Here is a 288358-nt window from a genome sequence, read left to right as displayed (position 1 = left end):
CACCCTGCTGATTTCATCTCATTAAGCAAAAATATTCATCTTAGGATTTCTTTTAAAAAAGGTTATGATGATGAACATTGCTGTTGAGGTGCAATAGACCAACCCAGGACAGTATTCTCTTGTTATTGTGCCGAGAGTTGTTGCACAGATGGATTGCATGTGAGAAAGCTTCCAAGCCCACCTTGTCGTCAGTCCTTTAATTCTGCCCCAACCTGTTCAGCATCCGTACTGCTGAGAAACATCTTGGATCTCTTATCTCTCAATCACTACTGTTCATGGAAGCAAATACGCAAAGAGGAATCAAATGTCCTTATTTTTACTGCCAACAGCAATGGAAGGCAGATATATCTTTTGATTCATATACATTTCAATCATCACACTGAGGGATATCCATCCTCATGCACTCCTACCTCTCCCCATTTAGAGTCATCCACCCAGTTCTCTTAAACCTGCACACATTTCACACAAACAGAGCAGAAAATTATTTAATCTGACAAGCTACAAACTTCACAAAACAGTTGTTTGCATAAACTGTTTGGTTATTTTTAATCTTGACAGTGAATAATGTATCTGTCAATGTTGGAAAACTGAATAGAACAATTTATGAAAAATGCTTACGTCTTGACGCAAATGAATGCATTTTCTTTTGGGAGGGTTAATAGAAAACATGTCTGTGTTCTGCTGAGCATTGAGAAGCACTGTAGCTGCAGCTTCTGGAAATGTTGCTAAGACAGTCATATTTATTCACCATAGATTGCAGTACCACCTCCTGATCACAGACACAACGCACATCTTCCACCTTCTGCCTGTCCTATGTGCAGTTAAATTTTCACCTGACAGCTGTGTCAGACTATGATTGCATCCTCTCTCACAATGGATTCAAAACTGCCCAAGGCAGCAGTATTTCTTTTGATTTGTGTCTGACGTTGCAAGCCTAATTCAAAAAGGTAAGGTTTATGTTATGTGCAAATGTGCTCGTAAATGCCTCAAATAATTATTCTTTCTCCAACATGTCTGCCATCCTGTTCTGCCGAGCCTCTCTCTTTTAGTGTTATAGTGGTGTGCACCTGAATTTTTATTAGTCAGTTGCTGCAAATGTGTAGATTTTTTTATTTTGTGTTGTAAGGGCTGTTCTTGTTATCAGTCAGAAACCGGGGCACTCCTCCTTGATTTTGCCGGTCACAGCTTGGACTTTCTGAGTCTGCCTGGTGCTCAAAATCCTCCAACTGTGCATTTAATAAGTTTGTGTGCCGAGGTGCTGATTGAGATGTACAGTGGAAGACATGGAACTGCATTGCAAGAATGCCAACACATCAGTCATTTAAGAGGTCAGTTGTTTTTTTTAAAAAAAGATTGTTTCTTAGGTTACGAATGTTGCTGGCAAAGCAAGCATTTATTGCCCATCCTTAAGTGGTGGAAAGCCACTTGCTTGAATTGTTGCTGTTCGTGTAATACAGGTCCTTTCACAAGGTTCTCAGATCGGGAGTCCTAGCAATTTGACACAGTGACGGTGAAGGAACAGTGACTTCTGCCAAAATCATGTGTGACTTAGAGGGAAATTTAAAATTTAAAAGTGTTCCTCGCACTTGGTCCTCTTGTTCCTTTGAGTTGGTGGAAGTAATGGGTTAGAAGGTGCCATGGAAGCAGCCTCAGCAAATTGCTGCAGTGCATTGTGTAGATAATAAATACCACAAAGCCTGCATTAACAGAAGATGGAAAGATGGAGGTTTAGGCTAGTGAATGAGATTCTGATGAAATGAACTATTTTGGCCTCAACAGTTTCGATAATATTGGGAGGTGGATAACACATTTCCCTATTTGTCCTGTGTTAGCAATACAATAATGTGTAATGCAGCCTAGATATTCTCAGACAAATGATTTTGTACTGATTTTATACATGTTAATCTTAGGGCAGATCATAGATAACCTCATTCCAAAAAAAACATTCCTATGGAAGTATATGGATCACTTGTCCTTTGGACATCATGATCTCAGCCACATGAATGATATTTGACAAGACTGCAGTGACCAGAAACTCCACATTTTTAAGTGATCAGAAAATAAGGAAATGATAAATAATGTGAAAGAAATTTAAATTAAAATTTTCAACTTAGAGATTTCTCACCCAATTTGTACCAATTTATTCAGTAGAACCCAACTCAGACAGGTGGAGAGCATTTCGTCTCACTTCTGACTTGGATACAGTCAATGGAGAGGCTAATGCAGAGGAACCACTGGCTCCAGAACATCCAGCCCTAAACTACTTTAGTCTCAACTGTATTAATGTGACTTGTCCAATTGAGTTTCAGACCAAGATGATAGTGATGGAGGACTGAACAGTGGTCATAGTATTGTATGTCAAGCAGAGATGGTCAGGTGTTTTCGTGCTGAAGATGACCAATGCCTGGTAGTGATCATTATTATCAGAGGAATTCTAAATGGATCATTTTTAACCTCATGATGGAATGAAGGTCTTTGATCAAAATGGCAAAGTAGTTGTGTGTAGGATCCACTGACTGTGGATCTTCTGCAGCATTGCCCTGGAGCTAAACCAAGAACTTTGTGCTAATTATGATTTGAACTCCAGATATTTGGCCCCTAATCACCATGCACTTCAGGTTCACTTAATGTAAGGCTCAGTTGAATGCTGCCTTAAATGAAGTGAGCACAACAATTCAACACATCTGTCCATGGCTATAATGAGATCTGGAGCTGTTAATTAAGTGACTTTGCATTGGTCTGTTGCCATTAATAAATTCAGTCTGTTCCTATAGTACAAAATCACAGAAGTTACAGGAGCAGAAAGAGGGAAGTTGGTCTGTCATGCCTTTGCTTCTCTAGCACTGTACTACTTCCCTTAAAGCATTCATCTGATTTCCTTGTAAAATTATAAAATTCCGTCTGAAAGGGCACCTACTACTATAATTGACTGAGGGAACTGGGAATTAAATGTATAACCTTTGGCTGTTTGTAAAATGATGGCGATCATGTCTACAGATTCCCACAGTGCACAAAGGGAGTCCTGGGCTACTAGCATGGCAGCTCATTGCACCAGAGGGATCTGACAACATTTTCAAAAACTCTGCTAAACATTTGGATACAGGGATGCCAAGAGCTGCCAGAACAAAATTGAAAGGATTGCGGGCCATATAAATTGGCAATTAGATAAACTGGAGCAGTGAAACCATTTAACAACAGGAAGTTCTTGATTATTGACTGTGGTGTTTCAGAAATCAGTGAAATTATGGTAGGAGGGCAGTTGAATTGATTAGCAACTCAAGGTAACTTTTGAAAGGGATCTCCCCACCCCATTCCACTAATCCCTTCACCTGCTTCCAATTTTCACCCTCCACTTGGAGCCCTGCCCCTGGCCTATTACCTGGCCTTGATCACCACGCTGAAAACTACTGACGTAACATTGGACATCTTAATTTCTCTGCTCCTTCCACCCACTCTAACCTGTCCCCTTCTGAAATTGCTGCACTTTGCTCTCTCTGGTCAAACCCACGAACAAAGATGGTGCTGTTTACGTCCAGTGCACAGGCCTTCACCTTGCAGAGGATCAATGCCAGCTCTCAGACACTTATTCCTATCGCCATTCTTCCCTCCCCCCCCCCCCAACCCCCAGACCATGAACCCACATCCAAACATAAATCCATTGTTGCCGGACTGTCACTGGCCTCATTATCTTCAGAGATCATCCCCCACTGCCTCCAACCTTAAAGTCTCCCAACCCTGGACAGCACACTTCTACCTCCCTCCCAAACTCCACAAATCTAACTGCCCCAGTCAGCCCATCATATCAGCCTGTTCCTGCCCACCTAGCTCATTTCCTCCCAGCTTGACTTCATCTTCTCTCCACTTGTCCACACGCTGCCCACCTACACCTGCAATTCCTCTGATGCCCTCCACCATATTGACAATTTCCAGTTCTCTGGCTCTAACATCCTTGTGTTCACCATGGATATCCAATCCCTCTGTACCTCCATTCCCCACCAGGATGCTCTGAGAGCTCTTGGCTTCTTCTTCAACCAGAAGCCTGAATAATCACCATCCACCATCACTGCCCTCCGCTTGGTTAAACTTGTTCTGTCACTAAACAATTTCTCCTTTAATTCGTTTCCTTTCTGCCAAGTCAAAGGAATGGCTATGGGCACTGGCGTGAGTCCCAGTTATGCCTGCCTCTTTATGGGGTATGTCCTTGTTCCAGTCGTGCTCTGGCCCCCTCCCATAACTCTCTTTGTCAATACATTGACGACTGTTTCAATGCCACTTCATGCTCCTGCCTGGACTTTGAAAATATTTGTTCATTTTGCCTCCAACTTCCTTCCTTTCCTTGACCTCCCAGTCTCCATTTCTAGAATAACCTGTCCACTACCATCCACTCCAAAGCCACTGACTCCCATAGCTAACTTCACTACAGTTCTTGCCACCCCACATCCTACAAGGACTCTATCTCCTTCTCCCACTTTCTTCATCGATGTAGCATCTGTTTGGATGATGCCACCTTCCAAAACAGCACTGCTGACATAGTTTCCTTCTTCCATAACCGTGGTTTCCCACTCACTGTGGTTGGCAGGACCCTCAACCATATCCGACCCATTACCATGCTTCTGCCCTTACCCCTTCTCATCACTCACAACAGCGTGATCGAGTCCCCCTTTTCTTACTTTCCATCCCTCCAGCCTCCACATTCAAAGGATCATTTACTGCCATTTCAGACAACTCCAGCAGAATGGCACTACCAAACACATCTTCCCCTCATTCGCCCTGACTGCATTTTGCAGGGATCATTCCTTTCGTGATACCTAGTCCATTCCTCAACCGACAACAACATTGCCCCTTCCCACGGCACCTTCCCCTGTAACTGAAGAATGTGTAACACCTGCCCCTTCACCCCCTCCCTGTTCACCATCCAAGGGCCTAAACAGTCTTTCCAGGTGAAGCAGCATTTCACCTGTACCTCCTCCAATCTTGTGTATTGTATTCGCAGCATCCAACGTTGCCTAGTCTACATTGGAGAAACCAAACACAGACTGGGTGACAACTTTGCAGAACACCTCCGGTCTGTGTGTATGCATGACCCTGACCTTCCCATAGCTATTCATTTTAACACAGCGCCCTGCTCACATGCCCATTTGTCTGTCCTCACCTGCTGCAGTGTTCCAGCGAATCACAATGTATATTGGAGGAACAATATCTCACCTTCAAACTAGACAGGGCACAACTTTCTGGGCTCAATATTGAGTTCAAGACCTTCAAACTGGGAATCCCTTCCTTCTTTTTCTTGTAGGTTTGCTTAACACATTCTCTGTCACCCCCTCTTCCCTTCCCCACCCCAGCAGGATGGCCTGTTCTTCCCTGTCTGTCAGTTAGACACGCCGTTGTTCTGCCATTCTCACATTCCGATCAATTAATCTGAATTATCAACACCCTTTCTCATCCCAGCACTCCAAACATCCCCACCCCCGCCCAACTATTGCATAAATGCTGCCCCCTTCACACTTCACTTCAGCTCTGATGGAGAGTCATCTAGACTTGAAACATTGGTTTGCTCTCTCCCCCTGGATGCTGCCTGACCTGCTGTGATCTCCAGCATTTTTTATTTTCAGTTCTGAAAGGGACTGTTGTGTTTTTTTTATACATTTACCAAGCACCGAGGGGAATTCCTCAGTAGGCAGTGGCAAATGCCCATTAAAGAGAATTGTAGCATCTTAAACACGTTATTAACACTGCAGCACCCCTTATTAACACTCAGCTTTCTGTCTTACCACATGTCCCATCAACATAGATTTCAGCATTTCAAAATTTTCAACGTGGAAGTCAGAGTTTAGGTAACTTAAGCAGTACTTTATGAATTGTAGTTGTAAAAAGTTGTAAAATTGTAGTTGTGGCTATCCATGACAAAATCAAATACCAGGTACTATCCAACACTGCAGACGGCCTAAGGGTTCCAGAAGATCTATGAGTGCAGCCTGGACTTGAAGATGCTGCACAGGTCAGATTGTAGTCATGGGTCATGATTATGAAATGCCTATCAACATTGGTTTAAAGAAGACCTTGTACTACCATACTGCTCATGTATGAAACTGGTCACACTACCCCCATCAATTGGGTGCCAAATGTTTCCTGTTTGTACTTGTTTGCAGGCCCATGAGGAGGATCTTGAAGTTAGTATCAGGAACACTCATCGATATGGTTTACTAGATTTTGTATTTACATTCTGGATGAGCTGATCACTGTACACAATTCTAACCAGCAAATGCTTCTGTGTAGTTTTTTTTATAAAAGTTATTTAAATTCAGGCTATTCGCAGGTGGTGGACCTCAGATACCGAGTTAAAACGCTGCAAATTTTATTTTTAGAAGTTGCTTTGTGAAACATTGCCCGATTTGCACTGGCAATTTTGGCAGTTTTTTTGTTTGGCAAAATGCAAATATGCTTGAATGGAAACAGCTGAAAAAAAACACTTTCCAAAAACAGGTTGTCTAAATTCTGTGTACTTCTAACTAAGGTGTGAGAGTGATAGTTTAGCCTTCTCACATAATGAAAACCTTCTCAAATAAAACCAGTAACGCAAGAGAGATGGGCTGCACATAAATAGCTCAGCTCAAACCGAACTGCAAGAGATGTTAAAAATACAATAGAAAATCATTTAAAGTAAATACAGTTGGAAGGTTGGGAAGGATCCAATCGCAAAGGAACAAAGTCAAACGGCAGAAGGTGAATGAGAAAGAAAGTAAGGTCTGGGTGTAGAAAAACCAAAAAAAATCCACAAAGCTCCCCAGAGCCAACAGACGTGGGATGGGGGGATGGAAGTTGAGGGGAATGTAAGATGTTTGCATTTGAAACAGATTCCTCGAACTAGGAGCTGCTGTGGAATCGGTAATCATAATGTAGTACAAAAATAAAACATGGCTGAACTTCCACAACCGCACAGCAGTGGAATTGGAGACAGATAGGGTGAAAGAAAATCACGCCGGACATTCCTGCCACACTGGAACGTGTCCAGGTCAAACTGACTCCTTGCTCCACGGAGTTAAATTGCATTTTCCCAGTGACCCACCCCATCACGGGGGGGGGGGGGCGGGCGGGGGCTGTGGAGGCCATGATCTCAAGGGTGACTGCCTCCATGCAACAGGATGGGAGGCTATTAGAGTAGGAGGCTCCAGCAAGCTAAAAAGGTGTGTGAGTTCATAGGACACCATACTTCCATTTTCTCCTCGGAGTCATGATTGTGTATTGACTGCTGGTCAGATGCCTCCCAGGTTGAGTTTTCATGATCTCCCTCCCAGCGAACCTCCCATGCTGCACAGGCTCCAGTCTTCTGATTGGTTCCTCTGATTGGGAAACTGTTGTGGATGGTGAGATCAGAGACCCCCAGTGAGGAGGCTGCCTCCAGAAATATTGTTGTCAGCTCAGGGCTTCTATTTGGTCCGACAATCAAGATCCCAGTACCAGTATTAAAATCTGGCCTGTGTTTAATTCAGAGTTGGAAGTGGAGTCTAAAAATTCAGACTTTGAAACAGGCACCCACTGACTTTATCAAGATGATTCCCGATTCATTGAAAATCAAGTTCTGATTTACCTGTCATCACTGAAAAGTGGATACCACAAGGGTACCCCATAGCAGATGGCTGCTGTATGCTGATAGTTGGCAGCCTGAGAATGCTCCTGTACTGGATCACTACAAAATTAAAATTAACCTGTGCCTCGGCTTTTCTCATATTGACCTCGAGCAGACTGCTTGTTATGCCATTCCAAATGTGCTTCAAATAGGTTGAGTGTATTTACAAATGGAACCCAGAAGTCATGGAGTCATTCACTGAGCCGTTGTGTTTTTCTGCAAATGTTTTGTCGCCTCGCTAGGTGACATCACCGATGTGTCTTTGTATTGGTGCTCTGTCCCCACTGGTATTTATATGTCTCTGTTTGTTAGTACTTCCGGTTCTGTATCTGAGTGGTTTGTATACGGGGCCCAGTTCAATGTGTTTATTGAATGAATTCCGGTTGGAGCACCAGGCTTCAAGGAATTCTCTGGTGTGTCTCTGTTTTACCTGTTACATTGTCCCAGTTGAATTGGTGTACTTTGTTGTCTATGTGGTAGGAAATGAGAGCACGTTGGTCGTGTCTGGCAGTAGTGAGCTGATGTTCGTGCACTCATATGTTCTACCTGTTTGTCCTATGCAGTGTTTCTCACAGTCGTTGTTGGATATCTTGTAGATAATGTTTGTCCTGTTGGATGTGGGTGTCAGGTCTTTAACCTTTGTGAGGAGCTGGTGGAAGGTGTTTAATGGTTTGTGGGCAACTAAGATTCCCAGGGGTGTGAGTATTTGGGTAGTTATCTCTGATATGTCTTTGTAGTTTAGGATAGAATAGAACTGTAAGTAGTGCACAAAATGGTCTGTAAAGGGAAGATTTATTTTATCTCAAAGGAATTCAAATATTAAAGTGTGCTTTGTGATGTTTAAGCTGTGCAGAACCTTGGACATCAACTCAGGTAACTACAGAAAGACATATTGGCCTTTATAGGTGTAGGATGCAGACTCACCACATTGATACCAGGGTTTAAAGGATTACATTATAAGCAGAAGTTGGATAAACCTGATTTGTATTCTCTTGTAATTTGAAATGGGATGATCTAATTAGGGTTTCAAAAATGGTAAAACTAGATACAGAAAAGCTATTTCCTGTCACGGTGTGTAAAAAGAATAAGGTGGCATAATCCTCAGCATTGAGCTCGGCCCTTTAAGAGTGAAATCAGGAAGCTCTTCTTCAAACAAAGAGCAGATGAACTGTCAAACTTTGTCTCCCCCAAAAGGTCAGGACATTGGAATGATTGAAAGTTTCTAGTCTGGGTTTGATATTCTTTTGTCCACCTGAGGATGCCAAGATACATGATGCACAGATGAGTAACTGGAGTTAACATTCATATTAATTGTAATCATGGCTTGACAAACCAAATGGTCTGCTTCTGTTCCTATTGTTGGTGGCCTCTGAGCTAAAGCTTCACCCACCCAAGTCAGGATCCTACCCATGATAACACCAACTGGGACACCAGGCTAATTTGGAGCATGAGTTACTCCATGCTTTCTTTGGAACAATTTTTGCCCCATTTATTAGAGAAGAACAAGTTACAATGGGTTCCAGAGCAGTAAGGAAAGATAAAGAAAAAGCTCGTGTGATCTAGTCTTGGATATCAGGAGCTCAAGGATGGTAAAGAAATTGTCCCCAATAGTGGCTTCAGATATGAGGATATGGTTGAGGGATGGAGAGCTATGAAATAACGTAGACATCACCAATGCTAAAAAAAATTCCACCTAACACTAAGAAACATGCTATAGACCATCAATCAGTTTAGGAAGAGAATAATTGGTTCTATGGAGCAATAGGAAACATATTTGAGAACTGTAAAGATATTTTGATGGAATTCTTAAATCAACCTGATCTGAATTGGGAACAGCCAAGTTGTTGAAAATCTGAATCGATAGACAACTGCTTCCTCACTCAGTGCAACAATGAATCCAACAGGATTCATCTCATTTAGTATTCATAAATTACCAGAAATTATGTATTAAGTAGAAGTCTTAACTGTTCTGGATGAGAATAACCAGGCACTTATACACTTAATGGGAACGTCCTGGGGGATGTTGCTGAACAAAGAGACCTTGGAGTGCAGGTTCATACTTCTAGAATAGTGAAGAAGGTGTTTGGTATGCTTTGTTTCATTGGTCAGGGCATTGAGTATAGGAGTTGAGGGGTCATGTTGTGGCTGTAAAGGAAATTGGTTAGGCCACTTTTGGAATATTATATGCAGTTCTGGTCAATTTCCTATAGGAAGGATGTTGTGAAACTTGAAAGGGTTCAAAAAACATTTACATTTGAGCTGTAGGGAGAGGCTGAACAGGCTGGGGCTGTTTTCCCTGGAGTGTTAAAGGCTGACGGGTGACCTTATAGAGGTTTATAAAACATTGAAGAGCATGAATAGGGTAAATGGACTCCCTGGAGTGTGGGAGTCCAGACCTAGAGGGCACAGGTTTAGGGTGAGAGGGGAAAGATTTAAAAAGGACCTAAGGTACAACTTTTTCATACAAAGGATGGTGCGTGTGTGGAATGAGCTGTCAGAGGGTGTGGTGGAGGCTGGTACAATTACAACATTTAAAAGGCATCTGGACAGGTATATGAATAGGAAGTGTCTAAGGTACATGTGCCAAGTGCTGGCAAATGGGAGTAGATTAATTTAGGATATCTGATCAGCATGGACGAGTTGGACCAAAGGATCTGTTTCTGTGCTGCACATGTCCGTGACTCCATGACTGTCAAAGTTTAACAAGATCTGGGAGCCAGAAATATATATTATCAGAAGTTAGAAACAAAACTTTAAAATATGGCACAAAGGAACAACTGAAGCAAATTGAGCTGGGACGGGAATGCAGCAATTTTTAATGAGAAAGCAGTAGAACACTTTGCACCAAAATTGCACATTCCTGAAACCAGCAAGCTCAGTGTGATCCTCAATAGATCAGAAATCAAATTAAAAGAACCAAATTGCCAACAACGAATGCTTCAGGAATAAAAGTGGAATAGTTGGCTGGAATGTATAGTAAACAATTTCAGAAGCAGGTTGGGAAGTTAATCAGATAGGCAAGAACAAGAGTAGAGGTGAGAACCATTAAAAGCTACCAATGAACTTGAACTAAGGGTGAGAACAAAATATTCTGAGCACACAACAGTAAATGTTTGAGCATAAGATAGTAAAATATTCTGAAGGACACGTGTTCAAATATTCACAGAGGAATACATGAGCAGCAGATGCTCCACAAACAAAGATAAATACTTCATAATGAACCAGTTCAGTGATGTTGTTATACACCGCTGAAGCAGGTGGGATTTGAGCATGGCTTCTCGACGCAGAGACAGGAGCACTACCACTGTGTCAGAAGAGCCCACCTCCAAAGATATCCTCAGTAAAAGCACAGACTTTTCAATAAGTTAGCTAGAATTCCCAGACAGACCAATCAGACACAAATAAATTCCCACAGAGAGATGGTAATTACCTCCAAGGAAAGAGATTTGTGACATGTTAACAATTATAATGGATGATAAATTGAACATTAGAAAGATACCAGAAGATTGAAAACAAGCTATTGTCCTGAAATTCAGTAGTATTCAGAAAGCTTGGCAAAGGAGACGTAGACAACACCAAAGCTATTAGTTCACTGCCATTCAGTGAAAATAATGGAATCAATTACTAGGAATCAACTTGAGATCAAAGGCAGACAAACAATCTCTCACATACCAGTCAACATGGATTCAGGACAGACTGATCCCACCAAATTAAAGCTCTTTATCTGTTTGAGCAATTATAGCAAAAATAGATTGTGGTCAACTGTTCTCCAACCCCAACCCCACCACCACCATTTAAAAGGCTTTACAAAGTTCCTTATGAAAGTCTATTAAACCCCAAACTCTGGACATTCTGAATAAACTCTAAGAATGGGATAGTTTTTAAAGTATGGGACCTAAGAAATACTCAGTCAAAGAACTAGGAAAGTTCAGTGTGGAATAAAAGCTGATAATCCAAAGGTGTGCAGGTTAGGTGAACAATTCTTCCACCGCCTTCACCTCCGCGCCTACTTCTTCAACCAGGATTCTCACCCACCCTCTGACGACCCCTTCTCCCGCCTCCAACACACCCCATCCACCTGGACACCCCGTGCTGGCCTCTTACCCGCCTTAATCTCTTCATAACCAACTGCTGCCGTGACATTAACCGCCTCAACCTGTCCACCCCTCACCCACTCCAACCTCTCACCCTCGCAACGTGCAGCCCTCCACTCCCTCTGCTCCAACCCCAACCTCACTATCAAACCAGCAGACAAGGAAGGCGCGGTGGTAGTTTGGCACACCAATATTTATATTGCTGAGGCTAAACACCAGCTCGCGGACACCTCCTCCTACTGCCCCCTTGACCATGACCCCACCTCCCACCACCAAACCATCATCTCCCAGACCATCCATATCCTCATCACCTCAGGGGATCTTCCATCACTGCCTCCAACCTCATAGTCCCACAACCCCGCACTGTCCGTTTCTACCTCCTGCCCAAAATCCACAAACCTGACTGCCCCGGCTGACCCATTGTCTCAGCCTGCTCCTGCCCCACCGAACTCATCTCCGCATACCTCGACACTGTCCTGTCCCTATTAGTCCAAGAACTCCCCACCTACGTTCGGGATACCACCCATGCCCTCCACCTCCTCCATGATTTTCGCTTCCCCGGTCCCCAACGCCTTATCTTCACCATGGACATCCAGTCCCTATACACCTCCATCCCCCATCACGAAAGCCTCACAGCCCTCCGCTTCTTCCTTTCCCACCGACCCAACCAGTACCCTTCCACTGACACCCTCCTTCGACTGACTGAACTGGTCCTCACTCTGAACAACTTCTCTTTCCAATCCTTCCACTTCCTCCAAACCAAAGGAGTAGCCATGGGCACCCTCATGGGCCCCAGCTATGCCTACCTCTTCGTCGGATATGTGGAACAGTCCATCTTTCGCAGCTACACTGGCACCACACCCCACCTTTTCCTCCGCTACACCGATGACTGTATCGGTGCTATCTCGTGCTCCCACGAGGAGGTTGAACAGTTCATCCACTTTACCAACACCTTTTTCACCCCAACCTCAAATTTACCTGGACTGTCTCAGACTCCTCCCTCCCCTTCCTAGACCTTTCCATTTCTATCTCGGGCGACCAACTCAACACGGACATTTACTATAAACCGACCGACTTCCACAGCTACCTAGACTACATCTCCTCCCACCCTGCTCCCGTAAAAACGTCATCCCATATTCCCATTTCCTTCGCCTCCACCACATCTGCTCCCAGGAGGACCAGTTCCAATACCAAACAACCCAGATGGCCTCCTTCTTCAAAGATCGCAGTTTCCCCTCAGTTGTGGTTGACAATGCTCCCCACCGCATCTCCTCCACTTCCCGCTCCTTCGCCTTTGAGCCCCGCCTCTCCAATCACCACCAGGACCGAACCCCACTGGTCCTCACCTACCACCCCACCAACCTCCAGATATATCGTATCATCCTTCGTCATTTCTGCCACCTCCAAACAGATCCCACCACCAAGGATATATTTCCTTCCCTCCCCTAACAGCGTTCCGGAAAGACCACTCCCTCCGTGATTCCCTTGTCAGATCCACACACCCCACCAACCCAACCTCCACTCCGGGCACCTTCCCCTGCAACCACAAGAAATGCAAAACTTGCGCCCACACCTTCCCCCCTTACTTCCCTCCAAGGCCCCAAGGGATCCTTCCATATCCGTCAGAAATTCACCTGCGCCTCCACACACATCATTTACTGCATCTGCTGCACCTGATGTGGCCTCCTCTACATTGGGGAGACAGGCTGCCTACTTGCAGAATGCTTCAGAGAACACCTCTGGTACAACCACACTAACCAAACCATTCGCCCCGTGGCTGAACGCTTTAACTCCCCCTCCCACTCTGCCAAGGACATGCAGGTTCTTGGCCTCCTCCATCGCCAGACCATGGCAACACGACGCCTGGAGGAAGAGCGCCTCATCTTCCGCATCCAACCACAAGGGATGAATGCAGATTTCTCTAGTTTCCTCATTTCCCCTCCCCCCACCTTATCTCAGTCCCAACCCTCGGACTCAGCACCGCCTTCTTGGCCTGCAATCTTCTTCCTGACCTCTCCGGCCCCACCCCCTCTCTGGCCTATCACCTTCACCTTAACCTTCTACCACCTATCTCATTCCCAACACCCCTCCCCCAAGTCCCTCCTCCCTACCTTTTATCTTAGCCTGCTTGGCACACCTTCCTCATTCCTGAAGAAGTGCTTATGCCCGAAACATTGATTCTCCTGTTCCTTGGATGCTGCCTGACCTGCTGCGCTTTTCCAGCAACACATTTTTCAGGTTAGGTGAAGTGGCCATGCTAAGTTGCCGATAGTGTTTAGTGATGTGTTATTTAGAGGTAAATGTAGAGTAATAGGGTAGAGGAATGAGTTTGGGTGGGATACTGTTTGGAGGGTCGGTGTGGATTTGTTGGGCCGAAGGGCCTGTTTCCACACTGCAGAGATTCTATGATTCTATGAATACTGGAGAAACTCAGCAGGTCTGCCAGTATTTGTGGAGAGAACAACAGAGTAAATGCTTCGTATTCCCTGTGACTGTTCCTTAGAACTGATTAACTCTTGTTATCTCCCCAAAGACGTTGACACGCCCACCGGGTTCCTCCAGCATTTTGTTTTTATTTCACATTTCCAGCATCTGCGATGTTTTGCTTTTACTAAAGTTCCCTGTCGGTTGCCTCAGAGCTCAGCACTGGGATTCCCACTGTTTCTAATTTACAAACGGATGGATTCAATACTGTTGTCACCCAGTTACCATCGAGCTAACTCTCCTTTCTGGTCTCCTGATGTAACTGATGCTTCTCTCTCTTCAAGTATAGTCTCTTCCAGATCTCTCTTTAAATTTGCTGTCATCAGCCCATTACTTGAAAAATAAGCTTCACCCCTCTGTCCTGGCTAGTCACTGCCCAGCTCTAATGTGATGTCCTTTCCAAAGTCCCTGAAAATGTTGTCACTTCCCATCAATTCACCTTTAGTGCACTATTCTGTTTGAATCCCTACACTCAGCTCTTTCACCCCTGGATTTGTGTCTGTAATCATTGTAAGCATATTTTCTCATCTGTGTAGTGTTTGACATGGCTGAGAATACAATACGCCATCAATGATTCACATTGATGTTCGTGTTGAAGGAACTACAGATGATTCACTCTATAAATTTATAATAAGTAAAGCATTTGTAATTGCTTCTTCCTCCAACACCATTACCATTGTTGTTCCCCAAGGATCTATTACCAGCCCCCTCCTATTTCCCATCTATATGCTACACCTCAGTGAATCAGGTTTCCTATGCAAGATGGTGACGCCATCCTTTATCACCATCTCTCTCAACATCTCCTTTTCCCGTGATAGTTCATCAGGCAGCAGGTAATGGTTTAATAGAAACATCCTCCAATTAAACTTTGGATTGACAAAAGATCTTTGGTCCTTGCTCCCAACTCCATTCTTTAGCCAACAGCTAATTCCCTCTCCCTCACCACTGCCTGAGCCTGAATGAGGTAATTCGATCTTCTTGTCTTATTCAGTTGTTTTTATGCTCTCCTGGCTGACCTTTTCCTTGCACCCTCTATCAATGTTAGCTCATCCAAAACTGTGCTAGCCATATCCTAACACACTAAGTTCTGTTCACCAATTATCCCTATCTTTGTAGACCTAGATTGGTTCCTAGTCTGTTTAATGCTTTGTTTTAAAAATTCTGAACCTAATATTGCATTCTTCATTGGCCTACTCCTCACTACCTCTGTAACCTCCTCCAACCCACAACCTTCCAAGATCTCTGTGGTCCTCGTTCTTGCACACCCTAATTTCAATCACTGCACATCATAGTGCACATCCCTGTCTTTAGCTAGCAAGGCACTGAGATCAACATCACCTGCATACTTCTTCATTAAAGTAATCCGTGATATCTATCTCTTCAACCAAAGTTCTGATCTCTGTTAACTACCACTTATGGGTCACAACATTAAATGTTCTCTGATTGTGATGCACCTTCGAATGATTTAAAGATTTATCGGGTGTTATATAAATGCAAGTTATTGGATAAAGCACCTCTATGAATAGTGCTGAAATTGGAAGGTAAAAGCAAAACTAGACAAGTCAATGGAATTGGAAGAAGCAATCCTGAGATTACAGATGTCCAGGTGGGCCGAACAGTGAGAAGTTTAATACAGTTTAATATGACACACTTCCCCATCTGTAATTTTCCTGTATTGGCAATGCAATACTTCAATGTTTATCGTATCCTAGACATCCTCAAACAAATCATTTGGGACTGACTTTATACTTACAAATCTGGTGACAGAGCATAGGATAACCTCGTCCCAAAAATATTCCTGTAAGAGAATGTGGATCACTTGCCCTTTGGACATCATGGTGTCAGCCACGTGAATGATATTTCACATCCCTACACATTATGTACATGTATTAATTACTTTGACAAGAGTGCAATGTTCAGAAATTTCACATTTTTCAGTGTTATCAAATTAAGAAGATGATGAATAATGTGTTAAACAAATTTGGATTGAAATTTTCAACTTGTAAGTTTCTTGTCCTTCTGTACCTCTGTTTGTAACAGGATGTGGAACAAGAAACAAGTTAGTAGGAGTATTTGCTAAATGGAATTTTTAGGATGCAAATTGAGATCTACAACAATGAATACAAATGAATAATGTTCTAGTTTGCATTGACACAGGACAGGATACGAAACAAGTTCAGGTTTGTGGGCCATTGGCACCAACATGAGGAAAAGTAGAATCTGTACCATTAGAATAATCTTTAACCTGAACCATGCTCTAGTTGGTCTTCTTGTGAGCTGAATAACTGGGCAATTAGAAAACTTTTCCAAATAAATAAGAGGTGTAGGGTATCAGAGTTGGGCTGATGTGCTAAACCAAGAATAGAGACAAGGTAAAGGAGAAAGGTATTCATATGGGAATTAATAGAGAGACCATGACTAGAACGAACCAACAGTACAAAGCTAAAAGTAACTCAACAGGAGAAGCTTCAGACTACAAACTAAAAGGTTAAACTAAAGACTCTGCAGCATTCAAAACAAAACAAAGTAAATGAGTCTACTCTAGTTGCTATTATACAGACACGGCTGCAGGATTTCATGGATCAGTGCCTGAATATTGAACAAGGTGGCTCTGTTAGTTAATGATGGTATTAGCAGAGTAGAGAGGAATAGCCTTAGTTTAGACACCAGGATGTGAAAATGATTTGGTTAAAGATGAAAAATGGTAGTGGCAGGAATTCACTTGTGAGACTAAACTGTGGGCCCCTGAATAGAACTACAGGTAGGATGGTAAGAAATAATAATGGGAGCTTGTCAGAAAGGCATGGCAAGTATTGCAGATTTTAATCTGAATATTGACTGATCAATATGTTAAAAATCAGTCTAGAAAAGGTAGCCTACATAAGGAGCTCATTGAATGTACTCAGGGTCTTTTTTTTAAATTTATTCACTCATCGGACATGGATGTCACTGGCTGGCCAGTATTTATTGTCCATCCCTAGTTGCCCTTGAGAAGGTGATGGTGGTGATATACTGCATTCCACATGCTGTCAGTTGAACCACAATTCCTGAAAGGAGGGAATACCAGGATTTTGACAAGGTGATAGTGAAGAAACAGTGATACATTTCCAAGTCAGGATGGTGAGTGGCTTGAAGGGGAACTTGCAGATGGTAGTGTTCCCACATCTAGATGGAAGTGACCGTGGGTTTGGAAAGTGCCACTTGAGGACCTTTGGTGAATTTCTGCAGTGCCTCTTGTAGATAGTACACACTGCTGCTACTGAGCATGGAAGGAGGGAATGTTTGTGGATGTGGTGCCAATCAAATGGGCTGCTTTGTTCTTAAATGGTGTTGGAGTTGTGCTCATCCAGGCACGTGGTGATAATTCCATCACACTCCTGACTTCTGCCTTGGGGAGTCAGGTGAGTTGCTCCCCACAGTATTATTAGCCTCTGACCTGCTCTCATAGTTACTGTGTTTATGTGGCGAATCCAGGTGAGTTTCCGGTCAGTGAAAGCCCCCAAGATGTTGACAATGGAAGATTCAGTGAAGGTCACACCATTGAATATCAAGTGGTGGTGATTGGATTGTCTGTTATTGGATATGGTCATAGCCTGACATTTGTGTGTTGTGAATGTTACTTGCCACTTGTCAGCCCAAGCCTGGATATTGCCTGGATCTTGTTGCATTTGCACATGAACTGCTTCAGCATCTGAGGAGTTGTGAATGGTGCTGAACATTGTGCAATCGTCAGCGAACATTCTCACTTCTGATCTATGTTGGAGGGAAAGTCATTGATGAAGTGACTGAAGGTGGTTGGGCCATGGACACTACTCTGAGGAACTCCTGCAGAGATGTTCTTGGTCTGGGATGATGGGCCTCCAAAAATCACAACCATCTTCCTCTGTACCAGGTATGACTCCAACCAGCGGAAAGTTTGATACACATTAATTCCAGTTTTGCTGGGGATTCTGGATGCTACACTCTGTCAAATGTGGCTTTGATGACAAAGGCTGTCACTCTCACCTCCCCTCTGGAATTCACCTTTTTTGTCCATGTCTGAACTAAGGTTGTAATGAGGTCAGGAGTTGAGTGGCCTTGGCAGAACCCAAACTGGGCGTCACTGAGCAGGCTATTGCTGAGCAAGTGCTGCTCGATAGCACTCTTGATGACACTTTCCATCACTTACTGATGTTTGAGGGTAAACTGATAGGGTGGGTTGAATTTGTCCTGCTTTTTGTGTATGGGACATATCTGGCTAATTTTTCACATTGGCAAGATGCGAGTGTTATATCTGTACTGGAAGAACTCAGCAAAGGCAGCTAAGACAGTGTTCTGGAGCACAGGTCTTCAGTACTATTGCCAGAATGTTGTCAGGGCCTTGGCCTTTACAGTATCCAGTGCCTCCAACGATTTCTTGAAATCACATGTAGTGAATAAATTAAGCTGAATATGCTGGGGACCACTGAGGGAGGCCCATCTGAATCTTGGTATATGGCACTTCTGGTTGAAGATTGCTGTGAATGCTTCAACCTTATCTTTTGCACTGACGTGTTGGGCTCTTCCATCATTGAGGATGGGAATATTTGTGAAGCCTTCTCCTCCAGTGAATTGCTTAATTGTCCACCACCATTCACAAGTGGATATGATAGGACAGCAGAGCTTAAATCTGATCTGCTAGCTGTAGGATCCCTTAGCTCTGTCACTTGCTGCTTATGCTGTTTAGTATGCAGGTAATCTTGTTTGGTAGCTTCACCAAGTTGACACCTCATTTTTAAGTGTGCCTGGTGCTGTTCCTGGCATGTCCTCTTGTTCTCTCCATTGAACCAGGGTTGATCCTCTGCTTAATGGTAATGGTTGAGTGGAAAATTTGCTGAAACATGAGGTTGGAGACGGTGCTGGAGTACAATTCTGCTGCTGTTGATGATCCACTGTGCCTCATGAATGTCCAGTCTTTGATCTTTGTATTTTCTTTGGATATTCTGGAGCCACCTAGAGAGCAGACTACACTTGCCCTGGTATTGTACAATGACATCGGATTAATAAATGGCCTCATAGTGCAGGTTCCCCTAGAAAGCAGCAACCATAATATTGTTGTATTTCATATTCAGTTTGAGTGACAGAGGAATCTCTGATTAGGGACAGGGATATCTGGTGGTGTTTTAACTTGAGGGTCACCACACCTCAGGTGAGGAGAGATCTTCATAGTAACCTCAGCTGGTAGAGGAATTGAACCCACACTGTTGGCATCACTTTGTATTGCAGAGCAGCCATCCAACCAACTGAACTAACTTGACCCCAGTAGGTCAATAGAAATGTCATGGCAGACATTTAAAAAGCTATCTTAGAATGTATAAAATTGATGAATTCCTATGTGTAAGAAAAATTCCAATGGATCAGCTCACCATTTGTGTTAACTGGAAACGTTAAAGATAGGATCAAACTTAAAAAGCAAGCAATTGTGCAAAAACTTTTGACAGGTCAGACAATTGTTCAGGATATAAAACACAGCAAAGAATGGCCAAAAATTAATGATTCACACCAGATTATAGTCCAACAGGATCATTTGGGTCAGGTGATTGTGAAGGAGCAGCACTCTGAAAGCTAGTGCTTCCAATTAAACCTGTTGGACTATAACCTGGTGTTGTGTGATTTTTAACTTTGTACACCCCAGTCCAACACCGGCATCTCCAGACCAAAAATTAATAGAGAGGGAAAACTGAGAGTACAAGAAAGCTAGGCAAAAATATTAAAACAGGTAGCAATTTTTTTTTAAAAAGTACACAAAAAAGAAACGAGTCAGCAACTGAGCATTGGTTTCTTGAAAAGTGAGGGTCTGGAGAATTATCAAAGGAAAATAAAGAGACAGCAGATGAATTGAACAGATATTTTGCATCATTCTTAACTGTAGAGATGAAAGTCAATTCCAGATTGATAAACCAGGAAGTGATTGGGAAGAAGGGACTGTGGAAAATAACAAACATCAGATAAGTGAGACTGAGCACATTTTTAGAGCTGTAAGCTGACAAGTGGGTAGACCCTGATGGCTTTTAACCTCAGCTCCTGAAAGATATGGCAAATGAGATGGTTGATACATTGATTTTAATTTTTCAAAACTCACAGAATTTGGAGTAAGTCCCTTAAGATTGAAAGATTTTAAGTGTAACTCCATTGTTCACTAAGGAGAGTGACAGAAAGCAGGCAACTACAGGAAAGTTAATGTTGTCATGGAGAAAATGTAAGAAGTTAGTATTAAAGAAGTCAAAGCAGGACACCTAGATAAGCTCAAGATAATCAAGCTTAGTTAACATGGTTTTAAGAAAGGGAAATCATGCTTCACCAATTGTGATTATGTAATGAGTTGTGGATAAAGGAGAGCTAGTGTTTGTATTGTGCTAAGATTTAGCGCTATATCAAATGCCTTCTAGAAATCTAAGCACATGGACTTCCCCAAAAAATACCCATGTAAAACAGACATGCAGCAAAATGATCTCTTGCAGGGATTTGAGAGTCTTTGGAATTCTCTTCCTGAAAAGTAGTGGAAGAATGCCCTTGAATATTTTTAAGACATAAGTGGAGAGTTTCTGGAGCAAGGGGGTGAGGGGTTATCAGGAGTGGGGCAGGGATGTGAAATTTTAATTTATAATCAGATTAGTGTTGATCTTATTAAATATTGGGGTAGCCCCCAGAAGCTGAATGGCCTCCTTCTGCTCCTTGACTGTAGGCATGTTCATAAAGCAAATGGCATTGGTTCGACACCACTTGAAGTTCTGGCTGCAATTCAACTAATCATAAAAACAGCATGATGCACAGAAACATAGAAACAACAACAAACTAGAGAGGTTTAGAAGGTGAATAATAAATAAAATTATGTCTATTATCTTGGACACAAGAAAGAAGGCTCCAGAACCAAATTTGCAAATTACACAAAAATCAGCAGAATGGTTAATTGCAAAGAGGAAGTAAGAACCTTACAAATGGATATAGATAGGGTGGGAGAGTGGGTCAAAATGTGGCAGATGGAGTTTAACGTGGATAAGTGTGAGGTCATGCATTTTGTTCAGAAAAATGGGAAGGCGACCTATATCTCAATGGGGAGAGACTTCGGGGTGCTCCGGTGCACATTATTTGGGTGTTCTTGTTCATGAGTCACAGAAATTAACATGCAGGTACAGCAGATAATAAAGAAAGCGAAAGGAATGTTGGTTTTTATAGCTAAAGGAATAGAATCTAAAAGTAAGGAAGTATTGTTGCAACTATACAAGTTGTGGAGGTGCTGGTATTGGACTGGAATGGACAAGGTTGCATATCCCGAAGTCTTCCTTGGAGGATGGTCACTCAAAGATCTGAGTCAGCATCTGGCAATTATTGCGCAGTGTCCATTCATCCGCAACAAGGCAGAGTGGCCGAGCAGAAGCTGAGAGCCAAGTTCGGACTCATGAGGATGGCCTCAACTGGGACCTTGGGTTCATGTCACACTGCAGGTGACCCCACTGTACTATATGCTCTCACTCTCTCTCTCTCTCTATCACACACACACTCTTACATACTCACACACTCACGCAAATCCTCTCTCATGCACACGCTCTCTCTCATTCACATACACATATAGACCCCACACTCACACCCACGCACACACCCTCTCACAGGCGTATACTCCAACACACTCACACACACTTTATCAAGCGTACACACACTCTCTCCTGCACACACATTCACATGCATTCTCTTTCTCACACTCCCTCTCTCTCTTTCTCTGTCTCGCTCTCTCTCATGGACACACACACACACACACACACACACACACACATACAAGTGTATGGGGTGAATTTGCACTTGCAGAATTATATTTGCAGATACACTCTATTTTGATCAAAAAAGTACACAACCTTCAGGCAGTCAATCTATGTAACATTTTATAAATTCCATTTTGGAAATAGAACCAGTCTGACTCAAGATTGGGATGCAGACAGACCTTACACCTTTAATGTATTGTCTGAGCTGAGAATTCACTTTTTTTTAATAATCACCTTTTTTTTAATAGAACCTTAAATTATCACGAGAATGTAACTTAAAAGAAGTTCTGGGATTTACATATTATTAACTGAAACCTGCAGCCCATTCTAAAAGATGAAAGACTTAACAGCAATCTAGGTTTGTTCAAAATATCATTTCAGCTGCATGACACTGTAATCATTTGCTATAAATTCTGTGTCTTATGATCCTCTTCCAAAGCTACCTGATGAAGGAGCAGCACTCTAAAAGCTAGTGTTTCCAAATAAACCTGTTGGACTATAACCTGGTGTTGGGGGATTTATAACTTTGGTAACTATACAAGATAGTGGTGAGACCACACTTGCAGTATTGTGCACAGTTTTGGTCCCCTTATTTGAGGAAAGATGTATTGGCATTTGAGGCAGTTCAGAGGAGGTTCACTCGATTGATCCCAGAAATGATGAGGGGTTTGTCATATGAAGAGAGACTGAACAGTTTAGGCCTATACTCTCTGGAATTTAGAAAAATGAGGGGAGATCAAGTTGAGTTATTCAAGATGATAAAATGTGTGGATAAAATAGATGTGAAGTGGATGCTTACACTTGCGGGGCATTCGAGGTAGCAAATTTAAAACAGAGTTGAGGAGAAACTACTTCTCCCTCAGTAGTGAATCTGTGAAATTTGCTACCCCAAAGTGCAGTGGATGCTGGGATTGAGTAAATTTAAGGAGGAGTTTGACAGATTTTTAACTAGCAACAGTTTGAAGGGTTATGGAGAGAAGGCAGGAAAATTAGAATAAGGAGGATATCAGCCATGATCAAATGGCGTAGCAGACTCAATGGGCCAAGTGGCTTATACCCTATCTGCTCCTATACCTTATGAACCTATTAACAATTTTATGGTAGGAGAAAACATTAAGGAAACTGGAACTTTTGGAAAAGAGGGGAACGTATGAAGTGACAAAATTGGTCCTTCTGAAGTTATAAATTGAAATGGTAACATTGATCCATATATAAGGACTCAGTTTAGTGAAGGATTCAGTTCCTTGTGAACACATATTTGAATAAGAAACTTCTGCCAGATTTTCCTTAATCCTTCTACAGTTGGCAAGAGTTCTGGAATGAATTAGTCAGAAAGGTAATTAAAGGAGACAGGAACAGATCAGTTCAAAAATAACCAGAATGGAAAAAAAAATTGTCAGATTTAGATTTTGGTAATATTTTTATATCAAGCAGGTGAGTCAGAGGAGCTCTGTCACACAACTGAAACAAGAACAGAAGTGGTTACCATTGCCTTAATATCAGTGTGTGGCCTGGAGATCTAACAGGTCCTGCAAATAAATTATTGAAACAGATTGTCAGGAAAGGTGTCAGTACTGAGTTCACAAACCTCTAGAGTCAGCTTCAAGTGAGGAAAAGGTAACGGTACAATTTATATGTTCTGCAAAGAGCTGGATACTGTGTGTACTTAATTTTCTCAGGTTTTCTGATGCACTCAAGGGGAGTTTGAATTGAATTAACTTTATTGTCACGTGTACTCAATGAGTATGGTGGAAAGTGTACAAGTCACCACCCACGCGCCAACTTAAGTAGAAGATACTTATGTACAGATTTTTCAGAACAAGTTCTTAGCGAAATGAAAATAGAAAAATAAAGAAATAGTAAGTCCAGTATTACAGATCATAGCAGTAAATTAGAAATATTGCTAAATAAAAAGTACAGGATGACGGTCTTTCCAACCCAGTCCATGCCGGCACCTGGTTTCCAGTTCCCGCTGGGTCTTGAATCACCTCGAGGCCAGAAGCCCATGCTGGGCCAAAGGACCACCACGGGCCGCTGAGAGGCCGCCACAGGCCGCTGAGAGACTGCCACAGACCGCTGAGAGACCGCCACAGGCCACTGAGAGACCACTACGGGCCACTGAGAGGACATCATGGGCCACTGGGAGACCACCACGGGCCGCTGGGAGACCGCCACAGGCCACTGAAAGACCGCCACAGGCCACTGAGAGACCACTACGGGCCGCTGAGAGACTGCTGAGAGCCACTGAAAGACCACCATGGGCAACCAAGAGGCTGCGCAGTCTGCCAAGAGACTACCACACTGAGCCATGGACCACTGAGAGACCACCACAAGCTGCCACGAGACCACCATGTTGAGCCACTGAGATGGTCACATTATGATAATATCACTGGACTAGTAATCCATAGCTCCATGCGAATCATCTGAGGAAGTGGATTCAAATACCATCATGGTAGTTCAGGAAAATACCTGGAACGGAAAAGCTACTCTCCTTAACGGTCACCATTAAAACCTATTGTTGGAAAAACCTATTGGATTCTCTAATGACTGGCAACCTGCAATCCTTACCTGGTCTGACTTGCATTTGATTGCAGAATTGGTTGACGCGAAGTGACCGAACAAGCCAGTAACCCTGTTTAATGGGAATTTGGGATGGGCAACAAGTGATGCCCATAGCAAAATAAAAACAAACACTTCCTGAGAACGGGTGGGAAAGTTTTGGGAAATAAATAGAACAAAGACACAGTAGATCCCAGATTCCACAATCAGCTTCATTTGGAACAGGCCACTTGTGATCATTTATAGTACAAGCACAGAAAGATAAGATAATCTGGCACTCCAGTGGGTGATAAATGATGCCCTGCTCTGCATGCCAATAAAAGTGGGATGGGTCTTTATGCTGACCATTGTAGCAATTTGATTCTTCCTTTCCCCACCCCGGCGACCCATTGTAGTAATTTGAGTCTTCCTCCCCTCCGAGGAGAAAGTGAGTTCTGCAGATGCTGGAGATCAGTGCTGAAAATGTGTTGCTGGAAAAGTGCAGCAGTTCAGGCAGCATCCAAGGAGCAGGAGATTCGACGTTTTGGGCATCAGCCCTTCTTCAGGAATGAGGAAAGTGTGTCAAGCAGGCTAAGATAAAAGGTAGGGAGGAGGGACTTGGGGGAGAGGCAATGGAGATGCGATTGGTGGCAGGAGGTCAAGGTGAGGGTGATAGGCCGGAGTGGGGTGGGGACGGAGAGGTCAGGAAGAAAATTGCAGGTTAGGAGGGCGGTGCTGAGTTTGAGGGATTTGACTGAGACAAAGTGGGGGGAGGGGAAATGAGGAAACTGGAGAAATCTGAGTTCATCCCTTGTGGTTGGAGGGTTCCTAGACGGAAGATGAGGCGCTCGTAACAACCGTCGTGTTGTTATGGTCTAGCGGTGGAGGAGTCCAAGGACCTGCATGTCCTTGGTGGAGTGGGAGAGGGAGTTAAAGTGTTGAGCCACGGGGTGGTTGGGTTGGTTGGTCCGGGTGTCCCAGAGGTGTTCTCTGAAACATTCCGAAAGAAGGCAGCCTGTCTCCCCAATATAGAGGAGGCCACATCGGGTGCAGCGGATGCAATAGATGGTGTGTGTGGAGGTGCAGGTGAATTTGTGGCGGATATGGAAGGATCCCTTGGGACCTTGGAATTGGTCCTCCTGGGAGCAGATGCGGTGGAGACGAAGGAATTGGGAATATGGGATAGCGTTTTTACAGGGCGTAGGGTGGGAGGAGGTGTAGTCTAGGTAGCTGTGGGAGTCAGTCGGTTTATAGTAGATGTCCGTGTTGATTCGGTCGCCCACGATAGAAATGGAAAGGTCTAGGAAGGGGAGGGAGGAGTCTGAGACGGTCCAGGTGAATTTGAGGTCAGGGTGGAAGGTATTGATAAAGTGGATGAACTGTTCAACCTCCTCGTGGGAGCACGAGGCAGCGCCGATACAGTCATCGATGTAGCGGAGGAAAAGGTGGGGGGTGGTGCCAGTGTAGTTGCGGAAGATGGACTGTTTCACATATCCTACGAAGAGGCAGGCATAGCTGGGGCCCATGCGGGTGCCCATGGCAACTCCTTTGGTTTGGGGGAAGTGGGAGGATTGGAAAGAGAAGTTGTTAAGGCCAGGTGAATTTGAGGTCGGGGTGGAAGGTGTTGGAAAAGTGGATGAACTGTTCAACCTCCTCGTGGGAGCACGAGGCAGCGCCGATACAGTCATCAATGTAGCGGCCAGGTGAATTTGAGGTCGGGGTAACCGACTGACTCCCACAGCTACCTAGACTAAACCTCCTCCCACCCTGCCCAATGTAAAAACGCCATCCCATATTTCCAATTGCATCTGCTCCCAGGAGGACCAGTTCCAATACCGTACAGCCCAGATGGCCTCCTTCTTCAAGGACCGCAGATTCCCCCCAGACGTGATCGACGATGCCCTCCACTGCATCTCCTCCACTTCCCGCTCCTCCGCCCTTGAGCCCTGCCCCTCCAACCGCCACCAGGACAGAACCCCGCTGGTTCTCACCTACCACCCCACCAACCTCCATATACAGCGTATCATCCGCCGTCATTTCCGCCACCTCCAAACGGACCCCACCACCAGGGATATATTTCCCTCCCCTCCCCTATCAGCGTTCTGAAAAGACCACTCCTTCCGTGACTCCCTCTCAGGTCCACACCCCCCACCAACCCAACCTCCACTCCCGGCACCTTCCCCTGCAACCGCAAGAAATGCAAAACTTGCGCCTACACCTCCTCCCTTACTTCTCTCCAAGGCCCCAAGGGATCCTTCCATACCCGCCACAAATTCACCTGCACCTCCACACACATCGCCTAGAAACCCTCCAACCACAAGGGATGAACTCAGATTTCTCCGGTTTCCTCATTTCTCCTCCCCCCACCTTGTCTCAGTCAAATCCCTCAAACTCAGCACTGCCTTCCTAACCTGCAATTTTCTTCCTGATCTCTCCGGCCCCACCCCACTCCGGCCTATCACCCTCACCTTGACCTCCTTCCACCAATCACATCTCCATCGCCTCTCCCCCCAGTCCCTCCTCCCTACTTTTATCTTAGCCTGCTGGATACACTTTCCTCATTCCTGAAGAAGGGCTGATGTCCGAAACATCGAATCTCCTGTTCCTTGGATGCTGCCTGACCTGCTGCGCTTTTCCAGCAACACATTTTCAGCTCTTCCTCCCCTCCCCCCAGCTCCGTTCTTATATTACTGGACTTCCAGTACATCTGTGATGCCAGCACATGTGCAAGCATTTGCGAGTTTTGTACTTCCTAAACTCTTCTTCTGATGTGAAGACAGAAAGCGCCAGAGAATCTCGGCAGTATCTGTGGAGCGAGAAACCGAATTAATGTCTCAAGACTGGTGTGATTCTTCTTCAGAACTTCTGATGATTGCCTGAAATGTATCGATGGCCATAAGGGGGCCTCATACACAATATTTAAATTGAAGAACCAGACCTTCATCAGAGTATAATCTAAAGTCTTCCATTTGTATCATCAATAGTAATAGGTGAGGTGGAAGTTGGCTAACGTTGTGCCACTATTTAAGAAAGATGGTAAGGACAAGCCAGGGAACTATAGACCAATGAGCCTGACTTCGGTGGTGGGCAAGTTGTTGGAGGGAATCTTGAGGGACAGGATGTACATGTATTTGGAAAGGCAAGGACTGGTTCGGGATAGTCAACATGGCTTTGTGCATGGGAAATCATGTCTCACAAACTTAATTGAGGTTTTTGAAGAAGTAACAAAGAGGATTGATGAGGGCAGAGTGGTAAATGTGATCTATATGGACTTCAGTAAGGCGTTCGACAAGGTTCCCCATGGGAGACTGATTAGCAAGGTTATATCTCATGGAGTACAGGGAGAACTAGCCATTTGGATACAGAACTGGCTCAAAGGTAGTAGACAGATGGGGTTGGTGGAGGGTTGTTTTTCAGATTGGAGGCCTGTGACCAGTGGAGTGCCACAAGGATCGGTGCTGGGTCCACTACTTTTCATCATTTATACAAATGATTTGGATGTGAGCATAAGAGGTACAGTTAGTAGTATTTTGCAGATGACACCAAAATTGGAGGTGTAGTGGACAGTGAAGAAGGTTACCTCAGATTACAATAGGATCTTGATCAGATGAGCTGAAAAGTGGCAGATGGTGTTTAATTCAGATAAATACGAGGTGCTGCATTTTGGGAAAGCAAATGTTAGTAGGACTTATACACTTAATGGTCAGGTCCTGAGGAGTGTTGCTGAACAAAGAGACCTTGGAGTGCAGGTTTATAGCTCCTTGAAAGTGGAGTCTCAGGTAGATGGGATAGTCAAGAGGGTGTTTGGTATGCTTTCATTTCTTGGTCAGAGTATTGAGTAGATTAGATTACTACAGTGTGGAAACAGGCCCTTCGGCCCAACAAGTCCACACCGACCCGCCGAAGCGCAACCCACCCATACCCTACATTTACCCCTTTACCTAACACTATGGGCAATTTAGCATGGCCAATTCACCTGACCCCGCACATCTTTGGACAGTGGGAGGAAACCGGAGCACCCGGAGGAAACCCACGCAGACACGGGGAGAACGTGCAAACTCCACACAGTCAGTCGCCTGAGTCGGGAACTGAACCCGGGTCTCAGGCGCTGTGAGGCAGCAGTGCTAACCACTGTGCCACCGTGCTGCCCACAAAGTTGGGAGGTCATGTTGCGGCTGTACAGGACATTGGTTCAGCCACTTTTGGAATATTGCGTGCAATTCTGGTCTCCTTCCTACCGTAAGGACGTTGTGAAACTTGAAAGGGTTTCGAAAAGATGTACAAGGATGTTGCCAGGGTTGGAGGATTTGAGCTATAGGGAGAGGCTGAACAGGCTGGGCTGTTTTCTCTCGAGCATCAGAGGCTGAGGGGTGACCTTATAGAGGTTTAATAAAATCATGAGGGGTATGAATAGGGTAATTGACAAGGTCTTTCCTCTGGGATGGGGAGTCCAGAACTAGAGGACTCATTTAGGGTGAGAAGGGAAAGATATAAATGAGATCTAAGAGGCAACTTTTTCATGCAGAGGGTGGGGTGTGTATGGAATGGGCTGCCAGAGGAAGTGGTGGAGGCTGGTACAATTGCAACATGGGTAAATGAATAGGAAGGGTTTGAAGGGATATGGGCTGGGAGCTGGCAGGTGGGACTAGATTGGGTTGGGATAACTGGTCAGTATGGATGATCTGTTTCCATGCTGGACATCTCTATGACTCTACAACTTTATGACATGCCAAGATGTCAGTGCAACAGTTTCTCAGTCTTCAAGTCTTTATTAATATTCTGGTTGAGGCCTTCAGCAAATAACCCAGAATCTGTCTCCTTCTGTTTTTGGGTCAACTGCTGGTTGTATTCCCATTTGCATTTAGCGAGGGCTAGGAAGCATCTACTGTGATATGAATTGGGCACCCACACTAGCTTAAAGAGTAGAGAGTCACCCCACCTATGCCAATATTACTAGGCCCATTTGATGTTCAAAAGTATTCCTACTCTGTTGAATCATTAGCAAGCATTGATTGGCTGGGCATCAGACTGACATGAAAAATATATCCAGTGTACAAATGAGATCACTCGTCACTGACCCATTTTCCACACGTACTCATCCCAGTGTTTTGGGCAAAGCAGTGAAAAGTCAGAGCAAAGTCTTTCCATTTCAGAGTTTCTGTTCTATAAGCAGGAGCTTCCTTCTCCAAGCCATTCCTGAGAATGTCCTAGATATTTTCTTTTCCACATGAGCAAGATTGGCTGTCCATTTTGACTTTGTCCTTCGAAGACAGTGCTGTCGCTTCAAACCGAATTCAAAATGAGGCCATTTGATTAATTCAGAGTTAACCTTGCTCCAAAATCCCTGAGACACAGGCTATAAAAGGGACTGAAGAAAAACACAGAGAAACAGTCCTAACATTTGCAGATAAAACCTGATTTCACAATGCATTTAATGAAATAGTTACATGGGGTGGGAGTCCAGTGGGAGCTGGGGAGTGAGGGGGCCAGTGGAAGTGGGGGATGTGGGTGTTGAGAGGTGGGAGTGGGGGTTTGGAGAGGGACTGGGGCTGAAGGGGGGATGGGAGGTGGAAGTGGGGGTATTTGGTGGGAGGTGGTTGGAAAGGGAAACATAAGGCAAATGATTTTGAAATAAGTATTGGGTGCATTTTGTGTCTGTGGCATGTACAATGCGACAGTGCTGATTTTGAAACAGAATGCTTTACCTTATTCATTGTGGAGGGAGGCTGTCATGAAATGGATTCACACCAATTATAAACTATGAAAGGAGAGATGTCATTCAGATTGTCAAATGTCACAAGATTAAACGTTTGTCATTATATTGCTTGTGCATGAATCGAATAGCTTACAGAAACAGAACTCTTGCAGGTTCTTTCCTTTAGGGAACCTCTTTATATTGAAAAGTAATGTATATTTTTCTTTGCAGTGATGTAAAATAGTGCAGGGGATATTTAAAGAAAGAAAAAAAGTAGATCACCACCTTTTTGTTTCTAACCACCTACTTGACCTAAACCTCATTTTATCCCAATTTTATCATTGGACTTGTTTTAGCCTTGCTTCTGAGCTATGTATTAGATTAGATTCTCTACAATGTGGAAACAGGCCCTTTGGCCCAACTAGTCCACACCGACCCTCCGAAGGGTAACCCACCAAGACCCATTTCTCACTGACTAATGCACCTAACACTATGGGAAACTTAGCATGGCCAATTCACCTGACTTGCACATCTTTGTGACTGTGGGAGGAAACCAGGGCACCTGGAGGAAACCCACGCAGACAGGGGGAGAATGTGCAAACTCCACACAGACAGTCACCCGAGGTTGGAATTGAATCTGGGACCCTGGTGCTGTGAGGCAGCAGTGCTAACCACTGAGCCACCATGCCGCTAGAAAATATATCTGGGTACTCCGGGTGATCCATTCATTTTGCAAATGTGGGCGTGGTTGGACTCTGTCCCCTCTCATCAAGGGAACAAAAACTTGTCACTTGAGTAATAATGGGCCTGTCCTATGGCCTGCAACTTTGATGTCTGCCACCGTCGTCTGATCATTCCCCTTTAGAAATCAAATCTTTCCCGGAAAAATCAAAAGTAACCAGAATTTGTTTTTAATATGCTTATCTTGTTGAGGTACTGAACTGGCAAAAGTGTCCTTCTTTCACTCAGAGTTAAACATCTCTGCTGTACCTGTTCGCAAGTGTGTGAGGATTGATCCAAGTAATTTCAAAGAGAGCAAATATGGTGTATTACTGGTGATCACATTAGCCCTGTTCTAATTGCTATGTTTCAATGCATATGTGCGTAAGCATGTGTGCCATCTGTTCATTCAACAAGGTGAGTGATAACTGCCCAGGCAAATGGAGATTTTTCCACAACCTGCCAGTTTCAAAATCAATTCCAGTGCAGCATAGATCAGATAAAGATAGTCCAACATTTCTGCATTCCTTCAGTGTTGACAGAAATGATCATGTTCATTTTGAAAGCTCTCAGTCTTTGTACTGTGAATAATATCCTGTACTCTCAAGCTGGGACTTTGTCAGGTTTGCTGCCTCTCGTGAAAACTTGCATATACGATTCATGTGAATTTGAATGCAAGTGACTAATAAGCCTCATTTAAATGTGCTCCATTAACTCAAACCTAAAATTGCTGTCAATGCAGAAGCAAGAGCAGATAGGTGACTGAAAGTCTGCTTCTGAAGTAAACGTTGACCTACTGAGCAAACTTGTTCATTTTAGAAAGGCTATCTTTTACTCCTAATCCAGGAGAGAAATACAAAAGTATTGCTGAAGAAATTTTATTTAAAGTCAGAGTGACCTCTCAAACACATTAGCTTCTTTGGCCAATTATCTAATGTGTCAGGGTTTTCAGGGTTTTTTGCCACGAAACGCAGTGACATTCTTTGCTGAATCTTACTAAACTCAACTCATTAACTACCTACTTCATCCCACGGTGTCCCATTCTATCCTCATCGTACCATGTGCTTGCCACTCACCTGCTATCCACTGAAAGACCAACTTCCCTGACATCTGCTCAATCTTTAGATGGCTGTTGCATCCCAACAAGCGTTGGGGAACTGGCATTAACCTTCACTGGCAACATAATGGTACAGCAGCCACAAAGAGACGTGACCCCATTCTCTCACCTTAGTCACTGCTTAACCACCAAGCCACACATTTACCTGTCCTTAGCTACATTGCATCTAAACACGGTCTCTGTGTCATTGCAATCCTGTGCCCAATGTCACCAAATATTGAATTCATTAGCCTCTATCATAACACTTAGGATGATATATGATGAAATTATGTTCCCCTCCTCACACAGCACTCTTGGAAGCTTCATAAGTGATCGGACGCTTTTGGCCAGAACCTGCCTTCTTTAAAAATCCTGCCGCTGACTTCTGCACCGTTAAGATGATAATGTTAAATTTCCAAGTACCAAGAGCATGGTGAAAATTGCTTTGATAAACATTTTAACCTTAAGCATGTTCACCCGTCATGCCTCTTTACCTCCCTGCTCCCTAAACCCTGACACGACACTTTAATGAAGCTCACCAGGGTCTTCCATGCTCTCTCTGTGGAGTCCATGGTGATGGTCACAGCCATAAGCCACCCTCTAGTCACCTATCTCATGCTGTTCCAACAACCGCCCCTTGCATCTTGAGATACCGCCAACACTGTCCTGGTCTCCTTCTCAACACACACCTCAGCTTTCTCCCTCTCTCCAGCCTTTACTTCCCTACTCCTTTCAGCAGTGATTGTCCTGCTGCCCTCCAGCTTCTTCTCAAGCCCTCCTGAATTATCAGTGTACACAAACCCAGGACCGGGTTCACCCCTGACCTCTGAACACCTTTAAGAAACAGCCACTAGACATCACTAATCAGACCTCTGAGCACTGTGTTTGCAACTCTCCGAATGAAGTCACATGAATACCTTCACTGCTGATGCTGGCCCTAAAGGACCGACTGTCGGCTACAATTCTTGGATTGTCATTGGTCGTATCCCCTAACTGTGACCAGCCCCAGCAGACAACTGTCTATGGCCACGCCCCTCCACTGCCTGTAGTCTGTGCCCAGGACTGATGGTACTGGAACCTCCTGGCTGACACTGGACCAACCTGTAAGCTGTGTTCCTGATCCCACAAGCAAATTGTTCTTGTAACAGTCTTTCAATATCAGGGCTGCTTTCCTGAGTAGCTTGGAAGTGAATTGGAGAGGTGCCAAGGGGATCACAAGGGTTTGGTAAATCTCAAATGCCAGTGCCTGTTGATGAAGAACAGACGCAGCTGGTATTAGTGGATCCTTCACTGAGGTGCTGTTTGGGGTGAGTAATACAGGCTCAACACAGCCAATGTGAGCTCAAGTCACTAGGTACCCGCTTTGATTTCCATGTCGAGAATTCTAGACACTGAGTTTGTTAGTGCATTTATTAATAGAGTCATTGAGTTGTACAGCATGGAAACAGGTCCTTTGGTCCAACCCGTCCATGCTGAGCAGATATCCCAACCCAATCTAGTCCCATCTGCCAGCACTCTGGCCATGTCCCTCCAAATCCTTCCTATTCATATACCCATCCAAATGCCTTTTAAATGTTGTAATTGTACCACCCTGCACCACTTTTTCTGGCAGCTCATTCTATACACGCACCACCCTCTGAGTGAAAAAGTTGCCCCTTAGGTCTCTTTTATATCTTTCCCCTCTCACCTTAAAGCTATGCCCTCTAGTTCTGGACTCCCCCACCCCAGGGAAAAGACCTTGTCTATTTACCCTATCCACGTCCCTCATGATTTTGTAAACCTCTACAAGGTCACCCCTCAGCCTGCGACGCTCCAGGGAAGCTGAATATTAGTGAGGAGAGATTTGCAGATAACAAAGCGTTTAACGTGAAATAATCCTCTTCAATAAGAAACTCGTGGCTGTGTAGGGAGAAACTTACTTCAGCACCCAGGAGATGCTTGTTGGCCTTTGTTTCATAGGGAATGGAGGATAAGACGAGGAGGATTTTGCTAAAACTACATAAGACACTAGTCGAATCACAGATGGAATACTGTGGACAGTTTTGATGCCCTTATATAAGGCAAGATACACTGGCATTAGAGGGAGCCGAGGGAAGGATCAATAGGCTAATACCCAGGTATGGAGAGACTGTCATATGAGGAGAGGTTGAGTAGATTGAGCTTATTCTTGTTGGAAACTAATGAGAGGTGACTTGATTGAAACACATGAGATTCTTAGTGGACTTGACTGGGTAGATGCACAAAGATTATTTCCCCTTGTGGAAGAGCCTAGGAGCCAGAATGTATAATCTCAGTGTAAGGGGTTGAACATTTAAGACAAGTGAGGAGGAATTTCTTCTTTCAGAAGGTAGTTAATTCATGGAATTCTTTATTACAGAAAAGCTGTTGAAGCTGGTTCATTCATTCAAGGCTGAGGCAGAGATTTTTAATCAGTAAGGGATTAAGGGTTATGGGGAAAAAGCAGGAAAGTGGAGTTGAGGATTATCAGGGAGAAACTGAGGTCTGCAGTTGCTGGAGATCAGAGCTGAAAATGTGTTGCTGGAAAAGCACAGCAGGTCAGGCAGCATCCAAGGAACAGGAAATTCGACGTTTCGGGCATAAGCCGTCCTGATGAAGGGCTTATGCCCGAAACGTCGAATTTCTTGAGGATTATCAGATCAGCCATGATTCCTATTGAATGGTGGAGTAGACTCAATCGTCTACTACTCCTACATCTCGCCCTACAACACTTATCAGGACTCCAAGTTTTTAGCTGACCAGATATTTGTAAATCCCAGAGGACTTGCCCTAATAGCCATGTTTTTACCCTTGTTCCCCATTTTTGCTGCATTAGAATTGAGCTGTCATTCAGTTAGCTGTTTTCAATCAACAAAAACCTTCACTTTTAACGGAAATGGCAAACCATCAATCAAATCATTCACCTGTAAACCATTTCAGAGGGATTAATGACCAGGCAAACCCTGCAGGCAGCATTATAACTTAACCATATTCCTTACACAGTTGTGTCCTAAAATCCCTCGAGCCATAAATTGGAGGCCTAAAGAATCAGATAAAAATTACAATTTCTGTAATTGATAGCCAAGCATACACCAGAGGAAGACATTTAACTGCCGTAAAGATGTCACCAATCACATGTTTCCTGCACAACTGAGAGATTGATGCTACTAAAATCAGTTATCCTGCGGCAAAGGAAGCCAGTTTGTCTCCGTTAACACTTCTACTGCCTAAAGGTTGTCTCTGTCTGTTCTGCATTATATCTTTTAATTCTTGCTGACAAGCTAAAAGTCCCTTAAAAACATAAAGAAATTAATATAGTTTGGATCAGTAGCAGTACCAGAAATTCAACTGGACTTGCCATGTAACTGCTGTGCCTACAGAACAGGACAGAGACTAGGGATTGTGGAGGGAGCAGCTCACCTATTGACTTCCCAAAGTCTGTCTGTCATTTCCAAGGTACAAGGCAGGCATGTAATGGACTACTCCCCACTTGTTTGGAGGAGTGCTGCTCCAAAATACTCAAGAGGCTCCATACCATCCAGGGCAAAGCAACCCACTTGATTGGTATCACATTCAAAACATTCACTTTCTCCACTTGTTCACTTGTACAAGTGTCCACAATCAGCAAGACGCACTGCAGTAATTCACCTTAAACAGCACCTTCCAAGCCCATGACAACAAGCAACTAGAAGGATAAGTGCAGTAGACATACGGGAATACCATGGAGGAGAAAGTGAGGACTGCAGATGCTGGAGATCAGAGTCGAAGAGTGTGGTGCTGGAAAAGCACAGCTGGTTAGGCAGCATCTGAGAAGCAGGAGAATCGACATTTAGGGCATAATCCTCATGAAGGGCTTATGCCTGAAACGTTGACTCTCCTGCTCCTCGGGTGCTGCCTGACTGGCTGTGCTTTTCCAGCACCACACTCTTCGACACGGGAATGCCATAACTTGCAAGCCGTTCTCCAAGCCACTCATCGTCCAGACTTGGAAAAGTTTTGTTGTTCCTTCACTGTTGCTGGAGCAATATCCTGGAATTTCATTTGTAATCGTGTTATGGATTTACCTGCATCATGTGGACTGCAGCAGTTCAATAAGGCAGGTCAACAGCACCTTCTCAAGGGCAACTTGGGTAAGCAATAAATGCTGGCACATTGGTGACACCCGTATCCCATGAGTGAGTCCATACCAGATTACTATTACTTTATGTATGTAGTTGACTGGCTGACGCAAGGACCACTCCCTTCGTGACTCCCTTGTCAGATCCACACCCCCCACCAACCCAACCTCCACCCCCGGCACCTTCCCCTGCAACCGCAGGAAATGTAAAACTTGCGCCCACACCTCCACACTCACTTCCCTCCAAGGCCCCAAGGGATCCTTCCATATCCGCCACAAGTTCACCTGTACCTCCACACACATCATCTATTGCATCCGCTGCACCCGATGTGGCCTCCTCTATATTGGTGAGACAGGCCGCTTACTTGCGGAACGCTTCAGAGAACACCTCTGGGCCACCCGAACCAACCAACCCAATCACCCCGTGGCTCAACACTTTAACTCCCCCTCCCACTCCACCGAGGACATGCAGGTCCTTGGACTCCTCCACCGGCAGAACACAACTACACGACGGCTGGAGGAGGAGCGCCTCATCTTCCGCCTGGGAACCCTCCAACCACAAGGTATGAATTCAGATTTCTCCAGCTTCCTCATTTCCCCTCCCCCCACCTTGTCTCAGTCGGTTCCCTCAACTCAGCACCGCCCTCCTAACCTGCAATCCTCCTCCTGACCTCTCCGCCCCCACCCCACTCCGGCCTATCACCCTCACCTTGACCTCCTTCCACCTATCCCACCTCCATCGCCCCACCCCCTAGTCCCTCCTCCCTACCTTTTATCTCAGCCTGCTTGGCTCTCTCTCTCTTATTCCTGATGAAGGGCTTATGCTCGAAACGTCGAATTCTCTATTCCTGAGATGCTGCCTAACCTGCTGTGCTTTGACCAGCAACACATTTGCAGCTGTGATCTCCAGCATCTGCAGACCTCATTTTTTACCTGACAAACAGACTCACTGGCTACTTCCTGACAGACTAACTGACTGACAGAACAGAAAGAAGAACACATCTTATATTAGAGTCATGATGTCAACTGGCTACCTTTCAGCTCTAATGGCTTTCAGAGATCTGTGCCATAACACAAAAATGTTGGTGTGGGACACCCTTGCTAAGGAGTGAAAAAAGTTGGGGAAATACCACAGCAAGGCAGGCAGGCCTCAGCAATCAGTGAGGAGGTGGTTATTGAGATTTGGTGCAGTTTCAGTTGTCAGTGCTAGCTGATAGGTCTCACTGTACAGTCTGTCCACCTGGTGGTGGACCCATTGACCCCCTTAATTGGTCTGTTAAATGACTCAGTTGGGCTGTGGTGTATGATATTTTACTGCTGGAAAATGACATTTCCCATTTTCCAATTCGTTGCCCAGGAACTTGCGGAATTATTTGACATTTGGTGAAGCTTGGAACAAACCCAGAGTGATAGACACCTGGATTAATTGATAGTGTCTAATATCCTCCATGTAAATCAGGCATGTATACTGATCATGTGATTGCTGTGTTACTGCGCTTGTTTGATAACTTCAGAACTGAGAGTTAATGTCACAACTCATTGGGTGGTGCACTGGAAATCAAGCTCTACCAGCAATATTCCAAAAGTGGCCTAACCAATGTCCTATACAGCTGCAACATGACCTCCCAACTCCTGTACTCAATACTCTGACCAATAAAGGAAAGCATATCAAACGCTATCTTCACTATCCTATCTACCTGTGACTCTACTTTCAAGGAGTTACGAATAACTAATCTAAAGATGGACAGACATACACATGCACACACGCAGCATTGTACGTGCAACTCACAGTGAGTTTAAGTGTCTTCCACAGTTTCCTTGATTTAAAGCAGTCCATATTCCTATTTTTAAAAAATAATTCCACATCCAAAATAATAAATTGGCTTTTACAATTGAACAGGACCTGACATAGGTCAACCACAGAGAAGGTAGTTGGTTGAACAGATATGGGTACAAGTTAGGAAGTGAACAGCAAAATTTTGAGCAAACTCAAGTTTGCAGAGAAAAAAACAAGAATGTGGAGGCTTCCAGGACTGCATTTTTTTAAATCATCGATTTGAGAGAAAACAAATGCATGAAAGTCGGTTACTGCAGCAGATAAACTTAGGCTGGGAGAGAGGCAGGCAGATTATGGAGGTGCAAGTAAGCAGTCAGAGTGATGACAGGGAAACGTGGCTGGAAGCCTATCTTAGGCTGAAATCTGACACCAAGATTGTAAGCAGTCTGGTTCAACATCAGAGTATTTGCCCAGGAAAGGAGGGTCAGAAGAAGTGACCAAGCCAATCAGGCCTAATATCTTAGAGGCATGCTGGGCCTGTTAGACTGATGAAGTTATTACAAAAATTTCCAAATGTTCTTTGAAAGTCCCAACGAGTGTTAAGCATCAACTCAGTTGGAATTGTGAGATAGCCTGCATCACACCTCTGCTGGTCAGCCCTTTTATCTCTTAGTGTTACACCCCATAAATAAAATGAACAAAGTACGTTTTTGATGGAGTGGTGATTGGAATGCATAGGACAGTCCAGAGGCTGATTAAAGTAAATAATCTTTACAAGAATCAGGTAAAAAGAACAAGAGGAGTACAAAGATAGGGAATGTCAGATCTAGTTTCAGGGTTTAAAATGTTTATTATGCTAATTTTGTGAAGGTAGAGAGGATGCCAGTGAAGATTGATAAGCATTAGAACAATATAGCGCAGAACAGGCCCTTCGGCCCTCAATGTTGCGCTGACCTGTGAACTATTCTCAGCTCGTCCCCCTACACGATCCCATCATCATCCATGTGCTTATCCAAAGATTGTTTCAATCTCCCTAATGTGGCTGAGTTAACTACACTAGCAGGTAGGGCATTCCACACCCTTACCACTCTCTGAGTAAAGAACCTGCCTCTGACATCTTTCTTAAATCTATCATCCCTCAATTTGTAGTTTTCCCCCCTTGTACACGCTGACATCATCATCCTCGGAAAAAGACGTTCACTGTCTACTCTATCTAATTCTCTGAACGTCTTCTATGTCTCCTCTTAGCCTTCTTGCCAATGAGAATAGACCCAAGTCTCTCAGCCGTTCCTCATAAGACTTTCCCTTCAGACCAGGCAACATCCTGGTAAATCTCTTCTGCACCTTTTCTAATGCTTCCACATCTTTCCTGAAATATGGTGACCAGAACTGTACACAATATTCCAAGTGTGGCTGCACTAGCATTTTGTATAGTTGCAGCATGATATTGCGGCTCCAGAACTCAATCCCTCTACCAATGAAACCTAACACACCGTATGCCTTCTTAACAGCACTGGGTGGCAACTTTCAGGGATCTATGTACATGAACTCCAAGATCCCTCTGCACATCCACACTACCAAGAATCTTTCCATTGACCCAGTACTCTGCCTTCCTGTTACTCCTTCCAAAGTGCATCACCTCCCATTTAGCTGCATTGAACTCCATTTGCCACCTCTCAGCCCAATTCTGCAGTTTATCCAAGTCCCCCTGCAACCTGCAACATTCTTCCACACTGTCCACTACTCCACTAACTTTAGTGTCATCTGCAAATTTACTAAACCATTAACCTATGCCTGTGTCTACGTCATTTATAAAAATAACAAACAGCTGTGGTCCCAAAACAGATCCTGATGACACACCACCAGTAACCAGACTCCAGGCTGAATATTTTCCATCAACCACCACTCGCTGCCTTCTTTCAGAAAGCCAGTTTCTAATCCAAACTGCTAAATCATCCTCAATCCAATGCCTCTACATTTTCTCCAACAGCCTACCATGTGGAACCTTATCAAAGGCTTTACTGAAGTCTACGTATACCACGTCAACTGCCCTACCCTCATCTACATGTTTGGTCACCTTCTCAAAAAACTCATTGAGGTTTGTGTAACACGACCTGCCCTTGACGAAACCATATTGACTATCTGCAATCAAATTGTTGCTTGCAAGATGATTATAAATCTTATCTCTTATAATCCTTTCCAAAACCTTTGCTACAACAGAAGTATGACTCACTGGTCTATAATTACCTGGGTCATCTTTACTGCCCTTCTTGAAGAAGGGCACAATGTTTGCAATCCTCCAGTCCTCTGGTACTAAAGCTGTAGACAATGATGACTCAAATATCAAAGTCAAAGGCTCTGCTATCTCCTCCCTAGCTTCCCAGAGAATCCTCAGATAAATCCCATTCAGCCCAGGGGACTTGTCTGCTTTCACTCCTTCCAGAATTGATAACACTTCTTTGTAACTACCCTCGATCCTTTCTAGTCTAATATCTCATATCTCGTTCTTCTACTCTACGATATTTTCCTTTTCCTGAGTAAAAATCAATGAGAAATGTTCGTTTAGCACCTCTCCGATCTCCACAGAGTCCACACTCAACTTCCCACTTCTGTCTTTGATTGGCCCCATTCTTACCCTATTCATCCTTTTATTCCTCACATGCCTATAGAAAGCTTTAGGGTTCTCCTTTATTCTATTTGCTGAAGACTGCTCGTATCCTCTCTTTGCTCCTCTTAACTTTCTCTTTAAATCCTTCCAGGCTGATCTGTAACTCTCCATCACCTCATCTGAACCACCTTATCCCATCAACACATAAACCTCCTGCTTCCGCTTAACAAGAGATTTGCAATATCTGTAGTGAATCATGGTTCCCTGACAGGGACATACCTATCAAGGACACACAATATATGTTCCTTAAACCAGCTCCACATTTCCATTGTCTGCATCCCCTGTATTTTGCTACCCCATTCTATGCATCCTAATTCTTGCCTAATCACATTATAATTGCCCTTGCCCCATCGATAACTCTTGACCTGTGGTGTGTACCTATCCCTTTCCAACACTAAACTAAATATAACTGAATTATGGTCACTGTCTCCAAAGTGCTCACCTACAACTAAATCAAACACCTGGCCTGATTCATTACCAAGCACCAGATCCAGTGTGGCCCCTCCTTTTGTGGGCCCTTCGACATACTGTGTTCGGAAACCTTCCTGTCCACATTGGACAAAAACTGATCCATCCGACATACTAGAGTTATAGCATTTCCAGTCAATGTTGGGGAAGTTAAAGTTATAGAGAATGGATCCTTCTACTTTATTCATTAAAACATGACCACACTGAAAAGGTAGTTCATGGTTGTAAAGCACGTTTCCTTGGCCAGGAAACATGCTGTAGAATTGCAAATCTGTTTGTCCATCTTTCTTTTCCTCTTAGCAATGTGCACTATCAGTGTGCTAAAGGTGATCCATGACTTGATTGCCCATTTTTCTAACTTCTAACAAGTCCCATTAAACCATCAACTTATGCATACTATCAGACACTGACTCCCATTTAAGCAAGGCCTCTATTTTAAAACTTGCGTCGGTGTTCTCAAATCCAACTCCACTCCACAGCTTTCAGTAAAATGGTCTCAGCATCCACCTCCACTGCCTTGCACCCAGTAGCAAAAGATACAGCAGATTGAGGAAGATACTTTCTCCTGAGAAAATAAGACACCAAAAGAACTTGAAACAAAAACAGAAATAGCTTGAAAATCTCAGCCAGTCTGGCAGCATCTGTGGCGAGAAATCAGAGTTCACGTTTGGGTTCAGTGACCTTACTTCAGATCCTTTCTCCTGAGGTTTTGTCTCTCTCATGCGAAGTTACCATATCCAACACATTGCTACTCTCCACAGTTGTTCCACTGAACTAATGACTTCATTATGTGAGAACCATCTGTGGCAATGCCTATGTTCTGACAATATGAAACACATTGGTATTCCAATTCCAATACATTACCCTGCCACACTGCTCACTTGCTTTGACATCTTCCTAGTGTTTTAACAAAAGTATCATGTGGCTGGTTTTTATTTTCACCAGTCAGCAGGTTTCAAGAAGGAGACGTACATAAAATCAAGTGGGTGCTCTTCCTGTCACCTATCCACGTGTCTCCAAACTGAGTGAATTTTTTACAGAAAGCAGGAAGGCTTCCTAATGAGATTGAGGTGGAGGTCTCACCTTTGAAGGAGACTCTACGGTAAATTGCTGCAGTCTGTGGGCCAACTATCACCGTGGTGTTTCAGCTGAGGGCGGCTGGGTAATGTTACTTGAAGTTACTATTTCCAGAAACTTCCAGTTTGCCAATTAGTTTGAAATTTGCTTGTGTTGTCATTAAAGTATGTCATTTTAAATGATGTAATATGTACAATGCAATGATCTCTCCAACTCAAAGATTAATTATGTAGAGGCTCACAACTCTATCCTGGTAATGTGAAATATTGCCATTGTCCTTGCATCAACTTTGAAGAATAAAGCTTTGAAGATGTTGCATTCTATTGGGTGACTTCAAATATTAGCCAGAGGGCATCAGGATAGAAAATTAATAAAAAGGGTAAGTTTGCAGATATCATGACCTTAGCAGTTGAAGACAGAAGGAGTGAAAGTGGCCACACTATTTTGTTGTATTCGAACCTACATGCTCTCAAAATGTCACTTTCTGCAGCAATTTAGAATCACTGAATTACCCTGAAGCTGTAAAATTAGGGAAATCGGAGAAAGCTTAGTCAAAACGACCACAAAAGTCGATAAGCTGTGAAAATGGATGTGAGGATTATGATGCACAATTTACCTTTTCCAAAACAGGCAGCATGAACATTTTGTGCTGCCTGATTAACTTAAATACCTTCAGTGCTCAGCCAGAACTAAGCACAGTGTTAAGCAGCTGTATGACTAGGGGCACAAAATTGTGAGAGACTAGGGTGAGTTCTGTGCATGGCAGAAGTGGCACCATTTAACCTGCTATCCCCTATGGGGATGATCTTTTCAGCCAGCCAGCCCAGACTACAGCCTCCCTGTCTGAAAAGCTGCACTCAAAGGTTTGAAGTCCTTCCAGGCACCGAGTTGCTTCAGGAGCATCGTACAAGGTCATCTACAGTCTCCCTCTTTAAAATGCACATTTGAGGTTAAAATTAGATCAGCCACGAACATATTGAACGGCAGATCAGGCTCCAGGGCTGAGTGGCTTTCTCATTTTTCTCATTCATATGAATGTTTAAACAATGTGTTCAAATATAAAGAGTGCAATGGTCTGCTATAGCTTGAAGACACCATGACTGTTGCCACGGTGCATAGCAAGCAGTAACATAGTCGCTATGTTTTATTGAATTAGTCACCCAGATACATGAGAGTTCAGAAGCCACATGACTCCAGGTTATAGTCCAATAGGTTTATTTGAGACCACGAGCTTTTGCAGCACTGCTGCTATGTCAGGTGAATGAGATAACCTGGCGTTGTGTGACTTCTGACTTTTTCCTTTATATTATGGAAAGAATGAATTCAGATGCCTGGTCTGGTTATCCGTAACCCCAGCAAGCTTCCCCAATGTGAAAAGGTGGTTCAACACTAAATCTTTCAAGGAAAATTAGAGATGGACAATATATTGTTTTCTTCGCAGTGTGAGAGCCACAGCCTGTGAATGAATAAAAGAAATGGGTTTTTGCACTTCAACTAGATGTTGAAGGAATTAAATGCCTGTTGGTTGAGGCACATTGCAGAGTTGATAGGCAGTGTCCAAAAAGCATTTCAATAGCACTGTGCAGTTCTAATGCTGCTAAAGCCCTGTGACATTCCTTATGATACAGTGGATGTTACCTACTCAAATTTTCAAGAGCTCAATGACGAGAAGTTAAATGCCACAGTCACTTGTATGCCCACTAACAATTCAGTCATTGCCCTGCTCTGAGATTTCAGTTTTGGCTTTAGCAAGGTGGCAGATTTCGATGAGAACATCCTGACTGAAGAATTGACGCCTGATATAAAATTACTCACTGAACTTCAGGTAGGAGAGCTGTCGACCTCTCCCCCCCCGACCCCAATATCGCCCCCACCCCTAAAAAGAATGGCCTCCTGTTGAGAATCTTTCTTCTCCTCCTGCTCCAGCTCCCTGCTCAAACAGCTCTGTGTTGCTGTTGCTGTAGAGGAATGCACACTCCTGCATCAATGACAAGTGAATCATGCAGAATACTTGAATTCACAACAAGTTCTTACAACCCATTTCATGAACCATTTTGGAATTTTTAGAACTTTCTTCCACAGTGAGAAAGAGAGTCTGGTTAATTGGGTATATTTAAGGCTGAGTTAGTCAGAGTTTTCATTGACAAGGGAATCACAGACTAGCGAGGTGATGATGGGAAACAGTGTGGTAAAGTGTGAGGTTATGCAGTCTGCTAGGAAGAATAGAACTGTAGACTATTTTCTAACTGAGGAAAGGCTTCTGAAATCTGAAGCAAAAAGGGACTTGGGGGTTAAAGTTCAGTAAGTAAAAAATGAGGTCTGCAGATGCTGGAGATCACAGCTGCAAATGTGTTGCTGGTCAAAGCACAGCAGGTTAGGCAGCATCTCAGGAATAGAGAATTCGACGTTTCGAGCATAAGCCCTTCATCAGGAATAAGAGAGAGAGAGCCAAGCAGGCTGAGATAAAAGGTAGGGAGGAGGGACTAGGGGGAGGGGCGATGGAGGTGGGATAGGTGGAAGGAGGTCAAGGTGAGGGTGATAGGCCGGAGTGGGGTGGGGGCGGAGAGGTCAGGAAGAGGATTGCAGGTTAGGAGGGCGGTGCTGAGTTGAGGGAACCGACTGAGACAAGGTGGGGGGAGGGGAAATGAGGAAGCTGGAGAAATCTGAATTCATACCTTGTGGTTGGAGGGTTCCCAGGCGGAAGATGAGGCGCTCCTCCTCCAGCCGTCGTGTTGTTGTGTTCTGCCGGTGGAGGAGTCCAAGGACCTGCATGTCCTCGGTGGAGTGGGAGGGGGAGTTAAAGTGTTGAGCCACGGGGTGATTGGGTTGGTTGGTTCGGGCGGCCCAGAGGTGTTCTCTGAAGCGTTCCGCAAGTAAGCGGCCTGTCTCACCAATATAGAGGAGGCCACATCGGGTGCAGCGGATGCAATAGATGATGTGTGTGGAGGTACAGGTGAACTTGTGGCAGATATGGAAGGATCCCTTGGGGCCTTGGAGGGAAGTGAGTGTGGAGGTGTGGGCGCAAGTTTTACATTTCCTGCGGTTGCAGGGGAAGGTGCCGGGGGTGGAGGTTGGGTTGGTGGGGGGTGTGGATCTGACGAGGGAGTCACGAAGGGAGTGGTCCTTGCGGAACGCTGATAGGGGAGGGGAGGGAAATATATCCTTGGTGGTGGGGTCCGTTTGGAGGTGGCGGAAATGGCGGCGGATAATACGTTGTATGCGCAGGTTGGTGGGGTGGTAGGTGAGAACCAGTGGGGTTCTGTCTTGGTGGCGGTTGGAGGAGCGGGGCTCAAGGGCGGAGGAGCGGGAAGTGGAGGAGATGGTGGAGGGCATCGTCGATCACGTCTGGGGGGAATCTGCGGTCCTTGAAGAAGGAGGCCATCTGGGCTGTGCGGTGTTGGAATTGGTCCTCCTGGGAGCAGATGCGGCGGAGACGAAGGAATTGGGAATATGGGATGGCGTTTTTACAGGGTTCAGGGTGGGAGGAGGTGTAGTCCAGGTAGCTGTGGGAGTCAGTCAGTTTATAATAGATGTCTGTGTTGAGTCGGTCGCCCGAGATAGAAATGGAGAGGTCTAGGAAGGGGAGGGAGGAGTCTGAGACAGTCCAGGTGAATTTCAGGTCGGGATGGAAGGTGTTAGTAAAGTTGATGAACTGTTCAACCTCCTCATGGGAGCACGAGGCAGCGCCGATACAGTCATCGATGTAGCGGAGGAAAAGGTGGGGGGTGGTGCCAGTGTAGTTGCGGAAGATGGACTGTTCCACATATCCTACGAAGAGGCAGGCATAGCTGGGGCCCATGCGGGTGCCCATGGCAACTCCTTTAGTTTGGAGGAAGTGGGAGGATTGAAAAGAGAAGTTATTCAGGGTGAGGACCAGTTCAGTCAGTCGAAGGAGGGTGTCAGTGGAAGGGTACTGGTTGGTGCGGCGGGAAAGGAAGAAGCGGAGGGCTTTGAGTCCTTCGTGATGGGGGATGGAGGTGTACAGGGACTGGATGTCCATAGTGAAAATAAGGCGTTGGGGACCGGGGAAGCGAAAATCCTGGAGGAGGTGTAGGGCGTGGGTGGTGTCCCGAACGTAGGTGGGGAGTTCTTGGACTAAAGGGGACAGGACCGTGTCGAGGTATTGGGAGATGAGTTCGGTGGGGCAGGAGCAGGCTGAGACAATGGGTCGGCCGGGGCAGGCAGGTTTGTGGATTTTGGGCAGGAGGTAGAAACGGGCGGTGCGGGGTTGTGGGACTATGAGGTTGGAGGCGGTGGATGGGAGATCCCCTGAGGTGATGAGGTCCTGGATGGTCTGGGAGATGATGGTTTGGTGGTGGGAGGTGGGGTCGTGGTCAAGGGGGCGATAAGAGGAGGCGTCCGCGAGCTGGCGTTTGGCTTCAGCGGTGTACAGGTCAGTGCGCCAAACTACCACCGCGCCTCCCTTGTCTGCGGGTTTGATGGTGAGGTTGGGATTGGAGCGGAGGGAGTGGAGGGCTGCACGTTCTGAGGGTGAGAGGTTGGAGTGGGTGAGAGGGGTGGACAGGTTGAGTCGGTTGATGTCACGGCGGCAGTTGGCTATAAAGAGGTCGAGGGCGGGTAGGAGGCCTGCACGGGGTGTCCAGGTGGATGGGGTGTGTTGGAGGCGGGAGAAGGGGTCGTCAGAGGGTGGGCGGGAGTCTTGGTTGTGAAAGTAGGCACGGAGGCGAAGGCGGCGGAAGAATTGTTCAATATCTCGCCGCGTGTTGAACTCATTAATCCGAGGGCGTAGGGGAACGAAGGTGAGGCCCCTGCTGAGGACTGATCTTTCATCCTCAGAGAGGGGGAGATCTGGAGGGATGGTGAAAATCCGACAAGGCTGGGAGCTAGGACCTGGTGTGGGACTGGAGCTGGAGCTGGAGCTGGGGGCGGGGTTAGGGGCGGGGACAGAGATCGAAGTAGGGGCGGAGTTAGACGTGGTGACGTTGCTCGACGTGGGGGCGGGGTCATGCGTCGTGACGGAAATAAGCGTGGGGGCGGGGTTACGTGAAGCGACGGGAGATGGCGTGGGGGCGGGGTTATGGGCGAGGTTATGCGTAGTGACGAAAGACGGCGTGGGGGCGGGGAAACCTGAGGATTTGTGCTCCTGCAGGTTAGTGATGTCAGTGGGGGCGGAAGTGGCTGCGTCGACGGCAACCGGAGGGGCGGAAATGGTTGCGGCGACGGAGGAGTGGTGGTCATTCCCGGTGGCCGCGTGGGTTGCAGGATGACTTTAAGATTAACATGCAAGTTCACCTGGCAATTAGGAAGGCCACTGCAATGTTGACATTCATTCCAAGAGGGTTAGAACACAAGCAAAGTTGTAGCAGAGATGCTGAGGCTGTATAAGGCTCTGTCAGACCACATTTGGAATATTGTGAGCAGTTTTGGGCACAGGTATCTAAGGAAGGATATCATAGAATAATAAAGTGCCTATAGTGTAGAAACAAGCCATTTGGCCCATTGATTCCATGCCAACCCTCCGGAGAGTATTCCATCCACAGCCATCCACCACCCCCCAACCCCCATCCTATCTCTGCAGCTCTGCACTTCCCATGACTAATCTTAGCCAGCACAACTCTACATACTATGGGCAATTTAGCCTGGCCAATCCACCTTATCATATGTTGGCATTGGAGGGAAGACAGAGGAGGTTTGAATGATCCCATCACCATCACCATGGACAGAGGGAAGATGGAGGACAGAATGATCCCAGGAACGAACTGCTTGTTGAGGAGCGGTTGAGGACTCTGGGTCTGTACTCATTGGAATTTAGAAGGATGAGGGGAGGTTCTGATTGAAATTAATTTCAGAATACCTCGGGGCCTGGATAAAATGAATGTAGAGAAGATTTTTCCAGTAGTAAGAGAGACTAGGACCCAGCAGTACATCATCATAGTGCCAGGAAAATCCTTTAGAACTGAGATGAGGAGGAATGCAAAACGTATTGTTGCAGAGGGCTGTGAAGGTCAAGTCAATGAGTGTATTTAAGACAGAGTTAGATATACTCTTGATTAGTGAGGGGTTGAGGGCTATGGGGCACAGACAGGAGAGTGGGGTTGAGAAACATATCATCCATGATCGAATGGTGGAGCAGACCCAATGGAACGAATGGTAAAACGCTGCTCCTATATCCTGTGGTCTGATGAATGCTCTTATGAGGGGAGAAATTCCTCCTCATCTGAAGGAATTACTGTATCCTGTTTTTAAGACTTACTTGATGTTCAGATCTGTTTGATGTAATTTTATAACAATATTTAATACCTCATTAATTATTTCATAATATTCAGAAATGTTTTGCAGTCCAATAGTTGTGTTTCCTAATATAAGAGCCCTAATCTTAGAAATTTATACTCAGAAATTGTGTACAATGACATGATTATCAGTACTACCAGAATCCTTTTTAGTCTTCAGGTTGTGATGCCAAACTGAAGAAAGGGAATGCAATGAAATGGATGTGAGTGAGCAAATATATGTGATAAAGTGATAAGCAGCACTCAAGTCACCTAGTTCTTATCCCATCTAGATTTTTAACAATAATTTATTCATAGATGTAGATATTTCCAGTAAGGCCAGCATTTATTACCCAGAGGAGAAAGTGAGGATGGGGATTACAGTCAGAAGGTGTGGTGCTGGAAAAACACAGCAGGTCAGGCAACATCCAAGGAGCAGGAGAATTGAAATTTTGGGCATAGGCCCTTCATTGGGAATGTTGGGGGGAAGGGGTCTGAGAGAAAAATAAGAGAGTGGGGGTTGGGGTGGGGGGAAACTAGGTGAGAAGGCAATAGGTAGATAGAGGTGGAGGGGGTGGTGATAGTTCAGAGGGAAGGGTGGAGCAGATAGTAGGGAAGGAAGGTGGACAGGTAGGACAGGTCAAGAGGCCGGTGCCGAGTTGGAGGGCTGGATCTGGGATGAGGTGGGGTGGGTGGGAGGAGATGAGAAAACTGGTGCAATCGATGTTGATGCCATGTGGTTGGAGAGTCATGAGGCAAAAGACAAGGCATTCTCCCCCCAGGCATTGGGTGGCTTGGATTTGGTATTGGAAGAGGCCCAGACTTGCCTGTCCTTAGCAGAATGGGAGGGGAAGTTGAAGTAGCCATCCACAGGGCGGTGGGGTTTTTGGGTGCGTGTGTCCCAGAGATATTCCCTGAAACGTTCGGTGAACTGGTGTCCTGTATCCTTAATGTGGAGAAGATCACACTGAGAGCAAAGGACACAGTAGCTGAGGTGTTTGGATGTGCAGGAAAATGTCTGCTGGATGTTGAAGGATCATTTGGAGCCTTAGGCAGAGGTGAGGGGAGAGGTATGGGCATGGGTTTTACACCTCTTGCAATGGCAAGGGAAGGTGCCACGAGTGGAAGGTGGGTTGGTGGGGGATGTGGACCTAAACTAGGGAGTTGCAGAGGGAATGGTCTCTAGGGAATGCTGATAGGGGTTGGGAGGGAAATATATCTCTGGTGTTGGGCTCTGATTGTAGGTGGTGGAAATGGCAGAGGATGATGCGTTGTATCCAGAGATAGATGGATGGAAGGTGAGCACGAGGGGGGGGTGTTAAGGGGTCCAAGGGCGGAGGTGTGGGAAGTGGAGGAGATGCGCTGGAAGGCATTGTTGACCACGTGGGAATGGAAATTGCGGTCATTGAAGTAGGAGGGACATTCTGGAGTGGAATTGGTCCTCCTGGGAGCAGATGCAGCAGAGCCAGAGGAATAGTGTTTTTACAGGAGGGGAGGGTGGGTGGGAGAATGTGTAGTCCAGGTAGCCATGGGAGTCGGTGGGTTTAAAATAGATGAACATGTTGAGTTGGTTGCAGGAGATGGAGACGGAGCGGCCCCGGAAGGGGAGGAAGTGTCCGAGATAGTCCAGGTGAACTTGAGATCAGGGTGGAAAGTGTTCGAGAAGTTGATGAACTGTTCAACCTCCTCATGGGAGCATGAGATGGTCCCGATACAGTCATCACTTTCACAGGGGAAAAGGTGAGGAATGGTACTGGTCTAACCGAGGAATATGGACTGTTCCACATAGCTGACAAAGAGAAGGAATAGCAGGGGCCCATGTGGGTGCCCATGGTTATGTTTTTGGTCTGGAGGAAGTGGGAGACCCAGAGGGCAGTTCAGAATCAACCGTAATTCTCTGGGTATGGAATCACACATAGGGCAGACTGGTTAAGGATGGCAGATTTCCTTCCCTAAGGCACGTTAGCAAAACAGTTGGCCTTTAATGCTGCATCATGTTTATAGCTGCCATTTTATTAAAACTTTATAGAATTGAAATATCACCTTCTGTTCTGGTGGGATGTGGACCCGTGTCCTCAGAACATTAGCCTGAGGTCCTTGATTACTACTCCAGCAACATTACCACTACGCTACACTATTCTTTCCCTTACGTCCTCCTGTTACCTGCTACCTCCAGGTATGCAGTGGATTGGACTATGTCACTGTTTCCAAAGTTTCCTTAAAACAGTTCAAAGAAGGTCAGTCCTAAAGTACCTGCGTCAAGTCAGCGTCATAGCCTGGTTGACATCTCAACATGCTGACTCTGCACACTTGTAGCAGTCACTCCCTATGCCCACACAGGCACCTTCATCAAAGTGGCATCCAGCTGGGCTGGCATTAGGACTGCGTGCCACAGATATCATTTGGAACTGAAAACAAACATTTGTATCAAACTGTGACTGCCAAGGAGGCACGTTCTGCAGCCAGTGAAAGTTAAGCAGGAGCAACCCACAGATGGACTCTTTGGCATTTGTATTTCAAGGACATATCAATTTGAAATCATACTCCGTACTGACAGTAATATGCAAGGACTTGCTTTCTCTTTTTTTTTAATGTAGGTATTCATTGCTTAATTGAAACATGTCAACCCCTTTATTAAATAGAGAGGAAGTTCATGCAATGTATTTGAGATTAATATTGGGTTGTATAGACTCAACAGAATATAGTAAAGGATTGGTTTATAAGTACTGGAGCTGAATTTAAAAGTGTGAGACTTTGTAGCAGATACATGTGGCACTATCCTCCAGGTCTGTCTGGAGCTTTCAGAGGGCAGGTGAGGGAATTTAATTGGGTGGGAGACAACATTCACTTTCCTTATACCAGGTTAAAGCTTTGGCCATTAGGTTCTCAAACTTTTCAGGCGGATTATGAATAAGAACATCTTTGGTGTTCATTAGCGTGCCGTAAATACTTATGGATAACCCAGCCTGCTTAAGTTATGTTTACAGGTGCAATCTTAGCAGGTATAAAAGGGAAATATGCGTTGACAAAGCACATATGAAACATGTATCTGCTGGACTTGTTCCTCCAAGCTCTGATGAATGCAAAGTTCTTCAATAACGGCTCCTTCATAACAAAGTCTTTTCTTTGTGGATGTGATTAGGGAGTAAGGGGTGAAGCCTGACTGGGTCAACCAGCTCATGACAAGTCTCAGTCCTATAGAATCTCCCTGTTGTTAGATGCTTACAGTTTATGGAGTAAATCCTAACTGTGTTAATAAGCCTGCACAAGAAAGGCAGCCATGTTAGCTAATGCCAACAAACTTGGCGAGGGCAGGCAAGAGGAGCTTAACTTGAAATAAAGATTTACTAAAAAGGAGTTCCACTCAAAGGTTCATACATAAGTGGTTCAGGTATAAAGGAACAGTAAATAATGGAACTTAAAGGAGATGGTTGTCATGGAACTGAAAGGATCCTAGGAAATGGAAAGAGGAAACTGGGCTACAGAGGAAGAGAATCACAGTGATAGAGGCAAGAGGGACAAGGAGGGGAGTTCGCTGCATATTTAGGGTGGAAACCACAAAAGGATAACTGGAGAAGGGGAAAGGGCAGCAGAATTGAATAAACCATGGACCAAAGCTAGGCATGGGGATGTAGATAGGAGTGGGATCAAGGAGAAAAAGGAATATCAAGGGAAATACGTATGGGCCAAGAGTTATAGAAAGAGATTGAAGAGGGACATAGAGAACACCAGAGGAATGGAGAAGTCCACCTACAATGAGAGATAGGGATGTAGTGCAGAGGATGAATGGATAGAATGAAAAATTGATGCACACCTGTATTTAGTCATAGAGTCATAGAAATGTACAACACGGAAACAGACCCTTCAGTGCAACTCATCCATGCTGATCAGATATTCTAGATAAATCTAGTTCCATTTTCTAGCACTTGGCCCATATCACTCTAAACCCTTCCTATTCATATACCCATCCAGATATCTTTTAAATGTTGTAACTTTAGCAGCCAGCACCACTTCCTCTGGCAGCTCATTCCAACAACTGCGTGAAAAAGTTGCCCCTTAGGTCTCTTTTAAATCTTTCCCCGCTCAACTTAAACCTATGCCCTCCAGTTTTGGACTCCCCCACTCTGAGGAAAAGACCTTGTCTATTCACCCTATCCATGCCCCTCATGACTTTATAATGAGGTCTATAAGGTCAGCCATCAGCTCCCGACACTCAAGAGAAAACAGTCCCAGCCTATTCAGCCTCTCCCTGTAGTTCAATACCTCCAACTTTGGCAACATCCTTGGAAATCTTTTCTGAACCTGTCAAGTTTCACAACATCTTTCCCTAAAGCAGGGAGACCAGAATTACACACAGTATTCCAAAAGTGGCCAAATCATTGTCCTGTACAGCTGCAACAGCACCGCCTGACTCTTGTACTCAATGCATTGACCAATAAAGGCAAGCACACCAAATGCCTTCTCCACTATCCTGTCTGCCTATGATTCCACTTTCAACGATCTATGAACCTGCATTCCAAGGTCTCTTTATAATTAGAATCCCTACAGTGTGGAAACAGGCCCTTCGGCCCAACAAGTCCACACCAACCCTCCAAAGAGTAACCCTCCCAGACCCATTTCACTCTGAATAATACACCGAATACTAGGACCATTTAGCATAGCTAATTCACCTGACCTGCACATCTTTGGACTGTGAGAGGAAACCCACGCAGACAGGGGAGAATGTGCAAACTCCACACAGACAGTCACCTGATGCTGGAATCGAACCTGGGACCCTGATGCTGTGAGGCAGCAGTGCTAACCACTGAGCCACCATGTCACTCTGTCTTCAGCAACACTCTCCAGGACCTTACCATTGCGTGTATAAGTCCTCCCTTGATTTGCCTTTTCAAAACGCAGCACCTCACATTTATCTAAATTAAACTCCATCTACCACTTCTCAGCCCATTGCCCCATCTGATCAAGATCCTGTTGTACTCTGCGGTAACCTCCTTTGCTGTCCACTACACCTCCAATTTTGGTGTCATCTGCAAACTTACTAACCATACTCCGATGTACACATCCAAATCATTAGTAAAAACGATTTAAAAAACAGTGAATCCTTGTGGCACACCACTTTAGGCCTCCAGTCTAAAAAGTAACTTCCCACTACTATTCTCTGTCTTCTATCTTTGAGCCAGCTCTGTATCCAAATGGCTAGTTCTCCCTGTGTTCCATGAGATGTAACCTTGCTAACCAGTCTACTGTGAGGAACCTTGTCGAACACCTTACTGAAGTCCATATAGATCACGTCCACGGCTCTACCCTCATCAATCTCTTTTGTTACTTCTTCAAAAAACTCAATAAAATTTGTGAAACACAATCTTCCACGCACAAAGCCTATTATTTAACAATTACAAGGGACTGGATGATGCAGCTGTTTGGATGTCCTGGATTAAAAAGAGATTTTAACCATGCAAATTCTAGGAGTTGAGTTCAGCAGTAATTACTGCAGTGTCAAGAGTTGAAGAGTATTAATGCAAGCCAAAGTTTTGAGTGAGAGATAAAATATGGGTTGCTAAACAACTGGTGGAAAAAGTCTTATGGTGAAGGTTGCTTAGCAACAGCCTCTGAACTAAAGTTGCTGTTTTAGTCTACACTTAAGTGTATTAGTTGAAGCAACAAAACCATGAAGAAGCTGGCAGGCAGTCAACGGAAAGATCTCACTCCCCTGCATAGATCTTTCAGTAAAGTATCTTCTGGGAACCCATCAAAGGTTCAAAAATCAGAATGTTTAATTCCCTCTTAAACTACTTTCAAGGACCTAATTTTATTTGACATTCCATTTGGCTGAGTTGAAAATCTTATGGTTTCTACAACTGTCAACATTTTAATCTCACTGACTAGGATGTTGAATCCAATGGGAAAAATCTTCCCTTTGAATACTTTGAGTTTGGATCCTTGGTTCCACCGGGGTTTTTTAACATTAGTCTACTTTTAAATATCACCTCTGCACGGTTGGCTGTTCGTGTCTGTCATGTGAATGATTATGCCTTACTGGCCTGTCTCAGGTGACTTTGGTGGGTATCATCTGCTGGCTTGGAGCTTAGTTGGCTCTGACCTGTTGGAGCACTGGGTTCAACCTCCTTGGCGTGACCTAATGGAGATCTTTGAGTCCCGAGAAAGAGGAGGTGATGGGACAAGGCATCTCTGCAGCGTGCTGAGATGTCAGTCGCTGGATGCCTGTTTATTGCACACCGCCCCCCCCCCCCCATGTCATTGAATAATGGCACTTTTGTTAGCCCCTGGAAGGAGGTTAACAACCCTCAGCTCTTCATGCCTAGATACTGAATTAATCCATCCAAAGGCTTAAGTGATGAAGTGAAGATTCCAGTGCATGTCCCGCAGAAACCATTGTTCTACTGGACCTGTCTCTCCACAGTAAATGCCACCCGTTCATTGATGTGAGCCTTATGCTCACATGTTAGAGCCATGCCACCTTACTGAACTTGGGTAGACCCCTCCGCCCTGCTCTTCAGTTTGCAGTCACTTCTGCGAGACATTCCCCTGATTGCCTCTACATCTCCACCAGCTGATTAATGTCCAGAAATTCATCATAACTCTATGTGTACTAGACTCAGTAGGGACCTGTTCTCCAGAAAATCCTCTGAGTGTCGGAGATCTCAGCTCTGTTTCCCATTGCTAACTCTGGCCTGTCTCAATGCTGTACTCCCCATAATGTGACCACTGAGCCAACTCTGAAGAAGTCATCCACGAAGGTCGGTTTTGTGGGTGGGGTGTGGGGGAAGGAAGGCCTTGATAGTAAATCCTTTGCAGTTCATGACTGTTGTCCCTCAGAAGTGTGGTTTGAGGGGCTGGTAGGGATGGGCATGTTTGTTTTGGTTTGAGATCTATAGTCTGTTAGAAAAGATTTGCAGGTTGCCACTTTTTAACCAAGGTTTCATTCAGATATTTTGTGTTTTGATGTGTCACTGAGGGGAGCAGATCGGGGGCTTTCTCACTCGATGACTGTTGGTCTCCAATCACCATTCTGCACAGGGATCTGTTCATTTGTTCTTCACCCAGCTCTGCAGCTTGCTGAGTGAAGGAAGTGGACAAGTGTTATTTCAGGCAATTCCCCTCCCACATGTGTCCCCTCAGTGACACATCCTGCAGAAGGAGAGAAGCATTAAGATACGTTATCAGAGGTACGTGAACACTATGCCTGTTAAGAGACGTTTGGAAGGGTGCTTGAACACTATGGAAAAAGTGAGGACTACAGATGCTGGGGATCAGAGCTTAAAAATATGTTACTTGAAAAGTGCAGCAGGTCAGGCAGCATCACAGGAGAAGGAGAATCGACGTTTCGGGCATAAACCTGAAGAAGGGCTTATGGCCGAAACGTCGATTCTCCTTCTCCTTTGATGCTGCCTGACCTGCTTGAACACTATGCCTGTGTTGATATCTCCAGATAGCGATGTCAGTCACCAGTGCTGTGATTACCACATGAGTAGCCCCACAACAGAAACTCGTGACACTAAATAGACATCACTCTCAAATCGAGGGAGAGCCGATGATGACAGTGACAGATAACAATGCCTCAGGTTCATGATTAGTGATATTGTTGACTGATATTGATATGTTTATTGAGAAAATGCATCCTTAATCTGCTTTTCATGCAGCTTGATCAGTCATTGTTGTGAGGAATAAGGGTTCAAGATAATTCAATACCATTTACTTCATGATCCTTGAAAGGCTTGGATGTAAAACTAAACAATTTCTGTCGAGGGCCTGAGCGAATTCTGTGTAGCTTCACTGACAGATTTTGCATAAAGAACATCATGAAAAAAATGATTACATATTTCATAAAAGGATGCAGAAGAAGAATTGTACGGGAATGAATACAGAATTGCAGGGCTCGTCAATATTTATGTTCTTGGCTTTGAAGTATCATAGTGTGGTTTGGGCAGGGACTGAGTGGGTGAACAGCTTCCGTGTCAGTCACAATTTATTTCATTAACTTGAACAGCAGGATCCAAACTGATGAAAGGAATAAATTCTTTTCAGTGCTGCTGACTTTCTCGACTCCACTGTCTGCTTGCGAAACAAGTAAACTGTGGGTGGATAGCATTGTCAGGCTAGAAATGATGCGAGTACTTAAGGAAGATGTAAATGTTCAAACAAGAGGATGGGTTTAACAGTTTTACCAGAATACCACATATAATACTTTGCTTGCAAGGTCAAGTTGTCTTTGGGAGCAACTGAAACCTGATAAGCACAATGTTGAATATAAAGATTAGTCAATGAGTAAATATAGGATGTACCATGAATAGGGAACACAGTACACCATGAGGCATCAGAAAGGTGACTCACAACATCATCTGCATGACTATGAGAAGGATTATATTGCATAGTCCCCCAACAATTATTCTGATTATATGAACTTCTTTCAACTAATGGTTTTAATCTTATTTCGTTCAGAATGAATTACTCATTTATGGTGATTGTCTGTCTCCTAAAATTAAGTGCTAAGCTTCTAGTTATTTTGCCACGCTGTAACATTATGAATGGCCCACATTATACAAATTACCTATTATTGAAAAAAATGCCCAATTAAGTCACTTACATAACTTCCAGCATTAATGTTATACACAGATATATCCTCATTTTTGTATAAGGTTTAAACACATGCATTAATATAGAGTACTCCAAAACATTTGAAATGCATAGGTTATTCAACAATGGAAAACCTGGAGAGGGTTACACTGTATATTTAACAGTCATCTTCAAAGTAATCTCCTCCTTGAATCTAACAGAAACCAGTTGAATTTGCAATAATATTTGTTACATAACTTGTGATGTGTTTTCCTGTTTTAAATAAATGAACCCACAGCCCTGATGAGTGGTTGGTTATTAGATTATTATTGTTTGCATGACAGGAATCATAGGTGAAAAGTCTGGCTGATTTTTCTCTTACCCGGCCTGATCACACTGAGACCATTTTAGAAAGTTAAAAAATAAATTTATGTCCCAGTGTTAATGCAAAGGAAAAATAGAAAAAGCTGTGTCTGGCTGCTCAAATGTATAAAGAACGAAATGAAATTTTGAAATCCCATGGAGAGATTGGGAGTTGAAGCTGTGTTGTGTGGTGTGCCTTGGTACCAGGCAATGTACTTAATAGTCAGTCAAAAAGACAAGGTTGAGAATCAGAGGGGTAAAATCTCAATCCTATCCAAGACACTTCTCCTGGGTAACTGCTAAATGGGATCAGATTACAACTCGGAAAAATCCAGTTCTGCAGTAATTCTGCCTCATTCAGAGGTTAGGGTAGCCCAGGGAGAGGGGGACCGGGTGACATCAGGCCTGGCAGGGGTACTCTGAAGCTTCTACACAGAATTCCTCGCAAATGTTTTGGAGTATTCTACGTTAATATATGTGTTCAAATCTTACATTAAATTGAGGATATGTCTGTGCATAACATTCATGCTGGAAGTTGTGTGAAGGACTTTATTGGGCATTTTTTTCAATAATAAGTTATTTTTATAATGTGGGCCACTCATAATGTTACTGTGCGGCAAAATAACTAGAAGCTTAGCACTGTCACTTTAGGAAACAGCCACTCGCCATAAATGAGTAATTCATTCTGAATGAAATAAGATTAAAACCATTAGTTTAAAAAAGTTCATATGATTAGAATAATTGTTGGGTGACTATGCAATATAATCCTTCTCAAAGTCACACAGGTGATGTTGTGAGTCACCTTTCTGATGCCTCATGATGTACTGTGTTCCCTATTCATGGCACATCCTATATTTATTCATTGACTAATGGAACTATCAGCTCTGAGAAAGCTCCATCAATGTCCACTGATGTCCTTTTTGAAATGGATCCACTGGTTCCTTAAAGAATTATGTGGGAAGCATCTTTCGACACATCCATTCTCCATCCAAGTTGCACAAGCAAGCTCATCACTTCTCAGTGGCTCCCTTTATAGGCAATAATTGTCCAACTCAGGAACATGAATGATCCCATCCACTATAATTTGCAGCAGCAGACTCCATGGGTGATTGGAAAATTTGTTCCACTGTTCTTAGAATGTTGGAAATTTCTTCATAGAATTACAAGCTTTTAAAAAAGAGATCCATTTTGGTCCATTGTATATATGCCATCCATATCATTTTTAGAATTAGAATTACTACTACAGTGTGTAAACAGGCCCTTCAGCCCAACAAGTCCACACTGACCCTCCAAAGAGTACCCCACCCAGGCCCATTCCCCTGCCCTATTACTCTACATTTTCCCTAGCTAATGCACCTAGCCACACATTCCTGAACACTATGGGCAATTTAGCTTGGCCAGATGTTATACTCTACCCTTTGAACATGTGCTTTTAGCTGTTGTTTAAATTTATTTTTGTGACAGTCACAAGATTAAATCCTTTCTTTAACCTGAGACAGAAGTGTCATGTAGGAATGAAAAGTATAAAAAAGAACCGAAGACTGTAAGTGTTGGCAGTGTGAAAATAAATCCAGATAAAGCCAGGAAGAAAGAGTAGTCAGATATATTTGTGAAGAGCAGATAGTTCAGAGATGAAGGTTCTTGTGGTCTACCTGTATTGAAGTTTGTTTCCAGTGTATACTGGGTGACTAACAAGAAAGGTATCCATTTTGCAATGTCAATACAACCAAAAGCAGTGGAGCAAAAGATCAAAGTGATCAAGGAGTGTCAAGAACAGGCGGTGAACCAGGGAGGTGAACTTAAGAAACAAAAGCAGCAATTGCTGGAGAAACTTAGCAGGTCCAGCAGCATCTGTGGAGAGAAGGCAGAGTTAACTTTCGAGTCTGGTGACCTTTCTATCCACAGCTGCTGCCTGACCTGCTGAGTTTCTCCAGCAATTTCTGTTTTGTTTCAGATATCCAGCAGCTGCAGTTCTTTGTTTTATTTTTGAGTTGAAATTAAGGAATCCGTTTAAAATCCTGAACACAATGCAAGAGTCTCACTCTATATCCAACATGCTTCTAAGCATATTGAGGAAGCAGTCATTAAACAAAGTGACCATCCAGGAGTAAATTGATGATCTTTCTTTTATCTACTGTTTTTATCCCACTACTTCCCCTTTATGCCAAGTGGGACTAAAAGTATTCAGCTAGTCAGAATTAGTGTGGATTATAAACTAGTAAGTCAATCAATGGGTTCAAGCCACATCATAAACTACTCAAAAGAAGTTTGAATTATTTGTTTGTATGTTGGTTCCTGAAACTGGGATTATTGCTTCAAATCCACTCACAACTGTTCAGTATTATTTTCATAATGAGGAATTTAAAATATTTTGATAACTGCTATTAATAACATGGATTAGAGTTGAAAGGCAGCAGATAATTTTTGTTTATGAAGTATGTAAATGGATCATGATCAAAAGAAATAACAGGGGAATTTGGAATGTTCCTTGATCTTTTCTATTGGTAGAAAATGAAGTGATTTAAAATAGAAGCTCAGGAAATTTGAGCATATGCTTTGTCTGATGGGTATGGATGTTCTAAATGTGAATAAAAGCTTCTCCTGTTTGATAATGTGATCTGAAATCTTTCCAGCTCCTGAATATGGGCCTTGGGTAGAAGGCTTGGCAAAAAGAGGTGATTCTTAACACTGAGAGCAAAAAGTCTGATTCTCCTACCAAAGTGTTGAACAGTGAGATTTGAGTCTCACCAATGAGCCATAGAAGGTTGATTTACATGCTATAGCATTCTATTGCCTGTAAATTGTGCCTCATTGATTTGCACTTTCCCATTTTCCCACCTGCTAACTGGAAATGGTCCAGCAGAAATTCCTGACAGAAACGTCCGACCTGGTACCTGGTGGCTCCAACTTGCCACTTGCTCCTCTAGATCCCCAGCTTCCACAGCATTTTCCATAGGCAGTGGCTGCCAGACCTCTGCCGACAAGTAATTGGCACCACCCTCACTACATCCTGATGATGCATCTGTGACCCACTTACAATATGGTTCTGCACTTTGAAGCTCACCAGCAGAACTGCTGCCACCACACTTGCTGTGCAGAGACAGGCTCCCACTTCATGGAGTGGACCAGGCTGCATCTCAGGCTGCATCCTTGTTTGCTCCCCGAGCATTCAGTCACTTTGCATCTACTTGGGATACTCCATACCTGCCTTGGGATACTCCATACCTGCCTTGCCTGCCTTGGGATACTCCATACCTGCCTTGCCATTTCACACATTGCCCCTTTAGCTTGAACTTAAAGGCTCACTGTACCTCAGTCTTGCTGTTGAGAGTGCAGATACAAAGCCAAGCATCCTGGCATGGTTGGCAGCAGTGATCTGTCAGGAGCGTAGACATATTGCTGTCCAACACAGTGCTATGTCATTGTTACAGCCGCACTTGTGCCAGCATATATATGGCAAATAGACTGCCGGAGTTTCTAACAAATGGCCAAGTCTCAAGTTTGTAATCAGCCCAAGGGAGAGAACTTTCATTCAGTGGTGCTGGCATAGTAAGTGAAGGTCATCATTTGCTATTAATCCAGGGCTTGGGCACTGGCAGATGGTCATTTGGGATGGACAGGGACAGAGTGTCCATGCCTCTGCTGTCCAGCGAGTTGGCCACAGGCAGTCCTGTATGTCCAATGCAACCAGTTTAAGCGTTCATGTAAGTCAGACAGAGAGTAACACAGAGATCAGTCCGGGTTGTCCATCCAAGTTGGTTGGGGTGTGGGCCATAGTCAGTCCTCAAGGTGAGTTCCATGAGAATGGAGGGGGAGTTGGGGGAATGGTGCTACTTCTGTGGTGGGGAATTTGGTAAAGTCAGTTGTGGGGATTAGAAGCAGTATGCAGAGGGAACAATAATTGTGAAGGGGGCAATGCAACAGTAAGGTTGGGAGTTGGTAGAGCGTGGGCAGGCAATGGATACTGCAGGAGGGAGGATCAGCAATGGTCGCAGGCATTGACAGGGGTGACAGTGCAGCTCAATGTTGTATGTTGTAAGCTACTCTGGACATTAGGCAAGAGGTAGCAATTCCTTAGACAATGGCCCAAGATAGAATGAGGTAAGACACAGATAATCCGTGTAGCTTGTTTCTTAATACATTTCTGAATGTGCACTTGTAATAAACAGACCATTCATCTGTATGCCCTGAGAATTGTTTGTGCAGGTTCCCCTTCCGCAACTAAGATTTCTGAAATGGACCAGAGTGGCTTTTCATTGCAGAGATAATCCAGAATTAACAATCTGAAGTCAGGATGTAAAATGTCAGTTTTCAGTCTTCATCTGTCTGTTAAAATAAATATAAAACAATTTCTTCTGTGAAACCTCTGTAGGCAAAGACAAGGAGGTTGGAAACACTCTGTGAATTGTGAATATCTTTAACTACCCTGGGGTTTGGCTGTGAATGTTAGTTAAGTTCCTGGCAACATATATTCTGAGATTCTCCTCAATAGTATTGACTTCATGAGTGTGTGTAAAACCACAACTATTAGTGTTTAACAATTCAATCATGCACATAGAACATTGCTTAGTTTTGCTGTGTTTTATTTACTAGTTAATTTACTAAAACAATAGCAGTTTAATTGTTAGCCTGCTGTTTTATTGAAATAAGCATCACAATAACATCCATACATTCTCATGCTAACCATCTGGACACAGAGTTGCAAGCTTTATATCAATTTTCTGTTCTTTAACAGATGCGTGAGAGACCGACTATATTGGGTAATGCTGACAATTCCAGTGGTATATCAATAATATCATGACGTTTATCTGAATATTGAGATTAGATATCATTGGAGCAGACCCCTGGGCTCATGTAGCTTTTTCAATCCTCACTCTCACATTGGACCACAGGCAACTTATGGAGTTTAAAACTGCTAAGACCCAATGGCAACTGATTCTCAGGAAATTTCTGACCCGTAGTTGATGATGTTTTACCCATTAATGTGTGTGTATTCCTTCAAGCTTGAAGTAATCTGATGTGGATTAGAATATCTGGCGTTTTGCTTGAACAAGCAAAGTCTTGTTCAATGAACAATTTGAAGTGTATTGCTTTGCTACAATTATTTACAGTTGATGTGGATAATATGCACGTTACAACAGTGTGTGTTAGAAATACATTAGGCCCAGGTCTGTTTCTTTTAAGCACCTCCTTTACTCTGACCAAGTGTCATTATCATAATCATTGACTTTTACTGCACTCATTCAACTCATTTAAGAATTAGCTTCCTGAGATTTGCTCCCTGTGAGTGTCACTCCCCATTTTAATTACCACATCACAAAACAACACCATCAGTATTAAATGATGATGTTTGCTAAAGAACACAATACTTAATTAACAAATTATTGTAAAGATAGTCAGGAAATAAATTCCTTAAAATAAAGCTACAAAATGTCTGAACATTTGCCCTTGCTTTAGTACGTACTGCACTCATTTCCTTTCTGCTTCGGCATCCTTAGCATGGAAAAGTTCTTCCACAAAGTTGCTCAATGGTTATCATTGCTGCCTCACAGCACTAGGGACCTGGATTCGATTCCAGCCTTGGGTAACTATCTGTGTGGAGTTTGCACGTTCTCCCTGTGTCTGCATGGGTTTCCTTTGGGTGTTCCACCCACAATCCAAAGATGTACAGGTTAGGTGAATTGGCCATGCTAAATTGACCATAGTGTTCAGGGGTGTGTTGGTTAGGTGCATTAGTCAGAGGTAAATGTAGAGTAATAGAGTAGGGGAATGGGTTTGGTTGGTTACTCTTCGAAGGGTCATTGTGGACTTGTTGAGCTGAAGGGCCTGTTTCCACCCTGTCGGAGTTCTATGAAAGAGCAAAACTGTATTCTTGTAACATCTTTCACCTCCTTAGGATATTCCAAACATTTATGATGACAGAATATTAAATGAGTCGGAATGTTGACACCATTGAGAATGGCCATAAGCACATTTCAGTTCATCAAATTGCAGAGTTGTATTTAATAGTTTGCAGGAGTTGGGCATTACCTGAAGATTGTTGTGTGCTTCTATAAGTGGGACAAACTGGAACAATGACTTTTAGGTTAGGAGGTGCAAATTTAAAATGTTTTACAAACATAAAAATCAGGTGCAGGAATAAACCCCTCAATCCTGCCCTGCTTTTTGAATGAAATCATGACGGATCTGATTATAACCTCAAATCCACAATTATGCTTCCCTCGGACAACCTATCTATTTGTACCATGAAGATGGTACTCCACTTCCATTATCATTTCAGGGAGAGAGTTCCAAAGGCTTTCAACGCTCTAAGAAAGAAAAAAATAAATTGCTTCATCTCTCTTTTAAATTCCCTGATTTTTAAAATGGCGACCCCCAGTACTAGATTCCCAGAATCAGAAGCATTCTCTCCACATCTACCCTGTTATGATCTCTCAGGATTTCATGTGTTTCCATTAAGTTGCATCTTGATCTTCTAAACTCTAGTGGACACAAGTCAAGCCTGTCCAATCTTTCCTCACTAGACAACCCCACCATTCCAGTCTTAGTTTTGTAAATTATCTCTGATTTGCCTCCAATATACGTACATTCTTAATCAAGAAGTAAGTAAAGGCAAACTGGGAACTTCTAAGAATCAAGCACCCCATTCTTTAATGCTAATTTCAATGCTTTTGATTGTCCAACTTATTTAGATATTTAATTGTTCCCACCTATCAAAACTTATGTGAAACGTTGGAGATTTGTACTAGCTGCCATTTCAAGAACGGTCTTCCAAGTCTATGCCACTGAGCTCTTCTTGGTGGGCCCAGGTGAGTTTTGTTGCTTGAGTGAGGCAGTAACACAACATGTATAAATGCATTGCATTTAATCATCCCTTGCATAGAATCTGTGAATCAAGAACAATGTGCACGCAACTTGGTAGGTTTTCCACTGGGGTACAATGCAAATGGTAAAGCACATGTGACCTGTATGACAGTCCCTCCAGTTCAATGACAGAAAGCACTTGCAATAAGTAACAGGGAGTCAGTTGGTTCATTTGGCTGAATGGCTGTTTTGTGATGCATAATTAGGCCAAAAATGTTGGTTCATTCCCTTCACCAGCAGAGGTTGTTATGAAGGAGTCTACTTCTCAACCTTTCCCCTTGCCTGAGGCATGGTGACTGTCAGGTTAAGCTACCACCAGCCATCTCTCTCTCTCTCTTTAATGAGATAGCAATGCAATGGTGAGTTTATCTTTATTTAGTAAGGAACTATGTGCTACAATTCATTTTCCATGCATGTTGAGGCTAAACATGAGGAAACTAGGCATGAGCTTTGAGGGTGTAAATTTTAAAGTAACACCATGTAAAAGTTGCTGTGAAGAGGGCAGCTGTGACCGTAAAAGAGCCCCTTAGAAGAACTGATAGGCTTTGACTTTTCGGGCAAAATTGTCAGTCATCGAGAAGAATAACTGCAACAGTTGAAAGAGATGTTTACATATAGTGGAGGATGACATTGTGGATGGGGTTTGCCTGCTGAGTGATGAGGCCATTGTGTTTGTAATAGGTTGATAAACATTAATATTCTTGCAGCTAATTGGTTGATTGTGCAGATGGTTGGTGAAGGTTCTTGAGTAAGTGTAACCAAATGTCACTGATGAGAAAATCTCTGTCTTGATGGATGGTGTGGTGCTGATGGATCTCGTTAGCTAACTCCATTGTTAGTTACCATGCCAATCTTAATGTCTAAGAACTGTGATCACAGATGCCTTATTTAGTGAGGTTTTATAGCTGAAGTTGGCACGAGAGGGGAAGAATAACGATGATAAAGCGCATGGAGTAAAACATTTTCATGTAACAGTTAATAGTTTTGCCTAAGATATAAGTTTGTAGATGACACCAAAATTGGTGACATAGTTCACAGTGAAGAGGGCTTTCTAAGATTACAAAGGGATCTTGATCAAATGGGTCAATGGGCTGAAAAATGGCAGATGGAGTTCAATCTGGAGAAATGTGAGGTATTGCATTTTGGTACAACAAACAGAGGTAGGGCTTATACAATTAATAGCATGGCCTTGGGTGATGTTGCAGAACAGAGGGATATAGAGTTCAAGTACTTCTTTGAAGTTTGCGTCACATTAAACAGGGTGGTTAAAAAGGTGTTTGGCATGCTTGCCCTCATTGCACAGTGCTTTGAGTATTGGAGTTGGGACATCATGTGCTACCAGTGCCACCTGCTAGCTCGGGTAGAAATGAATAGGCAGGATGAACATGTGGTTTGAGGGATAGTGTAAGAGGGAGGGGCTCAGATTTGTGAAATATTGGGACCGGTTCTGGGGAAGATGGGACTGTTACAAATTAGATGGTCTATGCCTGAACCAGACTGGAACTAATGTTCTTCGGGGAGTTTTTGCTACTGCTGTTGGGGAGGGTTTAAACTAATGTGGCAGGAGGCTGGAAACCACAAGAGAAGACTAGTAGACAGTGAGCTGGAAACTAGAGACTGTAAGAAACAGGAACATGAAGTTAGCATTAAAAAGGGGAAGACTCGGCAGAGAGCAGATGAATGCAAAGGAACTGGTGGTTATGCTTTAATGGCAGGAGTATAGTGGGTAAGGCAGACAAACTTAGGGCTTGGATTGGTGCCCGGGAATATGACGTTATTGCAATCACAGAGAGTTAGTTAAAGGAAGGGCATGATTGGCAACTAAATGTTCCAGGATATAGATGCTTCAGACAGGGCAGGGAGGGAAGTAAATGTGGGGGAAGAGTTGCGTTGCTGGTCAGATATGATAACACAGCTGTGCTAAAGGAGGGCTTGAGCAGTGAGGCAGTATGGATACAGCTGAGAAATAAGAGAGGTTCAGTTACATTGTTGGGGCTGTATTACAGGCCTCCCAACAGTGAGCGTGAGGAGGAAGAACAAAAAGGTAAACAGATTATGGAAAGATATAGAGCAACAGAGTGGTGATGATGGGAGATTTTAATTTTTCTAATATTGATTGGGATATGCTTAGTGCCAGAGGTCTGGATTGGGCAGAATTTGTAAGGAGCTTCCAGAAGAGTGTTTTAGAGCTTTATTTCGATATTCCAACTAGGGAAGGGACCATATTGGACCTGATGTTGGGGAATGAGCCAGGCCAGGTGGTAGAAGTTGGAGCGAGGAATTTCTGTGGGAATAGTGGCCACAGTTTAGAATACTCGTAGACAATGATGAGAGTGGACCTAAGGGAAGAGTACTAAACTGGGCCAAGGCCAATTATATCAAAATTCGGCAGGAGTTGGGAAATGCAGATTGTGGACAGCTATTTGAAGGGAAGTCCACATTTGATATGTGGGAGGCTTTCAAAGTTAGGTTTAAGATAGCGCACGATAGGCATTTCACTTTGAAAACAAGGGTTAGGAAAGTCATGATTCCGGAGCCATAGATGACAGGAGATATCATGCAATGAGCCAAGAGGAAAAGGGAAGCATACATGAGATCCAGGCAGCGAAGAACAGAACGGGCCTTCCAGGACCAGATGGGATCTATCCCAGGTTGTTGAGGGAGATGAGAGAGGAAATAGCTGGAGCCCTGACAGATATTTTCGTAGCATCCTTAAACACAGGTGAAGTGTCGGAGGACTAGAGAGTGGCTAATGCTGTCCCCCCGTTCAAAAAGCGTAGTAAGGATATTCCAGGTAAATATAGACCAGTGAGCCTGATTTCAATGGTGGGAAAGTTGCTGGAGAAGGTAATGAGGGATAGGATCAACTTATATTTGGAAGAGAATGGGCTTATCAGTGATAGGCAACAGGATTTTGTGGGGTGGGGGGGGGGGGATGTCGTGCTTTACCAACTTAATAGAGATCTTTGAGGAATTGACCAAGTTGGTAGATGAAGGAAGGGCTGTTGATTTCATATACATGGACTTTAGTAAGGCATTTGATAAGATTCCCCCATGGTAAGCTAATGGAGAAAGTGAAGTCACATGGTGTTCAGGGTGCTCTAGCTAGGTGGATAAAGAACTGGTTGAGCAACAGGAGACAGAGTGTAGTAGTTGAAGGGAGTTTCTTGAAATGGAGAAAGGTGACCAGTGGTGTTCCACAGAGGTCAGTGTTGGGGCCACTGTTGTTTATGATATGCATAAATGATCTGGAAGAGGGCGTTGGTAGTCTGATCAGTAAATTTGCAGATGGCAAGAACATTGGTGGAGTAGCAGAAAGCATAGGGGACTGTCAAAGAATACAGGAGAATATAGATAGACTGGAGAGTTAGCGGGGAAGTGTCAGATGGAGTTCAATCTGGGCAAATGTGACGTAATGCATTTTGGGAGGTCTATTTCTAGAGTGAACCAAACTGTAAACGGAAGAGCCTTGGGAAAAGTTGATGACCAGAGAGATCTGGAAGTCCAGGTCCATTGTACCGTGAAGGTGGCTGCGCAGATGGATAGAGTGGTCAAGAAAGCATATGGTATTCTTGTCTTCATCAGATGTGGTATTGAGTATAAGAGCTGACAGGTCATGTCAAAATTGTATAAGACTTTAGTACAGTTGCATTTAAAATACTATGTACAGTTCTGTTCACCACATTACCCAAAGGATGTGGAAGCTTTGGGGAGGGTGGAGAGAAGGTTTATGAAGATGTTGACTGGTATGGAAGGTGCTAGCTATGAAGAGAGGTTGAGTAGGTTAGGATTGTTTTCATTAGAAAAAAGGAGATGGAGGGGGGACCTGATTGAGGACTACAAAATCATGAAGAGTGTAGATAGGGTGGATGGAGATAAGCTTTTTCCCAGGGTCAAGGATTCAATAAGGAGAGGTTACACGTTCAAGGTGAGAGGGGAAAGGTTTAAGGGGATGCATGCGGAAAGTACTTTACACAGAGGGTAGTAGTGCCTGGAACGCATTGCCAGCAGAGGTAGTAGAGGCAGGCACAGTGGATTTATTTAAGGTGCATCTGGACAGATGCGTGAGTAGGTGGGGAACAGAGGGATCCTTAGGAATTGGGCGTTGGGTTTAGACAGTGTAATTGGATCAGGATAGGCTTGGAGGGCCGAAGGGCCTGTTCCTGGGCTGTAAATTTTCTTTGTTCTTCTTTGAAGTAACATGGCGGATTGATGAGGGCAGAGCAGTAGATGTGATCTATATGAACTTCAGTAAGGCATTTGACAAGGTTCCCCGTGGGAGACTGGTTAGCAAGATTAGATCTCACGGAATACTGGGAGAACTAGCCATTTGGATACAGAACTGGCTCAAAGGTAGAAGACAGAGGGTGGTTGTGGAGGGTTGTTTTTCAGACTGGAGGCCTGTGACCAGTGGAGTGCCACAAGGATCAGTGCTGAGTCCACTACTTTTTGTCATTTACATAAATGATTTGGATGTGAGATTAGAGGTATAGTTAGTAAGTTTGCAGATGACACCAAAATTGGAGGTGTAGTGGACAGCGAAGAAGGTTACCTCAGATTACAACAGGATCTTGATCAGATGGCCCAATGGGCTGAGAAGTGACAGATGGAGTTTAATTCAGATAAATGCGAGGTGCTGCATTTTGGGAAAGCAAATCTTAGCAGGACTTATACAATTAATGATAAGGTCCTAGGGAGTGTTGCTGAACAAAGAGACCTTGGAGTGCAGGCTCATAACTCCTTGAAAGTGGAGTCACAAGTGGATAGGATAGTGAAGGCGGCATTTGGTATGCTTTCCTTTATTGGTCAGAGTATTGAGTACAGGAGTTGGGAGGTCATGTTGCGGCTGTACAGGACATTGGTTAGGCCACTGTGGAATATTATGTGCAATTCTGGTCTCCTTCTTATTGGAAAAATGTTGTGAAACTTGAAAGGGTTCAGAAAAGATTTACAAGGATGTTGCCAGGGTTGGAGGATTTGAGCTACAGGGAGAGGCTGAACAGGCTGGGGCTGTTTTCCCTGGAGCGTCGGAGGCTGAAAGGTGAACTTATAGAGGTTTATAAAATTATGAGGGGCATGGATAGGATAAATAGACAAAGTCTTTTCCTTGGTGTGGGACAGTCCAGAACTAGAGGGCACAGGTTTAGAGTGAAAGGAGAAAAGTATAAAAGAGACCCAAGGGGCAACTTTTTCATGCAGAGGGTGGTATGTGTGTGGAATGAGCTGCAAGAAGACGTGGTGGAGACTGGTACAATTACAACATTTAAAAGGCATTTGGATGGGTAAACGGATAGGAAGGGTTTGGAGGGATATGAGCTGGGTGCTGGCAGGTGCGAGTAATTGGGTTGGGATATCTGGTCGGCATGAATGGGTTGGACTGAAAGGTTTGTTTCCATTCCGGACATCTCTATGACTCTATGAAGTACTCACCTGTTTTATTTGGAACCTCCATCCATTAGTTCCCTGATCTGCCGGATATGCTTATTATTTCCTCTTTGGATAACATAAATTCACATGAGAAAAGATTATTTTCTTTGATGCAAGGTAATTGGACAGCATATGTTTGCCTGGAAGTTTTGGCAATAACTGCAATGAAAAGATTCAGAGTAAATTGGTACTTGTATGGCCATATAAATATCTTGTTTTCAACAAAGTGATGCTTGTGGTGTTGTCAATAGAGAACCTATGTTTATTAAATGTTCTTTTGACGTATTGGAAACATTACAATTCAGCATGATCATTGAGGATAATTAAGATGCTAAAAGTAATATTTCCTGTGCCTTTTTTTAATAAGTGATGAACCATCTCAGTTACATAAATTTTACAGAAAAAAGGATTTTTGATGAGATCCCCTCTTCATATTCATTTTTTGTACTTAGTAAGCCAACAAGCTATGACTGGTAACATTTATGAGACAGATAGTTTCCAAGAATAGCTCACTGGTAACATTTACTTCTACCCAGCATTGGGAGAAGGTTTTACTACAAGGCTTTTGACAGATCACTCAGGACTGTTTGGAGGTCACTAAAAGGTATAGACAGGGAGTGAGGATGGGAGACAGATACAGACAAAGGTGAACTACATGCGAGCAATGCTAGAGTCAGTGGTACTGTTCGGAAGGAAGCTGAACTAAACAGATTGTGTGTATGGGATTCCATGAGGAGTTAAGAGCAGCTGGATTATGCTGAGTTGTTAGAACTAGAAGTTCTAGGAATTAATAAGCAGCTAAGTGTTGAAGGCATGACTCAGAAGTCATCCTAGGAGCTGAGAAGTTGGGAACATTGCTGACTTGATGTTGGGGGAAGTTGTGAGGCACTCAGAAATTATCTGCTAACATTAATATTTCAGTGAAATTAAAAGGGTTAAGAGCAATGCTTGATGTAGCTGAACAAGATTAGAGTTTGCCAGAAAATCCCAAAGGTGGGACTGGTTCGTTGAAGTTCATTGCCAGTGTTGAGCTGGAGTGATTCTTGTCTAAATCCAAGAGAAGTTTAATGCAGGAAAAGATAGTGATCAACTTGATCAAAGCACTCAATCAGGAATAATGTCCAGGAATGTATCTTAAGAGAGAGTTTAATGGTCAGATTGATAAAAGTAAAGAATTATAAGCCTATATGAAGATTAATGGAATTTGATAAGCCACTGTATCATTAAAGTCTGAGGTGAATTACTGAGAAATGGATGGGATCTGTCTTGGTTGCATTTGTAAGGCTCAGTGTCAGTTTACACATGTTTACACATTTCCCCTGGAGATCTTGGGTTAAAAACTTATTTTACCCGCTTGGATGGACAGCAAGCCAGGAGATTTACTTAAGTTAGATAGCAGACGAGACTGTCCATATTAAATCAACAGAAGGAAGTAAATAAAATGTAGCTTTACTCTCAAACTATTATGTTAACTGTGTCTGTGGGTCTTAGCTCAGTATGAACATTTAGATGTGTGTCAAATCACCAGCCTAACAATTAAACCCCTCTGCCTCTACCCCCATAAAGTTGACCCAAGAGGAAAGATGGAAGGGCACAATGAGACACCACAAAGAATCGTGGTGATCTAATGCAATATAGCACTGGGTAAGTCAGGCTTGCTTTCCCACAACTCAATTAGCTACCTTGACAGTTTGTACTAAATTAATTGAAGATGGTTTCTGTTTTCTTTTGGAGCCAGGAGGGATTTGTAGTTTCAGCAGCTACTTAATGAATCAATCCAAAATGTATCTTTAAGTCTGTGTGCCTCATCAGGGTTCACAAGAAAATGTTTTCCCTTTGTTAATGTGATGAACACATTAGGATTTGAAGTTCAGCTCTGATATTGACTGTCTTAATGTCTGCAAAAATGTAATTTGCAACCTGGTCGGGAAAACTCCATCAAAATGCATTTTTTTCATTCACTTGTACGATGTGGGGTGTCAATGGCTGTGCCAACATTTATTATGCATCCCTTATTGCCTTTGAGAAGATGGTGGTAAGCTGCCTTCTTGAACCGCTGAAGTCCATGTGCTGTACGGTGACCTACAATGCCCTTAGTGAAGGAATTCCACAATTTTCAATTTTGACCCAGCGACTTTGAAGGAGAGGCGATATATTTCCAAGTCAGAATGTAGAGATGCTTGCAGGTAGTGGTATTCACATGTATCTGCTGCCCTTGTCCTTCTAGATGGAAGTGGTCATGGGTTTGGAAGGTGCATCTGAGGATTTTTGATTAGTTTTTGCAGTGTAACTTGTAGATGGTGCACACTGCTGCTACTGAGTGTCGGTGGTGGATGTTTGATTAGATTAGATTAGATTAGATTACTTACAGTGTGGAAACAGGCCCTTCGGCCCAACAAGTCCACACCGACCCACCGAAGCGCAACCCACCCATGCCTCTACATTTACCCCTTACCTAACACTGCGGGCAATTTAGCATGGCCAATTCACCTGACCCGCACATCTTTGGACTGTGGGAGGAAACCGGAGCACCCGGAGGAAACCCACGCAGACATGGGGAGAACGTGCAAGCTCCACACAGTCAGTCGCCTGAGTCGAGAATTGAACCTGGGTCTCAGGCGCTGTGAGGCAGCAGTGCTAACCACTGTGCCTCACAGCGTTTGTGATGTGGTGCCAATCAAGCAGGCTGCTTTGTCGTGAATGATGTCAAGATTTTTTTATGTTGTTGGATCTGCACTAATCCAGGCAAGTGGGGAGTATTCCATCACAATGTTGGCTTGCTGTACCTTGCAGATGGTGGACAGATTTTGGAGAGTCAGGAGGTGAGTTACTCGCTGCAATATTCCAAGCCTCTGAACTGCTCTTTTAGCCATTGTATTTATATGGATAATCCATCTTAGTTTCCAGTCAATGGTGACCACACAGGATGTTGATAGTGGGTGATTCAGTAATGGTACAATTGTTGAATGTCAATGGATGGTGGTTAGATTGTGCCTTATTGGAGATGGTTATTGCTTGGCACTTCTGTGTTGTGAATGTGACTTTCACATTTCCAGCCCAAGCCTGGGTATTGTCCAGATCTTGCTGCATTTTGATATGCATTGCTTCAGTCTGAGGAATTGCGAATGGTGCTGAATATTGTTCAGTAATCAGTGAATATCACCACTTCTAATGTTATGATGGAGGGAATGTCATTGATGAAGCAGCTGAAGATGGTTGGACCCTGAGGAACTCCAGCAGAATTGTCCTGTATTTATTTATATTTAAATTCAATTTGATAAGTGCTATGTGTAATGTGTGCTGTGCAACACCCCACCACTTTAGATTAGTTGACATTTCTCTCTACTTCTATAGTTATGCAACTCATAAGAGCGCCAGTCTCAGAACCTACTTTCTGCTATACTGTTTCCAGTGCCTCAGAACCGGAACCCATTTCTCCTTCACTAGTCACAGAGCTGCATGTTCACCTCTCTGACCTTAGTCAGCCTGTGTCAATTGTACATGGCTCAGGTAGTGGACTAGAGGTTATTACCTTTGAGGTGCTGCTTTCTATTTTAGAAACTGACTTCTCATTATCCCTCTTTCCTACTTTTGTTGTTAGTGCTGAGATGGAACACGACCACTGTACCCGTGCCTTGTAAAGCAAGTTTTTTTTTCCAAACCAGAGCAGATTTTCCAGACATTAACACCAGGCAGACCACATTCTTCTTACCACCACCTTACCCTTGAATTCTTAAATAGGTTCCTGTATCATGGTGCCTTGGCCAGTTAGTTCATCTATCCTGCAGCCCTCAATGTCATTCAAACAAGCTGAAAAACCCTCCAATTGAAAAGACTGAATTCCTGTGCCTATTTCCCTCTGGGTCCCCTTACCTGCCTCACTTGCAAGTAACACAACCTCTCCCTGACCAAATCAGAAGACCCTACCCTAAGGGACATGATCATCTCCTACAATAAAGTGTCCAGGTAACCTCCCCTCTCCCTTGATAGGCCAGAGTGTCTACATCTCATCACTCCAGTTCAATAAATAGTTGAGTAAAAATTCCTGATGCTGCAAAAACGTGCTGCAGCAACGTGTTTGCCATTGATAACACCAGCATCCAGAAGATTCCATGTTTTGTAATCACAGGACATTATCTGCCCTACTGTCTCTAATATTTGTTAATTAATTAATAATTACTAATTATCTATCATGTACACATGCCAATATTGTTTAACACTGCCAATGAACTTTACTTAACAAAACAGTTCAACGCGTACAATACTGATTAAAAAAACCCTACAGTTTCTAATCATACCAGTTACTGATTTATCTGTTCTTTCTCCTAAATAAAATTGGAAATCAAATGCTGGAGACTGAGAGGAGCAACTCCCCACTGTACTTCACTGAATATTCCACTTACTTAAAGAACCTCTTTCCCACAATGCACCAAACTCTCAAGCATAGTCATTCCATCTCTGTCTCACTCACGCTTACCATATACCCTTACATTACAAAGGCCAAGGCAAGTGTAGATTTGTTGTAAATTATACCTGTGAGAGTGCTTTTGCCCTAATTTAACTGGTGTTTCAGTATAGTAATTTAGTGTTTGGTTAGTAATGCATGCACTTGATTTTAGCTTTCTCTCAGGAACAGGCGACTGGCTATGTGGAGTTTGCACATTCTCCCTGTGTCTGTGTGGGTTTCTTATGGGTGCTCTGGTTTCCTCCCACAACCCAGAGATGTGCAGCTTCGGTGAATTAGCCATGCTAAATTGCCCACAGTGTTCAGGTTAGATGCATGAGTCAGGGGTAAATGTAGCGGAATGAGTTTGGGTGGGTAACTCTTCAGAGGGTCAATGTGGACTTGATGGGCCGCAGGGCCTGCTTCCACACTGTAGGGATTCTAATTCTAAAAACTCACTGCCTGCTGAGAAAGAAAAAGATGGCATTTATTTTATCTAATGCCTTTCATGACTTCAGGATAATCTAAAGCATTTTGGAGCCAATGGGTTGGGGAGAGAGGTTCTGGCAGTGGAAAGGCATTCTACCTCCCCGACTGTGTGCTAGGAACTGTGTCATAGTGGCCAAATGCATAAGTAATACGATGAGCAGCTGAAGATTGTGTGAGGAAAGTCACTATGGCCCACAAAAGAGAAACCCTCCAAAAAAACTCCCCGAAAATGACACGTAGACAAAATAGTGAATGGCTCAATTCATTGTCATCTCCAACAAGATAGTAACCACATCTTTGCGACATCACTGTAAGCAATCGAACTCGCAAGGAATTTAGGGATACAGGGAGAGTGTGGGTAAGTGGCGTTGAAATGCCCATCAGCCATGATTGAATGGACTTGATGTGCCGAATGGCCTTACTTCCATTCCTATTTCTTATGGTTTTATAGAACTAAGTAAACAAGAACTGACTAGCTAGTCCCAGACACCAGTATTTATATTTTTAACATACATATTCTTCCAAAGTATCAGAGCATTATTTCCAAAACTTCTTGTAGAAACAGTATCAGAAACCACTGATTTATACAATTGATATTGAGAGCACAAATATTGAAAAAAACTCGAGATTTTGGAGAAGGTTTGTAGCTTACGTTGTGGAATAGGTTGTCAGTTTGCTCGCTGAGCTAGTAGATTTGTTCTCTGATGTTTGGTCACCATGCTAGGTAACACCATCAGCGAGCTCCGATGAAGTGCTAGTGTTCGGTCCCGCTTGCTATTTATGCGTCTTGTTTGAAAAATACATGGGTAATTTTTACATTCAGTGAAATTGGTAGTTTTTTTTTGTTGGTAATATAAAATAGTTGTTTAATACCAATTTAGTGGGCCTCAATTAGTTGTACTTTCTTTCAGCCAGTGTTCTTTTGAGACCGATCAAGTTTTTTTATTGCTGATGTACGTCAGATTGGTCAATGGTAGATATATTCTTCAATGACAGGAATCCTTCCTCACTTTTTCAGGGTAAAACATGCTTTCTTGCTCAGCATTGAAGTTTTGTGGGTCTTCATGACACAAGCATGCTGTGCTATCTGTGGTGGTCTTTATATTTGAAAGAAAGTTTCAACACTACTTTAATGTTAAGGGCTATTCTGCCTGTCCCATGTAACATCATATCAGTGGAATGTAACTTTGAGCTGAGAAGTTTAGCCAGATAATAAAGTGATGCTTGCTTCCATATCATGCTTCAATTGAGTTGGTTGTCCATTGACATAGATGAGCTGTGATTTGACTGTGTTATTGTTCACATATTGAACAGTCAGTTTCACAGTCCTTACTTTTATGGATTGGTTGATATTCAGTAGTTCTGATTCCTGTTGACTGTGACTAAATTCTGGCATTCTAGGTGAGAGAGTGACCTTTTTTCTTGTTGTCCCTTTGTTAACTGGTTTGCAGCGCTTGGAACAAGACAATCTCTTTACCTGCAGCACAGGGGTAACTGGGGATAGTTTTTGATTGCGACTATCAAATCAAGCAAACATTTGAACCCAGGCTGGTACACAGGAAAGCGTTCAGTCTGACCAATACACTCCTGTAGAATTGAAATTGGCTCTTGAACTTGTCCTGTTGTGTATTTTTCAAAGGGAATAAACAAAGAATGTGTCTGCAGTTTGTGATGTAATCTGCAGAGTGAGCAGGGGACCATCAGCCCCTTGACATTTGTACCAGAAGATATCAGGGTCCAATCTGTGAAGCTTCACTGACACTTTAGGTGTTACATTCCCTTGGTGTCTCTGTCTCTGTCTCTGTCTCTGTCTCTGTCTCTCTCTCTCTCTCTCTCTCTCTCTCTCTCTCTCTCTCCAGGTAGCTACTTCGCTTACATCCACAGCCACTTTGAGCTGTTTTACCTTCTTTTGGAAAACACATCTTGGAATGTAGGTTCAAAATGTCTCAGTACTTTGGGGTCCTGACCTGCAGTCATGACACTCTTCAGAATTACTGTGAAATTTCTAATTTTAAGGATGCATTTCTAATGGAAGAATAGTTTGAGACTTACGTTCGGTGTAAACTATCGACATATTTGCAGATATAATTAACATTGTTTTTGTTGTTTGAGGATTCTTTCTGGATTTTGCACATTTTCTGATAATATTCCAACTATCTTGCAAAAGTGGTATTCTCCTCATAGAGTTAAACATTGATTTTATTTTTGTGTGATTTATATTTTGCTCCACATCTTGGACGATGATTTCCAGCATCAAAAGATTTGAACACTCCTTCCTTTTGCAGTCTCTTTTTTTTTTGTTCGTAGTGTTTGCATCTTATGAAGTTGATAGGTTTTGGTGGTATTCTAGAGTACATTTGTCTTTCTGTTCCCATAATTTGTCTGTGGTTTTGATGCATCTCAGCTTCTAGCATAATCTGGATAACCATTTCAAGTGTGTGATCTTCCTTGGGTTGAAGAAGTTCTGAAAGAGATGCATCAGGAGTTCTGATGACAATTCTGAACCTAATTAAAAAGAACTTTGAATGATGGTAAATCTCAGCAGGTCTGGCAGCATCTGGGAAGGGAAAGCAGAGTTAACATTTCAGGTCCAGTCACCCTTCTTCAGAACTGATTGTAGCTCAGAAAAGGTTAATATATGTGCTAGAGAAAGGACGGGTGAGGAGGGAGGAGGAGTAAATGATAGATGGAGATAGACCCAGAGAGAGAGACAAACAGTTGGGCAGATAAATAAATGGTTAAAGATCAACTTGGGAAAATGAATAGCAGCTAATGGGTACCATTAGTACCTGACAAGGGGTTTTTAGTGGTAGCAGCCCATTTGATGACAAAGCCTGGTGTATAGGATTTGGAGTTTAAAAATGTGTTGCTGGAAAAGCGCAGCAGGTCAGGCAGCATCAAAGGAACTGCTGCCTTTGATGCTGCCTGACCTGCGCTTTTCCAGCAACACATTTTTAAGCTCTAATCTCCAGCATCTGTAGTCCTCACTTTCTCTGTGTAGGATTTGGAGTAAGGACATGGGAGAAGATGCGCACGCCCACAGATTAATGAACTCAATATTGAGACCAGAGGTTGCAGAGTTCCAAGCGCAAGATGAAGAGTTGTTCTTCATGTTTGTGCTAAGCTTCACTAGAGCACTGCAGCAAGCCTGAGACAGTGATGTTGGCCAGGGAACACAGTGGTGTGTTGAAGTAAAGACAATTGGAATCTGAAACATTGTTGCATCAGAATATAGGTGTTGTGCAAAGTGGTTGCCCAGCCAATGCTTTGTCTCCCCAGTGTAGAGGAGACCACATTGTAAGTAGTGAACACAATAGACCAGATTGAGTGAAATGCAGGTAAGTCACTAAATGGGCAAATGTTACATCTTCTAAGGTTGCATGGGAGAGTGCTAAGGGGCTGTGGGAGATGTTGAAACTGGAGAAGGTATGGACCAAGATGTCCTAGAAGAAATGGTCCCTGCAGAAGGCTAACGAGGGGAGCACACTATGTGTTTGGTGATGGTATCCCATTGCAGAAAGCAAAAATGGCAGCTACAAATTATTTGCATGCGGGATGGCAGGTGAGGACCAGGGGAACCCTATCACTATTGTGGGAAGTAAAAAAGAGAGAGTGAGGTCCAAGTGTGGGTAATGGGCCAGACACAACTGAGGGCCCTGTCAACCACGGTGATTGAGGAAGAAAGTGGACATTTTGGATGCCTCTTGTTGAAGGTGGCATTATCACAACAGATGTGAATGAACTGATGGAATGGAATAGAGTCCTATTAGGAAGCAGGGTGTGAGGGTATATCATCAAGATAACTGTGGGAGTCTCTGCCTTAATATTAACTTGGCTTTCTGTACATAGATGCTGCCAGACCTGCTGTTTCTGAACCTAATTAATGTATTCATAAGATTAAAACAATGTTTGAAAATCATTGGGGAAGTTGCATTCTTTAATTGGTCTTGCTTTCTCCATAATATGATTAGTGCTTATTGTAAAATAGTTGTCAGTGCTTTTAAAACTTCAATGATATCAGGATTTTGTTTAGCATTTTGACTGTCGACAACTTGGTCTGAGAATAGTCACACAGAATAACGCTGTGTTTCATATTGTTTTGATGTGGAGAAGCTGGAGTTGAACTGAGGTGGGCAAGGTCAAAACTCAAAAGACACCCGGTTAGAAATTGTAAGCTTTCGGAGCTCAGCTCCTTCCTCAGGCGTGGTATGATTGGGAGGTATAAAACACAGTTTTTTTTTGGAATTAGAATCCCTACAGTGTACAAACAGGGCCTTTGGCCCAACAAGTCCACATCGACCCTCAGAAGAGCAACCTACTCGGACCCACTCCCCAACCCCACCATCCCACATTTACCTCTGACTAATGCACTTGAACATATCGGACAATTTAGCATGGCCAATTCACCTAACCTGCACATCTTTGGATTGTGGGAGGAAACCCGCGCAGACACAGCGACAACATGCAAACTCCACACAGACAGTTGCTCGAGGTTGGAATCGAACCCGGGGGCCTGGCGCTGTGAGGCAGCACTGAACCACCATGCCGGCCCTTTCTCAGCAAAAAGTTAACAACTTTCAAACTAGCTGCCCTTGTTGAATCCTTTAATCAATTAGGAGGTAGACTGCTGATTAAAATGCAAAATCCAGATTCTTTTCAAGCCCGAGATAAGTGAAGATTTCATCAATGTACAAGAGGTGACAGCTCAGGTTAGACAGTTCATTTTAGGTGTGAGGTCCCACCTTGAATCTGTCAATGTTTTTAGGTGAGATCAGGTTTTTTTGACAGAAAAGAACCTTGAATGAAATAATTCCACACAGAGTTGGAGGGGGAGAGAGAGAGAGTTTGTGTGTGTGTGTGTTTTTTTTGCTTGTGATTTGGCATCTAGACCCGAAGCAATTCTTTCTCTCCTGAATTGTTTATGTTGACCAGCTTAATTTCCTTAAGTTTTAGGGGTGTATCAGTATCAAGAATTAATCACTAATAAATACATCATCAGCAGGAAAGGCAGGTACTTGAACAACAAGAGATCATTTATGACACTGTTATAAGAAAATAGATTAACTTCAGTTTAGGACTGATAATTGGTATTAACATTAGTTAAGAGACTGTGTTCCCTCCTATGAGATATTAATTAGATGCATGTTTCATGGTTGTGTACTTTGTAATTAACTAACACCAAACTAGAAATGAATTGACTATTCCAAAGCTTCTAAATGAGTCCTTATTTGGCCAAATGTCTTGTATGAGGATTAAATGTCCAAAACAGATAAGTGCTTTTGATACCCGATGGAGCTCTTTGAATATAAACCAACAGAATAAGGAGGTGACAAGGGGGACTGCAGATGCTGGAGATATCAGAGTTGAAAAAGCATGATGCTGGAAAAGGCACAGCAAGGCAGGCAGCATCCAAGGAACAAGAGAGCTGACATTTCGGGCAGGACCTTTCTTCAGCACTGGGGAGAGGGAAGGGGACTGAGATAAATTGGGGGGGGAGGGGATGTGGGGGAGGGTCGGAGGGATGGGGAGTGGCTAGGGGATAGGTGGACAAAAGTAGGAGGTGATAGTGATCGGTGGGAAAGACAGAGAGAATAGATGGAAGGAAGATGGACAGATAGGTCAGGTCAAGAAGGTGGATCTGTGATTGCGTTGAGGGAGGGGAGATTTGGAAATTGGTGAATTTGATGTTCATGCTGTGTGGTTGTAGGCTCCCAAGGCGGAAGATGAGATGTTCCTTCTCCATTTTGTGGCTGGCCTTGTGTTCGAGGAGGCCCAGAATGGATATTTCCACAGGGAAGTGGGAGGGGGAGTTAAATGGATGGCCACAGGTTGGTTGGTGCGTACAGACCAGAGATGTTCCCTGAACCATTCTACAAGTTTGCACTAGGCCTCTCCAATTGAGAGCACTGGATACAATATATGGAGATGTACAAGTAAATCTCTGTCAGATTTGAAATTTGGGGACCTTGGACAGAGGTGAGGGGGTGGTGTGGGCACAGGTTTTGCACCTCCTTCAGCAGCAGGGGAAGGTGCCAGGAGTGGAGAGGTGGTCAGTGGGGAGTGCGGGCGTAACAAGGGAGTTGCGGAGTGCCTACGGAATACAGATGGGTTGGGGATGGAAATGTATATCTGGTACCTCTGACTGAAGGGAGTGAGGGATGATGCATTGGATTTGGAGATTGATGGGTTGGAATGTGACGACCAGGGGGTAGGGGAGAGATTCTATCTTTGTTGGGGTTGGAGCGGTGGGGTTCAAGGACATAAGTGTGGGAAATGGAGGAGGCACGATTCAGGGCACCGTCGACCACTGGAGAGGGAAAATTACGGTCCTTGAACTAGGTAGACATCTAGAGTAGAATTGCTCATCCTGAGAGCAGATACAGCGGAGGCGGAGGAACTGGGAGTAAGGGATCATGTTTTTACAAGAGTGGGATGGGGGAGAGGTAGTCCAAGTAGCTATGGGAATCGGTGGTTCTGTAATAGATGTCACTATTAAGTTGGTTGCCAGAGAGGGAGAGATCCAGGAAGGGGAGGGAGATGTCAGAGGTGGTGTAGGTGATTGTGAGGTTAGGATGTAAGGTGGGAGTTTGGAGAATGAACAGTTCATTCACAAAACTACAAATCCCCTGGCTTCCACAGCTACCTGGACTACATCTCCTCCCAGTCCCCAGCTGTAAAAACACTATTCCTTACTCCCAGTTCCTCCACTTCTACCATATCTGCTCTCATGATGAGCAAATCTAATCCAGGACATCCCAGATGTCCACCTACTTTCAGAACCATAACGTTCCCTCCCCTGTGATCACTAGTGCTCTCAATGACAGCTCCTCTATTTTCCACACTTCTGCCCTCAAACCCCACCCAGCCAAACTCCAACAAGAATAGAGTCCTCTGGTCCTCACATTCCACCCCATTAATCTCCAAATCCAACACATCATCCTCTGCCACTTCCACAACCTACAGTCAGACATCACCACCAAACATTTATTTTTTTCCCCAACCCTCTCTGCATTCTGTAGGGACCGTTCCTTCTGCGACTCCCTCATCACTGACCCCCTCTCCACACCTGGCACCTTCCCCCGCTGCTGTAAGAGGTGAAAAGCCTGCACCTATATCTCCCCCCTTACCTCCGTCCAAGGCCCCAAAGGATAATTTCAAATCTGGCAGAGAATTATTTGTACATCCTCCAACCTCATTTACTATATCCGGTATTCTCAATGTGGTGTCCCTCTACATCAGAGAGATCGAGCGCAAACTTGTGGACTAATTCAGGGAATATCTCTGGTCTATACACACCAACCAACCCCACCTTCCTGTGGCCCTCCACTTCAACTCCACCTCCCACTCCCCTGTGGGCATATCCATTCTGGGCCTCCTCCACCGTCAACACAAGGCCACCAGCAAATTGGAGGAGGAACCTCATCTACCACCTTGGGACCCTACAACCACACAGCATGAACACTGAATTCAACATTTTCCACATCTCCTCTCCAAATCAGCACCACTATCAACCTGTCCTACCTGTCCACCTTCCTTCCCACCCATCCGCTCCGCACTTACCACCAACCTATCGCTATCACCTCCTGCCTACCTTTCCCCTAGCCCGACCTCCCTCCTCCCCCCACCCAGCCCAAAACATTGACTCTCTGGCTCCTCTGATACTGTCTGACCTCATGTGCCTTTTCCAGCACCAATAGGATAAGTACTCAAATCTGGTGCCTTAAAATATTTTTTCAAACTGAATATATTAAAATGCTTAATTCCAATATGCAACATGTTCCAGGAATAGGAATAATTCTTGTCTAAGATACTGTTTTGGAACAAATCTTAGAAAAGTAGCAGAATATATGCATTTATAGCAAATATATATTTGATGTGTCCATTGTATGTTTACTGATTTAACTGCATTGATTGATGTCAAAAATTACAATTTCTAAAGGAAAACGTCTACTGCATGTTGATGATTTCCTTTCTCAGCTACTGGAGTGCATTCTTACCTTAAAATACCTTTGTTGTTGAATTCAATTTGCTTCTGTTAAAAGTAAAAAGATATGTGAGCAAATATAAAGGTGGAGATTCCATTGTCCAAGTATTCCATTGTTCCATTGTGCTCACATTTGAAACATTTTCTTTCTTGTCCCCATCTAACCCCTTTATCTAAATTGGAGAATTGCAATGTTTGGATCAGAACTCCCTAGTACTCTCTGTTGAGCGGGTCAGTAGACTCAGAAGAGCCAGCCTCACTGCAAAAAGACCGAATACAAATTCTCTAGGAAACAGAGGAACCTCAGTTTCTTTAGGCCCAAAACAATTTGTGTGATTCTGCTTTAGTAGTTTTCAGTTGGATTGTAGACTGCTTCCCTTGTTATACAAAAAGGTATTTGTTTATTGTCTAATAGCATTGATTTTGCATTGTGTGGTCATTGTATCAATGTCACAAAAGCAAACATCCAATATTTTAAAAACGAATCATAATCCTAAAGGAGGTTTTGTCTTTCCCCACTTATAGCCATGTGACCCAGTCAACAAGCTTCGAAGACCCTCGACTTGAGGGAAGTCAAGTCATCCAGCCAGCTTCTCGCAAGATAGAGATGAAACGAGATCCAGTGCTAGGGTTTGGCTTTGTCGCAGGCAGTGAGAAGCCTGTTGTGGTGCGTTCTGTTACACCAGGTAAGGATGACTCTCCAGCCTCAACACTGAGTTCTCCAATTTCAAATAACCTCCCTCTCCATCCCCTCCCCCTCCCTGCCACTCTTCCCTGCCACCAATCGGATTCATTCCTCCTGATGACCAACCAGGTTGTACCCACTACGTGTCTCCACCTATCCCCACTTCACCACCGTGCCCCCTGTCACCCCCTTTATCTGCAGTTCTCCCCACACCCACCCCCAGTCCTGAAGAAGGGATTCCACCCAAAATGTCAATTTCTTCACCTCCTGATGCTGCCTGGCTTGCTGTGTTCTTCCAGCCTCCTGCCTGTCTATTTTGGATTCTAGCATCTGCAGTGTTTTTGTATCTAACTAAGGATGAAATCAAATCAATTGTCTTGATTCCTTCACTTGTTCTCTTAGTCCTTCCAGTTGCTGGTTTAGTAACTAGCACTCTTCAGCAGAGAGAGTTATGGTAGGTATTAATCATATTTTATTGAAATGATCCCGTTTTACTATTTGTATTGTATCCCTTAAAGCTGAAATCAACTTGAATGATGTAGCTTTATTGCCTGGACAAATAGTCCAACTTCATTTGAGACCTGAAATCAAACTCCTGATGTTCCTAACTCACATTATTATACCAGAAGGATTTACAAGGGTCAGGATGATTGTCCAAGCAATGCGTTCACATGTGGCAGTTTCTGAAAACTGAACCACTGAAGGATGAGTATCTTGGGGCTTGCTTTAGAAGAGGGAAGTCATTGCAGATTATCACATTTTCAAGTGTTTGTTGAATCTCATCGTGATGACTGAGTAAAATCTCTTAAAGTCATACAGCACAGAAACAGACTCTGCAATCCAACTCATCCATGCTGACAAGGTTTCCTAAATTAAACTAGATTACTGTGTTTAGCCAATATCCCTCTAAACCTTTCCTATCTACGTACCTATGCAACCTCTACCACTTCCTCTGGCAGCTCGCACCATTCTGTGAGAAAATGTTGCTCCTCAGGTCCCTTTTAAATCTTCTCCCTCTCATCTTTAAACCTGTACTCTTTAGTTTTGAACTTGCCGCCCTTGGGAAAAGATTTTGACTATTCAACTTATCTATGCCCCTCGTGATCTTATAAGTCTTTATAAGGTCACCCCTTAGCCTCCTATGCTCCCGGGGAAAAATGGTTCCAGCCTGTCCAGCCTCAGTAACATCCTTGTAAATCCTTTTTGAACTCTTTCCAATTTAATAGCATCTTTCCCATTGCAGGGTGACCAGAATTGTACACAGTACTCCAAATGTTACCTCACCAATGTCTTGTACAGCAGTAACATGACATCCCAACTCCTGTACTCAGTGCTCTGACCAATGAAGACTAAATGTGCCAAACCACTCCCCAGGGCCTTACCATTAAGTCCTGGCCTGGTTTGTCTTACCAAAATGTAACACCGCACATTTATCTGAATTAAACTGCATCTGCAATTCCTTGACCCACTGGTCCAGTTGATCACGATCCCTTTTACTCTTAGATAACCTTCTTCTCTGTCCACTATACCACCAATTTAGATGTCATCCACAAACTTATTAACCATGCCTCCTATATTCTTATTTATATAAATGACAAACAGCAGCAGATCCAGCACCAATTATTGCAACACTCCCACTGGTCACAGGCCTCCAGTCTCAAATAACAAACCTTGACCTTCCCCTCTGTGTCCCATGTAATCTAACCTTACTAATGAGCCTACTTTGTTGAATGCTTTGCTAAAGTCCATATAGACAATGTCCACCACTCTGCCTTCATCTCTCTACTTGATCATCTCTGCACAAAAAATCAATCAAATTTGTAAGACACGATTTCGCACACACAGAGCCACGCTGACTACCCCTAATCAATTCTTGCCTTTTCACAGGCATGCCGATCCTGTCTCTCCCTCCAACAACTTACCCGTCGCTGATATTAACCTCAACAGTCTGTAGTTCCCTGGCTTTTCCCTTGCAGAATTTCTAAAATACTAGCACATTAGCCACCCTTCAGCATTCCGGAACCTCACCCGTGGCTGTGGATGATACAAGTATCTCTGCTGGGAGCTCCACAATTCCTTCCCTAACCGCCAGCAATCTCCTGGGATACCCTTGAGTAGTCTGGGGAAATTATCCATCTTAATTTTGTTTTAAGATCTCCGACACCTTCCCTTCTGAAATATGGACTCACGTCAAGACTTCGCTATTTATATCTCTGAGTTCCCAAACTTTCATGTCATTTTCCATGTTGAATACTGATGAGAGACATTCATTAGGGCCTAACCCACTGACTGTAGTTCCACATATAAACAGCCTCATTGATCCTTAAGAGGCTGTCTTCTCCCCTATTTACTCTCTTGCCCTTAATATATTTGCAGAATGTCTCTGGATTCTTCTTTCCCTGATCTGCCAAAGCTAGCTCATGTCCCCTTTCACCCTTCTGATTTCCCTCTTCAGTGTACTCCTCAGCCTCAGCTGCCTATACCTGACACACGTTTCCTTTTGGGGAAAAGTGAGGACTGCAGATGCTGGAGATCAGAGTCAAGAGTGTGGTGCTGGAAAAGCAGAGCAGGTCAGGCAGCATCCGAGGAGCAGGAGAATCGACGTTTTGGGCATTAGCCCTTCATCAGGAATATGTCTCCTTTTTCTTAACCAGAACCTCAGTATTTCTTCTCATCCTTGCCCTTTCCACTCACAGGAACATGCTGACTCTGAACTCTCAATATCTCGCTTTTGAAAGCCTACCCAATCAACTTTTGAAAGCTCCTGTCTGCTACCATCAAAATTGGCCTTTCCCTAGTTTAGGATTTTAACTTGTGGACCTGCCCTAACCTTTTCTATAACTATTTTAAAACTAATAGAATTATAGTCACTATTCCCAAAGTACTCTCCCGACCATTACATCAGTCACTTCCCCTGCCTTATTTTCTAAGAGGAGGTCAAGTTTTGCCCCTTCTCTAGTCAAGCCATTCACATATTGATTGGGAAAATTTTCTTGAACACACACACACACACACACACACACACACACAGACACACACACACACAAATTCTTCCTTATCCAAGCCCTTAACACTCTGGCAGTGTTTGGAGAATTAAGATACCCTACCATTCGAACCCTATTTTTCTTACAGATGTCTGAGATCTCCTTACATATTTGCTTCTCAATTTCCTGCTGACTATTGGGGATCTATAGTCCAATCCCATTAACGTGATCACCCTCTTCCTATTTCTCAGTTCTACCATATAACTTCACTGGACAGTCCTTCAGGAATATCCTAAATACTCATAGAAATCTGCAGTATGGAAATAGGCCCTCCACACCTATCCATTGAAGAGTGACCCACCAGACCTGCATCCCCCTTTCCCTCCATTTCCTATGGCTAATTCACCTAGCCTGTCCAATTCCAGACACTCTGGGCAATTTCGCTTGGCCAATCCACCTAACCTGCACATCTTTGGTCTGTGGGAGGAAACCAGAGCACCCAGAGGAAATCCACACAGACACGGGGAGAATGTGCAAATTCCACATGGACAGTCACCCAAGGTGGGAATCGAAACCAGGTTCCAGGCACTGTGAGGCAGCAGTGCTAGCCACTGAGCCACTGTGCCACCAAGTACTGCTGTAATGTTTCTCTCATTAAAAACACCACTTCCACTCCTCACTTGCCTTCCCTTCTATCCTTGCTGTAGCAACTGTACTCCGTAACATTGAACTGCCAGACCTGACCCTCCCTTAGCCATGTTTCCGTAATAGCTTTGATATACCAATCCATGCCCTAAGCTTATCTGCCTTACCTCTCAGGTCTCTGACAATAAAATAAATGCAAATTAATTTATCAGTCTTCCCTTGTTCCCTGCCACTCTTGTCTACTTTGTCTATTTATCTTGTTCTCTTTAACTTCTGTACCAACCTCAACTTTCTCAATTGTCCCACTACTGCTTCAGGCCCCAGCCCCTTGCCAGACTAATTTAAAGCCTCCCAAGCACCTCTAGCAAGTTTCCCGCTCGGATATTGGCCTCACTCCAGTTCAGGTGCAAACCTTCTCTCTTGTACAGGTCACTTCTGCCCCAGAAGAGATCCAAACAATCCAAATCTCTGCATCCCTGCCCCCTGCACTAGCTCCTCATCTATGCAATCATCTGCTCTACCCACCTATTCCCACTCTCACTAGCATATGGCACTGGGAGTAATTCAGAGATTACTGTCTTGAACTCCTGCTTTTTAACCTCCTCCCTAATGCTCTGTATTGAGTATGCAGGACCTTATCTCTTTTTCTCCCTGTGTCATCGGTCCCACTATGTGCAATGACTTCTGATTGCTCATGCTCCCCTTTGACCATTTGCAGTAACCACTCCAAGATGTCTTTGACCCTGGAGCCAGGGAGGCAACACCCCATCCTTGCAGTCACAGAAACGTCTGTATGTACCCCTGACCAGAGAGTCCCCTATCACAATTGCTTGGACTATGCCATACCCTGCTTTACAGCAGTGCCAGTCATGACCAAGCTGCTGCTGCTGTTTTCCCTGAGGGGGCAACATCCCAACAATATCCAAAGCTGTGTAATTGTTCGAGAGTGGGATAGCCATAGGAGACTACCTGACTGTCTGTTCAAGTCATAATTTGGAGATGCCGGTGTTGGACTGGGGTGTACAAAGTTAAAAAATCACGCAATACCAGGTTATAGTCCAACCTGTTGGACTATAACCCGATGTTGTGTGATTTTTAAGTCTGTTCTGGTGGTCAACTTCCTACTTGACTGTGCCTGCAATGTAACTAACTCCTTGAAGCTACGATCTATTGCACTCTGCCTCCTGAATGTTCCTCAATTTGTCCAACTGCTGCTCCAACCAATTGATTTGGTCCGAATGGAGCCACAGCCAAACACACTTCCTGCAGACTTAGTTGCCAGGGACACTTTGCTGCTCCCTGATCTCCCACCACTGACAAAAGAAGCATACCACTCCTCCAACTGCCATCTCTGCTCCTTTAACAAGCAGCAGAACTAAGGGAGGTGATTACCTCATGGTATTGTCGTTGGACTGTTAACCCAGATCATGTTCTGGGGACCTGATCCGAATGCTGAGCGACCTGTGGACTGTGTTCATTGGGTACCTGTTCTTTTTGAATACAATGAACACAGTCTGCTGATTTCTCAGCAACAAACCCAAACAAGCAGACAAAACGCATCCAGAAACCCTAGCCACTCTCCCCTACAGCAAAGACATCTCTGAACTGACTGCCAGACTATTCAGGCCCCCTTGGCATCATGGTAACCCACAAATCCACCAACACACTAAAACAGCAGCTAGTAAATTTGAACGATCCAATACAGACAGCAAGTAAATCTAATGTCATTTACAAAATACCTTGCTAGAACTATAACAAACACTACATTGGACAAACAGGCAGAATACTAGCCACCCAGGATATACAAACATCAACTAGCCACAAAAAGACATGAACCACTTTCACTAGTATCCTTACATACAGATGATGAAGGACACCACTTCAACTGGGACAACATATCCATCCTTGGACATGTCAAACAGAGACACACATGAGTATTCCTAGAAGCAAGGTATTCTAACCAGGACTGTATCAACAAACACATTGACTTGGATCCCATTTACCATTCCTTGAGAAAAAGAACAGGAAATGACATCACCACAGGAAATGGCGTCACCAACCCAAGAAAATCTGAATACATAAATAGAAAGCAGGCCATGCCATCCTTGCTTCATCCAGAAGCGCACTGATGATGTTTCCTAGCATGGTGATGAAACGTCTGAAAATGAACCTTCCAGCTCAGTGAGCAAACCTACATCCTGAACCTCAACCTAAGCTACAAATCTTCTCAAAACTTGCAAAATAAATGCATAATATGTTATGGAGTATGCATCAGATTTATGCAATGTCATTTTTTTTTAGGTGGGCCCTCTGAAGGGAAGCTGATACCAGGAGACCAGATAATAAAGATTAATGATGAGCCTGTCAGCACAGCTCCCAGAGAGAGAGTCATTGACCTTGTAAGGTAATGGCTATTCGTTCTCCTATGTCCACTCATCATTATCCCAATGAAAGCTAAGAAATGATTTAATGGGACTGCATAGTTGTGCGTGACTGAAACATTTAACTGTTGACAGTGGAAAAGATAAATAGCTTTACCAAGCCATGGAAAGAATAAGGAGCATTAATGTTATTGTTTTCGATGACAAATTGAATAATCATAAATTAAATTATTTCCAACTGTTTGTGTTTGAAAATAATACCTGATCAAATAAGATTCATTGCCACTGTTATTATTTTTTGCAAAGCTATAAGAGGTTGTCAGGCTGGCAATTTTCTTTTACATGAAAAGTCAGTCTTTACAATACTAGGCCCTAGCCGAGTACTAAATGCATATTATCTACTGATAATGGGATCCACGCCTCCTTAAACACAGGAGAATACCATGTGACAAGAGTCTTTATTCTGCTCATCCAGCATTATCCACCAGTCACACAGCCATCGTACTGCAGAAATCATCATTTACACTAAGTGTAAATCTAGGAAGATTGCTGAAGATTTCAGGCAGCTGCACTTCACTGGAGCAGTAAAGGAACCTTTAATCTGTGTCATTTTCTTTCCTCCTGTATTTTTTTGTCATGGCAGCTAGGAGCCAGATGAAAAATAAGAAATCATTTATTTCTTGAAAAAGCAGGAGACTGATCATCAAAAAATCAGTTCCCAGAAATTTTCTTTTTAAAATTAGATTAGATTCCCTACAGTATGGAAACAGGCCCTTCAGCCCAACAAGTCCACACCGGCCCTCCGAAGAGTAACCCACCCAGACACATTCCCCTACCCTATATTTACCCCTAACTAATGCACCCCTAACACTGTGGGCAATTTACCATGGCCAATTCACCTCACCTGCACATCTTTCAATTGTGGGAGGAAACCGGAGTACCCGGAGGAAACCCACACAAACACGGGGAGAATGTGCAAACTCCACACAGTCAGTTTCCCAAGGCTGGAATCGAACCCGGGTCCCTGCTACTGTGAGGGGCAGTGCTAACCACTGAACCACCGTGCTGCCCCATTGTGTTTTATAGGAACACAACAAGCAGAAACATCTTCTGGTCACCTTCTGTTTCCTCTTGTACAGAAAACTAGAATCGGGGAACACTCGAAGAACAGATATCCTCCCCATTAATTCAGAGGAGGCCATGGCTGGGAACACTCATATTCTGATTTTTGCCTTATGTTAGTACTGAGATCTGCATTCTCGCCAGAAATTCCAATCCCAGCCACTTCAGAAATGTGGAGCGTAGCTGAAACCAGCATAGCTCACCCGTAGATGCATGATACTGGGAGGACGTCAAACCATCCCACTTTTTGTAGCAGTCAGTGTGCCTCATTTTGAGACTTAAATGTCCAGCAACATGGCCAGGTAAATATGTAAGGTTAAGTGTGGCAGTCATTCAAGGAGTCCGGGTTCTATGCAGGTACAGTTCCAGGGTTTTTTTTTCTCTAGAGGTTCCAGACCCAGGGGAAATCGGCAATCAGAATCTTCAACTTCCTGGAAATACTATAAAGTGTGCTGTGTTGGTCATCTCGTGGGGTCCTGACATGCAGTATCCTGTCTACTCTGCTCAGTGATAGTTTGGCCGTTGAAATATCTGGGCCCTCTTTTTGACTCAAGGGTGTTAAACTTGTGGAATTCTCTTCCCAACAAATCAGTGGAGGCTAGATCACTGAAGTTATTCAAGGCTGAGTTGGACAGATGTTTGATCAATATGGTGAGTTGAGAATTCTATGTTGCAGGCAAGAAAATGAAATTGAGATCACAACCCGATCAGCCATATCAAGGCAGGTTGGAAAGCCAAAATGGCCTACTCTTCAGTCTAGTCAAAGTCCTATGTTCTTATAGCAAGAACAAAATATTCATATAGAGCAAGCAACAGGGATGCTAAGGAGGTGGTTAAAGTAGCTGTTCGAGTAATGGCTATAACTGTGAGGGCTGTCATTGCTTCTAGAATGAAATTCCAATCTAAGAAATATCAAAATAGTGGAAAGGGGAGGGCACTAATGAGAGTGTGGAGGTTGAAAATCATTCACAGGAAAAGGAAGAGATAACAACAACAGGGACTGTGTTTAAAACTTACTGTGGACACTTATCTTCCCTCTGTCTACTCTTCATTTACATGAAGCCCTTAACCCTCTTCTCATCCTTATCTGGAAAATGTAAAGTAAATACATTTATAGCAGTTCAGAAGGTTATTTTCTGGATTAGTGTCTGCTAAAGACACAGAATCATACATCCAAGATAGGCAAAAAAAATTGCCACTTTACAAACAAAGTGTACCAGGGTTCCCATGGATCATGTACCATTTTTGACCCCTCTCCTGAAATTCATGGAATGAGGCAAAAGACTAAAATGTTAATGGCAAGCCTTTGGGACAGATTTTAAATCATAACAATAAGTCCTAAACTAAACCTGTGACAGACTGAGGTGGATTCTGGCTCACAGGCAGCCTGCTTTTGCTCAGATTCTTCCATTTGGAGAGACAAATGGGAATTACTTACAGATTTCTAAGGTGTTGAAGTATAGAATTGAGCTAATTCTATATCCATATGCTGTCATATAGTCTGATGTCTGTTGTACAAGATTAATAATGAGTAGAAATGACTATCTTTGGTGCGTTGTGTGGAAACTTGTTGGGAGTCTCCCTTCCTGGTGAAAGATCACACACGCTCTCCTCAGGAAGACCTACCCAATCAGTCAGAGCTGGGGCAAACAGCAGGCTATCCTCTGGATCCACAGCCTAGACAGCCCTGCTTAGCTGAGTTCCCTGTCAGCTTGAGGCCAGCAGCTCTCACACTCTGCAATGTCGCTTAGAAGGCTGCAGCTGCTGTCAGTCAGACAGCTTCCAGAATCTCAGAAGATAAGATCCAGGCCAGGGATGGTGGACATTGGGGGAATGTGGGGTGGAGGGCGCACCACATCCTGGGTTGACAACAGATGCCGCTTGAGAGCCTCAGCTTTCGGACAAAGTCAAAAGTCACACAACACCGGATTATAGTCCAACAGGTTTGTATACATTGACAAGCTTTCGGCATACTGCTCTTTCGTCAAGGTAAATTCTTAAATGATCTTATTGCCTCCAAGCTCCCCAATGAGAACAGAAGATTCTACCCATTGATAGACCTATAGGTCTGATGTCCTGATTGCTAAGGGCCAAGAATTTATAGTTTTTTTTTATGTCACCCTCTCTGGAAAGGGTGGCATGGAAGATGGTCCTTAATAAATTGTGCAGCACAAGACAGCATTGAATGTGCGTCAGTGGCATCCATTTTTCGTTCGCTAAAATAATTATCCATTTTGCCTACTAATTTGAATTGGTATTTCCAATTCCACAACTCTGTAAACTTACATACTTCATTTACAAATTTATTCTGTGGATTCACCATGCTCATTAACATTGCTTTGTCCCCATAATATCAACAGACTGTGTCTGGGTTGAATTGTCACACCTTCCTGTAGACTGTTGTTTGGTGGGTCATTTTGTCATCTGTTGTCATGGTCTTAGATTTTCATCTTAAAGAAGAGGGTAGCTATGACATGGAACCTGAGGCCGTTTTAAAATTAAGATCTAAGAACATCTTGTCTTTGACAGTCTACCCTGAAGTTTTGATAGCAATTGGAGACTTAACAGGAGATGTTTTAATAGGATCAGCAGTACCTGCATTCTGCTGAAACCAAGTAGGCCTCACCTGGCTTGAATTGAAGGATAACAAGCCCCAAAATATACAATAGCTGTTTCATTGATATTACAATGAGGCAAAGAGAATAGTGAATTGTTGGGGCCAAACTGGCTTTTGCCTGCAACCCCTCCTCTTGACAGAAGGGAGTTGATGCTGGGAATCATGTGAAATGCAGAAATCCGCCTTGGGATTAAGGATGGAGATGCACCAGCAACAATCATTATTGTGCTGCAGCAAGGGCACTGTACTCAGTGACATGCACCCAACTCATGGACTGAACTAGGCTGCATGTCTGATTCCTTTGCTTGTTGTCTTGGTTCCCACTCAATTTGACTCTAATGAGATCTCACAGAATGTTACATTGCCAGGCCTTGCCTTTTTTTTTGAGCTTTGCACCCTATAATACAGAGGCACAAGTGAGGACTGCACATGCTGGAGATCAGAGCCAAGAGTATGGTGCTGGAAAAGTACAGAAGGTCAGGCAGCATCCGAGGAGCAGGAGAGTCGACATTTCAGGCAAAGGCCCTTCAACAGGAATGGGGCTGTGAGCTGAGGGGATGGAGAGATAAAGTGGGGTGGGGCTCGGGAGAAGGTAGCTGAGTGTGCAACAGGTAGATTGAGGTGGAGGTGATGGATATAGGTCAGAGAGAAGGGGGCAGCATATAGGTGGAAAGGAAGATGGACAGGTAGGACAAGTCACGAGGGTGGTGCCGTGTTGGAAGGTTGGTACTGGGATAAAGTGGGGGGCAGGGAAATGAGGAAATTGGTGAAATCCACGTTGATGCCAATGGGCTGGAGTGACCCAAGGCAGAAGATGAGACGTTCTTCCTCCAGGCATCAGGTGGTAAGGGAACGGCAATGGAAGAGGCCCAGGATCTGCATGTCCTCGGCAGAGTGGCGGGGGGGAGTTGAAGTGTTCAGCCATGGGGGGATGGGGTTGGTTGGTGCAGGTGTCCCGAAGATGTCCTCTGAAGCATTCTGCGTGTAGGCATCATGTCTCCCCAATGTAGAGGAGACCACAGCGGGAGCAACAGATACAGTATATGACATATGGAAATGCAGGTGAAACTTTGACGGATGTGGAAGGGTCCTTTGAGGCCATAGGCGGGGGTGAGGGGGGAGGTGTGGGCACAGGTTTTGCAATTCCTGAAGTGGCAGGGGAAGGTGCTGGGAGGGGAGGGGGGTGTGGAGGGGGGAGGGGGGTGCGTGCACCTGACGTGGGAGTACAGAAAGTGGATACGGTGGCAAGGGAAATATATTTCTTGCGGTGGGGTCCGTTTGTAGATGGTGGAAATAACAGAGAGTGATGCGATGTATACGTAGGTTGGTGGGGTGGATGGTGAGGACCAGGGGTTCTGTCCTTGTTGCAATTGGAGGGGTGGGGTTTGAGGGCAGAAGTGCGGGAAGTGGATGAAATGCACTGGAAAGCATCATCAACCACATGGGAGGAGAAATTGCTGTCTTTAAAGAAGAAGGTCATCTAGTGTGTTCTGTGATGGACCTGGTTCTTTTGGGAGCAGATGCGGCAGAGACGGAGGAATTGGGAATAAGGGACAGCATTTTTACAGGACGTAGGGACGGAGGAGGTGAAAGGCAGGTAGTGGTGGGAGTCGATGGGTTTGTAGAAGATGTCAGTGTTGAGTCGGTCAACGTTGATGAAAATGGAGAGGTCCAGGAAGGGCAGGGAAGTGTCTGAGATGGTCCAGGTGAACTTAAAGTTGGGGTGGAATGTATTGTGAAGTTGATGAACTATCCAACCTCCTTGAAGGAGCACACAGTGGCGCCAATGCAGTCATCAAGGTAGCAAAGGAAGAGATGGGGAGTAGTGCCGGTGTAACTACAGATGATGGACTGTTCCACATACCTAACAAAGAGACAGGCATAGCTGGGGCCCCTGCGGGTGCCCATGGCTACCCCTGTCATCTGGAGGAAGTGGGAAGATTCAAAGGAGGAATTTTTGAGGGTGAGGTCCAGTTCAGTAAAACGAATGCAAGTGTCAGTGGAGGGGCACTTGCGGGGACATCAGGAGAGGAAGGAACTGAGGGCTTGGAGGCTCTAGTCATGGCGGATGGAGGTGTATAGGGAATGGACGTCCATGATGAAGATGAGGCATTAGGGCCAGTAAAACAAAAGTCTTGGAGAGGTGAAGAGCATGGGTGGTGTCCCAAACATATGTGGGGAGTTCCTGAACCCGGGGGGGGAGGGACAATAGGACAGTATTAAGGTTCGGTGGGGCAGGAGCAAGTTGAGACAATGGGTCGGCCAGGGTGGTCAGGTTTGTGAATCTTGCGTAGGAAGTACAACTGAGTGGTACGAGATTTCTGAACTATGAGATTCAAACCTGTGGGTGGAAGATCCCCTGAGGTGATGAGGTTGTGTACTGTCTGGGCGATGATGGTTTGGTGATGGGAGGTGTGGTCGTAGTCGAGGGGACAGCAGGAGGAGGTGTCTGTGACTTGGCACCTGGCTTCAATGGTGTAAATGTCAGTGTGCCAAACTACCACTGCGCTCCCCCCCCCCCCTTCCTTGTCAGGTGGTTTAATGGTGAGGTTGAGTTTGGAACGGAGGGAGTGGAGGGCTGTATGTTGCGATGGTGAGAGGTAGGAGAGGGTGAGTGGAATGGACATGTTGAGGCAGTCAATGTCTTGGCGGCAGTTGGAAATAAAGAGATTGAGGGCGGGTAGCAGACCGGCATGAGGTGTCCAGGTGGACGGTGTGTGTTTGAGGCGGGAGGACGGGTTCTCAGAAGGTGTCGCATGGTCAAGCTGAGTGGCTATATGATCCTGCCTGTTTGGTGTTAAATAGAGACGGCACTAATTTGTTCAGGGTCGTTGTAGACTGAGGAGCCAAGGATATGTATGCATCTGACATAGAGACATGGAAAATTGATGCAGGAGTAAGCCAATCTGTCGTTGGATCATGGTTGATCTATTTTTAACCTCAACACTACATTCTTGCATAATGCAAGGGAATGTCAAAGACTCTCAACTCTCTGTCGGAGGAAAAAGATGATCATGCAATCTCAGTATCCCACTCCCACATTCTCTCCATATCCCTTGATCACTTCAGCCACAAGGGCCGCATCCAGCTCCCTCTTGAATATACCAAAATAGGCCCCAGCAGCATTCTATGGTAGAGAATCCACAGGTTCACAGCTTTCTGGGTGAAGAATTTTTTTGTTATCTCAGTCCTGCATGGCTTGCCTCTTTTCCTTCGACTGTGGCTCCTGACATTGGTAATGTTTCTGACCAAAGTCCATAAATTGTTGAAGTCTTCTGCTACAACTTACTTTCTCCTTAGCTTATTGTAGGACTGAAGTATTTTTCTGCTTTTGTCCTGAATAAAATAAATTCAACTGGTAATTTGAAACATTAAACAAAAAGTGGAGTGTTTTTGTAAAGGATTGAGGGAGTCTTTTATCTTGAACATTTCTTTTAAACACATTGTAAACATTGGAACTGACTGTGTTGACTGATGATGGGACTTCAGTATTGTGTCAGTGATACTGGGGATTGTAAATACAAACAAGAAGCAAGAGTAGGCAATTCTGTCGTTCCAACCTGCACCACCATTCAATGTGATCATTGATCTATTTTTAACCTCAACACTACATTCTTGCATAAAGCAAGGGAATGCCAAAGATTCTCAACTGTCTTAAGAGGAAAGAAAAGTTTAATCTCTGTTTTAAGTCCTTAAGCCCTTAGTTCTGAATTCTCCCAAATCCTTTCAACATCCACCCGTTCGAGTCCCCTCAGGATCTTACATGTTTCAATTAAGATGCCTCTGACTGTCCAAAACTCCAGAAGACAAAGGCTCACCTATCTAGCCTTCCCTAATAGGGAATCAGCTCATTCCTGCTGTTAGGTTGATAAGTCTTCTCTGAACTGCTTCCAACACATTAACACCATTCTATATGTACGCTGACCGGTGTGCTAGATATTGAAAAGTGTGGTGCTGGAAAAGCACAGCAGGTCAGGCAGCGTCCCAGGAGCAGGAGAATCAACATTTCGGGCATAAGCCCTTAAAGGGCTCATTCCTGAAACATCGATTCTCCTGCTCCTCGCATGCTGCCTGACCTGCTGTGCTTTTCCAGCACCACACTTTTCAACTCTGATCTCCAGCATCTACTGTCCTCACTTTCCCCTAGTACTCCAGATGACATCTCGTCAATACCCTGTATAACTGAAGCATAGCCTCCCTATTCTTGCATTAAAACACAATATCCTGTTAGCTTTCCTGATTACTTGCTGTACCTGCATGCTATAACCTACCGTGATTTGTGCAGTGGGACAGCCAGATTTTTCTGCATCTCAGAATTTTGCAACCTCTCACCATTTAGATAATATGTTTCTTTCATTTTCTTTCTGCCACTATAACCCATTTGCCAGATCTATACCAACTTAGTTAACCTACCTATATCTCTTTGTGGGTTTCTTATGTCTTCAGCACACCTACCTATGTTCCAGCAGCAAGTCTAGCTACAATACCTTCAGTCCTTTCATCCAAATTATTTATATAAATTGTGAAGAGTTGAGACCCCAGCACACTAATCCATCTGGCATACCATTTGGGACATTCTGTCAACCTAGAGAAGACATATTTATTCCTACCATCTGCTTCCTGTTAGCCAGTCAATCTTTTGACTCTATCAATCAATTACCATTGACACCATAACCTTGTATTTTTCGCAATAACTTTTGGTGTGATACCTGATCAAATGCCTTCTGGAAATCTAAGTGTAGTACTGGTTCCCCTTTATCAACAGGTTACTTCTTTCAGGAACTTTCCCTTTGACAAAACCATGTTGGCTCTGCCTGATTGTCTTCAATTTATTTCAATCCCCTGTTATAGCTCTTTAATAACAGCTTCTAACATTTTTGCTATGACAGATGGAAAGCTAACTGGCCTGTAGCTTCCTGCGTTCTGCCTTTGTTTGTCGTTGAATAAAGGAGCTAGATTACCTATTTTCTAATCTAAAGGAATCTTTCCCAATTCATGAGATTTGGAAAATTTAAACTGGCCAAGATTTTGCACATCTCGCTGCAAACCAATGTGAAGCTCCTGGACTCAACATGAGGCACTACCAGGAAAACCTACCGTAGTAATATGTGCACAACATGTGCTTAGAGAACAAAAATGGACTTAACACAGTAACAACAGTCCTCTCTAATTTGCACTCATTGTATACTGATAAACAACTCTCATGAACTAGTATATTCCCTATGAACAACAATACCTTGTTCTTCATTACCAGCCTCCCTCACCTGCATCAAATAGCACTGATCCACAGTAAGATTTTAGAATTGGGAAAAGGTGGTAGTTGTCTTTTCTTTAGGATGGGGAATTTCAAGGCAAGGGGGCACATCTTTAAGGTGAGAAGAGAGAGATTTAACAAAGATATGAGGAGCAAATTTTTTTTACACAGAAGGTGGTTCACACGTGGAATGAACTTCCTGAGAATATGTTGGATGTGGGTACAATTACAATGTTTAAAGGACATTTGGATAAGTACATGAATAGGAAAGGTTTGAAGGGATATTGGCCAGGAACAGGCAGATTGGATTAGTTTAGTTTGGAATTATGTTCGACATGGATTGGTTAGACCGCAATATCTGTTTTCATGCTGTATGACACCATGACTGTTTCTTGCACTAAGGCCTTCTAAGGATTTGGAGCGTGATTGATTGATGTTGAATTTGCAATTTACTGAGGCGAGAATAGCTGATGAGATTAGATTCCCTATAGTATGGAAACAGGCCCTTCAGCCCAACCAGTCCACACCGACCCTCCGAAGAGTAACCCACCCAGACCCATTTCCCTCTGACTAATGTACCTGATGCAATGGGCAATTTACCATGGCCAATCCACCTGACCTGCATATCTTTTGACTGTGGGAGAAAATCGGAGCACCCAGAGGAAACCCACGCAGACAAAGGGAGAATGTGCAAACTCCACACAGACAGTCACCCGAGGCTTGAATCGAACCTGGGACCCTGGTGCTGTGAGGCAGCAGTGCTAACCACTGAGCCATCATGCCGCCATATGAACTGTGGCATATCTAATATTAGCATCATTATAATGATTTATAACTTGGATCCAGAGACTCCAGGTATTATCCATTTCAGCCCATTCTCCCAATAACTTGCTAAAATGGTTTTATTTAAACATTAGCAACCAATTTATAACTGAGGGACAGAAAATGTTTCTGGATGTTTCTGGATGTCGCTGAACTGGAAGATTCGTTTTCAAACGTTTTGTCACCATATGAGGCAACATCTTCAGTGAGCCTCCGAATGAAGCACAGGTGGTGTAGCCCGCTTTCTATGTATATGTTTAGGTTTTCTTGGGTTGGTGATGTAATTTCCTGTGGTGATGTCATTTCCTGGTCTTTTTCTCAGGGCGTGGTAAATGGGATCCAATTCAATGTGTTTGTTGAGTTCCGGTTGGAATGCCATACTTCTAGGAATTCTTGTGTGTGTCTCTGCTTGGCTTGTCCTAGGATGGATGTGTTGTCCCCAGTCGAAGTGGTGTCCTTCCTCATCTGTATGTATGGTTACAAGTGAGAGTGGATCATGTCTTTTTGTGGCTAGTTGATGTTCATGTATCCTGGTGGCTAGTTTTCTGTCTGTTTGTCAAATGTAGTGTTTGTTACAGTTCTTGCAAGGTATTTTCTAAATGACATTAGTTTTCCTTGTTGCCTCTGTAGGATCTTTCAAATTCATTAACTGCTGTTTTAGTGTGTTGGTGGGTTTGTGGGCTACCATGATGCCAAGGGGTCTGAGTGGTCTATCAGTCATTTCAGAGATGTCTGATGTAGGGAAGAGGGGCTAGGGTTTCTGGATGCACTTTTTCTGCTCATTTGGGTTTGTTGCTGAGAACTCGATGGACTATATTCTTTTTGAATACTCTATATAGGTGATTTTCCTCTGCTCTGCATAGTTCTTCTGTGCTGCACTGTGTGGTGGCTCATTGAAATAATTTTCTAATGCAGTTTTGTTTGTGGATGTTGGAATGATTGTTTCTGTAGTTCAGTATTTGGTCCATGTGTCTTCCTGTAGATGCTGGTTTGAAGATTCCCATTGGCTGTTCACTCGACTGCGACATCTAGGAATGGCAGTTTGTTGTTGTTTTCCTCCTCTTTAGTGAATTTTATGCCTGTAAGGGTATTATTGATGGTTTTGAAGGTTTTCTCTAATTTGTTTCATTTAGTGATGAAGAAGGTGTCATCTAAGTAGCGGACCCAAAGTTTGGGTTGGATGGTTGGCAGTGCTGTTTGTTCAATATCAGGTTTCTTAGCAGAGGCAGTAATGCAGACACTGAGGGGGAAGGGAAAGAGAAAGCAACAGGGAGCATGGAGTCAAGGAGAAAGATAAGCAGCAGGTTAAGATGTGTGCAGGGTTTAAGTTCAAGGCAGACTAGGAATGAAGCAAAAAGGAATTGAGGACACATTAATAGAGATGTTGGAAATCATGAGGATAAGAAAATTAGCATGAAGGCGCTTCACCTGAATGCTCGTAGTATTCATAACAAAGTAGATTAATTAACAGCACAAATCATCGTGAATGATTATGATGTGGTAGGCATCACAGAGACATGGTTGCAAGGGGTTCAGGACTGGCAGTTAAACATCCAAGGATTTACAACTTATCAAAAAGACAGGGAGATGGTTGGGTGGGGGGGGGGGTTGCCATGTTAGTTAAGAATGAAATTAAATCTATGCCACTGAATGACGTAGGGTCAGACGATGTGCAGCCTGTGTTGGTGGAGTTAAGGAACTACAAAGGCAAAAATACCATAATGGGAATTATATCCAGATCTCCCAGCAGTGGTCAGGACCAGGAGCACAAGATGTACCAGGAAATAGATAGGGCATGTCAGAAAGGCAAGGTCACGGTGATCATGGGGGACTGGGTGAATAATGTTACCAATGGATCCGAAGGAAGGGAATTCATGGACTGCTTACAGAATGGCTTTTTGGAATAGCTTGTGAGGAGCCCACAAGGGAACAGGATATTCTGGATTTAGTTTGTGCAATGAGCCAGACTTTTTAAAAGGTCTTAAAGTAAGGGAACACTTAGGAGGCAGCAATCATAATATGGTAGAATTCAGTCTGCAGTTTGAAAGAGAGAAGGCAAAATTAGATGTTATGTGTTACAGTTAAATAAAGATAATTACAGGCATGACAGAGGAACTGACAAAAATTGACTGGAAGCAGAGCCTAGTGGGGAAGACAGTAGAGCAACAATGGCAGGAGTTTCTGGGTGTAATTGAGGACACAGTACAGAGGTTCATCCCAAAGAAAAGAAAGGTTATCTGGGGGTGGGGGGGAGTTGGGTGGGGGTTTGGGGGGGTGGGGGGGGTGAAGGAAGGGTGGGAGGGAATTAGACAGCCATGGCTGACAAAGAAAGTCAGGAAATGTATCAAAGACAAAGAAGGAGCCTATAAAGTGGGCAAGAGCACTTGGAAATTAGAAGATCGGGAAGATTACAAAAACAAACAGAAGATAACAAACAGAGAAATAAGGAAGGAGAGGATCAAATATGAAAGGTGAGCTAGCCAGTAATATTAGAGATCATAGTAAAAGTTTCTTTCAATACATAAATAAATGAGAAGGAAAAGTAGAGATTGAGCCACTCCAAATTGATGCAGGAAGGCTAGTGATGGGAGATAAGGAAATAGCTGAAGAACTTCATAAGTACTTTGTGTCAGTCTTCACAGTGGAAGACATGAGTAATATCCCAACAATTAAGGAGATTCGGGCAGAGTTGAGTATGGTAGCCATTACAAAAGAGGAAGTGCTAGAAAAGCTAAAATTGATAAATCTCCTGGTCCTGATGGGCTACATCAGAGAGTTCTGAGGAAGGTGGCTGAGAAAATAATGGAGGTGTTTTTTGTGATCTTTCAAAAATCACGAGTCAGGGAAAGTCCCAGATGATTGGAAAATCAGTGTTGTAACCCCCTTGTTCAAGAAAGGATCAAGACAAAAGATGGAAAATTATAGGCCGATTAGCCTAACCTGGGTTGTATGTAAAATTCTAGAATCCATCAGTAAGGATGAGATTTCTAAATTCCTGGAAGTGCAGGATCAGATTAAAGCAAGTCAACATGGATTTAGTAAGGGGAAATTGTGCCTGAAAAACCTGTTAGAATTCTTTGAAGAGGTAACAAATAGGTTAGAACAGGGAACCCCAGTGGGTGTTATCTACCTAGACTTCCAAAAGGCCTTTGATAAGGTGCCTCTCGGGAGGCGACTGCCCATGGTGTTTGAGGTGAGCTATTGGCATGGTTTGAGGATTGGCTGTCTGAGAGAAGGCAGAGAGTTGGGGTGAAAATTCTTTTTCGGAATGGCGGCTCATAACAAGTGATGTCCCGGAGGATTCAGTGTTGGGGCTGCAGCTGTTCACTTTATATATTAATGATCTGGATGAAGAGACTGGGGGCATTCTGGTGAAGTTCGCCGATGATACAAAGTTAGGCGGGCAGGCAGGTAGTTCTGAGGAGCTGGGGAGGCTGCAGAAAGATTTAGACAGTTTAGGAGAGTGGTCCAGGAAATGGCTGATGAAATTCAACATGAGCAACTGCGAGGTCTTACACTTCGGAAAAAAGAATACAGGCATGGACTATTTTCTAAGCAGTGAGAAAATTCATAAAGCCAAAGTACAAAGGTAGTCCAGGATTCTCTAAAGGTTGACTTGCAGGTTGAGTCCATGCTAAAGAAAGCAAGTATAATGTTGTCATTTATCTCAAGAGGGTTGGAATATTAAAGCAGCAATGTGCTATTAAGATTTTATAAAACTCTAGTTAGGCCCCATTTCGAATACTGTGTCCAATTTTGGGCCCCACACCTCAGGAAGGACATTTTGGCACTTGAGCGTGTCCAGCGGAGATTCACAAGAATGATCCTTGGAATGGTAGGCCTAACATATGATGAATGGCTGAGGGTCCTGGGATTGTATTCATTAGAATTTAGAAGGTTGAGAGGAGATCTAATAGAAACGTGCAAGATAATGCATGGCTTAGAAAGGGTGGATGCTGGGAATTTGTTTCCATTACGCGTGGAGACTAGGCACAACCTTAGAATTAGAAGGGGTCAATCTAGAACAGAAATGAGGAGACATTTCTTCAGCCAGCAAGTGGTGGGCCTCTAGAATTCATTACCATGGAGCTCAGTGGAGGCTGGGATGTTAAATGTCTTCAAGGCAGAGATTTATAAGTTCTTCACCTTGCAAGGAATTAAGGGCTATGGGGAGAATGTGGGTAAGTGGCGTTGAAATATCCATCGGCCATGATTAAATGACAGAATGGACTCGATGGGCCAAGTGGCCTTACTTCCACTCCCATGCCTTATGGTCAACATCCACAAACGAAGCTGCATTAGAACATTATTTCAATGAGCTACCACACACTGCAGTATAGAGGAACTATGCAGAGCAGAGGAAAATCACCTATACAGTGTACTCAAAAAGAACAGGTACCCAACAAACACAGTCTGCCGATTTCTCAGCAACAAACCCAAACAAGCAGACAAAACATGTCCAGAAACCGTAGCCACTTTCCCCTACATCAAAGGCAGCTTTGAAATGACTGCCAGACTACTCAGACCCTTTGGCATCACAGTAGCCCACATACTCACCAACACACTAAAGCAGCAGCTAATGAACTTGAAAGAGCCTATACAGATAACAAGCAAATCTAATATCATTTACAAAATACCTTGCAAGAACTGTGACAAACACTACATTGGGCAGACAGGCAGAAAACTAATCACCAGGATACATGAACATCAACTAGCCACAAAAAAGACTTGACTTACTCTCACTAGCATCCTTACCAACAGATGAAGCAGGACACCACTTTGACTGGGACAACACATCCGTCCTAGGACAAGCCAAACAGAGACATGCATGATAATTCCTAGAAGCATGGCATTCTAACCAGAATCTATCAACAAACACATTGAATTGGATCCCATTTACCACACCCTGAGAAAAAGACCAGGAAGTGACATCGCCACAGGAAATGACATCACCAAACCAAGGAAACCCAAACATATAAATAGAAAGTGGGCTACACCACCAGTGCTTCATCCAGAGGCTCACTGGAGATGTCATCCTGTATGGTAACAAAACATCTGAAAACAAACCTTCCAGCTCAGAGAGCAAACCTACATCCTGGACCTCAACCTGAGCTATAAATCTTCTCAAAACTTGCTAGGAAATGTTTCTGATTAGATAAATACTGAATCTACTCTCAGAGCAGATTAATTTTACAGCATTTTATAAGTAAGTTTTAAGTTTGAGTAATGGCCAATCTTGTACCTTCTTTGTACTTAACACCTGCTTTCCATTGAATTTAAACTCACTGCTGCAAATGCACTCATTCAAGGAATCAAACATTAGCACTGTATTGAATGCCATCATTTAGCTCCTCTTGTCTTCACAAATCAAGGTGTCATATGTGCTACTTGGAGATGGGTTTGGTGGGAACACTGTCTGACCTGATGTGTCACTATAATCTTACCAGACCATCAGGCCTGCTCTCTTATTAAAGAGAAGCAACTGGTGGTGATGTAACCTGAGGGCCACCAGACAACACGTGTGGCAAGAAGTTGAGAAGAAGAGTCCTTCATGGTAACTTCAAACTGGTGACAGGAATTGAACCCACGCTGTTGGTATCACACTGCTCTGTAAACCAACAATTCAACCAACTGAGCTAAACCAATTCCCCTCTGGCCTGGTACCTTATGATAGCAAGATAATGGGAGGAGGTAGATTTCAACCCTTAAACTATTACTCATGTAAACGTTGACCCGCACCATTATTGGACACCAGACTTTTGCACAAGTATAAGTGATCCACAAAAGCCACACATTGGTTCGAATATTGAAAACCTGACAACCTATTTTTAATGCAAACCTGAGAAAATCATTGTACCTAGATGTTCAAAGCATGTCATATGCTAAATCACTAACTAACCTTTGGAATATTGAGTTTTCAAAAAGGTGTCCTTGAGATGAAGGCTTTCACAAAGCAGATAATTACTGTGTACCTGTGAGAATTCAAAATCTTATATTAAACCCCTGTGCGTTGATGGTGACAGCCTGATAAACTGCTAACAAATTCTCACCTTTTAGAGGACAGTGCAGTGCATTTCTCTAGAGGGAAGGATTTTTTTCCAAGTACTTTATTCTTAGCATTCAATGTTAATGCAATCATAATGACAGCGAACAAACTGCTATACTTGCCATGCACATACAAACATAAGATTCACATTCATCTCATTCCTGACAATCTTGACAATTTGAGAGAATGGTACTCAGGACAGTGAAGTCAATATTTGGTGCACATTCTCTGCACTTCCAGCTTTCAAAGCCTGTGGGCTCCCTCCCTGTATATGCCCAGCAGGTTGTTTTTGTCATCGTTCTCCCGTTACCATGACTACAGGAAAAAGAAGACGCATCAACTTCCACAGTAAGTGAGTACAACAAAAGATGGATAGGTGGCACAAGGCCACTGACAGATGTCTCCTCCACCGGGGCACTTATGCCTTCTGTCTTCTTACAGGAGGTGATGCTGCTTTCTGTCCTCATTTCAATGGAATGGCACTTTTGAGTCGACAGCAGCTCTGTGCCTATGCCCTGCTTTCACTTTCAAAGCCTACCTTAAACGGTGTCAAGGCAGCTCCCTACTTGGCTGACACCAACATAGATGCAGCATCCTGAATAGATGCTAATCCATAGCAACAAATAACTTGCATTTATTATAGAGCCATGAACACAGGCAAACAATCTACAGTCTGTTAAAAATGTCTGATTAGCAGAGCTCATTTTCAGGAACCAAATTTTGAACATTGTTTAAAAATACAGCAACAGCAAGTTCAGGAGGATATGAAGAGTAGGTAGCTATGCAAGAGTGTAGGAAGAGGCAAATACTGTTAGTCCTAGATTACTTGTGACAGGGACTAATATTCCTGGCAGGCTTTGAGCCCCTTCCTAACTACCTGGCCATAGCCATAGCTACTGGTCATTCTGTGAAAGGGTTCCTCTCCCTGGTAGATTTCTAAGGACAAATTTGATTTAGAATTTTGAGGAATTGCAAAAAAGCAACCTCCACCAATTTACAGAGAATCACTGCTGGTGATTGCTCATTACACAGAGCAGTAGTGCAACCCCCATTTGACATTGACATCAATGTTCTGGCCCACATCTACTGTGAATGTATTTAGTTAGAATTAAGGAATGATGGAAGAGGTAGGTTACTGACTGAATAAGTTTACACAGACAGAAAGGTCACCCTATTTTCCAAGTCATCTTATTGTGTCGGTTGGACTGAGAAGGGGAATCTGCAAACAACCATAATAGATGATGCGCAGGTGATGTATAAAAATATACATACTTTAAAGTTTAAACAGAGCAGTAATCTAAAGCTACTTATCATGTGTAAAGAGAAATAATTATAGCTTAGAATCAGAAATAGTTGAATTGCACTATCCAAAATATACTGAAAAACCTGTAAGGAGCAATTACAGCTCAATATTTAGTTTTGTTTATCAACTGCAATGCTTAATAATTACAACTTAGCAAAGGCAAAGGGGAGTGCATACAATCCAGAAATCAAATTTAACCAAGACAGTGAATAACTCAAATTGGAAATCATACAATCCCTACATTGCAGAAAGAGGCCTTTCAACTCATTAAGTCTGCACTGACCCTCTGTAAAGCATTCCACCCAGACTCAGCGCCACCAACCCCCCCCCCCCCCCCACCCTATCCTTGTAACCCCAATGCATTATCTGTTTCAGGATTTTATGATATGAGTAATGTTTTTCATACTTCAGCAAAGTTCTTGAAGTGCAAAGCAAAAACAAAACGCAAAAATAGGTTCTTAATTGTTCAAGTATTCTTTATTTTTAAAGTAGTCTCTAAAACAAACAGCAATCAGACAGTGGGGAAGTGAAAGGTAGAATAAGCTGGTTTTGGAATGCACATGCAGACATTATAATAAGCAAAGTTGCTGAGCTTTAGGCATAAGTAGCTACCTAGGATTTTGATATTATTACAATAACAGGAACCAGGCCCAAAGAGGAGAGGAATGGGCACTTAGTATTCCTGGTAACAACATATTCAGGAAAGATAGGAGAGAGGGAAAAGACTGCACTGGCAATATTGTTTTAAAAAAACTAAGCATTCATAATGCACATAGGTATAAGAACTCTTTCAGTAAGACTGGATAGCTTCAGTGTGCATGTTTGATGAGGAGCCCAGACTCATAAAAGGGGCAGTTCACTTTTTAATGACTGCAGACAACTGTTGACTTTGCTTGATTAACATTTTAGAATAAGTTGTTCTTTCTGTGGTCTCCTTAGTCAATGTGTCAATGTTTATTCACACATGATTAAGAGGTGTGAAGTGTTTGAAGCCTCTTTAGTGGTCAATCTGATTTACGGTTTCATAGGATTATTCGATTATGGGAATTATAAAGAGACCATGGGGAAGTGGATGGAGGGCATGAACTGGCATGGAGCTGACATGGTTGTGGGTAGACAGATGTTAGTTTGTGAGGGATGAAGGATAGAAGGCCTATTAGCTTTAAATTCATCTGGAATAAAGTCCTAGAGAGCGAAGGTCAGCCTGTCTCAGTACTCTTTGGTTACCTACTCTCAGCTTCTAGGACTGGTGAGTCTGACTCCATTCCACATCTGCTTGATGAAAGGCACAGCATTTGGGGAACTTTCTACTAAGGCAGGTCCAGTAATTTGGGATATTTATCCCTTCAAGCTCTAATATTCTCTCTTCAGGAGAGAATTCAAGCCACCAGGATGATTTTAAAAGGTGCCTTGCAGCACACAGGGGAGGTAATGCCCTAGTAGTATTATCACTGGACTGTTAATCTAGAGACTGAATGTAATGTTCCGGGGGCCTGGTTTCATAATCCCATCACGGCCCATTGGTGGATTGTGAAATCAACAAAACACTGGAAATAAGAGTTGAATGATGACCATGAATCCATTGTTGATTGTTGGAAAACCCCATCTGAATCATTAATGCCCTATAGGGAAGGAAAGTGCCATACTGAACTGCTCTGGGCTACAAGTGACTCCAGACCCACAGCAATCTGGCTGACACTTAACTGCTGTCTGGGCAATAAATGCTAGTGTGGCCAGCAACGGCCTCATCCCGGGATGAATAGAAAACAAACTCCACAGCAGTCATTGCTGTCTCAGAGCTTTGGGCTCCAGAATTTTTATTGGCTGGAATGGACAAATGAGAAGCTGTGGTTTATGTAATTGTTATGCAATTACCTGCACTGTTATTATGAACATCATCATCACCAGCTCTCTCTGCAGCAACCCCAAATCCAAAACTCACAGGTCAAGACAATCTGGACTGGGCGGTCTGATCTGCTGCAGTTATTTTCCACACAAGAATGATAATTCTATACCATTTTCAGCACTATTGCCTCATTCTGTGTATTATTCAATATAGGCAGGGACCCCTGTCCCACTTCCTTTGGCTATCAGACTCGGTTTCACTTCTTGCCTCAAGTAAGACGCATGCCTTCCTGTTTGACCAGCACATTTTTCCTGTTGTTTATATAATCTCAATTGATTTGTTTCTCTAACAACTGTTGCCTCTGATTTTTTTTTGTCTCTTAACCAGGCTTTCTGACCTATTTTAAAAGTTGAAACCACTGTTGCCCTGAAATACCACTTAGATTAGATTAGACTTACAGTGTGGAAACAGGCCCTTCGGCCCAACAAGTCCACACCGACCCGCCGAAGCGCAACCCACCCATACCCCTACATTTATCCCTTACCTAACACTACAGGCAATTTAGCTTGGCCAATTCACCTGACCCGCACATCTTTGTGACTGTGGGAGGAAACCGGAGCACCCGGAGGAAACCCACGCAGACACGGGGAGAACGTGCAAACTCCACACAGTCAGTCGCCTGAGTCGGGAATTGAACCCGGGTCTACAGGCGCTGTGAGGCAGCAGTGCTAACCACTGTGCCACCGTGCCGCCCACTTGCCACCATGCCGCCCACTTCTGCTGCTCTTTGCTGTGGTGTTTCTCATAGAAACATAGAAGATAGGAGCAGGGATAGGCCATTTGACTCCTCACAGCTGCTCCACCATTCAGTATGATCATGGCTGATCATTGAGCTCAGTAACAAATTCCAACCCCTCCCCACCAACCACATCCACCCCGAAAAAAATTCCTCAATGCCTTTAGCTGCAAAAGTTACATCTGCCTACATCTTCAAAGTGCAATACTTTGGTTTCAACCACTTTATGGGGTAGCGAATTCCATTGGCTCACTACTCTCTGGGTGAAAAACATTTCTCCCCATCTCAGTCTAGAAAGGTTTATCCCTCATCTTTAAATGATGACCCTGGTTCTCTACTCTCCCACCATCAGATACATCCTTCCTGCATCGAACCTATCTAATCCTGTGAGAATGTGGCCTCACCAATGCCCTGATTAATTGCAGCAAGACATCCTTATTCCCATATTGAAATCCTCTCACCGTGAAGGCCAACATGTAGTTTGTCTTCTTTACTTTCAGCGACAAGGATATGCAGGTCTCTTTGAACATCTCCCTCTCTCAGTTTACAGCCATTCAGATAATAATCTGCCTTCGTACTTTTATTACCAACCTCACATTTATCCATACTATATTACATCTGCCATGCAGTGCCCCCTCACTCAATCTGTCTGAACCATACTGCAACATCTCTCTATCCTCCTCACAGTTCACCCTTCCAACCAGCTTTATGTCATCTGCAAATTTTGAGATATTACATTTAGTTCCCTCATTTAAATCTTTAACATTTATTGTGTATAGGTGTGGTCCCAGTACCAATCATTGCCATTTAGAAAAAAAAACATTTGTTCCTATTGTTTCCTGTCTGCTAACCAATTTTCTATCCATTACACTACCGCCAATCACATGTGCTTTAATTTTACACATTAACTTCTTATGTGGGACTTCTCAAAAAGTCCAAATAAGCCACATCTACTGGCTCTCCTGATCAATACTACTAGTGACATCCGTGAAGAATTCGAGTAGATTTGTCAAGCATGATTTTTGTTTTGTAAGTCAATGCTGATTGTGCCTGATTCTACCACTATTTTCCAAGTGGTCTGCTACAAAATCCTTGATGATAAACTCTAGCATCTTCCACATACTGACATCAGACTATGATCAAATGAAGTCTTGCCACTTCAATCCATCTCGAATGGTAGCAGTCTGCTGAAACTAAATATATTTTTCCTTTGAGGTCAAATGAGTCCATTGTTAGTCACTAGTCTAGGCCTTTCTGGAAACTAATGGCTATGTTCACATGTTACTGTTTATGGCACATGTTAATACTGCTTATTCACATGATCAATCAATGAGATAAAATTTTCTATTTATTTCAAAATGGTGAGCTCTCTGTCTGCATTTTATGATCATTAAATGTGCCCATGGAGTCTTTGTAAAATCTCTTCCCTTTAGTCTAACCATTCTATGGACATGCACTAGTAAATCTTCCACAATTGTGAAGTGTCACTTCCTCTGTGATTTTTCTAAGCTGATCTGCTGGAAAGTATTTGCACCGCCCTTCCAAAGAGTTGTTCAACCTTTGTGCATGCTTCTGATTTCTAAGCTGCATGAATTGTGTTTTCCTTCAATTGTTGGCAATGTTCTAGTAACTGCAGTAGAATACGTTTGCACATTTTCAATAGGATCAAAACCTTCTTTGTCATCTTAATCCAGTGTTGTCCTTGACAGTGTATCCGTTGTTACTGTGGTTTGTCTAGAATATAGACTATTATTAGTAAGTTTGAATCTTTGTTTTCACAATGGCATTTTTGCAATCTCCTTTGATCTGAATTATGTTAGAAATATAATAACCATTCGAATGGTGTGATGAATGTCATCAGCAATTCTGAGTTATAGATAAGTGGTATCTTCCAAAATCTGCTGTTTACATCCAGCATTGTGAAGAACTTACTTCTTGATAATTTGTTCAATCTGACATCAACTATGAAATTTTATGAATTCTGTTTCAAACTCCTTTGCTTAACTGAACGGGATCCACATATGACCTTTGATCAGTTATCAGCCCCGAGCCCTATTGAATCACTGTCTGTTCCCGACAATATGATCTTGCTTTTGATCATGCTATCAAACTGATATTTAACCTTTTACGGAAGTGGATGAGGAATTTTCCTTGGAGTGCACAGGCAGATGGATTTAGCATCTTCTTGGAGAGTAATAAGGTACTCCTGTTTTAATCTGCCTCTGCTCCTGAATAACTGGAAATTGTCATCAAAGCTCTCTTCTGTCCTATTCCTGGAATACAACATTTACTCTCTCAAAGAGACCAAGTGTAATAGATACATTTCTATTTCACTGTGAACTGTTTTGATTCTATAATGTGTATCTCAATGAATTCTCATTCTTTATAACTGACCTCAGAGATGAATCATTCATGTACCTAAAGATTTCTGTGCCCTCCACCTTGCAATCTTATGTTCACAGATAAAATATTCACAGATTCCAATCATGGCAAGCTGTCAGCCACTATTAAAATATTTGCCCTTGTGTTGAGTTTAAATTCTGTTTCAAACCTATTGTACATTTAAGATGATGATCTAGAATTTGTGTTGACTTACTTTGACCTCACCATGAATGTTATCTTAACTTTCTGTTCTTCATCCTTAATGTTTTGGACATTTTCTTTTCGATATGATTTCCATTTCTGGAAATTTTGTTTTGGTAGGACATTTTCTCTATTTCTGTGACATTAAAAGTGTTACTGGCTTTGTTATATTTCTTAAAAGTTGTCCCAGTCTCCCTCTCAGCTCTTCCTGCTGGGACCTTGTTGCAATTGTGATGCTACTTTGATTCTCTAAGCATCTCATTCCCATTTCCTGGCTGGTCTTAGGTTGGGAATACTTTGATTCATAACGTCGCCTGCTGTTGCATCTACGGCATCCAAAAATGTGCTGACTTGTTGTTGCTGCTTCTTTGCCTAAGAGAGCACTGTAGGAACTGAAGCTGTTGCTTCCAAAGTTCCCATTTCTGGCCTTGTTCTTGACCCTCCACATTTTCAACTGGAAGTGACAGTGCCAATGTCTCTACCAGAGCTGCCACATTAATCACTTCAGGTTAGTGCATTGAACTTAGATAGGTTCCTTCCTTTCATCTTAAAGTCGGTTTTTCGGGGATCCAAGATGGCGGCGACCCAGCAAGACTGAGTCCACAGTGCTCTACCCAAAACTTGGGAAAAGTGGGCTATCCACCCCCACCACACTCACTAAACCATTTATAATAGTTGTTAACCTTAAATAGTTACCTATTAGTACATTTAAATAGTCTAATACTAGCTGGAAAATGAGTAAAGGGAAGGGAACAGGCGGCTCTAAGAAAGCAGGGACCCCTCCCCCACCCTCTCCCTCTTCAGCTGCAACAAAGGTGTCTTCAGCTACTTCAGGAGATTTACCAATGAAGATGAGCTTTGAAGAGATGTTTGCCAGGTGGGAGGCGAAGATTGATGCTTTTATCGATGAGTCTCGGCAGAGCAGAGAAGCACTATCAGCCGAGCTGCAGAAGCAGGGCAGAGACATTCAGGAATTGGAGTGCCGAGTCAGAGAGGTGGAGTCGAAGGCCGCAGCCTCAGAGACTGGGATAAAATCGGCAGCCGACCACATCCGTTTTCTCGAGAATCGAGTCCAGAACCTAGAAAACCACATTGATGACCTCGAAAATCGATGTCGTAGAAAAAGTATTCGGTTGGTGGGCCTTCCCGAGCAGGAAGAGGGAGGCCAGCTGACAGCATTCTTAGAGCATTGGCTGCCACAACTTTTAAATCTGCATAATGGATCAGGCCAGGTAAGGGTAGAATGGGCCTACCGGGTCACAGTACGTGGGCCCGGCTCAACCCAGCGCCCACGCCCAGTCCTGTTCCAGCTGCAAAGCTATAGGGAGAGGCAGATGCTCCTGGAAGCCTCAAGAAATCTGGGAAAAGATCCCCAAGCTATGACCCACAAAGGATCCAGGATCATGCTGTTCCAGGACTTCTCCCCAGCTTTGGTCCGAAAGAGGAAGGTATTCGATGAGGCGAAGAAGCGTTTAAGGGACTTAAATATCCAGTACTCCTTACGATATCCAGCGACGCTACGCCTTAGCCACGAAGGATCCATATATAACTTCGGATCACCGGAGAAGGCTAAGGAATTCTTGGACTCTCTTAAATAAACTGTAAGAGATTGTGGACGCTGGTCTGCCTTTCCCATTATTTTGGTTTATATCCCTTCATCTTTTCTTATCTTTCCCCCTATGTGTGTATGTATATATATATATATATATGTTGGGGCGTTTGGTTAATGTTGATGGGGGGAGGTGGTTACCTTATTCTATTTTACTTCTGTTTTTAGGAGCGGGGTTGTTTTTCTTTCCCCTGTTATTTTGTGGTATTATATTTAAGTATTACGTGTTGAGATTGTAATCTTATAGTTATATATGGTATTAATATTCCCAAATATATTTAGATGTGGGTGTGGGTGGGGGTGGGGTGTTCACTGTTAACTCTAGCTTTATATTATATTTGAATTCTCCTCATTTTATTGAGGAACACCTGGGTCAAGGGTGAGGCACTGGTTGGAAGAGGGTAAGATGGACTGTGGGAGAGGAAGTGACGCTCCCTGGGAACAAGGGAGAAAATCTCCAATTCGGAATGTTTTATATTTTTTATACTTAGAAAGAGTTTTTTGTTATATTGTTTTGAGTGTATCAGAGAATCTTTACTTTTGTAAATCTTGTATGCTCCATGCTCGGGATGTTCTAGATAGGGTTTCCCCTCCCGAGGGGTCTCGGATCTGTCCAGATGATTATGGCTGAACAGTCGGTTAAGTGGTGCACCTGGAATGTCAGGGGGAGTAATTCGCCAGTTAAAAGGAAGAAAATATTATCAAATCTTAAGAAGGAGAGAGTTGATATAGCTCTCCTACAGGAGACACACCTGTCGGATAAAGAACACTTAAAATTACGACAGGGCGGATTTGATCAGGCCTTTTTTTCCTCTTTTAATTCAAAAAGCAGGGGAGTCGTTATCCTTGTCCGGAAAAACTTCCCTTTGAAAATTCTAAATCAGATAAAAGACGAATCTGGACGATATATTTTGATTAAAGCCCTCATAAATGGAGAGGAATATGGGATCTTAAATGTATACTGCCCCCCGGCACACCCCTTTAAATTCATAACGGAAGCTTTTTCAAAACTGATGGCCTTTGGTGCCCGTCATACAATTATAGGGGGAGACTTTAATTGTATTATGGATCCGGAAATAGACAGGATTCCCAAGAGTGCCGCTGGAGTATCTCCCAGATCTAGACAACTGGCGGACCTGAATAAAGAATTAGGATTGGTAGATGTATGGAGATGTCTCCATCCACAGGGTAGAGATTTTTCTTTCTACTCTAATCCACATAAATGTCACACAAGAATTGATATGTTTTTTGCCCCATCGATTTTTCTGAACTCTATAGCAACCTGTAAAATAGGTACTATAGCAATCTCTGACCATGCCGCTGTATACATGGAAACTAAGGTAAAGAACAATGGGACATCTGCTCGGCATTGGCGTATGGACCCCTTCCTGATAAAAGATAGCAAATTTTTAAAGTACTTCTCCCAAGAACTTAAAACTTTTTTAGAAATTAATACTGGTACGGCTAGCAATCCGTCAATGATGTGGGAGACCATCAAAGCTTATGCACGAGGTTTGATCATCTCCTATTCAGCGACCCAGAGGAAAATGAAGGGAGAGCAACAGCGTCTGCTCGAAGCTCGCCTAAAAGCAGCCGAAACAGCATACGCTGATAGACCTTCTATCACAAAATTGCAGAGGATTACAGCTCTTAGGACAGCTTTAAACATCGCGCTTACTCAAACGGCTAAAAGGGAAATATTATTTGCGAAACAAAGATTATATGAATATGGCGACAAACCGGGTAGATACTTAGCATTTCTTGCAAAGAAAAAGAAAGCCCCTCAAACTATTCCGACCATCAAGGAAAGTACAGGTACCCTGACTCATGATCATAAAAAGATCAATGCGACCTTTAAAGAATTTTATTCTGAACTATATAGATCGCAGGATTGTGAAGATAGGATTAGGAGGATGCAGTCATTTTTTAAAAATTTGACCTTCCCGGGCCTGACTCCGGAACAGGTGTCGGCCCTAAATACCCCTTTAACAGTCCAAGAAATACTTGAGGCAATTAGGCAACTTCAGAGCGGAAAAGCACCGGGCCCGGATGGTTTTCAAGCTGAATTCTATAAAGAATTTACAGGAATATTGGTTGACCCACTTATGGATATGTATAATTTTGCGCATAGTCAGGTCTGTCTCCCGCCCACGCTGAAAGAAGCAAATATTTCTCTTATCCTCAAAAAAGGAAAAGACCCAGAAGATTGTGCATCTTACAGACCAATATCCTTACTAAATGTAGACTTTAAAATTCTCTCAAAAATGTTAGCACTAAGACTAGAAAGGGTACTGCCATATATTATAAAGGAGGACCAGACGGGATTTATTAAGGGCCGCAGATCATCCAATAATATCAGAAGGGTCTTGAATATGATCCAAGCCTGTCATCAGGGAAAGATACCAGGAGTAGTAATTTCATTGGATGCGGAAAAGGCATTTGATAGGGTTGAATGGTCATATTTATTTTACACATTGGAAAGGTTTGGCGTTGGACAGGTGTTTACCAAATGGGTTTCAACATTGTATAATGACCCCAAAGCAGCTGTTATTACTAATGGGTTAAGATCGGATGGCTTCAGTGTGGGTAGGGGCTGCCGTCAAGGATGTCCTCTCTCACCATTGTTGTTTACACTGATAATCGAACCATTAGCAGAAGCCATCCGGACTGATCCTAATATAACGGCCCCGAGGATTGGTACAGGTAAACACAAAATTACCCTCTATGCAGATGACGTTCTCTTATTCCTCAGTAATCCTTTAATGTCAGTGCCTCGTCTAATTCAAGTTATTAATACATTTAGTGTATTCTCAGGCTATAAAATTAATTTTTCAAAATCGGAAGCCATGCCAATGGGTGGTCTGGCTATGATACCCCACTTAATGGACGGATCCCCTTTTCCCTTCCGTTGGTCCCTGGAGGGCTTCTTATATTTAGGTATTTTTATCACGCCAGTATTTGATCAGCTGTATAGGGCTAATTTTGTACAATTAATGGAAAGGATAAGGCAGGACCTCCAGCGATGGAGAGACCTTCCGATTTCCTGGCTAGGGAGAATAGCATTAATTAAAATGAATGTTCTGCCCCGTCTCTTATATCCTATGAGAATGCTCCCGCTGATGCTGCCAAGGCTAGCCCTACGTAAATTATATGGCTGGTTGGGCTCCTTTATTTGGAACCATAGACGGCCCCTTATTAAGCTGAAGAAGCTACAGCTTCCACAGGCAAGGGGAGGACTGGACTTCCCAGACTTTAGGAAATATCAGTTAAGCTCCCTACTAAGTTACATAGCTGATTGGGTTTCATCTGATCCACAATCAATTTGGCTGGATATCGAAGCCTCCCAAGTAAAATACCCACTTATTAACCTTTTATTTTCAGATAAGAGGAAAATCATTACAGACCACTGTAAAAATCCCATAATATTAAACACAATTAAGGCCTGGAATATAATGCGGCAAAATGAGGGTAACTCACATAAAACATCCCCCAATGCACCAATAGTAGGCGCATGGGGATTCCAACCGGGGATTACAGATGCCACCTTTAAACTCTGGAGATCCAGGGGCATCTCATGCTTAGGGGACCTATTTAAAGATGGGATCCTGATGTCCTTTGAGCAGCTGCGTCTGAAATTCGGAATACCTAATGGGGATCTCTTTCGATACTTCCAAGTTCGAGATTATATACAGAGGAAGACTACATTAATAGATAGTCTTTATAAATCAGACAGAGAACGTAATGTCTTACGACCAGCGGGGGCATCCTCCGTTAGTACTATATACCATTTGCTACATGATGGAGTCTCAGGAGACATGGATGACCTGCTTAAAACATGGGAGCAGGACTTGGGGCTAGAAATCTCTGAGGATATGTGGAATGACATTTGGGAAAATGCTAGAAGAATTGCTATCTGTAACAGAACTCAGGCTATCCAACTAAAGATACTTCATAGGGCCCATATAGCTCCAGCTCGACTGGCAAAATTTAAGGCAGGAGCATCTCCAATGTGTCCCAAATGCAAAATAGAGGTGGGTACTCTTGTACATTGTCTGTGGACTTGTCAGAAAATCCGCAGATACTGGACTAAAGTGTCAAATACCCTGACAGAAATTTTAGGAACGGAAATTAGGGTGGACCCTGTATCTCTCCTTTTGGGCTTTTCGAACCTCTCATCTCTGGATATGCATGGGAAGAGACTATTTTCTATTCTCTCTTTCTGTGCAAGGAAAAATATTTTGGTGAACTGGGTGGCTGAGGGCCCCCCTGGACTTTCAAATTGGCACAGATTAATTATGGAATATATCCCCCTTGACTTCCTCACAAATATGGTGCACCGAAAGACTGAATTATTTTATAAAATATGGCAGCCCTTTTTGAATTATATAAATGCAGATATTTCGGCTATCCTAACAAGGGCTTTTATTTAGTGAAGATTTCAGACCGGGCTGCTCCGGGGCCCCTTGGGAGAGGAATCCTGCGCGAATACGGGTTTTATTATATTTGATGTTTATACATTCCGAGCATGTAAGAGACTTAGGTATACACTCTGGTTAGTTATAGGTTAGATTAGTAGAAAGTTGAGGTTTTTTTTCTTTCTTTATTCGTTTCTTTTTTTTTTCTCTTTTTGTTTTCTTTCTTTCTCTTTTCTTTGTTAAATTATGACTATTGTATATATGATTTAATTGTACATCAATGTTTGTATTTGAGAGTTTTGTTTATTTTTGTAAATTTGCAAAAATGTTAAATTTCAATAAAAATATCTACAAAAAAAAAAGTCGGTTTTTCCCCTCTAGCATCTTCCAGACACATGGTTTTGGCAAATCATGTTTCACACTACCTCACTTCATCTTTTTTTTTAGATTGCTTACAGTGTGGAAACAGGCCCTTCGGCCCAACAAGTCCTCACCGACCCGCCAAAGCGCAACCCACCCATACCCCTACATTTACCCCTTACCTAACACTACAGGCAATTTAGCATGGCCAATTCACCTGACCCGCACATCTTTGAACTGTGGGAGGAAACCAAAGCACCCGGAGGAAACCCACGCAGACACGGGGAGAACGTGCAAACTCCACACAGTCCCCCAGTTGCCTGAGGTGGGAAATAAACCTGGGTCTCTGGCGCTGTGAGGCAGCATGGACGGCACGGTGGCACAGTGGTTAGCACTGCTGCCTCACAGCACCAGAAACCTGGGTTCAGTTCCCGCCTCAGGCGACTGACTGTGTGGAGTTTGCACATTCTCCCCGTGTCTGCGTGAGTTTCCTCCGGGTGCTCCGGTTTCCTCCCACAGTCCAAAAATGTGCAGGTTAGGTGAATTGGCCACGCTGAATTGCCTTAGTGTTAGGTGCAGGGGAAAATGTAGGGGAATGGCTCTGGGTGGGTGCGCTTCGGCGGGTCGGTGTAGACTTGTTGGGCCGAAGGGCCTGTTTCCACACTGTAAGTAATCTAATCTAATCCTGTAGTACCTCTCTTCCATTCAAAGTGAAAACTACAGAACTCTAATTAGACAAACTGTACTTGCTGTTCAAAATATCTCATCATGTGTAAGGGAAAATATTCTGGTGGCCTCCCTCAGAGGTAAATCCAGTCCTGCAGCTAAAAACTCGTCCCCAGATTTAATACACCATAGTCAAAGCTGTTGCCAGCTTTGCATTTAGCAGTGTGTCATTTCCGCCAAGGTCAGTGTTACTGGCAACGAGAATGCTTCATGTTGCTTGTTCTATGTTGCCTCAGTTCAATTCCCAGGTTCCAGGAGCATGACCGATACTGGTCCTTACCTAAATGCTTATTAGTGACTCAACAAGTGGATAGTGAGCAAGACCAAATGAAGGTTGGAATTGGGACATTATACATTTTCCAGTTGAAATGCTAGGACCTACCACTGACCAATCATCTAAAAATTGAATGATACCTTTACCAAGTACAGATCTGCCAAAATAAATTCAGAGTTTCTAAGTGCTTGGCTATTTGCTAAAGGCGCACTTCATAGCTGCATCTGAACTGTAAGACTCAAAGACTGGGTAATATCATTTCATACTTTTTCATTGCTGTAATCAATGGATTGCCTATTTGTTGGTGAGATTATTGTAGTTCTTTATGTTAAGCTAGAAATTGATTTTCTCATTTCATGCCCAGTGACTGGAAAAAGAGTCCTGACAACTGACAGTAAAATTGTGAAATTAGCAAATTTATGTTACTGTTCCAGGTTGGAAAAATATTGCAGATCCACGACATTAGTGCATTGGAGCTCACAAAGATGAACAGCCTTGAAATGGTTATATTGGATTACATGTAGCACCTTATTAATAAATCTAGATGTCTTCCTGCATCTAGAGCAGATCACTAGCCTGAAATCAGAAGCTATATAGGTTGAGAAGCTCCACCCTACATCAAACATCATTGACCAGGAGACTCCCATTCTTACCACTTACAGTTAGACATTTTGGAAGGTTTACAGGTGATAACCCATTTGACAGTTTTAAGGACATAGCCATGGACTGCAGCCTTCAAGTCCTATAATGAGACCCAAACACAGAGCTTCCAGCTTAGATAAAGTGACTCTATCCACTACACCAGAAGACCTCCCCATCCTCTTTTTTCCTGTTACATTTTAATTATGCTCTTTCAGTATTTTTAAATTTTTTATTGATGTGAACTTGTATTGTTTTCCAATGGGGACTTGTGTTTACTCATTATGGGTAGAATAGGTTTTCACTGCTTCCATAAACAGAAAGGAAAAAAAAAATCACTCATCTTCAGGACTTCACAAGTATAGGAGCAGTTCAAAACCAAGCCACATATAAAGGGTGCCCTCTATTAACAACTCTCACTTCCTATTAAGGAGCGCCTGGGTCAAGGGTGGGACACTGTTTGGGAGAGGATATGGTGGACCTTTAGAAAGGAAGTAAGGCCCCCTGAGAACAAGGGGGAGGATCTCCATTCAAACATGTTTTATTTTTTTTTGTTCTTATTGTTTGGAAATAGTTTCCTTTTTATTATACTGTTATGAGTGTATTGGAGAACATTTTCTCTTGTTTGAAGGATGTAAGTGACTCAACTATACACTCTGGATAATTGTGGATTAGATTAGTAGTTAACTGAGTTTCATTGTTTTTCTTTCTTCTTTAGTATCATTCCTTTGAATTTTGATGATTATATATTTAAGATCTATTTTTATATTAATGTTTGTGCTTGAAAGTTCTGTTTATTTTTGTAAATCTGTCAAAATATTAAATTTCTAATAAAAATATCTTTAAAAAAAAACAACTCTCACTTGAGTTCTGGAGGTCAGAAGGTATCATGGTATCAGCTACAGTCCTGTAGATACCCCGTGAAGGTTATTTTATTGATGAAGGATTGGCTCAAAAGCTCACATATATACAGTATTTAAAATGGAACAAAATGAAAAACAGCACAGCCAAGAGATTAGCAGGCATTAGGAGCTTAGTAGGGGTTTGGAGATTAGCACGGATTTGGAGATCAGTGAGCGTTAGGCGATATACACTAGCTGCACCTATAATTATGCCACCAAGCATATCTACAAACTTGGAACATCTACCCACAGGTGACTGAGGACAATTGCTACTGTCGCAATCCATGTCACCCTCATCATTGTGTTTGCTGGGCCCTCATGTTTTTGTAGTCTGTAGTAATGACTCAGATGAGAGGACAGAGTACAAGGTATCCAAGCTTGCAGATGATGCAAAGTGGAAATGGAAACTTTATGGAGGATGCCAGGAGCCTGCAAGAGGATCCACTCAGGTTAATTGGGCAAGTATGTAGCAAATGCAGAGAAATGTGAAATCATTTAGATGAGCAGGAAAATGGAAAAATAGATTTTTAAAAAACATTCTGGAAAACAATGATATATAGAATGTGCAAACATCACTGTTCTTGTACTCAAGCCACAGATCATGTGTAGGCACAGCAAACAGCTAGGAAAGCAAGTGATTGTTCATTTTTATTACAAGGGAATTAGAGTATAAGATAAAGAATTCTTACTGCGATTTAAATTGAGACCATACCTGGAGTACAATGTATCATTTTTGTTTTCTAGCCTAAAGAGAGAGTACAGTGGAGGTTTCATTAACTGTTTGCTGAGACTCTTAAAGGCCCTGACAAAACTGCATGCTGAGAAGATGTTTCCCTACGGCTAAAATGCACGGGGAGGAGGTTCTAGAATAACGTGTCACTGTTTCAGAGTAAGGGCTCAGACATGTAAGATAGAGATGAGAAATTTCTTCACTCAAAAGGTTCTAAATCTTTGGAATTCCCAGTATGCTCAGACACTGAATATATTCAAGATGGCGATCAATAGATTTTTGGTGCTGAGGGAATCAAGAGACTTGGGGTAGATTGATCAGCCATGATCTTAAGTGAGGCTCAGAAGTCCAAATAGACTACCGCTGCTAATTTTTTTTTATATCTGCTGCAAGGACAGCTACAGCCAATCCACAGCAATAACTTCAAACATATAATTAAGGTCACACCCACCTTAAGGTCACATATAATTAAGGTCAAGACCATCCTAGCTTTCCAAACCTTCACTGTTGACTGTGTCAAGTCAGGGCTGTCATAATAATTTCCTACTATACCTTCATTTTACTTTCAAGTATTTGGTTCATGTTCTAATGGTCCCAATTGGAGTTCTTAACATGTTTATCATCAGATCAACCCAAGTACTGATGCCACTGAAGTCTATGATTGTATTTTTATAGGACACTATTTTGACAAAGTCAAGGAGATTGGCAAGATAAACCCTGAATATTCTCAAATGCATTTAAAGTGGAAAGCTAATTTTGATTGCATGCAAAAATAACTTCTGAATTGAATAGAAGTAAAACACATCCCAAAAACAGTTCATTGTAAACATTAACATTTATGAACTGTAGACATATATCTCTACAATTAAAAGCTCCTAACCCCTTTATAAAACTCCCACTGCAGATGGACACAAAAAAAATCGGGGTGTTATGGTGGAGGAAATGTCTAGGAAGGCAGTTCAAATGGTCCCTGTCGACAGAGCCTGCTAAGATGGTCCTTTTGGTTTGACAGGTTTAGGGTTCGGGTTACGGCTCCCCGATATTCCTTCTCCAGGTAGTTCTATTTGTTTTCAGGAGGCACAGAGTCTTTGACTTTCTGGTTAAAAGCCACAGCTTACTGTTATGGGAAAATAAATGTTTTCCTTCAGGCTTGAATTCCTTTTCAGTGCAGAGGAAAGGCCAGTTCCTTCATTTTCAAAAATCTACTTCCACAAGCCATTCAACTCCTTAGAAGCCAATCATAGTTGTTGGCAGGCAGATGATGTTTATCATCCACAACTAGTCACTATTCCACAGACCAATCAGCTACTTGTTACTGGCCAAATCTCCTTTCATACAGACCCTGCAGCCCCAGTAGACATCCCGTGCTGCTTGAACAAACTGCAATATAAACAGTACTTACAATGAATGTCCGCAGCCTGCTTTTAAAAAAAAGCAATGACAATTTCCATAATCCTTAGTCTTAAAAAGAGTCCTTTTCCTATTTCATTTCACTATCAAAAATACAGAAAAAGAGAAAAGGTACAGTCTTTTTACCTCTCTATTCTCCCTCAATAACGCAGACCTAAAAATTGTACCACAGGACTCCATCCGATTGCATATATCCCTCAAAAATGTCCACGTAAACCATGCGTTGTACTCTAGATGCTTCAAGTGGTTTGTTGTATTGATATAATGGCTTTACTGAAAACTAATGGGGGCTGAAGCCATCTCCTAAATAAAGCTTTGTGGCTGTCTATATCTTCTGTTATTTATCGTGTACTTGTGTGTCTCTGAGCACCAGGCCACACCTTTGTTCTCCTACTCTTGAGGTATCTTTTCAGAAAGTTTAAAGAAAATTTAAAGGATATCTTACATTTATATAATCACAAACTTATACAACCAAGGGTACATCAGAAAGGATTTTACAGATAATTAAATATCATTGAAGTGTAATCACTTTTGTAAAGTAAATGCAGCAGCTGAGATCCAACAAAGAGCCTTTTTTTTAATGATAATTGAGGGATAAATATTGGTCAAGACACTGAAGGTAACAAACGCTGCCTCGTATAAGTGCTTGAGAGGAGATATGAGTCTCAACTTAACATCGCATCTACAAGTTAACATCCTTAAGAGTGTAGCAGTCCCTCAGCACTGCACTGGATTGTGAGTAGCCTTGAATGTTTGCACAAGACCTTGAGTAGAGCTTGAATCTAGAACATTCTGACTCCATAGCAGGACATTTGAACACCTTGCCTTGTCCTGTCCTCCTTGTCACTGATTAAAAATCCTCCACTTGTCATTGTGTCAAAATACTGGAACTCCCTCCTAAATGGCATTTTGGGTAAACTAAATGGAATGTAGTGATTTAAGAACACTACCTTCTCAAGGGCAACTAAGGATAGACAATAAATGCTTACCCAGCCAGTGTAACCAACAACCCATGAGTGAATTAAAAATGAACTATCATATTAAATTGTTCACTAAGATAGCTTCTCAACTCTTCTCCTTCAGTCTGTGTGCCAAATCTCCATCTTACATCACATATTTCTTTTCAATCTTTTGAGTCCTCTTACTCTTATCCTTCCTCAACCTCTCTTTGTGTAAAATCCAACATTCACAGCCAACTCCTTCACATTGTCATTTCATGTGGGCTTACTACTTCCATAGTTTCAATCATAGAAAAATTCGTCCCTGATCATTTCTTTGCATCATCATTATCTAAGACCTTTTTCCATCACCAAACCTTCTGCACTTCCTTCTCTCAGGTTCAATTGCAACTGCACTTTCAAAATCACAGCAAACAGCTTTTGATGATTTACTCGCCATAATGTTTCTGCGCTTCCAATCTGCTCAAAGCGAGTTATTGTGTCTCCTTGTGTGCTCTTATGTCCATACAATAACATTACTGTCTCTCAACCTGGTCATTTCCCCATGCCTGTGAGCACTGCTCAACAATGACCAGAGAATTCAGTTCTGAATGAATGGCTAAGTCAGTTTTCTGCAATGTACTTCTGGACCTTAAAGAGCACAGTTGGATCCTTTTATCATCTAACAAAATTGCTCAATACTCCACCATCATCCTGAAATGAAAGGATAATCCTGGGTTTCTTTTCTCTACTGTCAGCTAACTTAGATTCCTCTCCCCCACCCACCAAGAGCAAGGAGTTCATGAACATCTTTGTCACTAAAATTGAAAGCCTTCATTGAGCTCAGGTCCTCCCTAGCCCTAACTCAATCTTCCTCTAATGTTCTCGTCTTTCATAGCCTCAAACTCAGATATTTACTAAGTTTCTCTCATATCTCCCCTTATCTCCGCTCTGAGCTCATCTCATTCATGAAACCCACCTAGTGCTCAAGCAAACCCGATTTCCATTAACCTGCTGACTGCTCAACTTCCCCCCCTCATCCAAACGTTAGCCAGTATTGGTAGTGATTCTCTCTCTCCTTTCATTTGGTAAAATCTGCCATCAATACACACTCCTCAACAAACCTAACAGGTGATCATTCTTTCTTTCTAAGCTGCTGTCCATCTGTGGCCTCCCTGGCTTTTCAAAGTAAATGAAATTTATTGTACCTCCCAAAACCAATTTCTTTCCTTTAACTGTTTGAATGCCTCCAAATATGTTTGTGCCTTGCCTTTAATTGGAGTCACAAACCCCTTCTTGGTAGACTTTAATAAAGATAAACTATCCCTTCCCATTCTTCTTGACCTACCTATAGCCATCAACATAACATCATCCTTCAACACATCTCCATTGTCCAATGTATAGGACTGGACTTGCCTGATTCCATTATTATCTAAACAGTAGTTAGAGAATCATTATTGTGGCTCCTTTTCCTGCTTCTACATCATGATGTCTGGAGATCCCCCCCAGGATCTATTTTTGGGTCCTTCCTGTTCCTCAGCTATGTAATATCAATTTTGTGTAGAAAGTTGGGCAGTAATTAGTAAGTGGAATTTATTAGCTGCTGTGATGAACTAGGCTGCAAGCTCCACTCAGAATCAAACTCAAGAAGTTTGCACACTACTAGATTCTGCCTACTTCAACATTGAATCTAGTAGTGTGTAGATTGGTTGAGGCAGGGTGGGGGTGGAATCAGGAACTAAGTTGCTAATTTTTTACAACAGTGTCAGGATGGAATTCACTTCAGAATGTTCAGTTGCAGAAGATTTTGGCATGTCCACAACCTTTTGTCAAACAAATAGTCAAACCGCACACCAGCAGAGATTGAATTTAATCAAATGGGGTAGTGTTTACCGTACTGGGGCAGTAAAGCTGGACTTACATCTAGATAATGAAAAACATCAAACTGGAGATTTGAAGATTGATTGGTATCATACATATGGAGATTAATGCAACATTTTATTATAAATAAGTTTGACAAAATTCAGTATGTGAAAATGGGCTTGGAACAGGGAAGGGCCAATTACAGTAACCACTATACTGGTTTCAAGTACTACAATTATTCTTTAATTACTGCCTTTTTATATTCATGTAATTCTATTCATCCAGTAACACACCATTTAATAACACAACAATACAGAATCCTGCCAAAAATGTATTCTTGTACCCATTCTGTTTGATTTGATAGTGGAGTTCAGATACAGATTGTAGTTGTCACATGTACTTTCCATCTTGCATCTGGGTTCAACGTTTCTGGGCTCAAGATCCGAATGCCATAAGCTTGAGAAACGTACAATGCAGCAAAGTTCCAGGTGAATCCCTTCTTACAGCATAAACTGCCATATTCCAGTAAGTGGAGAATTCAGATATCCCGAAGTTTCACTGTAAAGTTATAGAGAGAAAGTAAGCGTGTAAAGCAAGTGAGGGAGGGCATAGGGTGGTGGATAGGTGCTGGTATTGGTTGAGAAGGTAGAGTGACAGGCAAGTGGGTGAAAGCTTGGTGTAACAGCTAACTGGGTGAGGGGGTGCATTGACAGGTGGGTGAGCTAGGTACGGGAGCTGACGGGTGAGGGGGTAATGTAGCACGTGCTAAGGGAGTTGATTGACAGATAGGTTGGAGAGAGTGTGAGGTCAGGTAAGGGGAGATAAGCAGTAAGATTCTGGAATGTTTGGTATTGAAACTGGGACAGGGTGGTGTCAAGAGGCCCTTGGATTAGGGAGGGAAGTCAGGTCAGCAGTGAATCGGGCGTCAGATTTTTAAATGCATAGAAGTTGGAAGACGATTTAATCCCTCTGACATTTCCTTGGTAGCGTTTCACCGAACTGGATTGGAATCTTAAGAAGTCTCTGACTCGAACTCAAGAATTGAAGACTTTTTGGAATTTTTCTTTTACTCCTCTGACATGGTCATTGCTAACTGGCCAACATTCATTGTCCATCCCTAGTTGTCATTGAGATATCTGTGGAGTCCTGAAGTACATCTTTCAGTGCATGTTGCTACAGTGGCAACTTAACAATCAGAAAGTGGGTCCATGTTACATAAGCCAGTGCTGTTCTGACTGTAGTACATGTCAGTTAGTTGCTTAGCTTATGTATTCCGAGCTTGGAACAACAGCAGCGAGTGTGGATTCATTGCAAATAGTGAAAATAGGGCAGGATGAGTTACAGTGGTAAATTCCATTGGGAGGGGGCAGCTGGGCTGCTGTATTATTGCCACCCATTTTGCATCTCCACATAAGATTATTTTCATGCCCAGCACAAATGAAGAGTCAGTTTGTGACTGAAATTCAGAAGTGACCCACAATTTAGTTAGGATTTCATCATTTTCCCTATTGCCAGTGCTTTTAACTTACCTTTTCCTTTGTGTTATTGTGATCCTTTGAACTAACGCAGGTTCATTGCATGAAATGAATATCAGATCAATAAGTCAAAACAAAGGATGTATTCAAATCAAAGCAAGCAGGCTGCGAATTTAAATCTTTCTTGTTCAAATTGCATAAATATTTGTAAACTGACTGTTGCAATCATCCAACATACTTCCAAGTACAAACTTTTTTCTAACATCAAGTAGGCAGTGTAAATAGCCTGATGAGATTGGATGAAATCCAACTACACACAAAAAAAACTACCATTTCCATTCTGTCACAGTTAAGTGTCAAAATATCAGTGAACGTGTCGATAAATTGTTCAACCCACACCATAATTATTGTGCATTGATCTATCCACAAAATGAACCAATAATAGTCATTATATACATTTCAAGTAGTGACTTAGAGTACCATTGACATCTTATGTGTTCAGACTTGATTGAAACACAATTTTGGGGATAATAGGAAGATTTTTGGCTCCAAGAAAAGTCAGGTTTGAGTTGTGTTTGGAGAATGTGATTCAAGTACTAAAAGTTTGAAGGCTAACATTGACCTGTCCACTTGCAACGTTACTGGAATGGGCAGCAAGTGATCAACCTTATGGATAGGTTTAAACAACGCTTTAAATAGCACAATATGATTGCATGCCTCATTTGTATTCACCATTTAAACCTTTGGAAAACTTGGCAGCTAAACCATGGCAATGGATGGACTCCAGGCTCCAGAAACAAGGGGCTTTCTGTTTATGTGTTGGATTCAGCATGCTTACTTGGCTGACTTCTGACATCCCACCCCCCAATGAGTTTCAGACCACCACATATCCTGATCTCCATTTCTGTAAAGGACTCTTCACCCTCACTCTCTCCACACACCACTGCTGTGTCAGCCAAAGGTCTTCAGTCTTCCTGACATTTCCCATCCAGAGCCTACCAACCATCTACTACCCTACATTGAGTTCTAATTCCACTCTTCACCAACCCAGATTTCAGAAGCGAATTCCTACATCTGATCAGAGAAAAATAAATGGAAAAATGCATTTCAAAGTTGATTTGCAGTGTTGGAAAAACTATTAGATCAAATAGACAATGTTAGTTTAAAGAGTAAAAAATGAGGTCTGCAGATGCTGGAGATCACAGCTGCAAATGTGTTGCTGGTCAAAGCACAGCAGGCCAGGCAGCATCTCAGGAATAGAGAATTTGACGTTTCGAGCATAAGCCCTTCATCAGGAATAAGAGAGAGAGAGAGCCAAGCAGCCTGCTTGGCTCTCTCTCTCTTATTCCTGATGAAGGGCTTATGCTCGAAACGTCGAATTCTCTATTCCTGAGATGCTGCCTGGCCTGCTGTGCTTTGACCAGCAACACATTTGCAGCAAATGTTAGTTTAAAGGATAGCAGTATTTCCAGGAAAGATATAAATGTTGGGCACGTGAAAAAAATGCCACCTTCAGGAGGAATTCAAATCAATATGATTTTCGTTGCCATCAAAGATATGGAAGGCATCATGATGTAAAAATAGAATTTTCCATCTCTGCAGTGGGGAGCTTGCAAAAAGTTAATTCACTTTAATAGATGAAAAGTTGTGGGCTAAGACCTATAGAAATGGAAAATCTCTGTTAATGATTAACCTACTGAATTGCAAGAGAAGTGAAGCCCTCAGTATTGCAAGTGTGTAACAGGAAGTTGGTAAATACAGTATGAAATCAGTGGATTAAAATGATTGAGGGTTGGAGAATGAACATCGGAGGTTGTCAATATGAAGTCTAAGTTGGAAAAACGATAAGAATCCTGGGCAATCTTAAGGTACTGTTAAATGTCAGAGTTACCTGTCAACTGTGGTCTAGATAGAGTGATTTGAAATGATAATGGTTTGGCATAGACATAATTGTGTAAGTAGGCCAAATAATCAGAACTTATTTGGAAATGCAAAGTAACATAATAAAGTGACATCTCCAAAATATTGCAAAGATTTCACCAAAATGCATAATAGAATTCCAGAAAGAATGATCAACACTGAAGCAAATGTGTCAAGAGCGAAAGGGATGATTATAAATTAGGCCAGAATGTTCAAAGCAATGGATAATTTGATCTTTTTTTTTTAAACATCAACCATTTAAAGAGTAACAGGCATTGCGTTTCTTCAGAGTGAATCTTAATTAAATTTCACAGAGAAGTTTGACCTGGGAGCAACAGCTGGGAGCCAAAAAATCCAGAAACACTGACCTTTAGGATGAAACCTTCAGGACCAGATCACTTTCTTATGTCAGGAGAGTAAAGGACCTTACAGATTTGGCAGAGATAAAATCTGATATTGGTCTCAGTGATTGAATGTAAATGAGAGATGTTTTTTGCTAAAATGTTGAAATTGAAGTTTAAAAGAGAAAAGTGAGTGGAGAAGGTTACTTTTCAACTCATGAAAGCTAGGAATTGTTCTCTGATGATAAAAGAGGGATGGAAAGGAGAATTCAAATAACATAAGCAAACTGACTTCGGTAAGGGTTCAGTTATCAGTATTAATCTGATATCCAGTTACAAATCTTTTGTGTATTTTACTGTCTTAGTTTTTGTTGTGCAATGTTCGGTAGAAAACTATCTGCAATATCAACAAGGACATTTGTACAGATGGTCACAGAGCTGCACTGAAATCCAGTATTCAAGCCAGATCTTCCATTTATCCATGTAAGCATGAAGTAAAAAAAAACCACAGGCAACTGCAAAGCAATGAGTTAGCAACTGTTTGTGAATTTCAAGCACGTCTAATTTATGTTTGCCAACAGAAAGTGATGGAAGGACACATAACCAGCTTACAAAGAAATCTCTTGCCAAAAGACTTATTATGTTTTGTCTGCACTAATTTCCTATTCAAGTTTTGGTGTACATTAGGTTTGTTTTTTAAAAACTGAGATAACGTAACTTTGATTTTTCAATTCAATCAGGGCACAACTCCAACATAGTTGGACAGAAAGCTGAAATGTGAGAATGCTCTGTTCGTCACTATTTAAGGAGGAATTCCTCATAAAAAAGCTGCAAAGTCTTCTTAAGTAAGGTGATGTTTAAATTTTCAATGATACAAAATCAGAGATACATGGCTTAAATGCAATATGTTTAAGGCAGTATCCTGGATAGGGCATCCAGCAACACCCTTACTGAACTACAACTGTTCAACATACTCAGTGCTATTTTTAAGACCAAATAATAAATGATCCTGAAAGAACAGGTCTAAATATCATGTTTGCCATTGACAAGGAAGGGATCAGAAGATTCAGGAAAGATCTGGAAGATCAGCTCAAGGTACAACTTTACTTCAGAATTAACAGACACATACTCTTCTCCAAACTCTTCCCCAGAAAGCAACCCCAAGATTCCGTTGACCAGTTTGTTGGAAGATGCCACAGCAAAGTACTGAGTGTGACCTTTCCATAGTGGAATGCTGAGAAAGGCTAATTGAGTTAGTTATTGCTTCACGACCAATTAAAACCTTTAAGAAAGATCTTTCGGACAAGAACAAAAGGCCATACCATTGACATATTAAGTGAAGAAGATGAAACTATGAAACCATAGACAACAAACACATTTTGTAGGTGCAGCCAACACTATAACCAACAAAATGCATCAAACTAACAGAAATTGTAACAGGAACAAATGCAGAAAATGCTGGAGAAACTCAGCAGGTTTTGATACCATCTGTGGAGAGAAAAACAGAGCTAATTATTGAAATCCCATATGGCTCTTTTCAGAACTGAGGAGTGTTGAGAAAACAGTGGTTTGTGCAGTTGACAGAGGGGAAGCGGATCAAGTCGAATACAACAGAATAAATACAATAGCAAGAAATGATCTATGGTCAGAAGATGTGGAATGTATATGGTTGGAAGAAATAAAAAGGGAGTGGAGATACTTGTAGGAGTAGCTTATAAGCTCCCTAACAGTAGCTGTGTGGTGGGACAGAGAATGAATCAGAAGACAATGAGGGCATATGTAAAGCGGATGGAAAGTTGGCCTTATGTCAAAGGGAATGGAACATCAAAAAAAAGGAAGTCTTGCTAAAACTATTACAAGGTACTTGTCAAGGTACAAGGTCCCCTCATCCAACGAAGGATATACTGGCATTGGAGGCAGTCCAGAGAAGGTTCAGTTGGTTTATTTCAGCTATGGAAGGATTTTATTAAGAAGAAAATAGATTGATTAGGTTGAGCCTGTACCTATTGGACTTTAGAAGAATAAGAGATAGCCTTAATGACACACATTAAATTCTTAGGGGGCTTGACAGAGTTTATGCAGAGAGGTGGGAGAGTCTAGGACCAGAGAACATAATCTCAGAGTAAAGGGTCACACATTTAAGACAGAGATGAAGAGAAATTTCTACTGTTAGAGACTAGTGAATCTGTGAAATTCTTCCCTGCAGAGGGCAATTGAGGTTAGGTCATTCAGGCAAGCTGGGTGGGATTCTCCCCTCACATTCATATGGTGAGGCAGGGAACTAGCACTCGATGTGTAATTTATCAATGTCTTCCAATTTCAACTTTCCTACTTATATATAAAAAAATGCATTATTTGTACAGAAATGCATCATGGCATCTCATTAATGAAAGGCAATGAAAACTTCAGCACAGATGGTTGATCAAAGATTTGCTGAATTATTGCCCAAAAAATTCTCACATATTAAAACAAAGAATTAACTTCAACCTGATTATTTATTTATTAACAAGCTCTTTGTTGTGGTGTTAAATTTCTTCAATTAGAGTTATTACAAGGAACATTACCTGCAAACATTCAAAAGAAATTGGATGTACAGGTATGTGGATCAAGAGACTCAATTTCATTGGTACCTCTGATGGGAGTGTGGCAAAAGTGTATGAACTAAAACTAAGCCCAAGCTAAACAAGGCTCCTGATGAAGGGCTTTTGCCCAAAATGTCGATTTGCTTGCACCCCAAACACTGCCTGACCTGCTGTGCTTTTCCAGCACCACTCTAATCTTGACTCCTGTATAATGTCAGCATTTTTGATTAGTGTCCTGTTAAGGGTAGGTGGATGGGGAAATTAAGAGTCTCTGCTTGCCCTAGTAAAAGAATTGACTCAGGAAGGTATGGGAACAGAGCATGCAGTCCCAAATGCTGGGAAATATCATGCTCACAATTTCACCATATCCTTGAGGAATCAGTAAATCCAGTGAAAGAAGGGGGGGCGGGGGGTGTGGGGGCATAGAGAGAACATTCCAGCACGATAGCTAAACAGAAGAACCATGAACCGCCTTATGAAGTTCGCTGGGGTGAGTGACACTTTAGCCAAAAATAGGTCACAATAGGAACCATTGTTACTTCAGAAGTTCAAATTTAAAAACCAAAATGTGTTTTCTTTCTCGGAATTTTTTACTCACCAATTTATAACTTTTTTCACATTTCTTATTTTAAAGTATTAACTCGGAATGGGAATCTTCCAAGAGAAAAGAACTGTTACATTTTTTGAATTTTCTTAATGGCAGAGTACTCTTGTTGCATTGTGTAAAATGAACTCATCAAAAACTTCATACATAAACTGAATCATGAAGAATCTCATTGAAGACCTGATTGTGGAGTTGTTCATACCTGATAAGTGCGTATTCTGCTGTTTCAAGTCGCAAAATGAAATAGAACAATGAGCAATCCAGCAGCTGCCTTCAAGGAATCTGAGTAATAATGAGGTCAGTGGGGACTGGGGAAAAAACTGTCCTCTGGCTGAAATGATATGGAGCAGAAAAGATAAATGGTTACGACTGTTGAAGGCAAATCATCTCAACACCAGTATTGGCCACAGACTTCCTCGTTGCCACTATCCTAGATTCATCCATCTTCAGCTGCTTCATTAAGTCATTTCTCTGTTATAATATCAGAAATGTGGATGCTCAGTTTCATTTTCAGTTCCCCAGATCATGATGCATTGTGTGTGCATAAGCAGAATAACCGAGACAGCATCCAAGTTTTGACGGGTAACTGGTATAAAACATCCATTTCACATAAGTGTTATCTCCAGTGAGATAATCTGCTGACCACTTTTGATAATTGTCACTACCAATTCAACCACACCGCCCTGTGGCCCAACATTTCAACTCCCCCTCACCACCCGACGCCTGGAGGAAGAACGCCTCATCTTCCGCCTCGGAACACTTCAAACCCAGGGCATCAATGTGGATGTCACCAGTTTCTTCATTTCCCCTTCCCCTACCTCACCCCAGCTCCAAACTTCCAGCTCAGCACTGTCCCCATGACTTGTCCTACCTGCCTATCTTCCTTTCCACCTATCCACTCCACCCTCCTCTCTGACCTATCACCTTCATTCCCATCCTATTCACCCATTGTACTCTTTGCTACCTTCCCCCACCCTCCTCCCTGACCCATCACTTCCATCCCCACCCCATCCACCCATTGTACTCTATGCTACTTTCTTCCCACCCCCACCCTCCTCTCATTCATCTCTCCACCCTGCAGGCATTCTGCCTCTATTCCTGATGAAGGGCTTTTGCCTGAAACGTCAATTTTCCTGCTCCTCGGATGCTGCCTGAACTGCTGTGCTTTTCCAGCACGACTCTAATCTAGAATCTGGTTTCCAGCATCTACAGACCTTGTTTTAGCCTATCATTGAATCTCTCCATCACTAAACACCCCGCATATTCCGCAGTGATTGCCTGCTTAATCCCAAAGTCTTACCTCTATCAGGAATGTGATGGAATACTCTCGAGATTCCTTTATAATTGAAATTTGAAAAGCAGCCTCTTTGACTGATATACCAACTACTACATTAAACATCTACTCTATTTTTTACAAGTGACTACAGTCGCATTGTATAGCATCTATAAGATAGACTGCAGTAAGTGACCAATGCTCCTGCTCCAGCACTTTCCAAATTGTGACCACTCCTGCTTTGTAGAGCATCAGCTAGAATCATTCAAAATTTTCCTTCATGCTACACATTCATCCTGACTAGGAAGTAAATCACAATTTCTTCAAATTTACTGGGTCAAGATCTTAGAACTCCTCACCTAAAAGCACAGTGGAAGTACTATCATCACACTGACTGAAACAATTGAAAAACATCAACTCTTTAAGGACAATTAAAGGGCTAGATAATTAAGTATAGTTTTCCCAGTGACACCTGTGTAAGAAAGTATTGCAAAGTTCCAGCCCCAACAGGATTTGGGTTTGTTCAGCCTTGCCTTCTCAAGAATGGCTAGACTGCAACATGAGAGATAACATGTATTCACCAGAATACATGGCCCTAAGGATTGGCATTGGGCATTTGAATTGTTGTTGTATAAGGGCAGCCTGGTGTTTTACTGCACTGCCTTGAATAAACTCATGAATCTTACTGAGCTTCAACACAGTTGCATATGCTGTTAACATTCACTCCACACATATTGCAACTCTTGAGCAGGTGTCATGAAGAGAAACTCGACTCAATGTTAAGCCCCTGCAATTTTACGTAAATTCAATTAATTGCTGTGGTAATGAACTCTTAACAAGCCAAAAACAAATGCAAGTTAGGCTAGTGCATTAATGTGCACTAAACCAGTCGACTTACAGCAGCAATTTTAAGACCATTGGTAAACATTAACAACGTCTTATTAAAGCTCATGCACAAAGTTACGACTTTTTATGTAATGTAGCAAGTGCACAAACAATGAAAGAGCAATTTCTTCTCAATTTTTTTAAACCCCCAGTTTTATACGATTAGATTTATTTTCATTTTATCTAATTTACTGTAGTTGTCAAATCAATGTTCCACTTTTCAAAATGAGGTTCTGCAAATGAGATGTAGCACATGGGACCAAAACTATTGCTGGGGTTGGCAAATGGTCAGTGAATTCAGTGAAAACTAATGCGCTTGTGTAATGTGAACGTCAATTGCCATTCAGTAGTCTAAGCCTAGATAAATGTCGTGAGGGTATTACTGGTTGAATTGATTTCATTAAGGAATTGTGTATGGAACTGTGGGGTCAATTAGCTCAGTTGCTGAGATGGTTAAACTGTGGTATCGAATGATGCTACTTGGGTAGGTTAAAATCCTGTGCTAGCTAATTCATGGAGGCTTGCCTCCTTCCCTTGACACATGCTTAATATGGATTGCTGCTCCTCAATCTATAGAATTACATGTAAAACAAGGTGCCTATGCTTCCATTTGGACAACACATTATTATTTCATCAACAAGGATGTGACCTATGAATGGAACTGAAAACTGTACAAATATTTCCATTTCTGACCATACGATGCAGTGAAGGTCATTTGTTGAGCATCTGAAAATACTTGGGGAGCACCCAAGGTAAAATCTTGAAACTGAGACAGTGAGCCTCAAACAAGCATCTTCCTTTGCAAACAGAATGATTCTAGACATTGATTAGTTTCTTGCCCAATGCCATATTGGCAATGGATTTATTCAGTCTACTCAATCTTTTCAATCCCAAGGACTCCACTGCAAGAGTTCCTCAGATTAGTATTGAGCACTTACAGCCACTTCATCAATGACCTGCTCTCCACCCTAAGGTCAGATGTGAGCCTGTCTACTGATGATTGTATCATGTTCAGCACCATTCGTGACTCCTCAGATACTGAAGCAGTTTGTGTCCATTGCAGTAATGTATCGAAACATCTAGATTTGGACCGATAAGTAGCAGATCACATTTATGTCAGACTAGTACCAGTAAATGATCATCTCCAACAAGAGAGAATCTCACCAAAGTCTGTCCACCATAACAAGGTACGAGGACATATGATGGAATACTGCCTGGATGAGTGTAGTTCCAATGATGCTCAAGATATTCAACACTTTCCAGGAAAAAGGAGCTTGCTACATTTTGGATAACCTTATATATTCACTCCCTTCACCACTGACACACAGTAGCAGCAATGTCTACCATCTGCAATGTGCAATGCAGAAACTCACTTCATAGCACCTTTCAAATCTGTGACCTCTGCCATCTAGAAGGACAAGACTAACAAATAGATGGGGACACCAGCAACAGTATGTTGCGGCAAAGCCACACACCAACCTAACTGGAGGCTGTATCACCTTGCCTTTACTGTCACCGGATCAGAATCTTGAAACTCCATTCCTGATTGCACTGTGTCCCTACACCAGATGGACTACAGTGATTTAAAGTGGTGGCTCATCACTACCTTCCCTGGGCAACAAACACTGAACAGGTCAATGATACCCACATGCCAAGGACATTTTTAAAAACCTTGGATTCCTTAGCACTATCTTTCAAAGTATTAACTTGTTAACAAAGGCAGTCAGTCTTACCTTCTCTGTGAAATTCAGCTGTTTCGAACACTACTAGGCTTATGTAATTCCCTGCAACTAAGTGATCTTGATGGAACCCAAATTGAGAGTTTGTGAGCAGGTTATTGATGAAGAAATATTGATTGACAGCATTGTGTGCAACTCCTTCGTTCATCTTGCTGCTGGTTGAAAGGATACTGATGTGGTAGCAATTGGCCAAGCTGATTTTGTTGTTTTTATGCAAACTGAGCAATCCTGAGCAGTTTTCTGGATTGTTAGGTAGATGCGATTATGATAGCTGTTCATTAGTTTTGCCATTGGCACTATGTTGTAATGTTGTTGGAACCCATAGCCTTCGCTATATTCAATGCATTTAGCTATTTCTAGATATCATGTGAAGCATGATTGAAGATTAACATCTGATACTGGGGAGTTAGTGAACAACCTTTTGTAGAATCAGTTGGCTGGCCTTGCCTTTGCCATGTCTCAGCTTCATGTTCCATCAAGTTTCCCTTTTTGTCACTTTGATACAAATAAGTAGCTTGCTCAGAAGCATATCATCAACTATGTTGGTTTGGCTAACATTGCATATACAGACAAGGTGAGATAGTAATGAACCAGTTCAGTTGTAACAATAATTTAAGAGGTTTGTGGTCACTTATACTGATCTATGTTTCTTATAATCCACTTGCAATGCCTTCAGGCTAATAAAGCAATGTTAGGTTTGACAGCACAAGTTCCATTACCGTATCCAGTAATAATGACTCTTGTGCTTTACGATATGGTTTCTCACATAATACCTTGCACCAGAAGTTCAGGTTCAATAAAATAGCCATTTATTGCCTTAGGAAACCATCTGTTAAAATAATATTGATGCTAATAGTGATATCTGATTGTGATATCTTGTGTGTATAACAAATACAGCCTAAAATGGATTGATACAGCCTACACCGATTATGCTTGGGTTGTTTAACTGCAAATGTACAACAAAATGTAAAACTGAAAAATATTACATAATTATCTTATCCATGAATAATGAAGGCCTTAGAACTGAGGGAAATTTCAATTATAATTATTTTTATGGGCTCTGGAATGAAAAAAATAGAGGTTTTGTTTGGTTTCATCGCAGGTATATGAATATTTAATGCTGACACCTGTCTTACCATAATGTTTTCTGTCCTGATTTTAGCCGACTTCATGTTACTGGTTGGGGGAGGTGAAGATTCCATTGCTTACGATTTTAGTAATGAATGAACTGTAGTCAAATGCATCACTGGCTGCCAACAAAATACATTAAAATAGCATATTATTGAATATAGATTTTCACTTTTGAATTTTGAATGCACAGACATCTTATTATCCAAGTATGAATCAAAATTTATATCATCAGGAAAATAATGATCACAATTTTTTAACTTGAAAGACTTAACAATAAGTGGCAGAGGGTTAGGAATTGAGCTTTCATCAGCAATTTTGTCTAATCTTTTAGCAAGATTATAGCTCCTGTAAGCAAATCCCACATTTCATATGAAACTATACTGGACCCATTATATTTTATGCCTAGAATTGCATGCAATGTACAGCACAAAATAGGCTATTTAGCTCAATTGGCCCATGTTGGTGTTTGTGATGTTCATGACCCTCTTCCCATTTTTCTTCTTACGTCCATAAACCGATCAACATAATTGTTAATGTCTTGCTCCAACATGTGCTTACCAAGCATCCCCTTAAATGCGAGTTGCCTCAGTTATTGCAGCCAGTTCCACAAATCAAATATTCTCAGAGTGAATCCTTGGCGCCATTCAGCTTTGAAGAATCCACATTCCAACGTTAATGGATAAGGCGATTAATCCTAATAAAGTGGACCATATATGTAAATATTAGCAGGGATCCACTAAATATTTTGAGTCTAAATAATACCCTTCATTTCAACTCATTTATGCCGACAATATACCCAATATGACTGAGTCCCATTTGCCAACATTTGGCCCATATCCCTCTAAACCCTTCCTGTTCATATGCCCCCCATCCAGCTGCCTTTGAAGTGTTGTAGTTGGACTGCCTCTACCACTTCCTGTGCCAGCTGGTTCCACATATGCACCACCCCCTGTGTGAAAAAGTTACTCCTCAGGTTCCTTTTAAATCTTTCCCCTCTCCCCCTAAACATATAGCCTCCAGTTTTAGATTTCTCCACCTCAAGAAAAAGGCCACGGCTATTTACCCATTCTATGCCCTTCATGATTTGATAAACCTCTACAATGTCACCCCTCAGCCTGTGATTCTCCAGTGAAAAAAGCTGCAGCCTTTTTAGCGTCTTCCTGTAATTTAAACCCTCCAGTCCTGGAAACATCTCTGTAAATATTTTCTGAACCCTCCCAAGTTGAACAACATCCTTCCTACAGGATGGCAACCAGAACTGTACACAGTAATCCAAAAGTAGCCTTATCGATGTCCTGTGCAGCACCACCATGATATCCCAACTCATATACTCAATGCTTTGGCCAATGAAGGCAAGCATGCCAAACACCTTCTTCACTATCCTTTCTACCTGTGATTCCACTTTCAAGGAATTATGCAACTGCACCATCCGGTCTCTTTATGCAGGAACATTCCCCAGGGTTTTACCATAAAGTGTGTAAATCCGGGAGAAAGTGAGGACTGCAGATGCTGGAGATCAGAGTCAAAAAGAAGGGGACTAATATACTGGCAGGGACATTTGCTAGAGCTGCTCATGAGGATTTAAACTAGTAAGGTTGGGGGTGGGACCCAGGGAGAGAGTGAGGAAAGAGATCAATCTGAGACTGGTACATTTGAGAACAGAAATGAGTCAAACAGTCAGGGCAGGATGGGACATTGCAGAAAACAAGTTAGAACTGATAAATTAAACTGCATTTATTTCAATACAAAGGGCCTGATAGGGAAGGCAGATGAACTCAGGGCATTGTTAGGAACATGGGACTGGGATATCATAGCAATTACAGAAACATGGCTTAGGGATGGGCAGGACTGGCAGCTTAATGTTCCAGGATAGAAATGCTACAGGAAGGACAGAAAGGGAGGCAAGAGAGGAGAGGGAGTGGCGTTTTTGATAGCATTACAGCTGTGCTGAGGGAGGATATTCCCGGACATACATCCAAGGAAATTATTTGGGTGGAACTGAGAAATAAGAAAGGGTGATCACCTTATTGGGATTGTATTATAGACCCCCTAATAGTCAGAGGGAAATTGAGAAACAAACTTGTAAGGAGATCTCAGCTATCTGTAAGAATAATCGGGTGGTAATTGTAGGGGATTTTAACTTTCCAAACATAGACTGGGACTGCCATAGTGTTATGGGTTTAGATGGAGAGGAATTTGTTAAGTGTGTACAAGACAATTTTCTGATTCAGTATGTGGATGTACCTACTAGAGAAGGTGCAAAACTTGACCTACTCTTGGGAAATAAGGCAGGGCAGGTGACTGAGGTGTCAGTGGGGGAGAACTTTGGGGCCAGCGACCGTAATTCTATTAGTTTTAAAATAGTGATGGAAAAGGATAGATCAGATCTAAAAATTGAAGATCTAAATTGGAGAAAGGCTAATTTTGATGGTATTAGGCAAGAACTTTTGAAAGCTGATTGGAGGCAGATGTTTGCAGGTAAAATGAAGGCTGGAAAATGGGAAGCCTTCAGAAACGAGATAACAAGAGTCAGAGAGAGTATATTCCTGTCAGGGTGAAAGGAAAGGCTGGTTGATGTAGGGAATACTGGATGACTAAAGAAATTGAGGGTTTGGTTAAGAAAAAGAAGGAAGCATATGTAAAGTATAGACAGGATAGATCGAGTGAATCATTAGAAGAGTATAAAGGAAGTAGGAGTATACTTAAGAGGGAAATCAGGAGGACAAAAAGGGGACATGAGATAGCTTTGGCAAATAGAGTTAAGGAGAATCCAAAGGGTTTTTATAAATACATTAAGGACAAAAGGATAACTAGGGAGAGAATAGGGCCCCTCAAAGATCAGCAAGGCGGCCTTTGTGTGGAGCCACAGGAGATGGGGAGGTACTAAACAAGTATTTTTTATCAGTGTTTACTGTGGAAAAGGATGTGGAAGATTTAGAATGTAGGGAAATAGATGGTGACATCTTGAAAATGTCCATCTTACAGAGGAGGAAGTGCTGGATGTCTTGAAACGGTTAAAGGTGGATAAATCCCCAGGACCTGATCAGGTGTACCCTAGAACACTGTGCGAAGCTCGGGAAGTGATTGCTGGGCTTCTTGCTGACATATTTGTATCATCAATAGTCACAGGTGAGGTTCTGGAAAACTGGAGGTTGGCTAATGTGATGCTACTGTTTAAGAAAGGTAATAAGGACAAGCCAGAGAACTATAGACCAGTGAGCCTGACCTCAGTGGTGGGCAAGTATTTGGAAAGACAAGGACTGATTCGGGATAGTCAACATGGCTTTGTGCGTGGGAAGTCTTGTCTCACAAAATTGGTTGAGTTTTTTGAAGAAGTAACAAAGAGGTGGATGTGATCTATATGGACTTCAGTAAGGCATTTGACAAGTTTCCCCATTGGAGACTGGTTAGCAAGGTTAGATCTCATGGAATACAGGGAAAACGAGCCATTTTGATACAGAACTGGCTCAAAGCTAGAAGACAGAGGGTGGTGGTGGAGGGTTGTTTTTCAGATTCGAAGCCTATGACCAGTGGAATGCCACAAGGATCAGTGCTGGGTCCACTAGAATAGAATCGCTACAATGTAGAAACAGGCCCTTTGGCCCAACAAGTCCACACCGACCCTCTGAAGAGTATTCCACCCAATCCCATTCCCCTATCCTATTACTGAACATCTACCCCTGACTAGTGCACCTAACCTACACATCCCTGCACACTATGGACAATTTAGCATAGCAAATTCAACTGACCTGCGCATCTTTGGATTGTGGGAGGAAACCGGTGCACCTGGAGGAAAACCATGCAAACACAGGGTGAACATACAAATCCCACACAAACAATCACCCAAGGCTGGAATTGAACCTGGGTCACTGGTGCTGTGAGGCAGCAGTGCTAGCCACTGTGCCACCTCACTTTTCATCATTTATGTAAATGATTTGGATGTGGCCATAAGAGGTATAGTTAGTGAGTTTGCAGATGACACCAAAATTGGAGGTGTAGTGGACAGCAAAGAAGGTTACATCAGATTACAACAGGATCTTGATCAGATGGGCCAGTGAGCTGAGAAGTGGCAGATGGAGTTTAATTCAGATAAATGCGAGGTGCTGCATTTTGGGAAAGCAAATTTTAGCAGGACTTATACACTTAATGATAAGGTCCGAGGGAGTGTTGCTGAACAAAGAGACCTTGGAGTGCAGGTTCTTAGCTCCTTGAAAATGTAGTCACAGGTGGATAGGATAATGAAAAAGGCGTTTGGTATGCTTCCCTTTATTGGTCAGAATATTGAGTACAGCAGTTGGGAGGTCATGTTGCTGCTGTACAGGACATTGGTTAGGCCACTTCTGGAATATTGCGTGCATTTCTGGTCTCCTTCCTATTGGAAGGAATGTTGTGAAACTTGAAAGGGTTCAGAAATGATTTACAAGGATGTTGCCAGGGTTGGAGCATTTGAGCCATAGGGAGAGATTGAATAGACTGGGGCTGTTTTCCCTGGAATGTTGGAGGCTGAGTGGTGACCTTGTAGAGATTTATAAAATCATGAATAAGATAAATAGGCAAAGTCTTTTCCCTGGCATGGGGAAGTCCAGAATTAGAGGACATATGTTCAAGGTGAGAGGGGAAAGATATAAAAGAGACCTGAGGGGCAACTTTTTCATGCAGAGAGTGGTATGTGTATGGAATTAACTGCCAGAGGAAATGGTGGAGGCTCATATAATTGCAACATTTAAAAGGCATCTGGGTGGTTATATGAATAGGAAGGGTTTGAAGGGATATGGGCCTGGTGCTGGCAGGTGGGACTAGATTGGGTTGGGATATTTGGTCGGCATGGACAATTTGGACCGAAGGATCTGTTTCCATGCTGTACATCTCTATGATTCTAAGTGTGGTGCTGGAAAAGCACAACAAGTCAGGCAGCATTCGAGAAACAGGAGAGTCGGCATTCCGGGCATAAGCCTTTCATCAGGAATGTATAAATCCTGTTCCGGTTTGCCTTAGCAAAATGCAACATGTCACATTTATCGACATTAAATTCCATCTGCCACTCCTTGGCCCATTGGCCCATATGATCAAGGTTCCCATGTAAGCTTCTTCATTGTCCACTCCATCTCCTATTTTGGTGTCATCTGCAAAATCTCCAGCTCTACCTCTTGTATTCACATCCAAACAATTTACGTAAATTATGAAAAATAGTGGACCCAGCACTGATCCTTGTGGCATACCGTTGATCACAGGCCTCCAGTCTGAAAAACATCCCATCACCACCATTCTCTAAGGCTAATACAGTAGATAAGCAGAGCAAGTCAGCGCAGGCAAGAGCTTGGCAAAGAACAAGATAAGACTAATAAATTAAACTGCATTTACTTCAATGTAAGTGGCCTGACAGGTAAAGTGGATGGACTTAAGGCATGGTTGAGAACATGGGACTGGTTTATCATAGCTATTACAGAAACATGGCTCAGGGATGGACTGGACTGGCAGATTAAATGTTGTGAGGTACAGATGCAAAAGGAAGGATAGAAAGGGAGGCAAAAGAGGAGGAGGAGTGGTGTTTTTGGTTAAGGAGTTCTCCCTTGTTGGTGTTCCTGACCAAGAGAGAAAACACCTTACAATATATCTCAAAAAGCTAATTAATGGATTTAATTAAAACCTGGTCGACAGGTCGGGCATGGCTAGAGGAGAAACTGATTAAAATATTTGATAAGGATGCAAATCTAGATTGTGACTTTTTCCAAAAAAGGTATCTATTAACAATAGATGAAAAGATTAATGGACTTTTTTTAAAAAAAGATGGTATAGGTTCTTTTATTTAGAATATTGGTGATTGATTGTCTCAGCCTTTATTGGGGAATTTGTCACAATTGGAAAAAATATGAACAGAATTTTCAGAGCAGGTTGGTTGGTTGTTGATTAGCCTGAAGCTTCCTTGTGAAAAGTTTTCTTTTAGTTTTGTGGATCCAGAACATCAAGCAGTCAGGGCAAAACAAAACCCAAGGAAGAGCTGCATGATTAAGTTGAGTTAACACAATAATAAAGTTATTTGTCCTGATTGCCCTCTTCACTTGTTGGAACTGTTTTCTCCTGAGTTTAAAGACAAGCTTACAGCTAATGAGATCAATACTATTTGAAGAATACACGTTCTAATTACTTGAAATCTGCCAATAATAATTTTATCATAGTATAAAGCAGCTTCCTAACTCCAGCTTTATTCCATGAAAAAACTCTTTGTTTGAGATTCAATTTTTGTAATAACCTTATCACTGATACTTATTTGGGTGTAGTTTTGAGTGGTGACGTTGCTACTGGAGCACAGTGTGAAGAAACTCAGCGGGAGACAGAAACTATTACATTCTCTTTATACATTGATTCAGTGCTGATGTGTTACTTTAATTCATCTGACGGATTTTGCTAAGCTTCCATTTTATTCAAACCTAATGAAGCTTTACTTTTAACAAAGGATATCTTTCAAATAATAAATTCTATCAAATAGTTGACTCTGCCATTTTTCCACACTTAACTAATACCATCCTCTTATGCCATTCCTTCATTCTATGCCATCCCCATCCTGCTCTTGTTATCCCCATGCTTTCCATCAATTCTATCCTATCCCTCACAGAGTCAATTTGTCCAGTCAAGGTAGTTTTGTTGTTTGGCTCTCCTAATCTTGCTTTGTTTCTGTCCCCCACAAAGCACTCTTGCCTACTGTCACTACTGCTGCCATCAACAACAGTTAACAGTGACATATGCATCACACACTCCAATCCGCTTGGTTACAACATGCGTCTGCATGCTCCAACCACCACCTACCAAATAAACCCATCATTAGTAACTTTGCTTAAACTAACTAATTGGCATATTTTGGACAAACGGATTATTATTACGGATGTTAATGACGGTGTGTGCCTCAAATTCTAGCAACCTACTTGAGATCATGTTCCTCAGGGCTTGGGAAATCCAGCATCAGAAAGGAGGAGAACTTAGCTGGATCCAGCAAATATGTGCCATTAATAGTGCTGGTAGACCACAAAATAAGAAAACCAACTCAAACAACCCAGCTTCAATCCCACACCAAGCCCCTGCAACCTCCAGGTTTTCTCAAACCAGTGGTCTCTCAAAATATGCAAAATGCCTCATCCAGTGGTCATCTGTTCTATTCATGGGTTAACTAATAGACAGAAGCAGCCATGTAAATTACAGAAAATGTAATGTCTTATCTATTAAACACCCGAGGGCCATAAATATATAATATTCATCGTTTCTTATGTGGTAACTTGTGGACCATTAAAACTTGGGACTTCTTTTTAAAACCTCCCGCTGCTCCTGAACTCTCCTCCCAATCCATTGTTAGAACCATTCCAGTTCTAACAATGTGAATTCCTTCACCCCTGTTACTCACCTTGGTGCCAGCAGACTCTCTCAAAGCCACACACTGCATATGGCTGGCGGCTGGACAGCAGCCAGCAGTTCATATTCACTCCAGCTCCAGCAGAAACTCACCTCATCACTGGCTTCCTGTCTCAGATTTCATATCTCTGAAGAGAACCGAGGCTGAAGAACAATGTGTCACTTATGCTAGGAAATCCATTCATTTTGCAGCTATTCGATTGAAATTAATGCTTGTGTAATTGTGAGTAATTATTTCCACCTTCCTGCATATGCTATGCTTGATGGTCCAGCTATCAAACATCATTTCATTTGTCTCTTCCTTTGTTTGATAACTTGCATTCATCAACATTTCAAACAGTAAGTCCTGGCTCACTTGCAGTTAATGAATGAATTTATTTCTGAAACAAAGTGATGATAATTTTTTTTTTAAATATACATCCATCTAGGGCAAGCACCCCTGTTATCCTGGTCTAATTGACAGCTTGAAATTGTGTTGCTGGAAAAGCGCAGCAGGTCAGGCAGCATCCAAGGAACAGGAAATTCGACGTTTCGGGCATAAGCCCTTCATCAGGAATTCCTGATGAATGAAACGTCGAATTTCCTGTTCCTTGGATGCTGCCTGACCTGCTGCGCTTTTCCAGCAACACATTTTCAGCTCTGATCTCCAGCATCTGCAGACCTCACTTTCTCCTCCTAATTGACAGCTTACTTGTATTGGACACAAAGTCATTGCTTTCGTGAAAGATTTAACTGACTGAAGTTGCTTTTGTTTCACATGTAAGGATTTGTCCGATATAGAGTTAATGACATACAAATATGTCCCTTTTCTGCCACACTTTGGTCAGAATCTGTTAATTTGAATAGTCGTCAAATTGAAACATTAGTATGACTTTGCTCTCTCCGCTGGTCTTCCAGCACTTTCTTTTAAATGTAAATAGAGAGTTACTTTCTTCAACTATTTATGATGAAGTAACAGTAAGTGCTTGAAAAACCCAGCAGGCCTGGCATCCTCCAAGAGAGAATCAAAGTTAATATTTCGAGTCCAACACGACACTGCTGCAGAATAAGTTTCTTATACAAAATATCCCAACGTAAATGGGACTTGGTCAGATTGGGATGTCTGGTCAGTGCAGATATGTTGGACAGAATGGTGTGTTTCCACGCTGTATGACTCTATAAGCAAAAAGGGATTTCAGGATAATCTCTTTGCAAGTGAACTATCTGACAGCAGAGCAATTCATCTCACAGCAGTAAAATGAAGTCTGAACAAGGCCATGCTTTTTTCTCATTTAGTGAATGTAAATCCCCAAACCAAGTGATAGCCTCTTCATTTGCTGAGTTTAAGGCAATTAGTCTGCTACTTAGTAGAGGAGGTGCATCTCAATATGTGCACCATTATTTGTGCCGTTCTGTTCCACAGGTGCATAAGCCAATTCCTTTTTCATCAATGTTCATTGATTTTTGTTTTCTTATTGTTAAAAGGAATTGTCAAGGCCATTGGGATAAATGCTTTTAGCTGTAAACAAACTCACAATGTGAGGTTGAAATCTCACAGATACTGTAAAAAGAAATACCGCAATTATATTTTTTCTGTCTCCACAGGAGTTGCAAGGAATCAATCATTTTGACAGTCGTTCAGCCATACCCTGTAAGTATTGGCCTGCTTTTAATGTGTTTATTATCTGTTACTTCTGTTTTTCTGTCTCGCTCATGCAGGAATTGAGATTTCTCTTTGCAAATATTCATAAAACGACATGGCATTTTGTGGTAAACGTTCATCTTGGAACATTTGCGGGAGCATTTTGGAAATTTGGGCAAAAGTGCCACCCTCTGATTTTTCAGTCAGAAATAAAAAGAAATCTGTGCATTTTGGTCGCACTTTTCATTATTACAGTACTTTAAGTTTACTTATACCAAATGAATTGCAAAGGTTCAAGAAGATAGCGACTGCTTAAGGCAATTAGAGATGGTTAACAGGTTCTGGCCTTGCCCGCAATGGCACATCCCATGAATGAGTAATAGTATTCCCAAACAGCTTTAGAGCTAGTTTAACACTTTTGTAATGGCTACACCGCAGCAAATTTACCTATTAAAAGCTCTGACAAACAGCAATGAGATATTGACCAAACAATTTGTTTTACCGATGTTGATTGAGATATAAATATTGACCAGAACACTGAAAATAATTTTCATCAAAATAGTGTCATTTGATATTTTATGTGCACCTGCAAAGGCAAGATGAGGCCTCAGTTTAACATCTCATTTGAAAAGTGACATCTTTGAAGAGTCAGCCTGAATTTTGTGCTCAAGTCTTTATATTGAGGATTAGGTCCACAAGTTTCTGACTTATAAAAAGAGTCCAACAATCAGCAATAGCTGAGATCCAATACTGCTGTGCAGTAATAGACAGTAAATGATTGGGTAGAATGCATTTACATTCCTGATATTCATCATGAAAACAAGAATATATTGTCCCAGGAATTCTAAGGATGAAAGTTTACCATCATAAGTTCTCACTCTATATTTGAATTTGAACAGCAGTGCTACTTTTTTAAAGCCCTAGCAATGAAGCTCAAATATAGCTTTAAAGTGTCTGTTTATTAAATGAGATTTATAACTTTACAGTAATATGAACAATTATAAATGGTCTGCTATTCTCTCCTGATTTGAAGCGTTTGAGTCCAAATGATCTGCTTTTACTTCTATAGTGAATGAAGTGAAGAGTTATCGAAGAGAGTCTGTGGACATATTGTAACATGTTATGTAAGCTATATGTTTGAAGATGTCAATGGAATTATTCCAGCATTGGATCTCAGCATAAATATGGGGAAAAAAAACCTGAACCCTCACAATGGTGTTCCATGGAGTTGAGAAATACATTAAGATAGTAACATGAAAGAGAAAAAAAATAAAAGAACTGCAGATGTTGGAAATCAGAAACAATAACAGAAATTGCTGGAAAACCTCAGCAGGTCTGGCAGCATCTGTAGAGAGAAAGAAGAGTTAGCATTTTAGGTCCGATGACCCATGTTCAGAAATGGATTACTAACAGGGTAAGATCAGCAATGGAGACCCAAGGGTTACAGTAACGATAAACTAATTTAATGGTCCTCAAAGCCAGACTTGTACTTTTGGATTTGGGTTAACTAATTGGTCAAAGCATTCTTCAGATTTATCTTCCATTCCCATCACTAACATAGTACACTAGCACAACATTGATTACTGGTTTTTCAGTTTTGCACATTGTTTCTGGTGAAAGTTCTGTGCCACCATGATTTATGTCTTGTACAGTAACACTGTCCAATACAATTTTAAGCCAATAAAATACTGTATGGCAGGAAAGTGTTCTATTAGTACTGAAATATATCCTGCACACGTTGCAGTCTTCAAGAATATTGTATTCCATAATATTACTTGAAAAATGTCTGCTGGCATCTTTTGATTTCATCCTGCACCATCACTCAGATACACTTAGTCATGAATTATTTTTGTCATGCTGTTTCTTTCACACACAATTTGTCATGCTGAGAACATATCAATGTCATGTAACCCTGACACTTCATATTATAATGTTAACATTCATGTCAAGATTTTAATTTTTAATTTTATTCTTATTTATCCTTATTCATCTCCTCACCTTATAGGTTTCTTTGTGAAAGGAGCATTCCCTTCCAAGATGTATGTAGGGATGATGGAGCATCAGTCTGCAGCAACTTGCCTTCAAAGGTCACAAGTGTTGTCAGTAAATGATGCGGTCTGTACCTGCATTTGAAGGAAGTCCCATTGTCACCTCCATTAGGCCATCTCCACTATATTGTTGCTGTGGGGAAACAGTCTTTAATGTGTCTGGGGGATGGGTGTTGGTCAAGCAGCAGCCAAGTGTCCCTCACACACACAACACCAGCCCATTATGTTCAGTTGTTAGGCTCTGCAGAGTGGTTTTACTATTTTAGCTCAGTTGGTAGAAATTTATGTCTTCCTTCCCAATATTTTGGTCCCAAGCCCACACAGTGCAAATCTCCATTGGCCTCCCATTTCCCACATTTTCCCAATGTTTACAGTGGACAGGAGGCCCACACCTTTGGGAAGTTGGCACCAGAGAGTCGAGGAAAGGGAGTTCTGTTTCAGAATGTCGGTGAGCATCGGAAGGACGACCAAAAGAAAACAGCCACTTTGGCAGTTGCCTCTTCTTCCTGTTGCAATAAATGACAGCCCCATCTAGCACAAACAGCCCAACCTCATTCAAGTTATGTGGTGAAAGTGAGGACTGCAGATGCTGAAGATCAGAGTCAAGTTTAGAGTGGTGCTAGAAAAGCACAGCAGGTCAGGCAGCATCCGAGGAACAGGAACATCGACGTTTCGGGCAAGAGCCCTTCACGACTAAATGTATCTGAGTGAAAGGCTCGTGCCCGAAACGTCGATGTTCCTGCTCCTCGGATGCTGCCTGACCTGCTGTGCTTTTCCAGCACCACTCTAATCTTGACTCATTCAAATTATACCAAGGCAGAAATAAGATGATGCCTTAGGAATTCTGCATATCAGGCACTTGTGTCAAAATCATCTCAAATGTATGAAATAGGCATCAATGCTTAGGTCAGCACCTAAACACTGCAATCTCTGTTTTCATTGAACAGCACTAACAGCATGATAAAGCTCCCCACTGTCACTACACAGCTATGTTTCCCAAAATAGAGGGGTCATTGATGGCAGTTGTATGGCCATCTGGGCAGCAGGTGCATTCTGCTCCTAAGCTACTACCATTTGGTATTTCTCAGATGTGTACTGTGATTCACTCCATGCAACCTCCTCAAGTTCTCTAATTGTACCCTCCAGCTTCTATATAGCTGTGCTGGTACTTACAAGGGGGAAGGACAAATGCTAAATTTTCTCTCTTCCTTGACAACAGACAATAACAACAAGCTCCTGTTCTAAGTTCACAACGATAAGAAAGGGACAGATTTTAGAATGTTGTTTCCAGGTCAGCTATTAAAGCAGAATTTTCTTTCAAGATCCAAACAATATGTAACATTTGTATTTTTATACATGGGTGTGAATGAAAAGAGAACCAGACATATGATGATTGAGTTTTTGCTTTGGGTGCATCTGGTAATATGACTCAAAATTGCACTCAAACTCGCACAGTCTTTTCAAAGTGAAGTTTTAGTCTAAGTTATCCCTCAAATACATTTCCATATTTCCAAATGTAAAATCTTACAAGAAACAGTGGATTTGGAGAGCATTTTATAGAAACTGCTTATTTTTATAACGATTTCACTCACACCAACTGATCATTGTTTTAACAAGTGTATCTACTCCATTACCTGTGAGTCATCTAAATTTACATGACCAATCTTCATATATGTCAAAGTCTGTGAAACGTGTAATGGCCTGAAAATGAACAGGAAGAGCATACTCCCTGACTGACCGACTCCAGTCAGTTCCAATGCTGGCAGCTCTCTCAAATTGGTCAAAGTCAGAAAATACATCTTCAAATACTACACGCAATGCTTATTTGCTACTAACTCTTTGCTGCTCACTTACCAACAATCTTTAATGACCATAACTTGTTCCTCATGGAGCTTTCACCTCATACTCATATACACTCACAACATTTTAAGAAGCGCATCCTCCCTTTTATCTTGGAACACTTAGCCACTGTGGGACAGGTACACACTCAGAGAACATGGCCAGTGGTGGAGCTGGAAGCATGGAAAACACCTGCTTCCTCTAACCAACCTCCCCTTCTCTTTTGATTGTCAGGTTTCAAAAAGTGTAAGCATGCACCATACGCTTGCTCACCTCTTCACACCCTCACCAGCCCACATCACTCCTGCTGGATTTTCTCAATGCATTCCCTGCTTTTTCCCTCTCTGCTGTGCACAAACTGTAACCGAACCAAACAGTAATGCAGAATCAAGAAGTAGGAGAGCAAAAGAACAAGAGAAGGGAGGAGAAACTGACAGAGAAACATCATCATTCACAGCAGATACTGACATTATCTGTTCTTTAATCAGGATTGTCTGTTAGGACCCACAGTTCTATATTTTCCTCACTCAAAGTGGATTTCAGAACTATGAAGTTTGGCACTATATTGAACAATAATTTAAGAAAACAAAAGAAAATGATTTTTTTTTTAGAAAGAGCCATTAATAAAATCAGTATTAAGAGTGCCAAGCAGCAGAGCTAATTTATAAAATCTTTTTTAGCACATTTGTTTAAAAAAAAAGCTGGAAAGAGTAAAAGATCAGGATCAGGGAATGAATGGATGGAGGCTGAATCCAAGCTAAAGTGCTGGGTTTAACTAACATTGACCTTGCATTCATCTCTGGTGATGAACATTCTGAACTGATACCAGTGCAATTCACACAAATGTGGCAAACAGAACTGGGTTGTCTTTTAATCTGGGTTTCCTCCTTTCCCAGCCTGCTTTGTGGGGAGGGAGGAAAAAGAAAAAGGGGTGTGGCTTAGTCTCAAGATAACTTACATGCATTCTGTCACAGTTTTTCTCTCTCTCACACACACACACACACACACACACCATCACCTCTTCTGTCTCAACACACACACTCTCTCTCTCACAAAATGATACAATTTCTTTCCAACAAGCACATACCCTCTCTCCACACAGACATTGACTGTCTCTCTTGCACATGCCCAGACTCAGCTGTATATGAGTTTGTAAGGTTAGTAATAAAGTCCCTGAAGTCCCACCCACCATGATGACACCAGATGGGATCGTGGGCAAAACAGGTTAGGATCTTGGAGGAGTACTCTCTAATGTCCAGGGCCTCCACATAGTCTCTCATCTCTACGCACACTCAGTAATTGTGCCAAAAATGCAATAAACTGTTTGGTGCTCAATACAAGAGCCTCTTGTAGTTAGACCTGCAAATTTTGCCCTACCATACAAGAGCAAGGTTACGCTATTGGTCCCTAAAGAGGATGTTGGCAACAAACCTGACGCATGATGAGGATCAGACTTGGTTAAGCAGCACAAGGTGAACAGTATGGATTTTGTTCAGCTGCCTCATACCATTTGCCGGCAGGAGGTATGAAGGTCTCTCAACATCTGTAGCTTTCAGTCACTTGCTCAAGCGGATAGTCAGCAGCAGGAAGAGTTTAAAGATTTAAGAACCTTTCAGGAGAAATCTTCCTGATGTGACCCAACAATGAAGGATCTACAGAGAACTATAAAAGCATTTCAGACCTGGTAATACAAAGTTAAAAATCACACAACACCAGGTCATAGTCCAACAGGTTTAATTGGAAGCACGCTAGCTTTCGGACCACCGCTCCTTCATCAGATCCCTGCTGGACAAGGGAAAAAACTTTTTTAAAAAATGATAAATTAGTACAGGCTGGGAAAGCAAAATGTACAGAAATTACTTACAGCTCCATGAGACTTGGCTACAACAGGGGCTCATAAAACAATTTAAACCAAGGTCTTCGACCCAGAGGTATCAGAAAGGCAGAATTAACATGACACAGGAGCAGATTAGTAACCTAATCAGTCCCTGGTCCAATGGAAGATGAAAGCTGTGAGAGTTCAATAGGGCCATAGAAAAGATGGTAGATTCTTCATTAAAACTGTTAAAGATGAGAAATATTTCACTACATTATTTCTTGATTTCCATGTTCTACAATAGAACAAAGAATAAATAACAAAGAAAATTGACAGTCCAGAAACAGGTCCTTTGGCCCTCCAAGCCTGAGCCGATCCAAATCTACTGTCTAAACCTATTGCCCAATTCCTAAACATTTGTATCCCTCTGCTCCCCACCTACTCATGCATCTGTCCAGACGCATCTTAAATGAATCTACCCTGCCTGCCTCTACCACCTTTGCTGGCAACGCGTTCCAGCCGCCCACCACCCTCTGTGTGAAGTACTTGCCATATGTATCCCCCTTAAACTTTCCACCTCTCACCTTGAAAGCGTGACCTCTCGTTATTGAATCCTTCCCCCTGGGAGCAAGCTTGTCTCTATCTGTACCCTTCATGATTTTGTAAACCTCAATCAGGTCCCCCCTCAATCTCATTTTTTTCTAATGAAAACAAACCTAACCTACTCAACCTCTCTTCATAGCTAGCACCTTCCATACCAGGCAACATCCTCGTAAACCTTCTCTGCACCCTCTCCAAAACGTCCACATCCTTTTGGTAATGTGGCGACCACAACTGTGCACAGTATTCTAAATGGGGCCGAACCAATGTCTTGTACAATGTTAACATGACTTGCCAGCTCTTATACTCAATAACCCGTCCAATGAAGGCAAGCATACTATATGCCTTATTGACCATTCTATCCACCTGTGCAGCAACCTTCAGGGTCCAATGGACCTGCGCTCCCAGATCTCTCTGCCCATCAACTTTTCCCAAGGCCTTTCCATTCATTGTATGATATGCTCTAGAATTAGTCTTGTCTAAATGCATCACCTCACATTTGTCTGGATTGAAATCCATCTGCCACTTTTCCACCCAACTCTCCAGTCTATCTATATCCTCTGTATTCTTTGACAGTCCCTTATGCTTTCTGCTACTCCACCAACCTTTGTGTCGTCTGCAAACTTGCTGATCATACCAACAGTGCCCTCTTTCAGATCATCCGTGAATATTACAAACAACAGTGGCCCCCAACACTGACCCCTGTGGAACACCACTGGTCACCTTTCTCCATTTCAAGAACCCCCTTCACATCCTGTTGCTCAACCAATTCTTTATCCATCTAGCTAGAACACCCTACATACCATGTGACTTCAGTTTTTCCATTAGTTTACAATGGGGAACCTTATCAAACACCTTACTAAAGTCCATGTATATAACATAACAGCCCTTCCTTCATCTATCAATTGGTCACTTCCTCAAAGAACTCTATTAAGTTGGTAAGGCACAATCTCCCCCACACAAAACCATGTTGCCTATCACTAATAAGCCCAATCTTTTCTAAATATTAATAGATCCTATCCCTCCGTACCCTCTCCAGCAACTTTCTCACCACCAAGTCAGTCTCACGTCTGTAGTTACCTGGAATATCCGTGCTACCCTTCTTGTACAAGGGGACAACATGAGCAACCCTCCAGTCCTCCGGCACCTCACCTGTATTTATGGATGCCACAAAGATATCTGTCAGGGCCCCAGCTATTTCCTCTCTCGCCTCCATCAGCAACCTGGGATAGATCCCATCTGGTCCTGGGGATTTGTCCACCTTAATAACCTCTAGCCTACCCAACACATCTTCCTTACTTATATCAACTGAAATTAAAGAGAAATTATTGGAGCTGCAGACAGCAGGACCCAGACAGAAAAAGGGTAAAGGAAGTAGGATTCATCTCTTAAGGACATAAATAGTGGGAGTATATTTAGTAAAACCATGATTATAGTGGAGATCATTTATTAAACCTGCAGGCAGTGAGATTCATTCAGTATAGTCACTAAAGAAACAGGAATGATTTATTCAGACCACAAGTGGCAGGATTCATCCAGTGGAGCCAGAAAAAAAAGGTAGGAATTATCCATTTTGACTGTAGAACATGTGAAAACACTCCAGTATAGCAGCATAAAGCAGCTGAATATCTATTACTGCAAAATAAAAGCCATGACAGCATTAGAAAAACCTGGCATTTGAAATTCTGTTTTGAATAAGATTTAATGTCAAAGATATACTAAATATCTTTGGACATCATGGTTAAAAACAATTCTTAAGATCCAGAATAGCTTCCAAATTAAATACTAAATCAGAAGTTGCATAAGTAAATATACTTTTATGTTTCATTGCAAGTATGACTGATGATATAATAGCTCACCAAGGTATAAAAGAAGCAAGTAAAAAGTGAGGTCTGCAGATGCTGGAGATCAGAGCTGAAAATGTGTTGCTGGTTAAAGCACAGCAGGTCAGGCAGCATCCAAGGAACAGGAAATTCGACGTTTCGGGCCAGACCCCTTCATCAGGATTTCCTGATGAAGGGCTCTGGCCCGAAACGTCGAATTTCCTGTTCCTTGGATAAAAGAAGCAAGAGCTACTTCTGAAGAGGGACGGAGAACCTTGAACACTCACTTCAATCTTCAAACAATTAACATTCTCGCTAGTACAAGACGTAATAGGGAGAGTTAAGCATCCAGGAAGATTCATAAATGATTTAATAAATTATGTCTATTTCTTAATGAAGAAGTAACACATTTCAGTCTCCAGAGGAGAAACACAACCTTGCCACAGGATATTGAAAAGAGTCAGTTCAATTCTTAAGATACAAAACTGCAAGCAGCCCGCATGAGAAACCATTACACTGTGTAAAATAGATACCACTGTATGGAACAAAGAAGCTTCCCAAGAGCAGACAGCACCGAGCTGAAGAAAATAAATCCTTTCTAGCACATGTCACACAATTGGACACATGCAGAATATGTGCTAACATAGAACACACTCATTTAAAAAGCAAAAATCCAAAAATGTTAATGAGGTGGACTTGGATATAGCTTTGTGGAAAGCTGAAATTTATGTCAATGGCTACGTCGTAGATTTCAATTTAGACCCCGGAGCAAATGTCAGCAGATAGTATTATTAGATAGTGAAGCATTGACAAGAAAATATTGTCCACAGCTGACAATAATGCAATCCCATATACTAAGAGGCATAGCATTAGAGATTAAAAGTAACTTAGTATTTTAAAAGTAACTCTCCAATGTAGGGGATACCAAAGAGTAGTAAACGTAAAAATACTTCACAGATTCTCACTCAAGTATGAATGCATGTCTTGACCTCAATCTTTTTCCAGTTTAAATGGGTTAGTGTCAGGGAATAGCTAGTCAGTGAACAATCAATTAAATTATAGCCAGTAGAAGATTTCATAGGGATTCAACAACTCAAACAGAATGCAGAATTCATTGAGATTTGTATGTTTTGCAACCATTGATTTCCAGGAAAACAGTGCAACCTCTGGTCACCCGAGTTAGTGCTCAACACCCTGCATCGTTTCAACAAGACTTTACTGTTTTAAAATCTCTAACAATAAAAGCTAAAGTTACATTGAGTTTAGTTAAGTTGGTATAGGAATTTTGTTTCATATGGTCAATATGATTATACGGGGTTGGTAGAAATGTTTCCCAAGGTAAGCAACACTGAGGAGAGTTTATACTGCAAGTATGAGCAAGGTTTGTGAGGAAGTGCTTGCATTGATAGAGCCAATGAGTAGTACATCTCACTTAAGCTAATGGACAAATCTTGAATTAATGTAACTCAATGTGCAACACAGCTTGGTGAATAGATAGCTATGACAGATTCAAATCTGATGTTGGATGTGAGGTGACTTGGAATAGGCAATTTGGAGCAGAATTCTTGACTTTCTCATCTTCCCAAGAAAAATTCTCAAAAGCAAGAACCAATCTTCAAATAGAAGATTTGAGGAAGGGAGCATATTAGCTTAGTAATAATACAACAGCAGACAGCAAATGAAAATGTCCAAACCAACCAATAAGTTGAAGCAAAGAGTCCTCATGTACAGATCTATAGCCAGATTGAAAATATAAGTCTGCTGACTCAAATTGAAGATGTGGTGCATATATCTGCATGGAAGCCACCGTTGAGAAGGGAGGAATATTGTCCAATGATTTAGAACATTGCAAAGATGCAAATGCCACTTTTCATCCAGCAAGACATCCTCTACAAAGGAAATCCAAGAGATTAAAGATCCTTCAGTTTAAAAGGATGCACAGACTTCAGACAGTCAAGAACAGGATCAAAGACAAAGCCTTTTACCCAGCCAACTATCAGTTTTTCAAATCTTAGTGACCAAAAAGGGTGCATTCCAGCTGAACAGTGCAACCTCTAGTACCTAGATTCGTACTCAACACCCTGTGTAGTTTCAACAAGACTACTGTTTTTAAACTCTCTCACTATGAAGATCAAAATTACATTTGCCTTCACAATTACTTGCTGTGCCTGCATGCTAATCATATGTTTCATGCACAACACCACCCAGACCTTTCCTGCGACACTCATAAGTATCTCTCCATTTAAATAATAGTCTGGCTTTTGATTCTTCCTTCTAAAGTGCATGACCTTACACTTTCCTACAGTAAACACCATCTGTCATGTTCTTATCCACTCATCCTACCTACCTATATAGAACCTTATAGTACAAAAGGAGGCCATTCAATGTATTGTGCCTGTACCAGCTCCTGAAAGAGTGACCCAACTAGTTCTATTCCACTTACAGATTCCTGTGTCCTCATCACAATATGCCCTCCCATCTATTTTTGTCTAGTCAGCAAATTTGGATACATGACACTCTTTCCCATCTCCAAATCAATCCTTATGGCATTCCACTTGTGATGTCTTTCCAAGTTGAAAAAATCCATTAAAATCAACGCTTCCTTTCATGTGCTGCTAACCTTCAGTCCATGCTATTGTATTACCCTCCCCCCATTCTGTGAATTAATTTCTTATGCCATAAGCTTCTATGCAGCACCCTACCGAATTTCACTCTTCTGAAAATTTAAATGTGCTGCTGTACATCTACGAGTTCCACTTTATCAACTCTGTTATATCCTAGAAAAACTCATGCAAATTTGTCAATCATGATTTCCCTATCACAAAACTATGTTAACTCTGTTTTATTACGTTAAGTGTTTCTACACACTCAGCTATTTCTTATTTAGTAATAGGTTGTAATGTTTTCCCAGTGACAGCTATCAGGCCAACTGGTCTACTATTTCCTGCTTTCTGTCCCCATCCTTTCTTGAACAGGAATAATATATTGACAGTTTCCTAATCTGCTGGAACCCTCATGGAAGCAAGTAACTTCTCGAATATTTTGACCTGTGCCCCCACTCTCTCTGCAGACACGTTTTCTAAAGCTCTTGGGTGCAGGCCACAGGTCCTGGCAACGTGTCTGCCTTTTGTGCTGCTTGTTTTTCAAATACTTTGTCCCTCATGATAGAACTGCTCCAAACTCTTTCTTCTGTTAGCACCCCTTGTTAATCTGTTATCTTTGGGATGTTTTTTTATGTCCTCCACTGTGAAGAACATTGCAAAATATTGGCCTAAATTATCTGACCTTTCCATGTACCCCATTTTCAGTTTCCCCAGTTGCATCCTCCAAGGCTCCCATACATTTCTTTCTTTCTTTTCATATACCCATATAAACTTTGATTTGGTATTTATTGCCAATTTGCTTTCAATGTCATTTTTCTCCATTTTTATTAATCGTTTTTGGTCATTTACTGCTTTTTCACACACAAAAAAATTTGCAAACCACTGGCCTATCACCTGTTTTTGTCATTGAGTAAGCCTTAGTTTTTTGATTTTTTTTTTCCTACTCTCTACTTATACCTATAGTGGGGCTGATGGTAGGAACCTATTGGATAGCTTGGCTTAGCGAGAGAAGGAAAGGAGCAACATAACAGAGGCAGTTCAATAGTTGGTCTCAATTTTATTTACGAAAGAGTCCATGAACTTCTTGAGTTTGTTATTGGATATAAGAATGGAGCAGGCAGAGGAAATGACTTGAAGGAAATGTTTGGTGCTAGAGAAAAGATGCTGCAGGTTATCTTCACAGTCACACATGATACTAGATTAATGATCCACTTTAGCTGTGTGAAACAGCATCTGGTAGTGCTGAATGTAGTCTAGTCAGATCCAGTGATGAACAGTCAACATGCACATCATCTACATTCAACTCAGTATTCCTGAGACTTAAGAGAGTGAACGTAAAGGATTTAGGAGGAGAAAAGGTAGTATGGGAAAGAGTAAAGGATTTGCTGGAGATTAGAGCATCTAATGCAGAGTGAAGGGATTGTGAGGGATGCTTGATCACTGTGAAAATACGGTCAAAAACTGGAAAATTGGAAGACTGAAAGTGATATGGAGAGTTTGTAGATGTAGAATAAAGTGTGGTTTGAAGCAAGAAAGAAGATATGAGTGGGGTGATATCCACTGGTGTGGTCTGAGATAGCCATATTTGTGATTGGATGATTCCAGAGAATGGTTCTGGATCGGTGGTGCTGGAAGAGCACAGCAGTTCAGGCAGCATCCAAAGTGCAGTGAAATCGACGTTTCGGGCAAAAGCCCTTTATCAAGAAACAGAGAAGTCATGTGGGATGGCAAGATTGAGACCTGACAGTGAATATGGATAGGAGAGTGTATAGGGGGGCGGGGGGAGAAGAGAAATGAGGACAAACAATGACTTGACAGGAGAGGGAGAAATGTGAACTCTGATGGAGGGCAAAATGACTGAGGATAATGAATTAGTCAATGTAAGGGATGAAGGAGATATCTTGGTAAGAAACATGAGATAGAATGTGTATTGGTGACAAAAACATTGAATATTAAAGGAGAGATGGGAGTGTTAATAAAAGATGATAATGTGAGAGAAGGACAGAGGTAGCAGAAGAGCTAAAGGGATGGGGTAGCTGCAGTGAGATTTAATGATGAGAAATTCTGCACCAACGCAGAGTGGGCAGATCAGCCGTGAAAAGAATTTCAGCTGAGATAGCATCAATAAAGGGAGAGACAAAGCCACCTGTAAATCTAGTTACAGTCCAGACCATGATATCTACAATAGAACCTAGGATGTATGGATGCTATTCAAAAGTGAACATTATGGAAGGGCCAACAGGTCAGGGTGGGCAGTGGTAGCATCAGAGGGTGGTTTCATCTAGAAGTGTGCAGTATAGCAACTTTAAATGGATTTGCTGCTCTTGCGTTGAATGCCAAGTTAGTCCTGTTTTGTGATTGGCCTGTATGTATGAGAAATGTGAGTTTGTATTGCTGACTTAATATTAGGGAAGATTTGTGACCAGGATATGCAAGACTCACACTGGCTATTTTATAATTTGCTTTGAAATCTAGCTAGCAGTGGTAATAAGACTAAATGAAGAGCATTGGTGCCATAACACAGTCAAAACTGCTTTCTTCAATCCACAGTCGGCAAGAAATCCATCAGCAGAGATAAGTTTTCCTGAAGGGTTTTTGATAAAAACACAAAGTATAATACGCTTGCTGAGCATTGTGGCAGAGATGTGAAAAGCAATATCCTTGGCTGTGCTCCAAGGAATTCTGCAGCTTGTAATTAAGATTACAATTATTTTCTTTGGTTGCGTAGTCATGGTGCATTGAGATGGGTATACAGTGAGTGCATATACAATCTATATGTTCTTCTGCCCATGCACATATATTATTAATCAGATTCATAACTGTAGAGAAGTTGATCTTATTTTCATTGTGTCTGACTCTTCCTACTGAATCACCGTTATTACTAAAAATATATATATATATTGCATAAGTGGAACAAGACTTCTTGATTTCTAAAAGGCAACTAATGTCCAGGGAATTATTATTGCACTTTTGCAATAAGCAAGCTTACTACTTTAGGGGGCTGTGGAATAAAGTGATTACCCCATCATATGCACAAATGCGTGAAAGCATTGTATAAGCACTACAGCTGGTTAGAGCTAAATACAGCCCAACTGTGAGTTCCGATTTGCTTGTGTGCTATTGATTATTCTGCTTCCTGAAGCTTACAGAACATGTAATTTGTGTTCTAAATCTCATGGGCCTCAGAGTTAATGAATGTACAAAGACTTAAGGGTCTCCGATATTAATCTGCACAAAGAGCTTCTTGGGCCTCAGACCATGGTTAATCTGCTTATGAAAGTTCATTGAACAGGATGGCCCAGAAATTATCCCATGGGTATTAATACATGACTTTTTAACTTGCTGGGTTTGAAATTCCTCTCTCTTATATTTAACCTAGTTAAAATGAATGTTATATTTTTGTTAAAAAGATGGAAAGAGGAGTTTCAGATCAGTCTATTAGATATTTGAATAGCAATAAGATTTTGGTTTTTCAAGTCACATGCGCCCAACATAGGATCTGACTATTTATAAGATACTTTAAGGTAATTTATCAAGAAGCTACAGTTTAGATTTGATGCATTAGCTAAATTGAAAGGAAAAGTATGAAACCCATTTCAATATTGCAACATGTAACTCTAGACATTCATTAATTTGGCTCATATCAATCTTGTAGATCTTTTAAGTTGCTTTGTATTTTGAAGCTTACCTATCATCAGAAGTTTGGTGAAACTTATCAAATGCAATCATAGATCCAGTTTGAGTCCTCCTATGGAAGTTCCACATTGGACAGCAGATAATTTGCAGTAAATTAGCTGCATAGTGTAGGATCATCTTGGGTAAGGACAGAAAGTAACCTTTTGATTTGCCGAGATCAAATAGAATTAGTTGACACACCATTTTTATTTCTTCAATTAATTCCAAGGAGATAAAAATCAAAGCTTTTATTTTAAGTAGTACAATTGTTAAAAACTGTTAATGTAATTACAATAAGGAAAAGTCAAAGGATGTTAATTTGGGATTCATCTAATCACTTCTTCGATAAATGCACCATCTGATACAGCAGTAAACCATCGACATCGATATTTTTAAATTAATCTATTCAGATAAGTTACTTCTGGGGCAAGTTAGAACTTGGACTCAGCCTTCTGGCTCAGAGGTAGGGGCACTACCCCCAAAACCTCTATACTAGATATAAGGCTGCTGCCTTAGACTCTGCTCTGTACGAGGTTGGATTGGTTTCAGTTGGTCAGGACTGTAAGTAATGGCTAATGGTTTGTTTAGACATTGTTAGCCTGAGATATTGCTTGCTGAATCTATTTGACATGGAAATAACAAACATGTACTAACAAAGACAAGGAAACTTTTAGAAGCACATTTGCAACTTTCTTTGGAGTAATTAAATAACAACACATCGTGTTTTTAACATAATAGAACATCCCAAGATACTTCACAACAACATTATTCCAAAAATTGACAATGACAAAGACATATTAGGGCAGATGATAAAATGCTTAGTCGAAGAGCTCAGTTTTACAGACTGGTTAGAGACGTAGAGATGTAAAATTGTTTAGGGAAAGAATTTCAGAGCAGATGCAATCTAGGCAGCTGATATTTTGACAAGCAATTGTGGAGCAAATAAAAATTGGGGCTGTACAAGAGTCTAGATTAGATTAGATTAGACTTACAGTGTGGAAACAGGCCCTTCGGCCCAACAAGTCCACACCGACCCGCCGAAGCGCAACCCACCCATACCTTTACATTTACCCCTTACCTAACACTACGGGCAATTTAGCATGGCCAATTCACCTGACCCGCACATCTTTGTGACTGTGGGAGGAAACCGGAGCACCCGGAGGAAACCCACGCAGACACGGGGAGAACGTGCAAACTCCACACAGTCAGTCGCCTGAGTCGGGAATTGAACCCAGGTCTCTGGTGCTGTGAGGCAGCAGTGCTAACCACTGTGCCACCGTGCCGCCCTTCATGGGGAGTCATGGGGATCTTGAAAAGCCTGGGGCACAGGATGAGGTCTCAGGGAGAGCGACAGCAATACCATGGAGGGATTTGAACATGAAGATGAAAATTCTACATTCAGTATTACAGGTTTGCAAGAGATAAGCAGGACAGAGCATGGGTTAGGATAGGTGCAGCAGTGTTGAATGAGCTTAAATTTATGGAAAATGGTTAGTGGGAACTTAACCTGGAAAGCATTGAAGTAGGCTGGAAGAAATAAAGACATAAGATGGGTACTGCGATACATGTAAGCCTGAGAAAAGTGCAGACAGGCATTGTTACCGATTTGAAAATAGATAGAAAGTTTATGGAGTCAGAAGCCCACCTGAGGGGGATACTGATTGCTTTATTATTTTGTGTTTTGGATCGTGTGAACTTCAGAACTTTGTGTAACAGATTAATCAGTGAAACCACAATAATGTACACATGTAGGTTTTAAAGTTTTTTTTAGATTAGACTTACAGTGTGGAAACAGGCCCTTCGGCCCAACAAGTCCACACCGACCCGCCGAAGCGAAACCCACCCATACCCCTACATTACCCCTTACCTAACACTACGGGCAATTTAGCATGGCCAATTCACCTGACCCGCACATCTTTGGACTGTGGGAGGAAACCGGAGCACCCGGAGGAAACCCACGCAGACACGGGGAGAACGTGCAAACTCCACACAGTCAGTCGCCTGAGTCGGGAATTGAACCCGGGTCTTCAGGCGCTGTGAGGCAGCAGTGCTAACCACTGTGCCACCGTGCCGCCCACTACTTTTATTTCTTGAATTAACTTAATTTACAATAAACTTATGTTTGAATTTATTTGCAGGCAGGCTTTCATTAGTCTGTAAGAAATCAACAAGAGCTCAGTCTTGTCAAATTACAATGTCTTCTGTTTTGAGGTGTCCGTCACAAACTGTGACTAAAATATAGAATGGTGTCATTACAATCAGCAAACACTGTGTAACCTTAAGCATGTCAGCCTCATTCTAGAATATGAAACTTGTTTCTGAAAAAGAGAAAAGCTTTCTTTAGTTGAGATTCGAAAAGGAGGAATAAGTATATTGTCAACCCTAATTGGCCATTGTCATCACTAAATTGTTAAGCTGTTGTTACGTATCCATTAACGAAAAAACTACCTTGACATGTAAAATTACTCAGTTTCCATATGTGATGTTGAAATGTGCCTTCAGTTTTACACATACCATCTGCAGAACTAGCACTGCATGAATTGTATGCATTGATCACCTTTTTGAGGGTAATAGGGGATGGTCAATCAATGCTGACCTTGCCAGTGGACACCCACATCCTGTGAAAGACTAGATTCCCTGAAGCGTGGAAACGGGCCCTTCAGCCCAATAAGTCCACACCGACCTTTCAAAGAGTAAAACATCCAGACCCATTTCCCTTTGACAGTGGACAATTTAGCTTGACCAATTCACCTGACCTGCACAGCTTTGGGCTGTGGGAGGAAACCATAGCACCCGGAGGAAACCCACGCAGACACAGGGAGAATGTGCAAACTCCACACAGACAGTCGCCCGAGGTGGGAATTGAACCCAGGTCTCTGGCGCTGTAAGGCAGCAGTGCTAACCACTGTGCCGCCCTTTCAAAAGTTGTTCATGTTCAGTGTATTTGTTGTTGTAGGCAGGATGTTTGATTAAGAAGAGTGGCAGGAGTTTCTGGGGATAATTTGGGAGGCATGGTAAAAATTTATCCCCAGGAAGAAGCAACCATTGCTGACAAAGGAGGTCAGGAACAGCATAAAAGCAAAAGAAAAAGCGAACAAAATGATGAAGATTCATGAGAAACCAGAGGATTTGGAAGCCTTTTAACACCTACAGAAAACTAAAAAGCAGTAAAGGGTGGAGAAGATAAGATATGAGAGTAAGCTAGCGAGTAATATAAAATAAGATTGCATGAGTTATTTTTACATATATAAAAGGTGAGAGAGAGGCGAAACTTGAAATTGGACACTGGAAAATGAGCCAGAGAAATAGTAATGGAGAACAAAGAACTAGCAGAAGAACTGAAAGGGCACTTTGCAAGAGACTTCTTGGAGGAAAACAACAGTAGCATATGAAAACTTCAACAGAGTCAGGCGGGCAGAGGTGAGTGTAGTGGCGAAGGAGAAGGTGCTGACGAAGCTGAAAGTTCTGAAGGTGGATGAATCACCTGGATTAGATGGGCAATACTACAGAGCTCTGAAGGAGCGAGCTGGGGAGATTGTGGAGGCATTGGTGGTGATTTTTCAAGAATCACTGGAGTCAGGGATGGTCTCAGAGAACTGGAAACTGACCAATGAAATACCCCTGTTGAAGGAGGGAAATTATAAGCCAGTTAGCCTGATCGCAGTTGTTAGTTAAATCGTAGAGTCCATTTTTAAGCGTGAGATTGCAGAGTACTTGGAAATGCATGGTAAAATAGTGCTGAATCAGCATTACTTCATCAAAGTAAGGTCAAACCCAGTAAGTCTGTTAGAATTCTTTAAGGAGATGTTGTGAAACGTGAAGGGGTTCAGAAAAGATTTACAAGGCTGTTGCCAGGGTTGGAGGATTTGAGCTATAGGGAGAGACTGAACAGGCTGGGGCTGTTTTCCCTGGAGCATCGGAGGCTGAGGGGTGACCTTATAGAGGTTTACAAAATTATGAGGGGTATGGATATGGGTAAATAGGCAAAGTCTTTTCCCTGGGGTCTGGGAGTCCAGAACTAGAGAGCATAGGTTTAGGGTGAGAGGTGAAAGCTATAAAAGAGATCTAAGGGGCAACTTTTTCACGTGGAGGGTGGTACATGTATGGAATGAGCTGCCAGAGGAAGTGATGGAGGCTGGTACAATTGCAACATTTCAGAGGCATTTGGATGGGTAAATGAATAGGAAGGATTGGAGGGATATGGGTCGGGTGCTGGCAGGTGGGACTAGATTGGGTTGGGATATCTGGTCGGTATGGATGGGTTGGACTGAAGGGTCTGTGCTGTACATCTCTATGACTCTATGAGTCTATGTATGTTAAAGTGGAGTCGGTGAGCAAAATGGGTTAATTCTGCCCCTATGCCTTCTGATCATTGGCACTTGATGCCAGATTTGTGAAAATTATGACCAATTCTTATTTATCTGCGACACTGAGGTATTTTATTGTGAGGTGATTCCCTAAAAGAGGAAACGGCAAGTGTGATGAAGTAGTGAGGGTGAGGGCTGTGATTAGAGGTCTTAACAAATTTTGGGAAGGATCATCCATCAGCCCCACTGCAGGCATAACTAGAAAGTAAGGAAAACACAAAGTTACAGAATAAAATTGAAAATTAAAGTAAAATCTATAAAGAAAACAGGATATAGAATATTTTTATGTTGATGGCAGTTTCTGAATAAAATCACCCAGAAAATTTGTTACATTTTTATGCTGTAATGCAACTGTTCCAATGGACTGTAAGATGGTTTGTAGTTGAACACTTATAACATTGATGTCAAGTACATAACTAATACCATGAGCTATTTCCAGTGCCTGAATTTTCTTCCCTGTTTCAGTCTCCCAAGTCGGCCTTTATGAGTGCAGCCAAGAAGGCCAGGTTGAAGTCCAATCCTGTCAAAGTTCGCTTTTCCGAGGAGGTCATTATAAATGGTCAGGTCCCGGTAAGTGGAGACAATGCTGACATGGTACATTTAGTCAATGTGTGGAACATTAGCACTTGCCACTGAGCGTTGTGGCCAAGAATGTCATTTGGTTTGTGTCACCAACTCCAAGTCTAGTTCCAACACTGATTGCTCCTGAACTACTTGGTATTTAGTGAATTTTGTGTCTTCCTGATTTCTAAGATTTTACTTATGAGAATTATGTTGAATTTACAACACAGCAACTAGTCTCTATTGGCAGATTATGCTCCATGTGAGACACTTCGTACACTACTTCTTCCCATCCCAGCAGGATAGAGGCAGTCCCCAGTTGTGAACAGGTTCCATTCTTGAGTATATTCCCAAATCAGTTTGCACATAAATCAAAACAAATTGGAATAATGTAAAATAGCCATTCATAAGTACAAAGATCTTTAAAATCTGTATTGATATTTCCCTGTATGGGATCTTGTTTGTACGTATGAGCATTTGTATGTTACATGTTTGTAAACTGGGGACCACCCGTAACCTTAGTCATGAAGCCTTTATATCCTGGTAAAATATGTAAGCAGACAAAACAGATCAGATCAGCACGAATCAGATGGTTACAAAGCTATTGTGGAACGTTACTTCTTTTTAACATGTTTCCTACATATTAGAGGATGAATCAGTCAAGCATATTCTTCTGCATAAATCAATATTTCCACATGAAATATTTGTTCCAACAGTGGTTACGCTGGCTAACATGTTGTGCATTGTGTCATTTGGAAAAATGGCTGAACTTTAAACATATTTTTATTTAATCACAGATATATAATCTGTTGGAAGCAGAAAATCTGAAAGCTGCAATAAAGAGAGTCATCAGTCAATGGCCAGATTTTACTAAAGGAAAAGGATATTTGTCATGTTCACTACAACTTAAAAATCTATGTTGAAATCATATCCCATCTGCTAAAAAAAAAGTCAAAATCAAAGGAACCCATTTAGTACATTATCTCTACAGAGTATATTTTTTAATATACTGCAGCTAGTGCAAAGCTTAATGTGATTAAATAGCATTTTGGACTTTTGAACACAACAAATCATGTGCCTGAATCATAGCCCACACATTTTTCTATTCACTAATTAAACTGAATTGGTGAGAAACTGTGTGGGTGACATTCTTGGAACAATGATCTCTGATTTCCTGTTCTGTTATTTTCATCACACCAAGCCAGATTTAAGCAGCAAGTTAAATTTATGCCAATATACAAATCTGTTTTATGTATTACATATATTACAATTATATCTCAATGTTCTTTTTAGCCACAGAGTCTTGTAACAACTGGATGTTTTAAATTGGTTGGATTTTAAAATGGCAAGAGCCATTAAAGAACCTAATTACTTCTTTACACTCAATGATTCTGTCATTATCCAAAAACCAGGCTGCTGCAAATCAGAAGAGTAGGTTACCATCAAACGAACAAATTGCTAAACTTGGTTTGCTGCTTTGAAAGAGGGCTTGGATTGTCATCTACTATTAGATTAGATTCCTTACAGTATGGAAACAGACCATTTGGCCCAACAAGTCCACACCGACCCTCTGAAGAGTAACCCACCAAAACCCATTCCCCTGCCCTATATTTAATCCAATTAATACACCTAACACTATGGGCAATTTAGCATGGTCAATTCACCTGATCTACACATCTTTGGATTGTGGGAGGAAACCCACACAGACATGGGGAGAATGTGCAAACTCCACACAGGCAGTTACCCGAGGCTGGACTCGAACCTGGGTCCCTAAAGCTGTGAGGTAGCAGCACAATCCACTGAGCCACTGTGCTTCCCCTATTGTTAACTCTGCACCCTCAGTCCGAAGTGCAATACTTTGTTGGTTCTGACTCAGATACCAGTTATACTCTCACAACTCTAAAACACCAAAAAGATAAACAGTTCAAAAATTCAACACTCAACATTACAGTTTCATTTTCGGATTTGGCCTCAGGATCAATTATGCATCGCCTCCAGTCCAAATTCCAGTTTCAGGGATAGTTATTTAAAAGTCCCTGTTTAGTTTCAGGGTCCATTGTACTCATACCCTGCTGTTTGGAGCTGAGCCCTGTGTTTAATCCTGATTTAGCATCTTGGATTTTACTCACATCGGACTTAATTGCCTTACCTAATCTTTGGGAGCCACTGTCTCCCATTCAATGCCTCAGCCCCTCCCTTCCTGCCTGGCACACCAATCAAGTCCCTATGCTATCCGTGTACATTCCAGTGATTCCTGGGAATTGCAGAACAAAGCAATTCCAGATCCCTCACAACATCATATTAAAGTTATCTGTCCCCTCTTCTCAATCTGGCAGCACAGTTGCTTGCTTTTCCTTCTTTCACCACTCCTAGCTCTCTTTTTTCCAAACTGCAGTTCAATGTCTGTCTTGGGCCTCAGGCTTTTGTTTGAAGAATATTTTCCCACCAACAGATTGGAATGCTTTCGTCTCTATCTTCATACTTTTCAAAGAGTACAAAATATCTGCTTTCAGTAAAACAGGGAAAGGCAAGAAATTGATTGCACAAAGATCCACTAGGAAACAGGTTGTACAGCAAACATAGGAAATTACAGTAACAGAAGGAATTGGATTGATAAATAAAAAGAACAAGCAAAGACAATTAGGAGAAAGAGCAAGCAACAGTCAGAAAGCAAAGATAAAGGCAGAAAGGAAGACACACAACTGTTAAAGTAGGAGAGAAATCACTGGATAAAAGTACAATTCCTATTTTTCATTTTGAGTAATGACACAGCAGGTCAATGCATGCTTCTTTAATTTTAACAGTAGAGAAATCTCTCTGATTTATTCCAGGAATAGATCTTACACAAATTATTTTCTGTAGATTTATGGTGAAAGTATATTCTAAATTGAAACAGAGTAATGTAAGGAACATTTCACAGTTCAGTGTACTTGCTGGAGAAAATGAGGACGAAAATGCAATAATGTTCCTGCAGAAATGCCATTGTAGTCGAAAAAAGGTTAGACTGTAATATGTCGGCCTTGTCTGTTCACAGGACACTGTCAAAGATAATTCCCTGCTGTTCATGCCGAATGTGTTGAAAGTTTATCTTGAGAATGGACAAACTAAATCTTTCCGATTTGACAACAGTACAACAATGAAGGTAAGTCTGTGCCTCCAGTCAAGACTGCATTCAGACAGGGCTGAGTATGTTTTCCAATAGCTTTGCAGATAAAAGACTTGAGTGCATCAAAATAATTAGATTCTCAGGTATTTTATAATAATTGATCCTGTGACCTAACACTTGACCGCTGAACATATACAACAGAAGCTCTGAATGAGCTATATAAATATTTGCAGTTCCCTCTAGTGGTGTGTCTTTGAGCTGTAACAGTTCTAATCTTAGAATAGCACACTGTGTGGTTACTGAACATTTTAATTATTAAGAGGCCTTTTTCTTCAGTTTTGCATTACAGAGGCAAGAAATATCAGTTTTGAGATTATAACAAATTAACTTTGTGTATTTGGACAAATAATAACTGTTGGTTCTATTACAATGTGACTTAATGCAAAGTAAACACTATCTGCTCAAACTTGGAAACGGTATTTAATCCCAGCCTGAAAAGTACTTCTCCGAATGCACAAGAAGAACCTTTTCCAAATCTTCATTTTCTACATTCACCAGTAACTGGCCTGAGGATGATTTTAAGCTTGTCTCATGCATGGTATTTAAAACTACCAAGAAGAGAAGACTTGGACAACATTTTAATAAGTGTGAAACAAAATAGAAATTGCTAGAGAAATTCATTAGGTCTGATCTGTTCTGATGAGGAGTCACCAGTCTCAAAAGACTCACCCTGTTTTTCTTCCTACGGACCTGCTGTGAGTTTCTCCAGCAAATTTTGTTTGGGTTTCAGATCTCTAGTATCTGCAGTTCTTTGCTTTATTTTAAAATGCATTGTCAATACTCCCTGTCATGAATGGAGGCTATTCTTGTGGGGGGATTGGGTGTCTCACAAGTCATGCACCGTAGTAACAGGCTTTTCGGTCCAACATGTCAATGCTGGCCAATAGATACCAAACTACACTCATCCCATTTCCCTGCACATGGTCACTATGCCCGGGCATTTTAAGTGCTCCTCCAGGCTTCTTAAATGTTGTGAGAATACGTTCATCCATCACCCTCTCAGGCAGCATGTTCCACATTTCCACAACTTTCGGGATGGTAAGAATACTTTCCTTAGATCACCTCTAAACCACTTGCTGTTCAGTTTAAACTTGTGCCTTCTGGTTCAGACACGCCTGCCATTGAGAAACGATTCTCATGATCTACTCTGTCTCTGCCTTTCATAATTTTATACATCTCAGTCAGATTCCCCCCACCGCTCCCCCCCCCCCGCCCCACCACCACCAGCAGCCTTGTCTGCTACAGGGAAAACAAACCCAGCCTATGCAGTCTCTCCCCATAACTGAGACTATCCACCCCAGACAACATCCTGGTGAATCTCTTATGCACTCCCTCCAGGGCTATTGCCCTCTGATAGCATGGCAACCAGAATTGCACACAGTGTTCCAACTTTGACCTAACCAATGTTATATAAATGTTTTACCAATGTCTTGTGAGGGAGATTGGTGTGGGATGGTGGAATGGGGTTGGCATGGAAACATGTAAGACTCGTGCCACAAGTTAAGTCCACATCTCGACGGCTGGATGCCACTGCAATAGGACATATTTTTTATCTTCCCTTTTGATAACTGCAATTCCTGGAGAATGAGAACTAAACAAACATTTAAAACACGTTCATTGAAAAGAAGCTTTTGGCTGTTTGTATGCTGGATGGGCAGATCTAGGCCACTGAATGTTTTCAAGGAGGAGTTGGATATCGTTCTTAGGATAAAGGGATTAAAGGGTGTGGGGAGAATGTGGGAACAAGGTACTGGGTTGGATGAGCAGCCATGATCATCTTCAATAGCACAGGAGGCTTGAAGGGCCGAAGGGCCTATTCCTGCTCCTGGTTTCGATGTTTCATCACAGCACAGAGGATACAATCATTTAATTCAGCAAGGAGGTACCAACTTAACTAGAATTGTTTGCTAAAACATTCCCTTTTCAAGAATAAGCAGACTACATCAGGGGGTCAAAGTACTTGTACTTCTCATCGCTGTGACAGAACTGTGCAATAATTGGTCTGGGTTTTCTCTTCTGCAAACCAGAAGGACAATTTGTGAAGGCAATGTCTCATCTCAGTCCACTTTTTTAAAAAGCTGCTCAATTTGCTGAATGGCTCTTTTTATTTAAGAAAGCGAGGAAGGATAGTAGGGAATGAATTTGACATTGAAGGACAATGGAGGGAAATGGCAAATGCGACCTGCCAGAAAATGTAAGGCTCTATTATTGCAACCTTCCTGTCTGCTGATGTTGGGCATTGCTGCTGAAGCCAGAAAATCAGACTACATCTATCTGTAATCCATCCAACCCAGACACCAGTACGAGCAGAGTATTGTTTGCAGTTGCCATAGCATGGCATTTTGCCATTGAGATGTGGAATTAATTTAGGACACACATTTGCTCGCCCCTGTTCAAACCTGCATCTCCCCCAGGAGGCGCTCCCTCAAAACAATAGGCTTCGCTGTTGACTGAAAGGACAGAGTTTTCTGTGCCCACCCGGTGGGGGGAGGGCACGATTAGGTTGTGAGGCAAGGGCAGGGATTGCATGTGCAGGTTCAGAATGAACTCTGTATCTTCCTTCTGCACACACTACTACCAGCAGTAGAGAAATTGGTGATGTGAATGTTCACTGGGCACCAAAAGTGACCGATTAGGGTAACATTTGGCCTCCATGGGCATTTTGCACATCAGAAGAGCCCACTGTCACCTGGGGTGAGTGCTGGGTGAAACCTGTCAGCCTCTCAGGTAGTTTCACCAGACATCCCCAATTCACAGGCTCTCGGGGGTCACAGAGAGATCCCCCCCACCACCTCCCCCACACACACACACACACACACCCTCATCCACCCATCACCACCACTGAAAACAGTAGCCTCCCTCATGGCAACATTGCAGCTGTTACTCACTTAACCCACTGCTCTGCACTAAACATTGAAATTTTGCCAAGTCCTTTCCTTGCTTGACCACGGCATTCCTGAATCCAGTTGCCAACGGTGGCATTTTTCAGGCTCCGGAGATGCTGCCCCTCTGAATTGAATTGAATTTGCTTTATTGTCATGCATACTAATCTAAGTAATCTAATCTAATTCAGTACTGAAAAGTTTACAAGTCACCACATTATGCACCATCTGAGGTGGGACTGGCAGAACTTGGGGGCAGACTCTCAATTGGTCACCAGTGGCAGTATAACTTTCCAATCCACCAGCCACCAAAGCAAGCCCCCTCCCATTCTCAACCCCAGTGCTAGGCCATCTCCATTCATAGTAAAGTTTAGCTGCTGGGATTTGACTGTGGAACTTTCAAATTCACAGTTAACAATATACTGGTTTGATGCAGTATCATTCCAAGACTCCAGAAATGTGTTATTTGTGACTGAAAATCATTTGCAATTCACCTTTATTGCTGTTGTGCCTAAAATAAAATGAAATATATTTACTCTAAAACATGGTTAGAATAGAGAATACAAAGATGTGTTTGTACCTAAATAATATGATAAAAGAAGGCCATCTTCTCTGCATAGTATTTCCCTCCTATTTGGAGGTAGTATGGTTGTATGTCAGAAGTAGGGATGTTAGCTGCTGATTCCACAATGGTCAGCACCATATATGACATCTCAGATACTGAAGCAGTTCATGCCTCCAATTGCACAAAGTTGTGGACAATATCCAGGCTTGAGCAAAGACATTAGAGACAAAAAAACTGCAGAAACTGGAGTTTCTATTTCTATTTTGTTTCACACCTATTAAAATGTTGTCCAAGTCTTCTGTGGTGGCCAAGCAGGAGGCTGGAAAAACACAACAAGCCAGGCAGCATCAGGTGGAGAAGTCAGAGTTTCAGGTGTAACCCTTCTTCAGGACTGTGGGTAGGTGTAGGGGAAGCTGCAGATAAAGAGCATGGCAGGGGCAAGGTGGTGAAGTGGGAATAGGTGGAGACAGATAGAGGGCACAACCTGGTTGGTCAGTGGGAGGAATGAATCCGATTGGTGGCTGGAAGGAAAGGTCGATTAGAGGAATGGAAGGAAGTCGGGGGATGAGAAGGAAAGTTATTTGAAATTGAAGAACTCAATGTTGCGTCCTCCGGGCTGTAGACTGCCCAGGCGGAAGATGAGTTGTTGTTCCTCCCATTTGCAGTAAGATGTGTTGTGACAATGGAGGAGGCTAAGGATAGTCATGTTGGAAAGATAGTGGGAGGGGAATTGAAATTGGCAGTGAGTGGGAGATCTGGTCGGCCCATACAGGCCCTGTTGCGATGCTCGGTGAGCCATTCCCTAAGTTAAGTTCGATCTCCCCGATGTAGAGAAGACCACATTGGGAGCATCTGATGCAGTAAACTAGGTTGGAGGAGAGGCAGGTGAACCTCTGTCTCACCTGGAAGGACTGTTCAAGGCCCTGAATGTAGGTGAGGGTGGTGGTGGCTTGGCAGGTTTTGCATATTTTCCGGTTGTGGGGGGCATTGGTGGGGAGAGTGGCACGAACCAAGGATTGAGGAATGGAACTGTCCTTATGGAAGTCAGAGAGGGTTGGGGAGGGGACGATGTTTTTGGTGGAGGCGTCTAGTTGGAGTTATAGAGTCATAGAGATGTACAGCACGGAAATAGACCCTTCGGACCACCTCATCTATGCCGGCCACATATCCCAACCTAATCTAGCCCCACTTGCCACCATCCGGCCCATATCCCTCCAAACCCTTCCTATTCATATACCCATCCAGATGTCTGTTAAATGCTGCAATTGTACTAGCCTCCCCCACTTCATTTGGCAGCTCATTCCATACACATACCACCCTCAGTGTGAAAAAGCTGTCCCTTAGGTCTCTTTTATATCTTTCCCCTAAACCTATGCCCTCTCGTTCTGCACTCCCTCCCCACCCTCCTCTCATTTATCTCTCCACCCTGCAGGCTCTCTGCCTCTATTCCTGATGAAGGGCTTTTGCCCGAAACATCGATTTTCCTGCTCCTCGGATGCTGCCTGAACTGCTGTGCTTTGCCAGCAACACTCTAATCCAGAATCTGGTATCCAGTATTAGCAGTCATTGTTTTTACCTTTGTCTATTTATCCTATCCATGCCCTTCATGATTTTATAAACCCCTAGAAGGTCACCCCACAGCCTCCAACACTCCAAGGAAAACAGCCTCAGCCTATTCAGCCTCTCCCTATAGCTCAAATCCTCCAACCCTGGCAACTTCCTTGTAAATCTTTCTGAACACTTTCAAGTTTCACAACATCCTTCCGATAGGAAGGAGACCAAAATTGCACGCAATATTCCAACAGTGGCCTAACCAATGTCCTGTACAACCACAACATAACCTCCCAACCCCTATACTCAATGCCCTGACTAATAAAAGAACGCATACCAAAAACCTTCTTCACTATCCTATCTATCTGCGACTCCACTTTCAAGGAGCTATGAACCTCCACTCCAAGGTCTCTTTGTTCAGCAACGTTCCCTAGGACTTACCATTAAGTGTATAAGTTCTGCTAAGATTTGCTTTCCCAAAATGCAACACCTCACATTTATCTATATTAAACTCCATTTGCCACTTCTCAGCCCATTGGCCCATCTGATCAAGATCTCATTGTAATCTGAGGTAACCTTCTTCGCTGTCCTCTACACCTCTAATTTTGGTGTCATCTGCAAACTGACTAACTATACCTCTTATGCTCATCATTTATATAAGTACTGGAATGTAGCCCTTTAAAGCAGCAAAAGTACTGGACCCAGCACCGATCCCTGTGGCACTCCACTGGTCACAGGCCTCCAGTCTGAAAAACAACCCTCCACCAACACTTCCCAAAGCCTCTCCATTATCTACAAGATACTTTTTATTTGTCTTGTTCATTCATGGAATGTGGGCATCACTGGCTGGGCCAATATTTAAAGGCCATCCCTATTTGCCCTTGAGAATATGGTGATGAGCTGCATTCTTGAACCGCTGCATTTCATTTGGTCTCGGTAGACTCATAATGCCCTTAGGGAGAGATTTCCAGGATTTTGACCCAACGCCACTGAAGGAGCTGTGGTGTGTTTTCATGTTAGTATGGTGAGTCTATTGCTCATGACCTTCTAGATGGCTGTAGTTGTGAATTTGAAAAGTACTCTTTAAGGTAAATTGCTGCAGTTATATGTCTACCTCCACCTCATGGACTACAGCAGTCAAACAAGGCAGCTCTCCACCTACTTCTCAAAGGCAATTAGGGACAGACAACAAATGCTGGCCCAGCCAACAAAGCCCATACCTTCTGACTAAATCAAGAAAAAGGAAAACAACGATCCCACCACCATCCCCCAAAAACCATCTCTGTTGCTGGTGGAATTGAGGATCCAGGGATGCAAGAGAACAGGAGGGTGAACAGAGGCAGGGCTGTTGGATGAGGGGAAGAGTTTGGTTGGTTGAACAGTAGCTAGGTTACAGGGGGTGTTGTGGATCGCACTTTTGCTGCTTTAAAGGGCTACATTCCTGAGCTGGAACTCTAATGAAGAGTCACCAGACTGGAAATGTTATCTCTGTTGCCTTCCCACAGATACTGCCAGACCTGCTGAGCTTTCCAAGCAATTTCTGGTTTGGTTTCAGATCTCCAGCACCCAGTTCTTTGTTTTATCCTCAGATTGACACTTTCATAAAGCAGTGAAAGACTGCACCAATGTCAGAGGTGCCATCTTTCAGTTGAAATGTCTAACAAAAACCCAGTGTGCCTATTCTTTTGGATGTAAAAACATAGGAGCAGCAGGTTCACTCTGCATGTATCCTGCAGTTCGCATTGTTCTAGTTTCTCTCCTTTGAATTTAGTTGAAAAAGAAAAAAGCAATTCTCCCAGTGGTCTTGCTTTTATCCCTCAGCCATCACCACTATAAACAGCAACTTTTCAGAACGGTTATTGGGACTTGCTGTGCATGCGATGTTTCTTGAATTTGGTTCATGTGAGCATTCTTAAAAAGTATATTGTTTTGGTTGTAAATCAGTCAGTTAGGATGTCCAGGGTAGGTAATACTATGCTGCATAAATGCACATTCTATTCTTATTCCATGCATCAAATGAGCCCAATCAACACTGGCGTACAGCAGTATGAAACTATACAGCCAAATATATCATGTTAATTAGTTAATTGCCCAATTAAACTACATAAAAATCTTCTGTTGTGACAACTACATTGGACACATCTTCCACACTTAAGACCTTAAAAAAGACTACTGCTGTATGTCGGTAACCTGGAGTTATTTATATAATGACCGCAACCTTTAGTCAACAATTATTGATATTTGTTTTAATAATGACTATTATAATTAACATTGATTTTCAGATCCTTTTCAAGATGTCAATGTTTGTTACCTGTCCAAAGGGAAAAAAAGTTTCTTTTAAACTCTTCATTTCTGACCTTTCTCTTCGAGCACTTTTTCTCCCAAAGGCACGAATAGAGAGTGGCTCAGTGGGATTTAGTCAGCTCAGACCACACCCAAATGCTTCTTCTCCTTCTATGATCCCAGTGGATGCTGTTCCTGGGAGAGGGAGATCTTGGCCAGAAATTTAGCTGAATAGATCATATTTTGATTTGTTTTCATTTTAACAGAGTGGTCTCTTGCTGAAACGTGATCGCGCAATATTACAAATTTTGCTTTGACAAAAACACAGAAATTTATCATCAAAAACGAAAGTCAAACCAAACTATCTATTTATAACACAAACTCAAAGATATTTAAACATAACGAAAATATAATCTCATTAATCCAAAAACACTTTACAAATTGAAAGAAACAACTTTTATACAGTACCTAAAATACTCCCCCAGTCCAGTACCCAATGCCGCAACTTAAATAGCAAACAAAAACACCATCCATCCAGTATTCACACCAGAGTAATTTAAGTCACATGTAACTTTAAGTTATAGACTGAAATTACAGATTATTTCCTCTTGGAACTAATATACACCTGAGTTTAAAGATATTTACACCTGAGCTTAAAGATACTCAGCTTCAAGTAATCTCTTTATGGTTTTATCCCTACACTTCTGGTCTGGGACCAACAAAAATTGTTTACTCGAAGATCAGCCTCGAAAACTGTTTTAAAAGAAATCACCATGCTACACAAATGCTTGCAAGTTAATTATTGACATTGGACCCACACAAAGCCCACGGCTGGCTAACTCAGAAACCAAAATTGCCATTTGTGATTTTGTTGTATAGACTGTGTGATTTATACATACTTAATATTCAGTCTATTTGTGCATGGTCGGCATAGCTGGTCCTAATCCTGCCTTGACATAATGCCCAAATTGGGTAGCCAGCCAAAGTAACTCATTGGCCTTGCTTTCCCCAGCATTGAATTGAGTCTAATCATAGCACCTTCACCATAGACTGACTGACATACTCTAATTCAGAGCAGAAGGTGCCCCAAAACTGATTCGGTGCCCTGACATATGATATATTTACCTTCTGAATTATCAGTTTTTGCTGTGGTGTCAATCCTGTCCTAATCGAGGTGAAGAATGTAAATGAAGAAGCAGATAGCTTCCCCATTCTAAATCTGATGTCGCACAAGTCCAATCAGAAGTAGTCTGTTTCCTGCCCAATACTATTCAGTTGTTACTGAATCTAGGATGCATGTTAATGTTCAGCCCTTTGGCCCACCATGAGCATTGAAAGGCTTCCTCTTCCCAGAGAGCTAACAGCGGTGAAGAGAGTGCATTCACTTACAACCATAGCCCACTTGTTTAAGCCTTTGACCTTCTCAGAAGGCGAGGCTCTAACCAAAATCATCCCCTCTCAAACTGATTACATTCATGTCTTCAATAAAACACCACTCTAATACAACACTGATGACTATCAAACCTACAGGGATAAACTCAGATAAAAACTAAAAGAAATAAAAATTGTAGACACAGAATGGTCAATGGAGGGATTGATATACAAATACGCTAATGTGGTGGGAGAAACTTGAAGAATTGCTAGAAGTAGTCATTGTGCTTCATGAGTCACCAGCGAGGCCTTTGTAGTTCTTCCCAATGCTCAGCACAATATACCCAACATAGACAGTGCTTGTTCTCAATATGGACAGTGTAAATAGTAGAAACTATCCTTTAGACTAGAGAAGACCTCTTCACTGCATCACATCATAAACAAAGAAATGTTTTGCTCAGTTCTATATAGTAACCTCCAAGGCAACGTTCAGTAATATTACCTTTGATTAAAGATATCCACAAAATGGCAGGAAAATCCAGTGAGAACATGTAGTTGAAAGAATCAGTACAAATGATTGTGCGAAGCAGTTGTAAATGCATCTTATGTGAGGAGTTGCAATTATATAAAGCAAATGTAAAATGTCTGGCCAAACATTTTTGGTCCTGATTGACCGAGTGAACATCCACGTACTGAGTTATGTTTAACAGTGTTTGATGCTGAGCTCTGCTGTGTAACACAGGCATATTGAATCAGATCCTCTCACTGATATTTCCACAACCAATCTAACCTTCAGCAGATATACTGCACAGCTTTTCTGCTCCTGCTATTTATACACAAAAGGTGGGAAACCCATACAGTTAGAATTTTGCAGAATCGAGTCATGTTGACATTTCCATTCCCAAAACCTTTCACCAGACTTCGAAACAAGCCTATCAATTAACACCAAACCAGTGTGTTTCACACAACAAGGAACTCTAACCTTGTACAAATTAAACTTACTTTGGACAAAGGAAAGACTTTCATTCCAAAAGTCTGGGCTAGAACCAAACCAGGTGAAAAGGCTTTGAAACAGCCTGTTTCCTTAGCAACTTACAATGTAATGAAGATAGAGAAACAGAGTTAACATGTTTGAGTCCAGTATCACTCTTCTTCAGTAACCAACGTTCACACAGACTTGAAAATGTAACTGTTTCTCTCTCTACAAAGCTGCCAGCTGCTCAATATTTCAAGACTAGCTTAATTTTTCCAGTATCAATTATTTTGCTTTAATCTTTATGCTAGAGTCCGATGTCTTGAAATAAAATGTCCATTAGCACAACGTGGGCAGGCAACTTGCACATGCCTGAATTTGGCTTCGTTTTACTAACAGATGGGAGATAGGAAGAGTTCCTTCTTGATAGCACTCTCTGTTGAGTGGCCCCAAGCCATTTTCTAATCTGGGTTTCTTTTCAACTGCAGTAAAGAACTCCAACTGTCGGGCTATACATGGGATTGTGAGGCCCGGAGGAAAATTGCAAACAGAACAACAGACTGCAACACTTGTATTAAAACCTGGAAAAACATTCAATTTCTGAAAGTCACACCAACTATCCATTGTTAAAAATCACACAACACCAGGTTATAGTCCTGGTGCTGTGTGAATTTTAACTTTGTACATTCCAGTCCAACACCGGCATCTCCAAATCACAGTTATCCATTTTCAGAGCAACCTTCTGCTGTCTCTTTGCAGCACCTGTGGGCAGAGCCTGTGTGAAGCAAATACATTGGTTGAAACACGTTGCAGATGTTTGATATAAAGCAATTCCAAATTTTTTTTGCTTAGAGCTTGCACTGACACCCAGCGTACATCAGTGAATTTTCAAACAATCACATTGGCCTGCCCTTTGCCCTGTAGAAACACCTTGAGAAGCTGAAATTTACGTGGATGTCCTATGAATGCCAAAGGACTCCAGCCAAATGCCACAAGTATGTAGGTAGGCAGGTAGGCGCTGACTATGGGACAGCCTCACCAGAAACGATCCATTAAGTAGGTCAACAAAGACAACGGGGACCACTTCTCAACTCTCTATGGGGCTGACACCTTCAGAACCCGTACCACCATATAGATGTTTATGGGGTTTTCTGTCATTTCTAAGAAAAGGTCCACTTAGAACTGCTTGATACTAACCTCTCCGCCTTGCTTCAGCTAATAATAAATAAAGAGATTTAGTACATTTTCTTGCCATTTTGCATGTGAGTTTGCTTTATGCCATTTTGGGCAAGAACAATGTTGAAAATGTGTTGCTGGTTAAAGCGCAGCAGGTCAGGCAGCATCCAAGGAACAGGAAATTCGACATTTCGGGCTAAAGCCTTTTGCCCGAAATGTCGAATTTCCTGTTCCTTGGATGCTGCCTGACCTGCTGCGCTTTAACCAGCAACACATTTTCAGCTCTGATTCCAGCATCTGCAGACCTCACTTTTTACTCCAAGAACAGTGTTGCCATGGAAATTGTTACATAAAGCAGAGCAAAACATTTCTTTGTGAATTTTGATTGTGGGTCATATTAAAACTTCACTGGAGTGAAATTACTTCCTTTCACTTGCATAACTGATCTGACAGAGCACACCTTCTCTGTACTTTCTCTGCAGATGTGAAACGCTTCAGAGAATCAGAGAGCATGGAATACCAATTCCACCTCTCTGATTTCTAACATCAAATGTCTTCTCCTTCAGATAATTGGACAATTCCTTTCATATTACATTATGCCTTTTAAGTCAGTGATTCCAGATATTTGCTGCAAATAAATATTTTTCCTCATTGTCCTTCTAAATCGTTTGCTAATTACTTTACATCCATGGTCACTGACCCTCTTATAGCGTTGTACAGCACAGAAACAAACACTTCAGTCTAACTCATCCATGACAACCAGCTTTCCCAAACTAAACTAGTCCCATTTGCCTGTGTTTGACTCGTATACCTCTAAACCATTCCCATTCATGCACCTGTCAAAATATCTTTTAAATATTGTAACTATATCTGCAGTTACCCCTTCCTCTGGCAGTTCATTCCACATACAAACTACCCAACTACCCTCTGTGCGAAAACATTGCCCCCCCCCCCCGGGTCCCTTTTAAATCTTTCACCTCCCACCATAAACCTATGCCCTCTAGTTTTGAACTCCCCTACCCTGGGGGAAAGACCTTTGCTATTCACCTTATCTATGCCCTTCATGATTTTATAAACCTCTACAAGGTCACCCCTCAATTTCCTATGCTCCAGAGAAAACAAGTCTCAACCTGTCCAGCCTGTTCTTAACACTCAAACCCTCCAGTCCTGGTAACATCCTTGTAAATCCTTTCTGCACCCCCAACCTTTCCAATTTAGTAATATCCTTAATATAGCAGGACAACCAGAACAGTGCGGAGTGCTCCAAAAGTGAACCTCACCAATGTCCTGTACAGCTGCAACATGATGTCCCAACTTCTTTACTTAAAACTCTTGACCCGCTGAAGGTAAGCATGCCAAACACCTTCTTCACCTTCCTGGCTACCTGCAATGTCAAAATGGAAATTGTATATTCCTATCACTGTATCAAAAATGTTAAACACTATTAAATCTCCCTTTAACCTTCTCTGCTTTCAGGAGAACAATTTCCATTTCTTTCTCCATTCAACTGAAATGCCTCACCCCTGTGTAACATTGTGCCAAATCCATGTTCTATTTTGAATTTGAAAACTTACGGACACACTTGGGAAGATTTTTTGCTTTTATTATCCCAAAGGTATGCTGACTCAATTCCATATTGCAGTGCACTGGAAGTGAGTACTTAAGACAAAACTGCCAGAAATTGAATAAACGCAGCTCCATCTCACTTGGTAAGACAGAACTTACAGCAATATTCAAAGAGGAACAGTGTCATGCTGATGTTCTGCTGAGCCAGGCTTCTGGGCACACAGTCAAGTGCTGAAGGTAAAGAGAAAGATTTGTACTTAGATAGCAGATTTTATGACTACTTCACATCTCAGAGCTCATTATGGCCGATCAATTATTTTTTTAAAAGAGAGTTCCTGTTATAATGTCAGAAATGTCGCTAATTTTCACATTGCAAATTCTCACAAGGATTAATCTAACAGCTAGTAAGTTGATCTATTTTATGATATTTATTGTTGAATAAATGCTGACCAATTCACCTGCTTTTTTTTTAAATAGTGACATAGGACCACTTGTATGCATCTGAGTAGACAGGCAAGGCACAGTCTTAGTTTAACATCTCATCTGAAAGATAGCATAGGCATACTCCTGTCACTTCTTCTGCAATGAGGAGGATTTTTAGCCTTGACATTGTGTTCAGCTCCGTGAGTGGACTTGAACCCACAACTATCTGACTCAGGCACAAGAATATTATCAACCAAGCTACAGTTGACCCACAAAGGTTCCATTATCAACTGAATTTGTATAGCTAAGTTGGACCTGTTGTTACTGGCATCGCATTTCCCAATACTGTCAGCTTTCACATTAGTCAACACCAATTTTCACTAAAATTCTCTGCCTACAAGTGTGGGAGAAATGAAAATATCATTGATCTCAAAAGGAATAAAAACAGAAAATGCTATTCCTGCTTAGCATGCCTGGCAGCATCTCTGGAAAAAAACAGCATGAACAAAGTCCGACCTACTGAAAGGTTACAGACCTGAAACATTCACTTTATTTACCTGTGTTTTTCTGCCTGCTTCAAGTTAAAAATGTCACTGTTTCCATTTATTTGTCTGAGAATTCAACTGCTGTCATTTCTTGTAGAGCATGTCTATGATGCTATAACACATGACCTCAGATACAAATAGGATTGGTGAAGGTGGGAAAGGCCTTTTCCTCACTATCTCGGTTGTTACGGACCAATCTCTGGTATATTCCAATGGTATTCCAGTTACCCTGCCCTACCTAAAGAAAGTCTTTTTAAGTCGACTAATAATATGAATCCTAAACCCCTGACTCCTGGCAAAGCTTCTCCAAAAACTGCATGATTGCTAACAAGATTAACTGATCACAACCTTAGAAACACATTTTGGAGAAATAAAACTACACAGGCGATAACATGATGAAAAGAGGGACAAACAAGAAACAGCAAGAAAAAAAAACTCAGATAGTGGGTGATAAAGACGGAGAAAGACTGAACGAGAGAGGGAATGATGAGAAAGAGAGAGATTTGGAGAAAAGGAAAGAAGTGTTTGGATTGTGGGGAGAATAATTGATTCTGGGCTCCTACACATTGTGTGAGACATCGGTACAATGGACGAAACCAATGTAACAGAACATTAATTTCATCAGAACCATTATCTTAGACAACAAGTTTCACAAACAAGAGGTCAATGCAATCAATGAACAGAGTTAGGGAAATGGGGGAATACAAACAATTGAAATATATGGAGATAGGATACAATCAAGTATGCATTAAGCATTTTGATAAATATTATTGACAACAAAAAAGGATGATTTATGTGAGCTGGTTAGAAACCTCCTAATCCCAGGGTCTCAGAGTATTCTTGTCCAAGGGTTTAATTAACCTCGCAGTAACTCAACAATCAAATAAGGAATCACATCCCGAACTACAACTTATCTGACAGAGCCTGAATTTGTCCAAATTAATATGAGAATACATTGAATTATTTGGTAAACTAGATGCATCACAGAAAAACAGATAACAAATTGATAGTGTGAAGGCACAGAAATTTAGACAACCAGCTTGTTCTAGTGTTTAGACCAAGTTTTTTTTTAAAGGTTACTTTTAGAGGGATGGCAGTGAAGGCAGTGCAATGTTCCTCTTGCAACATGTTTGAGGTGAGGGATGCCATGGTCGTCCCTGCAGATTACATTTTCAGGAAATGCACCCATCTCCAGCTCCTCCAAGACCGTGTTAGGGAACTGGAGCTGGAGTTGGATGAACTTAGGATCATTCAGGAGGCAGAGGGGGTCATAGATTGGAGCTTTAGGGAAGTAGTAACTCCAAAGATTGTAGACAGATGGGAGGCAGTGAGGGGGACTGGGAGGAACCAGCCAGTGCAGGGACCCCCTGTGGCCGTTCCCCTCAAGAACAAGTATACCGTTTTGGATACTTGTGGGGGGACGACTTACCAGGGGTAAGCAATGGGGTTCAGGCCTCCGGCACGGAGCCTATCCCTGTTGCTCAGAAGGGAAGAGTGGAGAAGAGCAGAGCAATAGTTATTGGAGACTCGATAGTTCGGGGCACAGATAGGCGGTTTTGTGGGGGCGAAAGAGACTTACGTTTGGTATCTTGCCTCCCGGGTGCAAGGGTACGTGATGTCTCTGATCGTGTTTTCTGGGTCCTTAAGGGGAGGGGGAGCAGCCTGAAGACCTGGTCCACATCGGCACCAACGGCATAGGTAGGAAGAGGGATGAGGATGTTAGGCAGGCTTTCAGGGAGCTAGGTTGGAAGCTCAGAGTTAGAACAAACAGAGTTGTTGTCTCTGGTTTGTTACCCGTGCCACGTGATAGAGAGTTGAGGAATAGGGAGAGAGAGCAGTTAAATGCGTGGCTACAGGGATGGTGCAGGAGGGAGGGATTCCTGTTTCTGGATAACTGGGGTTCTTTCTGGGGAAGGTGGGATCTCTATAAACAGGATGGTCTACACCTGAACCCGAGGGGCACCAGTATCCTTGGGGGGAGGTTTGCTAGTGCTCTTTGGGGGGGTTTAAACTAATTCTGCAGGGGCATGGGAACCTAGACTGTAGCTTTAGGGTGCAGGACCTGGAGTGTAGGGAGGTTAGGAACATGGCATCAATCTCGAAGGAGGGTGCCTGTAAACAGGAAGGTGGCTTGAAGTGTGTATACTTCAATGCGAGAAGTATAAGAAATAAGGTAGGTGAACTTGCAGCATGGGTTGGTACCTGGGATTTCGATGTTGTGGCTATTACGGAAACATGGGTAGAACAGGGACAGGATTGGCTGTTGCAGGTTCCAGGGTTTAAATGTTTTAGTAGGGTCAGAGGTGGGAGTAAAAGAGGGGGAGGTGTGGCATTGCTTGTCAAAGATAGTATTACAGCGGTGGAAAGGACGATGGATGAAGACTCGCCATCTTAGGTAGTTTGGGCTGAGCTTAGAAATATGAAAGGTGAGGTCACCCTGTTAGGAGTTTTCTACAGGTCTCCTAATAGTCCTAGAGACGTAGAAGAAAGGATTGCAAGGATGATTCAGGAGAAAAGTGAAAGTAATAGGGTGGTTGTTATGGGGTCTTTAACTTTCCCGATATTGACTGGGAAAGCTACAGCTCGAGTACGTTAGATGGGTCGGTGTTTGTCCAATGTGTGCAGGAGGGTTTCCTGACACAATATGTAGACAGGCCAACAAGAGGTGAGGTCATACTGGATTTGGTTCTGGGTAACGAACCAGGCCAGGTGTTAGAATTGGAGGTAGGTGAGCACTTTGGGGACAGTGACCACAATTCGGTGACTTTTACTCTAGTGATGGAGAGGGATAAGTGTGTACTACAGGGCAAGAGTTATAGCTGGGGGCAGGGAAATTATGATGCGGTGAGGCAGGACTTAGGATGCGTAGCTTGGAGAAGTAGGCTTCAAGGGAAGGGTGCAATCGATATGTGGAGCTTGTTCAAGGAGCAACTATTGAGTGTCCTTGATAAATATGTACCTGTCAGGCAGGGAGGAAAGGGTCGTGTGAGGGAGCCGTGGTTTAATAAGGAATTGGAATCCCTTGTTAAAGGGAAGAGGGCGGCCTATGTAAAGATGAGGCGTGAAGGTTCAATTGGGGCGATTGAGAGTTATAAGGTAGCCAGGAAGGATCTAAAGAGAGAGCTAAGAGCAGCAAGGAGGGGACATGAAAAGTCCTTGGTTGGTAAGATTAGGGGAAACCCAAAGGCTTTCTATAGGTATGTCAGGAATAAAAGAATGACTAGGATAGGAATAGGTCCAGTCAAGGATAGTAGTGGGAAGTTGCATGTGGAGGATGAAGAAATTGGGGAGACACTGAATGAATACTTTTCGTCAGTATTCACTCAGGAACAGGACATTGTTGCCGATGTGAATATTGAGTCACAATTAATTAAAATGGATGGCTTTGAGGTATGTAGGGAAAAGGTGTTGGAAATTCTGGAAAGGGTGAAAATAGATAAGTCCCCTGGGCTTGATGGCATTTATCCTAGAATTCTCTGGGAAGCAAGGGAGGAGATTGCAGAGCCATTGGCCTTGATTTTTATATCCTCGTTGTCTACAGGAATAGTGCCAGAAGACTGGAGGATAGCAAATGTGGTTCCCTTGTTCAAGAAGGGGAGTAGGGATAACTCTAGTAACTATAGGCCGGTGAATCTCACTTCTGTTGTGGGCAAAGTCTTAGAGAGAATTGTAAGGGATAGGATTTATGAACATCTGGATAGGAATAATGTGATCAAGGATAGTCAGCATGGTTTTGTGAAGGGCCGGTCATGCCTCACAAACCTTATTGAATTCTTTGAGAAGGTGACTAAGGAGGTGGATGAGGGTAAAGCCGTAGATGTGGTGTATATGGATTTTAGTAAGGCGTTTGATAAGGTTCCCCATGGTAGGCTACTGCAAAAAATACAGAGATATGGCATTGAGGGTGAATTGGAGGTTTGGATTAGGAATTGGCTGGCTAGAAGAAGACAGAGGGTAGTAGTTGATGGTAAAGTTTCATCTTGGAGTGCAGTTACCAGCGGAGTTCCGCAAGGATCTGTTTTGGGACCATTGCTGTTTGTCATTTTTATAAATGACCTGGAGGAGGGGCTAGAAGGTTGGGTGAGCAAGTTTGCGGATGATACGAAAGTCAGTTGTTGACAGTGAGGAAGGATGTGGCAGGTTACAACGGGATATAGATAAGCTGCAGAGCTGGGCAGAAAGGTGGCAAATGGAGTTCAATGTAGCTAAGTGTGAAGTGATTCACTTTAGTAAGAGTAACAAGAAGATGGGGTACTGGACTAATGGTCGGATACTTGGTAGTGTGGATGAGCAGAGGGATCTATGAGGGAGGAGCTGGCCAAAGTTCAATGGTGCAATACCTTAGCAGGGATGACCATGGTGGAACAATGGTGGGTATTTCTGTGTATAATGCAGAAGTTGCAGGATCAGTTCATTCCTAAAAGGAAGAAAGATCTCAGGAGGAGGCATGGGTGGCCTTGGCTGACGAGGGAAGTTAAGAAACATATAAAGTTAAAAGAGAAAAAGTATAACATAGTAAAGATAAGTGGGAAAACAGAGGACCGGGAAGCTTTTAAAGAACAACAGAGGATTACTAAGAAGAAAATACGCAGAGGAAAAATGAAGTACAAAGGTAAACTGGCCAATAATATGAAGGAGGATAGTAAAAGCTTTTTCAAGTATGTGCAAGGCAAAAAAATGGTTAGGACTAAAATTGGGCCCTTGAAGACAGAAACAGGGGAATATATTACAGGGAACAAAGAAATGGCAGAAGAATTAAATGGGTACTTCAGATCTGTGTTCACTGGGGAAGACACAAGCAATATCCCTGAGGTAACAGTGGCTGAAGGACCTGAACTTAAGGGAATCTGTATTTGCCAGGATTTGGTATTGGAGAGACTGTTAGGTCTAAAGGTCGATAAGTCCCCGGGGCCTGATGGTCTACATCCCAGGGTAGTGAAGGAGGTGGCTTGGGAAATCGTGGATGCGTTGGTGACGATTTTCCAGAATTCGATAGATTCGGGATCAGTACCTGAGGATTGGAGAGTGGCTAATGTTATACCACTTTTTAAGAAAGGTGGGAGAGAGAAAGCAGGAAATTATAGACCAGCTAGTCTGACCTCAGTGGTGGGAAAGATGCTGGAGTCTATTATAAAGGATGAGATTACGGCACATCTGGATAGTAGTAACAGGATAGGACAGAGTCAGCATGGATTTATGAAGGGGAAATCATGCTTGACTAATCTTCTGGAGTTTTTTGAGGATGTAACTCTGAAGATGGACGAGGGAGATCCAGTAGATGTAGTGTACCTGGACTTTCAGAAAGCTTTTGACAAAGTCCCACAAAGGAGGTTAGTGAATAAACTTAGGGCGCATGGTATTGGGGGCAAAGTACTAGATTGGATTGAAAATTGGTTGGCTGATAGGAAACAAAGAGTAGTGATAAACGGCTCCATTTCGGATTGGCAGGCAGTGACCAGTGGGGTACCGCTGGGATCAGTGCTGGGACCACAGCTTTTACAATATATGTTAATGATATAGAAGATGGTATCAGCAATAACATTAGCAAATTTGCTGATGATATAAAGCTGGGTGGCAGGGTGAAATGTGATGAGGATGTTAGGAGATTACAGGGTGACCTGGACAAGTTAGGTGAGTGGACAGATGCAGTTTAATGTGGATAAATGTATGGTTATCCACTTTGGGGGCAAGAACAGGAAGGCAGATTACTACCTCAATGGAATTAATTTAGGTAAAGGGGCAATACAGAGAGATCTGGGTGTTCTTGTACACCAGTCAATGAAGGCAAGCATGCAGGTACAGCAGGTAGTGAAGAAGGCTAATAGCATGCTGGCCTTCATAACAACAGGGATTGAGTATAGAAGCAAAGAGGTTCTTCTGCAGCTGTACAGGGCCCTGGTGAGACCACACCTGGAGTACTGTGTGCAGTTCTGGTCTCCAAATTTGAGGAAAGACATTCTGGCTATTGAGGGAGTGCAGCATAGGTTCACGAGGTCAATTCCTGGAATGGAGGGATTACCTTACACTGAAAGACTGAAGTGACTGGCTTGTATACCCTTGAATTTAAAAGACTGAGAGGGGATCTGATTGAGACGTATAAGATTATGAAAGGATTGGACACTCTGGCAGCAGGAAACATGTTTCCGCTGATGGGTGAGTGCCGAACCAGAGGACACAGCTTAAAAATACGGGGTAAACCATTTAGGACAGAGATGAGGAGAATCTTCTTCACCCAGAGAGTGGTGGCTGTGTGGAATGCTCTGCCCCAGAGGACAGTGGAGGCCCAGTCTCTGGATTCATTTAAGAAAGAGTTGGATAGAGCTCTCAAAGGTAGTGGAATCAAGGGTTATGGAGATAAGGCAGGAAGCGGATACTGATTAGGAATGATCAGCCATGATCATATTGAATGGCGGTGCAGGCTCGAAGGGCTGAATGGCCTACTCCTGCACCTATTGTCTATTGTCTTGGTGTCCATGTACACAGATCTCTGAAAGTTGCCACCCAGGTAAATAGTACTGTGAAGAAGGCATATGGTGTACTGGCTTTTATTGGTAGAGGAATTGAGTTCCGGAGTCCTGAGGTCATGTTGCAGTTGTATAAGACTCTGGTGCGGCCGCATCTGGAGTATTGTGTGCAGTTTTGGTCGCCATACTATAGGAAGGATGTGGAGGCACTGGAATGGGTGCAGAGGACGTTTACCAGGATGTTGCCTGGAATGGTAGGAAGATCGTATGAGGAAAGGCTGAGGTACTTGGGGCTGTTCTCATTGGAGATAAGAAAGTTTAGGGGTGACTTGATAGAGGTGTACAAGATGATTAGGGGTTTAGATAGGGTTGACCATGAGAACCTTTTTCCACGTATGGAGTCAGCTATTACGAGGGCGCATAGCTTTAAATTAAGGGGAGGTAAGTATATATAGGACAGATGTTGGGGTAGATTCTTTACTCAGCGAGTCATGAGTTCACGGAATGCCCTACCAGTAGCAGTGATGGACTCTCCCTCTTTATGGGCATTTAAACGGGCATTGGATAGACATATGGAGGATAGTGGGCTAGTGTAGGTTCGGTGGGCTTGGATCGGCGCAACATTGAGGGCCGAAGGGCCTGCGCTGTATTTTTCTATTTTCTATGTTCTATGTTCTAAACCACAACCACTTGATGAAGGAGCGTCACTCCGAAAGCTAGTGCTTTCAAATAAACCTGTAGATTTGTACACCCCAGTCCAACACCGGCATCTCCAAATCAGAAATTTACAGACACTTAGACAGAACTCGACACACAGACAAAAGCAGAACTGAAAAGGCACTGTCATACAGGAAATGCCTGAAGATCAGGGGAGATTGTCACCTTGCAAAAATTAATCTTCGCCGAGTAAACACTCATCTTTAGGGAACAGCAAGACAGGCAGACAGCTAACAGTAGTTATTAAGATGAAACCATCAGCCAAACTGAGCACTGACTGTGAGCAAAATCATTGACAATCTCCTGACATATTATTATGCTTGTAATATCCTGTCACATTTCATTGAAAAGTTCTCTTTCCTCTACTGTTAAACCAGTAGGTAACACTTTACTAACAGGATTTTCCAACGTTATGTGATTTATTAAGACATCCTAAATGCTACATTTGTACATTGACTGTTAACATACTCGCTGATACTGCCACTGAATGTGTTTACAGAAACTCTTCCCTGCAGCTGTTTTGAAAAACTCAGTCATACGTGATTGTATTGTAAACATTTGACTGTACCATCCCCTCCCTCCAACAACAACCACTGGTACCATCACCTTTCACCTGGCCTGCTGATCCAAGTATTCTGACTGATTCCTGATGGACCAACTAGAACACCCACAGCCAATGGCTACTATGGGTTTGTCGGAGAGGGAAAACAGGGTGTCTGTGGTCTATTTGTCCCCTTTGCCCACGCCTAAATTCAATATAGGTGCCAGCCACCTCTTCAATTCTAGCCCTATGTGAGACATCAGTCTGCAAGAACTATCTATCCCATAGGAAGCTTCTACCTCTGGATGACCTCAGGCTTTCCAGTGTGTACCATCAACACCACAATGCATTTAACCACAGAGGAACCTCGATTATACGAAGGACACGGGTAGGGAATATTTCTCTCAGTTAATTGAATTCCGGATAATCGAATGCTAGATAAAATAGTTCTGCTGAGCATTTGGACCTAGAGATCTTGCCGGATAATCTGATATTTGGATAATCGAATGCCGGATAATTGAGGTTCCTCTGTACCATGTTGTTCTGATCACCCTTGTTGAGGTGCCGAATCACAGACACAAAGTTAGTCCCATGTGGCACATCATTCTGGCAAAATTGCTTAATAACTTCTGTTAGCTTCTATACTGTGCCAGGCATGTTGCTGCATACATACAAGTCACCTTCTGAAAAAGCAGAAAGCAGGAACATATTGGGAGCCAGCACTTTGTTTTAAATCACAACTTTGATCCCATCCTGTCTCCAAAGCTACCCCCCCCCCCCCCCTCAGCTTAAGAAGTTCCCACCTTGTGGATAAAGTTGACTTCAGTGGATAAGAAAGAATTTGCTTTTATCTCAGGGCATTCCAAAGTACTTGACAAGCAATGAAGGATTTTCTGAATTGTGTTAAAAATCACACAAGACCAGGTTATAGTCCAACAGGTTTATTTGGAAGCATGAGCTTTCGAAGCTCTGCTCCTTCATCAGGTGGTTTAGAAGCAGCGCTCTGAAAGCTAGAGCTACCAAATAAACCTGTTGGACTATAACCTGGTGTTGTGTGATTTTTAACTTTGTCTACCCCAGTCCAACACCGGCTCCTCCAAATAATTTCTGAATTGTAGTCATCATTGTGACGTGGCAAACAATGTCAGAGAAAGAATACCAGAATATAATAATATAATGGGGGATCTCTGTTATGGGCAATTGAATCAATATCACCCATTTTGTGAGGTCAGAGTTATCATCGTTGAACCCAGTACAGGTTTTTTTTAAAAAATTGTCAGAAATGCTTAACTTTAAGGAACTGTCTATGACCAATGCTTTTTATAATGTTACTTTCAATAATCAAATAGCATTTTAGGAAAATGTAATCTGGTGCCTTGGATTCCTCTTTCTTTTTTAAGCTACAAGTCAATTGTGAAAAAAAGAGTACAGAGTTCTGCTTTAACTGCTTTTGCTTTGAGCTTTAGTTCACATTTAGGTGGAAAGGCCAGTCGACTGAAGTGATTGAGCTCTCACTGATGTCATATCACTGCCAAAATCTAACTCGTATACAATCCAAAGAAAACCATGGAACTCAATGCGTAACACCACAGGAGAGCTGTTACTATTTGTAGTATGATTGTAATGTATTGTTAAATAAAGAAAAATTTGTTCCTCAACGTCATGGTGGCATGGTGGGTGGCACGGTGGCACAGTAGTTAGTACTGCTGCCTCACAGCGTCAGAGACCCAGGTTCAATTCCCGCCTCAGGCGACTGTCTGTGTGGAGTTTGTACATTCTCCCCTTGTCTGTGTGGATTTCCTCTGGGTGCTCCGGTTTCCTCCCACAGTCCAAAGATGTGCAGGTTAGGTGAATTGGCCATGCTAAAATTTCCCATAATGTTAGGTGAAGGGGTAAATGTAGGGGGATGGGTCTGGGTGGGTTCCGCTTTGGTGGGTCGGTGTGGACTTGTTGGGCTGAAGGGCCTGTTTCCACACTGTAAGTAATCTAATCAAAGTGGCACCGTGTCTCAGTGGTTAGCACTGCTGTCTCACAGAGCCAGGTACCTGGGTTTGATTCCCGCCTTGGGTGACTGTGTGGAGTTTGCACATTCTCCCTGTGTCTGCATGGGTTTCCTCCAGGTTCTCCAGTTTCCTCCCACAATCCAAAGATGTGAAGGTCAGGTGAATTGGCCATGCTAAATTGCCCGAAGTGTTAGGTGCATTAGTCAGGGGGAATGGGTCCGGGTGGGTTACTCTTCGGAGGGTCGGTGTGGACTTGTTGGGCTTAAGAGCCTGTTTCCATCCTGTAGGGAATTTAATCTAATCAAGAAGCCTAATGGAACGAAACAACCATCAACTTTTACACCAGCCACAGGTGTTCCAAATGGTCTCCTTCTAAGCTGACAATACTATGACTCTGTCATGTTGTCACACACAGATTTGATGCCAGGGCGTACTTTTAACTTGTTCATTTGATCGGTACCTGGAGAGAATTTTAACACTGTTAGGAAATGAGAAAACATATTTGCTATAAATCACTGGTATTAAAGGAAACAATTATGTTGTTATTTATCCAATTCATGTTAAATATTAAGTTACAGTGTAAGCAAGGCAAAGTTAATGAATCCATTTTCCACCCACTACTATAATCCCTCCCAGATCCCCCTGCTTTGAAATACTGCTTCATCTTGATATCCCAAGGCTTCCACCAGCTGAATAATACATGGAATTCTTTATTAGACTTTATTGAATTTTAACAAATGGTACAAGCTAGAGGAAAGAGCAACAGTGAAATTGCTCCCTAGTTACCCGGAATAATCTTCGGTCATTTTAGCCCTGGTTACAAAAATAGACAGAACTAGAAACAACCCATATAGCAGCCTCTAGCAAAAACACGCTCAATTTATTACATGCAGCATCTCATTCTTCACTAACAAGGCATTCCATCCAATAGTCATTCCGTTCACATCTAGGAAGTTATGCAATTCAATTAAACTGTGTTGTCTGTTAGAACTTCCATTTCTGATTCTGATCTAGTGACAGTGAGATTAAGATTAATTTGGTGAAACTCTGAGATGCTCAAGCTTATTGAATGCAGTTTGATTTCCATGAGAACTTTGCATCCAAAATTTGTCAGTACATGTACAAAAATATATTGTTTTCTGGGTTTTTGACTAGTGGTACGAGAAGCAATTCGTTAATGTCATGAGCGCTCGTGACATAGTACTGCAATTCTCTGGCAATAAAGCACTCTGTCAAATACAGTACGTTTAAAGTAGACAGCTGCTGAAGTCTGGGAGGGCATTAAGATGTCACGTGGACTTCAGTGACACACTGCAAAAGATCTGTTACAGCAAGTTATTACAGATCATCTCAGAGCCTTCTCCTTGTTCTTTGGTTTTATAATCTTTTTGATTCTCTTTTAAAGAATCCTGAAATAGCATCTGGTATACACAACCTGTTAGGTCACCTTGTTTCCCAGTTGAAATTATCTTCCATTTTCAAAGAGGGAGGAAAGCAATGGTGGAGGGATGCCAAGCAATTCAGACTGCACTTACTTTCCAGTGTCCTCCCAGCTATTTCTGAAGCTACCTAGCAATGAGTGCCTGCAGGATTACACATCAGTTTCTTGGCTTGAATTATAATAGAAGTTTGCCCAATTATTGCTAATTAGCATGAAAGAAATGATTTTAAAAACCTTTTACTAGAGATTTAACTTGTGTAAGAGCTTCTCACAGTTATATTAAATACACAGAGTAACACAGTCACTGAACTGAAGAACGAGCTTTAAAAATCTGGCAAGTTATAATATACGTGGTCACTTGTCTCAAATAAATAAATAAATAATTCACCAAGCATTGAGTTATAATTATGGAAAGAGATGGTCTGCAGTGAAGGGTTTTGGATAAGGGGAAGGCCGATTTTATTAAAACAAGGGAGGATCCGGCCAAAGTAGACTGAGAACAGCTTGTGGGAAAATCTACAGCAGAATAATGGGAGGCATTCAAAAAGGAAATGGGGAGAGTACAGGCCCAAAATGTTCCCTGTAGGGTGATATGTAGGAGCAACATGCCACAGAGAACCTTGGTGTCTACGAATGTTTAGGATTGAATATGAAGGAAAAGAGAGGCTCTTAACAGGTACAAAAGGAGCAAAACAGTGGAAGCTTTAGTGTAGTGTGGAAAGTGCAGGAGAGAAAGAGGGGCTATGAAAAATGCTGACCTTTAAGATTAGGGAGAATCCCAAGATATTCTACAGGTATTTCTGGTATCACTTGTGTTTCATCAACACAAATTGGCTTTTACATGTTTGATGAATACTGGAAGCTGTTTGGATAGCGCAAACACTCTACTGCACACATATAGTGATTTTCAACAGCAATCTTCTCCAGGGTGATGTTATATAGAGTGAGGTTGCACAGGAACACAACCATCTGTTATACCAGAAATAGCTGTACAAGTAGACCAAGAGGAAGAGGATAACCAGGGAAAGAATTGTGTCCATTAGGGACTAAGGGAGCAATCTGTGTGTGGAGCAAGAGGACATTGGTAGGGTGTTTGAAGAGGGATAATCAGCATGTATTTGTCAGAGGGAGGTTGTGTCAAAATAAGTTGATTCAACAACTTGAGGAGGTGACCAGTCAGATGGAACTTATGCCTGAAGATGATTAAAGAATATGGGATCTAGATAACTTGACAAGATGGATCCACAATCGGCTTTGTTGGTAGGAGACAGAGTGTGGTAGTAGAAGACTATTCGTGTGACTGGAGCCCACTGTGCAGTGGCATGTCACAAGAATCAATGCTGGGTCCTTTTATTTGATGTATATGAGAATGTGAAAGCTGACAAGAAAATTAGTGATTGTGCGGTTAATAGTGAGGAAGAAGGTTTAGGTTGCAGGAAGACATAAGCGGGCTGATCACACGAGGGGATCAGTGCCAGATGGTATTTAACCCTGAAAGCTGTGAGGTAATAAGATAAGGAAGAACTCAATGAATGGCAGGATATTAAGAAACTTAGAGGAACAAAGGGATGTTGGGGTGATTGTCCACATGTTCTTAAAAGCAGTTGGTTAATAAGTTGGTTAATAAAGCAGACAGGGCACTTGCCTTGATCAGTTGGGGTATAGATTGTAAGAGGAGGGAGGTTATGTTGGATCTGAGCAGGACTTTGGTCAGACCACAGCTGGAGTGCTGTGTGCAGTTCTGGTCTGCACACTATAGGAAGGATGTGATTGCATTGGAGTAGGTATGGAGGAGATTCACCAGGATGTTGCCTGAGATGGAGCACTTTAACAATGAAGAGAAGCTGGATAAGGTTGGATTGTTTAGAGCAGAGAAGGCTGGAAGGGGATCTGATTGAGATGTATAAGATTATGAAAGATATGGACATGGTGAATGCAAAGCAGCTGATTGCATAAGCACTTGAAAAGTCAGAGCATTCAAGACTGTAGGCCATGTGCTGGAAAGTGCGATCAGTGGTGAGAAAGAGACACAAAACAGACTCAGTGGCTTCCTTTACAGAACACTGGATGGAAAACTGGTAGGTGTTGCAAATATTGCCCTCTTTAACTAGGAAGTAGTATAAAATGTATAGCCACATTCGCCCTCTCAGCCACTGGAAATTCTATCACTTAAACTGAGTAGAGAGCAGAATAAAGATATTTTTAGCAAAGTAGAGATGTCTCAAACACTGTGGTTGAGGTAGAAGGTAAAGCCATAGATGAGTATTTCCTCTCTCCTCTTCCTTCTCCTTCTTCCAGCAACGGAGTAAAACAGGACCTTGATCAGAAGGGCCAGTGGGCCGAGGAGTGGCAGATGGAATTTAGTTTAGATAAATGTGAGGTGCTGCATTTTGGAAAGGCAAATCAGAACAGGACTTATCCACTTAACGGTAAGGTCCTGGGGAGTGTTGTTGAACAAAGAGACCTTGGGGTGCAGGTCCATGGTTCCTTGAAAGAAGAGAAGCAGGTAGAAAGGAGAGTGAAGGAAGTGTTTGGTATGCTTTCCTTTATTGGTCAATGCATTGAGTATAGGAGTTGGGAGCCATTGCGGCAGCTGTACAGGACATTAGTTAGGCCATTTTTCAAATGCTGCATTCAATTCTAACATTCCTGCTATAGGAAGGATATTGTGAAAAATGAAATGATTCAGAAAGGATTTACAAGAATGTTGCCAGGATTTAAGCTATAGGGAGACGCTAAATAGGCTGGGGCTGTTTTCCCTGGAGCGTGATCTTATAGAGGTTTATAAAATCATGAGGGGCATAGAGTGAATCACCAAGGTCTTTTCCCCCACCGTGGCAGAATCCAAAACTAGAGGACACAGGTATAAGGTGAGAGGAAAAAGATTTAAAAGGGGCCTAAGGGTTAACTTTTTCCACAGAGGGTGGTGCATGTATGGAATGAGCTGCCAGAGGAAGTGGTGGAGGCTGATACAATAACAGCATTTAAACAGCATCTAGCTGGGTATATGAAGAGGAAGGCTTTAGAGGAACATGGGCCAATTGCTGGAAAACAGGATTATATTAATTTAGAATATCTGGTCAGCATGGACAAGTTGGACCGAAGGTTTTGTTTCCATGCTGTACATCTCTATGATTCTAACCTCTCCTTTTGCCTTATCATAAACAGCAGTTTTAGGCCCAACATGGATTAAGTGGTCTGAGATAGTCTTTAACAATGACTGCAGATAGTATTTTGATATAATTGATGTAAATCTAATTAAACTAGTTAATGAAAATAAATAATATTTTAATACAATACTTCTATGTTAACAGGATGTGATTCTGACCCTTCAAGAGAAACTCTCCATCAAATGTATCGAACATTTCTCCTTGATGCTTGAGCAGCGCAATGAAGGAGAAGCGACCAAACTCCTCTTGCTTCATGACCAGGAGACGCTTACTCAGGTAATTGCTCTTAAAGGTGTATGAAGAACTGCTGTCATGCAAGGCAGAATTAAAGTGAGAAAATCCTGCTCAAGGCAACAGCCTGGACTCCGACATCACATGACATCTGACTGGAAGGATCTCGGGGGCCATTTCTGTGGAAGCTAAATTCCCAATTTTGGTATTAAACAAAACTAAGCCTCCAGAGTTGTGTATAAATACTTTAACATTCATGTCACACCCAGGTCTGTCACTGCAACAGAAAAATGATCTAACTTAAAACAGAAAGATGTGAATAGCAGTAGGATATTTAGTCCGTCAACCTAATCCTCCATTATGCCAGATTATAAATGATCTGTGTGTCCTTACTTATCCACCTTTGTTACACATCCTTTAAAACCATTATCAAACTGGAACAATTTCAGTTGTCTCTATCCCCTTTTGCCTTTCATTGTTCTTGTCTTCACATATCCTCTTCTCTCCTGTCTTCCACCCTATCACAAACCTTCCCTTTCGGTCTTTCCTCCAATTGTGCTTTTCCTGTCTCTTACACCTGATATCGCTCTAACCTTCCAGCTCTGACAAAGATCCACCTGAAATATTAAATCTATTTCTCTCCTCAGTAATGCTTTCTTACATGCTGAATATTTCCAGTATTTTCTATTTTAATATGAATTTCTAGCACAGTATTTTGCCTTTGTACCCACTATAGGAAGGAGTGCTGCCTAATTTCATATTCAAACGGCCTTGCTCTAATTGTTAACAGGGCAATCCCTTGTCTTAGATTCTGCCACGTGAGGAATTTGTTTCTCTATATCTTCTCTAGCAGGACTTTACTATTTTAATTACCTTTACTGAATCGACCCTCAATCTTCTGAACTCAAAAGAATATTAATCAGGTTTATACAATCTGTCCTCATAACCTAACACTTTAATTCATGCTAAACAGTCATTTTAAAACTTTATCAGAAACCATTTCATTACATAGAGTCATACAACACAGAAACCAATCCTTCGGTCCACCTAGTCTACACAGACCATGTTCCTAAACCAAACTAGTCCCACTTACTGGGTTTGGCCCACATCCCTCCAAACCTTTCCTATTCACATATTTATCCAAGTGTCTTTTAAATGTTCTCACTGTACCTGCATCCACCACATCCTCTGGCAGTTCTTTCCACAGACGAACCGCTCTCTGTGTAAAAACAGTTGCCCCTCATGTCCTTTTTGAAACTTTCTCCTCTCACCTTAAAAAGAGAGGGGAGGGTGGGTTGTTAGGGGGTGTGGACCTGACGAGGTAGTCGTGGAGGGAACGGTCTTTACGGAAAGTAGATAGGGGTGGGGAGGGAAATATATCCCTGGTGGGGCTTCTGTCCTTGTTGTGGTTGGAGGGGTTCTAGGGCAAAGGTGCAAGAAATGGATGATATGCATTGGAGGGCATCATCAATCATGTGGGAGGGGAAATTGCAGAAGGAGGAGGTCATCTGGTGTGTTCTGTGGTGGACCTGGTGCTCCTGGGACAGAGCCCCTGGCCCTCACCTCCATAAAGTTTATTCCCACCCCTCCCAGCACCTTCCCCGCCACCTCAGGAATTGTAAAACCTGCGCCCACACCTCCACCCTCACCTCCGTCCAAGGCCCCAAAGAAGCATTCCACATCTATCTAAATTTCACATGTACTTCCACACATGTCATTTACTGTATCCGTTACTCCCGATGCGGTCTCCTCTACACTGGGGAGGCAGGACGCCTACTCGCAGAGCGCTTCAGAGAATGTCTCTGGGACACACGCACTAACCAACCCCATCGCCCCATGGCCAAACACTTCAACTTCCCCTCCCATTCTGACGAGGACATGCAGGTCCACCGCCGCTCCCTTACCACATAACGCCTGAAGGAAGAACGCCTCATCTTCCGCCTCAGGACTCTCCAACCCCATGGCATCAATGTGGATTTCACCAGTTTCCTCATTTCTCCTCCCCCCACCTTATCCCAGTTCCAAATCTCTAGCTCAGCACCATCCTCATGACCTGTCCCATCTGTCCACCTTCCTTCCCACTTAACTGCACCACTCTCCCCTACAACCTATCACCTTTACCCCATCTCCAACCACCTATCGCACTCTCAGGTACCTTCTCCCCGAGCTCCACCGAGCTCCCATTTATCTCTCCATCCCCGAGGCTCCTAGCCTCATTCTTGATGAAGCGCCTTTACCCGAAACATTTATTTTCCTGTTCCTCGGAAGCTGCCTGACTTGCTGTGCTTTTCCAGCACCGCACTCTTGACTCTAATTCCAGCATCTGCAGTACTCACTTTTGCTCCCTTTTATTTTTACAAGTTCTGCCCTTGTTTGTTGTATCAAAATGCAATACCTCACATTTATCCAAAATTAAACTCCATCTGCCACTGATCAGCCCATTGACCCAGTTAATCAAGATCCCTTTGTAATATTAGATAATCTTCTTCCCTGTCCATCATACCGCCAACTTACTAACTATGCCTCCTATATTCTCATCCAAGCCATTTATATAAATGATAAACAAAAGTGGACCCAATACTGAACCCTGTGGAACACTGCTGGTCACAGGCCTCCATTCTGAACAACAACTCTTCAACACCACCATCTGTCTCCTACTGTAAAGCCAATTTTCTATCCAATTGGCCAGCTCACCCTGAATCCCATATGATCTAACTTTACTAATTAGGCTACCGTGCGGAACCTTGTCAAAAGCTTTACTGAAGTCCATGCAAACAATGCCTACCGCTCTGCCCTCATCAATCTTTCTGGTTACTTTATCGAAAAAAAACTCAATCAAGTTTGAGAGATGGGGATTTCCTTACAAAAACCATGTTGATTATCCCTATTCATTCCTTGCCTCTCCAAATGCAAGTAAATCCGATCTTTCAGAATCACCTCCAACAACCTATCCACCACCAATGTCAGGCTTTTAGGTCTATAGTTCCCCGGTTTCTCCTTGCAGCCTTTCTTGAACAAAGACGTAGCATTGCCACCCTCCAGTCCTCCAGCACCTCACCCTTGGTCAGAAATGACACAAATATTTCTGCTAGGGGCTCTGCAATTTCTTCCCTAATTTCCCACAACATCCTGGGATACACTTGATCAGGTCCCAGAGATTTATCCACCTCTGTGGTTTCTAATATTTCCTTTAAAAAGATCAATTTCAAATATCTTGCCTTTTCACCAAGTCTGTCTGCTGATATCACTGATATGAGTAGATCTGACTGTGCTGCAGGTGACAGTCATTTCTCGTGAGACAGCAAATTCAATTCAATACAAAGCCAGTCTCCATCTGTTTAGGGGGGAAAAATATTTCCAGTTGAGTGTGAAGATGTGCCTCGAAGGTTACAAATCATGTTAGATGTCAATGATCTGTAAGAGCAGTCTGAATTTGAGGTTCTGCCAGAGATCAAACATGCATGTAAGTCTCTAAGCGTAAACTGAAATCTTTGGTGGAGAAGAGACTATTTTTAACAACAAAAGACACCATTTACAGACAAGAAATGCTCAGATCAAGTGTCACCATCAATGCGACTGGCCTGCAAAATGTATGGCACGGATAAGAGAAATCAAAGGCCACAGAGTAATTTGCAAACTCAGGGACATTTTATTCTAAGACAGAATGAAAGTAAAAAGAGTGGCCAGAAGTAGAAAATGTTGAGTGGAAGGAGAAAGGAGATAATTGAGCCGACAGAGAAGGCAGGAGATTGTTTAAACATGGTAAATGACCATAGAAACATTTGTTAAACAGCAGACAGCAGATATCATCCAAAGGGATAAAATAATGGGCGTTTTCAGTAGCATCACAGACAGTGCAAATGGTCCGGTGAAATCCATTCAAGGAATCAGATTCTTCTTATACAGCTGCAAAGAGTGAAATTAGTTCAGTACAATCGTTAAGAAAACAAGAATCATTTATCAAACTCTAGTCAATTGTATAGCCATTAAGAGAATGGGAAATGTTTATCAATGCCATAAAAAAAGGTGGGAGTCTGCCAATTTTTTACTTGAAAATGGCAGGAATTATTTAATTTACTTGCAATAGGTGAAAATCCTCGATTAAGACTGCATATGCACAAGAAAAGATTTCTCTACAGCAGTAGCATTGTTATATTGTCGACTTAGAAGAGTTTATGGCAAGAAAAATAAATAATGACGTGCGGAAAACATGACAATAGTACCAATTTCTCCAGAAAGATTTAGTTTCAAAGATATCCAAACAAAACATAGAACTGGATTTGTAGGAGAAAATAATTCTTTAGACGCAGCATTGCCAGAAAACTAGACATTACACCAGAAGCTAAACAAATTATATGCTATTATATTCAACTGAGATAATAGCTGATAATCCAACTAATTAGGGCTAAAAGAAGCAACAAAAACTTTGAATAAAGTTCTGCAAGTTCTTGACAATTAGTTCAAGCTGAGGATGAGTGAAATTCTTGAAAGGGCAAGATGTAACAGAAGAATTCAACATCTGGGGTAATCCAGAAGTAATTTCAATAATGATCTCTACATATTAGTGCAACACTGTAATTAAGGAACTTTGAAATCAGAATTCCTAAAGAACCAATTTATTAGAATTTCTGATGTGTCTGTTAGATTTGTTACAAAGAAAGATTTGACTTTGAAGAAAGCCATTCATTGATAGTGAAACAATACCTGAAAGGAGCACAGATCAGTTGAAAGAGAAGATCAATCTTATGACAAGGGATCAGCAGAATACATTCTGTTTTTAAGGTATTAAAATCATCAGGACACATGTGAAAAGCCAGCATAGAGAATAGGCCAGACACCAGATATTAAGAATCAGTGTCAGTGCTGACTACAAAACCTCACAGGCGCAAGCAGTGCCCAGCTGTTAGACCAAAATTCTTTATCTGCAAGATACTAGGTCACTTCCAAAAATGTGCTAATGTAGGACAGTCACAGTGCAGAAAGATGTCAAATAACTAATATATATTGAAGCTCATGACATAGAACAGACTACAATAGAAGAAAGCCAAAGATATAGGTGGCCATATAAATGACCCTGAACCAATTTATTGCTAGGATGATATCTAAGTCAATAGAAGTCTCACTAATTTTAAATTTGGTACAGGAGTAAGTGTCACTACATTGAAGCATGTTTCAAGATAAACTGTGTGCAACCATATGATTCAGGACACATACTACTTTAGTAGGAGCAGCACAGTGGCTCAGTGGTTAGCACAGCTGCCTCACAGCACCAGGGACCTGGGTTCAATTCCAGCCTTGGGGCCAATGTCTTTGTGGAGTGTGCACCTTCTGCCCATGTCTACATCCAGGTGCTCTGGTTTCCTCCCAAAGATGTGTAGGTTAGTTGGCTTAGCCGTGCTAAATTACCCATAGTGCACAGTGATGTGCAGCCTGGGTGGATTAGCCATGGAAACTGCAAGGCCATAGGGATAGGGTAGAGGGGTGAGTCTGGGTGGGATGTTCTTTGGACAGTCAGTGTGGACTTGTTGGGCCAACTGGCCTGTTTCCACACTGTAAAGATTGTATGAATTCTTTGCTACAAACAACACTACAATACAAGAGATGTCAGATCATAGAGAATGCATGCATCATTCACAATCAAGCATTTTCATTTTTGACCTGAATGTGGACTTTGACCTCAACATCAAATGGCAGAAGCAGTTAGAGTTAAGAACAAGAAATGGAACATTGCAACGCAAACGACTGAATCATCCAAGGACCAACCAATCATGGAACAGGTAAAAAAAAAGCCAATAAAATGTAGAGCTGGAAAAGCACAGCAGGTCAGGCAGCGTTGGAGGAGCAGAGATGTCAATGTTTCAGGTCAGGACCCTTCATCAGGACTCATCAAAACATCGACTTTCCTGTTTCCCTGATGCTGTCTGACCTGCTGTGCTTTTCCAGCTCCACATTTTATCGACTCTGACTTCTAGCATATGCAGTCCTTACTATCTCCAAGTAGGTCAAAGAAATGTTGGTTAAGGTACAACCTGATGGAACGCTTCATCGACATTCCGAAGCATATGGCAGAACCCAATCGCAAAACAGAGTCCATTAAGATTATTTATTTTGGCATATGAAAGTTGTTTCATATTGATGACAGGATGAAATTTTGGGATTATACAGGGTTAGCGGAAAAAATATTCCACTTCTAGCAACATTGAAGATAATTCAGACTGTGAGAACAGCAAAGTTCAGAATAAAATGAAAATGCTGAGAGAATTAATGAATAGTATATCTCACTTCAGCTTACTGATGAATCTTTAACTGAAGTCTTTTAAAATGCAGCACAGTTTGATGAATACATTTTGTAAAGAGGTTCAAGCAAAAGGCAATCCTGTAATGAAAGCACTGAGGGCAAGTGAAAGCATTTAAATTATGTACAAACAGCATTGAGTTAGAAGCAGCAGTAGGCCACTTGGCTGTTGGAGCTTGCTCTATCATTCTATATGGCTATGGCTAATCTGAATACTCCACATTCCTGGCTAACGCAAATAACCTTTCAGCCTCATTCTTATCAAGTATCCAATTATCTCTTCAAAGATATTCAAAAACTTTGTTTCCACTGCCTTTTGAGGAATAGACTTCCAAAACCCACCATCCATTCAGTATTTTGAATCAGTGACCTCTAGTTCTTGATTCGTTTACAAGAGCAAATATTCTTTCCACATGTCCCCTATCAAGACCCTCAGGAACGTTCTGTCTTAATCTTACTCTTCTGAACTCTAGTGAGTAAAAGCGTAGCCTTTCCAACTGTATCCAGGCCTAGCCTTTCCAACCTTTTTGCATAAGGCAACCCACCCACGTCAGGTATTAGTCCATTAAGTCTGCTCTGAAATGCATCCAATACATTTACATCCTTCTTTAAATAAGGAGACCAGTGCTGTGTACAGTATTCCAGATTTGGCTCCATCAGTGCCCTGTCTAGGTGATGCATAAGATCCTGCAGTTGTATTCCCCTTGCAATAAACAGTGACAATCCATTGGCTTTCTTAATTACTTGCAATTCTGTATTATTACCTTCTGTAATTTATACACTAGAAAACCCTTTGCACCTCATAGCTCTGCAACTCTCACCATAAAGAGGATATGTTTCTTTACTCTTCCAGCCAAAAATGAACAATTTCACATTTTCCTACATTAAAATCCCTTTGCCAGATGTTTTGCCTAGTGTCTCTTAATCGATCTTTATCCTCCTTATGCCTTCCTCAAAACTATTCCTACCTATCATTGTGTCTCGGCAAATATAGCAACCATACCTTTGGCTTCTTCATGCAAGTCCATTATATAAATTGTAAGCACTGATCTCTCTGACACACTACCTCTTGTCAACAAGAAAATAACCCTTTGATTTGACTTTTTGTTTCCTGTTAACTTGCCAATTTTTGATCTATATCAATATGTTTCACCCTCCACCATGAGTTTTTATTTTCAGTAGTTACCTTTGATGTGGCACTTTATCAAATACCTTTTGGAAACCTACGTACAGTATATCCACAGTGTATGTTAATTCTGCAAAAAACTCTGATAATTTAATTAAGCATACCCTAGTTTTCTCAAAATTGTGTTGACTCTGCCTTATCACTTTGACATTTCTTTAATAATGCCATCTGTCCTATGACAGATTTTAAATTAACTGGCCTGCAGTTTCCTGCTTTCTGTGTTCTTCCATTTTCAATAAGCTATCTTCAAATGGGGCCTTCCCAAATTAAGGAATTCAGGAAAATTAAGGTCAACACATCAATTAGTTTAATAGCAATTTCTTTTTAAGACTGTAGGATGAGGTTATCAGGAGCCAGGGACTTATCAGCCCTCGGCTCCAACAGTTTGCTCAGTGCTACTTCCCTGGTGATTGTAATTGTCTTCAGTACTCGTTTCCTTCCATTTCCTGATTTATCGTTATTTCAAAGCTGTTACCTATATCCCCATTATGAAGACCAGTGCAAAATATCTGTTCAATTCATCTGCCACCTTCTTATTTTAATTAACTATGTTCTATTAACTTCTATTAACCCTACTCCACTTTTTATAGGTTGCTTTGTTTGCTTTTTTCTTTATAAAATATCTGTTGAAACTCATCTCTATTTATATTTCTAGCTAGCTTTCTCTTTTACTCTCATTCTCCCTCCTATTTTATAATTCTTTGCATTTTTTAATATTTCATTGCATCTTCTGACCTGTCACACATCCTTGTATAATTATATGCGTTTTCCTCAAGTTTGTTGCTCCTTTCAACTTTTTCTTAATTAACCATGGATACTGGACCCTCTCTTTGGTCTTCTTCTTTCTCATTGGAATGGAGTTATTCTATGGATTCTGAAATATCCCCTTAAATGTCTGTCACATCATCTCTATTGACCTACCTCTTATGCTAAAGTTTGCCAGCTGTGATTCTGTGCCCTCATAATTGCCCTTGTGTAAAATACTAGTCTTGGATCCATGCTTTTCACCCTCAAACTGAATGGAAAATTCTATTTTTTTATTAGTTATTGCAAGTTAAGGGTGCCTTCACTTCAACTAATCAATCTCGTTGTGAATTGTGGATCTAGTCCCTGATTGGCTCCAGAATGTGCTATTCTAAGAAACTATCCCAAAAACTTCTATGACCTTTTCATCAGGTCACGTTTTCCAGTCTATTTATAAATTGACACTCTCCTATGATTCTTGCTGTGCCTTTCTGACAAATTCCTGTTATGCTGGATATTACCAAATGTTTACACTTACAGCGCCTGTACAGCTTTTCCACAAATAATTTATTGTCTTTATCATTTCTCATCTCTATGCAAAGTAGTTCTCCGTCCTGGTTTCCTGTACTTAGGTATTTAGCACTGCTACCTCATAACGCCAGGAACCCAGGTTCAATTATAGTCTTGGGTAACTGTCTATGTGGAGTTTGCACATTGTCCCCATGCCTGCATGGGTTTCCATTGGGTGTTCCAGTTTCTTCCCACGGACCAAAGATGTGCAGGTTGGGTGAATTGGCCATGGTAAATGTGGGGTTATGGGGATAGGTTTGGGATGGGATGGATCTGGATGGGATGCTCTTCTGAGGGTGTGTGCAGACTTGATGGGCCAAATGGTTTCTTTCCACACTGTAGCGATGCTATGATTTTAGGATCTTTTCCTAACTTCCTGTCCTTCCAAAATGCCACATACCCTTCAGTGTTTAATGATAATACAAATAGTCAACAGTCACGCAGAGTCAAGATTAGAGTGGTGCTGGAAAAGCACAGTAGGCCAGGCAGCATCCAAGGAGCAGGAAAATCAATGTTTCGGGCAAAAGCCCTTCATCAGGAATACGCAGAGGCAGTTGCTCTCTTTTGGAGTTCTAATGATTTCATAAACCAGAGATTTACAGATTCACCAGAATCAAGGCACTGCTGTTCAATATAATGTATTCCAAACTTTATTCAATCTATGTCATGTAGCAGCCATGACGTTGTAATCACTTTTAGGCATTACCTCTTTATTTCTATTTCTATTGTCGGTTCATCTGTTGTGATGTGAATGCGACCTGCATTCGGATAGAGCCTTTATATTTGTCCTTTTATTATCATTGTAACCTCTAGTCTTACGTTAATTACTCTTCAATGTGATTCTCTTTCCCTTCTTGTTACAGTATGTTTAAGATTTCTTAAAATGATTACTTCTCTCTTGGTCTGTCACTTCTGTTTGATTTGCCAGATCTTTCCAAATTTGATCCCTGTCCCTGCTATTTAGTTTAATAAACAAATGTGTAAATATTAACAAAAGGGGACAATAGTATGCTGGGAGATATTGCATAAAGTATTATAGTCTGAAATAATTAATGCAGTGAAATGCATTAAGCATTGCTCAATGTGACATTTGGATTAATGCAATGAGAAACAGCTCTGGAATTCAAAGATGTTGACCTATCCCTCATTGTCTTAGCAACAATGCCTGGCAATAGCAATCAATAAACAACAACCTATTTAGGACAAGAGCTCTTTTTCATTAGGTTACCAAGTTTTTTTCCCCCTTGCGTCACAAGACCAAGCAAGGCCTGTTGATCCCTACCAGAAAAGGGAATGGTGGCAATAAACCAACCAAATGATTCTTAAACAATTTTCATCATGTGTTGTATAATAATGCAAATAGTTGACAGTTGGTCAAAGACAGTTGCTACATTTTGAAGTTCTAATGACTTCATAAACTAGAGATTTACAGTGACATCAGAATCAAGGCACTGCCATTCAACATATTTTATCCAACATATTATTCCAATGAAAGCTTCTAAGCGCCATTTTCACTTTTAAAGTCATGAGGGGACCTTGTTCTCAAAGATATGGAAGAGTTCATCTTCCAGGTACAGCTTTCGCTGTGATTATATTTTCCAAGTCCATCACTGAGCCAGTCCACCTGAACTCTGACTTTCATATTGGTCTGCCCAATATCCGCATGAATTAAATTGAACAATCACAGCCCTTACAGGTTAAAATTTTTACAATATGCATTTACCAAGTCAAGAATTTCCCAGGAATTTTAATATAAATGCTTGTCAAATTCTATAGAATTGAGAACGGAAGTGTTATAAATACTCAACATGTCTGGCAGCATTTGTGGTTGGAGAAATAACATGAGCATTTCAGGTCCAAGAGTTTTCATCAGTCTGGGCAAAGGTATTAGGCTTTGCAGATGTGAAGGGGCAGATGGTGGGAAAGAAGAACAAGGATGTACGTTTGTGGCAGAGCTCAGTGTGAAAAAGATTAAATTACAAGAGGCTTCATGGTGCAAGACTAAAGTAAGTGGCAGTGGTGCAACTAAATAAAAAACAGCGTATCTGGAAAATGTGTGAATGATGAGATTCTGAATTGCTCCCATCCAAAAGCAAAACAAGCATGATAAAAGCTAAACAAGTGGAAAAGAATCAAAATAGTAAAACAAAATGGACAGAAAAGTTATAAACTGAAACTGTTGAACTGATTGTTGAGGTAGTAAAATAGCCAGTCAAAAGACACTGATCCTTGAGACCAAAAGAGCCTCATTGGAGCACTGCAACGAGCCAAAGGAAGGAAGATCAGAATGGAAGCAAAGTGGAGAATTCAACTGATAAGTGATTGGACACTCAGGTGCATTCTTGTGGCTAACCGGATAGTATCCCTAATGTATAGGAGACCATGTCCAGCAGCAAATGCAATACACGACATTGAGAGAGGTGGATGTAAATTACTGTTTCATTTAAAAGGGCAGCCTGGGACCTTGAATGATAAGAAGAAAAGATGTGAATGAGCAAACAGTGCACCTCTGGCATTTGCATTGAAGAGTGGTTGGAGGAAGAGAAAGGTTGTTGAGATAATAAAGAAGTGGAATAGGAAATCCAGTGGAGGATTGGTCCTTTTAGAATGCTGGAAGGGGAAGGAAAGATGTGTTTGATAGTGTCATCATACTGAAAGTGGCAAAAATAATCCATTGGATAACGGTGGTGGAGCGGATGGTTCGACAAATGGAACCTTATCCCAATTCTGAGCAGAAGAAGACGTGAAAGAAGAAGAGCATGAAGTAGAAGGTGACATAGTGACATGGTGAGTGTCCTCAGCTGAGGGAAAAAGAGTATTAGAAGCGATAGTGTCGGTGATGGCATAATCCGAACAAAGTAAGTTAGAAAATGGAACTGAGTCCTTGCAGGAAGCAGGATGGCAGGAAGTGACATCTTGTCGCTGTGTGAGTTTGTGGACTTATGATTAATTTGCTTTACAACTTGTCCCCAGAAATGGAGGCAGAGAAGTCAAGGAAAGGAAGGGAAGTGTCAAAAATCAACAGTGAAGGCATGTTAACTCTGCTTCTTACACAACAGATGCTGCAAGACCAGCTGAGAATTACCAGCATTTTCTGGCTTTATGTCAACTTTATGTAATCCAGAGTTTTTTCTTTTGTCGTATAGAATATAGATTGGGCAATTTCAAAAATAATATTGTCAAACAGATATTTCAAAAAGTCCATTAAAATGTCAATTTACAGTAGAGCTTCTCTCATTATTGTGGTCTTAAACTACATTCTTCCAAACTTCTCCTGCACTAACTTTCTGTGTTGTTTTTAAGTTATCCTATGCTAGAACTCACTCGGTCTCCAATGACCTCTGCCCTGGAGGGAAATTTTGCCTGAAGCACAAATTTCTTTAATGTAGAATATCAAACAAATAATAGCACTATCTACCAATAGCACAAAGTTTATATCCAAGACTCTATTGATCAATTATTAATCCAGACCAAACTCTCAAGGTATTTGCAAAGGATTACTCAACATGCTAAAAGATGAATGTGGCACGTGTTGAGAACAGTATTTAAGATGTAGTTATACAACAGTACAACATAGATACCAAATTCCAGAAGGAATTCCTATTTTGCTCCAAAATGACAGTGTATGATGCATTGAGCATCTATCTCTTGCACCATGGGTCAAGTCACATCGCCTTGAGAAGCTGAATTTTGAAGGTGCAGCAGTTTTAGAATGAAATTCTTGTGGTCATCTCAGAAACTGAGCAATTAAGTAATGGGGCTTTGTGCTTGAAGACTTGTTTATTATTGTGGATCTTGGAGTCCCTGTCCAGTTGCCCTGCATCTGATATTACTTTGCTTTAGGTGACACAGAGGCCGGGCTCCCACAAGATGAAGTGTCTTTTCCGAATCAGCTTCGTCCCAAAGGATCCTATTGATTTATTGCGGAGGGATGCAGTTGCTTTTGAGTATTTATATGTTCAGGTAAGTGCATCTTTACTCTGATACTAGTTGATCTGTCAAATTATGTGTTTGATACATTATTTAGTTTTTACTTTCATAAACTGTATCCAGCAATCTCACATTCATAACACAGAGAAGGCTAGAGAAACTCAGCAGGTCTGACAGCATCTGTGGAGAGAGAAACAGAGTTAATGTTCGAATCCGGTATAACTCTTTTTCAGAAGATTCATACAGGACTTGAAACATGAACTCCGTTTCTCTCTCCACAGATGCTGCCAGACCTGCTGAGTATCTCTATGCTTGTTTCAGAATTCCAGCATGCACAGTATTTTACTTTTCTTGCATTTATGTAATGGTACATCTGAAAGTGCTTCGCAAGATTGTTATAGAGTGAAAATTTGACACATGAGAAGATAATAGGGAAATGGAGCAAACTTTCTTCAAAGAGGTAAGTTCAAACTCTCTTAAAGGTGAGGATAAATGAACAGTTAGACAAGCAAAGCAATATCCCCTTACCAGAGTGCAATTTAAACATTTTTACTGGTCAAATTGCAAGTTAATTTTAGATGTTTTTAAACACACTAACTTGTGTTGGCAAGAATAATGAAAAATGTGAAACAAAGAAATACATTTGCTGAATTGCACCTTGCAAACATTTCAGATTGTGGAATCATCTCCCACGTTTCTTTGTCTGCTATGTGCTCAATTAACTGAAGAGCTGAAAGCTTGCATTAAATAATTGACGTAAGAATGCTTTGCTAATATATGAAATGATTATTTGCTCATTTCATCAACTGTAGTTTCTGGACTAATATATTGCGTATGAAAGCAAAACAATCAACAGTCATGAAAAGGGAAAATTCAATCTTTGGTCATCAATTGAAGGCAAGATTAAAGAATAATTGTAACTTGTATCTGTATTGCACATTTAAAATAGAATAACATCCCAAATTGCTTCAGAAGTGTCTAATAAGAGCTTAATATTACAGACTCTGATCATCCTTAAAAGTCATGATATGGAGAAGCCGGTGTTGAACTGGGGTGGGCAAAGTTAAAAACCACACAACACCAGGTTATAGTGCAACAAGTTTATTTGGAAGCATTAATTTTCGGAGCATTGTTCCTTTATCGGGTTGCTGTCCTGAAGACAGCTATCTGATGAAGGAGCAACCCTCTGAAAATTAGTGCTTCCGAATAAACCTGGTGCACTGTAACCTGGTGTTGGGTGATTTTTAAGTTTATCCTTAAAAATGACACTTGTAACAGATCAGTTTTGAATGAAAATAGTCACTTTTGATGAGTAATAGCTCACATATAAAGCATCTTAAATCATCAGCATTTGGGAGAAGGGAAGAGGTTCAAGACACTCATTTTGAGAGGTATTTCCCCTCCATTCCCATTCCTGGGTCTGCTAATAACAGAAATATTTTATCGAATTCAGGCTTGCTATTGTCTCCATAAGAGAATCTGAAAGGGCCAGGATGCATGTCACAGCAACCTCTACTTCCAATGACTAACCTCCGTACTGTGCCTTCTCCAAATGAAAATATTGATAATTCCACACACTGTGTAAATAACTGTATGATTGAGTTTTGTCCTATCAATTATGAAGTGTCAGTTGAGAGCTTTCAGGCTGTGTATCAGTTCCCCCTTAGGTAGGTAGATAATACTTTTCAGAAATCTTCTTGGATGGCACATATAACAAAGATATCCACACTTCTTTTGAAGGCACAGCTCAGATACGTTGCTGGTCTTTGCTGTTTGTCTTCAACTCTTCTATGCTTCAATAAGAGAGCCAAAATAAGAAGGGAAGGTCAGCCTGTGATGAACATTATCAATCCACAAACCACAAAACTGTTGACCCTCCCACTGAGTAAATCTTGAACATGTTTATTATGGGTGACAATAATGCATGCATTCTTGTTTGTAAATTAGTGTATATATCTGAGCAAGGCAGGAGTAGCAAGGTGGGTTCAGTACTCCTCACAGGCTGACATCTCTATATAACATCTATAGTGGATGCCAGAAGGAGGAAAGAGAGAGAAATGTAAAATGATTTCAGAAGAAATAAGAACAAGAATAGGCCATTTGGCCCTTAAGCCACCTTTGCCATACAAAGGTGATGGTGACCTCAACTCTGTTTTCTTGTTTGCACCTTTTAAATCTTAACTGTCTTGTAGATCAAAGATTTGACAAGCTAAGTCTTGAATAATTCAATGAGCCAGCCTCCTATGCTTTTCATGGAAGAGACTTCCAAAGCCTGATGACCCCATGAGTGGGAAAAAAAAGTCTCAGTCTCAAAGAGGAGACCCCTTATATAAAACGCTCCCCCCCAGGTCTCCAATTCCGTGATGAGGGGAAACATCCTCTCGGCACTTACACTTTCAAATCCTTCAGAATCTTATTATTTTCAATATATACACCTTTCATTATCCTGAACTCATTTGAGTACTGGTCCAACCTGCTCAAATTTCCTCACCAAGAAACCCTTTCATCCTCAGAATCAATTTAGTAAACATTCTCTAAACTGCATATATAAAAATTTCCTGCATGTAAAGATGGAACATTGCCCATTGGATGAGTTGGCAGTTACCATCACCATAGATTCTCTTCTACCTGCTCAAGACTGTACACCAAAGTGGCACACTCGACTCAAAATAAAATTGGTATGTGTGACCTTTCTGTAAAATTACAATCTGTACTCGTTATAGGGAAACAGAAAAATTGCTGCTAACATATAATACTGAAAAGCTACAGCTACATTCAGTTTTGGATACTTGTGTATTGGCAGGGGATGGGTTTCACAGATCATTGATGATCCTGGGCTGAGATATTTCTGCTTGGTGACATCTATCCCTTTATTGTTTCTCTGTCAGAGTTGCAATGACGTGGTGCAGGAACGATTTGGACCTGAGCTGAAGTATGATGTGGCTCTCCGACTTGCTGCATTACAGATGTATATTTTGACTATCAGCACCAAACAATCACAGAAAGTCTCTCTTAAATACATTGAGTAAGTAATGATTCAGACAATAATTTGCGATATTTGGTGCATTGGCAAAGGAATGAATGAATATCCATCAATGGGCATGACTAACTGCTGACTGGAATTAACTTTCCATGGTTTAAATTCAAATAATGCTTTGACTGTACACTAGATCCAGCTAGTAATTGTGTCTCATAATCCATGTCATGCAAAAAGTTTAACTCTATAGTATATTCTCTCTATTGACTGTTTATAACATCCATTGGAAATTTATATTAATTTCTTTCAGAACAAACAGTTAAGCATTCTAAACAAAATTTCAGTTTCTAAAAGTATGGTGATCAAATTAGTTCATATTCTTGTGACAGGAATTCTCTCTCCTTTCTTCAAAGCAGTTAATATCCTGAAAATACCCTAAAGCAGGACTATTAATAAATTTACAGTTCTAACCATTTTCACCTGACTGCTTCATTGGAATGGAATGCCTTCCCACATGGTGAGTTTGGAGGTAGGGGATATTTAATTTGGTGTGAAACCAGTGGATGTTGTACCTGCCAGATTGCTGCCTCTGCCCTGATTAACTCTAGGGCAGATTGGCTTATGTACATCGCTCAGGCCCCACTCTCAATCGATGGCCCTTTTAGACTCTCATGCTCCTGCCATGGATATTCACCCTGAGGTGGTGGTGGATGCCCCTGTGGGAGCTCCATAAAGCAAACCCTGCTGTGGCTGCATATGGGCTCCTGGAAATGGGGCAGGTTCATGGGGTGCTTTATTGAGGGACCTGGCTTCATGAAGGGGCTGAGAGCTGAGAGCTGCCTTCCCTGGCCTACCTGCTGTCTCTACCTATCAAACTCCCCTCCTCTGCCGCCCAAATCTGCAATCACCCTCTCATTATCATTCATCCCATGCCTAAGTCCTTGCCAGTTCTGGATCTTAGTGGGTTTATCATAGAGAGTGTTCACCATCTCTCAGATGGCCCTGCCAAACTATGAAAAATCATGGAATCATAGAATCCCTACAGTGTAGGAGAAAGGCCCTTCAGCCCAACAAGTCTCCACCAATCCTCCAAAGAGTAATCCAACCAGACCCATTCTCCCAGCCCTATATTTACACCTGAGTAATGCACCTAACTTACACATTCCTGAACAATATGGACAATTTAGCATAGCCAATTCATCTGACCTGCACGTCTTTGGATTATGGGAGGAAACCAGAGCACCCAGAGGAAACCCACACAGGCAGCTCTCAGCTGGCAGGACAGTGTCCCTGGCATCTTCGATCAGGGAAAGGCCTCCTCACTGCCCAGTCCTTTCTAAGAAGAGATGACATGCATACTTAGACGTTCTCCAGTCCTTTTGCTACATTAAAATTAACCCTTTGATTCTGCCTGACTTTATACATTCCATAAACAGTTACTTCTATGGGCAGAATCACCCAAGGCTCTGAATGACGTGGGCTGCGGTGAGTAACCTGGCAGGACTTCTCAAATAGTCCAGCATGGCCTTTCCCAATGTCCGGAGCAATCAGCTGTGCTTTCAAACCAAGTTCTGCATGTTGAGGTGAGATTCATGCTAAACAGCGGTAAGATACCAATAAAGAGCAATCATTACTTGTCATCGTCATGAACTGTACATCTTGTCACATTAACATGCAACTTCCTAACCTACCGCCCATCACAAGGAAGCTGGACATTGACTATTCCCCATGTGAAAATCAGAGCAGGTACCAGGCCACCCAGCCGGCCGCTTGCTCCTCTGAAAAGCCATCTTGGAGACCTGGCAACACCATCTGAGGAGATACATCAAGGCACCTGCCACACTCCCATCCATGAATGTTAGCATCTGATACCTAGCAAACCAGGCAGCATCAGGACATGCAGAAGTCGACGTTTCAGGTGTAACCCTTCCCAAAATGTCGACTTCTCCACCTCCTGATGCTACCTGGCTTTCTGTGTTCTTCCAGCCTCCTGCCCGTGTAACTTGGATTCCAGCATCTGCAGGGTTTCTTTTGTCTCTGGCATCTGAAACCTGCCAGCCTCTCAACATCCTCATGGCAAGCATTGAAAAGCTGCTGCAAGAACATTTTGCCCACAAGGTCAGGCACCGTGTGAGCCCTGTCTTAGCGTTCACTCACCTTGTGCTCACAGCATGCCTGTGTTGTCTTGTCTTTTTGAGGTGGTCAAGAGCGTGGGGGAGGCAGGCAAAATGTAGCATGTAAGAGTGGGAGGGTAGAGCATGAGCCTTGATGGAAGGTGGGTACAGTTGCAGAGAGAAGATGGTGGCAGGTACCCAGACTGAGTGGAGAAGGACATTGACCTTCTTCCTGCTGTGCTGGTCATTCCTCCAGATGGCTGAGGTTGGCTCAGGTGCAACCTCAGTGCATTATATGGGGTGATGCTCATCAGTTACCAAGCATAGCATGTCCTGATTAAGTTTGATTTATTCTGTTCATCACAGTTCTAGAGTGTTTTAATACAACAGAATCAGTGGTGGTGGTAAATTATTGAGTTACAGGGAACGTGATAACTTTAGTATCATTTGTGTGCCCTTGGACAGGCAGTACTTATTAGCATATGTGAGCTCCTAAAACTGTTAAACCAGTATAGTTGAAAAAAATTAATGAGGTCATTGTCATAGCTTTCACAATTAATTGGATGTAAACATTCTACTGGCGCATGACTTTTGACAGAAATTTAATTAAAACTTCACCTTCTACGCCACAAATGTCAGCAGGATATTGCTTCTCATTTAGGTGAGAAAACAGCAGTGCGTATGCTCAGTTTTAGAGAGCATTGGAGAGTTATTAGTCAGAACATATTTTATCTTTTGAATATGAGTAAAATCACTTGGGGTTTTGTCACACCAAGAAATATAACAGTCTTTTCCCTGTCCAATAGTCCCTCCCCAGTAGTAAGTGCCAAAAATTGGTAACTAATATTTTTCATTTACAATCATTCACATTTTCGGAGCACCTCTGAAGAATGTGTTGTGTTCAACGGCTCTCTGGTGGAAAAATTACTGTGCAGTGATATTTTGGTTCTTGTACTTGGATTTGGATCTGTGTATTTCAGCTTTTCAACTATACTTAATTAAAACAATAGAGGTGAAGAAGAGAATGGCTTTGTTACTTATTGATTTAACAACTGACTAATTAGAATTACATGACATCCACTGCAGGAGATCTGGGACCTGTGTCAGAAAAATGACAAGGCATTTACTTTACCATTCAGATTGTAGAATCATTGATGAACAGCATAGAGTCTGAACTAGGAAGTATTAGTTGGTTTATTTAATCCAACATTATATTAAAAAAAATATACAAAAATTGAAACTGTATGCAAAAAAAGTAAGAGTGAGAAAAGAGACCAATCACACAAGAGATGAATACTGTGATTACTTTGTTTGATTTTTAAAAATCAACAACAATGAATGAGAATCCCACACCTAGCAAATTAAATCTACAATGGCAGCGAAATTATTGGCAGTAACTAAAACATAAAACAGCATTAAAAATGTGTTTACATTCAGTAGACAAGCCCTATCTTTGATGGGAGACTTTAATGGATATATATCTCCTAGGTAAAGAAACTTTGTGCCTTCCATATGTTTCAATGTTAGGTCCCTTGGTGAGACATTGATAAAGCAGAGGGGCAACACTTAGAGTAACCTTCTGATTTAATTTCTGTGTTGGTTATCAGAGGTTACAGTGTAATATTTAATATCAATAAGTACTGTCAGCTCATTGCCACTTCTGCAGAAAATTCCCATTCAATTTTTCTTAATAAGAAATCGGGCCAGTTAAGCAACCTCTGTCCGATTTGATCAAAAACTAAATTCATGTTGAGGAAGCTGGAATCATCAGGTACGTACCAGTGGGACTCACTTGTCACACCAGAGGCAGATCAGCTGCAAGGCTCTTGTTGGTTTGGATGTAGATTACTTCTGCCATGACTTAGATACTGTAGCAGCCTGTGTCCAAATACAGCAATGACTGGAAAACATTCAGTCTTGGGCTGTTAAATGATAAGCAATGTGCCTATCTTGAAAGTGCCATGTAATGGCTATCTCCAACAAGTACAGAACATTTCAGAAAATAATTCAAAATATTCAATGAAAATGCACTCCATTGAGAAACAAATACTCAGCAAAAAAGACCAACTAAGGAAGTTCAGATTGGATTAGATTAAAGTAAGTCACACACTTTGAAAATGCTCTTTTCATCCCTACTGTCTGCTCCCTGTCTGTTAACCAATCCATGATAACATATTGACTCCTTTTCCATGCTCTTGTGTGATGCTTTATCAAATGCCTTTTGTAAATCCAAAGAGCACATTTATCAATGCCCCAACTTGTTACATCCTGAAAAAAACTCTCACAAAGTTGTCAGACAGGGCTTCCTTTCAAGAAACCATATTCATTTAATTAAAATGCATTGTAAATATTTCCTGAATAATAGATTTCCACATTTCCAGATGGTGGATGTCAGGCTAACTGGCTTGTCATTCTCTCTCCTTTATTTCATGTATAGTAGTGTTACATTGACCAATTTGCACTTTGCAGGGACTATTCCCAAATTCAAATTTACTGTTAATCAAAACGATAGTTTGACAAAAAAACTTCAGAGACATCCCACCAACCACCAATTTTCAAGTTACATTCATCCTTCATTGTCTCCACTCTGTGCTCCCATTATAAACACTGATTCCTTCTGCCATTCAAAGAAACAGCAATGTTTCCCATATATAAGATGAATTGTAGCAACTCACCAAGTCTCCTTTGATAGCACCTTCCAAAACTACAATTTCCACCACCTAGAAAGACAAGGACAGTAGATATTTGTGAGTACCATTATTCATCAGGAAGGGCTGATGAAGGGCTTATGTCCGAAACACCGATTCTCTGCTCCTTGGATGGTGTCTGACCTGATGTCCAGCAACACGCTCTTGATTTTGATCTCCAGCATTTGCAATCCTCACTCTGTCCTGAGTACCACTATTGCCAACTTCCCCTCCAACTGCACACTATCCTAACTTGGAAGGATATCTCCATTTCTTTGTTGTCAGTAGGTCAAAAATTCTGGAAATTCTCTCTTATCTTTGGATCATCTCAGAAACACAACAGACAGACTGCAGCGGTTAACGAAAGTGATCCATTACTGCATTCTCAAAATAGAGTATATTTAGGGGTGAGCAGCTAACACTGCCTTACCAGTTATAATCACACATCAACAAGGTTAAGAAAATCCACCATCTTACATTATTTATGAATCAAAAGGCTGAGTTAGAATTCTGTGCAACATGTTTCGACTTAGCTTTTCTTTTATAAGCAGCAATTTAGAAGCAAGCAATCTTAGAGAAAGGTAACCTCTGCCCTTTGAATTATAATTCTTTCACAGGAAAGAATGGGGCCTTGAAACCTTCCTTCCCCCTATGGTCTTACAGAGCATGAAGGAGAAGAATGTGAAGAAGGCACTTTCTCACATCCTGAAAGCAAACCAAAATCTTGTTCCTCCGGGCAAAAAGGTAACGCTTCCCCATAAATTAATAATGATCTACAAGATAAAATATTTTGCGGCAGTGTACGTGCTGATATTGTTCTATGAATTCTACAATATTACGCAGGAACTTTGTTTCTTACACAGGAGATGTACCGTTGTTATCAATGTTATCACCAACAGAGTAGGGCATGGAATAACAGTGATTTCACCAGTAGTATAACATTCTTGTGTTTTAAAAGAGGTATTGCATGGGGTCTAACACCAATTAAATGAATAAAGAAATAAAAATGTAGTAATATGATGTGACATTACGGAAATGTCTGAAAAAATTAAACATTCGCTGTGTTAAACTAGCAACCACTTACCTTCTAGAATGATTAAATTGCTGAGAAGTTTCAAAACTGCAAGAAATTACTAAAGAATCCTTTTTAATGGACCAGAACTCAGTCTGACTGGGTTTTGTTAAATTCTGCTTTTGGTGGTGAAGCTGAGTATCCATCGGCATGAGTTAAACTAATTTCCATTTTGTGTTTCTCCCCCCAGTACAAATGTCTATATTGACAGGAATATTAGGATGCTTGATATTTAAACACTAAGTTTTATCCAACTGTATTCTGACACATTCAGACATCAGCAATTCATCATCACTCCTCAATGTAAATTTTACCTCAAAATTTGTCTCTTACTTTCTATTGCAGCTCTCTGCACTGCAAGCCAAGGTGCACTACTTAAAGTTTCTCAGTGACCTGCGTTTGTATGGAGGCCGGGTCTTTAAAGCAATGCTAGTGGTAATGTATCTTAATTCTTCTCTGAATTTTTCTAACATTGGCAACAAAACTTATGAATCTTCAAGTGAGGTAAAAGCTATAATAACAATCCTCGAAGATGTGACTCTTTACACACCGACATACACAAACACCCACAAATTTATCAGGGATCACGTTAGATTATTGGATCAACACTGACAACTTTTCTGATGAACAAATCACATGAATAATACTTCTTGTACTGCTGTGTTTACCTTCCAAAAAGATTGCTAAAGTACATTATTTAAAAATTCCCACCAAGAATAATGACCCATTATCTCGAGTTGTCAAGTCTCTACAGTTTAATGACCTTGAGTGTTTGACAACAATTTAGGAAAGCTTGAGTTTTAGGATAAATTGGTCTTGTATAAATAGACTCTTTACTAGAGAGTATTTATTAGGCTACTCATACCTTCAGTGGTGGTCTTTCTGTTCATAGCTCACTGAGGTGTTATTGCCACAAAACGAAATGCACTGGAGGTGTCTTTGAAGTCATAGAGTCATAGAGATCTACAGCATGGAAACAGACCCTTCGGTCCAACCCATCCATGCCAACCAGATATCCCAACCCAATCTAGTCCCACCTGCCAGCACCCGGCCCAAATCCCTCCAAACCCTTCCTATTCATATACTCATCCAAATGCCATTTAAATGTTGCAATTGTATCAACCTCCACCACTTCCTCTGGCAGCTCATTCCATACACGTACCACCCTCCACATGAAAAAGTTGCCCCTTAGGTCCCTTTTATATCTTTCCCCTCTCACCCTGAACCTATGCCCTCTAGTTCTGGACTCCCCGACCCCAGAGAAAAGACTTTGTCTATTTATCCTATCCATGCCCCTCATAATTTTGTATAAAGACACCCCTCAGCCTCCAACAGTCCAGGTAAAACAGCCCCAGCCTGTTCTGCTTCTCCCCATAGCTCAAATCCTCCAACCCTGGCAACATCCTTGTAAATCTTTTCTGAACCCTTTAAAGTTTCACAACATCTTTCTGATAGGAAGGAGACCAGAATTGCATGCAATATTGCAACAGTGGCCGAAACAATGTCCTGTACAGCCGCAACATGACATCCCAACTCCTGTACTCAGTACTCTGACCAATAAAGGAAAGCATACCAAATATCTTCTTGACTATCCTATCCACCTGCGACTCCACTTTCAAGGAGCTATGAACCTGCACTCCAAGGTCACTTTGTTCAGCAACACTCTCTAGGACCTTGACATTAAGTGTATAAGTCTTGCTAAGATTTGCTTTCCCAAAATGCAGCACCTCGCATTTATCTGAATTAAACTCCATCTGCCACTTCTCAGCCCATTGGCCCATCTGGTCAAGATCCTGTTGTAATCTGAGGTAACCTTCTTCGCTGTCCACTCCACCTCCCATTTTGGTGTCATCTGTAAACTTACTAACCATATGTCACGCTCACATCCAAATCATTTGTATAAATGATGAAAAATAGAGGACCCAGCACTGATCCTTGTGGCACTCCATTGGTCACAGGCCTCCAGTGTGAAAAACAACCCTCCACCACCACCCTCTGTCTTCTACCTTTGAGCCAGTTCTATATCCAAATGGCACATTCTCACTGTATTCCATGAGATCTAAACTTGCTAACCAGTCTCCCATGGGGAACCTTGTCGAACACCTTACTGAAGTCCATTTAGATCACATCTACCGCTCTGCCCTCATCAATCCTCTTTGCTACTTCTTCAAAAAACTCAATCAAGTTTGTGAGACATGATTTCCCACGTACAAAGCCATGTTGACTATCCCTAATCAGTCCTTGCCTTTCCAAATAAATGTACAACCTGTCCCTCAGGATTTCCTCCAACAACTTGCCCACCACTGACATCAGGCTCACTGGTCTACAGTTCCCTGGCTTGTCCTTACTACCCTTCTTAAACAGTGTCACCACGTTAGCCAACTTCCAGTCTTCCGGCATCGATGATACAAATATCTCAGCAAGAGGCCCAGCAATCACTTCCCTATCTTCCCACAGAGTTCGAGGATACACCTCATCAGGTCCATCCACCTTTATGCGTTTCAAGACAGCCAGCATTTCCTCCTCTGTAATATGGACATTTTGCAAGGTGTCACCTTCTATTTCCCTACATTCTATACCTTCCATATCCTTTTGCACAGTAAATACTGATGCAAAATACTCATTTAGCATGTCCCCCATTTTCTGTGGCTCCACACAAAGGCTGCCATGCTGATCTTTGAGTAGCCCTATTCTCTCCCTAGTTACCCTTTTGTCCTTAATATATTTGTAAAAACCCTTTGGATTTTCCTTAATTCTATTTGCCCAAGCTATTTCATGTCCCCTTTTTTGCACCCCTGATTTCCCTCTTAAGTATACTCCGTACTGCCTTTATACTCTTCACAGGAATCACTTGATCTCGATCTATCCTGTCTATACCTTACATATGCTTCCTTCCTTTTCTTAATCAAACCTTCAATTTTTTCAGTCATCCAGCATTCAATATACCTACCACCCTTTCCATTCACCCTAACAGGAATATACTTTCTCTGGATTTTCATTATCTCATTTCTGAAGGCTTCCCATTTTCCAGCTGTCCCTTTCCTTTGAACATCTGCCCCCAATCAGCTTTTGAAAGTTCTTGCCTAATACCGTCAAAATTGGCCCTTCTCCAATTTAGAACTTTAACTTTTAGATCTGGTCTATCCTTTTCCATCACTATTTTAAATCTAATGGAATTACAGTCTCTGGCCCCAAAGTGCACTCCCACTGACACCTCAGTCACCTGCCCTGCCTTATTTCCCAAGAGTAGTGTTTATTCAGGGAATCCTGATTTCGGAAACCCACAGTTTTTGTCACTCATCACGTTCAGGATCTTGCAGAAAGCATAAAATATCCTTTCCTTGCAGAGAACATGGTTTAGATTGTAACTTTTATTGGTAATATGAAAGTCTTCTTTCAGCCTGTGATTCTAAATATAGCAGCCTCAACCCAGATCATCACGAAAACAGTTGTCCATCCATGCAGCATTAACTGGCGTTAAATTGACAGTTTTACTCAGAGGAGCTGTTAAGTTCACAAGCTTGAGAAATGGAAGACTTCAACCTTTCCTGTTTTGTAGTTTGGGTTATGGCTCATTGTTAATGCAGAGTGGAACCCTGGTGTGCATGATCCATGACATTGTATACCATTGCTCCAGCGCTGACAGCCCTCATCCGAAAAATACAACATTTCATTACCCTTCAGAGAAAATCAGTAAAAGGGAAAAAAAATTCCTTTTCAGCTTTATGAGGTGGCCTACAATTTATCAGTTGTAAATTACATCGAGCATTCAAAATGTCATACTGTTTTATTTCAAAATCATTCATTGACATTCACCTCATAATGCACCTCACATTTAGGCACAGGATGTAAATCTGTATATAAATGAACATTGATGTTTGAAATTAATGGATTTTTCCTGTGTGTGAGAAGACCAAACAGGAGCATTGACATGACAGAATTATTACCATTTCACTCGAAGGGCAAGTTCTGGAGTGCTGCACAACCTACAGCCACCTGTATTTATACAGCAGTTTTAACATAGTTAGATTACCATCGTGGTTCACAGAGCTGTTGTCTATCCATTCAGATTTTATGTGGTGCATAAATGTTTGTGGCAGTGAGTCATTCCTCTTAGGTTAGTTTCTTGTTTCTATTCATCAGCACCTAATAAAAGAGAATATGTGACCTATCAAGCCTTATTTTCATAAAAACACAAGCAGTTTCCCTAACTTGGATTCTCCAGAAGCTATTCACACATTGCAGGGTTTTCTTGGGATTTTAGTCATTAGCATGCACATATATTTGTATGATATTACATTTTCTTAAAATATTGTCAAATGCAAATATTTATTTTTGCATCTGTATTTAGTAATTATTTTCCAGAGCAGTACAGTGGAGCAGTGGGCTAAACTGACCCCATGATCTCTAATTCACTTGGGGAAGTTCAGACATGGCAGTGACCAAACATAGAAAAGGTGGACCCACGGAATGCTGCTCCTCCGATTTCAGGCTGGTTCTCTTCCATGCTATTGCTGGAACTTTCGTAAAGAACCATCCTGTGATTGGAGGAGTGAGATGAGCCACAGAAGGGAGCACAGCTTCTGGGTAGGCCAGCAAGACCAGAGACCAAGGCTCACTGCACTTGGAAACAAACTGTGGAGCAAGGTCAGGAAGGAAGGACAAGGGGTAAGGCTAGTTTCCTAGGATCTTGGGGAGAAATGAGGCTGCAAACTAGGGAGGGAGGACACAAATGGCACATGGACAAAGAGGTGCTGTAACGGGAAGGAGGAGAGAGGCTGCAAACAGGACTACAAAGTGGGGGAAGGGAGTGCAGTGAGAAGAGCTACACAGAGGAAAGCGGTCCCAAGAACAGAAGGATGTCCCATGGAAAGGGGAAATTGGGCTGAAATGGTAACAGAGAGGCTGAGAGAGGGAAAGACGAGCTGGGAAGAAGAATGATGAATGGCAAATTAGTGAGAGCATTTAAAAATAAACATAGGAATACTCATCTAAGTGAGAACAGGAAGACTGAGGTAGTGAATCTGTTACAAATTAAGGTGGCATCTCTAGATTAAAGCTGCAGGAGCTCAGGGGTGATTATAATCCATTCTATTTTCCTCCATATATATCTTAATGAACTCAGTGTCAATGTGTAATTATATTGAACAGATTTGTTTCATAAGATTTGCATTTCTATCTTATGACATCTCAAAGCATTTTATACATTATGAATTATTTGAGGTTATTTTCGAGACAAATATAGAATGGTTTAGCTGTAACCTCTCCAGTTCTTGGATAGCTTACTTAGAATGATGGTTTTTGTGTACAGCTGCATAATTCTTTTTAGAAAAATTGTTATTGCAAATTTATACTGATTGTTTTCTATCAATTAAAATGTTATGTTATCTAAAAAAAATCGATGCTTTCCTTGTGTGTCATGGCTTTAAATTCAGTGGACTACTGATGATCATGAGGATGAATTATTTGAATTCTGCTGCTGTGAGAGTCCAAATCCCACAGATACTGAGAGTATTGATGCAGCATGACTGCTTCATCTAATGAGGGAGTTAGTGAGACTGGAAAAGGAGCCCGGACAAACAAAAAGTAGCACTGAAAATCAAAAAACAGCTCTCGAGAATTTCTCACCAAAAATGTGCTTTCAGTCCTGTTCTAATAACTTATTCCTTACCAATCCTGGACAGAACAATTTCAATCCTCTGTTTTTTTTTATCAACATTAAGCAGACAAAACCTTCAGGAAAATAACAATGTGAAATTTGCCTTCATGAGTCTTAAAAATAATCAAATTGGACTCTCGAATTTCATTTCAATCTTAACGCTCATGTTCAGCTGTGAGCAACATCACCTTGATAGTTTGCACATCCTTGAGGTCCAGAAACAAAAGAATCAGTCGCTGCACAAGATCTCCAATCATTTTGATTTTGTTTTATCTGTATGATCCTTCAATCCCAATCAGAAGTAGCCACATACTTGGGAGTTTCTCCTGAAAATTCCACAGGAACTTGACCGCCTTTGATAATTATAACCCAGCGTATAACAGTCACAGTATGTATGGCAAAACTTTCTGTAGTTTGTCCAGAAAAACCTTTCAACCTGAAACAAACAACTTTGACTCCTGTGTTGCTATACTTTTATTGACCTTTTATCTACATTGTACTGCCATCTTTCCTGTACACTTTGACTTACTTGCAGTACACAGTTTACTGTTAACAAAAAGCTCTGCATTATGCAAAGTATGGTAAATATTTGTAAGAGAGTTCAAGCAGGTCCATTAGTATCACAGTCTTACTAATGTTCATAAGTAATATAAGCTATCTTCTGACATTAGGAGAACAATTGAAATGCCAATCAACTATCTTTTATTTTAATTAGTGCCATAGAGTCATTGAGATGTATAGATGGAAACAGCCCCGTCAGTCCAACTCGTCCATGCCAACCAGATATCCTAAATTAATTCAGTCCCATTTGCCAGCACTTGGCCCACATCCTTCTAAATCCTTTCTATTCACATACCCATCCTGATGACTTTTAAGTGTTGTAATTGTACCAGCCTCAACCACTTCCTCCGGCAGCTCATTCCATACACACGCCATTCTCTATCTGCAAAAGGTGTCCCTTAGGTCCCTTTTAAACCTTTCCCCTATCACCTTAAAACTATATCTTCTAGTTTTGGACTCCCCCAACTCAGGGAAAAGCCCTTGTGCACTTACTCTATCCATGCCCTTCATGATTTTAGAGTCATGGAGTCATAGAGATGTACAGCATGGAAACAGACCCTTCGGTCCAACTCGTCCATGCCAACCAGATATCCTAACGCAATCTAGTCCCACCTGCCTATCCCCTGCCCATATCCCTCCAAATCCTTCCTATTCATGTACTCATCCAGATGCCTTTTAAATATTGGAATTGTACCAGCCTCCATCACTTCCTCTGGCAGCTCATTCCACCCTCTGCATGAAGACGTTGCACCTTAGGTCCCTTTTATATCTTTCTTCTCTCGTTCTAAACCCATGCCCTCTAGTTCTGGATTCTCCCACCTCAGGGAAAAGCCCTTGTCTATTTACCTTATCCATGCCCCTCATGATTTTATAAACCTCTATAAGGTCACCCCTCAGCCTCTGATGCTCCAGGGAAAACAGCCAAAGACTATTCAATGTCACCCTATTGCTCAAATCTTCCGAACCTGGCAACATCTTTGTAAATCTTTTCTGAACCCTTTCAAGTTTCACAACATTCCTCCAATAACAAGAAGACCAGAATTGCATACACTATTCCAACAGTGGCCTAACCAATGTTCTGTACAGCCGCAACATGACCTCCCAACTCCTGTACTCAATATTCTATCCAATAAAGGAAAGCATTCCAAATGCCTTCTTCACTATCCTATCTACCTGCGACTCCACTTTCAAGGAGCTATGAACCTGCACTCCAAGGTCTTTTTGTTCAGCAATACTCCTAGGGCCTTATCATTAAGTGTATAAGTCCTGCTAAGATTGGTTTTCCCAAACTGCAGCACTTTGCATTCATCTGAATTAAACTCCATCTGCTACCACTCAGCCCATTAGCCCATCTCATCAAGATCCTTGTTGTAATCTGAAGTAAACTGCAGCTCCAATTTTGGTGTCATCTGCAACTTACTAACTATACCTCTTATGCTCACAAATGATGTGGATGTAAATGACAAAAAGTGGTGGACCCAGCACCGATCCTTGTGGCACTCCACTGGTCACAGGCTTCCAGTCTGAAAAACAACCCTCCACCACCACCCTCTGTTTTCTACCTTTGAGCCAGTTCTGTATCCAAGTGGCTAGTTCTCCCTGTATTCCATGAGATCTAGCCTTGCTAATCAGTCTCCCATGGGGAACCTTGTTGAATGCCTTACTGAAGTCCATATAGATCACATCTACTGCTCTTCCCTCAGCAACCCTCTTTGCTACTTCTTCAAAAAATTCAATCAAGTTTGTGAGACATGATTTCCCACGAACAAAGCCATATTGACTATCCCTAATCAGTCCGTGCCTATACATGTACATGTACATCCTCTCCCTCAGGATTCCCTCCAACAACTTGCCCACCATCAAAGTCAGGCTCACCGGTCTATAGTTCTCTGGCTTGTCCTTACCACCTTTCTTAAATTGTGGCACCACTTTAGACAACCTCCAATCTTCTGGCACCTCACATGTGACTATCGATGATACAAATATTTCAGCAAGAGGCCCAGCAATCACTTCTCTAGCTTCCCACAGAGTTCTAGGGTACACCTGATCAGGTCCTGGGGATTTATCCACTTTTATGCATATCAAGGCATCCAACACTTCCTCCTCTGTAATATGGACATTTTTCAAGATGTCACCATCTATTTACCTACAGGCTTCCATGTCCTTTTCCACTGTAAACACTGATGCAAAACACTCATTTAGTTTCTCTCCCATCTCCTGCGGTTCCACACAAAGGCTGCCTTGCTGAACTTTGAGGAGCCCTATTCTCTCCCTAGTTACCCAATTGTCCTTTATGTATTTGTAAAAACCCTTTGGATTCTCCTTAACTCTATTTGCCAAAGCCACCTCATGTCCCCTTTTTGCCCACCTGATTCCCGTCTTAAGTATACTTATATTACCTTAATAGTCTTCTAAGAATTCATTCGATCTATCCTGTCTTGACCTGACATATGCTTCCTTTTTTTTGTTAACCAAACCTTCAATTTCTTTCGTCATCCCGCATTCCCTATACCTACCAGCCTTCCCTTTCATCCTGACAGGAATATACGAACTCTGGACTTTCATTATCTCATCCCTGAAGGCTTCTCATTTTCCAGCCGTCCCTTTACCTGCCAACAACTGCCCCCAATCAGTTTTTGAAGGTTCTTGCCTAATACCATCAAAACTGGCCTTCCTCCAATTTAGAACTTCGACTTTTAGATCTGATCTATCCTCTTCCATCACTATCTTAAAACTAATAGAATTATGATCACTGTGCTCCCCGCTGACATCTCAGTCACCTGCCCTGCCTTATTTCCTAAGAGTAGGTCAAATTTTCCACTTTCTTTAATAGGTACATCTATATACAGAATCAGAATTTTTTTTTTGTACATATTTAACAAATTCCTCTCCATCTAAACCCGTAACACTATGGCAGTCTCAGTCTATGTTTGGAAAATTAAAATCCCCAATCCTTGCCACCCTATTATTATTACAGATATCTGAGATCTCCTTACAAATTTGTTTCACAATTTCCCTCTGACTATTAGGAGTCTATAATACAAACCCAATAAGATGATCATTCCTTTCTTATTTCTCAGTTCAACTCTAATAACTTCCCTGGATGTATATCTGGGAATATCCTCCCTCTATACAGCTGTAATGCTATCCCTTATCAAAAACGCCACTCCCTTTCCTCTCTTGCCTCCCTTTCTGTCCTTCCTGTAGCATTTGTATCCTGAAACTTAAAGCTTCCAGTCCTGCTCATTCTTGAGCCATGTTTCTGTAATTGCTATGATATCCCAGTCCCATGTTCCTAACAATGCCCTGAGTTCATCTGCCTTCCCTGTTAGGCCTCTGGCTTTGAAATAAATGCAGTTTAATTTATCAGTCCTACATTGTTCTCTGCTTTGTCCCTGCCTGCTCTGACTGCTGGACTCTTCTTTTCTCAACTGTACCAGTCTCAGATTGTCTCTTTCCTCACTAGCTCCCTGGGTGCCCCACCCCACCACCTTACTAGTTTAAATCTTCCCGAGCACCTTAAGCAAATCTCCCTGCCAGTATATTAGCCCCCTTCCAATTCAGTCCAATCAGTCCTTCTTGTACAGTTCACTTCTACCCCAGAAGAGGTTCCAATAATCCGAAAATGTGAAACCTTCTCCCATACACCAGCTCCACAGATTTTAATAAATCTCAATAAGGTCACCCTTCAGCCTCTGATGCTCCAGGGAAAACAACCCCAGCCTATTCAGCCTCTCCCGATACCTCAAATCCTCCAACATGCTTGTAAATATTTTCTGAATGCTTTCAAGTTTCACAACATCCTTCTGACAGGAGGTAGACGAGAATCGCAATATTCCAAAAGTGAAATGACCAATGTCCTATACTGCTGCAACATGACCTCCCAACTCTTATATTCAATGCTCTGACCAATAAAGGAAAGCATACCAAATACCTTCTTCACTATCCTATCTACCTGCGACTCCACTTTCAAGGAATTATGAGCCTGTACTCCAAGGTCTCTTTATTCAGCAACATTCCCCATACCATTAAGTGTATAGTCCATTTCCTGATTTGTCTTTCACATTTATCTAAATTAAACTCCATCTGCTACTCCTCAGCCCATTGGTCCATCTGGTTGAGTGAGATACTCTACATATTTTGTAGCACTTTTCAAGAATATCACAGTTGATTCCCATTGCCAATGTAAAAGCTTTGCTCATTTGTTGGAAGATCTTTGAATTACAAGTTGATGCAACACTGAAGTCTGACCCTGTTCTGTCTTTTTTTTTTAACTGTAACAGCAAGGGGAGAAACACTCTGAAGTCACTTTATTAGTGGGACCAAGATATGGAATAAGCCATGTAATTAATGCAAAAACACACCTTGTGGCACTACTGGCTGATTTCAGCCATGTCAACAAGATTGAGATGTTCTCGGAAGAAGAAAACAATGTTCGAGTTGAACTAAACGTGTTGGATGTTAAGGTAAGAAAATGCTGTTTCCTTGAGATGGTGAGGCAATTGCTGTAGAAGGGGACTGGGGGCAATGAACAGAAGAGAGTGGGGAGATTGTTGATAGGACATAAGTAAAAAATAACAAATCAAGTTTCAAAGTTCTGGAGCTCTTCCTGTTACCTCGTAGGTACATTTTAACATGAAGAACATTGGAAGCTTGAATTTTAAATATCTATAACATCAACTGAAAGAGATGAAAACACCGGCTTGTTATGAGTTGGGTGAATAAATCTTGGCAGGATAGACCTGACAAGATTTCATTTCATGAGTTACTTTATCACCCTGTGAATGGATTTGATAGTTTGAATTCCGCATGGATAGTTTTAATTTTAACAATAATAACAATGGTGGCTCAGTGGTTAGCACTGCTGCTTCTCAGCACCAAGGTCCCAGGTTTGATTCCAGCCTTGGGTAACTGACCATGTGGAGCTTGCACATTCTCCCTGGGTTTCAGTTTCCTCCCACAGTTCAAAGATGTGTAGGCCAAGTGAATTGGCCGTGCTAAATTGCCCATAGGTTAAATGCGTTAGTCAGAAGGAAATGGGTCTGGGTGGGTTACTCTTCAGAGGGTCGGTGTGGACTTGTTAGGCCGAAGGGCCTGTTTCCACACTGTAGGGAATCTAATCTAATCATACTGTGAGCTTTAAAAGGAGTTCCATATCTATGAGATTACTCATATTCAGTCAGTGCATGGGGCCAATTTCTGTGTAATTCTTTTACTATTACAAGGGAAAGGTTCACTGATTTGATAAATCAAAATTAACTTTTCAGTCTCAGATGTAAGATTTTTAAACTGATGTTGTGCCTTTGTTTGCAGCCCATCATATTATTAATGGAGTCAACAGATGCAATGAACCTTGCTTGCTTGACTGCTGGATACTACAGGCTGTTGGTAGATTCACGACGCTCCATATTTAACATGGCTCATGGCAAATGCACTGTGAATAATGAAGCAGGTAGCATCATTCGATGTGAGCATGCAATTTTTCTGAATTTATTACATTGAAAACATTAGTTTAACAATTACTTCCAGACATCGGGGAATGATTTGTATATTTGGGCTGGGGGTGATTGTGGTGCTAGGGCTGGGTGAAGGGTGGGGGGAAGAGGGTGGAGGGGAGATTGAAAACTTAGACAGCTATTGAATTGTGCAGTATTATACCAGTACAAGCTCAGTCCTTGTGCTAGCTGAGGTAGTTCTTGGGAACAGCAGATCAGAGTCGAGAGTGTGGTGCTGGAAAAGCACAGCAGGTCAGACAACATCCGAGGAGCAGGAAAATCGACGTTTCAGGGATAAGCCCTTCACCAGGAATGTTCTAGGCAACAGTCTTCTCAGTTTGTTCCATGGTGATATCATGGTACAAACCATACTTTGTAACACTTGGACAACAGTGATGCTACCTGGATGGAGACCTTTAAACTATTGAAGGCATCAAGCCTGACCAATAACTAATACATGGGGCTTGATATAGCATGGATTCATATCTGTAACTTTCAACCATAATGGAAAAGGAGATTTCCTGGATACAACCTGTTTAAAGAAATAGAGTTTGGTTGCACTGAGGATACAAAGGAAATCTTTCCTTGTGGCAATATTGTGATTGCCTTTGTGAAGAGACGACAATTAGCATTGTTACTAATGTCCTTCTAATCTCAAAAAGACTCAGTTTCATTTTATCCATAGATTTGTTTACCAGCAATTATTTCTGATATTTCTCCAGTAAAAGCTGAATATTGTTGTAGTGTAGTCCATTAATAACTGCATGATACAGATGACCATATGTGAATCTGTACAATGAGCTTTGGGAAGTTATTCAATAATGGAAGGCATCGCAGTCAAATTCAATCCTGCCTACAACCCAGCCCACACACAGGTACATGTGCACACAAGCACTTTCTGGTAATTTTCTTGGAATTGATTTCTTTTTCTGCCTAATTTGATGCTTTTTGACACATTTGCACCAGACCTTTTTATAACTAAGGAAATTTAAAGCAATGAAGGTTTCAATAAACGTCTAGCAACAGTTTAAAAATAAGGCATTACCCATTTAAGGCAGACGAGGAAGCACTTTTTTTCTGAGAATTCTCTGCTTCAAAAGGCAGTGAATGCAGAAACTTCAGCATTTTTAAGATTGAGGTAAATAGATTCTTGATTGCAAAGGGGATGAAACGTTATTGGGAGTCTGAAGGAATGTAGAGCTCAAACAAAGCCAGGTCAGCTGTGATCTTATTGGATGCCAGAGTAGACTTGAAAGATCTACTCTTGTTCCTCATTCACAATGTATTCACTCCTCAATGCTGTCACCAAAGTTCCCTCTGCAATCCACCTTAACGTTATCAAAATCATTTTTCAATTGATAAACTTTTAAAATTATATTTGCTATTCCCCTAACTGATCGGTCAGTTTGCAGTTTTATTTATTATGGCACGTCGAATCAATGCCTGTGTTCAGAGAACATGAGGGATGTACAAACAGAACCAATATAGGTAGGCCAGAAAGCACAGTGGGGAGGGGAGGGAACAAAGGAATGGATTTACTGCAAATTAAGACCTGGGCGGCAGTTTTCATAAATAAAGCTCGAATGGAACAAAATGTACAGTTAGCCACAGCTGGTACACACAGTCCATAAGTACAAGTCCCAATCACACACAAGTGAAGAAGTGACTACTTGAAGGTTACATTGCATCTGTGACTGAGTTCTTTCATTTAATCAAGGATTGAATTTTAACAAAATTGTGGCTCTGGGGCGCATGGTACAGTAAAGACCAAAGAAATCTGTTTCCAGACACAAGCCTTGAACTCATCCATATTTGGTTGTAACAAAAGCCCAAGGCTGGACAGGCAGCCAATCTGTTCCAAGGAAGAATGGTTGCAACTTTAAATAAGTCTGCTCATTCTATCATCACACATTTTGATTTAAAACTTAGCTGCTGTTGAAGAGTTCTCCTGAGCTTCAGGGGAGATGGCAGGTTGCAGAAGATAAAGACTTGGTGTGTTCAGAACATCTGCAGAGGCACCTATCTCCTCTGTCCAAGGGCCTGTCTGAGAAGCAGCTGCAACTGGGCAGCATGCTCCTAACAACATTCTCCAAGAGATCTCCAAACCTATTACAAGCCCTCCAACCTCTACTCTACAATCAAACATCAATCCTTCCCACACCACCACCCTCTGATCCCTCTTGAAGCTTCTGAAACCTTCACCACTCTTCTAACTTAGTCTGAACACCTCACTTGCCTCCCCACATGGCCAGGGTTTGAAAGCAGGGTGACAAGTGGCAGTTGTAGTGTGAAACAGAGTTGGGAAAGAAGACTTGAGGGTTTTGGAGTGAAGCAATGAGGGATCAGGAGAGGGGTAATGAGTAGAGGGCAGAAAGCAGTAGGTGAGTCAGGTGGCAAGGAAGGCAGTCATGGTTTCAGAGACAGACAGCAAGTGAGATCAGTGGGGTTTTCTATGGCTGAGTTTGATCTGTGGCATTTTGGATGCAGGTAGCTACCTGGGATGGAGTCTGCAGTTGTGGCTTCAGCAAACGCAGCCTTGAAAACAATACTGAAATTCAAGTTAAAAAACGATACCCCCTGGTGGAGGCAAAACATGCTGACCACTGTTAATCCAGAATAATTATAGTAGATCAAGGAAATTTATAATAGAAGTATAAAAACAAGAAAAGCATATGACTTTGGAGCCTAATTCTGTCATATGTTCAATCACAATTATCCTGTGTTCTCTGATTCCACTAAAGCTGAAACTTGGAATTACTTTTTCACTCTCCTGCACAATATTACAAATTTTCAGAAGGTTGATTCTTAGGTGAACTCTTAAGTCACAACTATTTGAGGAGGGATGTGTTCTTACTCCCATTTTCAAGACCTGATTATTTATTACCTTGGCTGCTCAGATAACTTGCAGCTAGTTTGATGGAATTCTCTCTCTTTGCAAGAAGTGTTGACTAGTTTTCAGCACAGATGACAAAAATGGATTCCTCACCATATGGCACCCACAAATTCAAACTCCTTTTTCCAACCAATGTGTTTGCTAATTCCAGTCACGTTCTGTTGTTGTTTGATACTTGGAGATTCTTTTGTTCCAGTATGTTGCATAAGGAGAACTATTGAAATGCAATGGAATGTTGATAGGATCTATTCACATTTGTCTAGCACCCGTTGGGTTTCAACGTTTCCTTTTGGCAATGTTAAACGCAGTCAGGTCATTCTTCAATGATGACTCCTGCTTGAATAAAGGTTTGTGTGAATTCCCATGGTTGCTGTGAAATTCCAGATTTAATTACACATTCACTTGAGACTCAGCACTGGATCAGTGGTGCTGGAAGAGCACACCAGTTCAGGCAGCATCCGAGGAGCAGCAAAATCGACGTTTCGGGCAAAAGCCCTTCATCAGGAATACAGGCAGAGAGCCTGAAGGGTGGAGAGATAAGTGAGAGGAGGGTGGGGGAAGGGAGAAAGTAGAATAGAGTACAATAGGTGAGTGGGGGAGGGGATGAAGGTGATAGGTCGGGGGGCAGGGGGAAGGTGGAGTTGATAGGTGGAAAAGAAGATAGGCAGGTAGGACAAGTCATGGGGACAGTGCTGAGCTGGAAGTTTGGAACTGGGGTGAGGTGGGGGAAAGGGAAATGAGGAAACTGTTGAAGTCCACATTGATGTCCTGGGGTTGAAGTGTTCCGAGGCGGAAAAATAAGGCGTTCTTCCCCCAGGCGTCTGGTGGTGAGGGAGTGGCAGTGAAGGAGGCCCAGGGCCTCCATGTCCTCGGCAGAGTGGGAGGGACAGTTGAAATGTTGGGCCACAGGGCAGTGTGGTTGATTGGTGTGGGTGTCCAGTCTCCCCAATGTAGAGGAGACCACATCAGGAGCAACGGATACAATAAATGATATTGGTGGATGTGCAGGTAAAACTTAAAGTGATAAGGGCACATGATTTGTCGCAGCCATTTTAATATCATGCTTTTGTCTAAATTTTAAAAGTATTGACTGAGAATTATAATATATTGGAATATGACAAAGAAGTGTTTTTATTATGTGTGTTAAGTAATGATGCTGACAGTTATTTATGAACAATCTGTCTTTCTTTTCCATAGGCCCAGAATACAAGACGAAACATAATATGCACACCTTAGAATGGAATTATTTACCGAAAAGTTCATGCCACATCAGGGCTAAAAAAGAAGATGCCCAGCCATCATCTATTAGAGAATCAAAGCAGCAAAATATAGATTTCGCAAATGATTCAATTTATCATGAAGATTCCAGAGGGGGGTTAATAACAGAGATTACAGATGTTCATGACCATAGTCATCTAGGGGCCGAATATATGAATACTATGGAAGCTGAAAACAAAGCTTTCAACAGGTTGTCCTCTGGGAAAGAACATACAAAGACAGTACAAGAATCTCCAAGGGGAGCAAAGGTATCCTTTGTCTTCGAGGATCACAATGTAGCTGCCTTTAATCCGAGACACCTTGGATATGAAAGATTGCTGGATGATAGCCCAAGCAATTTAGACCAACAGGCATCTATGTATTTGGCCAATGTAAGTGACACTAAATGTTCAGAGTACTCGTTCCCAGGGATTGATGTGGACAACATTGATACAAATGCAGTTTATGCAAACATTAACGATAGCAGAATGTTTGCAAGTGCTGAAAACATCGAAGAGCCGTTACTACATGACATATGTTATTCAGAGACGACAGATGATGCTGAGGATGAAGATGAGGCCAGCTGTGAGGAAGATATCCCACTTGGAGAGGCCGACAAAACCGACATTCTCAATATATCTGGATCTAGCGATGACATAATTGACTTAACATCACTTCCTCCACCTGGAGGTGATGACGATGATGAAGATGATTTTCTCCTTCACACGCTGAATATAGCAATAGCTGCCCCTCCGCCAGGTTTCAGAGACAACAGCTCTGATGAAGAAGATGGCCAGCATCAACAAGCGCAGAGTTCACAGGAGACCGTCCAAAACAAATGCTCTCCAAGTGATGACATCCCAGTGTCGCTCATAGATGCCATTCCTACGCAGGCCGAAGACCAGAGTGGTGAGCAAGCATTAGATGATGCAGTGGTATCCACTTTGCAAGCACTGGAGGCGCTGGCAGCTTCTGAGGAGCAGTCCGTTCAGCAAACAGATGACAGTTCAGGTTCTTTCACCATAGTAACATTTATTCATTGACTGTCATAATGTTCCATCTGTAAATTTGTTAACAACTTGGAAACATTCCAGAACAAATTTTACCATCAGTGTGTCATCCCATTTTTCTGATCTGGCATGCTAATGGAACAATCTTAGTTCATATTTCATGCGCTGGATGCTTATTATGCACTGAAATTTAAGAATGCTAAACACTTTATTTAATAAACCTATTTTATTATGATTAAAAAAGTGCCTATGATGACGTAATTAATTGGGTGTTTATTCTCTTATGGCATACAGGTGTAGTGATATTAAGAGCTTATAGTCCTGAGTCGTCATCGGATTCTGGCAATGAAACAAACTCCTCTGAAATGACTGAAAGCTCTGAGGTAGCCTCAGCACAGAAGCATTCTGAGGGTTCCATGCATATGCTTGTGGCCACCAGTGAAGGCTATCAACAACTTCAAGAAGAGCAAACTGAATTCCCAATCTCTCAGAATGAGAACATAGGGCCCACTTCTAAAATGATTCCAAAAGCTACACATTCCTTGACTGTCCAACGGGGTAGCAATGCAAAGTCGAAAGCTGTGCCTTCGAAACAGATACTTCCTTCTGAGGAAGTTGAGATGGAGCCAGAGACAATGGAGACAAAATCTGTCACCGACTACTTCAGCAAACTGCAGATGGGATCTCTGATGTATTCTTGTGCAAGTAAGCAAAAAAACAAGGCAGGTGATAGTAATGTCAAGATAGCACATGATGGTAATGTATCAGTGAAAAGGCAACATGCAAACAGAAAGACAGAACTGGGCGATGATTTGTCATCCAACGGCAAATACAGCACATTGATTACAAAGAACAGTCACGGCACAGCCACTTTTGACTTAGAAAGCACTACTTTCCGTAGAGAGACACAAAGTTGGTTTCCAGTTTCAGGAGAAAAGATGACTGATCAGCATTTCCCAGGGTTAATTAATGGTAAAGGTTTTCACAAATCCTGCGTAGTTTCTAGAGCTGAACATGAAGGGAAAGAAGCAGATACTGAAATAGATGATCGTTGCTCCTTGGCCAGCACTTCCGGGCTTGGACGTGATGAAAGCTTTCTTTCTGATACCACTTACATGTCTTCAACCAAACACCTGACCGATTCAGAAGACGCAGAGCTGTTCCCTGATGATCACTCGTCAGAGCTTCCGGAAGCTGAACAGAGTGTGACCAGACTTTGTGAATACCATATGACCAAAAGAATGTCCTCTTTGCAAAGTGAGGGTCATTACTCTTTGCAGAGTTCCCAGTGTTCTTCAGTAGATGCAGCCTGCAGTACAGGCAGTAGTACGTGTGCCACCCCAGTTGACTCCCCCCTCTGTACAAGTGATATTAAGCACATATTATCGGAATCTTCTTTAAAAGGCCTTGGCTACATTTCAGAAGATCAACGAACACTTTTGCTTCAAAGCCACGGAACATCATATAAAGATCTACATCCCCAAGCTGAAGCCATGTGTCATAGGAGAACAGCCCATAACACGCATGCGCCTTCAAATGCTGAACCAATATTTGGTACCATACGTGATGGGTGCCACCGAGTACCCAAGATTAAAGAAACCACAGGTACCTCAGTAAACAGCGATAATATTTACACAGATGTTGAGCTGCAACATTTAACATTTGAAAGTAAAATAGAGAGTGAGGGAAATGATTATTTTCGAGATCAGGAAAGTAGTCCTCTTTTGTCAGATTCATCTCAGGAAGTTAGCTCTCAAAATTCTAACACAGATGTAGTGGAAAGAACAAGTAAGCCCAAACCTGATGATGGTAATCGTTTATCTCAAGAAATTAAACACAGCACATTTCTTAATCTTAAAAGCACAAAAATCACTTTCCCGAATGACCATGACAGTGTCAAAGAATATAAGAAATTTTCTAAGTATTATAGGTCTAACACATTAACATTCCCTTCATTGGTTTCAACATCCAAAGACTCATTTCCTTCCAGTAAAAGTAAGTTAGCTAAGAATTCTCTATGTAATTTTAGAAATATAATTTTTACTTCCTTGCCAGCCAAGTTGAGGAGGGAGAATGACTTAGCTAAACAGAGGACTCAAAAAACTAGACAGCTTGAGGAAACTAATAACAAAAGCAAGCAAGTTGACTGTTTTGACAGAGATGTAGGACAAGATCTGCATTCTGAGCAATGTCTCAGTCTGAGTAAAGGAGCTGCCAGTGAGAATGATAAAGCTGTGCCTGGAGGTTTTGATGAGAAGCAGCTCTCTGCTGAGGACAAGCAGTGCAACCCAGATTGTAAATTGCAGCATGTTGTCAAGGAGGTGCTTAATGATTCTCTGTGTTTTTCTGCCACCCCTAGTGTAGCTTGCACACAGCCTGAGCAACGAGGAAGAGGAGGTGCAACTTCAGCATTCACTAATCAATTCAAAGCCGACAACATTACTCTGCCATCAAACATTTGCAATGATACAAAGGTGCCAAGTACCTGCCGAGAGTCACCTGATCTTTCCAAAGTAGAACAAGCGCATGCAACACCACTTAATAGGAAGGCCTGTGAAGTTGGCAGAGGAAGCCTTAAAATTCCTCCCAGAAAGAAGGTGTTGAGGCGTTGCAGCAGCAGTGTTACACCAGGAATGGGAAATGTAGAAACCCTAGTAGAAAAATCAAAGACTTTCATAGGATTCCAATATTCTGATCTCCCCGAAATATCTGATCCTCATCCTGTACAGAAAAGAGTCGAACTTCCTCTGGGCGAGAGATTATCAAAGAGCCACTCTCAAGGATCAGTGAGAATAAATTCATCATGCTGCTCCATTACTGCAGACGGCAAGGATGGTCGGAGATCAATGGAGATACTTTCTGTGCAAAAGGATTTCCGACACATCAAACCATTGCCTTTTCCAAAGGTGGAGATGAGCAACTGGAAGTGTCGTGGTCCTTTTACCTATTGTTTCCTTAATAAAGACAATGATGCTGAAGAGGATGATGATGATGATGGTTATGGTAGTAAGGGACAGCTGTCTTGCTTGGACCAAAATCATCTCTTCTCCAGTCCATCTCAAGCATTCTATATGTCCTCCAACTCTGCAAGTGCCAGGAAGGCTCTCGGACTGACTGTGGAACCTTGCAGAGTGACTGGGGGCAACAACGGCGACAAGGAGGAACATGCAGACACTAATGACATGGCATTTGCTGGCAGGATTGCCAGAATTAATGCTCTAAAGGACAGGGTGTACACACTGCCAGGCGGATTTCTTGCAGCACAGAGAGATGCCAGCGAACTGCTGTCTCTTTTGCAGGCAAGCATCGGTAATAAAGAACATGTAACATCAGACCCCCATCAACTCCGATTTAGCCAGTACAAGCAACTGTTATCAGTTGAATCGAGGGAGTTGGGAAGCGCCTGCAGGAAAATGGCTGCTGCAGAAAAAAGCCCAGAGGAAATGCTCTTAGCTATGACGTCCAGCTTCCAAGTACTGTGTTGCTTAACAGAAGCCTGCATGCGATTAGTTAAAGTAATGAATTCTGAAACACAGCAACAGGAAATTGTTGCTAAGGTAGATGAGGTTGTAATGAACTATATTTGTCTGCTGAGAGCTGCTGAAGCAGTATCTGGAGCAACCCCCATTGATCCTAACGTTAAGGTTTTAGCGCGACATTCAATTACCATGACGGCTATTGTAAGCACACTAACCCGTTCACTTAAAACGCTTTTAAATAAATAAGATGCAAATCGTATTTTAAAATGTACCCTTGTAAAGCCATACATAGAGTTTACTGTAAGTGTGGGGCCACCACACGGACTGCTATAAAGGAAACTTGGTTTTGTGTACATTATGTTTTATATGATGAGGCTGTGAGATATTCAAATGTTATACAGCTCAATCTGCTAGAACTGTAATGTAATTGAAATTCCCTTTCTGATGACAAGGAAGTATAGAAAGCAATGGTATAAAAATTAGTTATTTTTCATATGGAACCCGAGCTCCAGAATGGTTGAGTGGCCTGACCAAGTGTGTCAAGATCCCCTAGTACTATAACTGCCATCACGGGGTGGGGGAGGGAGGGGAGGGAAAGGGTTGGGGTGTTTGGAAGGGGTTGTCGATACTGGTCACATATGTGATACTTCATCACTCTGTAAATAATAATTATCTAAAATTTTAAAGTATGCTTTTTAACCAATGCAAACAATATAAACAATAAACAATTAAATTGATCAGTTATGTCTTATTATTTTGGGGAGGCAAACACAAAGGTGAAAGGTATGTTTTCCCTTCTGCTTTAGTTTGTTATGACAGCAGTTGTTTAGCACAAACACACAAACAGGAAATATTCTAAACTGAGGAACATAAAAGTTATATATCAGGTGAAATATTTATAGAGTAAGCACTTTTTTAAATTGTAGAGAGAAATATTCTATTAAAATACATTTTTAAACAAACCATTACAATGCCCTCTAAAACTAGGTAACCTGCAAACAGCAATGGAATACAAGCTTTTTTTTTAATAGTTAGGTTTCTGCACATCATTCATTCTGAACAGTTCAGTAGTCACCTACCAATATGAATTATCATCCCTTATAGGAGAGTATCTCTAACTAGATAGTCAATGAAAATAAAGCTGCCTCAGGCTGTGACCACATTTCAGTATGCAAAATGGAGTCATAGGAAGATAGGATAGTAAAGAAAGTGTTTACTATGCTTTCCTTCATTGGTCAGAGCATTGAGTATACGAGTTGGGAGGTCATGTTGCGGCTATACAGGACATTGGTTAGGCCACTTTTGGAATTTTATGTGCAATTCTGGTCCCTTGCTGTAGGAAGGATGTTGTGAAACTTGAAAGGGTTCAGAAAAGATTTACAAGGATGTTGCCAGGGTTAGAGGATTTGTGCTATACGGAGAAGCTAAATAGGCCGAGGCTGTTTTCCCTGGACCGTCGGAGGCTGAGCAGTGACTTATAGAGATTTATAAAATCAGGAGGGGCATGGATAGAGTAAATAGACAAGGTCTTTTCCTTGGGTTGGGGTTTCCCGAACTAGAGGGCATAGGTTGAGGGTGAGAGGGGGAAGATTTTAAAGAGACCTAAGATGCAATGTTTTCACACAAAGGGTGATGCATGCATAGATTGAGGGATACGAGAAAGTGTTGTCAAATGAGACTAGATTAGGTTAGGAAATCTGATTGGCATGCACGGGTTGGATCGAAGGGTTTCTTTCCATGCTGTACATCTCTATGACTTTAATTAGGGATCCTAGGGCCATGGTTGCTATTTTAGTGTTGAAACTCATCAAGAACAGATGAACCATGCACACGGTCTGAACATTTCCATGGGCAGAATAGCTGGGAAGTCAGCCAAACTAAGTTTGACAGATTTTCATTGAAAAATAATGTGAGCTAGGGACATCCCAAGAACTTCATCCCATGATGTATTGTCACGGATTGAAGACAACCTGTATATGTCCTTGTCAATAACACTGTGAAGTTTAATCTTAGTAATGAGCAAGAGAAAATATCACACCCAGTTCATGATGTTAGAGAGGGGAGCAAATGGTCAATGATCACACATCCTCAAAATGACAAGAGGATTATGCATTTCATTAGCATCATTAAAATAGAAGAAGCTCCCGAGTTGCTTCACAGATGCTTAGTTGGTCAAAAATTAATGTATTAAAAACATGTCATGTAATGCATAAAGCAAAGAAAGAAACTTGGTATTGCAATGCATCATTGGTGCCAATGAAATGTTGCATATTTATACATGCGAATTGGATTAGATTCCCTACACTGTGGAAACAGGCCCTTCGGCCCAACCAGTCCACACCAACCCTCCGAAAAGTTTCCCACCCAGACCCATTTCCCTCTGACTAATGCACCTAGCACTATGGGCAATTTATCATGGCCAATTCACCTGACCTGCACATCTTTGGAGTGTGGGAGGAAACCGGAGCACCTGGAGGAAACCCATGCAGACAGGGGGAGAATGTGCAAACTCCACACAGACAGTCACCCAAGGCTGGAATTGAACCTGGGACCTTGGTGCTGTGAGGCAGTAGGGCTAACTACTGAACCACCGCGCTGCCAGATTCATTTTTTAATATAACTTACAACTGTACAAACTGTAGAAGTTCAAAAGGTTTCACATTTTGTTTCCCCAATAAGCCAACTTCAATAATGACAAGTAGCGGCCTTCACATTCCTTTATGTTAAAATTCATCACCTGACCAAACAAACCTATTCACTTTTGTGAAATGGTGCTCAGTACATTGTATCTTTCTAAACTTTTCTTCATATCTTTTCTAAATTAGCAATGTAAGCATATTGAGCCTTTTTGACACTTTTGCCCTTTCCTTTTATGACATGTAGGCTGGTGTGCCAATTTAGACAGATGTTCATCTTCTTAAAATGTGCAAGCACTTAGAATATTACAGCCGTTAATAATGACGACAACATTGTGTCCATAACTTGGATGAAAGTACCAATTATATTGTAACCAAATTTGCCAACAATTCAAAGATAGGTAGGCATGCAAGTTATGAGTATGTAACAAAGAGTTTGTAAATCGATGTATGTAAGTTGTCATTACAATGTGGGAAAATATGAAGTCCAATTTGGTAGAAAAACTAGAAAAGGAGAATTCTTTTTCTAAGTGAAGAGAGATTGCAGAATAATGGGGTACAAAAGGATCTGGATACTCTATGTAAAGCACAAACACTTAGCATGCAGGTTCAAGAAGTGATTAAGCAGCAAATGGAATGTCAGCCTCTACTGCACAGGGAATGGAGTGGAAATGTCAAGTAGTCTTGTTACAAATGTACAAGCTCTAGTGAGATCACACCGATAGAACCGAGTACGTTTTTGAGCTCCTTACTTGAGGGATATGTTTGCATTCGAGATTTTAGATTTATTTTTCCCACTGAGCTGATACCTGTGGTAAAGGGGTTACCAACTGAGGCAAGGTTGAGCAGGGTAAGTACTAGAGTTTAGAATAATGAATAATAATGTTATTTAAAACATTTAAGAAATTGAACAAGATCTGGACAATGTAAACGATAAAAGACTATTTCCGCTCTTGAGGATTTCTAGAACTAGGGGGTACAATTTCAATATAAGAGTTCAATAATATGGAGTTGAGTAATTTTCTCTTCCAGAGAGTCATTAGTGTTTGGAATTCTCTTCACAAAGAGCAACGTAGGGTATTGCATTGAGCATATTTCATGGCTAAGGTTGTTTTTTGATGTTCCAAGGGAGTCAAAATTATGGGAGATGGACTGGAAAGCAGAGATAAGGCTATAACCAAAGCAACCAAGCTGTTATTAAATGGCAGAGAAGGGTTGATGGGGTGGGGGGAGCCTACTCCGGTTCCTATTTCTTATGATCTTTATGATGTTAAAGAAAACATACTTTTTTTTGGAAGGTTTGGTAAACTGAGGCATATCTTGGCTGTTTGTATGGACATACAGATTCCTAAACTCGTGCCCAATCATTACTAAAAAGCGGTTTAACTGATAGTTGACTCTTCATTTTAATGTTTGTGGGATTTTGCTGTGTGAAATTGTTTCCCAGATCTTCTCAAGACAAGTATTTGCACTTCAAAAGTAATTCCTTGGCTGTGGAGCACTTTGGGGCTTGCTGAGGATGTTGAAGAGTATTTCGTAAGTGTAAACCTTTCTTTGCAAGCAATGTAAGCTACTTCACAAACTTCACCATTATAGCAAAGCTTAGCAGTAATTAGTTAACTGTATTTTCCAATATTAGTTGTGCAATCCTTTTTTATTTAAGTCACAATACGGCAATTCATCCACACATATATTTCAATAATGCCAGTCAGTTTTGAAGTCAATCAAATCACATGGCAGTCACAAGTTAGGAGTGGAAAAATCCAGGATTTACAGATAACTACATGCGCATTAAGTAGAGTTAGGAAAATTGTGTCTGTCCAAAAGTAAAATACTGCGGATGCTGTAAATTTCAAATAACGATAGAAAAGCTCCCAGCAGTTCAGGAAACATCTTGGATTATCTTTCATTTGTATCTCATGACATCAATCATCAGTTTTTAACTTGGATGACTCTTACCAACTGAGTATGCCAGATCTACATCTTTGAGAGTAGGCTGATGGATTTGTTTCCACAGAGATAAAAAATGATTCTAACATTATTCTCGTCTCTTTCGCTAGTTTGTTGATTGGTTTTCAAGGTCACAAATGTTCATGCTGTCTCACTGTCAGAATTGAATGTGGAATGTATCTAACCTTGTGCAAAAGGTTGATGTAAATCTTTTTTAAATATTAAAAAAAACTCACATTTTTAAAAAGGTAAATTTTCCAACAGAATTGATAGGACATACAGATAGGACATACACATACAACATTTTTCTTCTTAAATGCAGGCATGAGAATTACATAATAATTATAATCGTGCTTCTATGTTAATTTCTAAAAGTCACTGTGTCAAAAGCCCTGCCAGAAATCAAACAGTTATCAGATTGTGAACAAATGTTGAACTTTCCAGCATTATTGTTTAGCAGAGAATGCTGATAACTTCTTCCAGGAGATTGGGTACAAAGGTGCTTTAATGTCAAAAATGTGCTGCATCTGAACTTCCTACTAAGTATGTTGTTTAATCTTTAGGTTTTAGTGATTGCTGCAATTTAATTCACCACAGAAGACCTTCACCCATCGTGTTTGCGCCAAAGATCTGAAGTTCTGTAGAAGAGTCATACTTGATGCAAAACATTAAGTTTTGGTTCTCTCTCCACAGATGCTGCTAGACATGCTGAGTTTCTCCAGCATTCTGTGTTTGTTTCAGATTTCCAGCATCCACAGTATTTGTTTTCGTCTGAATCCTCTAATCCCATTTCCACCTTTTGATTAATGACTCTGGAGGTGATAATAATGCAAGTCAGTATCAAAACTGTATCCAATGATACAGTTCCCCGTGATGTCAAGTTCCAGTAGCATCATGGAGTTAGATGCCCTCAAAAGCTATAACTAAATGACACAGTTAATCAGAAATGCACTCAAGATCAAGCCATTTGGATTTTAGGCACTGGGATTGATCACAATATGCCCGATACCACTTAGAAAGTGTGGGTGTATACTACCCAGCCCTGAATGATGTGGGCAGTTGTGATTCAACAACAAGAGTCCGATTTGAATGCAATTAGTGCCTATCTTGCCATATTGATATGTGGTTTCCACACATTAAAACCGAAATAAGACTGTGACAATTCCCAGTGAACAGAGTGGGTACCTGGTGACTCCAACTTGTCGCTTGTGCCTCTGAAACTCCATTTTGGATAGTCACCAAATGCCAGGTTATGGTGTATTGGCAATGATCATCTGGTTGACAGATGGCATGTAACTGCCTCAGCACATCATAGTACATCTGGACCATTTTACAATACACTTGAATTCTGGACTTTGGAGCACACTGGCTCCTTTTATTATAAGGATGCTACTGGTCTCCTTGTGCATGGGGACAAACACCTATCTCATGGATTAGACCAGGCTGCATCCTGGGGGTCCTCACATACTCTTTTAGCATTCACTTACTTTGTCCCTATTTGATCCACATAGAATCTCTGCCTTTTTGTGCTTCATTCAGAACGTAAGGCTCAAATTAGTTCTGGCTTGACTTGTCTTTTAGCACAAACACAAAGCCAGGAAGCTAGTCATGGTTGCTAGAAGTGATCCATGAATGGGGTAGACATGTTACAATATATTACACTATATCAATGTTCCATTTCCACAATGCACCAGCAGCTCAATGCTGTGAACATATTAGAATATGTTTAAATGAAATAGCTGTGTCTCATTCAGGTAGTTCTCATTCAGGTCAAGAGACACAGCCTTCAGTCAAAGGGGGCTTGCATAGTAAGTCAAGGGTAATGTCTGATATTATTCCAGGGACTGGGACACCCTCATTCAGCCATTTGTGTCAAGGTTCCATATCAGGCAGTGGGTCACAATCAGTCCTGCAGTGTAACCATTCCAGATTTAGCAGTAATTTAGTCAGGAAACTGCAGAGATAAATCAGGGGTCTACTACTTCATCAGATGGGAATGTCTATACAGTTGAGGAGTGGGAAGGGGGGAAGGGGTGGTGAGTAGGCAGAGAGGGGGGAAGGGGTGGTAGCGGTGGGCCATTGGCAGTACTGAGAATCTGTTCAGGTGAAACACAAGGTAGCTTATCAGACACCACTGCTGTAGTAGGGAAGTTGGTGTTTGGAGGTGATGGGTGCGGGGTTAAGAAGTTATTTCTGCAAATTGGAGACGGTACGTTGGGATGGAGAGTGGATAATAATTGTGAAGGGACCACTCATTATACAAGTATGCAAGACAATAGAGCATAGGATGACATTGGTATATGGTGTGTGGGTGGGGGAGGGGGACATGGAGAAGATGGGAAGGAGGAGAGGAAACCATCAGTTACAAACAGCCCAGCTTTAACAGGTGAGTCAGTGCATATGGTGACTAAGCTGTAGGTCCAGGCCTCAGGGGTAACGGCAGGACTTGAAGATGTAAGTGAGAGAGTTGGATGGGAGCATGTAGAAGCTCAGTACTGATGGGGTCAGCACAGATTTCAAGGAGAAAGGGACCTGGAGGTTCAGTGGGGCCACGTGATGACCAGGCTGAGCCTGTAAGTCACTGTGACAAGCATGCCCTGGGTTACCTTCCACCCTCCTGCAAATTGTAAATGGGCAATGGCTGTGAGCACACTTGGGGGGTGGGGTGAGGGAAAGAGGTGGAATAATTTTTTTCCTCTGTTTAAGCAAGTGAACTTTACTCATCAGTGACATGAGGCTCTTTCAAGTGGTATCTGCATGAAGCAGGCACATTCACAGGACAGCCTAAGATATCATTAATTCCCTCCATGTGAAATGTAGGTAGTGTCCAACTATGTGAGATACTAATCCTAGTCAAAAGCAATCTTTCCAACATCAGTACTCACCGCAGGTAGATCATAGCCATCTCCGAGAGGTTGAGCTAATCCCAGAAGACCTTAAAAATGTCAACTGGGATTGCAATTCACAAAGCTAATGCAATATCCTTGTGCAGCCAGAGACACCGATCTGACTTCCTCTCACTTTGAATCATAAGTATTTGTAAACATGTTCTTGTATGCAAATCAGCCTTTGCCAGAATGTCAGAGCGAGGGGGACAAGGTGTCAGTAATTATACAGCATCTACAATCTCCTGTATTTGGGTGCCACGGTTTGTGCTGCATTCATCAGACTAAAATCCCTGTGTTAAAGGTCTATGTTGAGGCATTCCATGACCCTCCTTGTCAGAGTCCTTCATGTCCCACTGTGTGGAGGACTACGGTAATCTATAATGCTTGGGTGTTGTGAATACTGACTGCTCATACTACTAAAGAGTTGTTGTGTTTCTGATGTTCCCCGCACAGAGGTTCATTGGAACAGTGACTGATGGATCCAGCCACAGCAGGGGTTATCGTCACTGTACTGAGGTGCTGCAAAGATGCACACAAATGGAAGAGGATGAGATGTACCAGTCAGCCCAGTACCAGCAGCAACCTTCAGAGGCTGCTGAACAAACTCCACTTGAAGAAATCACAACAGAATGTTGTGATGATACTATGGCTTTAAGAGGTGTATTTTGTCCTTTTTTTCCAAATATAACGAAGAAAGGTTGAGACAGATGTGACAAGTAGTATGCTTAAAGCCAATAAAGTAAACAGCTTGCATGGCGTTGGGATTTTTTTTAAGCTGGAATAGTAGAAGCAGCCTGAATAGGTGGGATCAAGCTCCTACTGAACCAGGGCTTTTAGTTTTAGCCTTCAGTAACAGTTGCTGGATGTAAAAACTCTTATTCCTCACTGTTGCAGGTAAAAGCTGGGGTTCCCTTCCTATTGCTAGAATTGCATGAGACAATCTATTTTACTGCATTTGCCCTTGCCAACGCTCTGTTTATGTGATGTCACTATATTGGAACTAGATTGGCTTGGGATATCTGGTTGGCATGAATGAGTTGGACCAAAGTGTCTGTTTCCATGCTGTACACCTCTATGACTCTATGATTCTATGGAACAGTAATTAGTCATTTGTATTATTTTATTAAGCATTTCAGAGTTACAATTAAGCCAATTTTTTGCCTGCATTTTAATTATAGTGCGCAAATAAAGTGTGTTTTGTTTCAAGCCTGGTAGTTTGACTAATCGAATTGCATCCAGAACATAACGCCTTACACTTATCTTTAAAATAAGAACAAAGCAGGGAATTGACTACTTTCTTAATATATTTTGAGAGGGTTTGGTCTGGTCCATAACATCACCCCTTCTGGATGTGCAGGAGCCCAGAGTCTCTCTTCCTCAATGCTACTTTCTCCCAATGAACAAGGCACAGTGTCACTACAGACTGAGAATGTCCCAGGTCATTGTCACGGAATAAGGTCATCTGCTAAAGTGGGACCTGTGACCTAAAGAGTTGGGTAAGCATCCCATCCCAATGGTTGTCAAAGTGGCAGCTAGGCTCATTTCTTTTACATCACTGACTGCTTCCAAAGGATCCATTGGGGCCTTATATAGGATCTCTCGATCCACAAATGTATCAGGGCTGTTATTGAATTTATTTGTGCCAGATCACATCATCTCATCTCATTTCCTTGCAACAAGTCAGTGCTGCAGCCTGGGCAGTAGGCTTTGTCAACATAACTGGCTTCTGCTAGATGCAGTTACAGTGCCAGACTGTACATATGATGCATTAACATCATTATATCATAATGTGGTCAACTTCAACTTGTACATTTACGGAATGGAATTGTTTAACTCATCCATGATCCTTGGACCATGTACTTACATGCCTGTGCCTGGTACCTGGCAGCTGCCATGATGTCTACAACCTTGAGAAACTTCATATTCTTGCTTTATTTCAAACAGTTGAATGCCTCATAACTAGCAGGCATGGTCTATCCTCTCCAATCATATCTGATGACTCCCTCCCACAAGCAGACAATGGCAGGCGAGCATAATACAACCAGAGTCTAGACGGCCAGGGTGGGGCAGACAGGAAGTATCCTAAAGATGAGAATCAGATGCTTGGATCAATTTGGGACAACCTTGGTGTGCACACCAGTCAGTCATTCTCTCAGCCCCCCGGCCCACAAACCTCATTCCTGATGAAGGGCTTATGCCCAAAACATCGATTCTCCTGCTCTTCGGATGCTGCCTGACCTGCTGTGCTTTTCCAGCACTGCAATCTTGACTCTGATCTCCAGCATCTGCAGTCCTCACTTTCTCCTAGTAATCCTAACATGTTGTGCTCTGCACAACTAGAACAGACAAAAAGGCAATGTGATGGACTCTGAAAAGCTGGGACAGTGGTAAAAGTTCTCCAAAGGGGATGATCAGGCCATTACTGCACCTTCAATTTGAGAGAGTGAAGCTACATTGGATGCAGCAATCCATTCAGGACATAATTTAAACCCAGAGCAGAGCCAGGAGAAGTGATTATGCATTAACTATACGTTTGCTGTTGCTCAAAAACAATACCTGTTTCTTCTCAGAAGTGATGCAGCCTTTATTGTTTGCTTTTTAAGTTTCCACCTTTGCTATTGTTCAATAAAAGTGAACATAAACGTGAACATAGGCAGCACAGTGGCTCAGTGGTTAACACTGCTGCTTCACAGTGCCAGGGACCTGGGTTTGATTCCAGCCTCAGGCAACTATGTGGAGTTTACACCTTCTCCCTGTGTCTGCGTGGGTTTCCTCTGGGTGCTCTGGTTTCCTCCCAAAATCCAAAGCTGTGCAGACCAGGTGAATTGGCCACACTAAATTGCCCATAGTTTTAGGTGCATTAGTCAGGGGTAAACCTAGGGTAAGGGAATGGTTCTGGGTGGGTTAATCTTTGGAGGGTCGGTCTGGGCCGAAGGGAATGTTTCCATACTGTAGGGAGTGTAATCTAATTTTGAATTGTTCAAAGGGTTTTCAGCACATGACCTTAAACAATGCGAAGATGTGATGCTGCACTGGGCACTAGAGATCAGTAGCATTGCCTCAGATAGAGTTTCAAGAGAGGATGCGCTAAGGGTGAGTTATCTGTGCGGCTTGGCTTTTGCAGCTGCAATTACAATGACAGTCAATCAGGGAGGTGTTGATTAAAGAGGCAATATATTTACAAAATGTGAGATTGTATTTGTAATGAAGAGTCACTGTGCCCCCAGAAGCTTCTCTTTCAGCACTCTGCCAGGCTTTTCATGGCTGATATTGTTTGACCTGATGCACAACTAGGATCTAAATATGGCTCAAGGAATTTGAAGGTTCTCAGTGGCAAGTCCCTCCATCCCTGGTGGCTGTAAAATAGTATAAGAGTGGTATCACAGAGACATGATACACAAAATGAAATGAGCAGTGGAAAATTGAGAGAAAACTCTAGACCGAGAGAAAACCTCTCCATGAAACTTCCTGAAATTGACAATTAGTTGCGTTCTGGTGATATTCACCCCAGTATGCCTCATTTGCCAGACTTAGAGTCATACAGTCAAAGAGATGTACAGCATGGAAACAGACCCTTCAGTCCAACCCATCTTTGCCAACCAGATATCCCAACCCAAATTTGTCCCACCTGCCAGCACCCGGCCCATATCCCTCCAAACCCTTTCTATTCATATACTCATTCAAATGCCTCTTAAATGTTGCAATTGTACCAGCCTCCTCCACATCCTCTGACAGCTCATTCCATACACGACTGTATTTTTTCTTCTGGATTTTAAATCTGACACCATTGGCATTAACATGGGATAGTTCCTGGTAAGTATCCCTCCAACACACAATTTCCTGAAGAAGTTGTCAAAGGGGTGGTATGGTGGCAGAGCAGGTAGCACTGTTGCCTCACAGTGCCAGGGACCAAGGTTCGATTCCATCCTGGAGGGACTGTGTGGAGTTTGCACATTCTGCCCGTGTCTATGTGGTCTTCCTCCAAATTCAAAGATTGCAGGGTAAGTGAATTAGCCGCGGGAAATGCAGGGATTGGGTAGGATGGTGGGTCTCTTTGGGATGTTTTTCAGAGGGTCATTATCAATTTGATGGGCCAAATGGCCTGCTTCCACACCATAAGGATTGTATGAGATGACCCAGTATATAATTAATTAGGTGAAGAGCAGAAGATTGCATTGGCGATTATCAAGATGATGGATGCATTGAATTTTTATGTTTCCCAGGATCCGCTGGGCACTTGTTTGGTATCTCACAACCTGGATTCACGAATACAGTAACATAGTTCCCAAGACAATTTATGGCAAATTAATCCACTTCATCTCATTTTCCTGTGACAAGGTCAGTGTTGCAATTGGGCAGTGGCTTTTATTGACACTTATACACTTAATGGTAAGGTCCTAGGGAGTGTTGCTGAACAAAGAGACCTTGGAGTGCAGGTTCATAGCTCTTTGAAAGTGGAGTCGCAGGTAGATAGGATAATGAAGAAGGCGTTTGGTATGCTTTCCTTTATTGGTCAGAGTATTGAGTACAGGAGGTGTGAGTCATGTTGCAGCTGTACAGGACATTGGTTAGGCCACTGTTGGAATATTGCGTGCAATTCTGGTCTCCTTCCAATCGGAAAGATGTTGTGAAACCTGAAAGGGTTTAGAAAAGATTTACAAGGATGTTGCCAAGGTTGGTGGATCTGAGCTACAAGGAGAGGCTGAACAGGCTGGGGCTGTTTTCCCAGGAGCGTTGGCTGCTGAGGGTTGACCTTATAGAGGTTTACAAAATTATGAGGGACATGGATAGGATAAATAGACAAAGTCTTTTCTCTGGGGTTGGGGAGTCCAGAACTAGAGGGCATAGGTTCAGGGTGAGAGGGGAAAGATATAAAAGAGACCTCAGGGGCAACTTTTTCACACAGAGGGTGGTATGTGTATGGAATGAGCTGCCAGCGGATGTGGTGGACGCTGGTACATTTGCAACATTTAAGAGGCATTTAGATAGGTATATGAATAGGAAGGGTTTGGAGGGATATGGGCCGGTGCTGGCAGGTGGGGCTAGATTGAGTTGGGATATCTGGTCGGCATGATGGATTGGACCGAAGGGTCTGTTTCAATGCTGTACATCTCTATGACTCTATGCCTCTATACATGGCCAGCTCCTGCTCCAATTCAGGGCTGTAGACTTGACACATTGTTGCCAGTGTCTATGCAAGCCTTCCATAATCACTGATACCACTTCTTAAAAGTTGGTGCCCGTATCCTGGCTACACCCCAGAATTTTCATGGCTCTGCTTCATTTCAATGGCTGAATGTTTTACAAAAGGATAGTTTGTGAGAGACAAGGGCTATTGTCTGCAACCACGGTTGATGACGCCTGAGGCTAAGTGCACACATACAATGTGGAGGAGACAGTAGGCCATGGTGGAGGAGACAATAGGCCCTCTGAAGACGAGATCCAATGCTTACATTGGGTCGGGGTGAAATGAGGTTGTACTTTCCATGTATTGTTACAATAGAAATATCTTATTTATTCACACTTATGAAGTGTAATTAGTACAACCGCGTCTGCCCCCTCAGAACCTTTTCCTTTTGGTTCCCTTCCCACTACATCCACCGTAAACAACAGCTGTCAACTTGGTGCACAGCTGGGGCTTAAGAAATAGCACCAGTACCAGAATTCCTCGTCACTCCCAGCAGTGGCATGTACAGCCAACTTTGTTTAATTGACACATTATGAACCGGCATTCTTAATAAACTGGCAAAAGTTAGAAACCTCAAATTCCTTGAAGTTTACTGCATTGACCTGTCCAATTATTATAATTTTTTTAAAATGTGTTTCTCTCAATGTAAACATACTTGTCATTCAATCGAACAGCTGTGTAGAATTTCAACAATTGATTGAAGTGAGTCAATTTCTCCTTAAACATCACAATTTACTGCGATGTCAGAGTTGCCAGTTGAGGGTGTTGGTCTGAGTTGAGCTGTCTGCTGGCAAGTTTATTTAAGACAAAGTTGTGTTATTATTTAATTGATTTATGCTGTAAATAAATAAGTGATATATATTGCATTATGCTTTTGCATTGATTATGAGGACCTCTTGATTATCCAAGATATTTGATAACCGGAACACTCCTTGTCTCATAGGTGCCAGTTAATAAAAAGTTGATTGCCATCACTGAATACACAATAGTACAAGTGGGGCACCACAGAGGATTGGGTGTATTGGTAATGAGGAAATTGGTGGAGAATCATGTGAGAGAACTCATTGGAGCCAATGGAGAGAAACTCTCTAGGAAACTCCAGAAATTGACTATTAGCTGATGTTCGGTAAAATTTAGCCCCTGGCTTTAAGTCAGAAAAATGGTCCAACCACTTCAATTCCATGATTGGAAGGTGCGATCTGCGTGCAGCACCCAGGGTGCTATTTCTGAGATGGCAGCCATCAGGAGCGTGAAGAGGACAAGCTGTGTTTGGACATCCCAGCCAACCAAAGGGAGATTGCAGCAATGTACCACTGGCAGAGAAGGAGAGGGTCCCCAGATCTACTGTTACTACCTTGAACATACTCTGCTAGGGTTGTTCAAACTAGCAGGGAGGCCAGACTTCAAATAGTAGCCAAGAACAGAGCATATCAAGTAAGACCATATGAGGGTTTACCCCGAGTGTAGTACCATAGACTGTGTCAGAAGAGGTACATTTATTCACAAAGCCAGTCAAGGTGACAGATTTCATTTGACATCTCAGACTAACCACACTACCCACGTCTCACACCAATACTCTGCACTCACCCTTAACAACCTGGAAATATACCTCACCAACGTGGTTTTGAAGGACACCATCCATGACCACAATATCTCCACATTCCAATACTGAATTACTCCAGCACATTGACTGAAAGCGAGTGATATTCTGCTTTCTTTTGTAAAAGGATAGAGCATAGGCAAAAAAAGCCGGAGTGCTAGAAAAAAAATCTGTATTGTAATTCAAGTGGCCTGGAAGAAATTGCCTTTAGAATATTGGGCAGTTGTGTCATGGAGTTACAGCATTTAGTTTAGCATAGCATAATCTGAATGACAGTACACTTGTACTTTATTCACCTTCTGCACTAACTCATAACCTTATCCTCTTATGTTGTCATGCAAATGAAATGACTGCAGATCATCTGCTTTCCTGACAACCCAACTTACATCAGTCCCAAGCTTTCTTGATGTTTTGGTGCTTTCAGATAACTAGGAAGTAGCTGTTCAGCACTTCCAGAAGCAAGTGGAAGGGCAAGAGGAGGTAGAAGGTAACCTGGGAAAAAAAAATACACTATCATTAACCCAACACTCTGAATCAGCTGCTCAACAACTGGCAAGCACAAAGCTTAAAGGCCAGTTCAAAGTCAGGATCAGAGCATGTTGAGTCAATGGGAGGATGTGGAAGTAACCAAGACTGGGTAACAAGTCAATGCATATGCTAACATCAGGGAGAATGAGGTGGTGTACCCTTTTTTTGCAGTAGGGGTGTCACTTGAGATCCTTGTATGGGTGGTCTACATGAGACTGCTGTTAAATTTGCACAAAAAGGCACTTGGCTCATTGATAGGTCTGCCAGATAACTTACAGTCAATGTGCTTGAGCATGGAGGGATGTGGCTCCACCTCACATCAGGAGTCCATCCTTTCCACAGTGGAAGTATTAGGCACATTCAATGGCAGCTCAGCCACATTGACCCATGATGGAATGTCTGGTAGACCCCTTTTCAACTTCTGCAGCAATTCAGATCAAGAACACCTGATGCTTCTGTACAGCAGAAGCTCACTAAAGAGTCATAATATTCCTACTTGTTGTCATCATCAACACAGAGTCCCTGTTCAATGGGGCATGCAGGTCCACAAAGCAGTCGAGTAATCAGTGCTCCAACTGATGCTAAAGATTGCTGATGTGACACCCCTTGGGAAGGGCAGTAGTATTGTAGCTCCTCTTTCTCATTATGACAGTACTTGTCACCACTGCCCCTCTGACAATGCCTTCACTGATTGCACTCAGCCAACCCGCTCTGCCAAGCTGGTGCCAACCAGGTACTGTCCAAATCCAATCCCTAAAAACCCAAAGCTATTCAAGAGCATTTTCCAAAGTTAGCAGCAATCTTCCCCAATGAAAACTCAGTAGCTTTGCACCAGCCAGTGCAGTAGCAGCACTTGGGAATGCAAGAGCAGACAGTCACATGACAAGCATTCAGCATGGTCTAGAATTATTGATGTCATGTGAAGGTTAATGTTGTTCATTTTTTGAATGTGATGTTGGCCTCAGGCACTTTATCATGAAAAATCTGAAACAGAATATTGCAAGGAGATGGTGGGTCCACAAAGGGGCAAGACAAGGATGTATTCAACTGAAACTAATTATCACTATTTGTCCCTTTCACTCAGTGCTATTGCATTGGTACATTTGATCAATTCCACTCTTTTTCCTTCTCCCCTCCCATATGTGCCCCACATATCCCAGGAGTGCATAGCACACCAATACAAATTGGAATCCTCCTCAAAATGTACAATTGAAAAACCCTCTCAGGGCTAAAATTTTCTAGAAAGAACTCACTTTCTCTCCCTCCCTTGCAGAGGTTTCTAGATTAGATTACTTACAGTGTGGAAAGGCCCTTCAGCCCAACAAGTCCACACCGACCAGCTGAAGCAAAACCCACCCATACCCCTACATTTGCCTCTTACCTAACACTATGGGCAACTTAACATGGCCAATTCACCTGACCTGCACATCTTTGGACTGTGGGAGGAAACCCACGCAGACACGGGGAGAACATGCAAACTCCACATAGTCGCCTGAGGCAGGATTTGAACCCAGGTCTTCTGGCGCTGTGAGGCAGCAGTGCTAACCACTGTGCCACCGTACCACTCACAAACACAGAGTCCCTGTTCAATGGGGCATGCAGGTCCACAAAGCAGTCTAGTATTTCTCTCTCTGCTTCATTCTCCCCTTGTCCTGGTCATGCTGCAGAGCAAGTTGCATTTCAACTCCTGTCCAAATTCTTAATAAAAACTAAATAATTATTTCTGTCTTTCTGTGGTCAGCAAACATCTATACAATCCTCTAACAATCCCTCACAAAGTTACAATTAATTTTGCCTGAGCACAAGTAATTCAAAACTTGTCAGTTGCAACTTCTTGAGTGGTCCTTTAATTCTCCCTAGATCAAGGCCTTTACTACTACTTGTTACAACTTATTGTTTTCAGAGTGAGTAAGGTCCTTAATCAATTTTGCATTGCTGACATTGCAGAGTTCACATGATCTTAACTTTGGCTGCAGCATCTTCATGCCCAGGCAGGTGGACTCCTGTGAGCACCACTCCAGTTGCCTGTTGCCATATAGCCTATGCAGCAAGTTGCCAGCACTGTATCCTTGCTGTTATATCCATAGGAAATACTGTACTTTTTAGTTAATTTATGACTGGTAACCTCTAAATAAAAGGATGCGATAGCTTCAATCTAGTAATGAGTGAACCTACCAGACAAAATTGGGGTGGCACAGTGGTTAGCACTACTGCTTCACAGCACCAGGGAACAGGTTCAATTTCCACCTCAGGCAACAGTCTGTGTGGAGTTTGCACATTCTCCCCATGCAAGCTATGTCTGCGTGGGTTTCCTCCCGCAATCCAAAGGTGTGCAGGTTAGGTAAATTGGCCATTCTAAATTGCCCATAGTATTCAGGGATGAATTAGTCAGGTGCATCCTGCTCATCAGATGCTGCCTGACCTGCTCTGCTTTTCTCGACTCTAATCCCCAGCATCTACAGTCCTCACTTTCACCTAGTCAGAGGTAAATGTAGAGAAATAGGTTTGGGTGGATACTCTTCAGAGACTCAGTGTGGAGTTGTTGGACTGAGGGGTCTGTTTCCACACTGTAGGGATTCTATGAAAATGATTGAAATAAAGATTGCAATTAGTATTCAAACTCATCAACTGTACATATTTATTCATATGATAATTAAGCAAATTGAGCTGTACCTCATTGCATTTGTCATCCAAAGTAGTCTAATTAGCTTTTAGACTGGAGATGCGTGAGGCCAGATACACTAAGACAATTCAAATACTTGCACTAGAAGCTATGATCAGACATGGATGCTGACACGTCTCCATCGAGGTTTTCATTGTCATTCATCTCTCCCACTTGCCTTCACTTCTACTTCTGTTATCCTTACAACTGTTTCTCTTCTCTCATTCCCATTTCTCATTCAACTGTCATTCACGTTTTCAATTCTTTTTTTATTTTCCCCCTTCCATCCTTTAATTGCTCTTCTCCGTTTAGTCGCTGATCTTCCTTTTTCTTCTATTTCATTATTTATATTTTCCCCTTTCTTCCAACAATTAAGAGGCACCCTAGATGTTTTAGCGTGTGTGGGGATTTCATTGTTGGCAGCAGATAAGAAGGCTCTGTGACGAGGTAGCACTTAAGTCGTTGGATGGGTGATAGCACACTGCAAGGTGGTTGTACATTGCTGAAGACTTAAGACTTTATCTTTATCCTGGCGCAACTGGAGAGACCACATGCTACTCATTTTGTGTGGCATTGCAATAAACTGTGAAAAAAGATGAGTGACTTACCTGGATACCAAAGCCACATTGACCACATGTGCTATTAAGGAGATGTAGCGAATCTGGTATCAATTGGTACCAGGGAAGCACTTCACTGGTGGAATCATACCTGGCACAAAAAAATTATTGAAGATGTTGGAGGTAAGTGTTCTCAGCTCCAGGAGTTCCCTGCAAGAGTTCCTCAGGATAGTGTCCTTGACCCAACCATCTTCAGCTGCTTCATCAATGGTCTTCCCTCCATCATAAGGTCAGAAGTGGGGATGTTCACTGATGATTGCACAATGTTCAGCACCATTCACAACTCCTCAGAAACTGAAGTGGTCTATTTTTAAATGAGTAAGACTTGGATGATATACAGGCTATGGCTGATAAGTGACAAATCTCATTCATATCACATATTTCCAATAAGGGAGAACCCTATCATCACTCCTTGGTATTCAATGACATTGCCATTGCTGAATCCCGTACTACAACATCCTGGGACTTATCATTAACCAGAAGCTGAAGTGCATTAGCTACATACATAGTGTGGCTGGAATAGCAAGTCAGACTCTAAGAATCTTGCAGCAAGTAACTTAACTTCTGACTGTTGAAATCTGTCCATCATCTACAGAGACAAATTCACAATGTGATGGAATACTCCCCACTTGCCTGGATGGCTGCAGCTCCAACAACACTCAAGCTGTTTGGCATCATCCAGGATAAAGCAGTCCTCTTGACTGGCACCACATCCCTCCATAACCAGTGCTCAGTCGCAGCAGTGCATACTGACTACAAGATATACTGTGAAATTGCTCCAAGTTTCATTATGCAATACCTTCCAAAATCTCAAACACTTCCATCTAGAAGGACAAGGACAGTTCAGGTATGAGTGCACAACATCCTGCAAATATTCCTCCAAGTCAATCACCACGCTGACTTGGAAATATGCCACTGTTTTTTCATTGCCTCTGTGTCAAAATCCTAGAACTCTCTACCTAAAGACATTATAGGTCTACTGACGCGAAGTGGACTTCAGCATTTCAAGAAGACAGGTGCACACCATATTCTCAAGGACAACTAGGAATAGGCGATTAATGCTGATCCAGCCAGTGATGCCCACATCCTATGAATGATTTTTTTTTCAAAAGTCATCTACTTCCTGCCGTGTCTGACTGACTCAAACCAGGAAATTGATGGTGAAAGCAGAAGCCCTGGCAACATCCATGAAGAGAGAAACAGGATTAATGTTTCAAGTCCAATTGCCCTTCTTCACAAGTTTAAACCCTGATCCATTCTGAATTAACTGACCTAGGTAGAGATGGTACAATTGTCTGCAGAATCGTGGATTGGAGATCAGTCAGAATTCCCACTCCTGATCATTAATAAAAAAAGTTGTACTCAAATGTGCAAGCGCAGAATTTGAGTGAAAATAAAACTAAATGAAACTACCTCCACAGTCAAATAGTTGTTCAACACTTAAGTTTAATCTTTTTTTTTGATAAGTGGCCATTTGAGTAATGTACTGTCATGTGAAAAGTGCTGTATACCAATATGGAGTTGATGCATTCATCAGAGCAAAGGAGCAGCAGAGAATTGTGAAAATTGATGGAAAATAATTTTCTAATTCAATCTTAGTTTAAATGTAAAAACTGGCTTCAATAACCTTATGCACCTTATTCTTCACCCCTTACCTAATTTTTGTTTTGTGTGATCCTTGACCTCAACTGTACAGTCTGAATCCCACCTCCTTCGCTTGTTTGATTTTGATTTGATTAAGTTTATTTGGGTTCTTGTTTATTTTTCTCAAAATATCGTTGCATTTTTGTGCATGTTTGTTCCCTTGGGATAATTCAGAGAAGGTGATATGGTTTGGACAAATATTTGTGGTGATTTTACAAAATCTGAAATGCCACTTTTATGTCCAGCAAGTATGAGTGATATTATTTGGTAGACAGGATTTGGAGATGCCGGGGTTGAACTGGGGTGTACAAAGTTTAAAATCACACAACACATGGTTATAGTCCAACAGGTTTAATTGGAAACACACTAGCTTTCGGTGCGGTGCTCCTTCATCAGTGTGCTTCCAGTTAAACCTGTTGGACTATCACCTAGTGTTGTGTGATTTTTAACTTTATTTGGTGGAGATTTTGGATTTGAACTCAAATCCAGACTACAGGAAAAAATGCATTGTCACATTGCTACGTGAAACAAAACAGTTAAAATCAATATTAAAAAAGTGGATAAAACAAAAACCTGTAAATAAAATAAAGAAAACAGAAATATTTAATATCCTCAGTGTATCAAACGTGTTTGAGCAAAACATCTGTGACAAAGCTAATAAGAGGAATTTTGGATTGAACTTGTGTTTCCTGTGTCTGAAGATACATTTGGATGAAAAATCAAAATATCAGCTCCTCTGATTTGTGTTATACAAGGAAAATTATAAAAATGTGTTGTTTATTTGAATAAATTACATCATAGCAGAGTTTTATCCAAAGAGAAAAAATTTTTATGATTCACCCATCAATAAGCTTAATTAACATGGAAAAGATTAAATTTAAGTCTGTAAGTTAAGCTCACTGAACTTGAAGATTTATTTTCAGATGTTTCATCATCATACTCGGTAACATCATCAGTGAGTCTCTTGGGAAGCATTGGTGGTATGTCCCACCTCTCCATTAATAGGTCTTGGTTTCTTAAGGTGGGTGATGTCATTTCCGGTTCTTTTTTTCAAAGAAAGGTAGACAGGATCTAAGTCAATGTGTTTATTGATGGAGTTCTGGTTAGAATGCCATGCCTCGAAGAATTCTCGTGTGTGTCTTTGTTTCTCCTGTCCTAGGAAGTATGTGTTGTCCCAGTCAAAGTGGTGTCCTTCTTTGTTTGTGTGTATGGAAACTAGTGAGAGTGGGTCATGTCTTTTCATGGCCAAGTGGTGTTCTTGTATCCTGGTGGCAAGTTTCCTGCTGGTTTGTCTGATGTAGCTTTTCTTTTTACTGTTAAAGCATGGTATCTTGTAAATGACGTTGGTTTTGCTGGTGGTATCTAATGGATCTTTTAGGCTCATTCATCGCTGTTTAAGTGTGTTTGTAGGTTAAAGTTGAATCTTGGAGCAGTATTTCCATATACCAGCAGAATCGTGTTGGAACAATCAGTTCACATTGCATCTTTTTGTTTCTGAAACCTGAGTTTCAATGTACTCCAGTTTGATGAATGCAAAGGTTTAAATGAAATCAGTTGATTTCTTCAATTTCTAGTGTACATAACTTCATAGTATCAAACTACATATTATTGTGTATTAACCTGGAAATGTTATGTATAGCTATATCACACCACTTGAAGAAAATAAGTGAAGAATACTAACATTACATGAATCAAACTGACCAGATTGTATTTGCTAATAGCCTTGGTTTACTATACATTCGCACTAATCCTCTATATACGTACAACATTTGCAATTATACATCTGTAACCATTTTCTGCCTATTGTCATTTTACTCAGCTACCCCAAAGTGCAATTGACTTATAAATGTAAATCTATATGTGCAAGGTGGGAGACTAATACAGATGTGTGCACAAACGAATTTTGGTATTGAACAACTCTAATTTTGATTTATACAGTACCTAAAACATGATAAAACATTCTTGCATACTTCACAGGAGAGTTAATAAAGCAAACATTGACACTGAGACACTTAAACAGTTATTCAGGTGGATGGTGAAAAGCTTGGTTACAGAGATAGGTTTGATGAAGAACCTTAAAGGAGCAAAGAGAGCTGGAGAGGGACAGGGAGGCAATTCCAGAGTTTAAGATGCATGCAACTGAATAATGACCACCAATGAAAGAGTGATTACAACTGGAGCTGCACAATTAGAGGAGTTCAAGTCTGGGTTTTGGAGCTGGAGGAAGTTCCAGGGGCAAAGTGTGTCAAGGCCATGAAGAGATTTGAAAATAATTACATGAATTTGGAAATTGACATGTTGCCTCAACATGGGCCATTACAGATCACTGAGTGCTGGGCAGAATGAGGTTCAGTGAGTGAAAAGGCATGAGCCATAGAGAATTGGAAGACTTCAAGTTTATAGGAGGTTGAAGATGTGTGGCAGTCCTGGTGTGAATGTCAATTCCCAGAGTCAACAAATTGATCTCAGGGAAAAAAATTCCCAAAGAACTGCAGAAGCTGGAAATCAGAAACAAAAGTAGAAATTGCTATAAAAATTCAGCAGGTCTGGCAGCACCTGTGGAGGGAAAGCAGAATTAACATTTTAGATCCATTGATCCTTTTCCAGAAATGGTCGTAGCTAGGAGCAGGTTGGTAAACATGCTGAAAATGGAAACGGGGCAGGGGGAAGGAATAAACAACAGGTGGAGATGGAGCCCAGAGGGAGAGAGAACAGTTGGGCAGACAAAGGAATGGGTCAAGGTCAGCCTGGGAGAGTCAATAGCTACGAATGGGGACCATAGGCAGATAACAGTGGGTTGTTAATGGTTGCAAACCATGTGATGACAAGGTGTATGGAGATTGAGAGAAGGACTTGAGAAAAGGTGTTCCAACCCTAAAATTACTGAACTCGATTTTGAGTTTAAAATCAGCCTTCAGGACTCGGTTTGAAGTACAATAAGTTTAGGGCTTGAGCACCTTCTCCTACAAACAACCTATTGTCATCTATCTGAAGAAGGGTCACTGGACCCGAAGAGTTAACTCTGCATTCTCTCCACAGTTGCCAGAATGGATATCAGGAAGAGGGAAGAGTTTAATCTCTGAGGCTGGGGGGAGTCAGAGCTCAGGGAGCAGGTGATTGAGCTGAGGGAGTCAGGTGGTAGGGGAGTAGTTTAATGTCAGGAAATGGGGGTATGTTTGATTTCAGCAAGGGGAGTTTGATCTTCAGGAGTGGGGTGCTTGAGCTCAGGCAATGAGGGTAGCTTAGGCTCAGGGAGTGGGGGGCTTCACTTCAGGGAGCATGGGGAGTTTAGCCGCAGGGAGTGAGGGGGAGTTCAGTTTCAGGGAGGGGGGAATTTCGTTTCGGGGATGTAGGGGTTTAGCCTCAGAGAGTGGGAAAGTTTAGTTTCAAGGAATTGGGAGGTGGGGGTGCGTAGTTTAACTTCAGTGAGTGAGGGAGTTTTGTTTCAGTGAATGAGGGGAGTTTAGTTTCAGTAAGTGAGGGAGTTGTGCTTCAGTAAGTGAGGGGAGTTTAATTTCAGTAAGTGAGGGAGTTTAGTTTCACTAAGTGAAGGGGGTTTAGTTTCAGTAAGTGAGGGGAGTTTAACTTCAGAGAGTGTGGGGAGCTTAGCCTCCAGGAGTGTGGGATGTTTGACATTAAGGTGAATACCCATGCCAACTTTTGTAAGGTGCGCCATTGAGAGCATTCTGTCTGAATGTAGCACTACCTGGTATGGCAGCTGTACCATTCAAGATTGGAGATGGTTACAGAGAGTGGTGATCTCAGCTCACAATCACAAAGGCCAACCTCCCATCCATAGAATCCATCTAGCAAGCCCACTGTCAAGCATTCTTAAATATCCATCCCACCCTGGCAATGTTTCCCTACAACCTCTACCATCGGGGAGAAGGTACAGAAGCCTGAACACACGCACCAGCTGGTTTTGTAACATTTTCTACCCTACTGTTGTTATAATACTGAATGGATTCACAAACTCTTAACATTTGCCTGTACCTGTGTTTTTGTTTTTGCTATTGTTTTAATTGCTATTATTTACTTATCCGTGCTACTTAATTCTGTGATCTGCCTGTACTGCTTGCAAGACAAAGCTTTTCACTGTGCCTCGGTACATGTGAGAATAAATTAATTCAATTCAATTCAATTCAATTCAATTGATCACTGGGTGTGAGAGAATTTAATCACTGGGGAGAGTTTAATATCAGGACATGGGAGAACTTATTCTAGGAGAGTAGGGGGAGTTTGTTCTGAGGGAGTAGTGGAAGTTTGATCTCAGTAATGTTTGGAATGGGGGAGGGTTTTGTAAGGAGAAAGTGAGGACTGCAGATGTTGGAAACCAGAGTTGAAAAGTGTGGTGCTGGAAAAGCGCAGCAGGCCAGGCAGCATCCGAGGAGCAGAAGAATTGACGTTTCGGGCATAAGCCCTTCTTCAGGAATCTTCAGGAGGGTTTTGTAAGCCTGGGCCAGTGCTCCCTTTCCTCCTGGCCACATAAAGATAGAGCAAAATGTAGATTGGTCTCCAACGCAGCCGAGCATTTCCAATTGGAATAGGATGAAGGCTGCTTGATGCATGCCTCACCTCGAGCTGTCCTAAATTGGCAAACAGGGTCCTTTAAACATCTCTGACCTTGGAACAACTACAGTACCTGTTCTCTGATATATATAGGCCATCTGGCTGTCATGTGGAAGATTCCAAATCAGTGGGTAGGATGGGAGGTCACAAGTACAGCAAAATAACCCTCCACCATTTTCCCACCTTAGGCAGAATTTCCCTGATAACAGACTTATTTGGGGGGTCACGTATCCACATTGTGGAGCAGTGACTTTCCATGCATTGGTGGCTCAAGAGAATTTACCATCCAATTAACAATGTGGCTGGGTTCTTGACATTGGAAGGTATATCAGTATTGAATAAGCAGTAAGTTGTCTTCATCAGGCAACTGGAGAAAGAAAATATCTCCAGATGGAGGTGACTTTTCTCTGAGCGTAGTGTTTGGAACAAGAGCCATTGACTATGGGGTTGTTAACCTGGGCCAATCAAGGAGATCCAGCTGACAGATATAAACTGGAGATTCAGTGAGTTCCCTCATTCTAGGCTCTGAACTGGCTGGTCTCCCCACTCTTCAGGCACTCTGCCTCTATTCCTGATGAAGGGCTTTTGCCCGAAACATCAATTTTCCTGCTCCTCAAATGCTTGCCCGAGCACCACTCTAATCCAGAATCTGGCTTCCAGCATCTGCAGTCATTGTTTTTACCTGATCAGACCCAATGGACAGCGCACATGTAAATAGAAGGTGACTTGGTGATAGGATATCGGCCTCTATGCAATTACTTCAGAAACCTTCAAAAGTTTATTATAACGTTTATCCCTAGCAGCTGGGCTAATACTGTCAGGGATGGGGGGGTACATTACTTCAGCTTAAATAAAAGGTAAGTGAGGGGACCTCAAAGATTAAACCACCTCTCCATCCACTGTTGGATAAAATGGGTGCGTAGGGGAGTTCAGGCTGTCATTTTCTCCCCTTTTGTCTACCATTTGAGAGCCCTCCAAACCTGCCTGTAAAGAACCTTAGTGTTTTATTTTTAATACTGAGTTTATTTTTAGTAATTTTTTATTGTTTTAACGATACCTGATCCTAAGGTGCTAATTAATAACAAAAATGAAAATGGAATAGTAATTAAAGAGCATGGCTGTCAGTGACCAGAAAACTGGATTAACTGACTGAAAAATCCCCTTAAAGTTCCCTTACAGCAATCATTTGCTGATTTGTTACCCTATTGGCCACTAACTCCTTTGTAATTACTTCTTTATGATGGTAAGCTTTTGATTTGTTTTGAGGATATCAGTTATCTTTTCAGAACTATTTGGCAGCAGAACTGAGAGAGACAATGGTCTCAGTATATAAATTACTAAAATGAGTTTCTCTGCAAAACAATTTGATAAACAATACTTGGCTAAATTCTTAGAATTCTACAACTAAGATGGAGGCTTCTTGTCCCACCAAGCCTCCTTGAAAGGTCCACCTAATTAGCCCTGTTTTCTGACTCTTTCCCTATAGTCAAGAAAGCTTTTCCTTCTCATTTATTTCCATTTTTAAAAAAAAATTAGTCCAGTGATGTTCATTGTTGTTCTATTTATTGTGTGAACTGTACAAACAAAGGAATGTAACACTTGAGCAATACCATTCATCAGCACAGCATTAACATAGAGTGATCCACCCCACCATTGCGTCACTCAACCCCTTCACTGTTGCTAACCTCACACTGTGCTTATCCAAATAGACCAGCAGCAATTTCCTCCAATTAAGTACTAGAATGACTGAAACCATTGTTTTCAGTCCCTGCTCCAAACTGGTTCCCTTAACTATGTTGATGCCATCCATCCTCCTTGCAATGGTCTGAGGCTTAAGCCAGTCTGTTTGCAACATTGGTGTTTATTTGATCCTGAGATGAGTTTTTGAACACATCATCATACCACCACAAGAACACTTATTCCCAGCTCCTGAACATCACACAACTTTGTCCCTCTTATACCTCAACTGCTGCTGATACTCTCATTCATGATTTTAATGTATCTAGACTCAATTAGTCCAGTGCACTTTTGGGTGATCTCCTTAATATTCCATGCTCCGTTAATTTGAGGTCATCTTAAACTTCAATGCCCATGGATTAATGCACATCAAGTTCCATTCCCCTATCACCCCTCAGCTTACTGACCAAGTTGTTTCCCATACAAGTACAATCGTGATTCGAAAATTCTTGTCCTTGTTTTCAAATCCTCTCATGGCTTCACATCACACTCTCTAATAGTCTCCTCCAATCTCACAACCCTCTCTGGACTTGTTTAACATTTGTCTCTTGGAGATCTCCAATTTTAATTCTGCCACCATTGGTGACATGTCTTCAGTTATCCAGGCGCAGAGCTCTAGAATACCACCTTACAACTCATCATCTCTCTACTTCACTTTCATTCCTTCAGGCACTCCTTAAAGCTCCCTTTTTTAACAAGTTGTGGTCATCTAAACTAATACATGTTTATGCAACTAAATGAAACATTTTGCTTCATAATACACTGATGAAGCCCTGAAAGTGTTTCATTAATAAAAAGGTGCAACATAGGTATAATTATTGCTGTTATTATACCACACGCCATTCTTTCAAATGTATGTAAAACCATTCTCAGATACCAAATTCCCATAGTTTTTAATTAGCCACTTCAATCCACCTTTAACAGACCCAACAGTTAAAAGCACACATTTCTTTTTAAAACACCTGGAATAAATTGTTTAAAATAGCGCATCTTAAATTAAAACTGAAAACTATAATTAAATAAATGTTATTAAAAATGACCAGATGATATTAGTATTCAATGAATCTCATGACTAAAATACAGCCTTAAAGCTCCCTCTCAGCTAACTTTTTACTATTCTGTGTACTGAACATGCAAGTATTCTGTTGAATGGTTTATGATTTATTTAGTAGATGTATCAAACTTAAGCTTCTTTAGGAGTTTCATTCAATATTTGAGTAGGTGTAATGGGACAGAAATGAAAGCAAGTGATCTCAAGAGATTTTTATTTGCATTTTAACTGAATGAGTAATGGAGTATTCCCACATATAGATAAAGTGAAATAGAATTTTAAAGCACATGAGCCTGCTCGCTTCTTACTTGATTTATCAACAAGTCCTTCTGTTCTCTCCCAAATACCAGCCTAGCTCTGTTATTTACCTCTAACCCCTCTGTATGATAATAAGTTCCAAATATTTGCTTAAAGAAGCTTCTCCCTCATTATGTATTGATTTTTTAAATTTATTCGTTTTGTGGGATGTGGGTGTCGCTGGTTGGATCATCATTTATTGCCCTTGCAAAGGTGGGGGTGAGCTGCATTCTTGAACCTCTGCAATCTATCCGCTGTGAGTTGACCCACAATGCCATTGGGGAGAGAATTCAAGGATTTTGATTCAGCCACAGTGAAGGAATGGTGATATATTTCCAAGTCAGGATGGTGAGTGGCTTGGAGGGGAACGTGAATGTGGTGGTGTTCCCATACATCGACTGCTCTTGTCCTTCTAGATGGAAGTGGTCATGGGTTTGAAAGGTGCTATCTGAGGATCTTTGGTGAATGTCTATAGTGCATCTTGCAGACAGTACACACAGCTGCGACTGACCATCAGTGGCACAGGGAGTGGATGCTTGTGGATGTAGTGCTAATCAAATGGGCTGCTTTGTCAAATGGGTGTCAAGCATCTTGAGGGTTTTTAGGGGCTGCACTCATCCAGGCAAGTGGGGAGTATTCCATCACTTAGCCTGTCCCAGGATAGATGTGTTGTCCCAGTTGAAATGGTGTTTTTTTTTCAACTGTGTGGAGGGCTATGAGGGAGTGGGGGTTGTGTCTTTTTGTGGCTAGCTGGTGTTCATGTATCCTGGTGGCTAACTTTCTTCTTGTTTGTCCTATGTAGTGTTTGTGGCAGTCCTTGCATGGAATTTTATAGATGACGTTGGTTTTGTCCATGGGTTGTATTGGGTCTTTTAAGTTTGTTAGTTTTTGTTTGAAAGCAAAGACATGCCAGAGAATTCCTAGAGGCCTGGCACTCCAACCACAACGATAAACAAGCACATAGATCTAGATGCCATCTATCAACCCCTCAGAAAACGAACAGGAAATGACATCACCACAAACCCCAGGAACCCCATCCAGGAGAAAGATATAAATAGAAAGCAGGAGACAACAGCTTCGCTTCACTTGGAGGTCGCCACTGATGATGTTACCTAGCCAGGTAATGAAATGTCTGGATATCAAACCTACAGTTCAGCGAGCAAACCTACACCCTAAATGTTTTAAATGGGCTTCCACTGATTTTTAAAAGTGATCCCTATTTCTAGATTCTCCCACAAAAGGAAACATGCCCTTTGCGTCCACCTTATCAAAACCCTTCAGGATTTTACATGCTTCAGTTAAATTGCCTCATTCTTCTAAACTTTGATGCATGCAAACTGAGTCTATCCAACTTTTTACCACAAGATAATTTGCCCAATCCAGGTATTTGTCTCATAAACCTTCTCTGAACTGCCTAAAACACATTTGCTTGCTTCCTTAAACACGGTACATAATACACTTGTTGCAGACTCAGCAAGACCTGGTGTAACTAAGCATGACTTTTGTGTTCGATTCCCTGTGCGAGAATTATAACATTCTATTACTTAGCCCATTCATGTCTTCTAGAGGAAACAGAGTAAAGTCAACAGTCCCATATACCCATGCGTTTAATGGCATGGTTTAATGGCTGGGTAAAAAAAGTTGTTTATTGTTTGCCTGCCATGATTTACAATTTATAAGAATAGGCTCTACATTATTACAAAGATTATTAAGGGCTCTTGTTGCGCAATGGTAGTGCCCCTACCTTTGAGCCAGTGGGCCTGAGATGGGTAATTAAAATATCGACAAAGCTTGTCTAAGGCTCATGTAATGTAATGGTAGTGTTCTAACTTAGAGCCAGGAGGTCTGGCTTCCAGAGGTCCATAATAATCTATGTTTGATTCGGAAAATATCTACAAAGACTGTGAAGAGAATGTAGCCTTAAGTCTGTTCCACAAAAGACCCTACTTTACTCTGCCACCCAAGTCCTCCTGACATCACTTCAGTGAGTGTTGCATATTTCACTCAACCAAGTATCAATATTTTCAGACCTGTAATTCAACATATCTGTTTCACAGGTGTGTGGATAGTTTGACTGTGTGGGATAGTGTGAAATAGATGATAGTGATTTGGCACCTAGTTATACGTCTCTCCTGATATTTATTTCTCCTGAAATTTGTTACAGCCCATTTTACGGTGTCACACAAAGACAAGATTTACCAACACTCTGTTATCCTATAAAGATATAATCATACCAATGAGGAGCAGGAATAAGAGTTCAGTGTCAGAGACAATCGTTCTCCTGACTGAAAATTTGGTCAGAAACCACCAGCCAAGAAGTAGCCCTTCCTGCAGCAAAAACACATCGAGAGCAGCATTACAGTTCGCAAGTTTGGATTTCCACGTCTCACTGGGGAGGCATTCCCACTCTCTGGGGCTACTGATTGTCAAAAAGCTTCAACACTCCCAGCAATGCCAGACTTCATGGTAGCTACTGCTGGCAATGCAAGTCAGTGATGTGTAAGGAACTTTGGAACATTGAGCTATCATGTAATAATGCTATGGAGCTGCATATCACAGGGTATAAATACCACAGAGTGAGTGGATTTAAAAAACCCTGGAGGAAGACTGCAACATGCTGGAGTGCAACTCGGTCTCCTTCTCTTTCTCTCAGGAAGAAACACAGACACCAGTCAAAGGAGATAGATTAACTGTTACCTAATGTAACCTGTGCTGCATCTTAGTACTTTTGTCCAAGTTACATTTGAGTTTTTTGGATGGATTTTTATTGTGAGGCTCAGTGAAATTTCTTGGTGAATCTTACTCCAGCCCTAGGATGTCTGTAATTCCTGATTTTATCCCTATCTTAATGCGTAGTATTCCCAGAACAACTCGTCACTCACCAGACTTTTGCCAAAAGAGTGGCATCCCATGAGGCTGTGCACCTGGATACATGGTGCAATTGACTGTTGCCCTTCACCAGTAACATTAAGGCACAGCACATAGCAGGCATTGCTGACACTCCCTTGCCTTTCACCCGAGTCTCTGTTCATCACAAGGTGACACAATTTATTTGTTCTCAGCTATATCCATCTAACATCTTGCGAGTCACCACTACTCTGTCTCAAATGCCCACTGGAGACAGGCATCTGGCCATTATACAGTAGGGGAGTGTCACATGCACTTAGACACATGCATTTTAGACACCTGGTGAAGATGAATTTGCTGTCTGCCCAGCCTCTTTACTATGGGACTGACTTGGGGATGGAGGGGAAAGCGATGGATTCAACACACAACCTCTTTCACTCTCTTCCACCATGACCAGCAGAGGGGGCCATGACCCCATAATCTGCCAATCTGGGTTGAAGTTACTAGCTGGAACCACACAGCCTCAATGGTCCAGAGGAATACCTAGCACTGTAGGGAAAAGACCTTCTCTACTTCTATGTAAGTGAAACTACTTTCTCTCTTCTATCATGCTTACTCTGTCTCTGTTACTGCCCACACCTCCCACCAATGCTCACATTCTACCACTTTCACTATTGCCTGCATCATCTTCCCTCACTTACTCTCAACCACTGCCTCATCCTATTAATGCTGTCTGTCCTCTTCACTGCCTACTCTTTCACTTGGGACACCTCAACATCTATCCTGCACCTACACCAGCACAAACAGTTGTGCCAGCCACTTTCATGTCACTTCATCTCTCCCTTTGTCAAATTCCAGGAGAGAATGACCCATAATAGGGCTGGAAAAGCCAGAACAGGTCATGGGACACCTGACCTTCAGTTCCCCACCCTTAATGAAGAAAGAATCAAGGCCTTCATCAATGAGAGCAGGGATTACTTCTGTGCAGATTCCAAAACACCCATGTATTGCAACCAAGTGAGAAGCATTGTCCATTGCTGTGCTACTCTCCCATTCCCTCCAATGTGAATGTATTTTTGATAAGCCCCGAACCTTTATCACTTGCTTGTGAAGCATTTTCTCTTGTGTACCCTGCAGGCACCAATGGCATCAGCATGATCTCCATAACCAGGAAGTTGGACCTGCAGACTTCCCCTCCTCTAACCTTCAGCACATTGGCACGGATACCTCAGAGGATGCATTGGCAAGGTTGCACCCCTTATCAATTCAGATATTGGCACCTCAGTGGGGATTTGATCTTATTTGAGTTTGGAGCACATTCTGGCGAACACCACTGCCATGATTCCACAGCTGGTCCAGGAAGAAACCCAAAAGGTTGTTGATTCAGGGCTTTGGGAAGACTGCTGGAGACCAGGAAGCCATTCACCCTGAGCAGGAGAGGACCCCATGATGTTGGGCATTTAGCTCTTCAATCAAAAGTACAGCCAGACACAGGAGCAATAAGTAAGCTTTTCAGGGACACTGGCAAAATGACACAAAGGCTACAGGACTGCAGAAACACCATTGGGACTGTGCTGCCCCTGGCAGATGAGTGTCTGACTGCTTCCATTGACAGATTGGCAGTTTCCATGGAGACCCATTTGCAGGACCCTTAGAATCGACTGGATACATGCACAGTTTGCACTAGCCATTGCAGCTGTCCGTTCCTCACAAGGAGACAGGATAATGACAGTAGACATCCAACTTATTCTGATATTTCTAGCACAATAATGATCAAAGGCACGAAGGCTTGTTTCTGGTATTTTAGCATGATTTATGGTGTCACCACGTGTTCTACCTCGGGATTAACTTGCTTGCTGACTCTTCAGAGTCGAGAGTGTGGTGCTGGAAGAGCACAGCAGGTCAGGCAGCATCCGAGGAGCAGGGGAATTGATGTTTTGGACATAAGCCCTTCATCACTCTCGACTCTGATTTCCAACATCTGCAGTCCTCACTTTCTCCTTGCTGACTCTTCAAGCACGATAGGCCCGATCAGCACAATATTTTCTACCACTGTGCACGATATCATGCTAGTGATCTGATGTCACTAAATATGAAGCTCAGTATGAAGATGGTGTGGATTGGAAAATTGACACTATAGTGCCTTAGCTCACTCTCTCTAATCTACATTCTGTTTCCCCTTCTTTAGACTGGAAGTTTGCTAAGCCACACACACTCAAGATTAATGAGGTATATAATAATTAAAAATTGAAATTTTAGAACTTCCAATATTTCACATTCACAAAATGAGATTTCACACTTTTAATCATCCCATTTCTAGTTGATTAACTATCATTAACAAGTAAAAATAATTAAAAAGATACTCATACTGTTAATTATTCAAATTGTCTTCCTGTGATACATTTAATAGACAGTTAACAGGCAAAAACCTTGTCAAATTTGCAGGGAGCTTAAAGGTAAGATGCTACTTCCATCAAGATAACAGTAAGGTGTCACAAATTGGCCAAGAACTTGTGGCATTTCACAATTCCCTGGATATTGCTTCCTTGCCATTGGTTACTGATCCAGCTTCACAGTAATAAGGATGCACATACCACCATTTTATTTATGATTTGGAGATGCCGATATTGGACTGTGGTGTACAAAGTTAAAAATCACACAACACCAGGTTATAGTCAACACGTCCACCTGGAAGCACCAGCTCTCAGAGCCCTGCTCCCCTAGCAGGTGGCTGTGGAGTACAAGAGCATATGACGCAGAATCCACAGCAAAAAATTACAGTGTCACACAGTGATAATCACTATATGACACTGTAATCCACAGCTAAAAATTCTGTGTCCCATGATCCCACACTCCACAACAACCACCTGACAATTGACAGTGCCTTGAAAGCAGTGCTTCCAATTAAACCCATTGGACTATAACCTAGTGTGTGTGATTGCCAACTTAGTCCACCCCAGTCCAACATCGGCTCTTCCACAGTGTTATACAGTGATGCACAGAACAACCTCGATTTTCCGAACATCAATTATCCGGATTTTGGATTATCCGAACAAGATCTCAATGTACATGGATTTCAATTGAAGTAGGAAAATTCTATTCCTCGTCCATTTAATGCACCATATTGTAAATTTGAACAGGAATATAGATGCAAGTATGCTTTAATAAATAATTAACTTCAAATATATACTCAAGATGTGACGTTAGAGTTAAGTCTTACACTTCTTATAAAAAGGCTTTCCAATGCTTATTCTTCTGTAGGACAAAGGTTAGTGACTGTGAACACGCAACATATGTGCAGGCCCGAGCTGTGCGCTCGAACAGCAAGATTTCCTCTTAACATTGACTCACTCTATTTTGCAAACAAAACAATTTATTTCCTCACCTCATTCTCTGGAGAGTTACGTCAAAAAATGCACTTGCACTTTTCATTTCCATTGCTTTTTCCTCCCATTCTCCCATGACAACTCTATTTTTTCCAAACAAAGAGTAGTTCAATACCTTTCAGCTGACGAGGAAATTTAATGTAATTTTTTCATGGGGGAGAGCACATTGTAGTGAGTTAGCACACGTGAAAATAAACAGGAGGAAAACTTGATGGGAGGAAACATGAGGAAAATATTACCACCCCAGACTCGGCAGTCACTGAGGCGGGAGGGACACTTGGTTAGTCTGGAAGGCAGGATGACACCGTACAGAAAGATGTCGGCTGGTGTCGAGTACCAGGATAAAATGAAGAAAAATATCAGCAAAAACTTTCTCAGACTTCAGTCAAACTCTAGCCAAAAAGTGATTTTATTTGTAAAACATCATGAAATTTTAAGTATTATCCAGTGTTTGTACATATTTTATCGATTCTATGAAATAAAAAAAATCTGTAAACGTGCTTATTTACGTAATTATGGCTTCCTTTTTTACGATCAGATCAGTTATCTGAACAATCAGTTATCCAAACAAAATACTCCTTGCCCGTCTCGTTTGGATAATCGAATATGTTCTGTATTGAACAAACGTGGATTGTCAAGACTTTCACCTTTTAGAATGCGGGTTTCGGTTCATTAATATATACATCCCAGAACTTCTTTTAAGTCGCCTTCTCGTGACAACTTAAGGTTTTATAACAAAAGGTGACATCTCAGCTCAGACAATGCATTAAAGGTGTGAGGCCAGAGTCTGTCTGTATTCCAAACTTGAGTCAGACCAGTTCTATTTCCACAGTTGACTTGACAAAATATTACATGGATTGACTGCCTGCATTGACTGCCTGCAGATTGTGCATTTTTTGAGCAAAATTGAATATATCTGCAAACGTAATTCTGTAAATACAAATTCACCCCATAGATTTTTCTCTGTGTGTGCATGCATGAGAGAGAGAGTGCGTATGCGTGAGTGTGAATGCACGTGAGAGTGTGTTTGTGTGTACATACTCACACACTCACACAGGCCTCCTAGCATGATCTCTCTCAGACACACACACATACACCCCCTCGACTCACACCCACGCACATTCTCTCTCACAGGCTTACACTCCATCACACCCACACACACACTTTACCAAGCTTTCAAACATGCAAACATTCTCTCTCATGTGCAATCACACTCACACACACACTCTCACATGCACTCACTCTCTCTCTCTCTCTCTCACATGTACGCACACACACACATATATGGGGTGAATTTGTATTTGCAAAATTATATTTGCAGATGCATTCAATTTTGCTCAGGAAATGCACAATCTGCAGGCAGTCAATACAGGCAGTTAATCCATATAATATTTTGTAAAGTTCACTTTGGAAATAGAACCGGTCTGACTCAAGATTGGAATACAGACAGACTCTGGCCTCACAGTTTTAATGCATTGTCTGGGCTGAGATGTCACCTTTTGTTATAAAACCTTAAGTTATCTCAAGAATGTGACTTAAAAGAAGTTCTGGGATGTACGTATTGATGAACTGAAACCTGCATTCTCAAACATGAAAGACTTGACAATCCACGTTTATTCAATATATCACTGTATGACACAGTGGAGGAGCTGGACAAAGTCGGGAATCACACAACACCAGGGTATGGTACAACGGGTTTGTTTGGGGGGCACTGATTGTCACTGTGTGACACTATAATCTTTTGTTGTGGATTTTATGTCTTGTGGCCTTTTACTCCACGGCCACCTGATGGGGGAGCTGCAGTCTGAGACCTGATGCTTCCAGGTGGACGTGTTGGACTATAAACTGGTATTGTGTGATTTTTAACTGCATGACACTGTATCTTATGGTCTTATGCTCCACAACCACTTGATGAAGGAGCAGCACTCCGAAAACTAGTACTTCCAAATAAACCTGTTGGACTATAACCCGTTGTTGTGTGATTTCTAACCATTTATTTACTATACTCCAATTCAATATATTTAAATAGTATTAATTGTTGCAGTAGCTAAAACCTACCACAAGGTGGTAGAAACATTGCCTATCACAAAACGCCCAGGCATCGTACAGTATCAATTGATAGATGAAACATCAATTAAAACAACGGCTTTGCTGTCTGGTCTATGCAGTCACTCCAACCTAACTAAATTTAGTGTTAACTAAATTTTCAAAAACACTGTTTTCTTAAGTAATTAGACTTAAGAAGAACGGTAATTTTGTGAACAGTATATCCTTTTATATTAATGGTGCCGTGCATATTTTTGAAAAATGCAGAACATACCGTGGCATTGATTAAAGTTTAGTCTGGAAATTGTGTTACACATCCAGCATTCCTAGACTCTGGAGGAAGTTATTGCATTAATGGATAAGTTATTCTTCAGGATTTTTAAAATATCTTAGTTACATTTGGGAGTGGAATATGAGAAGACACTTTAAATCCCTCAAGATTGCCTCTTTCTGCACCAAGAGTGGTAATCTATTTGATTAACATGTTGTCCAATATTGTCCTGGGTGTACAAACTCCTTTCTCACACAATGAGGATTTTTTTTCCCCTCAAGTGTGTTACATCAGTGATTCTTTGCAAATAATGTAGAAAACTATTGAAGAAGACATGCTCTACAAGACAGAAGAAACATTTATTAAAATATTCACCATTCAGCTAGCTATATTATGAATGTATATTTATGGTCTATGCAGTGATGAATAGGGGAACAGTTAGCTCAATTGGCTAGAAAAAGAACATATGGATCAGATTCATGCCAACAGTGTTCATTCAATCCCTGTCCAGTCAAAATAGATTCAGGAGCTGCCTTCTTAACCCATCCATAGTAAAGATCATGGCATTTTACCATGGTTCAGTGAATAATTGGCAAGAGCTTTATAGAATCATAGAATACCTACAGTGGAGGAGCAGGGCATTCAGCCCAATGAATCATCACTAACCCTCCAAAAAGTATCCCAACCAGACCCACCCCTCCACCCTATCCCTAGAACCCTGCAAATCTACCTCACCTATCTAGCATGACCAATCTACCGAATCTGCGCATGTTTGGACTGTGGGAACAAATTGGAGCACCCAGAGGAAACCTGCACAAACATGGGGAGAACATGCTAACTCCACACAGTCACCTGGGGGTGGAATTGAACCCAGGTATCTACACCATGAGGCAGTAGTGCTAACTACTGAGCCACCCCGAATTGTCTTTGGGCAACGAACGCATTAAACATAGAAGATAGGAACAGGAGTAGGCCATTCAGCCCTTCAAGCTGCTCCACCATTTAATAGGCTTATGGCTGATTATTCAACTCAGTACCCTATTCCCACCATTTCCCCATACTCTTTGACCCCTTTAGCCCTAAGAACTGTATCTATCTCATTCATGAAGGCATTCAATGTTTTGGCATCAAAGTCTTTCTGTGGCAGAGATTTCGACAAACCCACCACTTCCTGTGTCGAAACTCCAGAACATCAACAATATCCGAAAATTCAACAGGTTGAATTGCAAATTCATCATTATTATCATCAGAGCTAAAACATATATGGCTGAAGCTGTTGTGTAATTATTTTAGGGCCCCGGAGCAACCTTACAATGATGTCTTGGAGTTGCATCATGCAGGGTATAAATAGCAAAGTGTGGATGGAGTTAGACAAGAAGTTGATAGGTCGATGTTGAGAATTGTTAGAAGTAGGCAAACAGCCTTTTAACAAAATAACCAAAAGCTCTAAACCTGGTATATCCCAGATTATCATGTCTATGCTGTAGGTAATGTTAATATGCAATGCGGGACTTCTGTATAAATCCAAGCTTGAAGCTAGTTCTTGTTTCGCCTTCTCCTTGACCAATCTGTCTGAAATCCAAATTCTCAGGTGGCACCTTAAAACCATGCAAATAAAGATAGTGGCATTGATGGCATACACTACCTATAAAACCATGGCAGTAATGAAATTCAAGAAAAAGACCTGCAATTGACTAGAGATGAATTCCAAAAAAAAACACATTGCCAAAAACATTTTATTGGTAGAGTTTTAATGTTATCTAGCAGCCAGAAGAGCCATGAGGCGGAACAACTGCTGTAAAGGATCTTTACACTGAAAACCCTTGCAGTGAAAGCACAACTAGGATAGCACGGTGGCTCATTAGTTAGCACTGCTGCCTCACAGCACCAGGTTCAATTCCAGCCTTGGACATCTGTCTGTGTGGAGTTTGCACGTTCTCCCCACGTCTGTGTGGGTTTCCTCTGGGTGCTCCAGTTTCTTCCCACAATCCAAAGGTGTGCAGGTCAGGTGAATTGGCCATGTTAAGTTGCCCATAGTGTTAGGTGCATTAGTCGGAGGGAAATTGATCTGGATGGGTTACTCTTCGGAGCATCGGTGTGGACTTGTTGGGCCGAAGGTCTTATTTCCACACTGTAGGGAATGCAATTTAATCAACTGAATCAATGAAAGCTTTCTACAACTCATAATAAAGGAAACAAACTTGAAGAGAAAAACACAGTGCGAGCAATAAAAACTCACCAGCAGCCAAGGGGAACATAAAGATTGAGCACTAGATCAGAATCAATCCTTTGGAGGGAAAGACCAGAAAAGCTAAACAAGGAAGTAAAGTTACATGTGCTGGCAGCCATTTAGCTGCTTTAGACTATATATTCAATGGAAAATGTATCAACAAGCAAGTTAAGGAAATTCTTCAGTAACAAGTCTAAGTTGTATCAACTGACTGAAAAAATCAGAAGAGTTGGTTTCAGATGAGAAACAGAAATTTTATTCACCACCTTTAAAATTTTATTGGGTTCAATTGTTTAAAAAGAAAGAGCATTGGAAACAATTTGCAGATAGACCTGGGTTATCCACATCAGCATTAATGTTGTGGAAGGGGGGCTTTTGAGCAATTTGATGAGGAGCCAAGTAGGGAACAGGATATTTCGGATTTACTGTTGCATGATGAGAAAGAGCTAATTCGTAACCTTGTTGTAAGGGGACCTTAGGAAAATTCTAATGATAATGTGATAGAATTTTACATTAAGTATGACTGTAATATGGTTCGGTCTGAAACAAGGCACCGACTGTAGAAAATTATGAAGGTATGAGTGGTAAGTTGACTGTGGTGGATTGGCTAAACACTCAATAAGATCAAATGGTAGACAGGCAAGGCGAGTATTTTAAGAAACCCTACATGGTCAACAACAGATGTACATCCCTCAAAGGCATAAATATCCAAAAAGAATGGCAACTCAACCACTGGTCATTTGTTGTGCGATCTGTGTGGTGTTTGTGCTGAAGAAGGGCACATACAGATGTCTCCCTTTCATTCACTGGAAAATTGTGCACATTATCCCCTAATGTATCACAGCCAAAATGCATGATGCAACAGCATCATATGCACGAATTATTAAAGGGGGTGGTAAAACATGCTAAAGGCAAGATGACCCCTGAATCCAGGCTATTTTAACCCCTGTCAACAAGTTGCAAGGTGAGGTGCTTTTCACTTTATAAGTGTTCAGGCAGAATTGGTGGAAACACGGGTGGAGTGTTGTTGGAGGTGTTTGTGGTAGACAGTGAGCATAAATAGGGGGGAGAAAGGAGAACCTCCCAGAGACATGATAGAATCCCCCTTGTCCTCATCTTCTACCATACCAGCTACCATATTTATCCAATCATCCTTCTCTATTTCTGCCAGCCCCAATTTGATGTGACCAGCAACTATATGCTGCTCTGCCTCCCTATCAGCATTCCTCTGTGACACCTTGCTCCACTCCCCAGTCACCCTGAACATCTTCTCCCTCCCTTTTGCTACCATAGTGCAGATATTAGAGATGCAACTCTCTGGCCTGCTAACTGTCCAATGCCAAAGACTTCCACCAAGCGGATCAGTGATTTACTTGTCATCCTTTCAATGTGGTACACTGTATTTACTACTTTCAAATGGTCTCCTTTACAATTCAGAGATTTAAATGCAGGCTGATTACACGCTGAATACCTCCATTCTGTCTGCGGCCACAAACTTTTAGTTCCTTGTCATTTTAATTCTCAACTTTGCCCTCGTGCTGACCTTTTTGTCCATGGTCTGTTACAGTGGTCTAGTGAAGCTCAGTGCAATCACAAAAACAGCATCTTGTCTGTCAATTCAGCATTCTACAACCATCTGGAATCAACACTGAGTTCAGCAACTTTAGATAATAACCTCTTCTCCAATCTTGAAATATGTGCCTTTCTTTCTTCCCCTTTGTTTTGTTGGTTTGAGCTTCAATTTGCTGATTTCTTGACCTGCTCCTTTTCCTAATTCTTAAATTTAGATGTCTGTAAGTAGGTACTAATGTTGTTTCTTCATGTTGCATTCAGATGATTTTTATGTGACAATCCATGCCTTATTTGGATGCAGCCTTTGCTTCTTCCTATATCTGTTACCACTACTTTCAGCTGTTACATCATGAGATCTTTAGTTATTTATTGCCTCCGGCCCCTACACTATCACCAAACATCTTTGTTCCTCCTGCCTACTCCTCTCTTCCACTGAATTAAAAACTTAGACAACTCTTCTTCCCTTCACTTCTGTTGAAGGACAATCAACTTATAATGTGAACGCTATTTCTCTCACAGGCGCAATGTGATCTGCTGAGTTTTTATTTCAGATTGTTACTATTATAGGAGAAAGTACTGGACTCAGAATGGGGACTGTTGTTGCAATGCGTTTGGTCTGCAGCATTGCCAGCAGATCCTAAGGAGAAGACCATGAGGGTAAACTCTGAGAAGGCGAATTCTCCATTGAAAGCCTTCTCTTTGATGGGTCTTCCTGTAACAATACTGATTTGTTATAATTGTGCCCAGAACAAGGTCTGAGGAGGTTCCTATTTTCTAAGGAGATGGTTACAGAGCTGCACTTATTTATTTAGTGCGATATTGTTCCTCTTAACAGGATGAGACAGTCCTCTCAGTGGCCATGTGGGTCATTGTCATCCTCAACGTTAATAGTCTGCATCTTTCCAGGTGGTAGCAGGTGACATTACAAATATCTAGCAATAGGAGTATCCAGGAAATGATGTGAGCTTCATATACAAAGCTTCTTCCCTCAAGAGGCAATGGACTAGTGGTATTGTTGCTTGATTATTAATTGGGAAACTCAGCCAACACTTTGGGGACCTGGGTTCAAATCGTGCCATGACAAATGGTGGGATTTGAATTCAGTAAGAGTCTGGAATTAAGGATCTCCTGATGACTGTGAAAGGATTCTCAGAAAAAAGCCATCTGGTTCACTAGTGTCATTAGGGAAGGGAATCTGTCACCTTTACCTGGTCTGTCCGACATGTGATTCCAGACCCACAGCAATGTGATTGACTCTTAACTGCTGTCTGGCCAATTAGGCAATAAATGCTGGCCTGGCCAGAGGAGCCCACATCCCACAAGTGAATAAAACAAGAGTTGATAAAAGGAGGAAAGAGTTAATGGCTTTGACAAGATAGTGGGATTCCTAAAGTTGCAGGGCATCACTTCCTGCACCCATCTGGCTTCCCCATATCAACATGCCTACCACTTCATTAATGTGTAATTCATGTGCAATCATATCCAAATGTTAATTTCAATAAATGCACACTATAAGCAGATGAGTAATGTAGCAAGTACTTTCTTCTTTCCAAGATGTGCAGTGGTGTCTGTGAGCAACACGATCAAAGTTGGAATTTCAGAATGCCATTCGTGGTAACAGATGTTGATTAGGCTAAGTCCTCACTCCCAACAAGACCTAGGACCAGATAGAAAAGATGACAGGTCAGCAACTAACCCTTACCACCATCAACTCTAATCTATTCAATAATGGGACTTTGCTCATGAAACAGCAGAAAGACTCCATTGTGCCTGAACAGGTACCTTTCAAATTTTGGCACATGTGCTGGAATCAAATCCCAATTTTCTGCTCCTCTGCCGCTACATTAACAGGTCTGCACCCCTGACACATTGGGCACTATTTCAAGCCCAGAGTGATTACTTTAGAGCAGTGCTGTCGCAGCTCCATAAGTAAATGTTGCTCATGCTGTTTCAAGTAAGAGTTGCTAGGTTACAGATAGCAACTGTAGGCAGTGGTTCAAAATAAAATGATACAGTTCTATGTTATTGCCTTCAGCCAAACAAATCCAGCATAGAATATCAGTCTCAGCTGGAGTTTTGAATTCCATCATCAAATGCTCCTTCCTAGTTCGTATTTAATGATGCATGCAAGAAGCTTTTCCTTAAAATAGTTGTAAAAGTGTCTCTGTCTGTCCTTTCTGATAGGCATGATCACAGCCTCTCAGGCATGATCACCTAGGTCTCCAGCAATGCTTACCAGTCACAACACACTTGTGAAGGGGATTGAGCCATTTATATTAGATACCAGTATTGCTTTTGTTCTGCTGAATAGTGAAGCTCACATTTCCCACTGTAACAGACCGTGTTGCTGTTGGTAGTGACAAGGATCGCCAATGAGTTAGGCAGTGACATGTCTGGAGGTACAGAAGTGTTCAAAACTATTGGTATACAGAGGAACCGCGATTATCCAAGCGACATGGGCGGGGAGTATTTTGTTCGGATAACCGAATGTTTGGATACTCGAATGCTGGACAACACAGTTTAGCCAAGCATCGGGACCTTGCAACCTTGTCTGGATAATCCAAAATTCAGATAATTGAATGCTGGATCATCGAGGTTCCTCTGTACTTCGAGACAGGAGCAATGTCATGGAGCTCTGATGAAAGAACAAAGTATGACGTCTGTTCCAGCTCAGCTGCCTTTCCTCCTGAAATAAAATATCCAAAGGTGGGTGAGAATTGCAGTTTGGAAAAGGACAAAGAAGGAACAGGAGCAACCAAGCAGATAACACCAATGCGGCTAGCAAATCAGTCGTCAATAGCAAATAAAACCAGTTTGGTATTGAGCGATAAAAATTGCAATTCATCTACACACTCAGAGTACCGTGTTGAAGGAATTTTGGTTAGGATTTTTGTTGTGCTCTGAAACGCTGTTTGCCTGTATCCCTTTCACCATGCCCAAAATGATCAGAGAGTTGGCTAGATGACAATCTTCTGTAGAAATCCCATCAGTGCACACAGCAGACAGTCAGATTAATTCAAATACATGCGCAAAATTGAAGTTACATTAAAGTTATTTGTAATGAAAATCATTTCTGCGATGCTATAACATATTGTACTGGACTTACTGGAAACTAAACTGGATGCAAATATTGAGAATTTCCATTGCATACAGAAAATTCAAATACAACTATTTAGGGTAAAATAGATATCCTCAATTTAATATTAACTCAATATAGCAATCTGCACCATTATATGGCAAGATACCAGCTGCTAATATATCTTGTTCAATATGAAATGTAGTTTTTAATATTACCTGATAACATGTAGAAGGCAAATGGTATGTTGGCCTTCATTGCGAGAGGTTTCGAGTACAGGAGGAGATGTGTTGCTGCAGTTATGCAGTGAGGCCACACCTCGAATATTGTGTGCAGTTTTCTGAGGAAGGATGCTCTTGCTCTCGAGGGAGTGCAGTGATTCTGGGGATGGCGGGACTGACATACGAAAAGACATTGACCAGGTTATGATTGTTTTCACTGGAGTTTAGACGAATTGGTGGGGGAGAATCTCATAGAGACGTATAAAATTCTAATCAGACTTGAAAAGGTAAATGCAGGGAGGATGTTCCTAATGTTGGGTGTGTCCAGAACTGGGGCCACGATCTGAGACTTCGGGGTGGACCACTTAGGACAGAGATGAGGAGACTTTTCTTCACCCACAGAGTGGTGAGTCTATGGAACTCATTACCACAGGAAGTAGTTGATGCCAAAATATTGAATGTATTCAAGAGGAGGCTAGATATAGCACTTGGGGCAAATGGAATCAAAGATTATTGGGAGAAAGCAGGATGAGGCTATTGCATTGAATGATCAGCAATGAATGTGATGAATGGTGGAGCAGACTCGAAGGGCCGAATGGCCACCTCCTGCTCCTATCTTCTGTGTTTCAATGTTTCTATGTAAAGGAAATTGTTATTATGCCAACATTCAACCAATTTGGGAAATTGCTTTGTGGTTTAACCACAAATCCAATGGTATTCTTATAAAAAATTAGATCAAATCAGAGAAAGTAAGTGATGTGAATCTATAGATTTTATACCATCTGGAGAATGTTACATATTGGGGTAAATTATTGGGATTGAAATTATTTATTGTCATGATTCCAAAATTAATTCTAGGGACTTTTTAGTTTAGCTTTCAATCTCACTTGTGGCCCTCAACAGAATTGTTTTTTTATTTCACCGTGAGTTGCCATCCACAGTTCATTAGCTCTATAATGTACCTGAAATTAAAAATCAGAAGTAGGTGACTCAAAAGACATTGAAGTTGCTTTTCACTCCCTTTGCCTGGCATTAACAGTGGCAATAGAAGATGGTAGACCAAAAAGCAGGGGATAAGAATGCTGGCACCTCCTGAGCTGTACAGAGGAGATGGCTCTCCGCATCATGGCACTGGCTGCATTATGGATAATAAAGCAACACATATCATGAAGGAAATTGTGGATGAGGATATCTTCTTGCCTTACTTAGCTTCTCAACTCCCAGTTCAGCTTTCTAGCACTGTGAGTAAACTACTAATGGTGCATCCTATTTCCCAGCTCTAAACCCCTCTTCTCACACTTCCCCAGCCTTTACCTTTCTACTTCTTGCTTTCAAGCCCTGCCATCTACCCAGCTGCAGACAGCACCCTCATGTGGAACAGAGAGAGCAACAGCACACCAAGGATGAAGAGGTCTTTCTATCACTTGATCTGATACTTGACCAGCACAAATACTGGTAGTGCTTATATCTTGGATGTTATTATAGACTGGAAATCAACAAAGTGTATAGTGAGGAACATTTTCTCTTTTCAGTTTACTCAAGAGCAAGGTGGAAAAGAGATTCCACTTGGAAGACTCAGGTGAGTACCTCAAGTGGGCCATGCACAGGATCTCACTGAATGGGTATGCACACTGTTGGGTGCATGGACCAGCCTGTCAGACAACTTCCTGTCATTGTCAAGGAGCAAAAAGGATTTTGTGGCTCCAAGTTGTTAAAGGTCATTGTACAGAGCTGCCCTATCTGTTCTATTTCCCTGCCATCCTGGGGATCCAAAAGGCATTGTCACTGTCCTAGCCTTTGTGTATATAGATCATCTATTCCTCTGGTACACTTATGCAGAAGTGACAATGCTGTTTAGTTAATGCAGGAACTCACCCAACATATTCAAAAGCGCACACGAATACTTTCGGACACTTTCTTGAAGTTCCATAAAGTTTATTTACTTCCAATCACAATGCCTTGTCTTTTAGCTGATGCTACCCCATGCTGATTTATCAAATTTCTCAATAATGGGGGTACTGTCCAATTTTTGTATCGTGGCAGTCATGACCATGGATAATCCATGGACCTTCAACAACAGTTACCAAGGTAACAGCATCCTCAAAATGACCAGAAATCAGAGTTACAGCAAACAACAACACACATACGTACCATTAGGAGACCTTCACAACTTCACAACATACAATGCATGTCCAGATACTAATAAAAAGGGAATTGTTTCCCCTCGTTCCCCTGGCTGTTAATCATTTGTTTATGAATGAAAAGTTTCTTTGTGATCATGAATATTGTATAAAGTTTCCACAACTTGTGACTGCAGCTCTTAGCTGAGTTGGCTGGTTGGCCAAAGTCATGTGACTTCTCTCTCTGCTATATGTGCCTCTCAATGCAGTCTGTGGAAGCCTGAAGATCCCTGGGTTGGGGAGGGCCTCAATCAACATTGCACATTTGCAATGCCAACAAATTCAGATGAGACTGCTTTCTGCCAGAGAAGTACTTTTGTTCAAGTTCCATTCAGTTTCAGAATTCCTGAAATGGACTATGCAAATTATAGGGATAGAGGATGTAAAGACGAGTATGTGAGACTTTAGTTTGTGCAACAAGAGCAAGAAATCAAGAAAGAGTGCTGCCAGTAAACTTTGTGGCTGGGACAAAGAATGTGGCATGGCAGCCTTGAGGTAATGCTTAACTGTTGTTCTAGGCATATCATGCGCTTCTCTGGTTGTCAGATCTCTACCCTGTTATTTCATTTGAAAGCACTATCCTTGCCATACAATCAGAAGAGTAAACATCTTTGAATGCTCTGAGCTGTTTATACAGATCCCATTCTAGCCACAACCATCACTCTTTCAACGTAGCCTACGTGATTTTACTTGATGGCCTCATCCTTGACAGTCCATCAGTGGCATCCCTCTCAGCTGCACTTCCAAAACAGCTTCAGAGAGGTCTGAAACTTCACTTTGGCATTTTCTTTTAAGATCTGACCAGCTCGATCCAGAGAATGCTCAGTCCATGAACTGTAGGTATTGTCTCTTAATTACAAATACTATACATTGTTCTACCTCTTTCCTGAAATCTTTGAGCTCTTCTGGTGATGTGAGCTGAGGGGGTGGGGGGGGGCGGGGGGGTGGTGGTGGTGGTGGGGGAACTGTTGGTCGTATGCTTGCTACATCCATATTGTTGTAGTAAGCTGATGCTTGAGCCTTCGACAAGATCAGCTATATGTTCCAATCCTGACAGATATAAGATTGGCTCTATTACACCTCTTACAGCCTAGCGAGTGGCCCAAAAACACGTCAACACCAATACCATGAAATTTAAGCAATAAAGTTAATCATGGTTGGAATGCTGCTTCTCTATTTGTACATGAAGTAAAATTCACCCTATTGTGGATGAAAATCACACTTGGACTTTAATTATACTTTGGTTTCATATTTATATTGATACAGTTTATAATACAAATGATTGTTGTGGAGTAGATATTAGGAGTGCACAGGCTATTTCGTCAGCAGCAGTGAATCAGACCCATTCTGAAGTCCAGGCTTCATTTAACCAGAAACCGAAAATTGCAGACACCATGTCAGTTTTCTGATGCAGCTAGCTGGATTCAGATCAGCGCAACAGAAGGCACCCAGCAAGCTCTGTGGATGGGGGAGGCTCACACAATTGCTATGCAATTGCAAGGAATTGGCAGTGGGAAGCAAGGGCTAGAGAGGCACTGGTTATTTTTCTGGATATTAGAGGAGCACACGTCCAGGTCCTGAACCTGAACTATTTTCAACCAAATCTATTTAGGGACCTCCTGAGCTATTTTGCCAATAAATTGGCAAAAGGATGCTGACTTGCACTTTAAAAGACACCTATCATCTATTCAGACGTTTCCTGCCAGGCCGTGTAAAAATGGTGGGAGTTGGAGTGCCATCATTAATAGGATGTGCCATGTTGAGGTCATTCACACTTCTTTAATGGTGATTCAGCAATCAATCTTATTTTGCAAGATAGGCAGATTGCCCTGTAGGACTCAACAGTTAAGACTTGAAACCTTATAAGTAGTGGATGACTTTATTTTACTTTTACAAACAAGTATAATCAATAGATGGCTACCTTTTATATAATGTAGGGAATCCATGCGGAGGGGTCAATAGAGTTGGGGGTTGGAGGTGAATTACCAGTGACATTCTGTTGCTCAGTCACCACAGCTTCATTTGGGAAGCATTGAAACCACCTGAAAAACATGCAATACACTGTGCACAGCACCTTTCTGCAATCTTCATGGTGAAATCTTCCCCAAAAATAAGATTAGAGTAAAATAGTCTCTTCAATATATATTTAAGAGTAGTATGTATGATGAGATCTAATTTAATAATGGGAATGCATATCCATGTGTTCTTGTACAGTATGCATTCATAACCTATTCAAGTAAATATTTTCTTCTGGTAATCCCTCAAAGTGCGGAGGATGCTTGCGACAGAGTGCAACCCATAGCAAGAACCTGCATATGGGGTCTTTCAAAGTGTGGAGCTAGTTACACTATAGGTATCACACAGTTCTTGTTGATGAAAAAGCTGTTCAATCACCTGCCAGGCACATTGAAAGGATTTACAGGATGATAATCAACTAGTTTGGCCACATAATGTACATATCTTCTGCAGCCATTAAGTCTTACATGATACTTACATGCAGAAGGTCTGGCTGAGAAACAGGGACAATCCCCATTGCCTTAAGACATCATGAATTAAATATCTGTATAGTCTTAAATATGAGCCACATGGTGATGTTCACCCATTCATCCTTACAATGCAACTTAAAGTGTCTCATTTCAGTTGCCATAACTGACTGTTTTCAAGGAATGTGACCGGTCATGGTACAGGTTGGATAATACAGTGTGTCCGGTTCAACACAAAATAGACCTGATTCGCATTGAAATTCTCAGAAAAACGTCAAGCTGTCATCGCATGACATTTGATTAACATAAACTAGGATTGGAAGTACAACAATGTTGCTTGGCTGCACATGCAGCTTTTTCTTTAATACAGAACTGTGGATGCTGGCAATCTGAAACGAACAAAAACAAATCGCTGGAGAAATGCAGTAGGTCTGGCAGCATCTGCGAGGAAACAATAGTGCCAATGTTTCGAATGGTCGGAAGAAGCAATTTTTCCAGCAATTTTTGTTTTTGTTTGTTTCAGCTTTGTTTCATTCTGGGACAGTCAATTTGGATTTGTCCATGTGTTCTGTTCTACCATTACCCTGCACCACCAGAAGACCATACGCCAGAAAGCTATGGGTGCTGCCCTCTTTATGGCCTAATTCACCTTTCTTCTGGCACTCTCCTTGCATACTCAGCTTGCCATCTAATATACTAACAATACCAAAATAATATTTCAATAGTTTGACCTGACATTATGATGTAGGACCCAACGTATAACACCAGCTCACAGACCATGCCAATCCCAAGGATATACACATCACACACAACCCAAACCGCATTATTTTATCTGAGCCAGTGAATGATGATCATCCATATAGAACACTACTGGCTCATTTTTTACAGGTTTTGCTGAGATCCCAAAAGACGGTAATGCAACAACATGAATTTGAATAGCACCTTTAACAAAGTAGATCTTCACAGAACAGAACATAATGAATAGTGAGCACTGAGCCACATAGAGATGTGAGGACAGCTTTCAAATCCTATGTAGCACAGCTTGTGACCTTGCATTCATATGAGCTGGCCTTTTGTGGAATACCATCAGGCTACTCAAGTTCCTACACATTTGATTTATTCCATGAGGATCCTCTTTTAGACTGCACTCAAGAGGATGCATGGTAGCACGTTCTAAGGTAGTGTTTATTATGGTCAGTTGAATGACATTGCATCTTTAGGAAAATTGTCGTCTACTTCCTGCACTCAGCTTTTCAGCACCTGAACTGGAAAAGAGGAAGAGGGTATGGTTCTGCATGCAAAAGGAGAATAGAGAGAGCTGAGGAACTGTTGAAATGTCAAGTGTATAGGGTGCAATAGAAGGGAGATAGGAGGAAGTGGGGGAGGGTAACAGAATCTCTACCTTCCTGTCCTTTGGCTGAAGTAGAACTTCCAAAGAGAATAGGAAAACCTGACAGGTCAAGTCTACAGGTCCCACAGGCATGTCCAACTTCACAGTGTTCCATTTTGCTTCCCACCACAATACATCTTCCTTTTAAAAGGTGCTGATTATATTTACGTGGCATAAGAGATAGCTGACATCCTTTCCTTCTTCCAAACAGGGCTGCAATGAATAAGAAGTGTGAACATCACTAAAGCATGCCTGACTCATTGTAATGAGCTACTGGCATCAAATTCAGGCAGGCCTTGTATCCACATGTACAAGCACGTTGTGGGTTGCAGACTAAATATCTAGCTCAAAGTGAACTTGCGTAGACATGCTTGCTTTAGGTCATATGCCGTTTCCAAGATGATGCACAGAGTTCAGTCATGTGTTCACAGCTCCTTCTTTAATTTCAGTACAAACAATTTTCTTTCAAAATAATAAAATATGTTTGAGCATTGTTGTTTTGATTCTAAGTTAATGGCTTCAACTTGTTC

At 42.0% G+C, this 288358-nt stretch overlaps 1 protein-coding gene across 1 annotated transcript; it reads left to right on the top strand.

Moving 5' to 3' along the window:
• Window positions 1-83080: 83080 nt before the first annotated feature.
• Window positions 83081-237699, top strand: frmpd4 (FERM and PDZ domain containing 4). The gene is made up of 15 exons (XM_060832964.1): window positions 83081-83194; window positions 89124-89226; window positions 146394-146439; window positions 165667-165771; window positions 168797-168904; window positions 196744-196875; window positions 209469-209588; window positions 212444-212580; window positions 217951-218077; window positions 218751-218837; window positions 228909-229091; window positions 229939-230092; window positions 234211-235281; window positions 235575-236885; window positions 237640-237699. Exons 1-15 carry the CDS (start codon window positions 83116-83118, stop codon window positions 237642-237644), a joined length of 3768 nt encoding a protein of 1255 aa, XP_060688947.1. The 5' UTR covers window positions 83081-83115; the 3' UTR covers window positions 237645-237699.
• The last annotated feature ends 50659 nt before the right edge of the window (window positions 237700-288358 follow it).

Source organism: Hemiscyllium ocellatum, chromosome 12 (genome assembly GCF_020745735.1).
Source record: "Hemiscyllium ocellatum isolate sHemOce1 chromosome 12, sHemOce1.pat.X.cur, whole genome shotgun sequence".
NCBI lineage: Eukaryota > Metazoa > Chordata > Chondrichthyes > Orectolobiformes > Hemiscylliidae > Hemiscyllium > Hemiscyllium ocellatum.
Note: the sequence above shows the minus strand (reverse complement) of the source record. Positions and strands in the feature narration are given on the sequence as shown.

Bases quoted from the DNA above. Each gene is read 5' to 3' on its own strand.
- frmpd4 (XM_060832964.1), top strand. From the start codon at position 83,116: ATGAAACGAGATCCAGTGCTAGGGTTTGGCTTTGTCGCAGGCAGTGAG. The intron at 83,195-89,123 runs GTAAGGATGACT...ATTTTTTTTTAG, and splicing joins GGTGCGTTCTGTTACACCAG to GTGGGCCCTCTGAAGGGAAG. The intron at 218,078-218,750 runs GTAACGCTTCCC...TTTCTATTGCAG, and splicing joins TTGTTCCTCCGGGCAAAAAG to CTCTCTGCACTGCAAGCCAA.